The sequence below is a fragment of the Notamacropus eugenii genome, chromosome 2 (assembly GCF_028372415.1).
Source record: "Notamacropus eugenii isolate mMacEug1 chromosome 2, mMacEug1.pri_v2, whole genome shotgun sequence".
Taxonomy (NCBI): domain Eukaryota; kingdom Metazoa; phylum Chordata; class Mammalia; order Diprotodontia; family Macropodidae; genus Notamacropus; species Notamacropus eugenii.
The window spans coordinates 431,603,638-431,891,995 of record NC_092873.1 but is presented as its reverse complement, the minus strand read 5'-3'; the positions used below and the strand labels follow the sequence as shown (position 1 = coordinate 431,891,995).

Below are 288,358 nucleotides of genomic sequence, written 5' to 3'. Positions count from 1 at the left end.
TGGGATCTGGCTTAAGGAGGAATAACAGGCACTCAATTGGATATGAAAATCTATTTTACCCTGCAGGAAGGCAACAGGGGAAGGGAACAGGAGAGGGAAGATAACAGAAGGGGAAAGGGATAATCAGAAGCAAACTCTATTGTGGGAGGACAGATCAAGAGAGAGAATGGAATAAATTGAGGGCAGGATAGGACACAGGGAAATGTTTGGTTAGTCTTTTACAACATAACTATTATGGAAGTGCTTTGCATTGTTACACATGTATGACCTATATTGAATTGCTTGTTTTCTCAATGAGGGTGGGTAGGAAGGGAGGGAGAGAATATGGAACTCAAAGCTTTAAAAATGAATGTTAAAAACTGTTTTAGCATGCAACTGGAAATATAGATATACAGGCAATGGAGTATAGAGATCTATTTTGCACTACAGGGAAACAGAGGGGAAGGGGGATAGAAGAAGGGTGGGTAATAGAAGAGAGGACAGACTGGAGGAAGGGTTGAATGGGGTGCATGCTATTCTGGGGTGGGGTGTGGGGAGAGATGAGGAGAAAATTTTGAATTCATATTATTGTGGAAATGAATGTTGAGAACTGAAAAATAAATAAATTTAGAATTTATTCAATGATAACATTATAAAGAAAAACAACTTTGAAAGACTTTAGAACTTTGATCCATGCAATGATAAACTAAGTGTCTGAAAGAATGAAGATGAAGCATGCAACTCATTTCTGAATAGAGGTCCCCAAACTTAAGATGAAGAAAGAGATACATGGTTTCAGACATGACTGATGTGGGAATCTGTTTTGCTTGATTATATAGCTTTGTATGTATTTTATGAATATATACAAATACACATATAAATATATACTAAAAAACTACTTCAGGGGGGAAAATGGAATTTCAATGAAATAGAGAACTTCTAAGCATTCTTGTTGAAAAGACCAGAGCTAAATATAAAATTTGACTTTCAAATACAAGAATCAAGAGAAACATGAAAAGGTAAACAGGAAAGAGAAGTCATAAGGGACTCACTGAAGTTGAACTGTTTACATTTCTACATGCAAAGATGATATTTGTAACTCATGAGACCTTTCTCAGTATTAGGGTAGTTAGAGGGAATATATATGTATGTATGTATGTATGTATGTATTATATATATGCAGGTATATTGTACATATGTATATATACATATAAGTGTGTATGTATTATTGTGTATATATGTAATATATGTAATAATTATATATGTACAGAAAGAGAAAGAGAGAGGGCACAGGGTGAGCTGAATATGAAGGGAGGATAACTAAAAAATAAAATTAAGTGTTGAGAGGAATGTACTGGGAGAAAGAGAAAGGGCGAGGTAGAATGCAGTAAATCATCTCACATAAAAGAGGCAAGAAAGAGCTTTTATAATGGAGGAAAGAGGGGGGCAGTGAGAGGGAATAAGTGAGCCTTACCTTCATTGGATTTGGTTTAAGAAGAGAATAACTCATTCATTTGGGTATAGAAATATATCTTACTCTACAGGAAGACAGGGGGAAGGAGATAGGAGAAGGAGGATAACAGAAGGGATGGCAGATTGGGGGAAGGGGTAATCAGAAGCAAACACTATTGTGGGGGGGACAGGTCAAGGGAGAGAATGGAATAAATGGAAAGCAGGACAGGATAGAGGAAAATATGGTTAGTCTTTTATAACACAACTGTTATGGAAGTGTTTTGCATGGCTACACATGTATGATCTATATAGAACTCCTTGCTTTCTCAATGAGGGCGGGTGAGGAGGGAGAGAGGAAGGGAGAGAATATGAAACTCAAAGCTTTAAAAATGAATGTTAAAAATTGTTTTTGCATGCTACTGAGAAATAAGTTGTATAGGCAATGGGATATAGAAATCTATCTTGCCCTACACAAAAATAGAGGGGAGGGGGATGGGAGAAGTGAGGGGTAATAAAAGGAAGGGCAGATTGGGAAGGGGGTGGTTGGAGTGCACACTGTACTGAGATGGGGACAAGAGAGAGATGGGAAGAAAACTTGGAATTCAAAATCTTGTGGAAGTGAATGTTGAAAACTGAAAATAAATTATATATTTTAAAAAAGGACAGCATACACATTGACTACAATGATGTAAAAATAACAACAGCTACAACAGAATAAAAAAAGGACATGTGGAAGACAGGGGAGGGTGAGAGCAAAAGCAACAGGATTTTTTTTTCTATATTTTGTTTTAAAAGTATGTACTTTTGAAATAAATTTTAAATAAATTGGAAAAAAAAATAGTTGCTAAGCTCCATTAATTCCTCTTCAGCAATTTCTCTAGCATTTATTTCCAGCACAGGCTCTGTTTACCTCTCACCAGGATTATTGTGATGCCTCTGAATTAGATGCCCTGATTCCATTCTCTCCTTTCAATATCATCCTCACTCCCTTTCTGATACAGAGATCTATATACATTATCCTCTTGCTAAAGACTTCCAAAGTTCCCCATTGCCTACTGAATAAAGTCCAAGAAGGTGTTCTTGATAATGAGGCCCTCTACAAGCTGATTCCTACTCAATTTTCCAGTCTTATTTTAAGTTCTTCCAGTTCTATGTTCTAACCAAAATTTTGATTTTCTCTGATACCTGTCATTCCTCAATCTCACTCTGTCCTCTTCTTCATCTACACTATTCCCTATGCTTTTCATGGACCCCTTCCACATCTCTACCTACAGAAATTCATCCCCTTCTTTAAGATCAAGCTCAGAAGCACCTGTTCCAGGAAGCAGTCTCTGATTAGAACAAGCTAGAATCAGTCCTTCTCTTCAAATCTCACATGCCTCTTTGTTTAAACACCCTTGTGTATTTGTTACATTTTAACTTGTAGCATATATGACTATGCTACAAGCTTATATATGCTTTTCCCCTTTCTATGACTGAGAGCTCCTTAAAGATGGGGGAGTCTGAGTTCTTTTCACCTTTCTAAGCCTAGCTGCCTTACAACTTGGTTACAATGGCTGAACTTATGTCTAGAAACTTCTCCTGCCTAAAGTAAACTTTAAAAAAGCCTCCATCCCTCCTAGTATTTTTCTGGAGCAATTCAGCTATTGATCATCTATTATGTTCAAGGGTGGCTTTACTCATGGTAAATTGCTTTGAGAATGGAAAGCCTTCTTTCTAAATATCTACATCACTAGTATGCAACTAAGATAAGACAAACTCGCAACTAAACATTGTTAGCCACTGCCCTCTTTTCAGTAGTTTTCTTTTAAAAATGCATATCTCTGCCCTCCATCTTGTCCCACCCCTCCAGTAGGTAACATGTTTAGTCCCTAGCACTTTAAAATGCTATGAGAAAGAGGAAAGAAGCAAAGACAGCCCCAGCTTTGAAGCCATGGGAGACAGGGTGAATGGAAGTGTCCCAGAAATAATGAAATCAGAAAGAGGAGCAGGTTAATGAGTTTAATTTTGGACAGGCTGAGTTTGAATTAGTAATGAGACATCCAAGTATAGCCATTCAGCAGGAGTTTGGAGATCAGAAGAGAGATCAAGACCGGAGATATAAATTTAGGAATCATACGCACAGAGTTGAAACTCTGAAAATGGTAGCAGGAACTGTGAGTAAATTAAACCACCAAAGTAATCTCCTCAATCTCTCTTTCTCCATTGGTTCCTCCCATATTACCTACAAACATGCCTGGATCTCTATTCTCTTTAAAAAAACAAAAAACTTCACCTGACCCTGCCATCCCAGCTAATGTTTTATATGTCATCTCTCTTTCACTGACAAAGTCCTACATAAAATTGTCTGTACTCGTTGCTTCCATTTACTCAACTCCCATTCACTTCTCAGTGCCTTGCAATCTGGCTTCCATCCCTAACATTCAATTGAAACTGCTCTCTCCAAGGTTACCAACAATCTCTTTACCTTAAAATTTTCAGTCCCCATTCTTCTTGACTTCTGTGAGGCCAAGCAAAGTAGGATGTTTTGCTGTTTTTGTTTTAGTATAATCAAGAAGTATAATGCCTCTATTTGAATGTGATTAAAGAAGATCTTCCCCACCCCTTAATGGGCAGAGAAGCTTGATTAAGGGAGTTGTTTTGTAGGAGGGTCCCAAGTACCTTTTGTTTTTTTCTATTGAGGCACTGGGCCAGAGGGTTATGCCCTCTGGCTTGGAAAAGTGTATAAATACTTGAAGTAGGGAGGTGAGGCTTTACTTTGGGGCTTAGTTTTTGGAAGAAGCTTGTGAGCCAGATGGGACTCTGGGACCTCCCCTCACCCTTTGAAAACCCAGTTGTTGGTGCTCTAGTAAAGATGTATATATGTTAATGGTCAGGCAGTTTGGAAGAGCTGTCGATTTTTGATTTCTCTGAAATTTTGATTTTGATTTTTTCTGATACCGTGCTTGATTAAAGTGTTTGTTAACCCCCCAAAAGCTGTCTTTCCTTTTAGAGAAGCAGATCAAAGAACCTGTGGTAGCAGACCCCCTTGTGTATATTGGGGTGCTTACTGATACAACTTCTCTGTAGCTTTTTGAAACTGTTGACCTCCTGTGTAAAGACATCCTCCTTCCTCCTTGGGTTTTCATGGCACTGCTCAAGTTAACAAGTATTAAGTATTCACTATGTGCCAGGCACTGTGCTAACTCTGGGGATACAAAGGAAGACAAAAACAGTCCTTGCCCTGAAGGAATTCACACTGTAATGGAGAGGCTCCATGCCACAACTTTGTTACACGAAAGATATAGGAAGGGTTGGTTGGAAGAAAGCTAGGAGGGAAGGCATTGAGTGGGACTGGGAAAGGCTTCTGGGAGAAGGTAGGATTTGATCCTAGGGGAAGCCAGGGAAGCCAAAAGACAGAGATGAGCATGAAGAGCAGTCCAGGCTTCAAGGACAATCAGTGAAGGGGCACCAGGTTGGGAGATACATGAGCAACAGCAAAGAGACCAAATTCACTAGACCACCACTGGTAATCCCTGGTCCTCTCACTTGTCTGATTAATCCTTCTCAATTGCCTTTAGTAGATCATCATCCATATTTTGTCCCTTTTTTTGTGAAGTATTCTGAGGGCACTGTGCTAAACCCTGTACTGTTCTTTCTCTACACTTTTTCTTTTGATGATCCCATCAGCTCCCATGGGCTCAATTATCTTTATACAAGTGAGTCCCAGATCTGCATATGAAGTCCTGCTTTCTATCCTGTGCTCTGGTCCTGCATCATCAATTGCCCACTGGACATTTTTGAATGGATATTCCATATTCCTCTCAAACTTAACATGTACAAAAATCAAGTCATTTCTTCCCCTGAAACACATACTTTTCCTCACCTTCTCTATTTCTGTTAAGGAGCACCTCCATCCTACTACTCATGGTGTTTTACAACTCAGACTCATTCTCAGCTACTCATTCTCCCTCACTGCACATATCTAATCCATTGTTCACTGTACCTTGTCTGTGCTCCTTTTTCTTTACCCACAGTCACCATCTTAATTCACATCTTCATTACCTCTACTCATACTACTGCATTAGCTCCCCAGTTGGTCTCCTTACCTCCCATCTCTTCCCACTTCAATCCATCCCTCACAAGGTAGTTGTCAAACTGATATTTCTAAATCGTAGGCCTGACCAGGTCATTTCTCTGTCCAAGAAGCTACAGTGTCATTGGTAACTTTAAAGCAGTTTCAGAAGATTGATAGAGGTAGAAGTCAACTTCAAAGGACTATGGAGGCAATGAAAAATGAGGAAGAGGAGCAGGAGTATGCTGGAGCTAGCTCATACTGCCTTGAAGGAACTGATTATTAAATTTTCAGTATGATTATTGACCCCTCAGAATTTGGCAAAGGTTTGATTTCTTGTTTTGTTGATTGTCTAGACCAGGAGTGGGGAACCTGTGGCCTCAAGCCACATGTGACCCTCTAGGTCCTCAAGTGCAACTTTGAGGCTGCAAGGTCCCCATCCCTGATCTAGACTTTAGCAAGTGGCAGAGAAAATGTTAGTGTTGCAAATTAAACTTAAAAGTCTATCCCAAAAACCTGTATATTTTTTTTTTTTGGCTAGCCAGTTGCTAGACATTTACCAGCACAATCCTGAAGTGAAGGCATCAGGTGCTAATGATATTTTCAAGAACTTTAACAGTAAATGGGACAGTGTCTTAATGGGCTACAAGGACTGAGGGAGTCAGCATGGCACAGCAGATAGGGTGCTAGGGTTTGGAGTCAAGAAGACCTGGGTTTGAATCCCTACTTAGACATTCACTGTGTGCCTCTAGGAAGTCTAACCTTTCTCAGTCTCAATTTACTCATCTGTAAAATAAGGATAATAATGGTTCCCATGGTGCTTGGCGCATAGTAAATGCTATACATATGCTATCATCATCATCATCATCATCACCATCATAGGTTGTCATTGGAATCAAATGAGATAACATGAAGTCCTTTGTAAAACCTTACTTTCTCCTGCTACTTCCTTCTCACTGCCTCCGAGGTCAAGGTCCTCTTTGAGAACAACGGATAAACCACAACATAGAATACCAGGTCATATGTCTGAGGCCAAAGGGAGAGTCAGAAAAACAAATCTGAGACAGATCAAAAGAACAGAGTTTGAAGAAAGAGTTAAGACAGCATTTCTGTTTCAATGTGAGCACTCTGCTTCATGTTAAGTGAGCAGGGTGGGTGAGGCTGGTCGCCCCACACAGCCTTTGTTCTTCCAGATGTTCTTCTAGCAGCTGTAGACAGCTTCAGCTACTCATTGCCCCTCCTACTTGGGAGGCAAGTGTGCCAGTGGACTACATCAATAATCCAACCAGCCTTCCCTCATCTATGGTCTCTCACTGCTAAGCTTTCCATCAGCTCCTCTGATTGGTCTTTGCCCAGATCTTACATATGAATAGAGGCCTATAAAAGCCTATATGTTGCCTGAGGGTCACCTAGTTAAGTTCTGAGAAGGTCATCTTTAGATTGACCACAGGGTGCTGAATATTTTGTCCACAGCTTTTATACTCCAAGCAAAAGTTGTTTGGTTTTTTTACTCCAAAGTTTAAGTTTTGAAAGTATTGTGATCCGTGTCAGTGAAGGGGGAAAACAAACTGATAAAATTATAAGGCCTTAAGGTACTAGTGATTGCATGGAACTTATAAAATCACCCATTCTTCTGCTCAACCCTTTAAAAGGGCTCCTCATTATTGTTGAGTCATTTCAATTGTATCTGACTCTCCATGACCACATTTGGGGTTTTCTTGGCAAAGACACCGGAGTGGATCGCCATATCCTTCTCCAGCTCATCTGACAGATTGGGAAACTTAGGCAAACAGGATTAAATGACTTGCTCAGGGTCACACAATTATTAAGTGTTTGAGGCTGGATTTGAACTCTGGTCCTCCTAACTCCAGGGCCTGAATTCTAACTACTATTACATCTAGCTACTCAAAGGACTCCTCATTGCCTATCAAATAGAATCACAAAATCCAATTGTTGGAAGGAAGCTCAGTGGGCATAGATAGTCCAACTCACACATGAGAGGAATCTCTATTATAACATACCTGACAAATGGCTGTCTGGCTTTTGCCTAAGGATCTCGAAGAAGGAGGAACCCACCACATCTACTTTTGGATGACTCTGATTGTTAGGGAGTTTTTTCTGGCATGGAAACTAATTTGCTTCTCTGCAGCTTCTGTTCACTACTCCTAGTTTTGCTCCTAGAGATTAAATGGAACAAGTCTCTCCTCTCCTTCATATGATATCCTTTCAAAGATGGCTCTTCTGGCTGCCATGATTTTTCTTTTCTCAAGCTAAACAGGCCCAGTTACCTCAACCAATATACCTTTGACATGAGCTCAAGGCCCTTCACCTTCCTTGTTCTCCTTTGAATAATCTAAAACTTATCAATCTTTCTCCAGCTGTGAAGCAGAACAAGGCACAATCTTCCAGATGCAGCCTGATGCAGGCAGAGTACAGTGGAACTTTTCTATCTCTGTTCCTGGAAGAGGTCCAAATTCTACTGTAGTAGCACTGAAGACCATCCACAATCTGGCTATATTCTACCATTCTGATCTTTTCTCATTGCGCTTTCCTCTAATTGCATATGCATGCAGGCCAAACCGGAAGATTTCCATCCCCTCTGTATGTCCCACACTGCTCCTTCTCTGGACATTTGTTCATACTGTTCTATGCCTGAAATGTCCTTCCTCCCTCTTCACCTGTTGAAATTCAACCTATCTTTAGGCCCAGTTCAAATGCCATGTTTTTCCATGAGGTCTCCACCAATCCCTCCAGTAAGCCGTAATCGTTCCCCATCTCAGACCTTGAAAAGCATTTGGTCTGCCCCTCTCCTTTTCACTTAACATGTCATCATTTGTATTATAATTATTTGCGTCTATAGTGAACACCAAGAGGGCAAGGATAATGCCTAAATCTAACCTTTGTATTTTTTCTAATGACCATCTCACTTAATGTTTGTAGAAGTTGAAATGGGCAACCTCATACTTTGGTCATGACCCCTTCTTCTGAATAGATCAAAACATTTGTAGATTGGGCTTTGGTCACCCTCCTCCCATTCTGGATGAGAAAGAAATGGCAAATATCCACTTCCCAAGTCAACGGGACAAAGAACAAAAGAATGGAAATAGTCTGATTATTTCCAACTGCTCATATACATACATATAAAGCCCATGTGAAAAATCCATTCTTTTCACACACACCCCACTCCCACCCCAGGGCACAGAACAAAGTCTAAATTTATATTTGTTCCCCAGAGCATAAAGAGATGTTCAGCTGGGGTTGCAGAAATATTCCCCGCAGCTTCATCCAGTCATGGCCCTCTGCTCTGTTGCTTTGCCAAGGGTATTTTAATGTGACAATATAAACAGGTGTAACCACCAAGGTGCCATGTAACCAAGGGTAGCAGTTCAGATCCTGTCAACAGTTTGGACCCCAGGGCATATGGCTGTCAATCAACCAGTCCCCACCCCCACCCTCCAGCCCATTTTGTCATGGTTACATACTGGATTCTATTATCTAAGAGCATGATTCATTCAACTTTGAGGCTCATCCCTGCCACCTACCTGACATATGCCTTTCCCTTCCTTTCCCACTGCCTCATTTATCTACCTTTACTTCACATCAGGATTTAAACTCAGATTTTAACTTGATTCAGCTTCAACTAGTGAGTGGTAAAAACAGAAATAACTACATAGAATATTAACTCTTTGGAAGATGATACCATGAAATACTGATTAGAGAGTTGACCTTGGAGCCAGGAAAACTGAGATCAAGTCCCGCCTGCCTCTGACACATATTCCCTTTCTCACCCTGGGCCAGTCACTTAACCTCTAGGTGCTCTAGACAACTCCTTAAGACTATAAGATATAAAAAGTACGGACTTGCACTGGTAGAGGAAGCTTTGCCACCTATGATTTCTCTCTACAAAGGAATCACAGGCCCAGTCCCTATCCCCAATGAAATGTACATATTTCATTCGCACCTAGATTCACCTTCTCCCAAAGGAGACACTTCTTTCAGACTGGAGTCTGTCTCTCCTTCTTTTTAGGCTTTTAACCACTAAGAGTGGTTAATCTGGAAATCCAATGTCTTATCATAAACCTCCACTCTTCCTATGAAACAGGTGGTGAATACAGGTAGCTATCCTAAGACTGGGTTAGAAAGCACTGTAGAGCCTTCAGTGATCCTCAGGGTTGCAGTTTCATGAGAGAGTGGATGACACAGTGTATTTCATGATACAGTGGAGTGTCAAGATCTCCACTCTGCCCAGAAAGCATCTGAGAGCTTTACCTCAAAGTCTGCTCATACAACTCTGTTTCCCTTTAGCCCTAAAACTGAGACGAGGTGCTGCTGCGATGCTCCCAAAACCAAATGCCATAAAATCTAATGCCAAGAATGGAGGGGAAGGGAGAAGGCAGCTGCAATTCAGCTGCCACTGCTTCTTCGCATTCCTGTTTCTTTTTACCCCTCCAAGTCAAGACCTGGACATGTGTCTGACACAAGTACCCTCTTCTGTCTTCCATATCAACCAGGGAGACCAAAAGGCTAAGGTCCTTTCCAGTTCTAAGTGGATAATCCTCTGAAGCTACCTTAGAGCTTTGATAAGCGGCTGGAATGTCTGTTACCTGAGAAGTTCAAAGGGGGCATATACAGCAGAATACATCAACAACATTGACTTTTAAGGAAGTGAATCTAAACTTGATGTCACTTCCTAAAAATGAGAATTGTCCCCAAATAGAATAAGCTTCCTCTAGCATTTATAGAGCACTTACAATGTACTAGGTGCTTTACAATTACTATCTCATTTGATCCATACAACAACACTGGGAGGTAGATACTATTATTATCTTCATTTTAATAGATGGGGAAACTGAGGCAGCGGTTAAATGACTTGCCCAGAATCACACAACTAGTAAGTATCTGAGGCCTTATTTGAACTCGGGTTTTCTGCCTCCATGTCCACCACTCTATCCACTGCACCAAATAACTGCCTTTTGAGAGGTGATGGCTTTTCTTCCATCCTTGGAGGTCTTCAAGCAGAGGCTGAATGACCATTGTCAGCTGTGTTATAGTGAGGATTCTTCTTGTTGATGGGCAAAAGGACTAGTGGCCTCTGAAATCCCTCCCAACCATCAAAATAGTCCAGGATTTGTCCTGGGACAGGGGAAAAGCTGTGAATGCCTCCAGCCCAAGAAAATCTGTCACAAATTTTCATGGGAAAGGGTAGTCCTATACGTTTATAGCTCCTTAGTTTCTAAACACAGCAATATCCAGCATTAGAACCAGTGTAAAGTCATGTTAAATGTCTCATTCTCTCTATGGCTAAGGTTTTCTCCCTAGAAAGTCACAGGGGAATAATTTGGGGTTATTCAGTTGTATGTAAGTAGGAGGACTGGCTTAGGATGCTTTACTGTCACACAGCTAGAAAGACTAAGGGGAGGAACAGAAAATGACTACCACCAAACACTAATAATATTAATACTGTTACTAATAAGAGCATTTATATAGTGCCTTAAGGTTTACAAAACGCTTTTCATATATAAACTCATTTGCTCTTCACAGCAATTCCAGGAAGTAGCTGCTATCTACTTTAGCCCCATTTTACAGATGAAGAAACTGAGACACAGAGAGGTTAAGTGACTTAACTAGGGTCATACAGGGAGTATCTGAGGTTGAATTTGAATTCAAGTCTTCCTGACTCTAAGTCTCACACACTCATAGCTGAGTTGGGGTTCTGATTTTCTATAATATAGAACAAGTCCATATATAAAACAACAAACTCTGGAAACACGTTGGCAGGAATTCAAGGGTCAGAGCCTGAATCAGTAGGGCCACTATAAATTCCCTGTCCTAGAATTGGCATGGCTGTTTCTTACTTAAAAAAACAAACAAACAAAAACTTCATTCCACTATCCCTCCTTTAAATCTGGTCTTTCCCAAAAAGGCAACAGGAGGTTCTCATTAGAGAAAAAATGGGTAAGGATGTTCATGGGAGGGAAGAATGTGGTTCCTTGCCAGGAATGTGCTGGAGAGGCACTAGTAATAACATTCTTTGCTTTTTATGCTCTTTCCATCAAGGCTTCTTAAGCACAAGATGGTAAGCAGTTGGGTATCCCCTCTGAAACTTCCCCACCCTCCACCACATGGAGTTTCTTTTTTTTTCCATCCTTCTATTCTGGATGTTGGCATGTTTGTTCTATGAAACTATCCAAAATAAAACAAAACTGTCTGTAGGTTTTAGCATATCTGGATTGCCAAATAACAAAAAAAAAACTTATTTCAGCATTAGTGCCTTTGGGTGTAGTCCTTTATATCCAGGGAGAAGGAGGAGAAATGCTATTTCTGTCTTAAAATATTTTGCATTAATCCGAAGTATCCACAAATCAGAGCTTTGTTTAATATAACTAAGTTTCTTTATAATTTCTAGGTTCCTCCCTGCTTGAAAAGAAAACAATCAACCCCTAATGAACTCCCTCAGAGCCAGGGCATTTTGATGCTTAATGGAGCTGGGGTGAGGGACTTCCATTATACTCTGGGTTCTGGATCAGTTTCTTTCTTTCTCCTACATCCTAATGCAGATAACCTAAGTGCAGAGACTGATGCAGCCTCATGCTTATAGCACAACTCTCTCCAGCCTCAAACTAACCAATTCCCACTTAACATCTTCCTATATTTTCTTATTGGTGTATAATAAGTGCTTTAAAAATGATTTTTTCAATTTTTCAATGATTCATTCATTCACTCTTTCATCCATCCATCCATTCGTTCCCAGAAGATGATCAAGATTTATATGTTCACTACAATGCCCCACGAGTGTTTTTTGTTCAAATACCTCCTGAGATTCTCCAGGCCTTGGTTCAGCCCTATGCAGAAGACTATAGGATTTAAAGTTAAAAGAGACTTAAGAGATTATTTAGTCAAATGCTTTCATTTTACAGGTGGAAAAACTGAGGACCAGGGAGGGGGAAATGATTTGACCAATGTCATACAGGCAGTAACAGAGTTTAGATTTGAACCCATGATCTCAGACTCCAAATTCCATGTATGAATTTCTGCCACACCTGCCTTAATATAAGCTTCATCTTATGATCAGTCTGAAGCTCTACAACCATTAAGCAGGACAATGTGAAGACTTTTCAAATTGTCTTGTCAACACTGGCCCTTGGGATTGATTGATGGTCCAGTGAGATTTCATGTGGGCTCCTGTTCCTAGGGAGTCATGCATAATGTTCATCAGGGCCCAGGCCAAGGCTTTATGTACTTCTTCAGCTTCTGGTTGGCACTGATTTGGGATCCAGTAACTCCTCATCTCCTTAAATCTTCCACTTTGGCTGCTGCTGAGCAACTTTCTGGGATCCCAAGGGCTAAGGTCACCAGTGGGGTGAGGAGCACAATTTTGTACATAAGCTATGGGGATTGCACTGCATATAATCCCCAAAGTGAGAGTGCAAGTGGGAAAGTAGAAATAAATATATCTTGCCTACAAAGTGCCTCTTAATCAGCCAGGTCTCCCTTAGGAAGAAGCCTGTTCAATGATCCCTGGGAATTACTGTATTTAAAAGAATACAGTATTCCTCAAAGGAGGACATACCAGGCAACGAGGTAGATTAGCATTATTTTTAATGTTTTTAATACAACAGGAGATCAGTGATCAAAAAGGTGATGATTGGTTAAATAGATGAACCAATAGGCAATTGGGATGGCTCTGGCCTTTGTGAAAAGGGGATTCAGAAGTTTAACCTTTTTTAGACAGTTCCCAAAGGGTTGACCATCTCAGGAGCCAGAATGAATATTACCTAGCAACTAGATATACAGTAATAAGTTCCAAGTTCATTAAAACCCACAGGCAGCCAACGCCTCATCTTCATTGTCCTCTGTCCAAATGAAGAGAAGTATGCTATTTGTATGTTCATTAAAGCAAAGCTTTAACCATGCAATATATTTTTTCTAACAAAGAACTCAAAATGCTTCCTATATCTCGGGAAACTGAGGCACAGAGAGGTAAGACCCAAGATCATACAAAGAGTAAAGTAATATGGTAATGGAAAGAATATGCAAGAGTTCTAGAGGCAGAGGTCCTAGGTTAAATCCTGCCCCTGCCACTTTCTACCTGTATGACCTTAGTCAAGTCATTTAACCTCCAAAGATCTCTACCTCTTTATATTAAAAAAACAAACAAAGGAGTTGGACTAGATGAACTCTGAAATCTCTTTTAGTTCTAAATTATCATATATGGCAAAACATGGTTGAAGAACTCAGGAACCTTGACTCCCAGGCTAGAACCATTTTCCCCAAATCTGAGTACTTTAAAAAATATTTATGTTTTTATTATGTCTCCTGTTTTCATTGCATGCTACAAAAATCAGAGAGCTGGGTAGCAAGGAGATTAAAATTCACTTGATACCCAATAATGTCAAACTCAAATGGAAACTGATTCTTGCTGACTGCCTACTGACTTAAAAAACCACAAATTCACATTATCTATGGTGTAAAGTATTTTTGCTTTGTTAAACATTTCCCGGTTACATTTTAATCTGATTCAGGAAGTATGTTGGAGTTTTATCCCAGGGGAAGGCCTGAGTTTGATGCCTCTGCAGTAGATATTGAGGGCTGGAGGCTGAAGGGCCCTTACAGGGTCCAATTCCACCTCCACTATTTACTAAGAAGGAAGCTGTGGTCAGTCAATGGCAGAGCTACGTTTCTTCCAACTCTGGAGCCAGAGGACCTAGGTTTGAATTCTATCTCTGATACCACCTGTGTTATCCTGGAGAAGAGACTTCATTTTCCTGAGCCTCAGTTTCCTCATCTGTAAGAAGCGGGGAGGTGGGTTGATGTAGATAGTCTTTGAGTCCCTTCCAAGTCTAGGTCTATGACTTTATGACTCTTTCTCTACTCAACTTCTAACCTAGTCTTCTTGCCCCCCTTATCAACCAGTGTACACTAAAGGAATAGAAATCATTTTTATAGCAACTAGGGTAAAATATAATAACATTTATTATAATGATAAATCTATTATAATTTATTATATATTTATGCAATTTATTATATATTTATATAATTTTTATTTTAATTCATGATAATTTATAATAATTATGTATTTGTATAAATTTAATATAATCATAGAATCATAAAACCTCAGAGTTAGAAGGGACTTCAAAGGTCATCTATTCCAACTCTTAGATAAAGTTTGAATGTCTTCTATAATATTCATGATTTGTTGCCTGGAAGGGAAAATCTGTTGGGGAGTGGGTAGAAAGGTAGGAAGGGATGACTGAATGCATTTCCCAGTCAAACAGAATTGCTTTTTGGATTATCTGTTTTTCACTGCCTATGCCACTGTTACTTCACCCAGTGCCCCTTCCATGAATACAGAAAACAAAGAATCAACTATTTATATGGAGTGTCTGATTGATTGCTGTATGCACACCAAAGAATCATCTGGGGCTATTTTGGATAATCAGATGAACCAAGCATGTCCAGACTGAGGCTCTGGGTGAAGCGTAAACAATTTGGTCTCCTGACACTGTAGCTTCCAAGTAACTGCCCCTCCTGACAAATGATTAGCACAGACCAATATATAACACTACATCCATTTGCAGAGTCACCTTTCCCAAAGCAACCACTACTCATTATTCTAGGTAACTGCTAGAGAATCCAAAACCACAAAAAGATACTATCGACACATGCCTCCTGGGGTATATAAAAATCCATGGCCAGTGCCTAAGGACACCAACTACTTATGTTGTTTTCCTTCCATAATTTTTTAAAATTTCCTTTTAAAAATTATATAATATCTTTTGGTTTTATATCACTTTTATTTATAAATAAATTTCATTCCTCTCTAGGCTACATCCATGACTCTCCACAGGCCCTTGCCTCCCAAGCCATAGAAACCTCTTCACCCTGAAAGTTCACTCCAGCCCTGGACTACTTTTCACATTGTAAATACTCCTATCCTTTCCACATCTCATTCTGATCTGCTAGCTCCTGTCAGAACCTCGATTTTAAGGAAGTCCAGGCCAATGGTGTCTTCATTCCTCTCCAGACTTTAGTCTTGACTCTCTATGGAACTTTCTTCACTATGGCCCCATACCACCACCACCACCACACCTTCCTTTTCAGCTTCTTTTTACATGCTGTCTTCCCCTCATCAGAACATAATGAGGACATGATCTGTCTTTTTTTCTGCTTGGCTTTGTGTTCCCAATGCTTGGTATATAGTCAGTGCTTAATAAGTGCTTATTGACTTGACCAGACTTGAGATTTCTCCCACTTTTCCCCTCAGATAACAAAAAATAAAACAGAAAAGGGGGTGGGGGAACTAGTGACTGTATCCACCAATGAATACACCATTCTACCCATATTATTTAACAATAACATGCCATTACATCCATATGTATCAGTAAGCACCCCAACATACATAGGGGGCCTGCTATCACAGGTTCTTAGATTTGCATTCATAAAATGAAAGGCGCCTTTTGAGGGGTTAACAATCACTTTAATCAAGCACATGGATCATTCACCTAATTCAGGGGAGTCAGCACCCTGAACTTCAAAGAAAATACAAAGAAATCAAAAAGTCAACTGACATGGCTTCCTCTGCCTGAATTCAACAAACAATTAGATCTCAAGGGTCTGACCATAGTTACCTGAGAGGGAAGCACAACGTCCGGGTTCTCAAAGCTAGGGGACTCCTTAAAGTGGCTTCCCAGAGTCCTCTTCTGGCACTCAAACCTTTTTGCAAAAACTAAGCCCCAAAATAAAACTTCAACTCAAAAGTTATACCTTTTCTAGAGCCAGAAGGCATCACAACCCTTGAGAACCAGTGCCTCATTAACAAAAGTTTTGGGCCTTCCCACAAATCCTCCCTAATCAAACTACCCTTAATAGGCAGATCCAGTAATGGATGGGGAAGATCTTTAATCACATTAAAATAATTAACAATATAAATACATATACTGTTTCTGTTTAAAGAATCTCTTGTTTCTGTACTTTTCTCCTTGTAAAGACTCTTGATTGATAAAGGCAAGATTCAATCAGAGGCACTTGATTATACTAAAACAAAAACAACAAAAGATCTTATTTTGATCGCCATCATACCATATAACACAGTTTTTCAACCATATTCCTCTTTAATACCAATTCTTTATTTCCACAAAGAATGCCATTATAAATGCTTTGGTATATACTGGAGCTTTGCCTCTATCTCTCAAACCCATGAGGGATATGCATAGTAGTAGAACCTTTGGGTCTTCATCATTCCATACTGATGTCTGGAAAGATTGAACCAATTGACTTCTTAGACCTTAAGCCATAAGATTATAAACTTCATGAGGGTCCACGTTTTATATATCGTTATTACCTTCCTGTTACTAGCACAGTCCTCTGTCTGTAGTAGACATATCATAAGTGCTTGTTTAACAGAAGTATTTTTCCCCCTTTGCTACTCCCTACAACATTTAGCACAGTCCTCTTGGTTCTGGGTTGTCCATAAATGCTACTGGCTCTGAATTTCCCAGGAGACTAAAAAAAGGTAGCAGAGCAAATACAGATTTTTCATCTCAAGTTTCAATGTTACTATTCTTTCTAGGCTAGGCAAACTCTCACTTCTTAGCTTCCTTCAAGACTGAGTTCAAATCCTACCTTCCTCAAGAGACCTTTCTGGGTCTCCCCTGTTAATGCCCTCCTTTTGAGATTACCAAGATTCTGAAATTACTAAATACATACAACATACCCCACCTTGCACGTTTGTGAGCTCTTTGAGAGGAGGGATTGTGTTTTTGCTTTTTTTTTTTTTTTTCATCAAAGCCCGGCACATCATAAGTGCTTAAAAATGTTTAGTGACTGTAGAGGCAACTGAACTATTTGTATGATTCTGCTGACAAGAGAATAGGAAGCTTTCTGCCTTTCCAAGTCACCCAGTAAAGGGAAATTAAAGCTGTCTCAGGTAAATAATGCTAAAGTAGGCCAGTACCAAGAACTGACTAGAGAATTATCACTTTTCTCTCTGGGCATATTCAGACACATAAGACTTTGTTGATTTATTTATTCCAAGAAGAATCCTATTGTTAGTGACTTCCTTATAGGATCATATTGTAGCTGACAAACACCTACTTACAGAGAAAGGGAGGAACCCAAGATTAAAAAAACAACACACAGCCAAATACTTAATTGAAAAATAGATCCTCTGTTTTTCCACTTGGCTAGATATGGTATCAGATGTCCTTGTACATTACCTGAAATCCGGAAAGTATTAGTGGAAATGAAGCGGAACTTCTTGATAGGATCTGACAGTGCCATTGGAGTTTACTAATGAAAAAAAAAAAAGAAAAGAAAAGAAAAACATGGCCAAAGGAGGCATAACTTCAGGCAGGCCAGAAAGGGAAAGTAGAACAAAAACATTCGATTTTGTTTTCTGGTGTTTATTCATTTAGTTATGACTCTGGAAGATTTTGTTCCATGTTTTGTATGCTTATAGGTAGTTAAGTGGTTCAGGAGACTGAGGGCTAGGTCTGGAGTTGGGAAGACCTGAGTTCAAATATGACTTTAGATAATTCCTAGCTGTGTGACCCTGGGCAAGTCACTTAATCCTGTTGACCTCAGTTTCCTCATCTGTCAAATGAGCTAAAGAAGGAAATGGCAGACCACTGCAGTATGAGATCATAAAGAGTTGGACACGATTGAAACATGATTGACCAACAACAATAAAACCGCAAGAGGCTGGGCACTACTGAGCTAACTTCTGTGAAAGTGCCCTAAAAAGTGAGAGGTGTCCACAAGTCATACGAAGAAAGTACTCTAAATCACTAATAATTAGAGAAATGCAAATTAATGAGGCTCCATCTCACAGCCATTAAGTGGCTATGATGACAGAAAAGGAAAATGATAAATGCTGAGAAGAATGTGGGAGAATAAGTACATTAATGTGTTACCGGTGGAGCTGCGTACTTGTTCAACAGTTCCAGAGAACAATTTGGAACCAGGCACAAAGGGCTAGAAAACTGTATATACCCTTTGACCCATAAAGCACAGGTCTATCAATGGCATTCCAAGAGGAGTTATGAGAGATATAGCTCATCATGCTGACCTTATGACCCAAATCCTCCAGTGTTCTCTGTGCCCCAAACCTTGATCAACTTACTGCATGGTACATCAGTAAGAAAACATTTATTAAGCCCCTACAATGTTCCAGGCACTGTGCTAAGCAATGAGGATACAAAAAAAGGCAAAAAAACCATACCCGATTTTCTCCCTAGACATAAACATAGCCACCTAGAAATATAACAGCCCTGTAAGTTTTAGTTATCTGATGCAAAGAGGTCTCACCTAGCTCTAACTCACCTCTTTTCAGGGACAAGGGGGTCTATAAGCAGCAGAGACATGGATCAGTTTAAAATACCTGCTCAGAGAGTCTGCTTTGCTGGCTTAACTGTTTCTTTCAGGTACTGTCAGAATTCGAAAGAGATGATTTCTTGCAGGTCTTGGGGCTGTTTCACAAGGCTTCACTTACTGACTCCACAAGTCAGCTACTGGGATGACAAATACCAGCAAAAAAGAGATAACTCTTGCCTTCAAGGAGTTTATATTCTAATTGGGAAAACTCACACATAAAAGGAAGCTGAAGAGAGGAGAAGAGGGATGAAGCTAGAAAAGTACAGAGTACAGCCTGGTGAGAGAAATGAAGATGTGACTGGCCTCCTTAAATGGAGATTCTTGGAGGAAGCATCTGCCTGGAGGGAGAGACCACAGGGGTGGAGGGTTCTTCCCGTATGTGAATACCAAGGATGCAGCCAGCTTTTAGGATGAAGAGATATCTGGGGCATGGTGGAGAAAGACAGAAGACTACAGCCTTGTAAGAAATGAACATTTCTCCACTCAGCCTCTTGTTCCAACCCCTTCTAGAATCAGAGTGGTTTCCCATACTGCTTATTGTTTGTCCTTTGTTCTCAAAGAGGACCATGATATCAGGGAGGCAATGCCATGCCATGCAAGTGAACTGGATTTAAGTGAGGCAGGGATGTACAATATCCCCAGCCTCACTTTCTTCTCCAGAATCATCTGGGTCTAGTGGCAAGATATAACTGATTATGTAGCAATGGGAATGAGTTCCTAAAAATATATTTTTTTCCTGAAGGTCTTTAAAGTTTAGAGAAATATGGTGCTGTTGTTTTGCATTGTAAACTTTGTTTATATTTCAATAGAAAAAAGATATGTTGTAAAGACACTTTTTCCCCACAATTTTGACTGCTCAACTGAGAAATATGTTTCTGAATGGAGGCCTTAGCATTAAGTCCTTGTTCTCAGCTTCCTCTAATGACAGCAAAACCTCTTAGTTCAAATTCAGCACTGGAAGGAGAAGAGGCACTGGCAAGTCACTGAACAGTTAATAAAAGAGGTTTACTTTGCCCTAACACAGTGAGGATATACAGCAAATATACAGTTTTCCTGGACACGGACCCTCTTGACTCCATTTGGAAACAGGTCTGGTCAGTAAGTTATTAGGGTATGGCAACTCACATGGTCTAAGGCACCCAAGTTTGAGAGGCCACACTACAGGTATTGGGACTTTTTTTTAATGCTTCTCAAACATGAAGTTTAGTTAAGAAAGGTAGACCTGTCAAGGAAATTGGGGCAGAAGGTGTATCAGGAAAATTCTGAGCCTTTCACAATCCTGCTCTGAGGCAAGAAGAGAGATTTAATAAATTCTAGAAATCTTATATACAATAGAGATTTTAAAACTCTCAGTTAGATACTCTTTCTAATCATCACTGGGGATACACTTCCAATTTGGTAGAACTAGCCTAGAGGTCGTTGTTGCTGTTTTTGAAGAGGACCAGTGGTATCATGGGGTGATGTACTTGTTCATGAATTGGATTTAAGTGATGCAGGACTGCACAAAGCTGTCAGCCTCACTCTCTCTTCCAGAGTCACTGAAGTCCAGTGGCAGGACAAAGGCAGGATAACTGGTGATGGTTCAAGAAGCAGTAGATCACCTTGGCATTTTCCATGTTTGAGCAAGCTCTAAGTTCGCCACAGCACCTGCTTCAGGCACCTTCGTGGCCATTTGTTGGAACAAATTGTCCCCATCTGCCTGTTCTTCCAGGGGAAGTCTTCATATGCTTGGAGTAGACATCCCCCTAACTCACGGATAACCTCACTAAGATTAGAGGGACTTATCAATGGGTTGACTTCCGGATGATGAAACCTTTGGTCATAAATCTCTCAAATGTCAAGTAGTAAGTTGTAAATAAGATGCTATCAGAGATGATAGAGGGGGCACTCATCATTGAAAGCACAGATCTTTCAAGTATCTAGGTCACTATGCTTTCTAACAAGCCCATCAAAATTTTAAGATATCCATTAGCATGGGAGCAATGGTCTGTTCCTGTGTTCTGGCATATTCTATACTTAACAGAAGAGTTAATTATAATAATATGAAGTAATGAAAAGGAAGCAAATACTAGTAGATGAGATTAAAGAACACTAATCAAATCTAAACCTGAAGGGAAATGTACTCCCCTCCCTCCCTTTCCACACATCTAAATGAGGGTATTGTCCAATGTTTGCACAAGGCTGAATAAAAGGTCACCAGACCTACCCTCACACTATCACAATAGGTGGTGAGAACCAGTCACTTTTCTGCCAACTTCTGACTTCTGTGGGATGAGATAATTTAAGACTCTTTACAAACACCCTGAGAACAAATATCTGCCTACATACGATTTAGTCTCATCTATTTTTATACATGAAACAAATATTTGTTGAGAATCTACTATTACAATTCAGGTACAATCCCCCTCTCTCCCCCAGACAATCAAAGGATAAGGCTGCCCATGTCTTGCAGAGACATTAGTTTGGGCCTTGTTTGTTGTTTGTCCTTGTACCTGAAGAGGACCATGACATCAAGAATGTGATGCCATGAATTGCAAATGAATTGGATTTAAGTGAAGCAAGGCTGTGCAAAGTCACCAGCCTCACTATCTCCTCCAGAGCCATCTGGGCCCAGTGGCCATATATGGATCAGAATGACAGGAGATGGCTCTGGAAGCATTGGGTGTCCTTGGCCTTTTTGAGTTAAGGTCTTTCCCACCTCTCAGTTTACCTGAGACAACTGCTATTCAGTGATTAAAGCAAGATAAAGTTTGGGCCTAGGGTCATTAAGAAAGGCAGAACCAGGACATAGAACCCAAAGTCAAAATCCAGAGTGCTAACAAGTTGTATAATACTGAGTATCAGGTCACCATTCAGTTCGTCAATTCTCAAGTAAATAGGTTAGAAGACCTTAAAAATCCTTTTATAGATCCAACGGACATTTGATCTCATCTATAAACCTGGGCAATGCTTTCCTAGTAATCTACATATTCTCTATCTTTTCTACCTCTCCTGTTCCCTGAAACTGTGGTAGAACTTTGGGCACTGGGTAAAGGTATGGTACATCACACTCAAACTTGTAGAGTGTTTTGGAGTTGGCAAAGCACTTTCTTATCAACCAGCCTCCAAGGTCTGCTTATGACCATGAGCACCATTTTACAGATCAGAAAGAGGTTGGGAGGGAGAGGGGGCAGGATGTGCACATGCAGTGGATCATGGATAAGAGCTGGAATGAACTTCAAAAGCCATCTAATCCAATGATGTCATTTTACAGACAAGAAAACTGAGGTCCAGGAAAGTGAAGTAATTTGTCCAAGGTCACACAGGAAGTGAGCATGAATGAATGAATAAAAACACTCCTTCAGCATTTGCTGGTCCTCTAGGTGGTGCCATAGTTCACAGAGCACCAGGTCTGGAGTCAGGAAGATCATCTTTTTGAGTTCAAATCCAGCCTCAGACCCTTACTAGTTGTGTGAGCCTGGGCAAGTCACTTAATCCTGTTTGCTTCCGTTTCCTCATCTGTTAAATTAACTAGAGAAGGAAACGGCAAACTACTCCAGTGTCTTTGGCAAGAAAGCCCCAAATGAGGTCACAAAGAGTCAGGCATGACTGAAAAACAACCGAACAATAACAACAAAACATTTGCTGTGTGATAAGCACTAAGGATACAAAGAGAAAATTAAGATGGGCCCTGCTCTCAAGGAGCTCACAATCTAATTGGGAGACTACATACGCACACTTATTGACATGTACATATTGTCTATATATACGTATGTGTGTGTTTATATGGAGAGATCATATAAATACATATTGAGAAAGACTATATATGTATATGCACACATACATACACATACGTGTGTATGCATGCCTATAGGGTTAATCAAAGGCCTTGCTGGTCCTAAAAGTGCAGCTGAAGGGCAGACGTCAAGTTCCAGGCATCCTTAGGGTGTACAGAAAAATCAGATGGCAGTGCCTAGGGAGGTAGAAGGTGTATGTAGTGAAAGGTAAAGTGGTAAAGTCTGGTGGTCCTCCATTTTACAGATAATTGATTCCCTGACAATGCAAGAGCAGCCATATCCTTTTGACAAGGTGTTGGAGATGAGGAGTAGGCTTGTATGGAAGTTTAGTTTACCACCATTAAGAACCAGGGAGTAACTGTAGGGTTAGAATGCAAAGGGAACTCTGAGTTCCCTCCTGTAGAGTAGGGGACAGGAAGTCAAGGTCTAGCCAGGAAGGGGAAAGAGAAAGAGAACATTGATAGGAAGGTTGAGGGTAAAGGGTTTCCTGCAGCTCCTGTCTCTGGCTGTGAATCAGAGGATGGAATCTGGATCTGCTGTGTTACATGGACAGGCCAGGATGGCGGAAGAAGGAGGGTGTCAGAGACAGGATTTCCACCCAGGTCTTCTGATTCTGGGGCCCATGTTCTTTCCATTGCACCATGCCTCTGAGCCTCTGCTAATCCTGCCCTTCCTAATATCTCTCCCTACCCTGATCCCATTCTCATCCCCAGGCTGAAGGCCTAGCGCAGGCTAGGCATCATGAAAGGACTTGGGGAGGTAGAGCTAGGAGGATAGAAAGGTCTCAGTATTCTAGGGCAAGTCCTGGTCTGGGCAAGGTGCATTCTCTTCCCCAAACTGTTACAGCTTGGGGCATAGTCCTAGACTAGTAATTCTGTGCAAGGTCCATCTCTATCACTGTCTCCTATCCATCCCAGCAGATTTACATTAGACAGAACTCACCAAGGCTGCCACAAAAGGTCTGATCTTATGACAACATGGTCAGTTGATATGAACATCTATCTGGGTCACCAGTGTTAAGATCCAAATGGAAATGTTTCAGTAACAGAGAGTCAATACATTTCTTTTCAAATGCACATTGACGTAAAAAGGGAGGAGTAGTTTTTAAAATTTTTGTGAGGGTTATCTGAGAGTGTTCTGCAAGGTAACTATGAGGGATAACTCTCTCATCATGTACAATCTGTTACACAGGTTTAAAACAAATTTATTTTCATTCTTGGCTCTCATAGGCTGTTCTAAACATCCTGTACCAGAGAGATAAGAATGCTGGTCATAATACTACATTTGTGAGTAAGTGTGGACTGAAATGGGTCGGAGGAAGGGGAAAGTTCCGAGGGCCATGCATAGATATCTGATTACAGATAGGCACAAATACTAGAATCCTATGAATTAATGGATAGCTTTATCTACTGAGAACATCTCCATCTTAGAGCTCCTCTTTCACACTGATTGGGTTTGCCAATAACATTCATCAAGTATATCCTGAAAAGGAGACTGAGCAAAGATGTAGGAGTAAAGGAGATGGCTGAGAACGGTATAAACAATCTTTTCCTGGAGGGTTTGCCACTTAAATCTATGACTGTTTTTCAGTGCCAGGGAGGTATCCTTGGTGGCCAGTGCCGTGTGGAAGCAGAGAAGCTGCGGGACGCAGGGTTCAAGTGCTCCCTTAGGAACATGGCTTGTAGCTTTCCACTCATTACAGAGGACAGGAAACCAGTTAACTAGGGACTGAGAACCACCTCCTTACTTGGAAGGGCTGCCCAGTATACCATCCCTGCCAGGAAGACATGGCAACAGGATTAGGGACTGTCCAGTTTCTTAATGACTCTGACATAACAAAGTAAACAACATGGAAGATGTTCTTATGGAGTGGTGCTTAAATTCTGAGAGGCTAACGTAGAATTTTAATTCTTCTCCCTTTCAGTAATGAGGCAGGGGAGATGGAAGAGTGTGCTGTAGGCTGGCAAGGGAGCTGAGGAAAAAGCTAGAGAACAAATGTGAAAAGGCAAAACAGGATACTTCAAGGTATGCAAGATGGGAGATTTTTCTGGCTCTCTCTCCTTAAGCTCCATTACTAAGGTCTAGATGCACATGGCTTCCCCTTCTCTGTTCTTTTCCTACTTTCTCTGCCCTTATCTCTCCTCTGTTTCCTTTCTTTTCTGTCACTGGGGAAATGATCCTGCTGTCATAGTGAGAATACCTTACATTTGAAAAGTTTTCACTTTTGCGATCTATCATCATTCGGTAAATAGCTATTGAGCCATGTAACCTTGCCTTCTGTTTTTAGGCCTCTGTTTCATTTACAGAATGAGGCATTTGGATGAGATGGTCTCTGAAATTCCTTTCAGTTCGAAATCTGTGCATGGGCCTGTGCGCTCAGCATTCTGGGGAATATGGAGATGTGTAAGACAGGATTCCTTCTCTCCTGAAGCTGTCTATTTTGTCGTTCAGTTGTTTCAGTTGTGTCTGACTCTTCATGACCCCATTTGGAGTTTACTCTGCAAAGATACTGGAGGGGTTTGCCATTTCCTTCTCCAGCTCATTTGATAGATGAAGAAACTGAGGCAAACAGGGTTAAGTGACTTGCACAGGCTCACAGCTAGTAAGCGTATGAGGCCAGAATTGAACTACTGAAGATGAGCCTGACTCCAGGCCTGGCACTCTATCCAGTGCACCAACTAGCTTTCCTAAGCTTACTATCTAGGTGGGAGCTTAAGATATACACTTGTGAGACATTAACTAAGAGTAAAAAGTAAAATATAAGGGATGGTTCAAGAGGGAGGAAGATGAAGAGGGAAGGTTTACTTTGACAAATGTTTTTTACATTCCCATATAATTCTAAAACAAGCCTGTGAGGTAGTTAGGGTGATCATTATTGCCATTTGATATCTCTAGTAAAAGAAGCACAGAAATGTTCTGCTTTACCACTAATTGTGTGAACTTGGGCAAATAATTTAATCTCTTTGTGCCTTAATTTTCTCATCTGTAAAATCCCAGGGGGGCAGCAGGGAGCCTGGGGGGGTGGGGAGGGGATGGGAGTAGACAATCTCTAAGGCCTTTGCCAGCTTTACAATTCTCTGATTCTCTGACTTGTGTTTGCCATAGCCAAAAATGTGTTGTGAAATGCTTAAAAACTCTCTGATCACCAATCCATTTTTAAATTTAATCTGCATTAATCACATTTCTCCATCATTTTCTTAAGTCAATCAACCAAAGAATAATTCAAGCTTCAATCTGTAGCATTTGCCAATTTCTGAGGCACATATGCTGACCCTGAAAATTTAGCAGTAGGCTCTCATGAGCTCATTTTAACTGGCTCCAGCCAATTGGCCTTAGACAAGTTACAATCTGGAGGCCGTTTTGTAGACAGAGGTTAGACTAGCTATCTTTCAGGTCCCCTCCAGGTTTCAGTGGTTCTACACAGACAGATGTTAGCAGAACTGAGAACAGAACCCAGGTTTCCTAAATCCCAGTTCAGGATTCCAATAGACTAATGTCTATAGGAAGAAGGGAAATACTTAAAAAAAAATTATTTAGTATTTTATTTTTCCCTAGTCACATGTTAAAACAATTTTTAGCATTCTTTTTAAAACTTTGAGTTCCAAATTCTTTCCCTTCCTCCCTCCCTACTCTATCCCCTCATTGAGAAGGCAAGTGATTCAATATAAGTTCTACATGTCTAGTCATGCAAAACATTTCCATAATAATGTTGCGAAAGAAAACATAGACAAAAAAGCGAACAATCAAAAAAACAAACCTCAAGAAAAATAAAGTAAAAAATGGTGTCTGTATTCAGACACCATCAGCTCTTTCTCTGGAGATGGACAGTACTTTTCATTACAAGTCCTTCGGAATTTGTCTTGGACCATTGTATTGCTGAGAATAGTTAAGTCATTTCAGCTGCTCATCTTGCAGGGAAACACTTTAATTAGAAGGAAATGGCAAGCCACAACTCTGGCAGCAAAGACTCACATTCTCCATTTTTTTTTACCAGCAACAGGCTTTCCAAATAACCCAAATAATACATTTGAATTCTTTTGGTTGCATGTGACACTTAACATGGCAGTCTATGGTTTTTTACAGATAGGAAAAAGAGTCTAGATCTTTGTTGAGGTTGAGTCTTTTCAATCATGTCCACCTCTTAGACCTTGCAGGCAAGGGGCTCTAGGTAGAAATCTTGTCTCTCATACTTACTAGTTATGCAACCATGGACAAATCACTGAACCTCAGTTACTTTACCTATAAAATAAAGATAATGCTGGTTGTGCCATCCTCATATTGGGCAGCTGGTCCTGGAGTGAGGACGACCAGTTCAAATCTGGCCTTAGACACTAACTGGGTGATCCTGGGCAAGTCACTTAACCCTACTGAATTCAGTTTCCTCATGGACAAAATGAGCTGGAGAAGGAAACGGCATCTCAGCCAAGAAAACTCCAGATAAGGTTACTAAGAATTGGATATGACCGAAATGACTGAACAACAAACCAGCCTCATAGGATCGTGAGGAAACAAATTATATAATATACACAAAGTGCCTTGCCAACTTTCAAACATTATGTGTCAGTTATTATTCTTTACACCCAATAAGAGTTTTCACTTGTACACTTCAAAATCTTAATTAATTTGTAATTACACTCAACTCCTACATGTATATTTGTTTATTCAACTCTTACAAATTTGCTTTAACTAAGCTTTTCCTTCTGCCAAAGAAAATACAACCTGGCACTTCTTACTAGATATATTTTCTTTGCTACAATCCCATGCAGTACCAAAATATATGTTGCATTCCAAAATTTATATTGAAAAGCATGCTTCCCACATTTTGTTCTGCCTTGGAAAGAATGAGCAGATAATATAACAGAAAAGAGATACCAAAGTTGTATTACTGATGCTACAAACCAATCGTATGTATGTATGTGTGACTATATACAAGTATACATTATGTAGATAATGTTGTTTCTGGTTGATTCCTACAGACTCCAATGTACTTTGAAGTCCAATGTGGCCCCGGTTCCCAGAAGACCTCCAGGGCTCATTCTGTTTCAAGAGACAATAGCCCTCACCATAGCAATATCATGTTTGCATGGTTACAAAGACTTCCACAGAGGAAAAAATATTCCTGGCAACCTGAACTTGAAATAATCATGGGATCTCCCAGACTTGAATCTGATCCATTCATTCATTCATGAAGAATTTACACACTAGAGCAACTTGTGAGGGTTGTTTGTTTTTAATGGTGAATTGTATTTATACCAAAGTAAAACAACTATGTACAGAAATGCTTTCTTGTTATCCTAAGTCACTTTTAAAAACTATTAGGATGTTTGTTAAATTATAAGCATCTTCAAAAATGGACCACTTCAAGAAGCATTTATTAATCATTTAGCATGTGCCAAGCACTGTGCTAAGTTCTGGGGATACAAAGAAAGGCAAAAGACAGTTCCTGGTCTCAAAAAGCTCACTGTCTAATGTAGGAGGCCACATGCAATCAGCTAAAGGGACAAACAAGCTCTATACAGGATAAATTGGAAGCAACCACAGAAAAAAGGCATTAGAATTAAGAGTGATTGGGAACAGCTGCCTGTAGGAGATAGGATTTTAGCTGGGACTGAAGGAAGCCAGGAAAGCCAGAAGACATTGATGAGAAGGCGTGGGGAATGCCAGAGAAAATGCTTAGTTGAGAGATGGAGCATCTTGTTTGAGGAACATTAAGGAGATGAGGGTCAATCGATATCAGAGTACCTGGAAAGGAGTAAGGTGTAAGAGGACTAGAAAAGTAAGGAGGGAATAGTTTTTGAAAGTCTTCAAAAAAAGCCAAAAAGAGGATTTTCTATTTGATTATTAGAAAGCCACTGGAGTTTATTGAATAGCAGGGTCACGTAATTAGACCTGTGTTTTAGCAAAATCAACTTGACAACTGAGTGAAAGATAGATTGGGATAAGTAGAGACTTAAGTCAAGGAGACCAACTAGCAGGTTATTGCAATAATCCATGAGAGTGGTAGCAATGTCACAGAAGAGAAGGCAATATATATGAGAGATGTTATGAAGGGAGAAACAGGACTTAACAAGTTAGTGAATCTAAGAAGTGAGAGAGAGTGAGGAGTCAGGGATGACCACTAGATTAGGAGTCTGGGGGGTTGGGAGGGTGATGGTACTTTGAGAGTAGCATTTTCTTAACTTTAGTTAGGAAGAGGAGAAGGTTCCAGGGGAAAGATAAGTTCACAGTTTTGAATATGTTAAGATACTTATGGGACATTCAATTCAAGATGTTCTAATGGACAGTTAGAGATGAAAGAGAAGGCAAGGAGAGGTGTTAGGGCTATAAGAGTAGATCTTAGAAGAGAGATCATATATTGATCTATAGAGAGATCATAATTGAATATACAAAAGCTGATGAGATCACCAAATGAAATAGTATAGAGGAGAGAAGAGGAGAAGAGGGCCCATGATAGATAGTTGGGGGACACCCAAGATTAATGGGCAAAACCTCTATAAAGATACAGCAAAGGCGACTGAGAAGGAGCTATGAAACCGGTAGTAGAAAAACCAGAAGAGAGTAACATCCTGAAAAGCTCAAGAAGAGAACATCCAGAAAAGGGTGATTAACTGTGTCAAAGACTTAGAGATATGACAAGAGATAATTGGGCTGAGCGTGGCAGCACATTCTTGTAATCCTTGACACCCAGTAGACTGAGGTTTGTCTTCTTGTGGGCTCAGGAGTTCTGAACTACAGTCGGTTTAAAGCCAATTAAATATCTATATTGCCTGGCACCAATATGGTAAGCCACTGGGAGCAGAGAGTCATCAGCCTACAAGGAGGGACAAACTAACTCAGGTTGAGGAACATCTGCCAGCTGTTTTTGCCAGTGGGATTGGGCCATAAAGCCACTACGTTTCCATTTGGGGTGAGATAGGGAGACCCAAGAGACATACAGACTGAGGGAAAGACACAGTCAGACAGGGGGAGAGGCATGGGCAGAGAGACAGTCACAAACAGACAGAGAGAGAAAAAGAGTGTGTGTGTGTGTGTGTGTGTGTGTGTGTGTGTGTGTGTGTGTGTGTGTGTGTGTGTGTGTGTGTGAGAGAGAGAGAGAGAGAGAGACAGAGAGAGACAGAGAGAGACAGAGACAGAGAAACAGACAGGGAGAGAGAGTCAGAGGCACAGAGAGACAGAAAGAGCTCATTGGAAACTAGTCAGATTAAAAAGAATTAAGAAGAGAGTGAGAGGAAAGCAAATGAAGTTTAATTACAAGCCAGAAGAGACATAAGATGATAGCTAGAGGGGATGGATGACCCAAGTTTTCATATCTCCCCATAAAAAGTTATTGTGGTTTAATTTAAAGAAAGGAAAGAATGAGAGGAGATAAATGTGCATAGTCATAGAGTTCTGCATTTGGAGTCTGGGAGACCTTAAGTTAAAATCCTGCCTCTGTCTACTGCACAGCCACAAACAAGTCACTTAAGCTCCTTGAGGTTCAGGCAACTCATTAAAACTATGAATTACAGATGTTTTACAATCAACATTGGTTGGGGAGATGGCAGAAGAGTTCCCTCACCCACAAAGTTGCAGGTCTTCATGATGATGGATGAGGAAGGATCACAGCTTGGGAGACGGGAAGAGGGAGGATGACAGATATTCAGAAGTGATGAAGAGGGATAGTGGAAGCAGAGAACAGGAAGAAGGCCAACTTGACCAGAATGTAGGGTGTGGTCTGAGTGAGAGATTCATTAACACAGGGAAAAGTCTATGAAAAGACTTCAAGTTTGTACTTATCAGAGTTATTTCTCTAAATCACCTATCCTTATATAATAAAATATATATTTGCCCTAGCTTTGACCTCACCTAAGAATTCAAAAGAGGATTGTAGACAACAACAAATCAGCTCTTTCAATGACCACAAGCTAAATGAGAGCAACTATATTCATCACGCTGCTGGGAAAAATGAGTAGTGAAAAAAATTCCTCATTTCAAAACAGCAACCAGCTGTAAAAGGGATGGGTCAGTCCTTGGAGTACATGGAAAGGATACAGACTTAAGAAAAGGATAGGATTCTCTCTGTGGCACTGACATTCTAAAATGGGAAAGGCAGAGATGGCACCACTATTTCTGATGTCGATTTTCCTAAATTTGTAACCCATGTCCTAGAATCTCAGGCTCTGGGTTATATAGAGTGGAATAAAGCTTGTTAAAGATGGGAAAGAGCTTTCCCCCAAATTATGTTTCAACTCATTTTGCTCCTGGGTTTGCAATGTAGCCTCCAAACTTAGCTCATTTGCTCTCAGTCAGAATTATTGTCAGTTTCCAATTATGTCTATAAATAAAGGTAAAATGACCCCTGGACTTACAGAAGCATGAAAAGTTTGATACATGATACTGTATCCAAGATAGCTCTTATTTTAATCTACAGAGGAATAAAAGCACAAAAACCACAAAAGTCTCACTCACAGGAGACTATAATCAATATAATAAAATTCTCTTTCCCTGTCCCACCTTCCCCTAGCAATTCTTACAGCCCTCCTGACTAATAGCACCACTCACTCCTTCCAAAGAAAAAGAACTTGCAGTTGTTGAATCAACCTTCCCATTCTAATGAACACCTCAGTCATCCCAGGGACCTGCACAGATCTGTAGTCTAATAAGTCTAAGTAACCAGGTGACACAGTGGATAGAGCAATGGATCTCAAGTTAGGAATGACTCACTTTAAATCCTGCCTTAGATACTTCCTATGTGACTGGGTACGTCACTTAACCTTTAACTCAGTTTCCTCACTTGTGAAATGGGGATAGTAATAGCACCTACCTCCAAGGGTTATTATGAGATAATATTTGCAAAGCATTTTTCAAACCTTAAAGCTCCATATAAATGCTAGTTATTATAGAAAATAGTATTGGACTCTTCTGAAAGGGAAATGAATTTTAAATGAATTATTTATAGTCACTTGGAAAGAAAATTAACTGGGAGTTAGTAGGGAGGCCAGTCTCTTCCCAGAATACCTGCACCATCCTAGAATCATAGTATAGCAATACTTTGGACACACTGACCCAGAGTAAGGTTGACTTCATTTCCCCACAGAGTTCTAGGGGTACCCCTGAGGAGTTGAGAAAGTCTTCTGCTAATGCTAACAGTTCAAATTTCCATTCTGGTATATCTCCCCCACTGTTGACCACCAGTGATAAGTATTCAGATTCATTTAGCCTATTAACATCAATTAGATTTCACAGAGGGGTCTTTACTAAAAAGATATAGTAAGAACAAAGTTATAAACATTTCCCCCAACACCTTGGGCACATTCTCCCTTATAGCATCTAGGCAGAGCAGCCTTAGACTCCATGCAATTTCTACACATTCTCAAGTTGACTTCCAAAGTTGACAATGAAATTCACTCTCAAATATCACATGGCTAGTTGAAGAAGGCTTCTCTGCTACAGCTGGGCTAGCTAAGGCAAATTGTTGGATAACTGTGCTATATCATCTGGCTTCCAACAAACTCTAGCATGGACTCCAGATCCCAGACATCTGATGTCTCCCTCCCCTGACCTTTCAAAACTCAGAAAGTCATAGTCAGCTCCAACTTCCTTCACCAAAAACAGGAAATAGTAAGGATAAAAATGCAAAAGCCAGATGCCTATTCATCATCCACATACTGGTTAGTGCCTTTTGAATCACCTACCCCCATTCCCCAGTGCTAGATCCATAGTGAAATAGACTTCACTACATAGTTGACAAACCAAAACCAATTATAGAATGTCTGCACATACTCCAAAATCCACATGGGAACTTTTAGCCAAACAATCTTCTAATTTTCATAGGAACTGGGCCTGTTGAGTAATCTTTCTTTTCCTTCTAAACGTTGTTACTATAGATCATACATAGGTCTAGAGCTAGAAGGGATCTTAGAGTGCTTGTAGTCTAACTCCATCATTTTACAGAATAGTAAACTGAGGACCAGGTAGTTAGGTGGTACATTGCACCAGGCTTGGAGTCAGGAAAACCTGCAACCTCAGAAACTAGCTGTGTGACCCTGGGCAAGTCACTTCACCCTGTTTACATCAGTTTCCTCATCTGTAAAATGAGTTGGAGAAGGAGATGGCAACCCACTTCAGTATCTCAGCTAAGACAGCCCTAAATCAGGTCACGAAGAGTAGAACGCGACCAAAACAACTGAACAACAACAAAACTGAGGACCACTATGCCACACTGACTCCACCAAATAACTCACAGTGAGAAAGGAGAGCTGGGTTTGCTCCTCTACATCTCGGCTCAGTCCCTCACCGCTGCCCCAGCTGAGGGATCATATGCAGGCTCTTCTTCTTTCCAGCAGACTAAGCGTTGACTCTCTTGCAATCACCATTACCTCCAACTGCTGCCATATATCAATCCTAGAGGCTCTTCTAATGACTCTCCATGATTGGGTCCAGGTACTCCCTTTCTCTCCCTAGAACTCTTGGCATTTCTCAAAGGAGATAATATTTGGAAAGTGCTCAGTACAGTGCCTGGAACATAGTAGGAGTTTAATAATAAATGTCTATTCCCTGTCTCACCCCTTATCCACAAGGTTGGGTCTAGGTTCTCATACAATCCTATTGCCATATCCAGCTGCTCATTTGCTCCTACTCTATGACTTTTGCCACTGTGCCTCAGTTGTGTTCTCCCCCTGGAATGCCCTCTACCAGGTCAGCCTCACTGGCTGATCCTACATGTGGGAGATGGCCCCGGGCTGGCCACACTTCATTCCCCTCCCAGCTGTGCTTCTGACTGTAGACTTCCCTACCATGCCCCAGGGTAAGCCCCTTCCCTACCCCTCTTTTTGTCTTCTTTTTCATTTGTTGAATGTAAGCTTCTTGAGACAGGAGTTTTCTTTTGGCTTGTAGCCCCAGGGCTTAGCACAGTGCCTGGCACATAGGGCTGAATTAATGCTCCTCTTGGAACACACTGTTGGAAATACGTAGAATCACCATGTGTCTCTATGACTGCTTGTCTCCAGGCCCCTCTGCTGCTGTAGCTTGAGTCTTGTGGCTCCGTTATTCCCCAGATTCATGGGGTAAACTAGGCAGTTTCCAATGCCCCCTTTCCAGAGATGCCTTTAGCAATTATCTATTTATTATTGCTACTGTTGAGTCACTTGAGGCGGGTTTCATTCTTTGTGACTCCATCTGGGATCTTCTTGGCAGAAATACTGGAATGGCTTGGTGAGGCTACTTACTCCTTAAATTAGTTACTTACTCCAGTTTGGGATCTTCTTGGCAAAGATACTGGAGTGGTTTGCCATTTCTTTCTCCAGCTCATTTGACAGATGAGGAAACTGAGGCAAACAGGGTGAAGTGACTTACACAGGATCACACAGCTAGTAAGTTTCTAAGACTGCATTTGAACTCAGGTCTTCCTGCTTCCAGGTCTGGTGCTCTATCCATCGTGCCACCTGACTTCTCCAACAGCTACAGTAGAAGCTATTGAGATGTACTGGCTCTACCACCTACCTCATTCATCTAGCCCATTTCAGAATTTGTTTTGTTTCATTATGTCCACCCCATACCACCCAGAGCACAAGCCCAATCTTATTCCTGTTCTTGATCTCTTTGTTTGCCTGTCCAACTTACCCCATCAACTGCTTTAATAGGTCGGTCTATCTGCTCATGGATAGGCCCTAGTAGGAAGATATGAAGGTAAGGCTTAATCTAGCAAATAGCTTTGCAAATTAAATCATCCCCATCATGTTCCATGAGGTATAAATGGGTCCACAAGTATCCAGGCTTGCCTCCTAAAAGAAATATCCACACTCTTCTCAACGAGTTATTAATAAGTATATTCATATCAAAATGCCAGACAATAACTCAGCCATCCCTACTGACTGGAATGTTTGTACCTTTCTAAAATTGTGACAATTAAAAAAAATAGAGGCATCACTGCTGCTATTCAGAGACTTTTTGAAGAGGTAGTAAAGTCTATTAGATACAATTTAAAACTCGTTGTGATACTCTCCAGAGAAAAGCACACAGAGGAAATACTACAGGAGTTGTAAGTGGCAAGGCTCTATGGAATTCACCTTAAGTAGCTACCTTTCTCCAGTATCTTAAAATGTGCCTAATAAGTAAGAGCTGATGCAAAAAAACTATGACTTCAATCAATGAGCATCTATTATTATTAGGTACCTATTCGAACAGTGTGCCAGGTGCTAAGGCAACTACAAGGAAATCAAATCAGTTAATATTTAAAGAAATTAATTCAGACTATTCACTCAAAGGCAATATACTACAGCTGAAGCTTAAATACTTTGGCTCCATAATGAGAAGATGGGTCTCATTAGAAAAGACTCTGATGTTGGGAAAGATTGAGGGCAAAAGGAAAAGGGGACGGCAGAGGATGAGGTGGATAGTGTCATGGAAGCAATGATTGGTAGCTTGGATAGACTTTGGCATATAATGGAGAATAAATGCATGCTTTAGTTCAAGTTATCATACAGAATAACTGAACAACAACAAATGCAGAAGTTTAATGTGACTAGTCTTTGTCAGAGATATGAGGGTGGGAGTGGGATTGGAGGGTGAAATGGATAAGGTAAAATGCATGACTATAATCCAAAATGATACTTGAAAAATTCATTAGAGAGGAGAAACTCAAAGTACTATTTGTCAGCAGAGCTCCAGGAAAGATTTTCTTGAGGAGATGGAATTTAAACTGGGTTTAAAAGGAATGGGCAGAAATTCAAGGAGAAGGGGAGCAACGACATTCTAAGTTTAAGGAATAACATAAACAAAGGCATAGAAATGAGGGAAAGAAGAGTGGGAGTGTTATGAAATACAATGAGAAAGGGAGGATGGTTTTAGACCGGGGTAAGCTTTGAACACCAGGTAAGAACTGAGAATTGTACTCCACTGGCAATAAGGATCCACTGCAGATTTATGACCAAAAGCATGATATAATTATATCTATGCATTGGGCAGATTAGTATTATAGCATCATGAAATATGGATTAGAGGTAGAAGACCAGTTAGGAGGCTATGATGACAGACCAGGTGGCTGGTAATACAGATCTGCATGGACTAGAGAAATGTGTGAAAAAAATGTGAAAAAAAACAGTTAAGAAAGAAATTCAAAAGCTACACTGGAGTTCTAAACTGAGACTTTCCACATACAAAGATAGCTGGACAGAGGTGATTTCTCCAAAAAATAATAACTGATTTAATTTTTTTCTTTGTTCTCTTTTAACTTTATTTTTATAGTATTTTATTTTTTCTAATTATATGTAAAGATGATTTTTAACATTCATTTTTAGAAAATTCTGAGTTCCAAATTTTTCTCCCTCCTTCCCTCCCCTCCCCTCTTATTAAAATGGTAAACAGTTGGATACAGGTTAAATATGTGCACTGATTTACTTTAGAATGACAGCTAGCACAAATTTTTCAATGCAGGTTTAGAACGGGAATCTGTAACCTATAACTGTTCTCCAGCAGCCAGAAAAATAAAGTCATGTGTATGTGTGTCCATATGTTTGCAGTGTTTTATGAACCTTAAATCACTTGATTCTCACTACCCTCTGAGGTAGGAATCAAGTGACTGGTCCAAGCAAGTAAGCAAGACAGTCGGGACTCAAACAGTCCTGTGACTGACTCCAAGAAGGGTACTCCTCCCGCTGTACCATGTTGTTTCTTTGATTATGTGTGGGGGATTACATATGCATTCATCTCTGCCTGTTGTGAGGGGGCTAGGGAACACCTAGCTTAGTAATAAGAATTGTATCTCAGAAAATAAGGATGCTGATACTTTTACATGTTTTATTTTCCATCCATTCATTTATGGTCATTAAAAAAATCGACAACAATAAAAGAAAATAAGAATGCTGACGCTGAAATTCCTTAATCCAAAACAAAGTAACCTTGTCTTTCCAATGAGCCTGATGTTCATATTATCGGGCATCATTTCTATATTAGCAGGCATACCTGCCAAACATTCCAATTCTGTCAAATGAAATGAAATTGGTGAATGTAATTGACAGCAAAAATTGTTTTGTTTTTTTAAGACCAATACTCAGGACCACTTGTTTTGCTGGGGTCAAAAATCATATGCTGGGTAGAGAACTAAATTATCTCTAAAAATGGGGATACAGTTTGACTAGACTGGGGAAAAGAGAAAAAAATATGAATCATCAGTGCTTAGGTTCTAGATGGAAAAAACTCCTCTGCACAGTGGAGGCATTTCTGCTACTGTGCTGAGACATCCTGGAGAGCTTGGTACCATACATTTCCTAACAACTCCTGCTCAGTGCTTATTTGTTTGTTTTGTAGAGACTCTCAGCAGGCCACAGTGGGAGCTTCTGGTCTTCCAGTCAGAGCAGGCAGTGGGGAGTAGAAATCTCTGGGTCCTATAATAACTGCTTTTGCTATTGGCAAATTTATTCACTTTCTTCTCTATTATTATTATATTACCCTAATAATAGCTAGACTGAAGAACATGCCTAACTCCTTGCCTCAGTCTATCTGCTAGTAAAATGGAGATAATGGTTGTCCCTCAACTTGCTACTTGGTTTATAAAGTATTTTGAGGTTAACTAGTGAGAATAACCAGAACAAAAGGTGTGTGTAATTTGTATGTGTGTGTGTGTGTGTGTGTGTCTGTTTGTATTAGTAGGAATAAAGACATTGTACAAGCGATTCTCCTCATAATTATACAGATAAGTTGTGAGAGAAGAGGATTTAGTGTCTTCGCAACAACCCTGGGAAGTAGAGGATACAATTATCCCCATTTTACAGATAAGGTAACTGAGGAGCACAGAAGTTAAGTGATTTGCTCAAGGTCACACAGCTAGTATCAGAGGCAAGATTTGAACCCAGGTCTCCCTGACTCTAGATAAAGGACTGTATTCACTGTAGCATCTAGCTACTTCTTAATTACTTACTAGGTACTTCATGGTAACTTCACTGCTTATTAGATGTACAGCATAGCTTCCTTAAACCTTAAATGAGTACAATAATACTATGCTACCTTCCTATTGTGAGGATCATTTGAGATGAAATGATTAACAGCATCTTGTAACTCTAAAGCATTATATACCTTTAAGGTGGTGGTATTATTATCAGTAATAATAATGTAGCATGTTAAGTAATTAATCTTTTATATATATATATATAATGTAGCTCATTCTCCCAATCCCTACTCTCACTGGCAGGACCGGTACCCAAAACTCAACTCTATCTTTCCCCCTAAGGATTGTTGGGGACCCTGAAGACTTGAGGGGCATTTTCCTAGTCCTCTGTCTCATGAGCCTCCACCAGTATGTTCCTTCTTCCCCCATGATTATCACTTGAGGCAGAGTGGATAGAACACCAGACCTGGAGTCAAGAAGACCTAAGTTCAAATCCAGTCTCAGACACTTAGTAGTTGCATGACTTTGAGCAAATCACTTAACTCCTGTCTGCCTATTTCCTCATCTGTAAAATGGGGATAATAATATCACCTACCTCCCAGCATTGCTGTGAGGATCAAATGAGATATTTGTAAAAAAACTTTGCATATCTTAAAATATTATATTAGCTACATATTATATAATATGTATTCTATATTATAACATATAACATGTATGATATAATATATGTAATATATTATAAATAAAAGCTATTAGATATTGTATGTCAGACGACAATTAGCTTTCAGGGAAAAAAGTATTTATTTACTAAAGTGGCAGGATAAGGACAGCTGGTAAAACACACACACACACACACACACACACACACACACACACACACACATACACACAAAATCTCCTCTTTCCCCTCCCCACCCCACAACAAAAGTCTCTGACACAATTTTTCTTCCTACATACAGATCTCTGGGGAAAATGGGCTCAAGCTTAGGAAGTACATGTGGCAAAGGGGGCATCCCAGTTCCTTTTGCTGGAGCTCACAAGATGTTCCCTTTACATATGGTGAACTCTTAGGTGGAGGATTCCCCTCTTCATTGGACTCTATTTTCTGAAGCTGCCTTTCCTCTGTGTCTAATCTGTCCCTGGTTTCTGATGTGGACACTGCCTCCAATCACTACTGTTCCGAGGAAGCTTCTGGGGCACTGATGAGAAAGACAAGTTTTCCAGCCTTTCAAAGTCTACAAAGTTAAAGGGGAGAGGAGAGGATTTAGGACACAGGAGATTCTTTGGCCCCTCTTCTTCCCTCCCCTCCACAGCAATTTCCTTTCGGGGGGCTTCCAGCTCCCTGCACTGTCAAGACACTCCAATAATGCCAGAATGAGACCTAGATGGCTGGCTTTATAGAAGTCCGCAGGGTGTGACCAAGTTTTCTCATGCCTCCTTTTCAGCCTAAATGAAATGCCTTTGATTGATTGATCAATTGGTTCAATACAGGCATCTTGTTCATATTTCTGATTAACTGGTTGACTTAATTTTCAAGTGTTATCACCTGAGCAAGGAAATTACTTTGCTTACTTAATCGATTGAATGGATTCTTCCACCCTTACAATAACAACAAGGGCAGCTAGGTGGTGCAGTGGATAGAGCACCAGTGCAGGAGTTAGGAGAATCTGAGTTCAAATCTCACCTCAGACACTTGACACTCACTGGCTGTGTGACCTTAGGCAAGTCACTTAACCCCAACGATCTCATCCTGGGTCATCTCCAGTCATCCTGATAAATATCTGGTCACTGGATTCAGATGGCTCTGGAGGAGAAGTGAGGCTGGTGACCTGCACAGCTCTCCCTCACTCAAAACCAAGTCACGTGCAAGTCATGTCATCATTTCTCTGATGGCATAGTCTTCTTCAGCAATGAAGGACGAATATACACCATAACAGCAAAATTGGTAGTGCTAAACAGAGTCAAGAAGACCAGGGTTTGAATCCAACCCCCAACACTTACTGGCTATGTGACCTTAACAGGCCTCTTAATCTCAATGAGTCCAAACAACATCCTAAAATTTATCTATTAAGTCATAGACCAATTGTGATTTGTGTCAACAGAGGCAATTCCAACACTGGGAGCTCCCCACGGAGACAAATCATGGCTCATTTGTGTATGTTTATATATAAAGTGTGTGCTGCCAATATAAGTTATGTGTATGTTCACGTAGGTTGAATAAAATGCAGCAATCTGGGAGGCTTGGATAGACAGAGCTATAGAAGTTATACAGATTAGATTATTTCAGACAATTCACTAAACGAATGAGGTCTCCTTCAGGAAGCATTCCTCTTCTCTCCTTATTGATCAGCTTTTTGATCCCAGGAATAGAACCTTAGAGTGATCTGAGCTAAGTTCCCCAGGTACCCTGTTAGATGATGGGGGACAGAGGGAGAATACAGGACAGCCAGAATGTTCAGCCAAACTCTGAAATCCTGTGGCCGGGGGTGACGTAGAGGGGTTGTTGACAGGAGAGGGCAATACATTTGCCAGATGCTAAGGAGTAGAGAAGATAAATGATGCTGACTCACTATAACAGTTATTTGAAAATTGCTTGCATAGAACGTTTCGGAAACATGCTGAGAGAACATTGGTATGAAAGATCAAAAGATATGGGAACTAGCAAAAAAGAGATTTTCAAATAACAGATAAAACTCTGTCTTTGAGGTTGATCCTAAGGTGTGCTTTTAAGTGTAAACATAATTGAACAAGGCATGGGTTCAAGAAGAGTCACTGTATATGGACCAGTGCAGGCGTGGGGAACTTACAGCCTTGAGGTCACATGTGGCCTTCTAGGTCCTCAAGTGTGGCCCTTTGACTAAATCCAAACTTCACAGAACAAATCCTCTGAATAAAAGGATTTGTTCTGTAAAACTTGGACTCAGTCAAAAAACTACCTCCAAGGACCTAGAAGGTCACAGGTGGCCTCAAGGTCACAGGAACCCCACCACTGGACCCAGTGCCTAGATGTCCCCTGAGGAAAGTTATGAGGGCCATCTGCTGGATAACTGGGGTAAATCATCAAAGGAGCTAAACTTAAGGATAATAATAGTTATTTTATCATCATCATCACAATTATGAGAACAGCTAATATTTATATAGCTCTATTCAGTACTTTACAAATATTATCTCATTTTATCCTAATAGCATCATCCCCACTTTACAGATTTCCCTCTGTTGATTATCTCTGAATTATCCTACATGTAAATTATCAGTGCATAATTGTTTGCATGTTGTCTCTGTTGGACTATGAGCTTTTCGGGAAGCAAGGACAATTTTTTGCCTTTCTTTGTATCACCATGTGCCTGTCACATAGTAGGTGCTGAATATATGTTTATTGACTAACTACAGAAGAAGAAACTGAGGTAGACAGAGGGGAAGAGACTTGCCTAGGACCACACAGGCCATCCTAACTGGTTTCAGCATTCTCCATCCACTGAACCTCCTATCTGACTCCTTAGATGTGAAGCTCTGTAAGGCCATGCTGGGGAACCTGGGCTACAGAAGACAGAACTACCATGGTGATGGAAGCGGAGATACAGGAGGTGATTCTATAGTGCATGTTAAGTAGGAGCTGCTAGGGGAAAAACAATACAATGTGGATAAAGAGATCCCAGAGGAAAACATGAGTATGGAAGAGCAAATCCTAGCCTTGACCTTTGCTAGAGGCTCAGCCAGGACAGAACCAAAAGCATTTGAAAATATAGGTCATCATCAACTTCTCATTCTCACTCACCTCATATCCAATCAGCTACTAAATCTTGTTGTTTCTACCTCCACAATATCTCTAGTGTACGCCCTTCACACACACATACACACACACACACACAGCTACCACCCTACTTCAGGCCCTCATCAACTCTGGCCTAGAGACTTTTGGAGAAGACCCCCATCTGGTTTCCTTGCCTCTATAATAATCCATCTTCCACATGGCTACCAAAGTGATTTTCCTAAAGCTCAGGTCTGATGTCATTCACCTAATCAATAAACTCCAGTGACTCCCTATTACTGGAAGGATAAGATATTTTTAAAATCCTCTGCCATTTAAATTTCTTCACAACTTGGCCTCATTCTATCTTTCCAGACATATTATACCTTACTCCCCCTTACGTACACTCAAATCCAGCCAAGCTGCTTTTGCCAGTCATAACACCCACTATCTGTGATTTATCTCCATGCCTTTGTACTAGCAATGATAACTAGTGGCATTAAATGCAAGGTTATGAAAATACGTTCTCATGTAAAGGAGAGTCAGGACATCTGGTTCCTTCCCAACTTTCTAGCGTTTTCCCTTTAACCAGGTTACTTCACCTCTGAAGTCTTAGAATCCCTGGCTTTTTTCAAAGGTCAGCTCAAATAGAACTTTTCATGTGGATTAAGCGTTTCCTCAGCTGCTCCTTTTCTCTGACTTGCTATTGCCTCCCTACTTGCTCCCCCAAATTTATTTTATATCTTATTATTATGGTTATTGTATCTTATTTGCATCTTCTTATTTCTATCTTATTTGTGTATTTTCTATTTTGTATCTCCCTAGATATGTACATATTGCCTCCTCTCACTAGAATGTAAAGTCTTGGATGGCAGGGATTATTTCATTGTTGTCTATGTGTCAGTGGCACCTAGCCAATAGCCTGTCACTTATTAGATTGATTGTTGCATACTTTTCAGGAAGATGGATGGGAGATGACTCTATAGATTTGAATTCATATTTTTTCTATGGCCATTAAAAGGCTTTACATTTGGAACCTGAACACTTGCAAGGAGAACTAGTGATTCCCCTTGGGAGAGTGCCAAGCTCAGATCTTCCCAAGTTCCACCTGGTTGAAGGGAATGAGGCAGAGAAAGTATACATCCCCAGAATGAACCTGGGGACTTTATATCAGAAGTGTCTCTTACAAAAAGGTAACTTCCCCAGTGTACAGATCAAGAAAATGAGACTCAGGGGTTAAGTAAGCTACTAAAAGGCAGAAAGCTTGAAAGTTGGGAAGAAACCAGGTATCCTGACTTTCTAAGTGCCTTGCTCTCCCCATTCTATGACATTAGAGAAATCGCAGTGTGAAATGAGAATGAAACAATTCAACTCGATAAGCACTTAATAAGTGCCTACTATGTGCCAGGCACTGTGTTATACGCATTGGGGACACAAAAAGAGGAAAAAGACAACCCCTGCTCTCAGGGAGCTTATAATCTAATGTGTGTCTTCTTTGAGAAGCATGCAGAAAATGTAGCTGCTTTAACAGGGAGTTTTCTGCCTTGACTATATTGAATTTTATACTTTAATTGGTAGGTTACTTGGACTTGAGCCATTTAGCATTTCAACTCACATTGTGACTCTCGGTGACTATAAATTCTTAGGAAAATTTAGACATGTTATTTTTGTTTATTGCTAAATAATCAGTAATTAATCATATATGTAGCTTTTACTGAACACCAACTCATCAGGGTGGAATAGGGAACAGGAAAGAAAGCTGGGCCAGATTCCTACCCTTAGTGGAAAACTAATGTTGAACTGTAAAACTGCAATGGCAAAGCATGCTGGAAACCAGCGAATAAGTATTTGCTGGACACCTACTATGTGCTAAGTAGTGTGGGAGGTGTTGTGGGGGATATGAAGAAAAACACAAGGCAAGCTATCTCCAACAGTTTATAAGCTACTTCGGGGAGACAAGATGAAGACTTGAAAAGTTATGACAACACCAGATTTAAATAAACATTCAAGAGAATAGTAACTGGCAAGCGTTGTCTAGTAGAATGAATATTGGCCAGAGAGTCAAAAGATCTAGACTCAAGAGTTCTAGCACTGTTAGTTGTGTGACTTTGGGGAAATCACTGCACTTGCCTGGGATTCAGTTACTTTACCTGCACAACTGGGAGACTGGAGAGGATCTCAAAGGCTCCTTCTGGCTCTGACATTCTTTATTTCCATGGGGGGAGGGGGGAACCATCACATATTATAATCATTCAAGATAGAGAGAATTCATTTTAGAATAGAATAGTCAGGGAAAGTTTTACACAGAAGGAGGGATTTAAATTGGATTATGAAAGACAGGCAGGATTTGTATAGCTAGAGAGTAGTGTGAGGGCATTATGGTTAAGTAGAATGGTTTGAGCCAAAGTACAAGAGTGGGAAACCACAATATGTATTTTGGGGCATGGGGAATAAATCAGATTATTTGTAATGAAGGATTTGTATAGGGGATGACAGAAAGAGAGAGAGACAGAGAGACAGAGAGACAGAGAGAGACAGATACAGAGACAGAGACAGAGAGAGAAAGAGAGAGAAAGAGAGAGAAAGAGAGAGAGAGAGAGAGAGAGAGAGAGAGAGAGAGAGAGAGAGAGAGAGAGAGAGAGAAAGAGAGAGATCCATAAAAGAAGTTTGGATTCAGATGATAAAATAATTTGAACAGTAGGCTGAGGAGTCTATAAAGTGATTAGCACAGTACCTGGCACATAGTAGGCCCTATATAAATATTTATTTCCTTCCTTTTCCCCTTCTTTCCATCCACAAAGATATCCCTTATCCAGTACCTTGTTGAAATTTCTGTATACTATGTCTATAGTATTTCCCTGAATTGTCAATCTAGTAATCCTATCGACAAAGTAATGGAGCTAATCTGACATGACTTGTGCTCCTCGTATTTAGATATAGAAAGGACTTCAGAAATGATCTAGTCCAAGGATTCTCAACTTGGGCTCCATGGACCCTGATCTGTGAGCAGATTTCAGAATCTTTGAACTTGGATGGGGAAAACAAAATCACATCTTTATTTTCACTAACATCTAACTGAAATTTAATATTTCAGTCATGAATTTTAAAAGAATTACTCTGAAAGGGGATCCATAGTCTTTTTTAAAATTCATTTATTTATTTTCAGTTTTCTACAATCACTTCCATAAGTCTTAGATTTTCTCCCTCTACTTCCCTTCTCCCTCCCTAAGTCGGCACGCAATCTTATATGGGTTCTACATATATTCTTATTAAACACATTTTCACATTAGCCACATAGCATAGAAGAATTAAAATGAATGGGAGAAACCATGAGAAAAACCTAAACAAAACATTCTGCTATGCAATTCCATGATTCTTTCTCTGGAGGTGGATGGCATTTTGCCTCAAGAGTCCTTTGGAAATGTTTTAGGTCCTTGCATTGCTGTGAAGGGCTAAGTCTACCAGAAAAATTCCTCACACACTGTGGTTGTTGCTGTGTACAATGATCTTCTGGTTCTGCTCCTTTCACTCAGCATCAGTTCATATCAATTCTTTCCAGCCTCTCTGAATTCTTCTTGTTCTTCATTTCTTATAGCACAATAGTATTCTATATATACATGTACCACAACTTGTTCAGTCATTCCCCAATTGAAGGGCATCCCCTCAGTTTCCAGTTCTTGACCACCACAAAGAGAACTCTTTACAAATATTTTTGTACATGTGGGACCCTTTCCAATTTTTATGATTTCTTTGAGATACAGTCCTAGAAGCAGTATTGCTAGGTCAAAGGGTATGCACATTTTTGTAACCCTTTGGACATAGTTCCAAATTGCTCTCCAGAATGGTTGGATCAGCTCACAGCTCCATCAACAATGAATTAGTGCTCCAACTCTCCCACATCTTCTCCAACATTTATCATCTTCCTGTTTTGTCATGTTAGCCAATCTGATAGGTGTGATGTGGTACCTCAGAGTTGTTTTGCTTTGCATCTCTCTAATCAATAGTGATTTAGAGCATTTTTTCATATGACTGTAGATAGCTTTAATTTCTTCCTCTGAAAACTGCCTTTTCATATCCTTTGACCATTTATCAATTGGGAAATGATTTGTATTCTTGTACATTTGACTCAGTTCTCTATATATTTTAGAAATGAGGATTTTATCACAGACACTAGCTGTAGACATTCTTTCCCAGTTTTCTGCTTCCCTCCTAATCTTGGTTGCATTGGGTTTGTTTGCGCAAAAACTTTTCAATTTAACGTAATCAAAAGTATCCATTTTGTACTTCAAAATGTTCTCTATCTCTTGTTTGGTCATAAATTTCTCCATTCTCCATAAATCCAACAAATACACTATTCCTTGATCCCCTAATTTGTTTATAGTATCAGTCTTTATACCTAGATCATGTACCCATTTGGACTTTATTCTTGTGTACAGTGTCAGGCATTGGTCTGTGCCCAGTTTCTGCCACACTGTTATCCAGTTTTCTCAGCAGTTTTTGTCAAACAGTGAGTTCTTATCCCAGAAGCTGAGGTGCTTGGGTTTATCAAACAGTAGATTGCTATATTCATGGACTCCATAGTCTTTACCAGATTGCCAAAGGGGTGTGTGATGTTGATCTTTCCAACTCTTTACCATCATTTTACAATGAGGAATGATTCACCAAAGGTTGTAAGTAGGTAGCAGAGCCAGGATTCAAATTTAGGTTCCCTGACTACAAACTCAATGTTCATTTTATTATACCACTTTGTTGCTAGTGAACCAGTGCTGGCCTCTAGTGATCACCACTTTCTTTTCTTATGTTTACAGATCAGTTTCTTATTTTGACTTTCTTACTTCTGTTAATGATACTATTCTTTTCCCAAGATCAAAGCTTCCTCATTTTCCTTTTCACTCATCTATCTTATCTAATTAGTGACCAGATCCTATTGATTTAAATCCCCATTCATCTGTCTACTCTGCTGCTATCTTGCCTTAGGTTCTGCTGCTTCTCCATGCTGCTTCCCCTAATTCTTGTTTTGGTTATAATAATCATATCAATGCTCCCATTGCTTCTGAAAAAAATACATCAGTTGACTGCCCCATGAATCAACTCACCATCCCTACAATTCAGCAGAATAAAGTGCTTTTCCCTGGCCACCACTATTCTCCCTGGAGCCTTCCATGATCACCCAGTCAGAACTGAGCCCTCCCTTTTCTGGACTCTAACATCTCTTTGTGTTTATTTCTCTTATGATTCTTATCACATCCTATCCTGGTGATATTCTCCACCCCTGGGGACTCATCAACTTTATCTTTATCCCCTGGAGGCTTTACTCCTGGCTCTGGACTTTCTCTACTACCACAGATGCCTTCTCACTCTGGAAGTTCACTCCGCTCCTGCCTGGATGCCTTACACTTAAAGTACATTGTGCCCCTGTGACCCCTTCCTCTGACCGTCCAATTCCTTCCAAAACCTCCATTTTAAGGAAAATGCCCAAACCAGCCACGTCTTCGTCCTCAGCAGGCTCCACTCCTGACCCTCTGGACTTTCTGATGCTCCCAGCTTGAGTACCTCCCACCATTTTTCAGCTTTTTTTTTTTTAATGTTATCTTTCTTTTGGCTTGCGTTTTTACTCTCTACTTAGCACAGTGCCTGGCACATAGTCAGTGTTTATTAAATATTCCTTCGTTTGTGAGGTCCTTGGGAAGAAGGACTTCAACAGGTGTTTAATATTTAGGTTACAGATAATAAGATTTATTAATAGCTAGCATTCACATAGTGATTTAAGGTTTACTAAGTGCCTTACAAATATTAACTCATTTTATCCTGTCAACGACACTGAGAGTGAGGTGCTAATATCCCCATTTTACAAATGAGGAAACTAAGGCACAGAGTGACTAAGTGACTTCTGCAAGGCCACACAAGTCATAACCAGCAGAGAGAGCATTTATCAAATGAGCAAACGTACTTTATAAATAGAATCCCTTTTAGATTCACATTTTAATAAAGCTTTCCCAAAACCACAAACTGTGAAATGAAACTACATTTTCTCCTAAATCCAGAGACTTTTTGGTCAGATCAGCAATCTCTATTCGCCTTTGGGATTTCAGAGACCATCCTCGTTCTCTCACCATCATATTCTGCTTTCTAAGCAAAGGAGTTTCTTCCTCATGTCTGATACTTTAATAAATGAAGCATATGTACAAACAGCTCCCTCCTTTGCTGCTACCATGAAGGGAATGACCAAGTGCTGGGCAAATGGGCTGTCTGCTCAGAAAAGATAAAAACAGCTTGGTGCTTTGGCAATAGAGCCCTCACTCACTTGAACAGTGCAGATACCTCCTATGAGGAATTAACAATATTTCTATAAAAATGGCATGTGTGATTTCCATTTTCAACAGAAAGTTTTATTTTGGATATGGTTTCAGTGGAGTACAGCCCAGAGAAACATGTGGAGCTGAGATCATAGGGAGTTGCCCAAGCAATTTAAAATTGAAGAGGAGGCATAAGGAGAATGTTTGGATGTGTTTTCACAGTTCACTCTATGTAAAAGTCCCTTGTTTCTCTAAACATGCCATTTCTACCACTTCCATTGGTATCTACCAATCTACCACCTACGATATGCACCTGTATTCCTTCACTTGTGAGTCAACTTCATGTATCAACTTGCTCATGCTCTAAATTAAAATATTCATTTTCATGAATTAAAGTAACAAAGCAGGCAGAAGTTTCTTTGGGTTGCTACTGCTAAGAGAATTTTATAAAAGTGGAAGCATATTCAAAGAACTAAATCTCTAGCCATTCTTTTAATGAAATTTTAAGTCTGGGCTGGCACCAAATTGGGTAGGAGTTGCTGATAAAATAAATGAACTTATTCTCTCCTCCTTTGTTATCCTGTAAAAGCTCTGCTGCATGGTGGAAATCATGAATTGAGGGGGAATATCTAGCATGTATACACTGTCTTAACTTTACAAAGCACTTTATGAATATTATCTCATTTTATCCTCACAATAACCTTGGAAATAGATGCTACTATCCCCAATTTATAGATGAGGAAACTGAGGCAGATAGGTTAAGTAACTTGCCTGGTGTCACACAGCTAATAAGTATCAGAGGCAGTGTCTAAACTCAGATCTTTCTGACCCCAGGTTCAGCCCTCTATCCACTATGCCACCTGAATGAGTGGGGTGGTTGTATCTTAACTGCTGGGAAAAGAAGAGGGGTGTAGCTTTCATTACGGACCCATTGCCCCCCCACACACACACACACATGCATGCTTGAAACTGAAAGACGAAAGCATCACTCAATGATCTCCTTCTTTGTTGAACTCCTATAGTACTTATGGTCTACAGCACATAATTCATAACAAACTTGCTCCATAATTAATAAACTTGCTTTCATCTCAAACTTCTTATTTCTCACTCTTCCTGTCTCTTGGTACTGAAACCTAAATACCTTCTAATGACCCTGCTTCGCTGGCCACCCTTCCTAGTACTGACAACACCTTCCCTCACACCTGTAATTCAGCGGGCATGGCAAGGAAGTCAAAATACACCTTGTTCCCTATGGTAACTTCTCGACTCTTCTTTTATCACTATTAATCAGCAGCTTGTCTTCCTTTGAGGTTCCTGGTACTCAAATTTATTACCCAATCCAGATCCTGATGATCACTATCTATTGACCCTCAGGATATTTCCCTTTCTTCCTCAATGAGTTCATTGTCTCAGTCTTTCTCTCTTCTCCACCTCTTGCTGTCATACTGGCAGACTTCACAAACTTCTTGATTCTCTCTCAAACACTCTAATTTCATAGTTCTTCACATGCCTCACAGGGTTGTTGTAAGGAGACAAATGTAAATGAATTCAATATATAAAGCAATTTGCAAACCTTAAAGCGTTTTACAAATACTATTATTGTTCTCACTCATTTCCCGTGATCTAGTTCTCCACTCCAACTCAGTTACACACAGAGATAGACATACACTTGATCTTGACGTCACTCACAAATGTTCCACTTCCAGGTTCTAAAATTTCTTAACTGATAGCGATCATTTATCATTCCATCTGCCCCTATGCCTTATGACCCTTAAGCCTCCATGGTGACCTCTTTTCCCTGCATCATTTTATTTTTTACAGGGTGCATTCTTTACCTGTGCACTGACCACATTCTCTTATTCCTAACTGCATACCTTGGTGAAGTAACTCAACTCTATGCTGTTCGCTATTGAAAGAATCCCATGCCTCCTTGTCTATCACCAATCATACCACAAACTCCAATCCTGGATTACTCCCACCAACAGCATTCCTGGTTCCTAGCTACATGCTACTCAATGAAATGGGAAGAAATCACAAAACTATGTTGATTGGGTCCACCACATATTTATTATTTAATATCAACCAGACTCTCATTTCAACAAGATAATCATTTTACTCCTTAAAATTCATTATCCTACTCTCCACAACAGCTCTTCCAAACATTCTCATATCTCCTCAATCCTCCCCTCCTCCCACTGCATCTTCTTCCTCTTTCATATGAGGACCTCACCTAGCATTTCACTGGGGAAAAAAAAGAGTCCATTCTTCAAGAGCTCTGCCTCTACTATTTTTCTCCTCTTCTCATATTACTCAGCCACCCCTTTTCTCTATCTTCTCCTTCACTCTTGTTTCAGATGAAATGGTAGCCTCTCTACACATCATGGTCCACCTCTCTACACAGACACTTGATCCTATCCCCTCCTATTTTCTCTAGCAGACTGTGACCACTATCTCTCTTGATATCATCTTCTCCCATTAGAGGTTAAGGTCTTCGAGGGTAGAGACTGACTTGCTCATTTTGTAATACCAGGACTTAGGATGGTGTTGGTACATAGCATTTAATAAATGTGCTTGTGCTCTCTCTCTCTCTCTCTCTCTCTCTCTCTCTCTCTCTCTCTCTCTCTCTCTCTCTCTCTCTCTCACCCTCTCTCTCTGTCTCTCCTTCTCCACTCTTTCCCCTTCCTCCCTGCCTCCCTTTCTCTCTCCTCTCTCTCTCCCTCCCTGTTGTCATCTCTCTGTATGTCAGTCTCTCCTCCCCCCTAAGAAAAAATATTTGATGGTAGGACAACCAAGCTTAAGTAGCAATAAGATAACAACTTTAATTTAGAATAAAAATCTGGAACTTCATTTGAAAAAGCATCTTATTTGGTTCTACTTAAATTCCTTTAACAACATTATAATGTAGCTATTAAAACATTTAAGTTTCACATTAGAAGTTCCAGTTAGAACTCCTTACTTAATCGCCATAACATACATACAGATTGAAAAAATCTAGAATCCCAATATTCAAGTGCTTGTTTTCTACTTAGGTTCAAACATTCCTAGGATCATAAATTTAGGATGGAATGGACTTCTCTATTGTGCTATGCATAGAAAAAAGTAGATACGTATTCCTGATCTCAAAAGTCTTATGATCTAGTTGAAAAATTGAAGTATACACATATGAAATGTTAAACAATTTTAATAACAAACACTTCCAGTTTGGGGACCTTAATCTCTTTCACAGTTGTGGGCTCTCTTTCTGAACAGTCCCTCTTCCTGCTTGGCACCCCTACATTGCCTTTTGCTGACAGCATCAAATCACACCTTTGTACTCAACAAATCCTCCTTCAGCCAGTCCTTAGACTCTGCCTACCTGTGACATCAGAAATAGGAAATCAACTGAACAAACTTAAATAAGAACATACTCCCTCTCTGGAAAATCCTATGCCCTTCACCTGTAATTCATATGCTCCAAAAAGAGTAACAGGGAGCTAGAAAAGGGGGGGGGGACTAAATCTGGAGAAGTCCCTACTCTGGGGACCTTTCTTCCCCCGACTGCCTTGAAGATCTAACAACATCCTTGGTTGTAGTCATCTTTTGTTTTCCTTGCTCCCCTGCTCCCACCCCTGGGAGCAAATTACTGCACATTATAGTTAGGTCTTAAACCTTCCCTCCTATGAACCAAAATGCTCCCTAATAAAGGTCTATTGCTTTAAGCATTGCTGCCCCAGTTGATTTTTTTTATGAATGATTCCTTTAAGTCCCGAAATCTGGGTAATGAACTGGAACAGAAAATGAGAATGGGACAACTTTCATGAAAGATTGCACAAATTTTCTTTCTACTTCTTGTTGCCGCTCTTATGAGCAGGCTGTGACAATTCTTAGTTTAAGGACTGGAGACCAAGGATTCAGGCCAATTTGTCAACCTGGTCAGGGACTAAGGAGAGACACATAGATTCTGGGGCCTGACTACTCTCCTTTCAATTTATTCCCCCTGGATTTCAGGGGCAGTATTCATTTGGGATGGGCATCTGTCTTCTCTTCCTTTCCCTACTCTATCCTAATATTGCTTTGATGAGGAAGAGCAGAGAGGGAGAGAGACAGAGAGACAGAGGCAGAGAGAAACAGAGAGATAGAGACAGAGACACAGAGAGAGAGAAACAGGGAGAGAGAGAATGAGAGCACAGAGTCAATAAGTTTGCCAGGTCATCAAAGACAGAGTATGCCCTCCTGATATAAAAGTAACAGACTCAACATGCAGATTAAGACAAATTTTTTGGTCATGACCAATGTTGGAATTTGTTTTGTTGACTATGCACATTTACTGTGAGGGTCGTGCTTTTCTTTCTTTTTAAATGGGGATGGGGTGAGAAAAGGTAGATTTTTGTTCATTGAAAAAAATGAATTTAAATTTTAAAACCAAAACAAAGACAGAAAATAAATGCCTTGCCAACAGTAATGATTATGGATCAGGTTAGTATTTATTATTAGTCCTTAGAAGGTCTGAGAAGGAAAAAAAAATAAGGAAATGTCAGTCCTGTAGTGTAACCTTTGTTCTTCTTGGGATCTCTTCTTGGGATCTGCTGGGAGGCAGAATGATGGCTCTGGTGGTCAAGAAAGAGACCACACCTCTGGAGAACTCCAAATATTTGCCCCCAACCAGCAAGGTAGCCTTCTTACTTTTTATTATGAAAGAGTAGGTGCCAGGCCTAGAGGCCTGTGTGGGCTACCCAAGTCTTCTTACCTCACCTCCAAGGTCTTCGGTTGGCCAAAACTGGATGCTCATATGAGAGAAAGGACGTTCCAGAGTCGAACAAGGGTTGAGCTTTATTTCAGGGTCCAGGTTACAAGTGCAGGGAGGTCTTCCTTAGGAGGAAGAGGGGGAGATTTCCTAAGGAGGCTAGGATCTTAAGGGATTGGAAGTAGAAGTACAAGCAGGGAGAGAGGGGGAGGGGAGAGAGGAAAGAAGAGGAGCGGAGCCTACTGTCCTCTTGGCTCCTTACGTGCTAAGAGAGCTTTCAGGCTTCCTCAATCCTACTTAACCTTCAGCCACACAGTTTGCATCTCAATACCGTGCTGTTAGATAACAATAGTGTGCCCAGATCCGGGACGACCTCGAGGGCAGGGAGACTCCACCCATCACGTATCTCCCGGGGAGAGGCGGAAATACCCGAGCTAGCCGAGCTAGCTCAGTCTGACCTTCTCGAATCCCCGCTGTTCATGGAGGGCCTCGTAAGACTCTAAGATTTAGAAGTCCCACTTTTACCCGCCCGAGACCGTCCACACGGATTTGAACTTCCAATCCCAACAAGTAGGGTCTGGTAACTTAAGCCCCCTCAGTTTTGGGGTTTTTTGGGAGTTCTTCCCTTTTTCTCAGTGGTATTCAAGATAAAGCATCTGACTTTGAATGGGAGGTGGTTGGCTCTCGATATTTTCCTTCCTTCAGAAAAAAACCAAACAGGCTTGCCTAAGAATTTAGCAAAGTGCTTTTTATTCCATAATGATTTTCATTTAATTTTAATCACTCTCCTCCCTGGATAATTCATTATAAAGTCTGGTGATTGAACTGTAGCCCAGAGAGCAGAGTTTCTAGGGGGATTTCTTGATATAGCTATAATGTAGGTCTGATTTGCAATCGTTAATTACAAAATTTACAGAATGGCCAAAGGAAGCTTGGATCTTCAAAACTTTAATACTCTGTTATAAGAGTGAAAGAGGAAAAGAGTGAAAGAATGGCAAATGCCAGATTTGGAGTGTTCCTTGAAATACGCTACAGGTAGCAGAAGAGGAAAAAAGCATATGAACAGCAGTCCAGAGCTGGAGAAGAGGAAAGGTTAGGGCCAAGTTTGACTATGGGGATATTTTAGGAAAAAATAGAAAGACAATGTCACTGGCGGCTGGCCATTTTATATCTGATACCTTCATTGTTAACCTGTCAGAAGATGAAATGAGAGGATGCCCATCAATTGGAGATGGCTGAATGAGTTGTGGTATGTGATTGTGGTGGAATGCTACTGTGTTATAAGAAATGACAAGCAGGTTGGTTAAAAAAACAAAACAAAACAGGAAGACCTGCATGAAATAAAGCAGAGTGAAACGAGCAAAGCCAAGAGAACCATTGTGTATAGTAACAGCAGTACTGTTTGAAGAGCAACTGTGAATGACTAAGCTATTCTGAGTAATATAATGATTCATATCAACTATGAAGGACTTGTGAAGGAAAATGCTATCCACCTCCAGAGAAAGAACTGATATATGGAAGTAGGTTTCATGTATGTATCTGTATCAAATGATGGCCTTCTCTAATGAGGGGTTGAGATGGAGAGAGGGAAGGAGAGAACTTGGAACTCAAGAAGTAATAAACAAATAAACAAATTGTCTGAGGAAAGTATTCAGAGTGTTTGGTAAATTTAAACATAGCCAGATATCTTCATTAATCATTTTCATTACTATTACTGTTGTATTATGTTTTCCCCCTCCTTTGGCTGAAAAACTATTTACAAAGGATAGATGTCCTATTCTTGCCAATTAGTAAGACACTTGCTAATACTGATATAAGGAAGGAAATATTTAACGATCTGTCTCATATCCATATATAATAATTATAAAAATTGTATAAAATACAAAATCTATAATTGATAAAAATAATATTTCTATTTCAAAGCACTTTAAATTGTCTCCTTTAATTCTCACAACAACCGTATGAGGTGCTATTATTTTCCCCTTTTTACAGATGAGGAAATTGAGGTCAAGAGGTTAACTAACTTACTCTCCATTTTGTGCAGTGCCCCGGGCAGCCAGTCAGTCTTCCATCCTTGCTTTTTCTACTTCTGACTTCTGGACTTTGAAGCCCCGCCCCTGCTGGGCACCTTTGTCTCTCCACCCTCTCCCCCACCCCCATCTTTTAGTTATTTCATAATCCTTACATATTTAGAGTAAATTGTCTCCTCAACAACTTTTTGTTTTCACATACTGATACAATTTATCCCTAGGAAAATAGTCATTATTTTAATAACTGACCTTTATTTCACAACAGAGAAAAAAAGAATTTGCAGGAAATGATGACTGGAAAATGTTTGCAATTAAATGAATGCTTCTGAGAATTTCCAAGGAAACTTTTGAATTTATCACACACTTCCTAGTGACTCCACACCCTACTGAGAGTGTACATTAATTCCAACTCTATTCAACAAACGTTTATCAGATTGCTATTGTTTCCTCATTTGTTGTATAAAATGAATGAGGTGGGTTGAAATGAGGAAAGAGGCAAATAGTCACACATACCTGCATCTTTGTTGGAGGCATGATAATAAAACATTAACAATATGTGGTCAAAAAAAAAAGTTTAACTAGGGCTATGCATCGGAGATGAACATGAATGTTTTCATTTAAATTTAGTATTTAAAACAGTTCAGCCCAACTCTTCTCAAAGTTTCATTGTCTTTTCAATCAAAATGCATTTATATTACTTTTATATTTATTTATATTATATAAATAATATTAATTATATTAATATATAATACATATGTATATTATAATCATATATTAAATATGTTATATAAATATGGATTATATATTATATTACCAGATGCCAGTCATTCTGCTAAGTGCTAGAGATACAAAGAAAGGCAAAAAACAGTTCCTACCCTCAAGGAGGTTACATTCTAAAGTTATATAAATTCCTTCACAATGGAGGACCCTATTACTGAGTAAGATTACCTACCTGGTAATGTGAATCTTTCGATCTTTATTTTTCTCTGGAAGGACTTGTCCATTCTTTCATGAAATACTTCATTCTCCTTACTAATTTTTAGTCCTCTTTCATTTTTTTTTCATTTAGGAAGACTAGACTGCATTTCCACATGTATACACACATGTCATTATTACTCAACTCTCAGAGAAACATAAACATGGCATAATCTCTGAATACCACAGGACCATTCTCCCTGCCCCATCTGCTGAAACAGAGGTCCTTAATTTATAGTTTTTGCTATCAAGCACCTTAGTAAGTAGTTTGTCATGCTTGTTTACTATGGTGGGGGTTCTGTCCTAATGTCCTAAGACATTCCTGAGCCTTGCTTTTTATTATTATTTAGAATTTCTTTAAATAGTATTTTCCCCCTCAATTACAAATCAAAAAAGTTTTTAGAATTCATTTTTACATGATTTTGAATTCTAAATTTTTCTCCCTCCCTCCCCGCCCTCTCTTCACCAGTTTGATATAGTTTATACATATTCCATCATGTAAAATGTATTTCCATATTCATCACAGTTGTGGAAGAAGGAACAGATCAAAAGTAAAAAAAAAAAACACACACACAAGAAAGAAAATATGCTTCTATCTGCTTTCAGAGTCCATCAGTTCTTTATGTGGATATGGATTTTTTTGGGATGGATCTTGGATGGATCATTGTGTTGCTGAGAAAAAGCTGAGTCATTCGTTGACATTCAGTTGATCATCACATGATGTTGCTGATTCCGTGTTCAATATTTTCCTGATTCTGCTCATTTCACTTCACACTTCATACAAGTCTTTTCAGGTTTTCCTTTACTCTGTGTTTCTCTGCTTCAAGTATGTTTCTTGTAAACAACCTGTGGTGTAGGCTTCTGAGTTTTGATCCACTCAATTATCCACTTCCATTTTATGGAAGAGTTCATTCCATTCACATTCACCATTATGATCATTGCCTGTGTATTTCCCTCCATCCCATTCTTCCTCTTGTTTGTCTTCTCTCTCCTTTCACCCTTTCCCACATTGCCAATGTTTCCCAGATATATGAATTGTTTCTTTCTGAACACTTGCAGTACTTTTTCCTTGATCTGATAGTTCTAAAATTTAGCTATAATGTTCCCTGGCATTTTTAAATTTTGGGATCTCCTTCCTGAGGTGATTAGTGGATTCTTTAAATGCCTATTTTACCCTCTGGTTCCAAGACATCAAGGCATTTTTCCTTGATAATTTCTTGAAAGATGCCATCCAGGTCCTTCTTTTGACTACAGCTTTCAAGCAGTCCAATGATTGATATTGTCTCCCCTGGATCTATCTTCCAAGTCATTTATTTTTCCCATGAAGTGTTTTACATTTTCTTCCTTTGCTTCTTTACTCTCACTAATAATTAAACATCAGATGCTATATATTTGTACCTTACCCCATTACAATTCCAACTTCTTTCATGATATGCTCTCTATCTTCCACTAACATTTTTAAAGCCTTGGTGCATGAGGTATACTTGTCTCAAAACTGCATTTAGGGTAGGAAAGCTAATGCTTTGCCCCTGACTCTGACAATTCAAGGGGCACACTTCCTGTCAAGGGGCGGTCTCTTCTCTCTTTGGTCTTCTGGCATAGCTGCTCCCAGGAGACAGGGGTTAGGCAAGGTCTCAGTGCCCCAGAGATTCCACTCTGCTCTCACCCATCTAGTGCCTCATCACCAGTGTTTCTTGAAAGGATTGAGAGGTTGAAGTTCTTCATCAGGAAATTTCCTCTCCCCTCCCTTCCACAGCCAACTTGTCACCGAGTTTCCAGGACCCATTTATGGTCCTGTTTCTCTGTAAGAATCAAGGTTCTCAAAAGTACATATGATAACTGGACATATGATAAGTGTTCCTATAGAATTGCAAGAAACATTAAAGCACCCTCTCTCTTTACGCAACACCTTCAGACCCCTCTAAGGATTTAACTCTATCAGTGGAAGATCAGGACCCTGAAATTCTCCCTCACATTGTCCTCTGCCCTTGTGTACCCCACCTCCCATGTACACCACTATTCTTTCCCTTGAGCCTCAAAAACCATCATCACCACTATATACATTCTTTGTGTGCTTATACTGCCATATGATGACTGGTCTCTGAATCCATTAAACTATTCATACATTATTAACCACTTTTCTACTCTCTGAGTTCCCTAAATACCTAGCAGAAATGTCTCCCATTCCCCAGTTCGTAAGTGGTCAAAGGATACGAACAGGCAGTTTTCTGAAAGAGAAATCAGAAATCAGCTTCTGAAAGAGAAACCAAAGCTATCAACAGTCACGTGAAAAAGTGCTCTAAATCACTAATAATCATTATTTTGCAATAAGAAATAACAAAGGGGACAGTTTCAGAAAAAGCTAGAAAGATTTATATGAGCTGATGCAAAGCAGTATCAGGAAAATATTGTACGTAGTAACAACAATATTATAATGATGATTAACTATGGAAGACTTAGCTACTCTGATCAAGACAATGAGCTAAGAGAATTCCAAAGGACTCCTGATGAGTAATGCTATCCACTTCCATAGAGAAAAAATGATGAACTCATGAGTTCAGATTGAAGCAATTTTTACTTCTTTGTTTTTCTTGACTTTTTTTGCAACATGATTAATATGGAAATATATTTTATATGATTTCACGTGTATAACAGGTATCATATTCCTTGCCTTCTCAATGAATGGAGGTGGGGCTAGAGGGAGGGAGAAAATTTAGAACTGAAAATGAAAAAAATGTAAAAAAAAATTTAAGTGCTTTGTAAACCCTAGGGGAAAGAGATAAAGAAATTTTGTCTCCATCAGCCACTCCCTGAATCAGTGGGTCCTATAGCATCTGGGTTCACTTCTACCTCCTAATTCTGACGTTCAAATCTCCTTAAAGATGGTTTCTAAAGTCCCTTCCAGCTCTAGTATGTTATTACTGCAGTACCTTTCCCTTTGGCTGTTGGGCTTTTTATCACAGATGGGAATGCTATCCTATTGTCATTGAATGACCCTTGGTAGCAGGTGCCTGTTAGCAGTTACTTCTAGCTTTTGCCTAGGACTACAACATACTTAGATGGAGTTCTATTATAGTACACAGACATATCTTGATTTTTAAAATTCCCCTAGTAATGATCCTCCTTTCATAAGAAGTGAGCCTTATTTTTTGAAAAGGTAGATCAATAAAACAGACTAGACAGGGAAAATTCAGAAATAATTAAACACAATAACCTCAAGTTTGATAAACAATCTTTTTTTATTCTACCATATTATGGAAATATTTGTTTTATTTCCTAAGTTCAAAACAAAATAAATAAAATTTTTTAAAAAGATAAACCTGAAAACATAAATGACTAGCAAAAAAATCCTTATTGGATAAGAACTTCTGGGCAAACTATCTTAGACCAACATCATCCACAATAAATTCAAAATGAATGTGACTGAAATTTTGAAGATCATGGCTTTGTCAAAGGCATGATCCATTAATATTCTCCTGATAATGCTATATGACTAAGAATCATGGAATGATCTCAGAAAACTCCACATTTAAAGTGATCTAGAGGCCAGTGGAAGAGTTTGTGGGAAATGTAATTTAGCTTTAGATATATTGACAACAATGAGTTGTACATAAGAAAATTAGTATATTATCCAAGACATGTGACTAGAGAAAGTGGTGGATTATTCATATACTGCAAGAGATGACCCACAGCTCAAGTGTTTCACTAGTGACTTAGAAGACTCAGAGAAAGGTATTGTGCCTGTATGTTGCAAATACTTTTTTGAGAATGAGAAGGCCTTGGACATGGCAAGTAATGAATAGTATCATGACAAAGGAAAATGATCACATTTTAATAGACAAGAAACAACTCATTACTCAAATGGACATCATTCTTTTTCCCATATAAGTAAGACTACTGACTTGACAGAGCAAAGAACAAAATTAGCACACAGCTAGAAGAAAATTAAAAAATGAGCAAAAAAATGTGACATACAATAAAACTCAATCCTGAGAAAAAATTATGTGAACTTATGCAGAATGAAGTAAGCAGAACCAAGAGAATACTTTTTATAAGCAACAAATGGTTCTCCATAAGTTTGCTACAGAGGTTCAAAATTAGCATGCTGGTAAATGTTTAACCACCAGCTCTCCTAGGGGAGGAAGGAGATTCACCCTTGACACACTTTCAAGTATAATCTGCAATACATTTTCTGCGTCATTTTCTAGACAATCAATGGTCAAGCCCTGATTAGTAACATTTGCAGATTTCTGAGGTATAAATGCTCCCGCTGAAAATTCCAGTTCAAACTAGTTCCAGCACATCCCTGGATCCAATTAATTTAATGAGGACCTTTCTCTCTGTCCTGACATCATGAGGACACCAGTGGTGCATATCTTATGGAGAAGACTTATTGTCCGTTGTTCATCTCTTGCTTTGCTATATGACTAGGTTGTCTTTTGTTTTCAAGAATATACCTCCTTGATGACATCCTTTGCTCTAAGGTTTAATTGAAGTTACCTATTTGTTATAAATTGCAACCTGCTCACACCCACTATGCATGGTGATTGCCCTTCCAAGTCACTAAACATCTCTAAATACAGGTGTAATGAAGAACATTTGAGCACAGTGCAGAAACATAAATGCAACCGAAATTCTGCTGTTTAATTACTTGAAGAGTGGTATGATTATAGCAAACTGTGCAGAGGAGAAATTGGAACAAAGTATGGTAGCTCTATTCCACTTCCCCTTTTGAGTCTATTGAAGTCATATCATTTTCAAGTAATTATCCAGTTGGCTGCTAAGTGGCACCACAGTGGATAAAGCACCAAGTCTAGAGTCAGGAAGACTCATCTTCCTGAGTTCAAATCTGGCCTCAGATACTTACTAGCTATGTAACCTTGGGCAAGTCACTTAATCCCTATTTACCTTGGTTTCTTCACCTGTAAAAGGAGCTGGAGAAGAAAATGGCAAATCACTCCAGTATCTTTGCCAAGAAAACCCCAAACAAAGTCACAAAGAATCAAACACAACTGAATAACAACAAATCCAATCATATTTTTGGCAAAATATGTGCTAAAGTTCTTTAACTCTTTAGAAATGGGTATTGTCTTCATTTACTAACTTACTTTAAGGTTTCTCAAACCAGTAATAATTGTTCCCTCTCTATCCACCTAAGATCAGAAAAACTGAAATACTTACATATCACATTTGGTTGGTATTTAACGAATATTTGCAGGAATGCTTGCAAATATGGCAACAATTATCTATAAAAGGTAATATGGCTTATGAAAATGACTTCATAACAACCCAGTGGGTTAGTGATGAAAAAGTAAAAGTGGTAAAAATATAAGACAACAGTAACTTTGGGGTTCATAAAAGGAGAAAAGAATGGAGAAAATGTTAAAAGCACCAGTTAAGAGATCTAATCCCTAGGAGTAAGGTGGTCATACTGCATGGAAGAAATTTTCTATTTAAAAATATCTTCTGGGAGCCAAGATGGTAGATGAGAAGCAGCAGCCCAGCTGAACTCTCTCAATATTCCTCTCCAAACAACTTTAAAAAAACAACAAATTGAACTTTGGGGTGGTTGGGCCAACAGAAGGTCAGAATGAGACATTTCTCCTGCTTACGAAAACTTAGAAAGTCCACAGGAAAAATCTGTGACACTAGGGTGGAACCTGTCCACAGTGCCCTTATATGGCAGCAGCAACAGCAGCTGCAGCCAAGAACTCTCAGTCCAGAGACAGTAAAGGGGTGGGGGTATCAAACAACTGACCAAAAAAAGATTATGGAGGCCTCTTTGCTGGTCTGGCACTGATTGGCAACTCTATTGCTTATACAGTTCTAGGGCACAAAGTAGTGCTCATAGTCACAAGAACCAGGAATCCTAGTCACAGTTCCAGGGCCAAGAGGTACACTAGCACTTGCAGCTGTAGGAGATAGGGGCCCTTCCTGAATAAAGACCACAGAATGGACTAGGAAAGCAGTGATCATACCTCGCCCCAGATCATACCACCTTGGAAGCACCTGTAGAAGGAATTCTGATTTTTACAATAATTAGTATGACATGTTTAATGAATATATTAATAGATTAGATTATTCAGAATTGCCTCTCTTGTGAGTCAGAGCCTACAATGCAGCTTGAAATGATAAATCAAACTTTGACAATGCTCACAATCGTTGGCAGCTTTCTGCATATGTACCTGAAGTGAAGCAGGTCAAAGACTGTAGAACCTGTTCCCGAGACAGAACTCTGGTTCTGTGACCCACCAAGTAATGACTCCCAAAGACAGTGCTTTTCCCACAGAACTTCAGGACACCTGTACCTTAGTATTGTGGGATTTGTGGTTTGGTCATGATAAATTGTTCAAGCCCCAGAAAACATTGTTTGTAATTCATCTTCTCCCCACCACCCTTTCCGTTGTGATTTATGTATATAATATCTGTCTTCACTTCAGCAAGGTAGAATTCTGATCAAGAGAATTCTTAATTTACAAATCTATTCCTCATAGTGAAACTAATTAATTAAATGTCTACCTGATCACTGGCACTTTGTCTTTGGCCTGTTTCATCATTCTAAGGTTAGAGACTGGCTCAGTAAAATTCTATTACTACACGAGAGCCCCAGAACCAGCTCTGAAAACAGCAGCACAAAAAGCCTGAAGCTTAGGACAATACCTCCTCATCTTCAGGTCAGCAGAGCCCAGTTGCCAGTCTAGGGGAACTGGGAAAATGAGCAAATAGCAGCAAAAACAAACTTGACCATAAAAAGCTACTATAGTGGCAGGGGAGGCCAAGACATAAAATCAGAAGAAGACAATGTGAAACCAGCTAAAAGCAAAGTCTCAAAGAAAATTGCTAATGGGATTAGCCCAACAAAAATTTCTGAAAAATAATTTTTTTAAGATATGAATGGTAGAGAAAAAATTAGGAAAAGAAATGAGAATGTTGCAAGAAAAATTATGAATGGAGAATGAACAACTTGGTAAAAGAGGCACACAAAATATTGAAGAAAATCATCTTTAAAAACAGAGTTAGCCAAATAGTAAAAGAGACAAAACTTCACTAAAGAACTCTTTAAAAAGCAGAATTGGCCAAATGGAAATATACTCTAAATCACTACTCTTTAGAGAAATACAAATTAAAACAACTCTGAAGTACCACCTTACACCAATCAGAAATGACAAATACTTGAGGGGATGAGAGAAAATAGGTACACTAATGTACTGTTGATGGAGTAGTAAATTGATCCAACTATTCTAGAGAACAACTTGGAACAAGGTCCAAAGGGCTACAAAACTCTGCTTACCCTTTGAGTGAGCAATATCACTGCTAGGTCTGTATCCCAATGAGATGGAGAAAGAAAAAAAAGGAAAAGGACCTATATATACACAAATATTTAGATCAGCTCTTTTTGTGGTGGCCAAGAATTGGAAATTAAGGGGATGCTCATCAATTGAGAAAAGGCTGAACATGTTGTGACATAGGATTGTGATAAAGTTTTATTGGTGTTCAGTAGTTTTCAGTCATGTCTAACTCTTTGGGATCCTCTTTGGGGTTTCTTTGGTAAAGATACTGGAGCAGACTTTCAATTCCTTATCTAGCTCATTTTATATATGAAGAAGCTAAGGCAAAGAGGGTGAAGTGACTTGCCCCGGGTCACACAGCTAGGAACTATTTCAGACCAGATTTGAACTCAGGAAGAGGAATAGTTTTGACTCCAAGCCTGGCACTCTAACCACCGTGCTACCTACCTGCCCTGTAAGGGAGTACTATTGTGCCATAAATAAAATGACAAAGGGGATGATTTCAGAAAAAACACAGTAAGATCCATATCAGCTGATAGAAAGTGACATGAAAAGACCCAGGAGATCATCATGCCTCGTTATAGCAATGTTGTAAAGATGATCAACTGTAAAAGACATGGCTGCTTAAATGGTATCCACCTCCAGAGAGAGAACTGATGGAGTCTGAATGCAGATTGAAGCATAATTTTCTCATTTTTTTTTTTACAATATGACAAATATGGAAATATGTTTGAATGATTTCACATGTGTAATATCATATTGCTTGCCTTGTCAGTGGGTGTGGGAAGTGGTGGGAAGGAGAGAAAGAATTTGGAACTTTAAAAAAAAGTTTAAAAATTACAAAATGTTAAAAATAATAAAAATTTTAAAATAAAAGTATCTCCCTCTCATCCTTTCAAAGTGATCATGTTAGTCTGTCATATACTGCCTGAAATGCCACCAATTAGAAATAGATTTAAGGAAGCTCTCTTCAAAGTGTAGATATCCTCAGTATGGGGTATTATGCAGAAAACAGATTAATTTAATCAAAGTGATTTCCTTCTGCCATCTGACACATTAAAGGAAGGAGAGATCTGGTTGGATAATATGGAAGGAGACTGAATTTTGGAGTATAAAGAAATCAAAAGGAGAGCCACAGATGGGGTGGCCAAAGAGGGAGACTTTGCATAGTCAAATATGGTATGAGCGCCTTGAACAACTGTTAGAGATGGGAAAAAATGGACATTTTGTTGACAATGAGCTAAGGGGAGCTATTTGACATCTCTCTTTGTCTTTCTCTTTGTCTCTGTCTTTGTGTCTCTCAGTCTCTTTCTGTCTCTTTCGGTGTGCCTGTCTGTTTCTGTCCCTCTCTCTTCTGGCCTGCAGAAAACAAATCTATTGGTCCTGACCTGGCATGAGTATATATGTGGTTACACTTAATTTGAACCAGCACTTTAAGGGTCATGCAAAATTATCTTCACTAGGCCTCTGGCCATAAATTGTCAGACTCTGATATATGCAAACTTCTAGCTCTCAAAAACAGAAATTTAAAAATATAACATTAGCAGAAAAGAGACAGCTTAGTTGTAATGGCTAGAGGGCTAGCCCAAGCAAACCTCAAAGACAGAAAGACCTGATTTTAAGCCCTGAATCTTACATACACAGGGTCTATCACCCTTAGTAAGCCCTCAGTGACTTAAGAGCCCTTATGTTCTCAGTGACTCAGGCAACTAAGACAAAGTTACAAAACAGGTGAAGATTTAAATTGATAGAGGGAGTTGTTTCAAAAGAAGTTCCTCATGTCAGTGAAATCACATGATTGGTCCAGAAAAAAAATTTTTAAATAGATGGATATGCAGCAGATTGCATTACCTAATCCAATTATGTTATTTAATACCATAATATTTGGTCAAATCACAGAATTTTACAGCTGGAAAAGATTTTTCAGATTATCTAGTCTTAAACCCCCATTTTACAGATAAGGAGACTGAGACCTAAAATGGTTTAATGCTTGCCTCCAAAGTCAGTTAACTTCCCCAGGGTCACAAAGGTAGCAAATGCCTACACATCTTTACAGCCAATGTAGACAGACAATGAATTGGACCTAAAATTAAATAGGAGGAAGAGAGGTAACTGGATTGCATTTGGAAAACTGTATAGTACTTTTAATAACCTCAAGCTTATTTCCAGCACAAAACTGTCTTTTTAGCACAAAAAGTGTTCAGGTAGCCCTATATACCTATGAGTCTTGAATCAGTACAACAATCACGGAAAACAAAACATCATGAATCAATAGAAAGGTAGGTGGGGGCCACTTTCTCACCTCCCTGACTTACTTACGTTAAACAGCTCATATCTCACCTTCTATGGGAGGTTCATCATCCCCCAGGGCCTTCTTACAGATAACTTTCCATTTGCAAGGGTCAATATCTTGTATGTGCATAGTTATTTATTTGCATGTGGTCTCTCTCATTAGAATCCTGAATGGCAGAAAATGTTTTTTGTCTTTCTTTGTATTCACAGCACTTAGCATACAGTGAGTGCCTAATAAATACTTGCTAACTGAATAACCTCAGACACTTAGGAGCTGGGTGACCTTGGGTAATTCACTTAACCCCTACGTGCTTCAATTTTCTCATCTGTAAAAGGGAATAATAATTGTACCTACCTCCCAGGGTTGTTGTGAGGATCAGATGAGATAATACAAAGTGCCTGGCACACAGTATTCTCTATATAAATGTCAGTTGTTGTTACTATCACTACTAGTACTATTTCTAGGTGTAAGCACACTTCAATCATAAGCTTGCCTTTCTGTGTCAGGCCATTTATTTCCTCAGAAGGGAAGGGGAGGACCAGGGAATTTCCAATGGTAGGGTCCAGAAGGGATAAATATTGTCAAGAAAATGCCTGACTAAGGAGGTGGGCTGGTCATGTGATGAAAATAAGGGAAACCAGGGGAGCAGCTTGGCACTTACAAAATGGAAGCATCTGTAGAATGGGTAGATTTTCTGTGCAGGATCTGTGGGAGAACATATGTGAGATTCCCACAGGATGAGGAACTATATATGGACTGTGAACAGTACTGAGAGAAGGAATGGTCCACTGATGAGATCACAGATCCAAAGAAGTTCAATTTCCAGGACAATTGCCTCCAAATGAGGAGCTGTGACTTCCTCAAGGAAGAACTCTTGGGTGTCATTTTAAACCTATCCCTAAAGACGTGAGCCTAATATTAGCACAGCAGATAGACTTGGAGTAAGGAAGATCTGAGTTCAAATCCTGCCTCAGACACCATCTATGGGATTCCAGAGAGGTTGTGGTAGATTTCTGTCCATTGTCAGAACACTCCAAGGTAAAAACAACTAGTGGTTAGGCAGAGAAAATAGATCTAAATTTGTGTACCTAGAAAAATAAAGAAAACAGCAGAGGAGGGGAAGAGGGGAGGGGAGAGGTTGTTGTTATTGTGTTGGTCCTTTGTTTTTGAAGAAGACCATGATATCAGAAAAATGGTGACATGATTTGCACTTGACTTTGTTTTGAGTGAGGCCGGGCTGTGCAGGTCACCAGCCGCACTTTCTCCTTCTAAGTCATCTGGATCCAGTAACCAGATATTCATCAGGATGACTGGAGATGGCCCCGCAGGGGAGAGGGGGAGAGGAGGGGAGCAGAGGAGGGGCCCATCTACTCCCTAATATATCGTTTGGTAAGTGTTCTTAAGTTCTTTCACCTTTATAAACTTTGTCTACCCTAACTCAATTGAAAAATGCCAAGTGACTAGACGGGCATCTCCTTGTCTTTTTACCTTAGTGTAGTGGAAAGACTCATTTTTTGAGTCAAGAGGTTTGTGTGCTGTTCTCCATTCTCTCCTTCTTAAAGCCTCAGTTTCCTCTTCTGTAAAAATAAAGGGGTTGAAGCAGATTACACTAGGCTGCCTTTGGTTCTAAATCCTAGTATTCTGTGAGCAACCTTTAAGTCTTGATATCTACATTTTCCCAACGCAAGCTGTGTTTTTGCAGTCCCACCCAGGGGGGTCAAGCCAGATCCCTCCACCCAGCTCTCTGGGAGGCCCGGGCTTACAAGTCTGGGCCCCACCCCTCACTGCCTCTTTCCCGCACCTGCGCTAGACTCCGCTACTCCCTGGGCTCAGAGCCTTGGCCCCACCCTTGGCCCGCCCTCGTTTAGCTAGGGACTAGGAGCCCTGGCTGCTCACTCCTTGCCAAAGAGGAATTCCCAGAGACCAGAGACAGCGCCTCTGTGGACGCTTTGCTCCTCTTTCCATCCCGGGCGCTCAGCGTAAGCTACCTCCAAACCTTGCTGCTGTCCTGGGACGGTGCGCGTCATGAGCCCCGTGTCCCCCAGTGCCCCCCGGGCGCTGGTGCTTCTCGGACTCTTGTCACTGCGGCTGTTGTGCCTATCCGCAGAGCCGGGTGAGTGGAGGCTTGGGGCCACCCTGGCCACCGGGCAGAACCGCTTACTGTCCTTGGGCAAGGGAGAGAGGGTTGGAAGTGAGTTCGTAGTCATGGCAACCGAGAGGTACTTGGGGATAGAAGGCGTATAGAGTATTTAAAATGTGTGTGACAGTGGAGGTTTGGACACTGTCTCTAAAGTATCTCGCCAGGGTGGCTAGGTTTTAGGGGCGAGGGATGGGCTAGGTTTTGATTAATGGAAACTCTCATTTCTATGGAATTTTGGAGTTGGCAAAGTGCTTTCCCCACATTAATCCTATGAGACAGGTAGTGCAAGTATTATCACCTCCACTTTACAGATGAGGAAACTGAGACTTAGAGGATTAAGTGAATTGTCGACAACCTCTTGGCTAGTTTCAGAGGCAGCTTTCAAACCCAGGAGGGTCTCCTGACTTTAACACTCCGAGACACCAAGCTGCCTCAACAGGTGAATAAGGAAATTGCTCTTAAAAGCTCAAGGAGGACTCGAATAGGGTGATCTCCCCAAGGGGGAAAAAAACAACTTTAGTTTCTCAAAGGATCATAACTGGAAAAGACATTAGAGATCATCTAATCCAGTCTTTTTTTTTTTTAAGAGAAAACTAAGATTCAGAAATGACAAGAAACATGTTCAAAGTCATAAAGGTAGTAAGAAACAGAGGTGAGATTCAAACTTAGTTCATCTTTCTTCAAATACAGTTTTTGTATCCATCACACCATGCTCCAAATATTCCTTCTTCCTTCCTTCCTTCCTTCTTTCTTTCTCCTTTTTTTCTTTCCTTCCTTCCTTAAAGGGGCAGTTACCTAATGAGCTGCAAGTACACACAGCCCATCCATGAAGTAGGTTAATGAAAGCAACCAGAAATCTGGAGGAAGTCTACTAATGGGCATACTGACTATGTATTTTCTCCTTCTGGTTGAAAAAAAGATAAATCATAGAGGATGAGAACCCAGGAAGATGCTGGAGCTCATCTCTGCAACATTTTACAGATGAGGAAACTGAGGCACAGAAGAATTCAGTGATATGTCTGTGGTCATACACAAATGTTTAGTAGTAGAGCCAGAAGCAGAATTCTTGTGTCTCTTATATTGTTCCAATTCCTGGTTCTGTCAGTTCCTATCTGTTTAGTAGTTTTATCTCTGCGGACTTTCTATTTATTTATTCATTCATTCATTTATATAATCACTTGAAAGGTTCTAGTTATGATATGATGTTACTTCACTAAATTCAGCTTACTTTTTTTTGTAGGTGCCTGCAGTATCCCTCCAAACATACCCAACGCAAAGCCAGAACTGAATGGTCTAACAAGTTTTCCTGTTGATAGCACTGTAACATACAAATGTGATGAAGGATTTGTAAAAATTCCTGGCAAGTCAGACTCAGTGGTCTGTCTTCAACATGATAAATGGTCAAAGTTGTCAGAGTTTTGTAATCGTAAGTCTTTTTAATGTGCTTATGAAAAGCTGGCATCCTGTGTCAATCTAAATGGATAACATTTTCTTTCTTTTTTTTATTAATTTATTTGATTTCAGTTTTCTACAATCACTTCCATAAGTCTTAGATTTTCTCTCCCTCCGTCTCTCCTCCCTCCCTGCAATGGCATGCAAACTTATATGGGTTCTACACATATATTCTTATTAAACCCATTTTCATGTTAGCTATGTTGAATAAAAGAATTAAAATGAATAAGAGAGACCATGAGAAAAATCAAAACAGAACATAAAACAAGAGAAAATATTCTGCTTCATTCTGCATTCCAATTCCATACTTCTTTCTCTAGATGTGGGTGGCATTTTGCCTTGAGACCTTTGAGAATGTTTTAGGTCCTTGCGTTGCTGTGAAGGGCTAAGTCTACCAGAAAAGTTCTTCACACACTGTGGTTGAATGGATAACATTTTCCAAGTTACTCAATGATTTACCAATAACAATCCAACACTGAGCATTTTCTAGCAAGTTATCCCAAATGCCTTCATAGTCTTACTGAATGAAGGAAGGCATTGTTTATCTGAATCAGTTCTGCTCCTCATTAAAAGGTTTTCTAACATTATAGCCTCTTCCCAATTAATAAAGATAGTCACTGCTAGTTAGGGAATAAAAAAATCATAGCTATTTTAAGTAATACTCTTGAGTACAAACACCAGAGCTGAAACATTTTCTCAAATTTTACTCAAACAGAATTCTAAGTGGCATTTTAATTGCTGTGTGCTTAATTCCTATTTATTTTATGCCTATTGGGTACAAAGGGTATATAAAAAGAAAGATCCCTTGCCTTTGTTGTCTTTGAAGAATTTATAATCATTCACTCAACAAATATGTATTAAACATCTATTATACGCCAGGTACTGTGCTGGGTATTGCAGATACAAATATAGAAAGGAAACATTTCCTGCCCTCAAGGCAGGGGCAAACAATATAAATATCATCGTATATAAAATTATTTTGCAGGAGCTTGGAAAAGAGGTAGCCATTAACACCTGGGGAATGCCCAAAGATCCTCAGGTAGGCAGTGACACCAGATGAATTTTGAAGGAAGTTAGTAATTCTATGAGGTGTTCGTTTTGAGGAGGAAGTATATTCCAGGAAGGGAAGACAATAGAAAAATATATTTATTGTGAAAAGTTGCTGCAGGATGTTAGTTTTCAAATGAGTAGCATGAACAATAGACATAAAAATGTTCAGAAAAAGGAAATTGTGGTGTCCCCTCCCCCATGTTGGGTGGACCTTCTGTAGGTAATGTATGGAAGGACATGGAGGAGAGTTATACGGAATAAGTAGGAAGGAAATAAACAAGCTCTTATTAAGTACCTACTAAGCACTTTAAAAATATTATCTCATTTGATTTTCACAGCACTCCTTGAGAGGTAGGTACTATTACCATCCTGGTTTTTGTTGTTGTAGTTCAGTAGCTTTCAGTCCTGTCTATTTGCAGTTTTGTTGACAAAGACACTGGAGTGGTTTGTCATTTCTTTCTCCAGCTCATTTTACAAATGAGGAAACTGAGGCAAACAGGGTGAAGTGACTTGGCTAGAGTCACATAGGTAGTAAGTGTTTTGAGGCCAGATTTAAACTCAGAAAAATGAGTCTTCCTGACTTCAGACTCAGCATTCTGTCCACTGTGTCATCTTTCTCCATTTTACAGTTTTGGAAACTCAGGCAGGCAGAAGTCAAGTGACTAAGCTAGTAACTAAGATGGAATTTAGTTTTAAGTCTTCCTAACTAGGTCCATTGCTGTGTCCACTGAGCCACCTCAGTGTCACCTAGGCATGAATAGGTTGCCACTGCATCACTGGGGGAACTATTCATATTGAGGAGATCACAGCTGATGTCATATAAAGCAAAAGTAAAGTTAAGTAAAAAGGTTGCTTCTTATTTCTGTTTTTTGCTTTTTATCATCAGGTACCTGTAATGTCCCACCCTCATTACGCTTTGCTTCACTCAAAAAACAATTTGGTAAACAGAACTACTTTCCAGTGGGTTCCACTGTGCAGTATGAGTGCCGTCCAGGTTATAGAAGAGAAAATTCCCTGCCAGCAAAGCTTCAGTGTCTTCAGAATTTAGTGTGGTCCAGTGCCTCTGAATTTTGTAAAAGTGAGTATGACTTGAATATTTCTGTTCTTTTTCAAATGAAGTGAGGGAATGGGGTTGGGAAACAATGAATATCCGTTTGCCCTCTTATTAAATGAGCCCTCAGTGCATGCAGTTTTTGCTTTAAATCATTCCTGGAAGTTAAATTTATTATTTATTAAATTCATTTCTTTGTTTGGACATAGGCAGACTTTAAAGATAATTTCTCAAATAGCACATTAGTCGTATTTTTAAAGATGACTGGAAATTTCATTAAAGAAAATGAAAACATATATAGTAACATCAATATTGTTTTAAGAGCAACTTTGAGCAAATAAACCATTTTGAGGATGATACCTAAATTAACCACAAAGAACCTATGATAGAAGATGCTACCTGCATCCAGAGAAAGAACTGATAAATAGAAGTATGTGTAGAATGGTTTTAAGTGTGTATGTGTATGTATACACACACATACATATTTGTGTCTAGTGATAGCCACCTGGGAGTGGAGGGGTGGAGAAGGGAAGAACAAAAGAAATTTACAAGATAACTTTATTATAGATTTAGAAGGAGTAGCAAGTAGTACATAATAGAATCGCAGTTTCTATGCGAATCTATGCAAAAAGGTGCAATTATCTTTTTTTATTATACTGTATCATGGAAATGCTTGTTTTATTTCATAACTTAAAAATAAAATAAAGTTTTAAAAATGAAATGACCCAGCATTTTAAAGTGTCTCTTTGATGAAGTGTCTCTTCTCCTAAGAGGAAGGTAAACATAAAGGAAAAATCAAAAGAAAAGATATATTGACCTATTAATGCTATTGGTGTCATGTGTTATATACTAATGAATAATAATAATGTTATTCAACAGTGCTCTATAACATAAGTAGTAAACAGTTTAGGTCAGATGGTATTTTGAGTATGTATGATGATAGGAAGATAAAGCCTAATTCCATTTTTATTTTCTTTTAGGGAAATCATGTCAAACTCCTCCACAGCTAGCACATGGTAATGTCAATGTAATGACTGACATCTTATTTGGCTCAATAATCACCTTTACTTGTGACAAAGGGTAAGTTTGCATTCTATAGAAAGAGGGAATAGACCTGTGGTTTCATTGGTAGAGGGAATTCCCAGGTAAGAAAATTCTTTCAACCAAGGTATGTTGGTATATTCTTTGCAACTTAAAAATTGCATTGAGGTTAAGAAACCTTCCCAGGGTGACAAAGTCAGTACATGTCAAAGGTGGGACTCAAACCGTCAAGGCCTTTCTATTTAAGGCTGACTCTCTATCTGCCATAACTACAGAGTCATTAAAAAAGCAGAAAAATCAAAATGGGCTGAACATTGGGGACATATATTATGGCTGATAGTTTGAAACTACAATTATATGGGCTATTCTTTTCTTTTAAAAGCACGCATAACACACACGCGCACACATGCTCTTTCCCAAGCAAATGATTTTATTTATATGTGTTTTGATGGGGCATAAAAGAGATTCTACAAATCCTTTGGAATCTAGAGACTTCAGAATCTCAGAATCCGTATAGTTACTCTAATTTCATCGTTCGTATCTATGGTAATTGCCGGGGGGTGAGGGGGGTTGGGGGGGAATCCAATAGAGAGCATGAGGATTATATGCTGGCCTACATTTACATATATATATATATATATGTATATTGCAATACCAAACAAGTTAATAATTAAAAAATAAACATGCAGACATTAGAAAACAGATATTCTCCTTTCATAAAATGTGAAGAACAAATGAGTAAAATGACACACCCAATATCATTTAGAGACTTTGCACGAGAACTGGGAAAGAACTAGGAATAAAAATGACAACTGCCGAGCTGGGGGAAATGCCTCTTCTGTCCTGATCTCTACCCTGCTTCCCCCCAAAACAAACCCCACTACATTTCTGTAATTTTCTGAAATTGCTATTGCAATCTTCTTTACAAATATTATATAATTTTTATTCTCATAATGACCTTGGGAGGTAGGGGCTATTATTATCCCCATTGAGAAAACTGAGGAACATAGTAGTTAAGTTTCTTGCCCAAGATCACACAGTCTGAAGTTGGATTTGAATTCAGGTCTTCCTGACTCCAGATCTATTGCATTTTATTCACTGTGCCATCTAGCTGCCTCTGTTATTAATTATGTGGAGACGGCTGGACTGGGTGATGACTCAGGTCCCTTCCAAATATTAAATCCTATAATAAAACAGAAATGTAATGGGGCTTGTTTTGGGGGGGAAGCAGGGTAGAGATCAGGACAGAAGAGGCATTCCCCCCCGCCCCAGCTTGTCAGTTGCCATTTTTATTCCTAGTTCTTTCCTAGTTCTCGTGCAAAGTCTCTAGATGATATTGGGTGTGTCATTTTACTCACTTGTTCTTCACATTTTATGAAAGGAGAATATCTGTCTTCTAATGTCTGCATGTTTATTTTTTAATTATTAACTTGTTTGCTAAATTATTTTGTATCCTTTTAAATACTCTTCTATAAAAGAGAAATTGGTCTCTAAGGCTTTTACAAATACTGAAAAATTTGGGTATTTATACCATATAACAAATGTCATAGAAAAAAATAATTGTGTTTGTTGTATTGTGGGGGGGGGAGGATGTTTCTACTTAAAAAAATCTTTTATATTGTCCCATTATTACCATCCCTATCACTTAAATAGTTAGTTTGCTGCTTCCAGTACAGTAGACTTTAATCACATTACTTGTCTCCGTTCATTGGCAGATAAAACAAGCTGTTTCTGCAGTGGTTGAGAAAATTCAAATAAGGGAACAGAACTATTTCTTTCAGCTATTTTCTCTCTTTTTTAGATATAGGTTAGTGGGGGAACAAGAAAGCGAATGTATTCTTAAGGCTAAAGATGTTGGTTGGAGTGTCCCACATCCAGAGTGCACAGGTAAGACATTAACAGAAGTTATTAAGTCAATGTTGGATAGATTTTGCAGCCTCTATAATAAAAATTATTTAAGGGCGGCTAGTGGCTTAGTAGATAGAGCATCAGCCCTGGAGACAGGAGGACCTCAAATAGTTGTGTGACTCTAGGCAAGTTGCTTAACCTCAAATGCCTCCAAAAAAAAGAAAGAAAGAAAAAGAAAAAAAGTCAAAATTATTTAGCATTTCACTATTGAGGCACCTCAATTATAACAATAGTGAGCATTTACCTATTGTCTTAAGGTTTGAAAAGATCCTTACAATAACTCTATAAAATAGGCATTATTATTATTATCACCATCATTTTACAGCTGAGGAAACTGAGGCAGAGAGAAGTTATGTGACCTGCCCAGGGACTCACACCTTATATTTGCATGCAGAATTCAAACTGAGGTCTTCCTGACTCTAAGCCCAGCACCGTATCTACAATGCTACCTACTTGCCATAGTAGAAGCCAATAAATGTTATTATTTTTAAAAGAACAAAATCTACTCTTCCCTAAGCAGATTTTTATAATTGATTTTATGGAATGAAAGTCAAAGGCTTAGTTCCTTCTTTCTAAAGAAACTAAACTTTATGATTCGGGTTTATTTTTGACATTTAAGTTACTTTTGGCACTGTCTAGCACATGTGAAAAAATAGCATGGAAGATGGAGATACAATAGAATACAGTAGAAAGACTGGGACTAGGTTTTTCTGCCTTTCCCTCCCCCTGCACACACTGTTTCCTAAAACCCAAGTTAGAATGTTGCATTCTCCTACTGTCAACACCCACCCTCATGCAAACAATTTTTCTCCTTATGTGATTCCCCAAAATGCATATTATATACTCCAACCACATATTTCTAATACAGACTAGCTTTTGAATAGCAGCCTCAGTTCACAGTACCTTGGTGGGGTGCCTAGGAATGACTATTTTTCATGTGAACTATGGGGATTAGAACATGGTAATCCATTAGTGGGTAAAGGACTTGTCATGGAATTAGGAAGACAATCAGTACATCAGAAGATCTTTATTAAGTCCATTTGTTGTACTGTTAAAGATGAACAAGGTGAATGGACTAGGCCTCCCCCGAATGCAAAGGTAACTAATTTATATATTAAAAGAATTGCTTTTTTGCTTTAGTTATACTTGTGGAGAGAGTAAGCTTAAATTAAGACTGCCATAACATCATGAATAATCCAACTTTCAGTAAATTAATAGAAATATCTTTTCCTTTATGTGTTCCTAAAATGTTGGCTATAAAATTCACTCCTAAAACATTCTTGTTATTCCCTCATTCGGAGCTCTAAATGGAAAAAAGCCACAATTAAAATGAGTTTGAAATGTGTAGAAGGAGTCAAGATGGTGATCAACTCAGCAGCCTTTATGTTATGTATATGGGCAGGAGTGTTTAGGTAAATTTTAACGTCCAGCTCTCAGGGCTGGGAGTTAGGGATGTAATACATGATACACTTTTAATTTTAATCTGTACTAGTGACATTTTGTCTATCACTTTCTTAAGTGTTAACAGTCAATAAAACAATAAATCAAGCCCTGTTTTGTAGCATTTGCTGATTTATATAATGGAAATACCCTGAAAATTTAACAATTGGCCCACTGATTCAAGCTAGCTTCCCATATAGGCAATATTGTGCCTACTAAGTTATCCCCATGCTTTTTATCTTCTAAAAGAGGCATTTACTTTTCTATTGTATCATTTTTAGCAATTTTTTAGCTCTTTTTTGATTCTAGAAACTCCCTTACCCTCCAAGCTTTAACTAAGAATTCTGGTACCAAGGGCATATTCAGTTGAGCTAGAAGGCATGAGAAGGGGTGGAGGGTGGGGGTGAGGAAAGAGGGAGTCAGAGTCAAAGATGAAGGAATGGGAGTGAAGAACCCATGGATAAGGAGGGCCTGATACTTCTAGGAAGGCCACTGAAGATGAGAGAACATTGCAATCTTTACAAATAGTATATAATTTTTATTTTCATAATGACCTTGGGAAGTAGGGGCTATTATTATCCCCATTTCATGGATGAGAAAACTGAGGAAGATGGTAGTTAAGTTTCTTGCCCAAGATCACACGGTCTGAAGTTGGAGGTGAATTCAGGTCTTCCTGGCTGTAGATCCATAGCACCTTATTCACTGTGCCATCTAGCTGCCTCTATTATTCATTATGTGGAGTCCAGTATTAATCTTCTAGTTTCTCTTAAAGGTGTATTCTCTTTCAACAAAATGGCAAAATTAGTAAAGTGCGTTTAACTTTTCAGGTCGCATTGTCAGGTACATTAAAGGGAATAGTGAGCAGTGAAGCCTGTAAGTTAGGTTAAAGCCAGATTGTGGATGGCCTTGAATGCCATACTCAGGATTTTAGGCATGGAAGGCGACATGGTATAGGGGAAGGAGCACTGTGAGTTCAAATTCTTGCTACTGACGTGACCTTAACCTCTGAGGAGCATGATTCTCATGTGTAAAATGATGGAGACAGACTGGATGGCTTTGTGGTCCTTCTAGCTCTGGATCTATGACTGTGGTAATAGGGAGCCATGAGGGATATTTGAGCAAAGGAGTGATGAATTTGTTGTCATTTTGTTGACCATTGTGGTTCTGGGTTTTTTGTTTTATTTTCCTGAAGGTAGCAAATTGATTGAGGCAGTCTTAGACTTGCTGCCTAGGCTTAGGTTAGTGGCTTTTGGGAAGAAAGTATATCCTCTCTGCTCTTACCCCAAAGGAAATAAGCCTGCTAAACAAAGGAATTTATCACAATGGCAAAAGGTAGTCAGGAGGCCCAGCTCCCGGAACTCTCCAGCTTCTTCTTCCATGCCCTTTTCCCTCCCAGGCCCACCACTACCACATTTGAGTCACAGCCAAAGCTATTTCCATAATAAATGGAAAACTTTAGTGTAGAGTCCCTATCCTGCATGCAGACAGATCATCTGACTTTACACACACACACACACACACACACACACACAAATATATGTCTGTGTACTTACATATTATACATGTATAATATATAGTATATAAATTTAAAACATAGATTATATGTAAATATATTTATAATTAAATTATATACATTTATATATAAACTTTATAACTAATGTATTTATATATTACATATTTTATATGCAGCATAATTTGTATGTAAATTATAATAGATTATATGTCATATAATCTATTATAGTTTTAGATTGATGATGATATTATTATAGTTTTAGACATTTACCTAGGTCATTGAGAGGTTGAGTGACTTGCCCACAGTCTCACAGTTGGGATGTGTCTAAGGCACTCATCTTGAAACTGACACTGAAGCTGGCTCTACCCTACCTCTAATCATTTAATATTGGCAAGAAACTGAGGCCAAACTAGAAAAATCAAGGCCCCAAACCATAAAGCACCTGAGGTCATACAATTGCAAGGAAGCTAAGACTAGATAGACTCCAGATGCCTGATACACATTCTAGGCTCTCCATGCTACTCCAATAATCCCCAAAGTGGAATTTGGTTGTCCATTGGACTCTTCCCAGGGGATCATAGCCTGATCTAAAATATAAGGATGGGGCTTGCTGATATGTGGGTTAAGCATTCAACCTGCCCAAGAAGTGGAGAGATAAGAAATGGCAGTATTTTACACACAGTGACTTCTGGGCTTAGCTTTGATTTGATCTAGACTTTTCATTCCATCGGTACTGGAAAGCTCAAGTGAGGAAAATCCCTTTTCTGACTTTGCAGCAGCAAAACTTTAACCCAATCTGAAAGCATGGAACAAAGATGCTGACTTGTAACCATATCTCCCACCAACTTGTATCACAAGCAGACAAGAATATATTTCATAGTTCATCAAACACACACTGAGACAAGAAGAAAAAAGACATAGAAATCTCACTAAATGCAAACTATATCTTACTCTTGCAGCTTTCATTCCCTATCCCTTTTATTCATAGGCTCACAGATTTGTGTCCTAGAAAGGACCTCAGAAGTCACCTATTCCAGCCCTTGCATTTCACAGATGAGGAAACTGAGACCAAAGGAAATTGAGTGATTCACCCAAGGTTACATAGCGCCAAAGGTGGGATGTGAACCTGGGTCTTCTGACTTGATCCAGAGTCAGTGCCATTTTCAATGCACCCCACCACCACCCACCTTAATCAACTCTAGAAACAGTTTAGGAACCACTTTATTAAATCATGTGATGACTGAGGCTACTAACAATAAAGTTCATTGCAATTACATTAAAATAATGTTTATTAGTGCCTAGTGCCAAGGACTGTGACTTAACTCTGGGGATAGAAAGACAAAGACAAAACAGTCCCTGAACCCAGGAAGCTTACATTCTGCTTGCGGGGGGGGGGGGGGGGGGAGGGGAATGATACATATGCTGATAAACAAACAAAAAATACACGGAATCAATACAAAATAATTGGAAAGGGTGTGAATACTGACACTTGGAGGAACTGGCCAACATTTCTTATAGTAGGTAGGAGGTCAAAAGCAGTACCTATGGTAAGTACTTCAGTTTCCCATAAAACTCATAATAAGATCATAGGATCATAATTCTAGAGCTAGAAGAAACTTTGGAGGTCATCCAGTCCAACCCCCCATTTTACGGATGAGGAAGCTTATGTGACTTGCCAATGTCACATAAGGTAGTAAGCTTCTCAAAGTCAAGTCTGAGTACTTCTGTAGAAAAAATATTCAATTAATAAATGCTTAACTTGGAAAGTAATATTTAATTACTGTTTATGGCTGGTGTTCCGCACTACTTATGGGAACTATCATATTGGCCCCAACAGCTGAAAACTCAGCCACAACAAATGGTCCAGCAGCACAAGCCCTGCCAACAACAGAACAGGCCAATGCAACACATGCCCCAGCAAAACAGGCCCCACCAACAGAACAGTCCAGTGCAACAAGTGTACTAGCAACACCTGCCCCACCAGCAGAACAGGCCAGCACAACAAATGCACCAGTAAAACAGGTCCTACCAGCACAAGAAGCCAGTGCAACAAATGCACCAGCAAAACAGGCCCCACCAACAGAACAGTCCAGTGCAACAAGTGTACTAGCAACACCTGCCCCACCAGCAGAACAGGCCAGCACAACAAATGCACCAGTAAAACAGGTCCCACCAGCACAAGAAGCCAGTGCAACAAATGCACCAGCAACAGCTGCTCCAGCATCTGAACAGGGCAATGCAGCAAATGCACCAGCAACACCTGCTCCACCAGCAGAACAGAGCAGTGCAACAAATGCACTAGCAACAGCTGCTCCAGCATCTGAACAGGGCAATGCAGAAAATGCACCAGCAACACCTACTCCACCAGCAGAACAGGCCAGTGCAACAAATGCACCAGCAACACCTGCTCCACCAGCAGAACAGGCCAGTGCAACAAATGCACTAGCAACACCTGCTCCACCAGCAGAACAGGCCAGTGCAACAAATGCACCAGCAACACCTGCTCCACCAGCAGAACAGGCCAGTGCAACAAATGCACCAGCAAAACAGGTCCCACCAACAGAACAGGCCAGTGCAACAAATGCACCAGCAAAACAGGTCCTACCAACAGAACAGGTCAGTGCCACAAATGCACCAGCAACCACTGTCCCATCAACAACAGAACAGGCCAAGGCAACAAATGCTCCAGCAAAACAGGCCCAGCCACCAACACAGCAGGCCAGCATAACAAATGCTCCCATAACCCCCACCGCACCAACAACCAAAAGATCCACCACAACTCGGAGTTCTACCAGAATTGTTACCACTGTTCGTTCTACCACAACTGCATCTTTCCACACAACTAGACCCAGTTCAACAAAATTTCGTGGAAAAGGAACCTCTTCTTCAGGTCAGTAGGCATGCTCTACTTTTTTTTTAATCATTGTGATGAGTTTGAATTGTAAAAAAAAAAATGAAGTTTTATGATGCCCTGTTTTAAGATAATGGGTTGTATAGAATTGAATTGCTAAAATGAGGATGCTTGTTAAGTAATTCCTGGTCCATCAGTGCCCTGGAAGTTTTATGCAGGTCCCCAAGATACTCTGCACTGGCATCCTTGGATAGTATCTGGACAAATACTGAGAGAAAAACCATTAGACCATATGGGAAAAGAAAGAGAAAGTTGTGTCTTACGAAAAAAATGGTTACAAGTTGAAGTTGAAAAGGGAAATCCTAGCACTTAGAGAAGTTTCAGGGAACCATAGAACCCAGGAAGAGGGCTGGTTATACAGACTCAAGTGGATATCCCCTTCATTATATGTTCTTGGACGTGGCTTACCTTACTCTCAAGCATACCCTATCCTCCCTTCTCTTTGGGTTTTGAATATACAAATGGGAAATTCCATTTTTATGATAAGAAACTCTATTTGAAAGGAAATTTTTCTTCAATCTAAAATGAACTGAGTCTTCTAGGGAAAAATTTAATAGCCATTACCTTCTCTTCTAATCCATCCTAGGACCTTAGATGGATTTATTCATCTCAGTAGGGTGGGCTACTATACATACATATATATATATATGTGTATATATATATATATATATATACATATATATATATGTACATATATATATACACATACACATGTATGTGTGTATAGGTATATGTGTGTGTATATGTATAGATACACGTGTACATATATAACATATAATATTTGATATAAAACTGATACATATCAATATATAATATACATCATCATAGCATATATATATGTAATTTATTGTATTTGAAGGTAAAATGAAGTCAAATTCTATGCTATTCAAACCCCAATAGTATGAGTCACTAGAGGGCATGGCTATCCTGAGTTAAGGCACAATTTGTGATGATTAAAGGACTTATATATTCCCATCATGGCAGGTCAAATCAAAATATAATTTTACCTTTACACTGTTTGCATGGGATTTGTTTTCTCGTAATAATATCTAATGTTCCTACAGCACTTTAAGTTTTACAAAGTGTTTGCCTCAAGATAATCCTATGAGATAGGAAAATTTCCTCAAATGAGATTTCACCATGAGCATTTTATAGGTGTGGTTTATTCAAAGTTGATATTCTTCTCTCTAGCTTTAGACGGGCCATACAGTATACTTGATGGAAGATACAGAACTGGTCTAGGAGTCAGGACAACGTGGGTTCAACCTCGTTCAGACAGCAGCCTGTTTCAAGGCGTATTTCTGCACATGAGCTACATGACCCTGAGCAGGTTATCTAATCTGTAAAAGTTCCACGCAACCCTCTAAAACTATACATTGCAGAATGGTTGTTAATTTGTGTTGACTCTGATGAAATTGCAGGTCTAGACCAAAACACATGTTTAAAGCTCATGCCTTAAATCAAAATCTAAAACAAACTTTTAAAAGCTTATAAATAGCACATTTTCTAAATGTGCAAATCTTGTTTTGACATATTGTTGTACTTTAAATCTGCATCGTTAATTCTTCTAGAAGATGTCAACATTTAACTTAAAGCAATATTTTCTTTATTCTTTCCTTCTTCAGGTGCTGTCACTAATAAATATGGTAAGTCTGGCTCTCAGAGCTTAAGAAATTGTTATCCATGTAAGATGTCTTTGACTAAATCATACCACTTTGGGACAGTTCTCCTTTTAGATGATTCTTGGAATGATGTTGAAAGTAAAAGCTTAAGAGTATTAAAGACATATCAAGGATGGTATGGACAAATACTGCTGAAATGCAGGAGGATTAAATGCTCCAGGGTATTTGATGTGTTCCAGATTTCTTCCATATATATTCCAGTAAGAGGGATCTGTTTCAAATTAATCAGATCGTATTAAGTGTCCACCTTGTACAGAGCAGTCTACTGGGTGCTGTGGAGAAATCAAAAAGAATTAACATATAGTTCCTGCCTTCAAGTAATTTATAATCCACTGTATAACTCCTCCTTTACCTGACATTATGCATGCTGCCTAGATGAGAGGTGGGAAATCTGTGGCCTTGAGGCTACACAGGGTCCTCTAGGTCCTCAAATGTGACCCTTTGATGAAATCCATTCATGGCCACACTTGAGAAACTAGGGAACCCCATGTGACCTCAAGGCCAAGGGTTCCCCATCTCTCGCCTAGAGAGTCCATCCATAAGTATAATCAGCTTTAAACTATAGATGTTACATTTGTATGCCTTTTAATTCTGTTAAGATAACTTGACTTCTATAAAAAGAGGTTATTCAGATTATTTTTTTAATTTCAGTTATAATTTAAATTTGAAAAAAATATATATTCAAAGTTTATAAAGAGGACATTTAATGACAAGAATGGGTAAAAACTTTGTCAGAGACATTGATTCATAGTATGAATGTAAATCCTGGACAAACTGACTCTTGGAAATTCCAGCGGTGAGGGGAGGGAAGAATCAAAATATCATCACTGGGATGAAACAAGTTCAACAGCAAGAATGGACAAAACATGAAGGTTTCAAGCTAGGATAAAATGCCTGAACCTTCACTTGTCTGAACAAGAAAGTCTTCTGGAGATCAAGGTAGAACTCTGCAGCTATGGCAGAGGCTTACTCTCGGGGAGATGGAGCTGGAGAATGTCCCTTTCTGCCATCTTCCTCTCACACACTCCAAGGTGCAAAGTAAACCCTGCCCTCTTTGTGTACATACCTCTAGGACTATGGAAAGGTTCTAAACCTGTGCATCACTGATTTAGAAAGGATGGGGAGGGAGGGAGGGAAAGATTGAAATATCTTTGCCCTTTAGCAATTCACAGTCTCTACCATGCTGATGTTAGGATGTCTCATATTGCAGTAGAATTTGAGAAAAGATTAATTACTGTTAAGAAAAGGAAGGAAGGAAGGAAGGAAGAAGAGAGGGGTGGGAAGAGAGGGCAGGAGAGAGGGAAGAAGAAATAATGAAACAGAAAGAAAAAAAGGAAAGAGGGTGGGAGAGAGGGAAGAAAGATGGAAAGGAAGAAAAGGAAGGGAGAGAAAGGGAAAGGAGTGAAGTGGAAACAATGAAACAAAGAAAGAAAAAGGAAGAGAGTGGAAGGCAGGCAGGCAGGCAGGTGGAATGGAGTAAGGGGTGTAAAAGATGGCTAGAAGTAGGGACTAGGCAATTAAGGTTGTGTGGAAAGGTGATTACTGACATTATGTGAGATTTTAACTTAACTTGAAATGTTTCATACAAAAAATAAAGGTTCATTTTGTTAAACAATCCCTTCCATAGTAGGCAGCAGAGAGAACATCCTAACAATGATGATTCTTAGATGACCAAAAGCCCTTAAAAAACTAATTCTGCCAATGAAAAACAGATCTGATATCCCTGGAGGATATTTAAAAGTGGTAGGACAAGCTCATTTGAGAAATGGTATTAGATATTGAGTCTCAAACCTGAGGATTTAGGAAGCTATATGAAATGTCTAGCTCACTTCTCGTTTTGTTTGATTTTGAATTGTTTCCGAACAACGTTTCTTAATCAAGATACCACATTTAATGTTTTTCTTTCCACATCTAACTTGGTTACCAAAATGTTTTTCTTTCAAGGAATTAGTGGTGGTCTCATAGCACTGGCTGCTCTAATAGTACTTCCGGTTTTCATCAAACTGCTTTGTAACTCTGGGAAATCAGGGTGAGCCAAAATCCAAAAGTCCTTTTCCTCTGTTGATTTGTTAGCATCTTTCCCCATAAAACTCGGGCTACCAAAAACTTTCAGATTATTATTGTGCCTTTGACATGTGAATGCCATTTTTTCCTTCTATAAACAACCTCTAATTACTCTCTTTCTCTAATTATGACCCAAGTGGATGCAGCAACACAGAGATATATTTAAATTTATACTAGTACTTCAAGGAAATTTTAATATAAGGGTGGTTTATCTATTTGTTTTTCCTGCTGCATAAAAGGAAAAATGCCAAATGCTCTGATTTTCCATTAATTCTTCAGTTTACTTCATGATGTTGGTTGTGAATTTCACAACTTTTACTCATCTGAAACAGGAAAACAAACAAAGCTGTAGTTCCTGTGTTTAGGTCTGTTTCTGAATGGAAGTACTTGCTAATAAATAAACATTTTTGGTTTTCTCGTGGCACTTTGATTGAAAGTCTTAAAGTCTCACAAGTGATTGTGTATAAGACATTATGATTTTGCTTTAGGCAGAATCCCTAGGCTCTAGGCCTACTTCCAGTGCACATGGCTGTGTGACTGTGGGAAAATCACCTAACTTCTCAGTGACCCAGTCCATTTGGTAAGGCTGTTGTTAGTTAGACAAGTTCAGAGCTATAGCTGTGGAAAAAATTTTCATATCCTCCAGGTCCTCAAAATATTTTATTTTTCTAAAGCAACTTTAAAACATCTAAATGTAATATTAAGATAATTAACTGTATTTTAATTTCACAAGTAGCTACTTAAAATACAAGTATTAAACATTTTGATTATTTTAAATGTTTTAGATTCTTTAATTTTTTTTAGTTACATTTTCTGACAAATTTTTGGTAAGGGGAATCACAGATTTATTCATTCATTTGCAGTTGGAAGCGACCTTAAAGGTCATCAAATTCAGTTCTTCCCCATTTTAAAGATGAGGAAACTGAGGCACCGAGAGGTTAATTTACTTGCCCAGGATCATATAGCTCTGAGGCAGGATTTGAAGCCAGGCCTCCCTGATTCCATATCCAGTAACCTATCCACCACACCACACTGTTTAGACATTACTTCTAAATACTGTGACTACAGTTTTTGACTCTTGTTTTGTTAGCCAAAATATGTCTGAGATATGTGATACTTCTGAGTCATGTGAAAAAGTACCTAAGTGATATTGGTTCAGCTGCCTGTCAGTAATTTCTCTAGAAATACAATTTTTAGCTATCACTTTTACATAATTTCTTATATTCCTTACTGATTTCATTTTCCAATGTATTCATAATTATTCACCTATCATCTAAAAGCCAGTGATTTTTTGGTAGGGGTAAGGGAGAATTGTCAATTTTGCCTCATTGGCTCTAAAATCCAAACCAATTTACTGATAAATGATTCAGTTAGAATGCTTGTATGCCACCCCTTTTTTTTCCCATGAAGAAAAACACTCATAGGAATACGTATGTGTTCTTTGGTGTATTTTTTGTGATAAACGGCAACATTGGTACCATCACAGATAGGCTCATGGGACTCAGAGCAGAAAAGGTCTGCAAAATTCTTCTAGTCCAGCCTCCTAATTTTACAGATGAGAAAGGCTAGTAAGTAGAATAATTGATAGTTTAAAAACTCTACCTTTGGACACTAACCAGGGCTCTTTTCACTATAATGCATTGTTTTTCAGGAAGCAAACCTGATTCTCTAAGCATAGAGAACATTCATGAAAACTACCAATGAAGAAAATTTTAATTCCTCTTTCACTTTCATATTGAACCACTCCTTACTCTGGGTGTAACCAAAAGTGGGATGGAACTGACTTTATGTGCTACTGGGCATTGAGAGAATTTTGCTTTGAATTTTCTAGTGGAAGTGGGTCAGTGGCAATTGTTCAATATGAAAAAAGTGGACTTCTGGAAGTTAAAGTTAACCTATTGTCAGCTTCTCATTGACAGTTAACAAGACTTACTTCAAAGGGAGTGTACTGGTTTAAAAAACAGAGGGCACTTTGGATGGGAATGGAGGAGGTCTGAGTCCTAATTTTGCCTCCCTTACTAACTAGTTATATGGCCAGCTTTTCTGGATGTTGGTTTCCTCATCTCTAAAATTGAGGAAAGGTAGATTAAATCATTGCTAAGATCCTTTCCAGTTTTAAGATTCTGAGTACCATAGGTATGGTAGTGACTTTTGTATGTTTACAATTTTGTTTGGGAATGGGATAAACACTGCAAAGAATGATTTGATTTTTCTTTTAGATTAAATATACCCCATACCTAATTCACTTAGCTATTTTCCCTCCTCTGCTATTCAGCTCTTACAATATTCATGAGATCAACAAAGAACTTAATGTTCTCTTACCTGACAAAATGGAGATGGGCAAGCCCACAGAAGTAAGAACTCTTGGTAAAATAAAAAATTTCTGTTCTTATTATGGCTCTTTTCTGCATTTCCTAAATTGTTAGTCAACAGAATTGACTTGGGACTTTTCCATATCTGACATTTATTCTATATTCTATTTTATATAGAATATTCTATATTCTGACATTTACTACCAGATATACTTTCATTTTGGTTTCCTTCCCTTGACTAAATACACATATCATTAGGATGTTTATTCATTAATTCTTTACATTTCTACAATAAATCTTTTATCTTACTCTGTTTTTATTATAGCAAATAATGCTCGGAAAAAGTGGGCTGTATATTAGAGCTTATGCATACATATATTTTCATTATTCTGCTTGTTGTAAATGGAATGCTTTTGCCCTGCATTTAACATGTTACTTCTTTTTCTTCACAGTTTTTAGGGTTTCGGATGCTTTTAAAAATACTAACTTTTTAAGCATTTTCACAGGTATTTTTGGAGATTCTGAAAGACATCCAAGAGGTATCAATTAGAGCAGAACAGAATTTGGCTCTTTTTCTTCCAACATATAGTTCTTCCAATAAATAATAATAATAATAGCAGCTAGTATTTATATATCACATTAAAGTTGGCAAAGTACTTTAGAAATGTTATCTTATTTCTTCCTCTCAGCACCCTGGGATATAGTACCTATTATTATCCCCATTTTACAGATCAAGAAATTAAGCCACAGAAGTGCTCTGCCCAGGGTCACACAGTTAGTTTCTGAGGCCAGATTTGAATTCAGGTAATAAACTGATTCCAGGTCCAGCATTCTTTTCTATGTACTGCTCCACCAAGCTAGCTCACATGGGTACACACTGTACACACATGCACACACACACACACCATGCCTCACTCCCACAGCATATTACTTACCTGAAAGAACTCAACCTAGAAACTTGTTTTAAATTTTTATTTATTACTCAAAATTTTATTTATTACTCAAAAGAAACCTAAGAAATGAATTGTCATCTTTTAAATTGATAGTTCTACAGCTGCTGAACCAAAATGCTTCCAAGAAAAGTGACCCTGGTCTACTACTTTTCCATTATCTACAACATTCCTTTTAATGAAGATGCTTTGTGCTCAATGCTTGATATTTTATCCCACTAACCATACAAAACTAATGCTTAATTCAGTGCTCTTTAGTTGAAAAAAGCAGGCAATCTGTGATCCTGTGTCGATTTTTTTTAACTTTCCAGGAAATACATTTATAATCTTGGCACTGCTGATTATGAAGCTTTTAACGACTGACTAGCTAACAGCAAAAAAGAAGAGCTAAGGAAGACACTTCTTTTGCACAGACTCTATCTAGTTTCTTTAGGGCTCCCATGAAAAGTGGATGTAATTTTCAGCATTACCTTCTGCCTTTCTGCAAATGGAATTTTCTTATTGGGCTTAGCATTTGAATGAAGGAAAGAGAGGAGTCAGTCTCTGAATCTTACTCTAAAGTCAGCTAAACCTCCTGAATACACTAGCAATTTGCAGGTTGCAAACTCTTCCCTCTTTTTCTGAGTGTGTAGCCAAGGACTGAATGTTGCTTATCTTAGAACAAGTCAGCAAAAAAAAATTAAAAGCCACTCAACCAAAATCTATTCAAAATCATCTGACTTTTAGTGATGGTTTGATGCTATTTTAATTCTCTTAACACTAAGGCCAATACACTAGCTCCTTCACTTCAGCTGCATGGCATTTTCCCACACCTCTTTTTTAGTCCTTATAACAATATCAAAAATAAAATCTTTAGTCTCAGAAAGACTTTAATTAGGCATTGAGAGTGATTTTTTTTTAGTATCAGCCTGAGATTTTGTCACACTTGTACAAAACTGCCAGAAATAGAGGAGCTTCATTGACCAGTTTTCCTTTCTGTTGATCACATTCAAAAAAAGAAAACCCAAATGAAAAGTTATTCATCTTTTCCCATCATCCTTAGGATCTGACTAATGATGTTAACACAAATAACAAAGGGGAAGTGTGATTACCTGTGACTTAGTGTTCCTGGCTCAACCAGGACTTACAGGTTTCTCCTTTTGGTAGAATACATCAGCTGGCACTTTTGTCCATAATTTATCCGAGGGGGAAAAAAGCCTACGAAAAGGACACTTCTGACTTAGTGCCCAAGTTAAACCAGTTTTATTTTCACATCCAGAGACTGTATGAAAGTGAACATTTTTAAAGAAAGAGAAAGGTTCTGTACCTTTGAAAAAATGTATTCATAGCCAAATTGTATGTTTTGTTGTCTTGTAATTTAAAACTTATTTATTTACATTGGTGAGTGGAAGTTTTTCATATGTACTGTGAAAATTCACATATTTAAGATTTATGAAGAGAATCTTATTTTCCTGAAATAAAAATAAGGAAATGAATGTTTGATGATGATTTTTATACTATCCAATTTGCTAAACTATTTTATTACATGTGAATAAATGATACACCTGTTTACACTATTGTATAATAAGATTTTAAAATAAGGTATATTGTTTCCATCTAAGTAGTAGTTGGGGATTTTAAAACAAACTAGGGTTTTTTTAAGTTTACAGTACAAATTTAGTGTTGTCAAGATTGTTATAAGGAAAGCAATTTGTGAATTTTAAAGTATTTGTTAACTTCAATAAATGTGAGTTCTTATTGTGGCTCAGAGTTTTTTACAGAGGTGATGATATAGGAGAAGAGGGAACATCAAGAGACAACTCATGGTTTTCTTCTGTATTACACCAAAGCTCCAATTCCTTTTAGCACTGATTCATTCCGTGACCAGAAGCAGCCATGCAAAGTCACCTGTATGGTTAGCCAGAATCAAGAAGAGCAGGTCTGCATATATTCTGTGGGATGGGTCAGTTTAGAAAAATAATCACAATCCCAATAATTAGACCTGTCAAAAATAGAATGGCTTGCCATGCAAGCTGTGAATTTCTTCATCTTTGGCAACGTTTAAGCAGAAGTTGGACAACCATTTACTGGAACATGCTTTAAGAAGAATCTGAGACTAAATAATTGTGAAAATTGGCCTATTGCTAGGCCCTAGCTGACAAGAAGTGACTGAGTGTTTGACCACTAATTGACCTACCTACAAACTGGAATGTTCCTTTGAACCCAACAACTGGCTTGGTAAGCTACATTTAGAATTAGGAGTGTATGTTAGCAAACCATCAATTTATCAAACTTCATCAAATGCAAGTCTGGAAGATTTACAAACTATTCATCACAGTGTCCTTCTGGTTGATAGGAGAAGGAAAGGATTGCAAACCAGACCACTGACTGGTCACCCTCTATCTCAGTCCCTCTGAATCTGCCCAGCAGCAATAATCAGATAAGGGTGAGACCTAGAAGATCTGGGCTCTTGATCAGGGTATATATCCCACTGTATATCTTAAACCACTTCTTGGACTATGGAGTAAGAGCACATACCTGTGGTGACCCTTGGAGCACTTACATTCCTTTTTAGTACCTCCTTATCTACAATGCCCTTACAGCAATCCTCAGCCTCTACATTCCATGACCTCTAAAGATCCTTCTATCTCAAGGATTTTAAGATAATTCATTGGGTTAAGCCCTGATATTCACATTCCCTACTACATTTTTAGACTCAGGGAAATTCAACTCAAAGTATACCTCAATCAGGTACAAATACACTTTCATGTTTAATGATGTCTCTCTGTTAGGGTTAGCTAAGTTGTGACAGCCATAATGCATTTCACAATGTCTGGTTTATCATTTCTATACCTCATTCACAGATATATCTGTTGGAATTTTTGCAAACTGCAGATGCCATCCTTTATTTCTGAATGAACTGGCATGACTGGCTAGAAAATGTATCTAGAGAAAACTGTAAACTCCTTGAGTCTTCTTTAAAAAATTTTATTTATTTTAAATTTATGATATGAAACAAGCATTTCCATAACACAGTAGAATGAAAGATTGCACATCAAACTGTAAATCTATTATGTACAACTTGCTAGTCCTTTAAAATATATAATAAAATGTTCATATAAACTTCTTTTATTTCCTTTTTTTCCTCCCCCTACTCTAGAGATGTCTACCATTAGACACAAATATATATGTATGTAAAATCATTCTATATATACTTCTATTTACCAGTTCTTTCTCTGGATGCTAATAGTGTCATCCTTATGTCCTTTGTACTTAATTTGGGTATTTCTAACAGTCAAAATGACTTAGTCTCTCAAGGTTGTTCTTAAAACAACATGGCTGATACTGGGTACAATGTTCTCTCGGTTCTGCTTATTTCATTCTTTATTATTTTGTGCAAGACTATCCTATGTTTTTCTAAAATCAACAAGCTCATCATTTCTTATCTCGCAGCAATATTCCATTATGATCCTATACCACAATTTATTTAGCCATTCCCCACCTGACAGGCATCCCCACAATTTCCATTTCTTTGCCACCACAAAGAGGGCTGCTATAAATATTTTAGAATATATAAATTCTTTTCCTTTTTCCCTAATCTTCTTTGGAAATACACCTACTAGTGAAAAGACATGCCTCATGGCCATTTTTCTTGCCAGTAATCAATTTACTTAGAAATAAAGACAACTCTTTAAAAATACTCAGGTTCATACTAACTTTATTTTCCTGCTTACTTACATTATTGTTTCTCACTATTTTGATTTACACCCCAAATTTACAGCTACCCTTGTATCTACCAGTCCAATCAACCAATCACTGACTTAAAATACAGTACTTGGAAACTGGAAAAGTAAAACATCACTGACCTCTCAGAAATGGGACCTTTTCTCTATAAAAAAGTCCAGTAATCTATTAATGGTGTTGCAATCTCAATCAGCTATCTGGGGAGCTGTCTCCTTCCCAGACATGAGCTGAGTAGAAATTGCAGGCCTCTTTGTCACTTGGTTAGCTAGTTAAAAATACAAGCCTGATGAACCGTAGCACCCACACTTCTAATTTTCCTGAGACCTCTGCTGGCTTTAAAGAATATCATGTAACAAACCTAATCAGGATACACATGCAATGACTATTCCTCCTCCCAGGTGTGTCAGTTAAGTTACGAAAAAAAAAAAAACACCAAACACTCATTTAGAGATAAATGTTTGCTAAATGTAGAAAATATGATGAGCTGATTGATTTGAAATAATGAGAATGATTGAATGAAATAACGAGGGATAAAATGAACAGAACCACAAGAACATTGTACACAGTTAACAGCAATGTTGTTCGAAGAACAGCTTGGAATGACTAAGTTATTTGGAGTATTATACTCAAATCAACTACAAAAGAAGATACTATCCACTTCCAGAGAAAGAACTGATAAATTTATATATATATGTATATATATACATATATATGTAAATTTTGCATGTGTGTGTATATATGTCTGTGTGAAATGGTGGCCTTTTCTGGTGTGGGGTGGGGAGAGAGGGAAGGAGACAGTCTGGAACTTAAAATGTAACAAAAAATTAAATTATTTTAAAATAAAAGAAGATATGCAATATACCATTTATTACTTCTACCAAAGGCAATAAAGTTTTAGACCAAAAAAATGTGATAGACTGGAGATTGATTCATTCTCTTTTTTTATTAATTCATTCATTCAGTAAACATTTATTAAGCACCTATTATGTGCAAGGCACTGTGTTATATGCTACAGATATAAAAAAGAGGCAAAAGACAAGGAGCCCTTAAGGAGCTTATGGTCTAATGATTCCTTCAGACCTAAATAAACACTAATTTAATACTAGGAAGAGTCATTTTTGTGGTACACCTTGCCTTCCTGGGATCTAAAAGATAAGCTGCGTTAGGGAACAGGGTTTTTTTCCTTTTATTTTTGGCTAGCGTGTGTGTGTGTGTGTGTGTGTGTGTGTGTGTGTATGTGTATGTGTGTTATCCAAGCTTCTGGTTATAAATTGTCCTCACAGACAATTGTAGAAAATAAGCAAAAATAGATGTCTGGGAGACACTACTCAGTAACCAATGAAAATGGAACCTCAGCAGTTACACTCAGATTGGGTAGAAACTATGGTTAATGACCTCTGAATTCAGAAAGCCAGAGTTAGACTCCAGGAACTTTTGCTTTTTTGTGTGTAGTTGTAATTTCCATAAACTTTCCACTAGGAGATCATTACTGAACAGAATGTTGTTGAGTTGTTTTTGAGTTGGTGTCCAATTCTTCAAGATCTCATTTGGGGTTTTCTTGGCAAAGATACTGGAGCAGTTTGTCATTTTCTCCCCCAGCTTATTTTACAGATGAAGAAACTGAGGCAAACAGGGTTTAGTGACTTGCCCAGGATCGTACAGCTAATAGGTGTCTGAGGCCGTATTTGAACTCAGGTCTTTCTGACTCTAGGGCTAACACTCCATCCACTATGCCACTTAACCATCCTGTATCAAACAAAATAACCCACCACTTCTGGAACCTTCCTTCAAGCCTACAAATCAGCTCACATCTCCTCAATCTTTAGCAAACTTTCCCTTGTCCCTGTCACCTCAAAGTATGATGATACTTTTCTACTACATTCTCTTCCCTTCTACTGCCAAATTCCTATAAAAAACAGTCTACGTTCAGTGATCCACTTTCTCATCCATTTGCTTCTTCCTTTGCAGTTTGACTTCTGACCACGTTACTCTCCCAAAATTGCTCCCTCAAAAGTTCCCAATGACTTTGCTAAATTTAATGTCCTTTCCCCAGACTTCATGATTTTTTACTTTTTTATATCATTTAATGCTGTTAATCAGCTACCTTTCTTGTTTTCTCTCTTTCCCTTGGTTTCCATGACACTGCTTTCTCTTAGTTTCCCTTCTACCTGTTCTCTGCTCCTTGATCTCCTAAGCTAGTTCACTTGCTTAAAAAAGTTAATCATCCCCAGTTTCTATCATAGTTCTCCCCTTTCTATACACTATCATTTAATCAATTTAATTTATCCACTCACTTGACTTCCAAATCTCCATAGCTAGACTTAACTCTCCCTTGAATGAGAGGCCTACATTTTCAACAGATTTTCTTCACCTGGACAACTGATGGCATATACTATTCAACCTTAAAATTAAACTTATTCTTCCTTTGTCTGGCCTTTAAGACTATCCACAATCTGGTTCCCACCTACTTTTCCAGCATTGTTTTTCATTACTGAAGCCTGGAGTCAGGAAATCTGGAGTTCAGATCTAGTCTCTGACATTTACTATAGCTGTGTGAACCTGGGCAAATCACTTAACTTCTCTCTGCCTCAGTTTCCTCAACTGTAAAATGAGGATAATAGTTGTATCTATCTTGCAGGGTTGTTGTGATAATCCAGTGAGATGATTTGTAAATCATCTTAGCACAATGCTTGGCATGTAGTAGGTACGTAATAGGTCTTTCTTCCTTCCTTCCTTCCTTCCTTCCTCCCTCTACATCAAGCCTTCTATCCATTGCCTCATCAAAATGTCTCTATGTAGTTAGTACTTAATAGGCTTATTGAATTTAACTGAACAATTATGATTCGAAATGGAAACAGTATTATATGGCACTGATATATCAGAATTTGTCCAGTCATTCACCAACTGTTAGATTTTTTAGTTGTTTCTAGTTCTTCAGAAAAAAAATACTACAAATACTGATGCTAATTTTCTTTTTAAATAGCCTTTTTTCTTTATGGTGATATTTCCAATAGTGAATATATTTACAACCTTTGTGGTGACAGATTCAAATGATTTGCATAAATTATCTCTTAAAATGGAATGGTCTGTGCTATCAATTCAGATGCTGGTAGTAACTGCAAAAGATGACCTATACTTGATATATAACATTCATCTGAGAGATTTTTAAAGAATTGGTTGAAATTATAAAATGGGAAAAATATGTAATATGAATCCCTTCTACAGAATTAGAGAATGACAAGTTAAACCAGTTCTAGCAAGGACACTGGAATTACCCCTGGAGAGTCTGACATATCAGGTAAACAGATAGAATCCACAACAAAGCATAATACTTTTGCGCATAACTTATTTGGAGAAAGGTAACATGGTTTCTATAAGAGGAAATAATGACTAATCAACATTTTCTAAGGAGGCAATTATGCTTGTAGACAATGGGCAACGCATAGGTATCTGTTTAGACTTTCTAAAAGACACATTGCAAGTCACTCTGTCAAGAGTAGTGGAGCAGTCAAGAGGTTGGCACTAACTATGCAATTTTGCTAGTTCATCTGGAATTTTATTCAGTTAGGGTTTTGAACCAAGGAAAGAATACACACTCATTACCTGGTTGATATGGCAAGTAATAGTTAGCAGAAACATGTACACTTCACTCATGGTCAGTTTCTGAACTCCAATTCCCAAACACACTGGAACACATCTTCTAAGGTCAAAACTAAACTTCCTTTAGAGCTTAGGAAGCTAAGCTAAGGTCATATAAGAACTAGTGGAAACCTCATTTGGATGGTTTGTCAGCTTTGTGTTAAGAGATCTAATGATTGGGAGAGTTTCAGGCAGCATTAACAGCTCAACATTACAATTCTATCTAGAGACTACAGATGTCTTTGGCTTTGGTCTAGCTCTTCAGGACTAGCTAAATATAATATAATCTGTAGCCCTGGGATCTCCAAAGGACCCTGGGCCCTCATGGATAAAGCTCAATCCTTGAGGTCTGGCTGCTACAAAGGTCATTTTTTCCTCTTTGGCTTGTTGTTTCCATCCTGTAATTTTATTCCAGATTACTCTGAAAAAAATTAAATTTAGATGTGGTTCTTGTCCAAGTTCCCCAAATATGGATAGTAGAATACCCAATTCCTATACAAGAACTCAATGTACAATATGGGTATTAGGTAGGGTTATTGGCTTTATTTTATCCCTTAGGCAAAACATATAAAATTCAAAGGACTTACAGGAGCCTATGAAAAGACAGAGAAATATAAAACACTTAAATATTAAATAGTTCATGAATCTCCCCTAGAAGGTAAACACACCTGTAGGGGGGAAAGGGGAAGGGGAGGGTTGACTTTGCCTTTACTATTCCTAAACAAAGTATTACAAAAAATTTTAATAAAGGATCAAATATTTTGGCATTCTTCAGTGCAACCTTTTAGATGAAGGCATGATCTTGCAGAAATGTCACATGTAAGCCTACAAGAACATTAAGCACACATAGAATAGTGAAGATAAAACATCCTCAATGGCTGCCTCAGGGTGAAGGTCTTATCAGAACCAAATGTGAAGTACAAGCATAAGAAAGGAGCAACACCAAGCAGTTAGAATGTGAATGGTGATAAGAGCACAGGTAGGTTGCTTCATGAAAGAAAATCTTTCAAACACATATTACAAAAACGTTCAATGGCCAGGTCTCCTAGAAAGGACCCCAAATGAAAACTTTTTTGTTTTTTGAGAAATTGAATTACCATGTGATTGCCATCGTTGGGATGTGGATTATAGAAAGAAGAAAAAAGAAGGTATAAAAAGATAGGTCATTCGTTTGGATAAAGCGTTAGGCTTTCCAGGGTGCTAGGGCTAGTTTTACTTAATGTTTTCAAAAGACGAGATGCATAATAACACCTCCAAATTTATAAGAATTAAGAGCCCCTAGATAGTGAAATTTTAACCTGGTTTAAATTTAGGATTAAATCTTGGCATTTTAAAAGAAAATTAAAACCCAGAAAATCTTATGAGTTTCACTATGGGCAAATATAATGTAATACATTTTTAGAAAAATAAATCTCCCCCTTCCTCCTCAAAGAAAAAAAACAATCAAAACCAAACTTATAAAATAACATAATTTACATATCAGTCATTACACAAGAAAAGGAATTTGGAATAATTTTTGGCCAATCCTTGAAGACATCAGGCTAATGTGCCTCTGCCTCTAAAATGACTAACAAAATCCAAGGGATCACTGAGAGAGCAGTGGAAATATTACCTCAATTCAATAATCCTTCTTTCTCCAGATTTCACCACCATGCCTCTTCTTCCTTTTCTCTCCATCCCTGTGATCCCCTTCTCCCATTGATGAGTGCCTTCTGGAACCTCCTTTTAGAGGAAGGGCCAAGGCTAGTCATCTTTCATTCTTCCTCATCACCATGCTACATCCTCTCCCCCTACACACTCACCTTTAGCTCCCCTTTTATGTATTGACTTTTCCCATTTCCCACATTGGAATGTAAGTTCCTTAAAGGCAGGTGTTGTCTTTCTTTTCATTAGCATTTGTATCCCTAGCACCTACCATAGGACTTGGCACATTGTGAGCACTTAATAAATGTTTGCTCACTATTTACCTACTAAATAAGCATTTATTTACCTCTTACTGCTTGCCAGGTACTATATTAGGTGCTGAGGATACAAAGGGAAAAAAAACAAATAGTCTCTATCCTCTAGGAGCTTGTTGTTTGTTCATCCTTTCAAATAGGACCAATAACATCATGGGGTGATGTCTTGACTTGTGAGTGAATTGGATTTAAGTGAGGCAGAGTTGCACAAAGTTGTCAGCCTCACTCTTTCTTCTAGTCATGGCAGGACAAAAATCAAGATGATTAGCAATGGCGGGGGATCCAGTGGATGACCCTGGTGTCTCTGATGCTTGACCAAGTTATAAGCACTCCACAATGCCTACTTCAGCCACTTTCATGGCCATTGGAACAAACTGTTGTCATCTGCCCATTCTGCTGGGGAAAGTCTTGACCTGCTTAGGGTAGAAATCCCCTAACTACTGACAGGTTTGAGGTTTGTCTATTACCCTGAACCTGATTTAGCCCATGTGCCAAGATGGTTTACCATGGTGTGCTGTTGTGCATGCTACAGCTTCCTGGAGCCATAGATGAGAGTTGGGTGATAAATGGACACCAAAGACAGATGAGCAGCCCTGAAAAGGGCTCAGCAAACCCTCACAGCAGAGGTGTTTGTTCTCCATGAACACCCCATACACACCAAGGAGCTTATATTCTATTAGAAGAAAACAACACATACAAAGAAAATTAAGTAATTCATATGAAATAACCCCATCTGGCTCCTGAGTGAACACTGCTTTTCTGGTCTCCCACCAGTCCTGCACCATGACCAGATGCTCTCTCCTGCCACATCCTATACTGAAGATGACTTCTACTGCCCTGTCTGTCAGGAAGTATACAAAAACCCAGTACGGACTGCAACCTATCAGCATATATTTTTATAGAAAATGTTGCCTGACTGCTATAAGGAAAAGTGGGATACATTCTCCCTTCTATTATAGAAATGTACCTAGAAGAGAGCAAGCGTGTCCTGAACAGGCCCTCACCATCAAAAATATCATGAAGAAATTTTCTGGTAGCTGCAGATACTGTTCAAAACAGAGAAAATTCTATTGTATGAGACATCATTATAAATTTTTGTAAACAGTATCAGAATGAATAGAGTGTGTCTTCCATCATTCCAAACCTTTAGACTTCTCAAGATTCAGTAGATTATATGCGGAGTGAAACACCTAACATCTCATAGAGACCTATCAAGGAGATGCAAATTCTCCTAGGCATTCCACATATAAGTGCCTCTTGTGTCAAGAAGTAAACTTTACAAGACAGAATTTATTGGCTCATTATAACAATAATCACTTCTTTCGATCATCCCTGTGTATGGAATGTCCTTTTTGTGTATCTCTTCCAAGGGGAGATCATAGACAGATTACTAGAAATTCTATTAGCCATGTGAATCAAAGATATTATGGAGAATTTCTGAATCTTAAGTTTGATGAAGAAACACAATATCAAACTGCTATTGAAGAATCTTATCAAGTAAATTTCTGAAAGCTTTAGTCATCTACATCTTCTATCAAAAAGTAGCATTTTAAGTGAAAAACTACATGAATTCATGTTTCAATAACCTGCTATGTATATTAATAAAAAGGAATTCAGTTTGAAAACAAAATAACACCACCAAAAAAGCAATGACCACACCTCTCTCTGGATCACACTAAATTTCAAAGCACCAAAAACCTGCAGATGCCCAGAGTTAGCAATGAAAATAGCAGCATAAAAAATGCTGAAGCTTGAGACAGTGGTGCTCCACCCCCAATTTTAACATAAAGTTCAAAATTAAGATACAGGTTGGGAAAATAAGCAAACAATAAAGAATTTAACTATAAAAAAGCTATCACAGTGGCAGGGAAGACAAAAACATAAATTCAGAATACAACAATATGAAAAAGCTAGAAAAAGGCTCAAAGAAAACTGGTATTTGGAACAAACAAGAATTTCTGGAGGAGTTAAAGAGATGAGTAGTAGAGGAAAAATTAGGAAAAGAAAATGAGAATGATGCACAAAAGAAAGAATGCAGGACAGGTAGGAGCAGAACTAGGAGGAAGAAATGGCATGAAAATTCAGAGAAGATGTCTAGAAAGGACTGAGAAAAGAGCCGCTGAATTTAACAATTAATTGGTCATTGCTACCTAACATGGAACAATTTCATTTGTGTGATGGGGCTAGAAGCCAGACTGCAAGGATTTGAGAACTGAGTGTGTCATTATAAAATAGAGGCAAATGTAGACAATTCTTTTTTTTCTGGGAGTTTGGTTGTGAAAGGGAGGCAAGATCTTGTAGCTTGAAGGGATGATAAAATTAAGTTGAAAATTTTGTTTTTGTTTTCCTTTTTTTAAAGATGTGGTAATATGGTTATCTCTGAAAGCAGTAGGGAAGGTGTCAGTGGATAAGAAGGAATAGATATTAGGGAGAGCAAGAGGGGATGATAAGAAGTGCAAGGCCTTAGAAGAGATAGGAAAGGATGGGCTCAAGGCACAAGGGCACAAGCAGAAGAGTTAGTATATACAATGAGAAAGCCCATCTGTTACTTTAAGACTGAAGTAAAGCAAGAAAGACAGAAAGATGATGTTGAAGTGATCTAGGCAGAAGGAGAAGCTTCTGATGTGAAGTACTGGGCATAGAACTTTTCTGACAGAGTGCAACAGTGTAGCTGGCTTCAGGAGAGAATAGATTTGGCACAGACACTGAAGGAAGTGAGATGGAGAATAAAAATTAAGACAGAAAACAATATACTTTTAAAAAACATATACTTTATTTATTTTTCAGTTCTTAACATTCACTTCCACAAGAATTTGAATTCAAAATTTTCTCCCCATCTCTCCCCACTCCGCACCCCAGGGCAGCATGCACCCCATACACCCCTTCCTCCTGTCTGTCTTCTCTTCTATTACCCACACTTCTTCCATCCCCCTTCCCCTCTATTTTCCTGTAGGGAAAAATAGATTTCTATACTCCATTGCCTGTATAGCTTAATTTCCAGTTGCATGCTAAAACAATTATTAACATTCATTTTTAAAGCTTTGAGTTCCACATTCGCTCCCTCCCTCTCCACTCACCCTCATTGAGAAAACAAGCAATCCAATACAGGTCATGTGTAACAATGCAAAGCACTTCCATAATAGTTATGCTGTAAAAGACTAACCGCATTTCCCTCTCCTATCCTGCCCTTCATTTATTCCATTCTCTCCCCTGAACTGTCCTCCCACAATAGTGTTTGCTTCTGATTATCCCTTTCCCTAATTTGATGTCTCTTCTATTATCTTCCCTCTTCTATCCCCTTCCCCTTTGCCTTCTTGCAGGGTAAAATAGATTTCCATATCCTATTGACTATGTGTTTTTCCCATCTTATGCCAAATCCCATGAGAGTAAGGCTCAATTATTTCCTGCCATCTCCCTCTCTTCCCCTACATTGTAAAAGTTCTTTCTTCCCTCTTTTATGTGACATGATTTGCTGCATTCTACCTCTCCCTTTCTCTTATTCCTAGTACATTCCATTCAACAATAATTTTTTTTTTTAGGTATTCTCCCTTCATAATTAGCTCACTCTGTGCCCTCTATGTATGTGTATGTGTGTGTGTATAATATATACAATATATACATATTATATAATATATAATTTATATATACACACATGCACACATATACCCATGTACATATACATACCTACACATATATAATACACACATACATACATACCCATACATATATATATATATATATATATATGTATATATATATACATATTCCCTCTACTTACCCTAATACCGAAAAAGGTCTCATGAGTTATAAATAATATCTTTCCATGTAGAAATGTAAACAGTTCAACTTTAATGAGTTCCTTAAGGTTTCTCTTTCCTGTTTACCTTTTCATGTTTCTCTTGATTCTTGTATTTGAAAGTCAAATTTTCTATTCAGCTCTGGTCTTTTCAACAAGAATGCTTGGAAGTTCTCTATTTCACTGAAATTCCATTTTTCCCCCTGAAGTATTATACTCAGTTTTGCTGGGTAAGTGACTCTTGGTTTTAATTCTATCTCTTTTGACCTCTGGAATATCACATTCCAAGCCCTTCAATCCCTTAGTGTAGAAGCTGCTAAATCCTGTGTTATCCTGATTGTATTTCCACCATACTTGAATCGTTTCTTTCTGGCTGCTTGTTATATTTTTTCCTTGACTTGGGAACTCTGGAATTTGGCTACAATATTCCTAGGAGTTTTCCTTTTGGGATCTCTTTCAGGAGGTGATTGATGAACTCTTTCCATTTCTATTTTACCCTCTGGTTCTAGAATATCAGAGTAGTTTTCCTTGACAATTTCTTGGAAGATGATGTCTAGGCTTTTTTTGATCATGGCTTTCAGGCAGACCAATAATTTTTAAATTGTCCCTCCTGGATCTATTTTCCAGGTCAGTTGTTTTTCCAATGAGATATTTCACATTGTCTTCTATTTTTTCATTCTTTTGGTTTTGTTTTGTAATTTCTTGGTTTCTCATAAAGTCTTTAGCTTCCATCTGCTCCATTCTAATTTTTAAAGAACTATTTTCTTCAGTAAGCTTTTGAATGTCCTTTTCCATTTGGCAAATTCTGCTTTTTAAAGCATTCTGCTCCTTATTGGCTTTTTGGACCTCTTTTGCCATTTGGATTAGTCTATTTTAAAAATGTTATTTTCTTCAACATTTTTTGAGGTTTCCTTTAGTAAGCCGTTGACTCACTTTTCATGATTTTCTTGCATTTCTCTCTCATTTCTCTTCCCAATTTTTCCTCCACCTCTCTTACTTGATTTCCAAAATCCTTTTTCAGCTCTTTCATGGCCTGAGACAATTGCATATTTTTTGGAGGTTTTGGAGGTAGAAGCCTTGACTGTGATGTCTTCCTCTGATTGTAATGTTTTGTTCTTCCTCATAAAAAAAGGATGGAGGAAAATACCTTTTCACCAAGAAAGTAACTTTCTATAGTCTTACTTTTCCCCCTTTTCCAGGCATTTTCTCAGCCAGTTACTTGAATTTTGAGTCCTTTGTCAAGGTGAGTGTATACTCTAGGGACCTGTGAGTTCTCAGTTCCTCCAAGGTGGCACAATCAAGGGCAGGCTCCTAGCCTGCACTCTGGTCTGTGAGCAACCACAAACATTCTTATCTGCCCAGGATCTGTAAGTAGGATTCCCTTTCCATAGCCACAACCAGCTCCACCACTCCAATGTTCTTCCTCACTCCAGGATCGCCACTCAGAACTGAGACCTAAATCAGCAGCTCAGTTCCTCTAGGGTCTTTAGGCTGAAGGCTCCAAAGGTGGATGCTGCTGCCTCAGTGGCTAACAACGCCCTGGGGCCAGGGCCAGAAAATACTCCCCTCTTACCTTGGTGAAAGAGCTTTCTTACTGATCTTTGAAGCTGTCTTTGGCATTTGTGGGTTGAGAAATCTGGAAACCTCAGCTGCTCCCTGTGGTTCCAAGCCCTGAAGCCTGCTCCAATCCTGTCCATGCAGTGCACTAAGGCTGGCTTGTGCTCCACTCTGAGCCCAGTGCTATCAAACTTTCCTGTTGGCCTTCCAGATTATCTTAGGCTGAAAATTTCTTTCACTTTGTCATTTTGTGGCTTCTGCTGTTCTATAATTTGTTTAGAGTCATTTTTATATATATTTTATGGGCTATGGGGGGAGAGATACAGTAAGTCCATCTTTCTACTCTGCCATCTTGGCTCCACCCCCCAATATCCTACTCTTCCACAAAACTGTGGTTAGTTCTCACTTAACTGTGTGGTGATAAACTCTCTACTTCATTAAATATGAAATAGAACTAGAGGAGGTCAGCTAAAATGATTCAAGTAAAGAAGGTCAGATGGCTGGTAGGAGAAAAGCTAAAAAAATTTAATAATCTTCAGAGTAAAGTGGTTAGAAGGAGATATGATCAAGTCTATGAAATCAAGAAGGACATGATGAGATAAAGAAACTTGTTCATCAAATGTAAGGTTATCAGTTTAAGGCTGCGTATATAAAAGGGCAAATCTAAAATAAGTATGACACAATTTTACATGGTGATTAGTCAACATATAAAACACATGACCTCAAGAGGTAGAATAGACTGAACACTTAAATATTTTCAGAAAAGTTTTAGGTAAATTAATGGATAACAAATCTATCATGAATTACTATTAGAGTTTTTTCCCAGGAAAGCAACGGAGTTGATACATTGAAAGGATCACTGAAAGAGGAATTAGGAGAACTGGGTTCTGATCCTTGCTCAACTTGAACTAGCTGTGAAACATTCAGTCAGTCACTGATTCTTACCAAAGACTCAGTTTCCTTTTCTGCAAAATGAAGGGTTTATATCAGATAGGAAATGTTTTGATTTCATGATATTTTCAATCTTCCCAATTTAATTTAATTCTGGGAATTACAAGGTTTACCATGGTGGGAACATGACTCAGAATAGAAGGAGGGTCAGGAATAAAGCTGTCTCAGAAAGGACTATACTACTGTTGTTGACTTCTCTAGTTTACCTTGATAATCTCATACTGGACAATCACCAGAAGAATGAGAGATTTAAAGGACAATCGGTTCAAGATCAGAGACTCTCCTTCCCAGTACAAAATCAGAAAACTGGCAACCAGGGAAGAACTTTTCCTGGGTTCAGACAAGAAGTTTAAAGGAACTAAGTGGATAATTGAAGCCAAGGGCCAACGTCTGTTACAAATACATGAGTAGCATGCCATTGAAAGACATTAAACATGCTCATATATAACATATGACTTGGTGCTCCTGTCAAAAGCAATCTAGACTGGCTGGACCAATGGTGTCTGACTCAAATAGAAACAGAAGCTACTAACCCTTATAGGAATAAGGATTCCTGTGGGTCAAGTGTTGACTTTGAAAAACACATTTTCTATGTTTTATTGTATTTATATTTATTTTGTTAAATATTTCCCAGTTACATTTCAATTTGGTATGGGCAGTACTTGAGAATGTTGTGTTCTGGGTGTTTAACACTTCTGGGCTAGATCATAGGTCTGGTCTAGTACAACACTGCTAACAATCCTGGAGTTCTCATGATGGACATCGTTCTTTTCATGGGAGTACATTTCTGTCCAATGTCAAACTAATCCATGAGAAAACTAAGAGAGAATAGCCCTAAACTGGAATACAGAGATTTTCAGGGCAAAAGGAGCTCATACTCATTTAGTATGAGTACCTTGGGCAGCTAGGTTGTACAGTGGATCAAATGCCTAGCCTGAAGTCAAGAAGACTCATCTTCATGACCTCAAATCTGGCCTCAGACACTTACTAGCTGTGTGACCCTAAGCAATTCACTTAACCCTTCTTGCCTCAGTTTCCTTGTCTATAAAACAATCTGGAGAAGAAGATGGCAAAACACTCCAGTATCTTTGCCAAATGGAGATCGCAAAGAGTCAGATATGACTGAAAAGGACTCAGCAACAACTATAAAATGAGTATGTTATACTTTATGTTGTTTTTAAGTGTCCTCAAGTTAATCCATACTTGTATGCTTCATCTCCTGCAACTCAGAACCAGGACCCAAGTACTTTGCCTCCAAAGCCAACACTATTTCCATTGTACTACATTGCCTTCCTGATGCTTACTCCCTCCTGTGACCTTGGGCAAGTCACTTACATTCCCTGGGTCTTATATCTTTATATATAAAATAAGGTAATTGAACTAAATGGCCTCTGAGGTTACATCTACGTCCAGATTTATGATGCTGTGATTTCCCCTTAGGGTAAGGAATGATATTAATCCAACCCTAGTTATCTACCAATGGAGTTTCCATACTATAGGGATGCAGACATCTTGTGGACTGGACAGGAGAAAATTTATGATGGTGGATGAAGGAGCAACCAATCAATGAAGGGGCCTGATACAAAGCTACCCGAAACAGAAGAGAAAGGTGAGAAGGCAACAATTCCAAGACAGAAAGATTGGGATATGAACCCAGTCCCCAGAGTTACGGTATATCAGTGAGACTCATAAACGGAGAAGAAAAAATGCATAAATTATCTAGAAAAGGATAAAACATGAATAGTGAGTGTTATATAACCTGAAAACCCCAAAATGAAAAAACAATCATCTAAGATTCCTAAAGATAATGGGAAAACAGCAAGGAATTCTGTAATGGTACAGAAGGGAAATAAATATAAATAAAATGATTAAAAGAAGAAATAACACCTCTCTCTCTCTCTCTCTCTCTCTCTCTCTCTCTCCCTCTCTGTCATACACAAACACACACACACACACACACACACACACACACACACACACACACCTGAAGGGGACGACTCCCTGACTTGGGCAGATTTGAGGGCCAAATTGATCTGGAAACAAGACCCGGGAGGGGGTGGTACAAGGCATCACATCAGTGCCAAAGCAGGAGCCAGGCCATGTATTTCCATCCCCTATCTCCAGTTCCTCTGTCCCCTGCCCTCCCTTTGAAAATTTCACTGGAGTCATCCCCAACCTGACCCGGCTCAGGCGGTGTGTGTTGTGACTGTGGCATGGAGACATCCTTCCCCTCCTGTGTGTGTGTCATGGGGCTACCCCCCATCCAGGGACTCCCCAGTGTGTCCATGAATAAAGTCAACTGTCTGTAAAAAAAAAAAAAAAGAAGAAGAAGAAGAAGAAATAACAATGCAAATTAGGAAAGATCAAAGATTTTAAGGAAAAAAATCAATAAGGCTAATAAAAGATTACGTAGACTGATAAACAATGGAGAATCTCTCCAGAATAGCAGCCTCTGGAAAAAAATAATAAAAGAATGGCAAACTGATAATTCAAAAACAGAAATGCAGAATAAAATTTGACAAAAGAATAAAAAAAAAATTGGAAGAACACAAGAGTTCTATAAAAGCCAAAATGACTGATAAATGAGTAAATACACAGAGATGATATAAAAATCACATCACTAGGAAAAAATGATTAATTTAAAAAGACTAAATGTCATGGTGCAAGACCTTTAATCAGACATCCCCAACTACTGTTCAGACATCTCAAAATGGATGTCCAGGAGACATCTTAAACTCTACATGTCCAAAACAGAACTCATTATCTTCCCCCTAAACATTCCCTATGTCCTACCTTCCCTACTTTACAGTACATAATCATGTTCCCAGTCTTTCAAGTTCACATCCTTCCTGTGGTCCTCCACTTCTCACTATCTCTCACCACTTATGTCCAATCTATTGCAATGACCTGTTGCAACTTTGCAACATCTCTCATATGCCACCTTTTCTCCTGTGACACAGCCACAACTTGCTTCTTTACCTGGACTCTTGCAAAGCCTGATGATAGGTCTGTCTACCTCAAGTATCTCTCCACTCCAATCTATCATATCCATTCTGTCACCAAATATATTTTCCTAACGTGCAGGTCCAACTATGTCAGCTCCCTACTCAATAAATAAAAAACTCCAGTGGTTACTGAGGAAAATCAAATCCAATATCTCAGAATCACTACTTGTCTAGGCAAAATTAGAGTTTGGAATATGATATTCCAAAACGCAAAAGAGATCAAGTTGTATCTCCAAATAACTTCCTAGAAATTTGACCTTAATCATCAGTGACAAAAAGATGTATTTTCAAGAAAATAGAGGAATTTAAGTCACTTCTTTAAAAGAAATCATACATGAGTGGGGGTATTTAACAAGCAAACACTTCAGACAAAAAAACATGCAAGAAATTTAAATAAGAATAATTAAGAGGAAAAGAAATCACAGCTCTCATTCTTTTAGTATAAAACCAAATTATTGTAATAACAACCACACCAACAAACAACAGCTTTCACATTTGTCAAAGACCAAAGGAAAGGCTATGCTAAAGAAGGAAGAGAAGTTCTTCTGCTTTCCTGTTGGAAGCAGGGAGTTTTAAAAAGAAACAAAACAAAACAAGCCAAATCATGCACCATGGAGACATCTACTGCTTCCAAATGGAAACTACAAACGGGATTTAAAATGTTTTCTTATTTTAAATTCTTCTTGTCTCATTTAAGCAGAATTTCCTGCGTCACGCTGCATACATTTGATATGTCTATACTATAAGAATTTTAACTTTGATTTTTCTGAATTCTGATTTTTCAAATGATTTATGCGAATTCAATTTTTTTGTCTGAAACATGATTACACTCATAATAAGAATAGTTATTAATTCAGCCAAAACATTACTTCCTTTTGCCTTCACATTCTCTATAGCAAAAGCAACATAAGTCAGTCATCCTTAGGGGCAGAGGTATTTCCTTTAAACCTCCACAGTACCAACTCCATATAGACTAGGCATTATGCTAGTAGACCTGAGGATGACCTTCCTCCTACATTCAAGGGAGGTCACTTCAGACCATGTAAAATACTACTCTTACTATCCCCAGGGTGACACAGCTAGTAAGGCTGTGAGGAAGAATTTAAACCCAGGTCTTTTTGACTGTCTCCTAGTCTCAGGATCTGATCTATCATAACTGGAAAGTGAAAACTCAGGACAGGGTCCCAGCTGTCTGTCTGCACTTTATGGCTGGCTTTCTTACTATTACTCACACAATTCATTTCTATTCTACTTTTTTCCATTCCTGTTGCTTCCTAAACCTCACAATGTACTATGGAACATATTCCAATATGTTATTGGAATAATACTGTAGAGGTGGGTACATAACTATATAAAGTACTCTTAATGTACCTTGGTGGGGCCAAGGTAGTATTTGTCTTATTTCATATGACATTGCAGGTCTTGCAGCCAACAGCTTTGCCTTTGGTATAACTGGAAATGATGTCAGCTGTTGCCTGATATCAGGTAGACTCATAAAGGATTGGCCTTTATTTGTGCTTTGAGGACTCTTCAGCCATGTTCTTTGTTCATATTTATGACAATAGGATTAAAGTGGTCTTACTACAGAACATTATTTACATTTTATAAGTCCTGATAAAAGTCCTATCTTTTCATCAGAGATGGATGACTTTTTCTCCTATACTTGCAAAAACATATAAAACAATGCCACTCTTCTCACATTTTTTTGTTTTTGGAAAAAACTCCATTTTAAATAAAATGATATGTTAATGCGTAATGAGTTTATTACTGCTATTTTAAATATTTTTTAAGGATTTGTACATTTTAATTTCTAATATAATTAACTATTGATGTATAAATTAAATAAATAAAAGTTCTTTGGGGTCCTCAATAAGTTTTCTGAGTGTAAAGAGGTCTTGAAATCAAAAAGTTTGAGAAGAGCTGCCCTACAAGTAAGCTTCCAAAGCCCAGGAATGGCCGGGTCCCCCTCCCAGAACACCAACTCTGCTTCCAGCCTGCTACCTGTAACTATCATCCAGGGCAGCAACTGTCGTAGAGATGTGATTTGCCAAATGCATCTGTGGGTGCAGAAATCCCCTGCCTCCTCAGCAGCCATAGCTAACCAAGCCCATAGATTGGACAACAACAGGTCCCTGTCCAAGCTCCACTTAATGACTATTCTCTGGACACTCCTGGATTAGAGTGATTATCAATAGTAACTGTTTCCCTTTTGCTTCCAGCTTGATTTGGTTATTTTTTCCTTTGCTCATTGAAGGGGCCATTCCCTGACTACTTCTTAAAGATGCCTATTTACTGAATGGGTATTACCTCCCTCTAAGTGAGTACCTGAAAAGGCCTTAGCCTAAGAAGGTCAAGGTCTCCCTTTGCATCCTGAGCTATCTCCAATTATCCTGATGAATATCTGGTCACTGGACCCAGATGGCTCAGGAGGAGAAAGAGAGGTTGGTGACCTTGCACAGCCTTCCCTCACTCAAAACAAAGTCAAATGCAAATCATGTCATCATTTCTCTGATGTCATGGTCTTCTTTGAAAAATGAAGGATGAACACAACAATCTACCTAAAACTGGAAAAATAAAGTTCTTGCCACTAGAATTTTCAGCACTGGCAAATGATTCAACATCAAAAACTGATATAGTTTTGATGGGATGCTTGGGTGTATGTGATTGGACCCCAATTCTAAAATCACATTTCTCTTTAAAAATCACATTTCTCCCTAGTCTCAAAACCCTATTCCAGGCAGTTTCTCCCCAGCCCAAGGACACAGCCTGCCCCAGCAATAACCGTTATCTCCCTTCCTGATACGGCAGCCAGCTGCACCTATAGAATTTATTAGTCTAAACCAGCTGTGCACTGGCTGAACAGGCTGTGCACTGGGTCATGACAACATTTACTACTCACTGACCAATCATACGTATCCTAGACTTAGACATATGTACACTGCCTTACATTTATCTTGTCTAACAAGACACTGATGAAAGTAACCTCTAATTTCTTAGCTAGCCCTGTTAGGTGACTTAGTGGCATTTCAGGCCTAAAACCACACTTCCAGGTAGCCCCTCTTTGGGCTGTCTCCCAATGAATTCTGGGTAAAATACCTGTGCAGTAGCTACCAAGTGGATGTTACTTTAAGAACTGACCACTCCTTAACCACTCCCTAATCCTGCCCTGAATCACCTACTTAGCATATTTGCCACATGTTATCCTATAGAATATCCTATATAAAGTTTACCTGTACCTCTCTAAGGTTGCAGCTTCCTTAAGAACTCCTGCCCAATGAAAAGCGTAATAAATCTTTACCCTGACCTCAAGAATGTTTGAGTCCATGAATTCATTCCCAGCAACCTACCCCTGGTACTCCAGTCTTTGTAGGGGTCTCCCCTTCCCTTCTAGCCCTCACCAGTTTTATCATTGGAAATTATATTAATAGGGTGATGGAGCCAAGATGGTGGAATATCAGCATGCACCTTCTAGAGTGCTGCCCCCAAGCCCAGCCAATGCCTGTAAAAATGGCTCTAAACAAATTCTGGAACTGCAGAACCCACAGAATGATGGAGTGAATCAAATCTCTGGCCCAAGACAGCCTGGAAGTGTCTATTGAGCCACTCAAGTGGCAGAGTGCAGTCCAGAGTGGGCCACACCAGCACAGACAGGACCTGAGCAGGTCTTGGGGAGACTGAATCTCTCATACCTGTAGCAGTTTCCAGACTTCAGGATCTGAAAACATCGAGGACAAATTGAAAAATCAGTGGAAAATGCCTGTGAGACCAGTGTAGGAGAGTGGAGTGATCTGGCCCCAGCCTCAGGGCAGCAGAGTGGGGAGGGGGCGGAGGAACCCGAAGCAGCCACAGCAGCAGCAGGGGCAGAGACAGTGACTATTTTTGGAGCTCTACATCCACAGATTGTGGAGGAATCAAGCAGGTGAATGACTGCTGGAGTACCCTAGACCATTTACAGGAACCCCTGACCCCAACCCAAGGCTCTTGTCCGGCAAGAGGCCTTGATCTCGTGAGTAATGAAATGGGGCGGGAGACAAAGGTGGTGAAGACTCCGTTTTATTCCTCTAAATCACATGCATTTATAGTCTAACCTACGTAAAACATTCCTAATTACATTGGACCTATCACCTATCACCTTTCACATTCAACCTATCACCTATCACCTTTCCTTATATGGGTGTCTTCTCCACTGGACATCCGGAGCCAGGACAAAGAACTGCCATGTTGCAAACAAGGACGAGACCCTTCCTCCTGAATCCATCTAGTTCCACCCCTACTGACAAGCCCCTAGGTTATCTAGGCAGGCTCTCAGTGTGGCGTCCTACGATGGACAGGGGTCGGCTCTAACTCATCCCGTTACAAATGACTATACAGCCCCCACCCCACTGGAAGCAGAGATCTACAAAGAGCTCAAAAGTCAAATAAATGGCTGGTGAAATGAGCAAAAACCAAAAAAAGAATTAAACTACAGAGAATCTTACTTTGGTGACAGGGAAGACCAAAATATGCAAACAGAAGACAAGAAAGTCAAAGTTCCTCCATCCAAAGCCTCCAAGAAAAATATGAATTGATCTTAGGCCATGGAAGAACTCAAAAAGGATTTTGAAAATCAAGTAAGAGAAGCAGAGCAAAAATTGGGAAGAGAAATGAGTCATGAAAAAAAAAAATCATGAAAAACGAGTCAATTGCTTGCTAAAGGAGACCCAAAAAATGCTGAAGAAAATAACACTGTAAAAAATAGACTAACCCAAATGACAAAAGAGATCCAAAAAGCCAATGAAGAGAAGAATGCCCTAAAAAGCAGAATTGGCCAGATGGAAAAGGAGGTCCAAAAGCTCACTGAAGAAAATAATTCCTTAAAGATTAGAATGGAGCAGATGGAAGCTAACGACATTATGAAAAATCAAGAAATTATAAAACAAAACCAAAGGAACGAAAAATAGCAGACAATGTGAAATATCTCATTGGAAAAACAACTGACCTAGAAAATAGATCCAGGAGAGACAATTTAAAAATTATGGAACTACTTGAAAGTCATGATCAAAAAAAAAGAGCCTAGACATCATCTTTCATGAAACTGTCAGGGAAAACTGCCCTGATATTCTAGAACTAGAGGGTAAAATAAATATTGAAAGAATCCACTGATCACTTCCTGAAAGAGATCCCCAAAATAAAACTCCTAGGAATACTGTAGCCAAATTCCAGAGTTCCCAGGTCTAGGTGAAAATATTTCAAGCAGCAAAAAAGAAACAATTCAAGTTCTGTGGAAATACAATCAGGATAACATAAGATCTAGCAGCTTCTACGTTAAGGGATTGCAGGGTTTGAAATATGATATTCCAGAAGTCAAAGGAACTAGGATTAAAACCAAGAATCACCTATCTAGGAAAAGTGAGTATAATACTTCAGGGGGAAAAATGGTCATTTAACGAAATACAGGACTTTCAAGCATTCTTGGTGAAAAGACCATAACTGAATAGACCAGAAATAGACTAGAACTGATTTTCAAATGCAAAAATCAAGAGAAGCATGAAAAGATAAATAGGAAAGAGAAATTATAAGGGACTTACTAAAGTCGAACTGTTTACATTCTTAAATAGAAAGATAATAAAAGTTATAACTCTTGAAACTTTTCTCAGTATTTGGGTAGTTGGAGGGATTATATACATATAGACAGAGGGCACAGGGTGAGTTGAATAGGAAGGGATGATATCTAAAAAAATAAAATTAAGGAGTGAGAGAGGAATATATTGGGAGCAGAAAGGGAAAAATAGAAAGGGACAAATTATCTCACATAAAAGAGGCAAGAAAAAGCTTTTTCAATGGAAGAGAAGAAAGGGGAGATGAAAGGGAAAACATGAAGCTTACTCTCATCACATTTGACTTAAGGAGGGAATAACATGCACACTCAGTTTGGTACGAAAAATCTATCTTACACTACAGGAAAGTAGGGGATAAGGGGATAAGTGGCCTATGGAGGGGGATGATAGAAGGGAGGGCAAATGGGAGGAGGGCGTAATTAGAAGCAAACAATTTTGAAGACAGACAAGGTCAAAAGACAATAGAATAAATGGGGGGCAGGATAGGATTGAGGGAAATATAGTTAATCTTCCACAACATGAATTTTATGGAAGCTTTTTGCATGTATAACATATATCCAATTGCTTGCCTTCTCAGGGGAGATGGGTGGGAAGGGAGGAAGGGAGAGAAGTTGGAACTCAAAGTTTTAAAAATGAATGTTAAAAATTGTTTTTACATGCAGCTGGGAAATAAGATATACAGGCAATAGGGTATACAAATCTATCTTGTCCTCCAAGAAAATAGGGGGGATGGGGACAAGAGAAGAGAGGAGTGTGATAGAAGGGAGTGCAAATTGGGGGAAGGGGTAATCAGAATGCATGCTGTCTTGGGGTGGGCCAAGGGGAGAGATGGGGAGAAAATTTGGAACTCAAAATCTTGTGGAAATGAATGCTGAAAACTAAAAATGAATTAGATTTTAAAAAAGGAAATTATGTTAATTATCATCCTCTTTGTTGCTTATACTCCAAGGACCAATGGACTTTTCCATTCATCCATCTATCCTTTCATTCACTCACAGTCCTGTTGTGTCTCAACCTATAATTCCACTGGTGTAGGGAAATCTGGGTGTAAAAAATCCATTTAGCAACACAGATCTTCATGTCTTCAATACAAGTCTTCATGACTATAAGGCTGGCTTTCTATTCACTAAGCCTTTCTGAGCTTTACAGCAAAATTTAGTCTCATGTAGAAAATTACAAATAACCCTCAATTATTTCAAAAACCATTTTTTAAATAGACCTATCCTACTGGACACATAGCAGAAGATCTCAATTCTTTATTTCCCATTTTCCAAATCCTACATGCTTGGAGGTTTTTTTCCTTCTGATTAACAAATAGGATCTAAATTGTAGCATAGCCTATTGTACAAATCCTATATGCCTGGGGGCTTTTTTCTAATAGTATCTAAATTGTAGCATAGCCTATTGTACAAATCCTATATGTCTGGAGGTTTTTTTCCTTCTGATTAACAAATAGGATCTAAATTGTAGCATAGCCTATTGTACAAATCCTATATGCCTGGGGGTTTTTTTCTACTGATTAATAAATAGGATCTAAATTGTAGCATAGCCTATTGTACAAATCCTATATGCCTGGGGGTTTTTTTCTACTGATTAATAAATAGTATCTAAATTGTAGCATAGCCTATTGTACAAATCCTATATGCCTGGGGGTTTTTTTCTACTGATTAATAAATAGGATCTAAATTGTAGCATAGCCTATTGTACAAATCCTACATGCTTGGGGTTTTTTCCTTCTGATTAACAAACAGGATCTAAATGACAGCACAGCCTACTTGGACTTTCTCCACGTTTCACGGTGAGGCGCTCACACGGTTTACAGAGGGGGTTCCCCTTTTTCTCTACCGAGCCAGGCACCCACCACCCCGACAACTAAATTATGCTCCTGCCTTGGAGGCCGGAATTCCAGAGCTAGCTGTGATGTAGTCCTGGAATCAGGGAGCCGTGTCACGCGGCGTGAGCTCCCGTGCGGGGCATTTAAGGCCCTTCCCCACCCGGCCCGGACCAGCCTTCCACAGGCAAATCTATCTGCACCTCGTGCACCCCACTCTATCCGTTATTTCTCCTGCCTCGAGGCCTTTGTAATTGGTGGCTGTGCCCCGTGCCTAGCATGCCCTCTCCCGGTCATTTCTCCTCACTAACGAAACTTCTCCGACGCGGTGATAGGAGTTCGCTCCTCCTTGAGTTTTCTCCTGTTAGACGGCCCAAGGTTCCGACGCAGAAGCGCCCCCCCGGGCCTGCCACGAGGAGCGGGGCCCAGGCCCGGGAGGGCGTGCCCTCAGCCCGGAGCCGCAGTGCGCAGCGGCGGGGGTCTCCGCCGGGGCCTCGCCCTGCCTGGCTCGGAAGGGAGTAGCCGGGCGCAGGACTGAGTTTCCGGACTGGGTTTCCGGACTGGGTGGGGACGGAAGGTGCGGCGGGCTGGGGCTGCCACCCACGCGACCCACAGGACTCCGGGGCCGTGACGAGCGGGGCGGGGCGGGTCCGGGGCCGTGACGAGCGGGGCGGGGCGGGTCCGGGGCCGTGACGAGCGGGGCGGGGCGGGTCCGGGCCCGCCCCCACGTTCTCGACCTTTCCCCGAATCCAGCTTAGGGTCCAGAACGACGCGGGTGGCCTCCGCCCCAGTCTGGCGGCCTGCGCTCTGGGACCGGCACCAAGGACGCCGCTTGCGGGTGCGGCCCGGCTGCCGCCGCCTTCCCCTTCGTCCCGGCGCCTCTCTGCATTCCCTCCCGGAGCAGCCCGGGGTGCCTGTCAGCCGGCCGGTCATGGGCGCCGGGCCCCGGAGCGCGCCGACCCCACCCTGCCTGTCTCTGCTGCTGTCGCTGCCGCCGCTGCTGCTGCTCCTCCTGCACCTACCCCTGGCGCGCGGTGAGGGCCTCAAGGGGGCGAGTGGGACTGGGGGGCGGAGGAGAGAGAGAAAGGGGGCAGGGCGACGGGCCGGGGAGAGGAGGGAGAGGCTCCGTTGTCACGGTGACGGAGAGGCTGGGATGAGGGAGGATGGAGAACGCTTGGTCCTCACCCCTTCCTGGAGCCTTCCGGACCCCGCTGGCCTCCCTAGCGGGCGGATCAAAGAAACCAGCCAAGGAACAGGATGAATCCACCCCAATACCTCCCGAGGACGCCACCAAAAAAAAAAAAAAAATCTGTTCCTGTCTTTGTTAGTCTGTAGCGGGAGCAGCTTTAAATTGGGACCTGACCCTTGGCGGGCAGCCCGCTGCAGCTCTGTTTTCCAGTGTGGGACCCTTATGAGGCAGTGTTGTGCGGGGCGTGTTTGGGGTGGGGCAGGAGAGGATCTCCAGAACTGAGACCATAGTCCTTGAGAAATCCACACGCCTCGCCCAGCGGGTGGAAGAATGACGCACCCGCTGCGTGGCGGAAAGGTTCATTGGAGATGTCTGGCATGTCCGTATCAGAAGGGACCTTCCAGTGGCTTCTGTCTGTGGGCGTGGATTCCAGTAATTCCTCTGTTTCTCTCTCTTTGTAGGTGACTGTGGTGCCCCGGATAGGGTACCGTATGCTGTGCTGTCACAGGACTCTGCAGCCCAGGAAAGCTTTCCTGTGGGTTCCACAGTAAACTATACCTGTCGACCAGGTTACCAAAGAAACCGTAAATTTCCAGCTACTCGTACTTGCCTTTCTGATGGTACATGGTCGAAGGCAACTGAATTTTGTGAAAGTTAGTATGCTATTAATTTTCTGAAGAAGCTTTTACTCTCTTTGTTCCTGCGTTTAAACTCTTTGGTTTTGTTTTAAGGGCTAGAGTAATTTACTTTTAGCAAGTAAATGAAGTAAGACAGATTTTCTGGATGAAAACGTGAAATTTAGCTCTTCTGAAAAAACACCGAGAGTGTTATATGTCAGAATTTACAAGAAAATTGAAATAAAACTTCAATTAAATTCAATAAACATTAAGTACTTAACATGCAAGGTCTTGGGGATACTTTGCATTCTTCTGGGGGAGATATAGCATTTACTCAGATAATAATGAGATACAAGAACATCAGAAGATAAAGAGAGAAATCAGGAAAAAAATCAGGAAATCAGGAAAGGCTTCTCTAGGATCCCCTAAGTTGAATGTTGAAGGCACCTAAGAATTCAGAGAGGGCATGTGAATACAAGCAAGTGGACAGAATGAGACGCATTATAGAGGTTGCATGGACAGGACTTTGTAACTGATTGGCTTTGAAAGTGAGGAAGAGTAAGGAGTCAATGATTCTGAGGTTGTGAACATGGTGAGCTGGAAAGATGGTGGAGCCTTCAACAGAAATAAGGAAATTTAGAGGGTAAAATAAGTCCTATTTTCATCATGTTAAGTTGGAACTCCTTATGGGACGTTTAGATGAAAATGTCCAACAGCAGGTGGTGAAGCTCAGGAGAGAGCTTAGGGCTGGATTTATAGATTTAAGAGTCATCAGAACAGAGACCATAACTGAACCCATAGAAGTTGATGACAGTGATTCAAACAGTCACTTAATCAAGGACCTCACTTTCCTCATCTATATCAGGAGGGGGTTGGATTAAATGGCCTTTGAGACTACAAACAGCTCAGGACCTATGATCTATTCTATGATTAGAAGGGAGAGCATGGATGATCAATTAGCAAGCCAGAAATTACCTTTTGTATACGTACAAGGTTATTTAAGTACAAAAAAAATTAATGAATATTAGATTTTGACATAACTAATTTGTAGAAAATATGTAGTAATCATGGCCATTTGTAATAAATATGTACTAAGCAGGCTCCAGAAATAGTGGGGGAACATAAAAATGCTGACTGTACTAGCAACCTGATCATCTGTGTCTTCAAATTTCTAAACTCCAGAGACCATATTTCAGTTAATCATTAGCCTCATCATACCTTAGAACTCACTAACTCTTAGAATTCTAAAATCTCCAAGGTCTGACACTTTAACATTGTATTCTCTGGCTGATACTTTCCATCTTGCACTTTTCCCTCTTTTTCACTAACACTAAATCTACTCTTGGCTCTTTGCAATTTGAAGGTAGCATTTTTGCTTTTTCTTTGTATCCTCAGGGCTTACCCTATTCTATGCACATAAATAAGGGCTTACTAATGCTTGTTGAATGTGACCTGCAACTCTATTGCTAGTACTCTAGACTCCCTTGTACTTCTGACCTCTAAGTTGATTCAGCTTTTCTCCAGATGGTCATCTCTGGGTCAAGAGATCCTGCTCTTCCTGTTAGCTTTGTTCCCAATAAAACAACCCCAGAACTTGCCTGTCAGCCTTTTCATTCTGTCCTTTGTAAACAGCCCCTCCTATTTCCTTCTCTCTTTTGTCTCCTACTTCTCCTTTTCTCAGCCTCCCTCTTTGTCTGATTGTTGCCTGTCTCTTGTAGTTTCTAATACCCCAAGTCAAGGTCTTCTCAAAAGCAGTACCCTACATCTGATTTGTGAAACTTTAAAAGTCCATCCACCTGTCAGCTATGACTTCATGCTGAGTTGATTTATAATTTCTTAGATATAGTCTTTAAAACTCTGAAAACAGTCATGTGTAAATGAGCTGGTGAACCACAATATCCTGAAGCCATCTTAAAATCCTGTCTTCAGATAGATCCTCTCAGTGTACCTATATATAACATATTATAACGTGATACAATATAATATAGGATATGAGATAATAGAACAAAACATAACGTAATATAATATTGAGGAGCACTTTTCTGCTTTAACATTTTTATCTGAGGTTGTGCATTTCTCCTGACACTGACGCAAAACGTTCTTTTTCTGCTCTGCCCTTTTCAGAAAAAAAAATGTCCACATACCAAAGTACATTACACAGGAAAATTAACCTTTGATCCAGTGATACCATTACTGGGCATGTGCTGTCTTTCCTTTTTAGAATATAAGCTCCTTGAGGGCAAGGACTGCCTCACTTTTGTCTTTGTAGCACTATGACTGAGCAGAGCTTGGTACCTCATGAGTAAGCATTTAATAAATATGTTTTCATTCATTCCTTGGAATTCATATTTAATATGACCAGAGAGCAGGTTATTACAATATAGTGACCTTGACTTCAGAGAACTTATGAGATATACAGCTCTTCCCTTTGTGCCAAGTGAGTCATATACTGACAGGCAAAACAGTGTGCCAGTTGGTTTTGTTTGTCTCTTTCTTTGTACCAAAGGAGGATTCTCTCAGGGGTATTTGGAATGACAGCACTGTGTTCAAAAAATGCTGTGCAGCCTCAAGACACCAAGTCAGAAAATAGTCACAGGGGTAGCACAAGTAGGAAGAAGGTTAAATAACAGGCTGTCATAGAGTAAAAATATGCTTTATTATTATGCTTTAAAAATATGTAAGTGTTCTTTCAAGAGCTTCTCTATGTGCCCCCCTGCATTTCTTTTCTTTGTAATCTCCATTCTTAACATTTTAATCATCATCTCTCTGGAGATGACTCTCAAATCCATATTTCTAGCTCTGACCATTCTTAGGGCTCCAGACTGGAATCTCTTTCTTTTTAAAGGAGGAAAAAAGGAGAAATAGAAGAAAGACATAGATATATGAATAAATATATATGTATATATTTAGTTAATAGATATATATGCACACACATACATATATGAAATATATATAAATATATAAATATATGTCTAGATACATAGATAAATGTCTAAATATAGACAAAATAAAAACATCTATATCTGTGTTTAGATGTTTTATTATATAGCTATTACAACATAATTATAGATATATTATCATAGATATAGATTTTTTTATATACGTACACATATATAAAAAAGAGAGAGATACCCACACGTACACATACACCCCTAGAGTCCTCACTGGCACCTCAGATTCAACATCTCAAAAACTAAAGTTACCAGTTTTTCCCCTAAACCTCTTTTTTGCAGCTTCACTGTTATTGTCTTTGATACCAACATTCAGCCAGTGTTTGGAATTTTAGGTTTATTTTCCAGTTGTCACTTAGCTCTCATATCCATTTACCAACTCCTATTGATTCCATTTCTGTGTCTTCTGCATGATCCTTTCTTTTTTCTTCTCATTGCAACCACCTAGAATCAGGCCCCTATTATTATCTCCATGGACCAAGTGTTTTTGGTTGTTTGTTTTTTCTTTTGTTTTATTTTAAGACTGGGACTCCCTATCTCTCCCAGGATAGAAGTGTAGTGGCCACTCATGGACCAGATCCCAGTACTGATTGACATGGGAGCTTTGAGCAGCTCCATTTCTAACTGGACCAGTTGTCCTCTCCTTAGAACATCTGGTGCCCTCTTCCCAGGGCTTGACTATCTTGGTGCCTACTGCAGCTCAGAACTTCCTAGTTACAGCATCCCACTATCCTCAGCCTTCTCAATAGCAGAAATTACAGCTATGTACCGCTGTTCACAGCCCAGTCTGAACAAGTGAAATAACCTCTAGTCTCTCCCCTTTCTAATCCTTACCTTACATCACTGTCAAAAACAAACAAACAAAAAACCTAACCCCTCCATTCTTCCTAGTTGTATTTTGCATCTGCTCAAAAATATTCAGTGGCTTCCTTTTACTTACCAAGTAAAGTTCATTTTTTTTTTGACATTCAAGGACCCAAACAATTTGCCTTTATACAAGCTTTCTAGCAGTAGTTCATAATACTTCCTTCCACATAGTCCTTTGGTGAAACTCTTTGCCTTTCCACTCCTGTTCTCCCACCCCCACTACCAGATGTACTTTTTGTTTTCCTAGATCTCTATGCTTTTGCCCACCTTCTTCCCTATGACTATATTACCCATGACCCAGAACATCCTCTAGCCCTAGATTCACATGAATCTACACAAAAACACAAAAAAGTATTTGAGATGTACTGTGCACTATGCTAAATGGAAATATAAATGCGAAAACAAAAGTAATCCCTGTACTCAAGGAATTTATATGAGAGACCGAGAGGGAGAGAAAGAGAGAGAGCACACACATAGGGAAATGATAGCCAGGAACGGAGATATTGAGTCATTGAGATGATTAAGAGCCATAGGAATATAGATATGATATGACCAGCTCTTTCCAGGAGATAAGACAGTATTCATTTAATTATAGTTCCAAAACCAGAAAGGAGAGTTAACACCATAAGGTGGCCCTGGAGCAGCATAGTAGCTGGTCCAGAGAGTAAAGTAGATGCATGTCCTTCTGGGTCTTAAGTACCAACTCTTCTAAGTGCTGAAGCAAATAGGAAGTTCAAATAAGACACAGCCCCATGCTTATGGAGCTTATAACCTAGTGGCTGAATAAGATACCAGCACAAGTAATTACTATATGTACTCTATATGTACTATACAGAATATATGATAAGTATATTAGGGAGGGAAAAAGTGTCCTTATAGAAATGAAGTAAGGAAGGAGGATTAGATAAGGTTTCATGGAGAAGGTGGCATTTGAATTGAGCTTTAACAGTAAGTTCTTAATAAATGTTTAAATAATCTTAATTGTTTATTATTAAATAATCTTAATAAACATATTTTGCTTTGTTTCAATTGGGGAAGAATTTCCTTTTTTTAAAATAGTATTTTATTTTTCCCAATTGTATGTCAAGACAATTTTTAGCATTCATTTATACAAGATTTTGAGTTCCAGAATTTTCTCCCTCTCTTTCTCTCTCCTCTTCCTAAAATGGTAGGCAATTTGATGTAGGTTATATATATGTAATTACGTAAAACATTTCCATATTAGTTACAGTTGTGAAAGAAGAAACAGATCAAAAGAAAAAACCATGAAAAAATAAAGTGAGAAAAGTATGCTTTGATCTGTATTCAGAATTCATCAGTTCTTTATCTGAATGTGGTGAGCATTTGATCATTGTGTTTCTGAGAAGTGCTAAGTCATTCATAGTTGATCATCTTACAATGTTGCTGATACTATGTACAATGTTTTGGTTTTTTTCATTTCACCCTGCATCAATTTATACAAGTCTTTCCAGGTTTTTCTGAAATCTGTCACCATATCATTTCTCGTTGTACATTAGTTTTCTGTTAACATTCATACACCACATCTTATTCACTCATTTCCCAATTGACAGTCAGGGGGAAGTTTTCAATTGGGGTCCAGTGATCCTAAATGTCTCAGTATAATTATGGCCCTGATTTAAAGACTAATGTGTGCTTCATGTTATGTGAAATGACAACTAATTCTAACTTTATTTCTTACTAGAAAAACGATGCCCTAACATCGGAGAGCTAATGAATGGTCATATTAATATCGAGGAGGACATTGTATTTGGTTCAACCATTTATTTTAGTTGTGATAAAGGGTGAGTTGTGAACTTTAATGTATCATTATATTTGTTATCATTGATAAATGATTGAAGAACCAAAATAAGGTTGAAATTTCTATTTTTGATTCTCTATAGTCTACAGTTACTGAGAATTCTTTCTTTAAAAATTCTAAGATCTTCCTTTACCAAAAATGTGAAGGAATAGGTTAATGGCTACTTCTGTTTATGTTAGGGAAGCCTGGAGTTCTTTATGTCATTTGTTTTTATGATCTCAAGCTAATTATTGCACTTGTATGTTATACAGTTCATCAGAATGATTCATATTATAATCCTTTTTTTGTTATTGTTGATCTTGTGTTTTTACGTATGTTATACAGTTCATCAGAATGATTTCATATTATAATTCTTTTTTTGTTATTGTTGATCTTGTGTTTTTTACATCACCTACATTTCACAATATTTTCTCTCCCCACGAGAGCCATCTCTTATAACAAAAGATTTAAAAAGAGGTAAAGAAAACAATTCAGCAAAACTGTTTCATCAAAAAAGTCCAACATACTATATTATATGCGATGATCTCTGTGATCCTCTGCCTTTGCAAAGAAAGAAGGGAAAGTCATTTTCATATCTCTTCTTTAAGGACAAAATTGGTCATTATAATGTCAGTCATCCTGTTGTTCATTTCATTTATATTCTAGTCATTGTGTATATTGTTTTTCTGGTTCTGCTGACTTCTCTTTTCATCAGTTCATATGTTTTCCTATGTTCCTCATAGTCATAATTTCTTGTAATGTGGTAATATTCCTTTATATTCATGTACTACAATTTGTTTGATCATTATACCAATCAATGGGTGTCTATTTTGTTTCTAGTTTTTTATGACTTAAGTCCAATTTTCAGAGAATAGATAGCATAGGGAAGTCCTACATTTAAAGGACATAATTGGATTGATTTTCATTTCATTAGAAATCTTGGGAATTCAGTTAATCTTGTAGAGATTCTTAGAAAATAAACTTGCATAAAGACTCTCTTCTAAGATCTGGGCCACCACTTTCTCATAACGTTTTGGTATCAGGAAGACATTGTCCTTAGGAGATGGTTCTGGATTGTATGCCCCATGATGCTTTGGGAACAGACTCTCTCTTTGAGGTAATTTGCAATAGAAAGTAAACCAGGTTGTTCTTTGAAAAAAAAAGTTTTAGAACCTTTTTATAACTTTGTCAAACTTTTTCATTCAATTCCATTTAGTCTGTACCTTCTCCCATACCTGACATCACTCAACTTGTTTTCCCCAGCCTCAGGTTTAGAGTTCAGTAACTCTGGTCTCCTTAGACCTGCTATAGAAGTAAAGGTTTATATATACCTCAGGTTAGAAGGGACTTCAGAGATCATGTAGCCCAGCCCATCCTTGAAGTATGGATCTCCTCAAATAGTCTTCCACTCTTCACTTTGAAAATGTATAATGCCAGGGAACTCATATAATAGTAACAACTCAAATTTCTATTGTGCTTTAAGGCTTACAGGTAAATTCGTTTGGAAAAACTTGTTATGGTCATTTTACAGAATAAATAAGGAGGATAAGCTCAGAGAAGTTAGGTGATATGCCCATGGATGTACAGCTAACTAATGTCAGAGTCAGGATTCAAACTGCTGTTCTGTGCCTTAGTCAGATCCTATTTAGACTACTTTGTTCAGTTTTACTTGACACATTTTAGAAAAGATATTGCTTATTTTTTGCAAGCATTCAAAAAAAGAGTGAGCAGAATGGTGAAGGGCATTAGATTGTGCCATAAGGCAGTCAAAAGGAGGAAATGAAGGATGTTTCTCTGGAGGAAGGAAGACTTTGGGGGAATAGGAAGAAGGAAGACAGTTTGCAAAGGGCAGTGTGGTAGCTCTCTTCTGAGTGTTGTCCAGCAGCAGTCACTGTGGTGGGCTCAGGAAGGGCCATTTGAAGTCTAAACTTCCTCTTCTCCCTCTCTTCAGTAGCTATAGGAAAGGCCTGGTGGGAAGTAATCTGTCTAGTTGGAAATAATGAAATTAACTTGTGAAGACTTTAATCTAGGATGAGGGTTCTGATTTCACCTGTCTTCCTTTCTCCAAAAAGTTACAGAACTTAAAAAAAAAAGAATTGAAAATAGAATTCATAAAAATGCTCTGAGCCCCCAGAGAATTCTGTTGATTTCTAAGGAGAGAGGGCAGTTTCCTGGCCAGTTGAATTTAACAATTATCAAGATTTCCTTTCCTTTATCATACTTTCTGTAGGAAAAAAATAAACTCAGGATACTGTTCTAATTACCTTATCTTCTTCTGGGGGTGGAGCCAAGAGTGTAGAGTAGAGAAGTAAGGGATGTAGTCAGCTGAGCTCTCCCAACATTTCCCTCCGCACAGCTTTAAAACAATGCCTCAAATTAATTATGGAAAGGCAGGGCCAACAGAAGGTCAGAGTGAAACATTCTTCCAGCCAAGGACAATTTAGGAAGTTGGAAAGAGACCTCTATGATACAGGGGTGGAGGCTGGCCCATGCAAATGAAACATCAGTGGTGGAATCAGGTGGTGATAAAAGAAACAGCAGCAACTTTGGGAGCTGTCAAGCCAGACATGGTAAGGGCACCTGGCAGCTGATCAGAAAATTATATTGGACCCTTGTTCTAGAACTGGACACAGGACCAGATTCTGTTTGGCAGTTCTATTGCCTATATCCCTTCTGGATTATAGCTCAAGGGAGGAGAGGAGCACTTTCAGTCAAGAGGAAATGGAATCGAAGAAACATGTCCTGTGATAACAAAAAGTTTGGAAGATGGTGGAGTAGAAAGATACACATATGCTAGTTCCTAACCCACAACCCATAAAATACCTGTGAAGAAGACCTCCCAAGAAATTCTGGAGCCGCAGAAGCCACGGAACAGCGGAGTAGAGGAGGTTTCTGTTCCAGAGAGACCTGAAAGACTGACACAAAGGGTCCATCGCTCTCTGGACCCAGAACAGAGCCCAGCCCTGCCTTGGCCATGGCACCAAGGGGAGCAGATCCGAGTGGGCTTCAAGGACGAAGTCTCCAGCAGCAGAGTGGGTCCCTCCACCCATAGGCTCAGGGGGGTCAGTGAGAGGGTCTTTTCAGCTTACCAAGAAGGGAGGGGGTGTCTCCATGACTCGGGCCCCCTCAAAGGTGGCAGCAGACAGGGGTTCCAGGGGCAGGAGGGGGCCGGATCCATTGTTGAAGGTCTCCTCATAAACCCCCTGAGAGAACTAAGCCCCATGTGGCGACCCTGCCCCTACCCAAGCATCTGAACTTAATCTCACACTAAATAGCAGCTCTGCTCCCACCAAAAGGCCTGAGGCTGGGAAGCAGCATTTGAATCTCAGCCCCCAAGCACTAGCTAGGCGGATCTGGAGGCGAGGTGGGTGTGGAGAGGAAACTCAAAAGTCAAGTAACTGACTGGGAAAATGCCCAGAAAAGGAGGAAAGAAAAATAAGACCATAGAAGGTTACTTTCTTGGGGAACAGATATCTCCTCCCATCCTTTCTGATGAGGAAGAACAATGCTTACCATCAGGGAAAGACATAGAAGTCAAGGCTTCTGTATCCCAAACATCCAAAATAAATATTCAATGGGCTCAGGCCATGGAAGAGCTCAAAAAGGATTTTGAAAATCAAGTTGGAGAGGTGGAGGAAAAACTGGGAAGAGAAATGAGAGAGATGCAAGAAAAGCATGAAAAGCAGGTCAACACCTTGCTAAAGGAGACCCAAAAAAATGCTGAAGAAAATAACACCTTGAAAAATAGGCTAACTCAATTGGCAAAAGAGGTTCAAAAAGCCAATGAGGAGAAGAATGCTTTCAAAAGCAGAATTAGTCAAATGGAAAAGGAGCTTCAAAAGCTCACTGAAGAAAATAGTTCTTTCAAAATTAGAATGGAACAGATGGAGGCTGATGACCTTCTGAGAAACCAAGGAATCACAAAACAGAACCAAAAGAATGAAAAAATGGAAGATAATGTGAAATACCTCCTTGGAAAAACAACTGACCTGGAAAATAGATCCAGGAGAGACAATTTAAAAATTATGGGCCTACCTGAAAGCCATGATCAAAAAAGGAGCCTAGACATCATCTTTCATGAAATTATCAAGGAAAACTGCCCTGATATTCTAGAACCAGAGGATAAAATAAGTATTCAAGGAATCCACTGATGACCTCCTGATAGAGATCCAAAAAGAGAAACTCCTAGGAACATTGTGGCCAAATTCCAGAGTTCCCTGGTCAAGGAGAAAATATTGCAAGCAGCTAGAGAGAAACAATTCAAGTATTGTGGAAATACAATCAGGATAACACAAGATCTAGCAGCTTCTACATTAAGGGATCGAAGGGCATGGAATAGGATATTCCAGAAGTCAAAGGAACTAGGACTAAAACCAAGAATCACCTACCCAGAAAAACTGAGTATAATACTTCAGGGGGAAAAAATGGTCTTTCAATGAAATCAAGGACTTTCAAGCATTCTTAATGAAAAGACCAGAGCTGAAAAGAAAATTTGACTTTCAAACACAGGACTGAAGAGAAGCATGAAAAGGTAAACAGCAAAGAGAAGTCATAAGGGACTTACCAAAGTTGAACTGTTTATATTCCTACATGGAAAGACAATATTTGTAACTCTTGAAACTTTTCAGTATCTGGGTAGTTGGTGGGATTACACAGACACAGACACACACACACACACACACACACACACACACACACACACACACTCTTCGTGCTCAGAGAGCACAGAGTGAATTGAATAGGATGGGATCATATCTTTAAAAAATGAAATTAAGCAGTGAGAGAAATATATTGGGAGGACAAAGGGAGTAATGGAATAGGGCAAATTATCTCTCATAAAAGAGGCAAGCAACAGACTTTTCAGTGGAGGGAAAAAGAGGGGAGGTGAGAGAAAAACATGAAGTTTACTCTCATCACATTTGACTAAAGGAAGGAATAAAATGCACACTCATTTTAGTATGAAAACATATCTTACAATACAGGAAAGTGGGGGAGAAGGGGATAAGCAGAGAGGGGGGGATGATGGAAGGGAAGGCAATGGGAGGAGGGAGCAATTTGAACTGAACACTCTTGGGGAGGGACAGGATCCAAAGAGAGAATAGAAGCAATGGGGGGCAGGATAGGATGGAAGGAAATATAGTTAGTCTTACACAACACGACTGTTATGGAATTCATTTGCAAAACTACATAGATATGGCCTATATTGAATTGCTTGCCTTCCCAAAGGGAATGGGTGGGGAGGGAGGGATGAAGAGAAGTTGGAAGTCAAAGTTTTAGGAACAACTGTTGAGTACTGTTCTTGCTACTAGGAAATAAGAAATACAGGTAATGGGGTATAGAAAGTTATCTGGCCCTACAGGACAAAAGAGAAGATAGGGACAAGGGAAGGGAGGAATGATAGAAGAGAGGGCAGGTTGGTGATAGGGGCAATTAGAATGCTTGGTGTTTTGGGGTGGAGGGAGGGGAGAAATGGGGAGAAAATTTGGAACCCCAAATTTTGTGAAAATGAATGTTAAAAGTTAAATAAATTTTTTTTTTTTAAAAGAGGGAATGGAATCCCTGGGGAGCAATATCACTTCTGGCCCCAAGGGATCAGGGACTTTGAGGAACAGTATTATTTTTGGTTCCAAGGGAAGATGGGTCCTAAGGATCAGTATCATTTGCTATCTCAAGGGATCAAGAGCCTTTCCTAAATAAGGATCACAATGTGGACCAAGAGAATGTAACCACACCTCTCCCCAGATCACACCACCTTGGAGGCACAGAAAATTTCCAGACCTCGAGAACTAGTGCTGAAAACAGCAGTGTGAAAAAACCTGAAGCTTGCTATGAGCCCCTCCCCCCCAGCTGAAAACAGCTCAACATTAACATAAAGTTCCAAATCAAGAAATAGAGTGGAAAAATGAACAAACAACAAAAAAGTACCTGACTATAAGAAACTACTTTAGTAACAGGGAAGACTGAAACACAAACTCAGAAGAAGAAGACAATGAAATCAAAACAGGCACAAGCAAAGCCTCATAGAAAAATGTGAAGTGGACAAAAGCTCAACAAGAATTCATGGATGAGCCAAAAAAATTTTTTCTAAAGTCAAATAAAAGTGGTAAGTAAAGAAACAAAAGCAAAGGAAGAAAATTATCAAAAGACAACTAATGCCTTGGTAAAAGAGGCACAAAAAGAAATACTCAAGAAAACAGAATTGTCCAAATGGAGAAAGAGGTACAAAAATTCACTGATAAAAATAACATCTTAAAAAGCAGAAATGTCCAAATGAGGGAAAAAAGTACATAAACTCATTGAAGAAAATGTCATAAAAATTAAAATTGGCAAGTGCAAGCTAAGACTCCATGAGACATAAGAAACAATAAGACAAAATCAAAAGAATGAAAAAGTGGGAGAAAATGTTGAGTATCTCATTGGAAAACAACTGGCCTGGAAAATAAATCAAGGAGAAATCATTTAAGAATTATTAGATCATGTAAAAGTCATAATAAAAGAAAGAGCCTAGACATCATAGTTTGAGAAATTATCAAGAGAAACTGCCCTAACATCCTAAAAACAGAAAATAAACTCAAAATTGAAAGTCTGCACTAACCTCCTGAAAGCGAACCCAAAATGAAAACTCCCAGGAATATAGCAAAATTCCAGAGGTCCCAGGTCAAAGAGAAAATGTTTTAAGCAGTCAGAAAGATACTATTTAAATACTGTGGAGCTACAGACAGGATCTTACAAGATTTAGCTATCACATTAAAGGAGCAGAGGGCTTCAAATATGATATTCAGGAGGACAAAAGAGCTGGAATTACAACCAAGAATAACCTACCTAGCAAAACTGAGTATAATCCTTCACAGGAAAAAGTAGACATGAAATAGAGGACTTTCAAGCATTCTAATGGAAAGATCAGGGCAGAATAGAAAATTTAACATTCAAACACAAGACTTGAGAAGCATCAAAAGGTAAACAGTATCTTGTAAGAACTTTATCATTATTAGAGCAGTTGAAAGTATTCTCCTTAGAAAGAGGGTATGTTGGGATGATATTAAAAAATGCATAGGCAAGAAAGAGGGATGGCCGGAGAAAAGGGGTAAGAGAAAGGCAGAATGGGGCACACAAGGAAGAGTGCTTATAGCAGAGGGGGAAATGGTGGGATGGTGGCACAATGCTTGAAACTCACATCTAAATTGGTTCAAAAAAGAAATACACAGGCAGACAGACAGATACACACACACACACACGCACGCACGCACGCACGCACGTTGATAATAGAAATCTATCTTACCCAACAGAGAAGTGAGGTGGTGGTGATAAAAGGCAGATAAAAGAAGGCAATGGTCAGAAGCAAAATAGACTTTAGAGGAGAGACACCATAGAGAGAGAGAAGGATAAACAGAAGAAAATAGGATGGAAGGAAATGCAGTTAGTAATCATAATTGTGGATGTGATTAAGATTAAACTCATCCATAAAAAAGAAACAGATAGCAGAATGGATTAGATACCAGGATCCAACAATGTATTGTTTATAAGAAACACACTTAAACAGAGACACACACACAGACTTAAAATAAGGGCCTGGAGGTAAAAAGGACAGGAGTATTGATCCTAATCTCAGACAAACAAAAGCAAATATAGGCCTAAGTAAAAAGGATGTGCAGGGAAACTCTATCTTGCTGGAAAACATCATAGAAAATTAAGTAATATCAATACTAAACATATATGTACCAAATGACATTGCACCCAAATTCTTAAAGGAAAAGTTAAATGAATTTCAAGAGGAAATAGTAAAACTGTACTAATTGAAGGCCTCAAATTTCCCCTCTTGGGGCTAGATAAATCTAACCACAAAATAAATAAGAAAGAAATCAGAAAGATGAATAGAATCTTAGAAAAGCTAGATATGATTGACTTCAGGAGAAAACTGAATGGGAATAGAAAAGATTATACCTTCTCCTTACCTGTATATGGCACCTTTACCAAAACTGACCAGGTATTAGAGTACAATACCTCACAACCAAATTCCAAAAAAGCAGAAATGTTAAATAAGACCCTTTTCAGAAGATGATGCAATAAAATTACATTTCATAAAGAACTGTGGAAGCATAGATTAAAAACTAACTGAAAACTAATAGAATCCTAAAGAATGAGTGGTCAAACAACAAATCATAGAAACAATAATTTCATTAAAGAGAATGACAACAATGAAACAACATACCAGAATTCATGGGATATAACCAAAGCGGTACTTAAGAGAAAATTCATATCTCTAAATATATACATCAGTAAAGGAAAGAGTGAACAGGAATCAGCAAATTTTTTAAAATTTGATTTCTTTTTAGTTTGATTATAGGATTAGGCTCCTTTCTTTATCCCTAATAGCTAAGTCAGACTAATATAGAGAGCATCTTAAGTCTGGGTTACTTATAGATTTAGTGAATGAATAGATTGACAAGACTTTATCACTTAGTAGTAGATTATTTAGAACAATAAAATAATCATAAGGTTATAAGGTTTTTTCAAAAGGCTAAGGCCTCCTTTTAGTAGAAATCAGGGTTGACCAGAGACTAAGTTCTTCTCTCACAACTGGAGAAATGTTAGCCAGAGAATGACACTTTTTTCTTGAGCTGGAGTCTAAGTAGAGTAATGGATTCTGCTAAGGAAAATGGGAGGAGACTGCTGACCACTGACTATAAGTTCTTTTTTCCCAATTCACTTTCTGGTTATCATCAAGCAAGTTTCTGTGATTTTTCCAGTTTCTTTTGTTATAAAAATCATCTCTGTAAATCACTCCTTGTCTGTGATCTCTGAAGAATCAGGTGATCTGGTTTATATGCAAATATTAGCTTTGCAAATTAAATCATAGATGGCTGGATAACTTTGTTCTCAATATCCTTTTTGTTTCAGATAATCAATTTTAACAAAAGCAAATGAGTGAATTGGGCATGCAATTAAAAAAACTAGAAAAAGAACAAATTTAAAATTCCCGATTAAATATCAACGTGGAAATCTTGAAAATCAAAGAAGAAATTAATAGTTAAAAGTAAAAAAACCCATTGAACTAATAAATAAAACTAGGAGCTAGTTTTATGGAGAAGAGGCAATAAAATAGTTAAAGCATTCATTAATTTGATTTTTAAAAAAAAGAAAGAAGGAAATAAATTACTGGTATAAAAAATGAAAAGGGTAAATGTACCACTAAATGAAGTTGAAATTAAAGCAATTATTAGGAGTTATCTTGTCCAGTTACACGCTAGTAAATCTTACAATCTAAGTGAAATGGATAAATATTTACAAAAATATAAACTGCCCAAATTAACAGAAAAGGAAATATAATTGTTAAATAACCCTATCTTAGAAAAAGAAATTGAACAAGCTCCCTAAGAAAAAATCACCTGGACCATATGGATTCACAAGTGATTTCTACTAAACATTTAAAGAAAAGTTAATCCCAGTATTATATAAACTGTTTGAAAAAGTAGGTAAAGGAGGAGTCCTACAGAATCCTTTTAAGACGCAAATATGGTTTTGGTACCTAAACCAGGGAGAGCAAAAACAAAAAAGAAAACTATAGATCAATTTCCTATAGATGCAAAAAATTTAAATAAAATACTAGCAAGGAAATTGCAGGAACATACCACAAACATCATACATTATGACTGTGTGGGATTTATACTGGAAATGCAAGACTGGTTCAATATTAGGGAAAACATCAACATAATTGATCACATCAATAACAATAACAACAAAAATTACATGATTATAGCAATAGATGCAGAAAAAGCCTGTGACAAAATGGGACACCCATTCCAATTAAAAACAGTCGAAAGCTTAAGAATCAATGGAATCTCTCTTAAAATGATAGTTTCTATCTAAAACCAAAAACAAGCATTATCAATAGTGGGGATAAACTGAAGCCTTCCCAACAAGATCAGAAGTGAAGTAAGGATGCCCATTATCACCTCTATCATTCAGTATTGTACTAGAAGTACTACCTGTAGCAATAGGACAAGAAAAGAAATTGAAGAAATAAAAACAGGCAGTGAGGAAACAAAACTATCACTTTATGCAGGTGATATGATGGCATACTTAGAAAACAACTAAAAACTAATTGAAAAAATTAACAACTTCTGCAAAGTTGCAGGATATAAAATAAACCCACAAATCATCAGCCAACAAAGTCCAGCAGTAAAAGATAGAAAGGAAAATTCCATTTAAAACAACCGCATACAGTTTAAAATACCTGGGAGTCCACTTACCAAAACAAAGCCAAGGATTATATGAACACAAATTAAGACAAATATGAACAATTGAAGACATATTAATTGTACATGAGTAGGCTAAGCCAATATAATACAAATGACAATTCTGCTTAAGTTAATTTACTTATTCGGTTTAATGCCAATCAAAGAGCTAGAAAAGATAGTAACAAAATTCATCTGGAAGAACAAAGGTTAAGATTATCAAGGGGAATCAATGAAAGAAAAAGGTTAAGAACTGTGGCCTAGCAGTTCCAGATTTTAAATTATATTACACAGCAGTAATAATTAAAACAGTCTTGTACTGGCTAAGAAATAGAATGGTAGATGAGTGAAACAGATTAGGTGCAGAATACAAAATAGTAAATGACTAGTAATCAAGGGTTTGATAAACCCAAAAATCCAAGCTTTTGAGGTAAGACCTCACTTTTTGACAAAAATTATTGCGAAAATTGGAAAGCAGTTTGGTAGAAATTAGGCATAGACCAACATCTTGCACTGTATACTAAGATATGGTCAAAATGGATAAACAATTTAGACATAAAGGATGATGTCATAAGTAAATTAGGGTAGCATAGAAAAATGTACATGTCACGTCAATGGATAAGGGAGTTTATAACTAAATAAGAGATGAGGGGATTATGGGAAGCAAAATAGATAATTGTGATTACATGAAATTGAAAAGCTTTTGCCCAAACAAAACTAATACAGTCAAAGTTAGACTGGGAAAAAAATTTGCAACAAGTTTCTCTGATAAAGGTCTGTTTTCTCAATTGTACAGAGACCTGAATCAAATTTTTAAAAAATAAGAGCTATTACCCAGTTGATAAATGGTCAAAGGGTACAAACAGGCAGTTCTGAGACAAATCAAAACTATCTACAGTCATATGACTAGAGAAATGCAAATTAAAACAATTCTGAGATATCACCTCACATTTATGAGATTATCTAACTAACATGACAGAAAAAGAAACTGACAGATGCTGGAGGGAATGTGGAAAAAATGGAATGCTAACGCACTGGTGATGGAGTTGTGAACTTGTCCAACCATTCTGGGGAATAATTTGGAACTTTGCCCAAAGGGCTATTAAACTGGGCATACCCTTTGATCCCACAATACCTCTACCAGGTCTGAACTCAAAGAGGTCAGAGAAAAGGAAAAAGGACCTATAGGTACAAAATATTAATAACGACTCTTTTTGTTGTAGCAAAGACTTAGAAATAGGCAATATGCCCATCAACTGGGGAAGGGCTAAACAAGTTGTAGTTATATAATTGTAACGGAATAGTATTGTGCTATGAGAAATGAAAAGCAGGACAATTTCAGAAAAAACCTGGGAAAACTTACATGAACTAATGCAGAGTAAAGTGAGCAGAACCACTAGAACATTGTGCACAGTAATAGCAGTGTTGTAAAGGATGACCAGATGTGAAAGACTTGGCCACCCTGATTAAGATGATCTAAGACAGTTCCAGGTGACCTATGATAAAAAACGCTGTCTATCTCCAAAGACAGAACTTCTGAACTCTGAATGCAGATTGAAGCATACTTTATAAAACTTTTTTCTTGGTATTTTATTTTTAGTGAGTATTTTTTTGCAACAAGGCTAATATGGAAATATGTTTTGTATGACCTTACATGCATAATTGAAATCAAATTGCTTGCCTTCTCAGGGAAGAGAGTAAGGCAAGAGTGAGGGAGAGAAATTGGAACTCAAATTTTTTTATAAATGTTAAGCATTTTTGTTAATGTAATGAGGAAATATTTAATGAAATAAAAATTTAAATTTAAAAAATTACCTTACCTTCAGTTAGAAAGCCCCTTTTGACAGTCCAGTCATTCACATTCAAATGGGGGCATATCCTGCATCCTTCACAGTTTAGCTTCTATTCCTAAAATTAATTTTCAGCCTCGTTTAGGTTTTTTGTGCAAAAAAGGTCTTTGCCTGTTCAGCAACCAGACTGCTTACGTAGGAAAAAGATAGTGCCTTATTTTAGCAAGATGAGGGTTAGGGCACAGTCTCTCCGCGTCTCTTTGGTGCTGTTTCTTGAGTGTATTTTTCCAGATGTTTTCATGTTGTTGTTGTTTATGTGATTGTAAGTATGTGTACAATGGAATTTGAAAGAATTTCCAAATGATTGTAACAGTCCCGACTTCTTGGAAATTTTTTTTTTAATTTTCTGTACTTTCTATACTCATTGGGAAATACCCAGAATATACAAAGAAATGGTAAAGATTTAAAAGAGACTGCCCATTTCCCAAGGATATTTAGTGATTATTATCAGATTATTATAAGTAGTATTTATCATGAGAATTTTACTTCTGTCATCTTTCAAGAATTTTGAGATTATTTCTTTGGCTTTGAAGAAACTTTTATTTTGAGATAAGCGAATCTATGCTTCTTTTTCCGTGACCTCGTTTATTTACTGCTTTCTTTCCTTCTATCAGCAGGAGTTTCTTCCATACTTCCTTTTTATTTGATATTAAAGCCCCAGTTGTTCAGACTTACCCCACAATTTGTACAGGAGCAGGCAGAAATGTTTTTTACTCTTACATTTAGGTTCTTATTAGTCGGTGAACCTGAGAGCCGATGTGAAATTGTAGGTGATAACCAGGTTGGATGGAGTGAACCTCTTCCAGAATGCCAAGGTAAGTTGCTAGCCAGAGCCACAAAAAGTTCACATTCTGAACTTTGTTGTTTGCATAGCAATATAGTTTAAAACTGCATTGCCAGGGGAGCACTGGAGCATATTTTACATACTGTCTTAACTTTTATTTAAACCTTAAACACGCAGAGCATTTATTTTAAGAATAAAAGTATGATTCAATCTGAAATGTACAATGGAAAAATTTATTTTCTATTACTTATTCTAGAAGAGGAATATCAGCCCCATATCTGGCAGGCAAAATGAGTTCATATCTTTGGATAAAGAGAAGAGCTTTGCCTTTGTAAATGTCTGTACCTTTTCCTTGCCCCTCAACCCTTGTTATTTTTCTCATTTATGCTAAATGCTTTTTTAGTGTTTTAAAATGTTTTTTACCTACTGATATTGATCACTGAAATATGCATCTTTATTCCAAACTCTAGTTTTTTAATTTCTGCTACAGATTATATATCAGATAGATTACATATCTTATTATTATCTCTATGTCAATATTAAATTTTAATTAAAAGAAAAAGTATTCTGAAAGTTTATTACTAATTTTGTTAGTTATATCATTCAGTCAGTTTGGATTTCCTTTTGTATTTCTTGGAGGGATTTCTTGTGGATTTTTGTTGATAAATTCTTTCAGATCTTATTGGTCTTTGAGGTTCATTCTTCCATTTTTAAATAATGGACATGTTTGAAAGGCAAGTGATTTTGGGATACAATCTAGTTGTTATCTTTTGTTTTCACATTGCCTAAATTTCCCTCTATGTACCTTTCCTTTCCCTTCCTACAATAAGGAATTTTTAAAACAAAAGATGAAGAAGAAGGGAAAAATTCTATAAAGCTGATCAGTACCTCTATTTCATTAAATATCCATTTCCCCTCTGTCTGATTAGGCTCAGTTTTGCTGGGTAGGTTATTCTTTGTTGTAATTCTAGCTCCTTTACCTTCCAAAATATCATCTTCCAAGACCTCCATTCCCTTATAGTAGTAGCTGCTAGTTATTATTTTATCTTAACTGTGACTCCATAGTATTTTAATTCTTTCTTTTTGGATACTTTCAGTATTTTCTCCTTGACCTGGAAATTCTGGATTTTGGCTGTAATATTCATTTAGGGGTTTCATTCATGAGGTGACCAGTATATTCTTTCATTTTTTATTTCACTTCTGGCTCTAAGATACTTGGGTAGTTTTCCTTATAATTTCTTGAAATGTAATGTCTAGGCTCTTTTTTTTGTTCGTAACTTTCAAGTAACCCAGTGATTCTTAAATTGTCTCTCCCTGATCTGCTTTACAGTTTGGTTGTTTTTCATATAACATATTTCATATTTTCTTCTATTTTTCAGCCTTTTGAGTTTATGCGTTCTTAATGTCTCATGGAGTCATTAGCTTCTACTTAGTCAATTCTAATTTTTAAGGAACTATTTTCTTCAGTGAGATTTTGTACCTCTTTTATAATTTTGGTCAATTGTGACATTTGAAAAAAAATTTTAACATTCTTTTCTTTATAAATTGTCACTTCCAAATTCTCTCCTTCCCTCCCATCCCCTTCCTTGCTCCCTGAGAAGGTAAGCAACATGATATCATTTCTACACGTGAAATCATGCAAAACCTATTGCTGTTTAGCCATTTTGCACAAATAAAACCAAAAAATTAGAAAATTATACTTCATTTTGCAGTCAGAGTTCATCAGTTCTCTCTCAGGAGGTAGATAGCATTTTTTTCATCATGAGTCCTTTGGAAGTGTCTTAGATTTTTGTGTTGATCAGAGTAACCATGATCTTCTGGTTTTTCTTACTCCACTTTGCATAGATTCATATAGGTCTTTTCATGTTTCTCTGAAACCAATCCTTTCATCATTTCCCTCCAATACAGTGGCACTCCATCATAATCATATGTCACTACATATTCAGCCATTCCCTAACTGATGAGCATCCCCTTGATTTCCAATTCTTTGCTTTCACAAAAAGAGGTGCTGTAAATATTTTTGTACATATAGGTCCTTTTATTTTTTCTTTGAACTCTGGGATGTAGACCTAGTAGAGGTATTATTGGGTCAAAGGGTATGCACAGTTTTAAACCACTTTAGGCATAGTTTTAAGTCATTCTCCAGAATGGTTGGACTAGTTCACTATTCCACCAACAATTCATTAGTGTACCTATTTTCCCTCATCCCCTGCAGCATTTATCATTTCTGATAGGTATGTGGTGGTATCTCAGAGTTGTTTTAATTTGCATTTCTCTAATTAGTAAAGATTTGGAGCATTTTTTGTGACTATTGATAGCTTTGATTTTTTTCTTCTGACAACTACCTGTTCGTATCCTTTGACCATTTATCACCTGGGGTACGGCTCTTATTTTTATAAGTTTGTCTTAGTTTTCTATCTATTTGAGAAAAGAGACTTTTATCACAGAAACTTACTATAAATTTTTTGCTGTTATTTCATTGTCTGTAGTACCTTTTAGCAAAATGTAGTTTCTCTGATTATCTCTTTTAATTAGATCTGTTTTTGGTTTTGGATTGACTGAAAGAGGGTTTGCTACCTCTGCCTTTTTTACTTCAGCTGAAACATCTTAGATTCTCCTGCAGTTTTTTATTTTAGCTCTATATGTGTCTTTGTGTTTCAGATGTGTCTCTTGTCAACAATGTATTGTTGCATTCTGGCTTCTAATCCACTCTGCTTTCTGCTTCCCTTTTGTGGATGAGCTCATCCCATTCACATTCATGATTATGATTACTATGTAATTTGTCTCCATCCCATTTTCTTCTGATTATTCTTTTCTCTCTCTTTTTATCCTATCCTTCCTCAAAAGTCTATTTTGCTTGTGATCACTACATCCCTTAATCTGCCCTCCCTTTCATCATCCTTCCTCTTCTCATTTATTCCCCTTCCCTCTTATTTCCCTATTAGGTAAGATAGATTTCTACACATATCTGAATGTGTTTATATATTCTTCCCTTTTTGAATCAATTCAGATGAGAGAGAGGCTCAAGCACTGTGCACCACCACCCATGCCCTGCCATTTTCCCCTTCACTGTAAAAGCTCTTCCTTGTGAACCTCTTTCATGTGAGAAATTTTCTCCATTCTACCTTTTCCCCTTCTCCCAATGCATCCCTCTTTTTCATCCATTCAGTATTTTTTTTCGGAGATCATTTCAACATCTACTTATAGCCATCCCCTCTGTCTATGTAAACTCATCTTAGCTGCTCTAATAATGATAAAGTTCTTAGGAGTTACATGAATCATCTTCCCATATTGGAATGTAAACAGTTTATTGAGTCCCTTGTGATTACTCTTTTATGTTTACCTTTTTAAAGCTTCTCTTGAATATTGTTTCTTTTTTTCTCATTTAATTTTTATTTTATTTTTTCTCAATTACATGTAAGCGGACATTTTTAACATTTTTAAAATTTGAGTTTCAAATTCTTTCCCTCCCTACCTCCTTTTCTCTCTCCTTGAGAAATTAATTAATTTGATGTAGATTATAAATGTACAGTCGTGCAAAATATTTCCATATTAGCCAAATTACAAAAGAAAACAGACCAAAAACCACAAGAATAATAAAGTGGATTTTGGGGTTTTTTTTTTAAAGTATGCTCAATATGCTTTCAGACTCCATCAGTTCTTTTTCTAGAGGTGGGTAGCATTTTTCATCATAAGAGATTCAGAATTGCTTTGGATCATAGTATTTATGCTGTATTGTGTTTCCCCCCACTTAATAATTTTTTTAAAAAATTTTTCCAATTACATATAAAGATAATTCTCAACATGCACTTTTATAAGATTTTGATTTCCAGATTTTTCTCCCTCCCTCCCTCCCTTCCCACATGCTTCCCAAGACAGAAAGCAATCTGATACAGATTATACATGTACAGACATATTTCCACTTAAGTCATGTTGTGAAAGAAGAATCAGAATAAAAGGGAAAAACCACAAGAAGCACAAAACAATTGAAAATAGCATGCTTCGATCTGCATTCAGACTCCATAATTCTTTCTCTGGATGTGAATAGCACTTTCCATCACGAGTATTTTAGAATTGTCTTAGATCATTGAGAAGGGTTCATTAAGTCTGCCATAGTTGATCATCACACAAAGTTGCTATTACTATGTACAATGTTCTCTGGTTCTGTTCACTTCATTCAACATCAGTTCAGGCAAGTCTTTCTAGGTTTTTCTGAAATCCACCTGCTTCTCAGTATTCCATTACATTCATATGCCACAACTTTTTTGGCCATTCTCCAATTGATGGACATCCCCTCAATTTCCAATTCTTTGCTACCACAAAATGAGTTGCTACAAATATTTTTGTACATGTGGGTGCTTTTCCCTTTTTTATGATCTCTGGGATACAGACCTAGTAATTATATTGCTGGATCATAGAGTATGCAGAGGTTTATAGCCTTTTGGGCATGGTTCCAGATTGCTTTCCAGAATGTTTGGATCAGTTCACAACTCCATCAATAGTGCATTAGTGCTCCAATTTTCCCACATCTTCTTTAATATATATCATTTTCCTTTTCTGTCATATTAGCCAATCAGATAGGTATGAGGTGGTACGTCAGAATTGTTTTAATTTGCATTTCTCTTATCAATAGTGCTTTAGAGCATTTTTATATTACTATAGATAACTTTAATTTCTTCCTCTGAAAACTTCAAGTTCATATTGCTTTGACCATTTATCAATTAGGAAATGACTTGTATTCTTATAAATTTGACTCAGTTCTCTATATATTTTAGAAATGAGGCATTTGTCACAGATACTAGTTGAAAGAATTCTTTCCCAGTTTTCTGCTTTCCTCCTAATCTTGGTTGTATTGGGTTTGTTTGTACAAAAACTTTCCAATTTAATGTAATCAAAATTATCCATTTTGTACTTCATAATATTCCCTATCTCTTGTTTGGTCATAAATTTCTCCATTCTCCATAAGTCAGACAAATATACTATTCCTTGTTCCCCTAATTTGTTTGTAGTATCAGTCTTTATACCTAGATCATGCATCCATTTTATTTTTGTGTACAGTGTCAGGCATTGGTCTATGCCTAGTTTCCACCACACTGTTATCCAGTTTTTCCAGCAGTTTTTGTCAGACAGTGAGTTCTTATTTCAGAAGCTGGGGTCCTTGGGTTTATCAAACAGTAGATTGCTTTATTCACTGACTACTGTGTCTTGAGTACCTAACATATTCCACCGGTCTACGCCTCTGTTTCTTAGCCAGTACCAAGTGGTTCTGTTGATTGCTGCTTTATAATACAATTTGAGATCTGGTAGTGTTAGACCACCTTCCCTGGCATTTCTTTTCATTAGTTCCCTAGATATTCTGGACCTTTTGTACTTCCAGATGAATTTTGATATTATTTTTTCTACCTCTAGAAAATAATTATCATGGCACTAAATAAGTAAATTAGTTTAGGTGGAATTGTCATTTTTATTATATTAGCTTGGCCTACCCACGAGCAACTGATATTTTTTGTTTTTGTTTTTGTTTTTTTATTAAATTTATTTATTTAACTTTTAACATACATTTTCACAAAATTTGGGGTTCCAAATTTTCTCCCCATTTCTCCCCTCCCCCCCCAAAACACTGAGCATTCTAATTGCCTTTATCAACAATATGCCCTCTCTTCTAACAACCCTTCCTTCCCTTGTCCCCATCTTCTCTTTTGTCCTGTAGGGCCAGATAACTTTCTATACCCCATTACCTGTATTTCTTATTTCCTAGTGACAAGAACAGTACTCGACAGGTGTTCCTAAAACTTTGAGTTCCAACTTCTCTTCATCCCTCCCTCCCCACCCATTCCCTTTGGAAAGGCAAGCAATTCAATATAGGCCATATCTGTGTAGTTTTGCAAATGACTTCCATAATAGTCGTGTTATATATGACTAACTATAATTCCTTCCATCCTATCCTGCTCCCCATTGCTTCTATTCTCTCTTTTGATGCTGTCCCTCCCCAAGAGTGTTGACTTCAAATTGCTCCCTCCTCCCATTGCTCTCCCTTCCATCATCCCCCCCCACCCTACTTATCCCCTTCTCCTCCACTTTCCTGTATTGTAAGGTAGTTTTTCATACTAAAATGAGTGTACATTTTATTCCTTCCTTTAGTCAAATGTGATGAGATTAAGCTTCATGTTTTTCTCTCACCTCCCCTCTTTTTCCCTCCACTGAAAAGTCTTTTGCTTGCCTCTTTTATGAGATAATTTGCCCCATTCCATTTCTCCCTTTCTCCTCCCAATATGTTTTTCTCTCACTGCTTAATTTCATTTTTTTAAGATATGATCCCATCCTCTTCAATTCACTCTATGCTGTGTGTGTATGTATGTGTGTGTGTGTGTGTGTCTGTGTAATCCCACCAACTACCCAGGTACTAAAAAGTTTCAAGAGTTACAAATATTGCCTTTCCATGTAGGAATGTAAACAGTTCAACTCTAGTAAGTTCCTTATGACTTCTCTTTGCTGTTTACCTTTTCATGCTTCTCTTCATTCTTGTGTTTGAATGTCAAATTTTCTTTTCTGCTCTGGTCTTTTCATCAAGAATGCTTGAAAGTCCTCTATTTCATTGAAAGACCATTTTTTCCCCTGAAGTATTATACTCAGTTTTTCTGGGTAGGTGATTCTTGATTTTAGTTCTAGTTCCTTTGACTTCTGGAATATCCTGTTCCATGCCCTTCGATCCCTTAATGTAGAAGCTGCTAGATCTTGTGTTATCCTGATTGTATTTCCACAATACTTGAATTGTTCCTTTCTAGCTGCTTGCAATATTTTCTCCTTGACCAGGGAACCCTGGAATTTGGCCACAATGTTCCTATGAGTTTCTCTTTTTGGATCTCTTTCAGGAGGTGATCAGTGGATTCTTTCAATACTTATTTTGCCCTCTGGTTCTAGAATCTCAGGGCAGTTTTCCTTGATAATTTCATGAAAGATGATGTCTAGGCTCCTTTTTTGATCATGGCTTTCAGGTAGGCCCATAATTTTTAAATTGTCTCTCCTGGATCTATTTTCCAGGTCAGTTGTTTTTCCAAGGAGATATTTCACATTATCTTCCATTTTTTCATTCTTTTGGTTTTGTTTTGTGATTTCTTGGTTTCTCATCAAGTCATTAGCCTCCATCTGTGCCATTCTAATTTTGAAAGAACTATTTTCTTCAGTGAGCTTTTGAAGCTCCTTTTCCATTTGGCTAATTCTGCTTTTGAAAGCATTCTTCTCCTCATTGGCTTTTTGAACCTCGTTTGCCAGTTGAGTTAGCCTATTTTTCGAGGTGTTATTTTCTTCAGCATTTTTTTGGATCTCCTTTAGCAGGGAGCTGACCTGCTGTTCATGCTTTGACTGCATGTCTCTCATTGCTCTTCCCAGCTTTTCCTCCACCTCTCTAACTTGATTTTCAAAATTCTTTTTGAGCTCTTCCATGGCCTGAGCCCATTGGGTGGGCTGGGACACAGAAGCCTTGACTTCTGTGTCTTTGCCTGATGGTAAGCATTGTTCTTCCTCATCAGAAAGGAAGGGAGGAGATGCCTGTTCACCAAGAAAGTAACTTTCTATAGTCTTATTTCTTTTCCCTTTTCTGGGCATTTTTCCAGCCAGTGACTTGACTTCTGAATATTCTCTTCACACCCACTTCGCCTCCTGCTCCTCCCAGCCAGCGCTTGGGGACTGAGATTCAAATGCTGTTTCCCAGTCTCAGGGCTTTTGGCAGGGGCAGGGCTGCTATTCAGTGTGAGATTAAGTTCAGGTGCTCAGGTTGGGGCAGGGCCACCTCTCAGGCTCAGTTCCCTCAGGGGATTTATGCAGAGACCTTCAACAATGGATCTGGGCTCCTGCCTGCTTGGGGGGCCCCGGTCTGCTCCCACCTCTGCTGTTGCCTCCCGAGGGGGCCTGAGTTATGGGGGCACCCCACTTCCCTCTCGACCCGCCAAAGAGACCCTCTCACCGACCCCCGTCACCTGTGGGTGGAGGGACCCGCGCGGCTGCTGGAGATCCCGTCCCTGAAGTCCGCTCGGATCGGCTCCTCTCGGTGCCGCGGCTGCAGCAGGGCTGTGCTCAGCTCCCAGTCTGCGGCGCAAAGGACCTTTTGCGAGAGGTTTGCAGGTCCCTCTGAAACAGAAATCTCCTTCGCTCCACTGTTCTGTGGCCTCTGTTGCTCCAGAATTTGCCGTGGGTTCCTCTTTACAGATATTCTATGGGCTGTGGGTTCTGAGCTATGTGTATGTGCGTCTTTCTACTCCGCCACCTTGGCTCCGCCCCCCAGTGGATTCTTTTGATGACTGTTTTGCCCTCTGGATCTGGGACCTCAAGGCAGTTTTCCTTGGTGATTTCATGGAAGATACTATCCAGGCTTTTTTTTTCCTTAGGGCTTCTGGTAGACCAATAATTCTTAGATTTTCTCTCCTGGATCTCTTTTCCAGGTCAGTTGTTTTCCCAATGAGATATTTTACATTTTCTTCCATTTTTTCATTCTTTAGATTGTTTGACTGATTCTTGATGTTTCATAGAGTCATTAGCTTCTGCTTGCCCAATTCTAATTTATTTTAATAGATTGTTTTCTTCAGTTAACTTTTTCATCTCCTTTTCCATTTGCCCAGTTCCTTTTAAGGAGTTATTTTTCTCCAGTTAGGTTTTGTATATCCTTTTCCAGTTGTCCAAATTTCCTTTTAAATTCTTCCATGATTTCATCTTTCATATTTTTTTTTAATCATTAGCCAATTTTTCTTCTTTCTCTCTAATTTGGCTTTTAAAATTCTGCTTGAGCTTTTCCAAGAACGCTCTTTGGACTTGAGACTAGTTCATATTCACTTCTAAGGTTTCACATGAAAGTACAATCTCAGTACTGACCTCTTCAGTATTCGCGTTTTGGTCCTTGTCCCTATAGTAAGATTCTATGGACTTTTCTTTTCTGGTTTGCTTCCTGCCCATGATGATTGCCTTTTTCTTGGCTTTTAAAGCAGATCTCTGCTTCTGGGGCACAGGGGACTCTGTTCCATGGTTCTTGTGCTTGGAATTTGAGGTTTTGTGTATTGTCGCCTCTGGTTCTTTCAGCTAGAAGCTAAAATGCTGCAGCTTACCCTGTGCTGAGCTGACTGGTGTGCCAGAACAGAGACCAGTTGAAGTCTTTCTGAGTTTCCCTGGAGTTATCCTGGAGCTTGCTGCATGAGGTGTTGGGGAGGGCTGGTCTGGCCACAGGAGGTCTCCTCTCCTGTGATAGAGCACAGGCAGGCTCAGTGGTTGATGACCCTCATCATCGATAGTGTCTTTCTGATTACCCTGGCTGTGCTAAGGCACACCTGGGGTCCTGGTGTTGGTGCTTACAGTCTCCAGCTCCCTGGGGCTCAGGATCTCCTCCTGGTTTGCTTAGGTGTGGCAGTCTGGGACAGCTCCAGTCATGCACTGGTTCCCTTCAGTCACAGCAAAAAGGACCCCCCTCCCCCTGTGCTTTTCCTAGCCTCATGGGCTAAGAGACTGTTTACGCCTTCAGATGATCCCACTATTCTAGGATTTTTCCTGGGGAAATATTCTCTGGGTTTTTTAGGATGAACAAGGGGAGGGGGAGAGCATTTACAGATCCCTCCACCATCCTGGTTCCTAGAAGTTCAAGTAGGTGACTTACAGACATTTAATCTGTGGGTTGATAGTCTCAAGAGCAACTGCTGTAGTTACCTGGGGTTCTGCAGTTCTCTCTAGCTCACTTCCACTGGACTCCCATCCTGGGCTGATATGTTTGAGAATCCTCACTGCTTCAGACCGCCTGGCATTTCTGCTCAGCTTTGCTGTGGCAGAGTCCATGCTGGTACAGCCTGTGCGCTGTATGCTTTCTGTTCCTCTAGCCCTGTGCAACACATCCTTCCTGTCAATCTTCCAGGCTGTCAATCTGCCACGCTCTGTCTCCTAGTGGATTCTGCCACTCTAAAATTTGTTCAGATTCTCTTTTTAGAGGTATCTGAAGAGTTTGTGCTAGAGTTTAGGTGTGTACTTGCTCTCACTCTGCCATCTTGGCTCCACACCCCCCCTACCCTCCACTGCAGTTATCTTAAATGGAATTTTTCTTTCTGTCTCTTGCTACTGATATTTGTTGGTAATATATAGAAATGCTGATTATTTATGTGGATTTATTTCATATTCTTCAACTTTGCTAAAGTTGTTAGTTATTTCAAGTAATTTTTTAGTTGATTTTTTTGGATTCTCTAAGTATACCTTCATATCATTTGCAAAGAATGATAGTTTTGTTTCCCCATTGCCTATTCTAATTCTTCAATTTTTTTCTTCTCTTATTGCTAAAGCTAACATTTCTAGTACAATATTGAAGAATAGTGGTGCTGGTGGACATCCTTATTTCACCCCAGTCTTGTTGGGAAAGCTTCTAGTTTATCCCCATTACATATAATACTCACTGATGGTTTTAGATAGATACTACCTATCATTTTAAGGAAAGCTCCATTTATTCCTATAGTGTTTTTTTATAGGAATGGGTGCTGTATTTTGTCAAAATCTTTTTCTGCCTTTGAATCTTGTATTAGTGTCCAGTTTTTTATTTAGCCCTGATCTTTTGGTCAAGAATGCTTTGAAATTCTCTGTTTCATTAAATGTCCCTTTTCCCCCTAAAGGATTATACTCAATTTTACTGGATAGGTTATTCTTGATTGTAACCTAGTTCCTTTGCCTTACAGAATATCATATTCTAAGCCCTCTGATCCTTTAATGTGGAAGCCGCTAAATCTTGTGTGATCTTTTTGCTCCATGATATTTAAATTGTTTCTTTCTGGCCACTTGAAATATATCTTCTTTGACCTGGGAGCTCCGAAATTTGGCTGTGATATTCCTTTATGTATTCATTTTGGGATCTCTTTCAGGAGGTGATCAGTAAATTTTTTTTCAATTTCTGTTTTACCCTCTTGATCTAAGATATCATTATGATTTCTTGTAATACGATGCCTATGTTCCTTTTTTGATCATGACCTTCAGATATTTCAGCAATTCTTTAAATTATCTCTTTTTGATCTATTTTCTAGGTCAGTTGTTTTCCCAATGAGATATTTCACATTTTCTTTTTTTTTTTTTTCCATTTTTTTCCTTTATTTTATTCTTTCTTTGTGTCTCCTGGGTTCATTAACTTACAGTTGCCCAATTCTAATTTGTAAGAAATTAGTTTCTTCAGTGAGCTTTTGTATCTCTTCTTCCATTTGGAGTTCTCTTCAGTGAATTTTTAACCTCTTTTACCATTAAGTCAAGTCTATTTTTTTAAGGTATTAGTTCTTTCTGTATTTTTTTTTTATTTCTTTTACCAAGCTGCTAATTCACATTTTATAGTTTCCTTGCATAGTTCTCTTTTCTCAATTTTTCCTCTAGTACTCTTATTGAGTAGTACTTATTGAGTACTAGTACTTTTATTGAGATTTTTAAAAAGAGCAAAAATGAAAATTTTTTGCTCTTTTTAAAAATCTCTTTTATCTCTAGAATTCTTGTTGAGCTGGTGTCCAGTCTGCCTTTTTTTTATCTTTTAGACTTTGCCTGTAGATGTTTTCAAGTTTTCTTCTAAGTTTGTGTCTTGAGCTTCCCTGTCACCATAGCAGCTTTTTCATAGCCAGGTTCTTTTTGTTAGTTTATTTGCTCATTTTTGGAACCTACTTCTTGACTTTGGACTTCATAGTGTTGAGCTATCCTCACTGCTGAGGTCTGACCTGAACTTTTGTCTTTTTATCTCCTTCTTCTGTTTTCACAACTAAATCTGGAGAATTGTAAGTTTTTAGTGCTTCCAAAATGGTGTGATCTAGGGAGAGCTCTGACTTCCTGTTCTACAGATTCCTGACCCAATTTGGGTTTGGTTTATGTGTAGTTGATTTTCATAGACTGTTGCTGGACTCAGTGACAACACTCTGGAAGGTTCTGCCCATTCAGTGTGATTCAACAGCTGGCTCCCCCTTGGTTTGGGTATGTCCTATCCTGGTTTGTTCCACTGCAAACTTACGTATAGGGTTAAAGATTAAAACTGAATCCCTCCTCTGCTCTTGGGCTTAGAGTCACACAGCTATGGCTCAGGAACTTATTTCTTGCTCCTCACACAGGTAAAACTCCTGTTCCCTCATGACCATGACTTCTCTTCTCTGCCCAAGAACTGTGATCTGGAACAGAGTAATTAGCAACAGAACAAATGGCATCCATTCCTGCTCCCAGTGGTAGTACAGGAGTTCCCTGGGTTGGCTTTATGCCTGAATGTTCAGTCCCTTTACCATCATTGGGAGCTGGACTGTTCCCCACTCCTGCTACTGCTACAGTCCTGTGAAGCTTCTGCCTGCTACCATGCTACACTGCTGCATTGTGCTCCTGACCAGCTCCTACCCTAGGTCTGCAGTCCTTTCTGTCTATCTTCCTAAGCTTCCCTGGGCTGGAAAAACTGATTCATTGTGACTTTTTCTTGACTTTCCCAATCAGAAATTGGTTTGGCATATTTTTTAGGTAATTGTGGAGAAGTATATGAAGGCAAAAAGGCAAAATTTCTACCTCGTACTCCACCATCTTGACTCCACCCCCAAGTGCTGGCAAATCAAATGATTTTTTCTTATCATTTTTTTACAAAAATACTTTAAATTCTTTTCTTATGAAACATAAATCTTTTTTTTTCATTTCTGATTAGGCTCAGGTTTGTAAAGTATATATTATTTGGGGATTGCATCTTGACCTCTTTTGCTTTACAGAATATATTATTCCCATCCCTTATGGGCTTTCTTAGTTTTAGAATAATCTTGCAGAAATTTGAACTTCCTTTCCTTTATATTTGGAAGCTGTTCTCCTGACTGCTTGAACAACATGTTGTTTCTGTTTGGAATTCTTTGATTTAAGTACTGGATGTCTTAAGAGTTTGAAGCATAGGTTCTTCTATCATTTTCTGAATGCATTCTTATTAACTGATGCTTTGTTTTCTATGCACAATAGTTCTGGACAGTTTTCTTTTATTATTTCTTGCATTATGGTATTGAGTTTTGGTTTGTTGTTGTTTAGTTAGTCATATTATTCTGGGAGATTTCTTATTCCTGTTCTTTCTCCAAATTCTGTCTTCAAAATCAATGGGTTTTGCTTATATAGTATCCTTTAGTATTATTGCCTCTTCCTTCAGTTCTTCTAGACTGTCCACTTCAGTATATTTGCATTTGAAATCTATGGTTTTCTCTTTTGTTTCTTTGGAGAGACTACTATGGTTTCAAGTTTTTTGTATTCTGCTAATTATTTCTGTTTAGGACAAAATTTCTAATATTTTCTCTTCTAACTTCTTAAGATTTTCATTCATTTTTTGAACTATTCTGGGACATCCTGTTATGGTTCCATGATTCTGTCAGTCTTTAATTCAACTATCTTTAGACAGCAATTTTTCAATGTTTTGTTATGCATCTTGCTTTTTTAATTTTAGTATCTTCTGTGTTGATTTGGGTTTTTAATTGAATTATTTTTTTCTTGAAATCTTTGGTGGTTTTAGCCTTCCTCCCCCCCCCCCCCCCTTATTTTCTCCTGTCACTAACTTTGTGACTACTTCCCCTTTAATGATAGATATACCCTTGGGGCTGTACTAGAATGTTATTTCACACTTCATTCACATTGGATTATTTAACTTTTCCACTGCCCCAAGTAGTTTCTAAAGGGATAAGATTGGCCCTACTTGAATTTCAGTCCCCTTTTCTCAAGATCTGGTACAGCCATGTATGCAGCCTCCATCCCAATTCACTCTGTTCTTTGTTTCTCTAGTCAGATTATGTAAGTGTATGCAAGTTTTAGCAGAGTCAGGGAGAGCAGGATGCATGTTCTGGGCAGAGTTTCTATTTCCCAGAAATTTTGTAACCTAACAGCTATACCAGGTAAACAGAAGCTTGATTCACCCAATTTTCTATTCCCTACCTCCCATCCCACACGCCCTGCCATCTTGACTGATCAGAGTGGGATGCTTATTGGAACAGAGTGGGGGAGAGTAGAATGTCTGAAGCAGGAAAGGAGATCCCTGAGTACCAAAGAGTAGAGGCTAGTGTGCAAGGAGTACTGAGTGTATGAAAGGATTAGCATTGTCTATGAGTAATTTTTAAGATCTGTTACCTTGTTCAGTTTCCTGCACTATGGCATTCAGGTTATTTGATTTCTAGGGTGACTATTATGCTTTAGTTGTCTCAGTGTATCTTATCTACAAGGTCTTATAATAGAGTTTATGTGTTCTTCTAAAGTTACCATTTTTCTTTTTGCTTCTCTTCTGCCAAGTTTTCTTCCATTTCTGTATTTTTTATGTCTCATTCTCGCTTTCAAATCCTCTGTATCTTTGGAAATACTCATCGTCATTTGTTCTAAATTTTGTACCTTTTATTTGTCTTTAATTCAATGTTGAAAGCTCTAGTTTCTGACTCCATTTTTCTCTTAATATCTTTTCAGAATTTTTCTCTTTGACTCAATCTGGGGTTGTTGGGGTTTTTTTTTTACCCTCTATTGCTTCATAATCTTTAGGGACTTAAATTCTTTTCTTCATTGTGGTTCATTTTCCACCATAATTTTGTTATTATAATATACATAGTATAATATGTTACAATGTCTCTTTGAGTTTTTCTTCATTTTTGCTTCTGTCTTTATGAGATTCTCTGTTGATTTGTGTGTTTACAATATAAGAGAGTTGCTCAGAGCTTTGAGAAGTTAAGTAACATGCTCAGGGTGCATGTATGCATCAGGGAGAGAACTTAACATATGTCTTCCTGACTGAGGAGGCCTTTCTACTATGACATAATGCTTATGGGTGGGGGTTGGGGGAAAAGAGAAGGAGGGAAGAGAAGAATCTTGAAAAAATCTTATTCAAGTATTCAGACTACTATTGAGTTACCTTTGCACTTGTTTGTTTGTTTTTTTTAGTCATCAACTGTCATCCACCTCCAAATGTTCCCAATGGGCAACACACAGGAGCTTTTCAAGATTTTTTTACTTATGGATCATCAGTGAGATATACATGTGATAAAACATATTCACTTATTGGAAATGAATCCATCCATTGTACTACTTACAACATGAAAGAAGGAGAATGGAGTGGCCCTCCCCCTCAATGCAAAGGTGACTCATTTTTATGAATTTGATTTGTTGATTTATATACACATGAAAAGAAAGTTAAAAAAATAATGATGTTAGGCATTCCTGGAAAATGAAGGAAGATGCTAATTATTGTTTTAAAAGTTAATACTACTGCTGCTATACTCCTTAAGAAGATTAAGTATAAACATTTGAAGACCTGCTATAGACCCGCATTTGCATATTTGTATAGTTCTCTTTATGAATCCCTTTTCTTTAAACATACATATATAAATGGTATCATCAGTTAGTTTCATTTGTTACCCTCACCTTTGACCAGCAGAGTTCATATCAGTTCATATCTACATACACAGACTGAACCATTCATTCAGTAAGTAGTAAGAGTCCATTATGTCAGACTGCGAGGTATTGGGGAGACAAACAAAATGAAATAGTCCCTACTCTCAAAAAGCTTACCTTCTAACAGAGTAGAGAAAATGTACATATAAGATATTTTGGAAGCAGATATAAAGGAAGGGAAGGGTTTTATATACATATATACATATATATACACACATATATACATACACACATATACACATATGTGTACATATATGTGCATATATACATATACACATGCATATATACACACATGCATATATACACATATACATATATACACACATATACATACACAAATATATACATATACACATACGTACATGTACATATACATGTGTGTGTATACATATATACATATATATCACAACTCTACAATTTAAGTCCCCAAAACCATAAAAAACATTTCTCTTAATTAGCTTCCTTAGAAAATATTCTGTCATTGTCCTCAAACTTTGGAAATTAAGGAAGAGTGATGTCTAGGTAGATTCATGTAGCTAAACATCTGTATGTAAAAACAATCCCAGTTTATTAATTTTGATATAATGTTTACATATTACATTGGTTTATTTGATTTATTTTATTAAGTTGGTTTATTTAATGTGAAATGTGAATCTACCCTTTCAGTAATAATAATTACTAGCATTTATATAGTGTAAGATTTGCAAAGTGCTTTACAAATACTATCTCATTTTATCTTCACAACAACCCTGAGAGGTAAGTGCTTTTATTATTCTCATTTTATAGTTTAGGAAATTGAGGCAGTTATTAATTTATTTGCCCAGGGTCACCCAGAAAAAAAATGAAAATTAAAACATTCTCCATTTTTCTCTTTGTTTTGGCCTAGCACAATTGTATATTCTTGAGATTCAAAAGACAGCACTCTGATGTAAATACCTCTTTTAAAAAATGTTTGTTATAAACCTAGCCATATCAATCAAAATAAGAAAACAAAGTAGGTAATCAGATCCTACATGTAGGAAAACATTAGCAGAGACAGAAACAAGAAGATTAAAGGAAACCTGTAAAGTCTGAGCAGCAGGAGAAAAGAGTATGAAGGAAGAATTCAGTGACTGCTAATTCATTTTTGCATGATGATCCCATTTCAAACATAACACTGGGTAAAGTTCTTGTTGTATTGGTTCTTTAGTAGAAAGCAGTTAATTGCTAATCAAAGGAGATTAAGCATATTAGTGTCTTCTGAAGAGAACCTGAGGGAAAAGCACTATAAATCAAGTTTGAGCAGGAGCCTCCCGAGACTGAACCCTGACGTGAGTGAACGACACTGCCACCAGGCAGCTGGCCAGATGAGTTAGCTAGGAGAAGTTAGGCAGGCTAGAGGATCTTGCTTTTATTTTGGAGGGGGACAAGAAGAATTTTATACTGTCCTTGTTGTTGTTTGACCTTCATTCTTGAAGAGGACTATGACATCAGGAAGGTGATGCTATGACTTGCAATTGAATTAGATTTAAGTGAGGGACGGCTGTGTGGAATCGCCAACCTCACTCTCTCTTTGAGAGCCATCTGGATTCTGTGACAATATAGATTAGGATGACTGGCGATGGCCTTGGATGCAGTGACCTTGGCCTTCTTAAACTAAGATCTTTAACTGGTCTTAGTTTGACTGAAGCAATGCCCAATCGGTCATTAAGGCTAAGTAAGAAATGAGATAAAGACTGGCCTCTTTTACCTAGTCAAAAAAAAAATCATTCTGGAAGGGGAAGACCCTCAGAGTTTCTGGTCAAAACAAAAACAGTTGCTATTTATACTTACTCTGAGTCATCAGGGCCCAAACAATGGTCAAGTGAGGCCTGGACTGGGACCTATTGTTGGCCAATCAATAACTGGCCAGAGAATGATATTGCTCCTGTCAAATAACTGCTGTATATATACAAAGTGTAGTTTGGCATCCAACCTAGAGAAGGCGAAAAGGTTGAAAGAAAACCTGTCTACTCTCCAGATCTGCTCACGATATGTGCTAAATAATCATTTGTCAGATGGAATTTATTGACATATTCCTTGAAGGAACCAAAGAATTTACTGATAGAAAACAAAGAAGAAAAATAATCTGAAGAGGCAAAGGGAATCCTGACTTGTGTTAGAAGGTTGAAGTATAGGAAAATATGAGACAGAGAAGAAAGGGAAGAAGCACCACTGAATACTTGAAGATAAGTTACAGGTATGAGACTTTTCCTGTAAAGGGAGAAGTGAACGCTTTCCAGAGGAAGTAACTTTTTATATTCCCGAGCATCATGATATGAATCCATAGATAGCATCAAAGGAAAGATTATTCACTAAAGTTCCAACTAAATGATACAAGTAATGGTAACATACAGAATCAGTTTTTTGTCAACCTAATATTAACAGTAGAAAGGTTTTCTGCTTTTCTAGGACAGGTGCCTAAAGTATTATGGAGAACCTCCAGAGACTTGTTTAACCTAACAATTACTACTACTTCTTGTGATTAATATGGGGATAAATTATAATGTTAAATGGAACCTACAAAGTGTTACTAAAAATTCTGAAGCTCTAAGCAAGAAACCAAAGACTTTAGGACTACAGGTAGTATTTTTCTCAGTGATGTCACCTGAAGATAAGATTTCAGAAAGGTGATAACAAGATTTGGATTTTTAGACCATTACTTCAGTGTAATATATAATAATGCACATAAAGTGGGATGAAATGTATATAAGACTGGTATACATACATACATACATACATACATATATATATATATGTAAGACTTCAGGTAAATATGTATGTATGTATATACATACATATTTACCTGAAGTCTTACAAAACTGCTTAAGAAGGCTTTACTTAAAAAGAGAGGAGAATGGAGGAAACTTGTGACATATATCTACCAATCCAAATACCTAAAGAATAGGAGGATAGATAGCAACAGAAAGGTCTAAAAATGCTCTGGAGACAAAGTCTTAGAAGAAAGCCAAAAATAAAACTTATGTCCTTAAATGTTCCTATACAAATATACACAGCGTGAGGTGTTTGTTTTCATGCTGAAGAAAACCAAAATGACATCCCTATGTTGGAGTTAAGGCGCAGTGTGTCTGACTGTGGCTGATCAGACCAATGTAAGCATGGAAGACTACCACAGGTCAGACACAAATAGTCCATGTGAACATGTAGAGTAGAGATGTCTTTAAATTTGCACATCTCATGTTTCTTTTGAGCTACCGCAATTCTGCTTTGCTCATAGAGCGCAAAGCCTTCTTTAATTAGGGCACACCATGCTGGGTGGTCCTGTGCCATTGTCTCCCATGTCTCACAATTGAGTCCAAAGTTCTTCAAAGAAACTTTAAGATCCTCATATCGTTTCTTCTGACCTCCAGGTGAGCATCTGCCTTGTGTGAGTTCTCTGTGTAAAATTGTCTTTTAGGTGAATGTGTGGTTGGCATTCAAACAATGTGGCCAGCCCTTCCAAACTGCATCTACAATAGAGGTTAAATGCTTGGCAGTTCATCTCGAGAAAAGCCCTCAGTGTCTAATACTTTATCTTGTCAAGTGATCTTCAGAATCTCCTAAGCCAATTAATATGGAAACAATTCAGTTTTTTTGGCATGGCGCTGGTATACTGTCCAGGTTTCACAGACATACAACAATGAGGTCCACACAAAGGTTCTATAGACCTTCAGTTTTGTAGGCAGCCTGGATGGTGCAGTGCTGGTGGAGAACCTCTGTTTTCTTGGTGTTAATTGTTAGGTCAAAATTAGCACAAGTGGCACAGAATTGATCCATATTTTGTTACATCTCAGCCTCAGAGGCTACACTGAATACACAGTCATCTGTGAACAAAAAAGTCATATACCAACTCTCTCTCCACTTTAGTCTTGGTTTACAAACCAAGCCTTTTTAAGTTAAATAAACAAAATATGTGTATTAAAAATGAAAAAACAATCCTAATATAAAGAGAGAAAATCAACTTCCAAGATATCACTGCGATTTGGTAGATTGAGGATCATTAAGCAGGCAGGACTAGAATGTGCTTTTTTTCAAAAAGAACAGAATAGGTTGGGGGGAGGTTGACGTGGAGTCGCATGGTATGAGAAGATATTCTCATGAGCAGAGTCTATTTTTACATATTTTAATTATTAAAGTAAAAAGATTTTTTAAATTTATCCATCCTACTAATCCCCCTATAATTGAGGGGGGAGGTATGAGAAAAGGCTAAAATATTAAGATGAAAATCAGTAAAGGAAGAAAAATTCTGAAGACTTCAAAAGAATTTATTCTGCTGAGGAAGAAATGGGAAGAGTATAGAAAGATACCAGTGTCAATGTACAGGAAATTCATTGGCCAACTTAAATTTTTCCAAGACAGGTGTGATTGTCAGATGCTGTCACTGTATTAGTTGTTTTTGCTTAGTGGTTTTACTTTATGATATGTATATTGAAATATACAGAAGAGACTATGATCTATGAACCAAAGTTATCAGTAAAACATTTATAAATAATAAAAGGCATATGGAATATGGAAGCAAAAGCAAATAATGGAGAATGAATTCTAATAAAGTGTCATGGTCTTACAAAAATGTCATAATCCCATAAGAATGGTGTCAAGAGTGCTCAACTCAGAATGAGCTACAGCTGGTGATGAATGCTGAGGATGACAAAAGGGATTTTTATAATTAATAGGAAGAGAGAAGGATCAAAGGAAGGATGAGATTGTTGCTCAGGCTGAATGAGACAATGACAATAAATATTAATGGCTAACATTTATATAGTGCTTACTGTGTGCCAGGCACTGAGCTAAATGCTTTACAATTTTATTTTACTTCCATTTTTTCCACCAATGAAATCAAGCATGTTCTGGTCTGGGCACAGGGAGGGATTTTTGTGCCCAGAACCTTAGCAGTTACCTCTCCACAGTCACCTGGCCTCCAGTTCTACCAAGTCAGCACTGGGAGCTGATTTTCAGATAAGCTGGATGGGCAGGGCCACCATTAGGTGTGAGACAAAGACCAGCTCCCCCAGGGCCTCTGCACAGGGCCAAGGCAAGAATCAGCTCTTCAGTGCCTCCAGGGTTTTTACACTCCAACAATGGATATGGTTGCTGCACCTGCCAATGTGGGCTCTGTGGCAGCTGCAATGGGAAGGCCCTTCTCCCTTCCTGGCAAGCTGAAAAAAATCCCATCACTGACCTTTGGTGCCTGTGGGTTGAGGCATCTGCGATCCTGCTGCTGCTGTGACTGGAGATTCTGTCCCCGAGGGCTGTTTGCGAACCACATGCCGCAGCCAAGGCTGAGCTGGGCTCCGCTCCACGTCGTGCAACAAACGTTTCCCATGGGCCTTTCAGGTCACCCTGGCCTGGAAATCTCCTCCAATCTGTTCTCCACTTCTGCTGCTCCAGAATTTGTTGACAGTCCCTCTCTACAGGTATTTTATGGGCTGTATGGGGAGAGCCTCCATATCTGTGTCTTTCTACTCCACCATCTTGGCTCCACCCCCCCCATAAACTCTTAATAAATAATTTTCATCCATTTCATTTATTACACAAAATAAAAACTATGAACTACTTTGCAATTCACTAAAAAGATAAAAACATAATTTTAACATAACATTTTGTTGACTGTGTTTCCTCTTCTGATCTCTGCTGTGTCAGTGTAATCCTTACATCCTATAACTCTTTTTGTATTGACAGAGTCTGTGTGCATGTTATAGAAATTTACATGCACTTCTACCGCATATGGACAGTTAGGTGGCACAGTGGACAGAGTGCCAGGCTTAGGGTCAGGAAGACTCATCTTCCTGAATTCAGATCTGGCCTGAGACACTTTCTAGCTGTGTGACTTTGGGCAAATCACTTCACCCTGTTTGCTCTTTGGCTCAGTTTTCTCATTTGTAAAATGAACTGGAGAAGAAAATGGCAAACCACTCCAGTGTCTTTGCCAAGAAAACCCCAAATGGGGTCACGAAGAGTCAGGAATGCCTGAAACAACTAGACAACCACTACCACTTTATAGTCTATAAATTCCTATTAATAACTTTGGTTTACCTTCTTTATAAATGACTTGTAGGAATCATTTTTTAAACATTCTTCTAACCACTGCCCCATACCACCTAGTACAGTACCATATACTTTATTAATTTATTAGTGATGAGGTTACTAACTTTTTATTAGCTTTACAAATTAAATTAGATCTGAAAATACCGTTTTGGTGGTTCACTTTTGTCCCAGTGCTGCAACCTCACATTATAATATGACATGAACAAAAAAGACACAAAAATGAAAAGCTGACTGTAGCAGGTATTCTTTCAATAGACAAAAAAGGTAGTTATTTACAGAGAGTTCTTTTTGAGTCTTTATTTTCAGTACATCCCCCACTGCAGTGTAAAATGATATGATTCATTTAATTTTCAGTTGTCCGTTGTGAAAGTCCAGTTTTCCCAGATGGACACCTGCTGTCTGGAGGAAGGCCACCTTATACATATAAAGAAACAATCATCTTGGAATGCAGTTCTGGATTTTACATGGAAGGAGAGGAAAAGATTACCTGTGGTCCTGACAACAATTGGGTTCCTAGTGTTCCACGGTGTATACGAGGTAAGGACCAGCACTGGAGAACGAGAAGCAGCACTTCCTTTTTTTATTATCTGCAAAATCTCTGTGACTTCATTGGGTGGCAATAAGAAAACAATTTTTTTTTTTTTGCTATTTAAATATACTAGTAATTATGCTGTTTTACATTGGTTTTTGTTACTTAGGATTCTTAGGAACACTTGGGTACAAATCCACACTTACTAGCTGTGTGGCCATGGTCACATCATTTAACCTCTGTCTGCCTCAGTTTCCTCATCAGTAAAAGGGTGATAATAATAGCACCTACCTCCCAGGGCTGTTGTGAGGATCAAATGTGATCATATTTGGCTTGTGATTTGCACAGTACCTGGTACACAGTAGGCACTTACTAAATGCTTGTTACCTTCCTTTGTTCTTTCCTTCCTGAGTGTCCAGAGTTTGCAGGCAGAACACTGGCCAGATTGAAAAATTAGTCTAGAGATAAAGAAATTGACTGTACTCTGAAATGTTAAAATGATGGAAGTCTCCACATAACTTTCTTCTTGGCTTCATCTCTACCCTGTATCTAGGAATTAATCTTCAATCTAACTGACTTCTATATTTTATATAACTTTTTAAAATATAACTTCAGAGGCAATGTACCCTGTGGCTATATACATTTCATCATACAGAATAAAAATAAGAAGAAAACTCTCTACTACTGAAATCACAAACCCCCTTCTGCTTTCTCTAAGAAGCAAAAACAATAGAGGTAGGAATTATAAGCCTAGGACACTTTTTAGGGATCACAGAATCTATCAGCTAGTTCACAAAGATGTTGGGGGAATTTCACCAGGTGGCATAGCTTTCAAACCTACTAGTCCTGGGGCCCAGGTATCCCTTCTCAATGCCAGCCTTGGCTTGGCCTGGCAGTACCAACTCCCAGTGCCAATAAGCAGCATGTATTTTTGCTATCTGTTTTCTCAGTCTATCCATCACAACAGGTGGAGGCTTAGGCAACCATTCCAGCAGCATCCACACCCTAAAACATCGGTCAGTTCTCTCTTTGTGGCCAGTAGTGCTATGCTTTGCGCTGCTGTTTTCCTTATCTTTCTGAATCCCCAAATTAATGATCAGAAGTCTCCCACAGAAGAAAAGCGAGCGATTTGGGAGAGTCTGTCTGGCCACATATACCTTCTTTTCCTTTTTCCCACTATCTCACCACCCCTGTTCCCCCATTTCCTTTCCAACCAATGTTTATGTTATAAGGTGAGGCCGTTAGAAACACTGAACCATCCTAGAGTGGGCTTCATAAATTTCTTGAGATAGACTTGGCCAAATTTCAACTAAAAAGCCATCATCCCAAGAACTATTCAGCACTCTTGTTGGAAGTAATGAAATTCAAAGCAAAACTTTTTTGCTTTTAATGATTGCAACGAACCACAGTGTGATGAAGACTAAGAAAGACTTTTTACATTTTTTCCAACATACATACTTATATGTTTGTTCTTCTTTTTATTGTCCAGAATATGATTCTCTTCAGCAAATATTTTTCACAACATAACAATAGGTCGCATTTACATAGTGTGGCAGAATAAACTATTCTTCATAATATACTTCTGTACTGCTATGCTTCAATATACATAATTGACTATGTGTCAAAACCCTGAAAATGTCATCCTCAAAGCAACTCGTTTAGGTTGGAAACATGATATTAGGAAGAAGTTGATGTGATGCATCAATAGAGGATATTTCTTCACTTGAGTTACGCATTTCAATGAAATAAGCCCCCACCCAATTTTACATGTGAGGAAACCAATGCTCAGAAAAGCTTAGGTACTTGCCTATAGCTACATAACTGGTAAGCATCAGCAACCAGCTGTCTTTATCTTAAACCACATGCTCGAGCATTTGTTGTTGCTTCCCTCCTGGAGTTTACAGTATCATGGGAGAGTTAATATATGTCCGCAAATAAATATAATAAATGTGAAGTTATTTAATAATTTTTAATATATGTATTTATCTACATAAATGTAATACAATTCAAGGGCTACCAAAGAGCTATGGAAACTTTGAGGGAAAAGAGATGATGTTCAATGGCACTTAAAAGTTTCATGGAGGTCAGACAAGCTCCCTTTCAGTACATTCAAATGAATTCAATTCTCTGTCAAGTTCTTCCCTCTGATCTAATAGAATGCTTTTTAAAAGTATGGGGAAGAGAAGACTTCTTCCACTCCTCCTCTTGGATTTACCCATACAGTTAGGTTTCTTAGCTTAAGTCCCAGCAGTCATTGACCAGTAAACATTATTTTATTGTGGTTGTGATGTGATTGTGGTCGGTTGGTTTTTGTTGGCCCTTAATTTTTACAGATATATTTTGGATTTTTATATCTAGAGATACTGCTTCTGAGATGAATCCATTTCTCAATGTCTCCCTCCTCCTTCCCCTACCCAGACAGCTGTGCCTTGTTGCAAACAAAAGAAAAGAAAGGGGGAAAGGGGAGAAAAGCACTTCAGCAAAACTGACCTACACGTTCGTGGAATTTCACAGTAGCAGGAATATTTCATACTTTTCCACCCCACTCCTCCAAGGAGAGAGCAGGAGGGTGCCAAATTCCAGTTCTTAAGTGTTTTGTTTTTATTGTGATGTTGGTGCTGATAATGGGCAGTATGCCCTCACATGTTTACATTGGCATTCCTGTCTCTGACCAGTCATCATGTGGTCATCCTGACCACAGGATTATGTTTTCCGGTTTTTTGCCTGGGTACAAATATGTCTTGACTATTTTTCATATCAGTACAAGGATGAAGGAGTTGTTCTTTACCACTTGATGTAAATTTAGAGAGGAAGAGAACTTCAGTGGAGTAATTCCTGAGTGCTCTTATCAAGATCTTGGGGACCTTAGAGATTATCTGGTATTCTAGCCAAGCTCTTTACCTCTTTCACTCATTTTAGAAATGAGATTTTAGTGAGGTTCAGAGTAGCTATGGTACTTCAGCAAGGCAATAGAGTTTATAAAGAACAAAAGCTGGTGATTATCAAACACGGGTCTTCTGACTCCAAATCTAGTATTTTTTCTTCTTTATTAGTAACAACTTTAGCAAATTTGTAAATGTTTTAATTCAGTAAACATAAGCACCTTCCGAATACAAAGCAGGATGCTAAGATCTTAAACATTTTACTCATTACTCAAAACCCATTTATTTCCTTCATTTCCCTTGATGTTCTAAAATGAGATACAGCCCTTTGAATCAAAACTTCACAGGACAAATCCCCCTAATAAAAGGATTTCTTCTGTAAAACTTGGACTCCGTGAAAAAGCCACCCCCAAGGTCCTAGAAGGCCACATGTGGCCTCGAGGCCACAGGTTCTCCAGCCCTGTTGTCTTCCAGGTATAAATCCAAGTTGGGCTTAATGATTTCCTAGGTGAATTGCTATAGACTTTTTGATAGGATAATGTATAAACTGATATTCATTAATGATATTGATTTGTAGTTCTTTGCTTTCTGGATTTAGGTGTTAGGACTATATTTGTCTCATAAAACAAGGGTAGTAAAGTGCTTTCTTTCTCAACTTCTAACAATAGTTTGTGTAGTATTGGTATCACATGTTCTTTGAAAATTTGATAGTATTTCGTTATGAATCCATCAGAACCACAAGTTTTATTTTAGTTTTTCAAGTTCTTTTTCCTTTTCTGAGATTGAATTATTTAAGGTCTCTGTTTTAATGTTCTACTAGAAAGAATATTTAATATTTCTGAAGATATGCGTCTTTCATGTTGTTCTCTCTTATTAGCATAAAACCATATAGTAGATTTTGATAATTATTTTTATTTCTTCTAGTTTTGTTGTGATTTTACCTCGTTCATTTTCTATTTTGTTAATTTGATTTTCTGTTCTCTTACTAGATTAGCTAAAAGTTTACCAATTTTGTTGTCTGTTCAAGGAGAGCTTTGGGTTATTGATTCTAAAATCTATTTTATTTACAATACCTCTTCTGGTGCTTATTTTGTGCTTTAGTTTGGATTTTGCTTGTTAACTTTCTAAAGTACTATTCAGTTCATTAGTCACCTCCATTTCTATTTAGTTAATATATGTATTTAGAGATATAATTGTTCCCCAAGGACAAAAATTTTGGTTATGTTGTTTCATTATTATCATTTTCTTTTACAGGATTACTGTTTCTAGGACTTTTTCTTTGACCACCACATTATTTAAGATTTCATCATTAAATCTCCCCTTGGATCTTTGTCTTTTGTATATGTTACTTTAACTGATTATTATTTTTATTTTATCATGGATTGTAAAAGGTGTATTTAGTATTTCTGTCTCTTTCTACTTATTTACATATCTCTGTGCCATGAAACCCCAGAGTCAGTTTTTGTGATTGTTCCATGTGATTGTTCCATACAAAAATTGTATATTCTTTGGCAGTCCAATTTGGAAAACACTAGAACTCTTTTGGCTTTAGAACTTTCAGAAAATTGTTTAATTCTGTATTTTCTCTTTTATCTTTCTCTTAATTTGTCCAAAATTGAGAGTATCTTAAAGTCTTCTACTATTATTGTATTACTATCTATACTTATTATTGTGTAATATATACTATCCTTTTTATAACATATACAGCAGCATATAGCTACTGTATAGCATATACAGTACTTCTTATAATAAGGTTAATTTTTCTTTTATGAATTTGGATGCTAAGGCAGTTAGAACATGTAAGTTTAATATTAATATTGATTTATTGTATGTGGTTCCTTTCAGCCTAATGTAATTTCCTTATTTTTATCTTTTTTATATCATAAGATTAAGAAAATATAGCTATAATATTCCTCTATGTCTACTTTACTATCTTTATCAAATCTTTATGAAAACAATATCTGTCTTTATCAAGGAGATCCTTGTTGAATAATTCTTTTATTTGTGTTCTGCATACTTACATACTCATGTTAGCCTCTGCCCTCTTCATGGACTTTATCTTCCAGAGAAACTTTTTGAATTCCCTCTTCTAAAAAGTTTCTACTTTTGCCTTACAGATCTTGCTCCTTCTCCTTCATTTCTGTTGTGCCTCACTCTTAAAAGTATCCATTCATGTAGGAGATAGAGAACAGAGAAATATTTCTTATGGTAGAAATTTTCCTTTGTGTGATCCATGTTTAGCCCCTGCCTTCCCCATGATCATTACCTTTTCCATATACAGTAATATTTCTTCTGACTCCTTGATGAAGACATGAGAAGGGAATGAGTAGACTTTTGAAAACAATATTCCATAGCAGACCATAGCTTTATAGGTAGAAAACACAAGATTTCACTGAGCTTATTGTTTGTTAACTATTGAACCAAAATTTGATTTGGTGAATGGTGAGTGCCTACGGATGGTCTTGTTTGTGAATGATACTGTATTGGTTGTATCACATTGGTTGTATAATATTGCAAAGTCTCCTAAAAGAGATACTAAATCTTCTAAGAGTTTGACCTGGCCATCTACATAGACAATAACAAGTGGATGAAAAATGTCTGTTGTCAAATTTATGACATGCAATTGGATGGAAAGGCTATGGAACACAGTTAATCCTCAGTAGACTATATAATACACATATATGTACAACACATTCGTGAGTTACGTGTGTGTGTGTGTGTGTGTGTGTGTGTGTGTGTGTGTGTGTGTGTGTAATTTCAACCTGACAGTATAAAATGACAATAAATTGGGCCTAGAGTTAAATGGGAAGGAAAATCAGATTTGCCTTCAGGAAATTAGAAGATTGAAAAGTTCCAATATTCTCTCATGGTTATATAAATATAAAATATGGAACACAAAAATTCTATGAAGAAATAAAATATCACACAAAGGGCAGTGAAGAAGTATGGTGGATGCAAACAGGCAACAACAGGTAATCAGTAAGGAACTTCAAAGAAGACCTGAAGTAAATTTTGCCATAGGAAGAGAAAATGGTGTGATGAAAGTGATATGGAAGGGAGGACAAGTATACAGTCCAAGTGTTCCACTGGATTCCTTGTGATATTGGGAGACATCAAAGAAGGCTGTCAGCATGTTGTATGCACAGCCTGTGGCAAACTTATTAGAAGATACGGATAAAGGTTACATAGGAAGGGCAGGCATGGATGTTTATGATCTACATTGTTAGAGTAAACGTCCAAATTAAGAAGATCACAGATCCATATGCAGATGAGAGAGAACAGAATAGGGAAGCACCAGCATGCCATATGTGTTTACCACTGTCATAGAGGATCTTAGCACAGAATCCAAATAGAAGTAGAATTCCCTATAAATGATGAGGCTCTCCATGTGACCCCAACTGGGTCAAGTCCCAGAAGAGTGAAGAGCCTTCTAAATGAGATCTATGATCACCCATATCACCTCTAACCATTTGCATAGGAAAAAAAACCATGAAGACTGTTGTGTACATAGCATGTATACATACTGCGTGGGCCTACAACTGAATAGTAAGGCAAACTGGATTGCATTTGTGAAATTCTGCAGTGCTTTGAAGGATCATCTTTTTAACATCATTACTCTTCTGGTAATGCTATGCTATAGTGAGCCAAGAAATGCAGTCTCCAAGGAGGTATAATGTGAGGGCACCCAGAGAACATAAACAAAGATCTATGGAGTTAATTTTTTAGAGGTAGGATTCATGAGTTCCAATGGAAAATCTTCTTTAAAAAATGGTATTCATATTACTGTGACTTACATTTGAAAATGTCAAATGAATACTAAATTCAAGTTTCACATTACTTCTCTTGGGTTTCTAAGAAGCTGTTTTTTGTTGACCCTACAATTTTTTGTTTAACCTAATCTGTCCTAAAATGGAAAATAGTCCTTCATAGGCTGAAGAAACTGAGGTTTCCAAAGCAGAAATGAAAAGAGTAGTGGACTTCGGAGTCAAAAAGACTTGGGTTAGAGTACCAGCTTTGCCACTTACCTTCTAATGTGACACTGAGCAAGTCAGTTTCCCACTATAGTCCTTACTTTACCGTCTATATAATGGTGGACTGGATGATTTCTAGTTCTCTAGATGAGTGAGATTCAAGCTTTGGTCCATGGATTTGTGGGGGTCCTTGAGACCCTTTGAATAGGTCTGAGAGGTCCAAGCTATTTTCTTAACAATACTAAGAAGTAATTTGCCAATTAAAACATGCCTACCTTTTTCAACTACATGTCTGTGTGAAATGGATTTTCTTCATGTATTTAAAAAAAAATAACATATCCTAAAACAGATTGAATGTAGAAATAGATAGGAAAATCCAGTTGTCTTTTATTAAACCAGTCATTAAAGAGATTTGCAAAAATATGTAAAATAATGTTAGTCTTCTCACTATTTTTAAAAATTATTTTTAAATGAATTAACCAAAAAAATTTATCAGTTTAAATTTCTAGCACAGTAGATATAGATAGATATGAGAAACATAAACAAAAGCTATTTAGGGTCCTCAATAATTTTAAGAGTGTCATGGGTTCCTGATCACAAAGTTTGAGAACCACTGCTTTAGATGATCTACCTTCTAGTTCTTAACATTCTGACTCTATAATGGGAATAAGTAAAGGAAAATTGCCCATGTCTTCCTATTAATTATTCCCATATAAATATCCTTTGAATAATGATAGGTTAGAACAAGTTGTAGAAGAATACTTCCATTGTTGATCATTGTAACTTACAGATGTAACAAAAGCTTCACTTGTAGAGAAACACAATCAACTTGGCACAATAATCTCAGGTATGACATTAATAATCTCCCAAATAAGAAGGTAAATTTTTTCTGCATATATTAATATTTTCTTAATACCACAACTGTATTCATTCCATCTAAAGTCTAAAAACAATATTTACTTGACACCATGTCAGATCTTTATATTAGCCTGCAAAGATAAGATTTAATTCCACTTATTTAATACCCGGCATTTAGGGGTGCCATCTAAAAACTGAGGTTCTTATAGGGATGGTTTTGCATTGTGAGTCATTCTGAATCCCTTCTCACGTTCTTAATTTGCATTTTTCTGACTGGTAACAGCTGTAGAAATGTATATTTAGAAGTGTTAGCTTACCTTTGGTAACCATACTTCTTCTCAATAGCTCAACACTCAATTCATTAAAGTTCCCTATGAGGTTCAAGAATGTTCTTTAGCTTCTCTGCCTTTGTCCTTTCTGTCCTTCCTAATACAGGCTTATGGACCTTGAAAATCTCAAAAGAGAGAAATTACTTTGAGATTAGAAGAGACAGGTACTGCCTGCTGCAGAAAACTACATTCAGAATTATAATTATGCATGGAAGCAAGAGAGGAGAGGAAGAGATATTATGTATTCTGACCAGGTCCTTTATTGTACACATTTATAGGGTTTGTCATAAGAGTAATACTATTCACATTAGCTCTCCATAAAATGGAATAATTTGATAGGTAACATTTAACACTGTAATAGAACTGTGAGGTTTTCAAAGTACTTTACAAATACTCTCTTATTTATAATAAATACACTTTAATTACATGTTATTTTCTAATAAAATATAAATATGTAAAATATTTTTATTACATGTTTTATATGTAAAATATATTTATATGCATAAATATGTAAAAGTTAAATATATAAAAATATATTTGTTGAAGTTCAGTCATTTCAATGATGTCCTATTCTTTATGACCCCATTGGAGATTTTCTTGGCAAAGATACTGTAGTGGTTTGTCATTTCCTTCTCCAGCTCTAACTGTAGCTCATTTTATTTTTTCTAATTCAAAAGCATTTTTTAACATTCATTGTTTGTTTGTCTTTAAGTTTTAAATTCCAAATTCTATCCCTTTCTGCCTTTCCCCCCACTCTCTGAGATGGTAAGTTTATATATATATATATATAAAACCTGATATGTTATACATGTGCAGGCATGTAAAACATGAAGGAAGGGAGGGAGGGAAGGAAGGAAGTCTGTATTCAGACAACACCCATTCTTTCTCTGGAGTGGATAGCATTTTTTTCATCATGAGTCCTTTGGGATTGTCTTGGATCATTGTATTCCTGAGTTCTTCATCATATAGTATTGCCCTTACAGTATACAGTGTTCTGGTTCTGCTCACTTCACTTTGTATAAGTTCACATGTGTCTTCTCAGGTTTTTCTATAATCATTCTGCTCCTCCTTTCTTATAACACAATAATTTTCACCAAAATCATATACCACAACTTGTTCAGTCACTCTCCAATTGGTGGACATCCCCTCAATTTCCAATACTTAGCCACCACAAAAAGAGTTGCTATAAATATTTTTGTACAAATGGGTCATTTTCCCTTTTAAAAAAAAATCTTGGGATATAGACCTAACAGTGGTATTGCTGGACAAAAAAGTATGCACAGTTTGATTGCCCTTTGGACATAGTTCCAAATTGCTCTTCAAAATGGTTGAACCAGCTCACAACTCTACCAACAGTGCAGTAGTGTCACAGTTTTCCCACACTGTCTCCAGTATTTATCATTTTCCTTTTTTGTTATATTTGCTAATCTGAAAGGTGTGAGGTGGTATTGTAGAGTTATTTTAACTTGTATTTCTCTAATCAATAGTGATTTAGAACATTTTTTTCATGACTGTAGGTATCTTTGATTTTGTTATCTGAAAACTGCCTATTTATAAACTTTGACCATTTACAAATTGGGGAACCAACTTGTATTTTTATAAATTTCGTTCAGTCTACATATCTGAGAAATGAGTCCTTTATCAGATAAAATTACTGTAAATTTTATTCCCTAGTTTCCTGCTTTTTTCAAATTTTGGTTGTGTTGGTTTTGTTTGTGCAAAAACTTTTTAATTTTATATAATCAAAATTATCTATTTTTACCTTCTGTGATGCTCTCTATATTTTGTTTGGTCCTAAATTCTTCCCTTATCCATGGATCTGAGAGGTAAACTATTTGCTTTAAGGTATCACCTTTAATGTGTAGATCATGTACCCATTTCAACTTTATCTTGGGATACAGTGTGAGATGTGAGATGTTTCTGCCCAAGTGCTTTCTAATTTTCCCAGCAGTTTTTGTCAAAAATATGAGTTTTTGTCCCAAAAGTTTGAATTTTTGGGTTTATTAAATACCAGATTACTATGGTCATTTACTCTAATGTATTGTGTAACTAATCTATTCCACTGAGCCACCTTTCTGTTTCTTAGACAGTAACAGATTGTTTTGGTCATTACCACTTTATAATATGGTTTGAGATTTGTATGGGGTAAACCTTCCTTCACATTTTTTTTTATTAATTCCCTCAATATTCTTGATCTTTTGTTCTTCCAGATGAATTTGTTATTAATTTTTTCTATCTCTATAAAATAATTTTTGGTAGTTCGATTGGTATGCCACTGAATAAGTAGATTAATTTAGGTAGAATTGTCATTTTTATTATATTGACTCAGCTGACTCATGAGCAATTAATTTTTTTTTCCAGTTGTTTGGATCTGACCTTGGTATGAAGTGTTTTGTGATTGTCTTTATATAGTTCCTGGTTTTGTCTTGGCCAGTAGACTCCTAAGTATTTTGTATCCCCTACAGTTATTTTAAATGGAATTTCTCTATTTCTTGGTGCTGCACTTTGTTGTGATTAGTATCTAGCGGCCTCTCTTTGAAAGGCAGCAGATGCAGCAGGTAGAATTTATACCAGGAATGCTGAGCTGGTTCAGTATTAGGATGTCAGTAATACAACCAACAGAAATCACATGATTATCTCAGTAGATGCCAAAAAAAGCCTTTGATAAAATACAGCACCCATTTCTATTAAAAACACTTAAAGAGCATAGGAATAAAGGGAGCTTCCTCAAAATGATAAGTAATATTTATCTAGAGTCATCAGAAAGCGTTGTCTGCAATGGGGATAAGATAGAAGCCTTCCTAATAAAATCAGGGGTGAAGCAAGGATGCCCATTATCACCTCTATTATTTAATATGATATTAGAAATGCTAACTATGGCAATAAGAGTAGAAAAAGAAATAGAAGGAATTGGAATAGGCAGTGAGGAAACAAAATTATAAACTAGCTAACACAACTAACTTTAGTAAAATTGTACTATACAAAATAAAGCCAGATAAATCATCACCATTTCCATATATTATGAAGATCCTTGTGATATATTACTATAATCTCTTTGCTAGTATTTTATTTAAAATTTTTGTATTAGTGTTCATTAGGGAAATTTTTATGTTTTTGCTCTTCCTCTCTAGCTCATTTTACAGATAAGGAAATTGAGGTAAACTTGACCAGGTTCATACAGCTAGTAAATGTCTGAGACCAGATTTGAATTCAGGAAGATGAGTCCTCCTGAGTCCAGGCATGATACCATCTGCTGCACTGTCTGGCTGCCCTGCGATTGTTACGCTGACATCTTAGCTGGTGTCTTTGTTGCCTTGCCTGTCATTCTTCAACATATCGCATTACAACCTCTGATTCACTCAAGGGATTAATTTGTACCTCATTAAGAAATCCCTTGGTATGGTTGAATTGTAGAGTCAATTTAATACCTCATTAATTGGCCTCTTTTTGTGATGAACTTAGACAAATCCCTTATACTAGTAATCTCTATAATGAAATAATTGAATGAATGCTGTTTGTGTGCCACACCTGGAGAGAAAAGGGTAGGTTCTTTATAGGTCTTCTTGTCCTGAATTTCAGCAGGTGTCAGTTTTTCTTCCCTCTGTCTTGGCTCATACCTCCCTACCTCAATTATTTAAATCTCCATTCAGAACAACAGAAGGATGCAAGAGCTAGGAAGGAAAAGTTGAGGCAGATGTGTGCCCTTACTCTCCTCATTCCTTTTTTTTTTAAACCTCAGAGTTAGGATCAACTTTAAAATCTTAAATATATAAACTTAGTTTGTCATATATGTATGTGTAAATATATGAAATCTAAAACAAAGTTAGGCATATATACATAAATAATACGTAAATATATAAAATCTAAAACAGATAGTTTGTCTACATATATAAATAAAGATATAGGTAAATATATAATATAATATAAATATATATAAATAAAGATATAGGTAAATATGTATAATATAATATAAATATATATAAATAAAGATATAGGTAAATATGTATAATATAATATAAATATATATAAATAAAGACATAGGTAAATAAAATATAGATAAAGTTAGTTTGTCTTTAGGTTTCTCTTTCCGTTCACTGGGTTTCAGTTCTTTCTCATTTTTCCTTTATCAATATCTAAAAAAAACAATTACTTGAAAATAAGATTCATTTGTTCTTGTTTTCAATATTTGGATGTCTAAGAAAGGTTGGATTCAATTATCTCTAAGATACTTTCAACTAGAAATGTCATGATTCCTATTAATAGTGTACAGTATAGATCTTGTTTCTTTAAACTACAGACTGAAACAACTTCACTCAAAACTTATAGACATTCTCATATCCTATAGGCTAAGACTCTGAAGATTATCTTGTGTAGGGTCTAAATGCAAGGATTCCCAGTACATGGTGAGTTCCTCTAACTGGTCCTGTTTGTAGATAATACTGGGTTACTTGTATTCAGAACATTACAATTTTCTCAATGAGATCCATGAAGTCATCAAAGAGATCAGCCTAACAGCCCTTCGGGGGGAAAAGAAATAAATGGATAGAAAATGCCCATTTCCTAGATTATGCTGTAAAGTTGGATGGATTAATATCTAAGTACACATACTTGGGATAAACACTACAGATGGACAGTGAATTAGACCCAAAACTTGATAAGATAAAGAGATTAGACTGTAATGCATTTAGGAAATTGTGTAGTATTGTGATTGTGATTATGATCCCAAGCTTCTCCCTAGCACAAAGACTCAAACACAGATGTTCTCCTGACAGTACTATAAGGATGCAAATCTTAGAACTCTGGAATCTCTGAGAAAGTGATATTTTGGGTGACCTTGAGGAAAATGGAGACACGCCTGGTCGGCACAAGTGAGCTGTACCATATTTCCAAGGATAACCTAGGCAGTCTGGTAGAATGGATAGAGAGATGGCCTTGGAACCAAGAAATTACATCCATGTTACCTGAAGATATCATTCAGCAAGAATGTGACCTGGCCTCTTGAAAATTATACCTGTTGGAGTTTAAAATCAGGAAAATATTACTAATCTAAAGTCTTTGAGAATGAGCCTGAAGGTGGACTGTAACATCAGCTACCATCTAAGTTCATGGGCACAAAGTGATTGATTTTTCATCTGTAGCAATTCTCAAAGATCATGTACTAAGTCATAAGACATTGAATAGTGTCTTGGTGAAGGGAGTACCCACAGGGACAAATATCATGGATTCTTGAAGTATTGGTATTATCTACTTTTTAAAGTCTGAAGGAGGGACTAGAATATACCAGAAAGTAGAAGATAGAGCTGAGTCCTGCTAGCACATGGTGAAGAAGGTTGATGAGTGAAGAGCCGCCAGTTTACAGTGCTCTGTGAGCAGTCCCAGAGTCTTCTAGGTACTTTCCAGGTCCTCAGAAGTTTACTTCCTGCTCACCGAACACCTGTGCAAACGGATTTCCTGCCTTTGCCTTTCTCCTCTTGGCATTTTCATCTAGGGTTTCTTTCACAGTCCTGCTGATTGATCTCTTGACTACTCTGAACTGAAATTGAGGCTTATTTTTTATTGCTTCCCACTCAACTCCTCTTCCTGGCAGATAGGGCACAGGACTTGACAAAATCATGTGCCACCACACCCTTCAGTCGTGGCAGCAGTCAAGCCTAATCCACCTTGATGGGTACAGGGTGGAGAGAAAGCTGGTTGGAGATTACAATGTTCTCTGAGGGTCAGTAGTGCCCATCAGACTAGTATATATCTCTGCTAACACTGAGCTTACCCTTATGCTATTCAGAACTCATCTTACTCCCTTAATTTTTCTACCTCACTAGCTAAAATGTTTTTGCCTTCTTGTCCCTTCTCCTCAGAGGTGATCATTGCACTTTTCAAGGTGACTGGGTTTATCTGATAAACTAATTCCTGACAATGGTCTAGTGATAGAACACTATTAATAGGGAAGCTAACTCTGTTCTCCCCTCCCCATATGTGTACATATGCTTTAATATTTCAAGAAATCCATGAACTCAGCAATATAGGTACTACCCTGGTTTACTAATAATCCATGCTTCCTCATCATCTGTGGTGCTTGCTCATGTCTTTCTATAAATCTTAGCTAGAGAATCTATCCAACAAACCATAAGCCTCCTCTGATTCTTTTGGTATTTCTTGGATGCCAGTGAAGTATTTGAGCTCTCAGGATGATTCATCTTTGTGGGTTTCATACCAAGCTCACTGCAGGCTCATCTTCTCCTTTTTAATGCTGTTCCTCTTATGAAATGATAATACTCATAATCTTTATAGAATCTGAAAGGTGGAAGGCACCTTGGCATCTTTCTCATCCATTGCATGTAATCCATACATCTTCTGTCTTCCAGCTCTGTGATATTTTGAAATAAGTGTATTGACTGGTATTTAGCAATCTTTACTTTATCTTTCTTTTATCTAGTATATCCCTATTGCAATAACACGGTTCCTTTTTCCTTTTCCTACTTAATCCCATGGAAATCACAAGGTCATGGATTTAGAGATAGAAAGGATCTTTAAAGGCCATGAGTTCAGCTCCCTTCCCCCGCTTTACAAATAAGGAAATTGAAGCCCAGCTTGGTGAAGTCACTTGCCCAGGATCACAGAGCTAGTAAGTGTTTGATGCAGGATTTAAAGTCAAGCTTTCCTGATCCTGCTACATCTGCTGCCTTTTCAAGAGAGGCCCCTAAATACTAATCTGTTAGGATTAATTAAACCCGTCCTAATTTATTAGCTTCTCAAGAGATTCATCACCAATCTCAACAGCATCCCTAACAATCAGAATCAGAAAACTTATGGCTAAATACGAAGATTTTGTGGTCATCTGCATAGAAGTGATTATTGGGAAGAGATGATATCATCACAGTAGAGAATGTACAGAGAAAGAGCAAGTTTTAGTCAAGTTTATTTTTTCCCTTCTTAGATGTTAAGTCTACCACTGTCAAAACCACCACCACCACCAGTGCCACCACCAGTACCACCACCACCACCAGTACCACCACTACCAGTAAGTATTTTACAGTCATGAAATGTCATACTTTAATTTAACTTTATTTTTTCTCTTTTTCTTTGTGCCCAGGGAGCTCTTCTTTGAACTTATATTTTAAAACAAGGTGGCTTGCCATTGTGGTTGCCCACTTTTAGATGATCTCCATTCTGTCAACATCTCTCTTAATATGTGGCACCCAAAATTGAATAGTCCTAAAAAAGTGATCTAATCAGGACAGCGTGTAACAGACCTATAACCTCCTTTGTCCTGGATATCTCTTTAGTAATTCAAAAGAGACATGAACTTCACTGATGAGAGGCTTTTTTCTATTAACTCATCACTCCTGTAGCCTACCTTTGTAAATGTTTCAAGTTACTGTGACCAAAAAAAAAAACATTATTACCCTGTGGCTAGCTTTTTTTTTTCTGATTCATCTTTCCAAACATAGTTAGACTGATCCTCAGATAAGGATTTTACTAGGCTTTTATTCTAATGGTTTCCAACTTAATTAGAACTTCCAGAATTTCTAGTCTGCTGCTGTAGCTGTCAATCAATTCATAAAAATTTAGTTAACACCTCCTAGGTGCCAGGCACTGTGTTAAGTGCTGGGGCTACAAAAAGAGGGAAAAGGCTGTCTCTGCTGTCAAGGAGTTGAGGTCATTTACATGTTCCAATGAAACATCAGAGTACAAATACTATATTTCTATTAACATGGCCTTAGATTGTAACCAGATTTTTAACTTAGGGCAAACTTTCAAATTATATTGAGCTTGTAACCACTAAAACCCTGAAGCTTTTGCCCTTGTATCGTACTTGGGAAATTTTTTTTATTAACTTGAATACAGAACTTTTTATATATCCCTATTGATTTGGATCTTCAGTCCATCTTGCTGAGATTGTTTTCCAGCATACTAGACATTCCTCCTGGTTTTATTCCATCACAGTTTTGATAAGAACATCATCTGTAGTTAAGTCAAGTCAATGATAAAAATTTTGAGTAGAACAAGAGCCTTGAAGAACCACTAGAGTTCACTGGAACCCCACTTCCAGGTTTACATGAATCAATTAATTAATATTATTTGGATTATTATCACTTAAAACTCTACCTGACAGTTCTACCATCAGGTCCACCTTTATATCCAGCTACCTTGTTGGAATCTAGGCATCAGTCTAATAATCCTGTTGAAATTCAGTTCTACAAATATTTATTAAATGACTTGTATGAAGAAAAGAAGTTAGTATCGGATGACTTGTTCTTGATGAAAGCATGCTGCCCCCTAGTGACTACTGTTGTACTCTGAGGATTGCCACAGTAATTCTCTGTAGAACTTGACCATAATAGCAAATGCATCAAAAGATATGTTGAATTTGAGGTGTGGCAGAACATCTGAGTGATGTTATCCAGCAAGCAGTGGGAAGTGAAGGACTGGAGCTCAGGAGAATTGAGGGCCAAATATATGGATTCGGGAATTATCTCCATGAATAAACTGAACTGAAGCTATAAAAGTGAGTGAGGTCACCGTGAGAAGAAGGACAAGGGCAGCAGTTGGGTGGACATTTGCCTTAGGACTAGAGGAGTACAATAAACCAACCTGAGGAGATAGAGGATTGATTTTATGATGCAGTCATAAAAGGCAGGATGGCACAATGAAATCATAACTCTTCTATCTCCCATCCTCATTAAGTTTACTTCTCTTTCAGAATCTTAAGCCATAGAATCCCACATACCTTGTCCCTGAATTTAAAAAAAACCTCATAAAATGTAGAATACACACCAAACTGCGCTTGGCATTGCCCTGCTTTATCTGTTAAAAACTCTTCAGATGACATGCCCTCTTTCCCCTAAGGTTCTCCTTTTTAGCATTACACAAGCAAGTTGCCAATTCTTCCTTGTTAGTGAAAATGAAGTATCGAATTTCAGCAGTTCCGCATCACTTCCTTTAGCTTCTGAAAAATGAAATTATCAGCAAGCTAACTCAAGAATTTGCCAGATATTCTGCTTTTAGCAGAGGGACCTCCAGGAGATTCATTCGCCCAGTCTCTTTTTTACACATGGCAGTGTACGTGGGTATTTGGGAAGATAGTAGTAGTACTTTTTTCTTTCATTGAAGGTCTTCAAGTAGAGACCACTTGTCATAGATGTTGGAGAAGGAATTCATGCTTTGGGCAACGGTTGGGATAAATAACTCAGCACCTAACATGCTGTCATGGAGCACTGTATAAATCTCTATTGATTGGTTAATGGATTGATTGATAATATCTGAGGTACTTTCCAACTCTTTAATTCCATGGCATAAAAATTTAAGTTTGGGGTTTCTTCTTCTCTTCTCCTATAACAAATTCTCCCATAGTCCTGTCTTTTAAACAGATTTAGATTCTTCCCTGTCTCCTTGGAATATTTTTCTTAGATTATTTCTTTAGTTTTATATAGGAATCGTTCATCCTCTCCAACATGCTAGAGGGTAGAAAATCATTCCGTTAGCCCTTATACTTTTTCCTTTCTTGGGAATACTAACATTTATTACAGATATAGTTGCTGAACAGTTGCTATAGTTGCTGGAGAAATACAACTGTAGCATGATCTCTTGTAGTCACTCTAAGTTTCCTCACTTTCCATGTATCTTGAATCACAAATCTACTGTTCCTTTCCCGCATTACCCCTACAGATATTTCCAGTGGAGAACAGAAGGCTTAAAATGCTTGTTCTCTAAGGAAGTCCCAGTTCCTGGTCACTTGTAGGTCATAGTTGGGAGCAATCTTCTCTGAGACTTTCTCCCATTCTTAGATTAGCAATTGATATTTATCCAGGTGCTAGAAATCAGTAGTTAACATAATGCTTCTAGTTCCCTTATCAATACTATCTGTGAGACTACTTTCTGAATAATTCCAAATTCCCTCCTCACTCTTTAATTCTCCTTTCTTCTCTGCTCCATCACCAAACAAAAATTACCTCATTACTTTTTCAATTCAAGGAAGAGAAAAATGGTCTGGGTAATGATAGTGTATAATGATGGATAGCAAACTTGTTCAATGACTGTTTCCAAAGAATACTAGTTGTTGGATCAATATCCACCTGCAAGGAAATTGGAGAGAGATCTCTTGTGCAATGTACAGGATTGTTTCTTCGTCCTATATTATTCAACATCTGTATCAGTGACTTGGATAAAGACATAGAAGGCATGCTAATTACATTTTCAGAAAACATAAACTTGGGGGTAGGGTAGGATTAAGAGCTAAAAATAACCAAAAATTAATAAGATCAAATTGTGTGAGAAAAATGTAGAACTCCTTCGTTCACATTTTTTTTTAATGAAGTACATGAGTAAGGAATGAACGAGATCTTACTTGACAGAAGTTTATGGGATAAAGACCTGTGGGTTTTAATAAAATTCAAACTCACTATGAATCAGTGGTATGAAATAACTACTAACAAAGCTAGTGTCAGTCAGTTAATATGCATTTAGCTCCACCAACAGTGTATCAGGGTGCCTATTTTCCCACAGTGCCTCCAAAATTTGTCGTTTTTACTAATGTGATAGATGTGAGGCGGAAGCTCTGAGTTGTTTACATTTGCATTTCTGTTATTACTAATAATCTGAAACATATTTTCATATGGTTGCTGATAGCTTGCTTTTCTTCTTTTGAAAACTGCCTGTTTGTATCCTTTGACCATTTATCTGTTGGGGTTCAAAATGGCTTTTTTGAGCACTCAAGTAGGCAGCCTACCAATCTCAGCCTCTTAACAACGTTATTTGACACCAAAATGAACTGTTATTTTGTGTTTCACTCTGACCTTCATGCCAATTCTGTAGTACTACTCATATATAACAGTCATCCCTTAGATTGTATTGGTGCAGTATGTCTTATAAGATTATTGTTATGACTTTATATATTAGATTTCCAGATTTTTTAAAGAATTTTATTATCATCATATTGTTCTTCATCAGTAAAAGGCATGACATTACAATTAGTATGTGTTGTCACCAGGTATTCAAACAATAAAACTTATGCAGTTGCCATGCTTGACTTGGGATGAAGATAATTGACTTGTAAATAGAATACCTCTTTAAAACAACTAGCCTTAAATATTATTACCAAATCCCACCTCTAAAACATACAGAAAGTGGAAATTTTAAAAGAAAAATTTAATTATAATTTGACAACCTTCTTCACTAGTTTTTATTTTTATAATTTAGAGTTACTCTAGTTATTCCCATACTGGATTAAAACACCTCTTTCTAATTTACCCTGAATACTCTCTTAGAGTGTTACTGTTGTGGTTCAGTCATTTTTCAGTAATATCTGACTCTTTGTGACCCCATTTGGGTTGGGGGGTTTTGGGGCAGAGATACTGGAGTGGTATGCCACTTTCTTCTCCATCTCATTTTACAGATGAGGAAACTGAATTAAACAGAGTTAAGTGACTTACCCAAGGTCACACATGTGGTTGTCGGCCTCCAAAATCCTTTCCAATCACTCATAGTACATGTTGTTAGAGTGTGTACCCAGGGATCTTTTTTTTTAAAGGTGTAAACATTTATTAAATATTCAATCATAAATATTTTATTCATCAAACTAAAGAAAATAACATTTAAAATAATTTTTAAATTAATAACTACACTTTAAAATAAAAAATTTAAATTTAAAATTTAAATTAAAAAATTAAATTAAATACTAAATTTTTACTGGAGTTTAGGTTTATGAAAACATACAGTCCATTTTCATGGTCTTTCTGTCTTAATCAGATAATGAGCGAAGCAAGCCAAATTAACCCAAGCAGATTAAGGTCTCTTCATCTTCCTATTCTAGAGAATAGGACGCAGGTCTCCAGATGTCATTGACATAGATGCACAAATCGCATCATTGTAGTTAACTGACCAAACCAATTCTTGTTCAAAGTACAACATGCCCCATGTAAACTCAGCAAGCACTTTCTAAAAAAACCTACACACCAGGAATGGGAAAAAGTACAAAAATCATGTCTGATGCAACCTACACTGATGAAGAATATGTTAGGAATTACACAATGGAGTTATAGTTCCCCTGGTACCCTTTTGTGAAGGCTCTATACCACTGTTACGCAAATAAAAATGAAGAAATAACTGACTTGCAACATTACATTTTACCTTTTTTTTTTTCTTCTCAGAAGGTGGTGGTTCTTCTGCCAGTGGTAAGTATATATGTCAAGTACACAAACACATTTGATTAGAATTATTCATGGTAATTCATTAAAGATTTGTTTTACCCTGTATTTATTGTCACTGTACGAAAAGATTTTATTTATGATATTTACAAATTGCTTCTAATATTAACTACTTTTAGCCAGGAAGTTTCTTTGAAGGGATTGACAAATATCCATAACTCTACCAAAACAAAGCATTTACAAAAAATTAGAAGCTAGTCATGGTCACATGTACTTGTAATCTCTTGTACCAGGGAGTCTGAAGTTGGTGAATCCCTTGAGCTGGTGAATTCTGAGCTGCCGAATTCTGAGCTGCCATGTGCTAAGCTGATCCACACTAAGTGTGACACCAATATATGGAGCTCTTATGGGTAAAGGGAATGTAGTGGGAACCAGGCTACCTGAGGAGGGGGTGCTGAATTTTAAAAAAAGAAACAAAAACAGAAAAACAGAATAGGTCATGGTTCCTGTGCTGACCAGCAGCGAAACTGGACCTGTGAGCAGCCACCATAGTTCTGGTCTAGGTGAAATAGTTAGACCCAATCTTAAAAAAAAAAAAAAAGCATTAAAACATATTTAAAATATAGGTTATTTCCCATAAACTCTTGTTGTTCCATCCTTTTTTAATCATGTTCAGGTCTTCATGACCCCATTTGGTGTTTTCTTGGTAAAGATACTAGAGTAGTTTGCCATTTCCTTCTCCAGCTCATTTTACAGATGAGGAAACTGATGCCAACAGTGTTAAGTGACTTGCCCAGAGTCGCACAGCTACTAAGTGTCAGAGGCCAGATTTGAACTCAGGATGATGAGTCTTCCAGATTCCAGGCCCAGCACTCTACCCATTGTGGCACTGCCTACCTGTCCTACGCTTAAACTACTGCTGCCTAAATAAATTGTATTTTCTCTATAGTTCTCCAATTTGAAAGGTCATTTTGGATAATTATTAATATAGACTTCATTTGTTGTCATTTCATGAATTCAGTATGCTCTTTTCAAACACATAAATCATGGATGAGCTTGTCCCTCTAAAAGACTGGGCTGGCCCACTTTGTTTATACCTATTCCTTCTTGCAAGCATATAAGTTTTACTGAAACATCTTATACTCACATAATACATTTTCTTTTATAGATCTTTGTTTAGAAGTTGTTGCTATTATCTGTTAGTCTCTCCAAAGACCTGTTCATCTGGCTGACAAAATTTCCTATTATTTTTTCTAGGACTATAATTTTTTTCTTTACTTTTATTTTTCCTGTGTTTAATGACCCTCCACAAAGTCCTACTTTGAAACCATTTTCTAGCATAAGGGTAACTACCACTGGTTTTTGAGGATTATGCCAGTAAAATACAAACTTGGGTAGGTTATTTCATGATGGAAAGGCTTCAGCCATGGTTTTGACAAAAGACCAAATGCATTGAAGCCCAGGCTAGCTGAATACAAAGAAAGTCTTCACAGTAGGCTGATCACTTGGTAATAAATTTTGTGGGAGCCCACAAAACAACAAAAACATAAAGCAGCCTTCCGTCCTATGTGACTCCATTCTACTTGTAAACCGATTATGGCAGTGACAGAAAAGGGCAAAGAGAGCTTAAAAACATGCTGTTTTAGAGAACTAAGCTATTTGTACTCTAAATGAAGATCCTTGTTCAGTGATCAGTGAATGATATACACCTGAAAGAACTGGATCACATCAGTCTTGAGAATGAATTTTTTTAACTGAAATTATAACTGGAAGCATAGCTCACAGTTTCTCCTTGGAGAAGCAAGTAAAGAGTTGGCAGAATTGGTTCTATCTGACATCCAGAGACAAGAAGTATACTTGCATCTTCAATAGCATTACTCATAATAAGCATTTGCAAAATGACTCCTGTAACTGCAAGTTATGAAACAATGTGTTGTAAAGAATGAGAAGATAGAGAAATTCTATAAGAATTTAAGAACTTCCAAATTAGATTAACATGTTTTAGCATTTGGTGACTTTAATGCATAAGTGGAAATAGATGGCAATGGCAAAATAAAGTTGGAAAGTATGATTCAGAAAGAAGCCAAAGGCTTGTAGACTATACAGAAGCCTTGCCCCTGTATAATATGAATATTTGCTTCAAGAATAGTTGAGAAGGGTTATGGTGAGCACTGAACAACATAAAAGAAATTAAACTGATCATATTCTAATAGATGGGAAACAACTAGTTACCAGTGTATGAGTCACTTTCAAATCAGTTATCCATATGCAATCATCAGCAAATTTTTATTATGTACTGTGCACTGAGGATACAATAAAACGCAAACCATCAACTTCTTAGAACAAAGATAAAAAGTCAAAACTAAATAAGAAAAGATAAAAATGAGATGATGTGATATATAATGGAGGAGACTCTAATATGTCCTATTTAAACATGCTATTGACACTGAAAAACTGGAAATAGATATGACAAAGGACATTGATACTATCACTATTTCTTATGGAAGTTTAGCTGATAGAAATTAATTATTGTAATGAGAACAAAACAGTTTAGAAATTGTCTTATTCAAAAAACATTTTGTCTTGCCATGTGGAGAGAGATATGATAGCCAAGAAGAACACTAATTTAGAATATAAGTTGATTTTGAAATGTTTTGGAAGATTAAGTAGTACTGTCCCATAAAACTTTGAGAAGTAATGGAAAGAAAAAAATAAGTTTACAGAAATCTTGGAGAGAGATATAGGTATCATTTCAAATCTACCTAAGTCTATCTAAGCTTTTCTTCCACTGCTTAAGTGGAAGAGCAACAAACTTGAAAAGTGATAAAGATCGTTTAGGATTTCCAGATCACACTATTTTCTCTATAAAGCACAATAAAGCCACCACGTCTGGACTCCAGCGTCACAGTTCCCACTGTGTTGCATGAGGAATTAGAAATAGTACCAAAGAAAAAGGAGATGGCAACAGTGGTTAGGGTTAGACCAGTTAGACACAGAGCAGACCTGTGCTGAGGTTGGTGTAATTGTGAGGGTATTTAGAAATCAGTTATTAAGTTATCTGAAGGATACAGGATGCCCAAAGGCTTGAAAAAAACCTCGACCTTACTATTACCAGAAAAAGAATTAAGAAATTACAGCTATAGCTATTGACCTATGCTTACTTTGCCATCTTTACAAAATCTTTATGAAAATAACATCTTTATCCTTGGTGAAGGCACTGGAAGGGAGTAGTCAGGTTTCTGAAAACAATATTCTACAGCAGATCACATCTTTTTACAGACAAAGGATACAAGATTCCACTGATTTTATTTTTTGTTGATTATTGAACCACATTTTGATTTGGTGAATAGTGAGTTCCTATAGGTACTCCCTATTTGTGAGTGACATTGCATTGGTTGTATCAAGTCCTAGAATGTGGCAGTCTCCTAAAAGAGATACCAATCCTCTTAAGGGGAACCATCAACGTGGGAAATAATGAGAATGAAAAATGTCTCTTGCCAAATTTCTGACATGCAATTGGATGGAAAGCCTATGTAATATAATGATGTATCTTATCTATCTATCTATCTATCTATCTATATATGCATATATATACATAATATACATATATAAATTATATATGCATGAGTATTATATACATGTATGTGTGTATGGGTGTAATTTGAGACAGACGATATGAATGGGCAATAAACTGAGTCTAGATAGGATGGAGAAATCAGATTAGATTGCCTTCAGGAAATTAAAAAATTGAATAACCTCTAATATTAATTTTAATAACCTCTAATATCAACTCAGAAACAAAGTTCCATATTTTGAAACCAGTATTCTCTACATGACTATAAAATATGGAACACAAAAACTCTATGAAGAATAGAAATATCGCACAAAGTGTAATGAAGAAGAATGTGGTGGATGTGAACCAGCAATAATATATAATCAATGAAGAATTTCAAAGAACAGGAATAAAAGATCATCATACGAAGAGAGGGTGATCTGGTGAGGTAAAGGGGCTTGCAAGGGAGGACAAGTATACAGTCCAAGTGCTACACTGAGATCCTTGTGATATCAGGAGACATCAAGGAAGGCTATCAGCATGTTGTATGCACTGCTTATGCAAACTTACTGGAAGATATGGATAAAAGTTATATAGGACAAGCAGACATAGATGGCTACAATCTGCATTCTTAGAGTGAGCATCCAAATCATGGAGGTCACAGATCCATATGAATATGAGAGAAAAGCATAAAATAGGGAAATACAAGTTTGCCATATGTGTTTACCACTGTCATAGAGAATGTTAGCACAGAATCCAAATTGAAGGGGAATTCCATGTAAATGATGAGGTTCTCTGTGTGACCCAGATGAGTGAAGAGCCTTTTAAATGAGATCCATAATCACTCATAACACTTCTAACCATCTACACAGGAAAAACAAACAAACAAACATGAAGACTGTTGTACACATAGCATGTGTACAGACTATCTGGGCCTAGAACTGAATATGCAAGCTGACTTGCATTTGGGAAATTCTGCAGTGTTTTTAATAAGTTCTCCCTGAAAAGAAGGATCATTTTTTAGCATCATTATTCTTTTGGTAATGCTGTTTAGTAGGGAGCCAAGAAATACAGTGTCCGGTGAGGTATAATTTGAGGGCACTCAAATAAAAATAGAGAGGCACACTGGAGGTAGAAGTAGTTTGCACCAGCACATTATAAATAAAGAATTGCACAGGATAAGTGACATAAATATGGAAATGACCAGAGAGATATATGGGCAAAAAATAAAATGGGCCAGTCATGAAGTAAGAATGGGGGATAATCAGTGAACGGCTAACAAGATCCATTTGTTGTCACTCAGTGTGATGAAATCCACAAGAGTGAGAAGAGGAACATCGAGAAATCTATGAGAGAATTTGGGTAGATCCATGTGGAGGATTTATGGGAGAAAATGGAAAAAAAGAGTTATAGAAGAAAGGAACATGGATCCTGCTTCCAGCATTTATGGAGAACAGAAATAATTTTGTAATAACACAAATAGAGTGTATGATGCTTGTATTCTGCCACAGCCAAACATTCACTGGCTATGCTCAAAGCCAACTTTGGTCTTCAAAGAAGTGAAGGTAAAGGGGCTTGAGGAATGCCTGTCTTCTCTTCAGGTTTTCAGGGTCAGTGAAGTGTTTCTTTAAAAAAAAAATTAGGAAAAGTTTATCAATATGACACTAAAAAGAAAAAAAAGAGAAAGAATTTTTAACTATTTCAAAATATTGGGAGGGTAAAAGAATTTTACATAGTGAAGAAAGGTAAAGTCCACTGAATACTCGGAAGTGAGTTAAAATAGGATTCTTTTCCCAAAAAACAGGGAACTGGCCCCTGCAAGGAATAAACAGCAACCTATACTACAGACCAAGTTAATAATTATTTATTAACTGCTACTTTGTGCCAGGCACTGTGCTAAATACTGAGGCTATGAGGAAAGGCAAAATACAGTCCCTACTGTCAGGAAGCCCATATTCTAATGGGGGAGAAAACATGCAAACAAATTATATACAAGCAAAGATATACACAGGATAAATTGGAGATACTCTGAGAAGGAAGGTACTCACATTAAGAAGGATCAGGAAAGGCTTACTGACCATGGAAGCCCAGAGACAGATGAAGAGGAAGAGAATCCCAGACATGAGGTAAAATGAATGGAAAAGCATGGAATTGGGAAATAGAAAGTCTTGCATGAGGAATAGCAAAGAGACTGGAGTTCATGAATTGCAGACGATGTGGAAGAAGACTGGGAAGTTAGGAAGACATCAGGTTATGAAGTGCTAAAAATGTCCAACAGAGGACTTTATATTGGATCCCCAGGGCAATAGGGAGCTCCTGGAATTGATTGAAAAGGAATGATCATGTGGACCTATGAGTTTTGTTAGCTGGGAAATTATTAATAAGGATCAGGTGAATAAGAGACAAATATTGGAGGTTGATGACTTCATGATTAGGAGTCCCAAGGCCACTCTATTTATGCACCTTTGTTAACACACTGAGAATTCTGCTCTCTTTTGGGGGTATGTATCCATGTCAAAATAGGAACCTTCCAAGACTTGTCAACCTCAATAAGGACTTTCTACCTACTGGTGATGAACATGGTCACAACTGATGCTGCCAGAAAAATGTCTATAAAGCATTGCTAAGAATGAAATATTCTTGAATATTTGAAGGCTTGTCATATGAAAGAGAAGTTAGTCTTGTGCTTGGTTTCAGAATGCAGAAATAGGAATGATAGACATTTCAGTGAGGCAGATTTAGCCTTAATGTAGGGGAAAACTTCCAAAAGTAGAATGGTCCCATTTCAGGAGGGTAACGGATTAAGTCTAGACAGTATAAAATACCTAGGAGTACACTTGCCAAGACAAACCCAGGAACTATATAAATAAAATTTTAAAAAAACTTTTATACAAATAAAATCCGGTTAAAATATATGAAGAAATATTAATTATTCATGGGTAGGCAAGACCAATGTAATAAAAAGGACAATTTTACCTAAACTAATTCATATATTCAATGCTCACTCACTGGAGGTCTTCAAGCCAAGGCCAAATGACTATTGATCAGTAGTATTATATAGGAAATTCCTAGTCAGTTGGAGCTGATAGCCTCCAAGCTCCCTTCTGATTCTTAGATTCTGAGTAAGGATGGGAAGCTGTGGATGAGTTGCCATCTACTCTGTTGGTGCAAGGAAAATATTAATAAGATCACAAAATCATCAACCTATTAATTTTTTTAGAGACTGGATTTATGGGTTCCAGTGAGAAATACTTCTTGAAAAAAAATGGTATGCATAATACTGTCTTACATTTGAAAATATCGAATACTAAATTCAAACTTCTCATTACTTCTCTTGGGTTTATAAGAAACTGTTTTATGTTGACCCTACAGTTTTTTCTCATTTAACCTACTGTATCCTAAAATGAAAAGTAGTCCTTCACAGGTTGAAAAAACCAGACTTCTAAAGTAGAAGTGTAGTGAAGAGTAGTGGACTTCAGAGTCAAAAAGGCTCGGGTTAGAGTACCAGCTTTGCCACTTACCTTCTAATGTGACACTGAGCAAGTCAATTTCCCTCTGTGGTCCTTACTTTACCATCTATATAATGGTGGACTGGATGATTTCTAGTTCTCTAAATGAGTGACACCCAGGCTTTGGGCTGTGGATTCCTGGGGGTCTTTGAGACCCTTTCAGTGAGTCTGAAAGACCAAAATTATTTTCTTAATAATATCAAGAAGTAATTTGCCAATTAAAATGTGCTTCCTTTTTCAATCACATGTCTCTGTGACACTGGGTTTTCTTTATGTATTTAAAATGAAATAGCATATCACAAGAAGTTGAATTCATTAGTAGATAGGGAAATCAAGCTATCTTCTATTAAACCAGTCATTAAAGAAATTTGCAAAGATATATAAAACAATGCTGGTGTTCTCACCAATTTTTTGTTTTGAAAAATAGTTACTTTTCATAAAAATATGTTAACTCATAGTTGAGCTTTTCTTTTTATTTTTAAATGAATTAATGTATCAGTTTAAATTTCTAACTATATAGATAGATATAACAAACATAAACAAAAGCTTTTTAGGGTCCTCAGTAATTTTAGGAGTATAATGGGTTTCTGAGCCCAAAAAGTTTGACAACTGCTCCTTTAGATGATGTACCTTCTAGCTCTCAGTGTTCTGTGACTCCATAAAGGGAAGAATTAAAGGAAAATTGTCCATGTCTTCCAATTAATTATTCCCATAAAAATATCCTTTGAATAATGATAGGTTAGAACAAGTTGTAGAAGAATACTTCCATTGTTGAGCATTGTAACTTACAGATGTAACAAATGCTTCACTTGTAGAGAAATACAATCAGCTTGACACAATAATCCTGGTGACAACATTGATGATCTTCACCCAGATATGAAGGTAAATTATTTCTGCATTAATATTAATATTTTCTTAATACCACAGTTTTATTCATTCCATCTGAAGTCTAATTTGAAACAATGTTTACTTGACACCATGTCAGATCTTTATATTAGCCTGCAAAGATAAGATTTAAATCCAGTGATTTAATGCCAGGCATTTAGGGGTGCCGTCTAAAAACTGAGGTTCTTATAGGGATAGTTTTGCATTTTGAGTCATTCTGAATCCCTTCTCATGTTCTTCATTTACATTTTTCTGTCTGGTAACAGCTGTAGAAATGTATATTTAGAAGTGCTAGCTTACCTTTTGTAACCATACTTCCTCTCAGTGGCTCAACACTCAATTCATCAAAGTTCCCCATGCGGTTCAAGATTGTTCTTTAGCTTCTCTGCCTCTGCCCTTTCTACCCTTCCTAATACAGGCTAATGGACCTTTAAAATCTCAAATTTTACTTGAGAAATTACTTTGAAGTTAGAAGAGACAGGTACTGCCTGCTGCAGAAAACTGCATCCAGAATTGCAATTATGTGTGGAAGCAGGAGAGGAAGAGATATTATGGATTCTGACCAGGTCCTTTGGTGTACACATTTCCATCTTTTAAGCAACCTTTGATTTTAGATGAGGGCATCTCATTCACAGTTTTTTATAGTGTTTGTCATAAGAGCAATACTATTCACATTAGCTCTACACAGAATGAAATAGTTTAATAGATAACATTTAACACTGTAATCGCACTGTGAGGTTTTCAAAGTACTTTACAAATATTTTCTCATTTATAGTACATTTCAGTTATATTTCATTTTCAATAAAAGTTAAATGCATGAAGTATTATGTTTTATATATAATGTATATTCATATAAACATCTAAAAATTAAATATATCAAGATTTATTTAAACACATTAAAAATACATTTGTGGTGGTTCAGTTATTTCTGTCATGCCCTACTCTTCATGAGCCTGTTTGAGATTTTCTTGACAAAGATACTGGAGTGATTTGCCATTTTCTTTTTCAGATCATTTTACAGATGAGGAAACCAAGGAAAATAAGGTTAAGTGATTTGCCTAGGGTCACACAGTTACTAAGTGTGTGACTAGATTTTAACTTATCCAGAGGAGTCTTCCTAACTCCAGTCTTAGCACCATGCCATCTGGCTGTTCCCAATAAGATACATATATACATATATATGCAAATATACAAAAGTTATAATTTTTTTTTTAATTTTGAGGGCTCTCTCCAGTCATCACTAAATGTCTTTATGCTCTTCTTTTCATTTGCAGGGGTTGGTTATGAAAAATCAAGTATCTATGGTTACAAAAATCAAATCTACATCAACTATTTAAATTATCATTTGCTTGTTGCCTATGAAGATGATCTCAGGACAGAAGACCACATTATCCTTAAAAGAATGACATACTTTTTGATGGCATTATCTTCCTGGAATTCTGAGTTGCAGAAGATGAATTTTTTTAAACATATGACGTATTTTATCTAAAGTATTTCCTTTTGTCTGTTTATATCCTATGAACCAAATTTATAGGTGATTTGTGCATGGAACAAGACATTCTTATCTGGGGAACCAAAGCAGGCAGGATGCTAAGTATTAAATTATATTTTTTGCTTCAAACTGAAGACTCCATTGTTTTTCTTTAATTTGTAGGGATTTTGAATGGTCTGACTTTTTTACTTATTAAACCTTTCTTCTTCAATGGGATAATACATTAAAATGAAAATGTCTTTAACAGAACTAATTTATGAGCTTCATTCTTCATCCCTTGGGTCAAAGTTTGATACTTAAAACTTTTTAGGTTTTAAAATCCTAGTCTGTTACGGGTAATCTCAGAGAGAAGGCAGTAAGATTGAGAGAGACTAGGAAAGGCTTCTTATAGCATGTGAGGCTTTTGCTGAGATCTGAAAGAAGCCGAGAAAACTAGCAGGCAGAGATGTGGAAAGTGTTCCAGGCATGAGGGACACTCTGCCAATAAAAATGCTCAGAGGTGGGTGATGGGGTATTTTGTACAAAAAACAGGTGAAGAGACCACAGTCACTGGATCGTGGAGAATGAAGAAGGGAATGAGGTATCAGAAGACTGGAAAGGACTGGGATATGAAGGGCTGTTGGAAATCCAAACAGATGGTTTTATATTTTATATTGGAGGTAATATGAAATCACTGGAGTTTATTAAAGGGGGCATGATATGGTCAGATCTTCATTTTTAAAGGAAGATCATTTTGATAGCTGAGTGGAAGATGGACTGGAGTGGGAAGAGATTTGTGTTGAGGAGACCAAATGGAAGACTACTGCAGTTGTCCAGGTGATGAGGGCCTGAACCACAGTGATGGAGGTGTCAGAGGAGAGAATGGGGTACATGAGAGATAGCATGAAGGTAAAATGACAGGACATGATGGCTGACTGGCTATGAGGGATGAGAAAGTGAGGAGTCAAGTATGACACCTAGATTTTTGACCCTAAGTAACTAAGAAGATGGTGGTATCCTCAAAAGTAATAGGGAAATTAGGACAAGAGGAAAGATTTTGGGGGGAAAGATAATTCAATTTTGTACATGCTAAGTTTAAGAAGTCTATGGGATACCCAACTTGATATGTCTAAAAGGTACTTGCAGATGTGACACTGGAAATTGGGAGAGAGGTTGGGTCTAGACAAGTAAGTGTGAGAGTCATCTGCATAGAAACAATAATTGAAACTATGGGAGCTGATGAGATTACTAAATAGAATAGAAGGAGAAGAAGGCCCAGAACAGAGATCTGGGGAACTTACACTGTTGGTGGGCATGACATGGATGAAAACAAGTAGAAGAAGCAGGAAAGAATAATGTCATGAAAACCTAGAAAGGAGAGTTTCAAGGAGAATAGGATGCTTGAAAGTGTCAAAGGCTACAGAGAGGTCAAGAAGGATGAGAACTGAGATAAGGCCATTAGATTTAGCAGAGAAGGGATCAGTGGTATTTGAAGAGAGCCGTTTTAGTTGAATGATGAGGTCAGAAGCCAAGTTGAAAAGAGTTAAAAAGAGTAAGAGGAAAGAACGTAAAGGCACTTTGTACAGTTAGCCTTGTCAAGGAATTTCACTATAATAGGGAGAATAGAAATGAGATGCTCACTAGTAGGGATGGATAGATTGTGAGGGCTTTTTGAGAACAGAAGGGACACAGGCATGCTTACGGGCAGTAGGAAAGCAGCCAGTTGACAAGGAGCAATTAAAGATCAGTGCTAGAGAGTGGGAGGGATGGAGGATGAAGTCTGTGGGGGAAGACAATGGAATGGTATCAAATGCAAAGACAGCAGTTTGGCTTGAAAGAAGGGTAATATCTTCTTGTGAGACAGAGATGAAAGAGGAGATTGGAGCAGAAGGCATCTGAGTGATGGGAGGTGAAGAGAGAAAAAAGAGGGAGTTTTCCTCAATTTTTTCAGTTAAATATGACACAGGATTCTCAGCTGAGAGAGTAGGGAAGAGGAAGTTATGGGAGGTTGGAGAGTAGGAGATGGATAATGATCCAGTGAAGAAAAGTTGATGATATAGGTAAGACTAGAACAAAGGGAAAAGAGAAGGGTAGAATTTAAGTAGACTCAGTAATTTCAATTTTGGGCCTCTAATAGAAAGTAGAAATTAGTTTATCCATATTTTTCTCCTTTCCATTTGTATTTGGTCCAAAATTACTTAGACTATAAAAAATGACATGAGAAAAAAATTGACCCATGAGTTATGTGTTAATATAATACAAGTAACAATTTGTTCAAAAAGCAAGTAATGTTACTCACATTTATTTAGTATTTTAGGCATGTTTGAGTGTAATGTCTATCATAAAAAGAAATGCACCAAATTACAGTGATAATTCAAAATTTTGTAGGAATTCTCAATCCATTCTACTCATCTTTAATGATGCCTGATCAGAGGTCTTATGAATTTTGGTGAAACAAAAATTTCTAATCATACCAGAATAGTTTAGTCTCCAACAAAAAAAAATTATAATTTTCAGCATTAACCCTAATTTAAGTTAGGAAACATTTGAAAAAGAAGAATTGAAAAACAAGTGCATTGTACCTTGGTTCCTATTTCCTTTGGGAACTGGTATGAAAGTTAAAGAAGCAAAGACCCGGAGGAAGTGAATATATCATGTAAGATTTTGCAGGTGATCAGACAGCTCACCTCTCAAATGGGGGACAAGCTACAGCAAGAGTAGTAAGACTTCTCTTCAGGTGAGGGAACTTGGAGACTTTTAAAGCGCTGGTGCTAAAATCCATCCCACAAACTATATGCAATAGCTAACATTCTGTCATAAGATATGTACGTGTTTGATGAGTTAGGACTTTGGTTAAATTAATTTTATTTTGAGTTCAGTGCTTGCAAAGGATGTCTCCTATCGTCCCTTGAGACATCTTGGCAGTCAGAATAGGCTCAGTCTGAGAACTGATTCTCTTCAGTGGCTCAAATATGGCTCATATTCATGGTCATATCTTCATTCTCTGGGAGCCAATTTCCTTAGCAGTCTCATTCCTGAGCATCCTGTTCACCAAAGAGTCTCATTAACTCTACCATGGACAATATAATCTTTGCAGGCACTCAGCCATTCTCTGGTTCTATTTTATACTGGCAGACAATCTGGTCTTTCTTCCTGGTTAAATATGTACCAAGTCTCAACAACTAATCACATAGAGAACTGGGTCTTTGATGACCATGTAAGATGCGTCATGACATGTAGCCTGGATATTATTAAAAGTACCAGGTAGCTCTCCATTTTCTTGTGTTTTCCTGGGAAACCAAAATCTTATAGGTGGACTCTTTCCCCAGCTAGGCATAGATAGCAAATTCAATTATTATTATTATTCAATTGTATATTATTATATATTATTGTATATTATTATATATAACATATTATGTATTATATATTATATATTATTATATATTGTTAATATATAATATTATATATTATTATAATTACTATATATAATTACTATATTAATATTATATATTATATGTATTATATAATTAATATAATATAATATATAATTATATATAATATATAATTATATATAATATATAATTATAATATAAAATATATATAATATAATATATAATTAATATATTGATATTATATATTATATATATTACATATTATTATTCAATTATTATTACTTGTCTCCCTTCATATTCTTCTAAACCAACTCCATTGCTAGGACTAAGCTGGTGTCTCCAGATCACATGGTGATTCCACTACATGTGATCATGTCATTCTCCTCAATAAACTCAAGCAGCAATCTATCAGTTTGCTGGGGGCAAATAGAAACTCCCCTTTACAAATGGGACCATCTCCCATTTCCATGACTCTCTACTGGCTGTCCCCATACTTGGAATGCATTCCCTTCTTACCTCTTAGAATCCCTAATTTCCTTCAAGTTTCAGCTCAAGCGCCAACTTGCACATGAGGCCTTCCCAGAAACATTCAGCTACAAGTGTGTTCCCCCTTGAAATATCTCCTTATATCTTTGTAGTATATAATTTATATGTTATTTTGTCTATGCTTTACATTCATGTTTGTCTTCCCTGGTAGTGCAAGGTTCTTGAGGGCAAAGACTTTAACTTTTAGTCTTTGTATCCTCAGTGCTTATCACAATACCTGACACACAGGAGGTGCTTAATAAACCTTCATTAATTGACTGGTTATTAATTGTCCTCTTATGTCACTTGGATCAATTATATTCCAAAACAATACTCCATGACAAAGCTCCAACCTCTGCCTCAGACATATCTCAGTAGTCCTGGGTTCACACCCACCATGGTGAACCAGACTTCTGATAACTTGATAGCCCTGGTGGCCATCCACCCCACAAAATATAAAGATACAATGCTCCCAAGTGTCATGTCTTCCTTGTTTATAGTGTCTGTACTATCTGTACTAGATTTTCTACCCACCCCAAAGAGTCTTCCCAGAAAAACCCCCAAAATGTAACTTGGCAGATTAAGCTTAATCATGGCAAGCTTTCCTCAAGTGACAGTTTATTTTCACTCCTACCCTGAAAGTCTCTTTCTCTGGGAATGTCTCTACTTGGCTCATTTTTTGGATATTCAATTCACCTGCAATCAACTAAGTACCAAAAACACTTGAACATATAAAACAACAAAATGTTTATTGAAAAGTATACAAGGACAAAAATGGAATTTGACCTAATTACCAAAGTAATAAAAGCATTTCTCTTCTCTCATTCTAGAGAAGCCAGGCCCTTTCTCTGCATAAAACCTTAACCAAGTGGAAATTCAAGTATGAGTGAAGTTGTGACCACTGTGAGGGCAGTGTTTACATCAGCACTGTATTAGTCGTGAACACCCCACACATCTGTAGGCTATATCTGGTATTGTCAGCAGCTCCTACTCTCCAGTGCTGGTCCAACAGCCAATTCTGTGAAAGAACCACACCTGAGCTTGGTGTCATGACTCTTGCATGCCCCTGTCTGTGCAATTACCTTGTGAACTCCTTGAGGGTTGGGACTATTCTTCAGTCTTCAAAAAAAAATTACCATCATAATACCTGACACATACTAAGTGCTTAATAGATGTTTGCCACTGAGTGCAAGCTGTTATCTATTATAAATATACTATCAGAAGTATCAGATAATCTCTTTTGTTGTTTAAAAGGATTGACAATTTTTTTATATCAACTTGTCACAGAATATAATAATTTTACGGATTATAATAATAATCCAGATAAGTGGATTAAAAGAAACAATTACTTTTTACCTAAATTTAAAAAATAAGTAACTATGATTCTAATTTTTGAAAATCTTGATCTACTTTAGATTAAATATCAAGAAGAATTTTTTTCCTAAAAGACATGGAATTCCCAGAGTAAAATACAATATCCCCCTTTCCATCCTTCAGAAAGCACCGTTCTTTCTTGACTTCACATTGGGATTTTCCAAAGGGGAGCAAGGACCTTTTTTGTCCAAAGGTTCAGCTGTTTAAATTGAGGTGCTTTTCATTTTGAAAATACTGGAGACCAAATTACTTCTGTTTACATACGTTTACAGTTAAAACTTCCCTTGATCAGCAATAATGAGAATATATGATATCTATAAAATATTTGGTTTTGTGTATGCATTTCTGCTCCTGGCAAGAATCAGGTAAGATTTCTTATACATATGCTCATTGTTACTTCAGGGCTTCCCAGAATAAATCAGCAAGCATTTACCAAACTGCTACCATGTGCCAGGCATTGTTCTAGGATTTTGAGCCTTGTGTAAAAGTCCTTGTCTTGGAGAGGTCACTAAAGACTTCATGTAGAAGGTGGCACTTGAGCTGAGTCTTGAAAGAAAATAAGGATCCTAAACTGCATAGGTGAAAAGGAATTATATTCCATATATGAGGGACAGCCAGCATAAAGGCATGTTGAAAGAAGTGTCACATGGGAGTAAAATGTATTCCATTTTGTAGAAGTATGTATGGATGTAGAAAGGAGGCTAAGCTGGAAGCTGAGGCAGAGAGATTTTGGGAGGAGGCCTTCAGGCAAATCTCTGAATAGTGCCAATTCCCAGAGAAATGCTTAAGGGAAAGAAAGCATTCCGTCAGAGAAGAGGGGTACATTAATGCAAATATTTATCAAGCACCTTCCATATACTAAATACTAAAGGAAGCACAAATAATAAAACATAGTCCTTTCCTTTAATGAATTTACAGTTTAGGAGGTGAAGATCAAACACATACACAGAGGTAACAATTTTTAATATGTTAAGTGTATAAGAGAAATATGTGAAGTGCTCTATACTCAGATGAGGTAGTTACCATTACCAACAAAGGAGGTCCACATTCCTGCTGAATTTTCTCCAAGTAAAAGTTCACTGTCCCATACCCCAAAGTAAATTAGCAAGAAATGGGAATACCCAACAATTAAGCAACTAGAGAACTGAGTCTTTGAAGACCATGAAGGATAAATCAAGACATGGAGCCAAGACAGTATGAAGGCTTAGGAAGAATCTAGTTACTATGGCAGACCTGAGGTACCACTCATGTTTGAGTCCATTTTGAGATACTAATGATTTGGAAATTATAGTATGGCCCCAGAGAGAGTAATCAAGTTACTAGTTTAGAAATTGAACTTAGACCAACAGTGTGGTACTCACTGAGACAATTCCTACTTCATGAATAGGACCTGAAAGGATAGAATTCTAAGATCTCAAAGTATGGATGAAACAATATAAGGATATATCAGGAGCTAGAAGACAACCTTTTGGAGTAGGTGAAGCCTACATAAGAAGGATAAATGCTACCTGAACCACAGTGGCAGCAAGTGAATTAGGAAACACCCATGGCAGTGGAGGGCTCTGTGAATTCCTACTTCTGAGAGCAAAGGTTTCTATCACTGAGTGATCAAGTGGAAACTCAATGCTGTCCACACTAGAGGGAAAGGGAAAAGAGTCATGCATAAGACTTATATGTCCATCAAAAGATTTATTAAAGGATATTCTGTACAGCCAACTTGGACCTCAGGTAGATTGTAGATGGGAGCAAGTCCTCCAAATTCTTGTCTGAACTGGGGTGGTGATGTGGCATCTCCAAAGATGGCCTCCCAGTCTTTCCTTTTATATAGGAAGAGTCCTAGTTCTGAGCATCTCTGTTAGAGATGCTCTCTCCTGTGGGGCATTCCAGGATGGTAATTGGTGAGCTGCAAAGTGTTATTTACTACCTCTGCCCTCATACCTACATTTTAGGATCTTTGAGCACAATAATGGGTTGAGGAAGATCTAAGTATAAAAATATAATGTTTCTTGATTAGTCAAGGCTGGCTAAGAAGGGGAATGATGCCAAGTGCTATAGGGCTTTCTGGAACCAAATGGGTACTTTATGGAGTTACTATTGAGGAAAGAGAAAGAGACCTTTTTGGCTAGCCACAGGGCCAAAAGAAAGGGACTACTAATACTTATAGGACACCTTCCAAGTGTTAAGGGCAAAGATCTTCACTGGGAGTTGTCTCTTAAATTATCAAGCAAATGCCAGAAAAAACAGCCTTGAGGGTTTGGGTTTTTTTTGTTTTGTTTTTTGAATGAGAGACCACAGGCCTCATAGAACTGCTTGTGTTTCTCTCTCCATGTGGGAATTCTAACTAAAAAAGAATAGACTTCTAATACACAAAGATCATAACAGAGAAATAAAGGTTTTACTTATTACTATGGCTATGTATAGTATAGATGTGCATATGTATTTTCTATATAGAGCAACATTGATTCATTGGCACTCCTAAAAGTGAGAAAGGACTGTACTGCTGATTATAAAATTTCTTACTTGTAGCCTTTCCCCACAGCTATCATTGAGAAAAGCATATCTTGGGGAGAAAGGACCCATCAACAACACTATCCCCTATGCTTATCACAACATCTAAAAGTCAACCTCAAAAGTCATCTAGTCCAACTAGTATCTGATCAAGAACTTTCTCTACAACCTAGTCGACAAGTGGTAATCTTACCTCTGCTTGAAGACTAATGAAATGGGACTATTGAGGTGGCCCATTTCACTTTTAAAAATGGTAAATATTAAAAGTTTTTCTTGAAACCAAACTGTAATCTACCTTTCTGCAATGTCCCCCCATTACTCCTTGTTCTGTCCCCTGAAGTCAAGAAGAACAAGTCTAGAAGGTCACCCATACAGGAATAATAGTTGAAGTGAGGCAATTGGCTGCATCTGTCAGCTGTGTATTAGGAAGATTAGTCTGTCAATAATTTGTATAATAAACTAGAATAGATGAAAATATAAAAGAAAACCGGTTAGGAGTTACTGTGATAGCCTAAATAAAAATAATAAGGACATGGACTAGCATGAAGAAGGAAACAAAAGGATTAGAAAGAAAAGGAGAAGTAGAACCCAAGGTAGGATTGAATATGAAGTATAATTCAATATTGTTGATTTCAATTCCTGACAAACTTTTAGAATACATTATTTAAGAGGATGGTTAGTGAATATACAAGAAAGAGAGGTGATCACAAATCTTTAATATGACTTCATCAAGAATAGGTCATACCAGACAAATTTAATTTCACTTTTTTGAAAGAATCTCTAGACTGATACATCAGGGAAATGCAGATGCTGTCTACCTAAATTTTAGCCACAGTATAATAGCCCTTCATGTTATTCTTTTGAATTTGATGAAGAGATGTAGATCAGATAATAATAATTTACGTGAATTTAAAATTCAAAGAATGATCCCCAGGGGAGCACTACTTGATCATTTTAACTGATAGTCTATTCTAAATCACAACGGATCCAAGTTCAAGATCATGTGGAACACTTCACTAAGCTAGACCAGATCAATATTTTTCCTGTTAAATTAAGTCCATTCATTGTCTATGAATACACTCAAAAATTGAATCAAGGACACATAATGACTTCACTTATGTGTTATACAACGTATAAGAACAAGTAAGGGAATTCTGGTGTCTGAGTGCAGGCAAGAGTCACTATGTCTGATACCAAGAGAGAACTTTTCTTCAATCTGTATTTACATAAACAAACTCTTCAGCAAAATTCCCTGTTGAGAACACCTGTATAAAAGCAGAGAAGACATGCTTATATATTTTGTAGATGATGCAAACTGCAAGCAACAATTAATTAACTGGACGACAAAATCAGGATCCAAAAAAGCTTCAGTAGGCTAAAACGATAGGCCATCTCTAATACGATTAAATGTTATTTTTAAAGTCTTATATTTGGGTTAAAAAGCTTCATAAGTACAAGATGGAGGAAACATATGTAGATAAAATTTAAGGAGAAAAAGAATTTTTCATAGTTCAATATGAATACATAATGTAATATGGGAGCCCAAAAAACTAATACAAAATGAGACTGCATTAAGAGAGGTTTTGTATTTATAGCAGCTGTTTTTGTGGTGGCCAAGAATTGGAAGTTGAGGGAATGCCCATCAACTGGGGAATGGCTGAACAAGTTGGGGTATGTGAATGTGATGAAATACTATTGTTCCATAAGAAATGATAAGCAGATGGATTTCAGAAAACCTGTAAAGAGTTACATGAACTGATGCTGAGTGAAGTAAACAGAACCAGGAGAACATTGTACACAGTAACAACAACATTGTATCACGATCAATTATGAAAGACTTCGTTCTTCTCAGCAGTGCAAGGATCTAAGACAACTTCAAAAGATCATGATGGAAAACAATATCCACATCCCAGAAAAAGAACCATTGAGTCTGAATACAGATCAAAGAATACTATTTGCTCTCTTTTTTTATCTCTTCTTTCTCATGGTTTCTCCCATTAGTTCTAATTCTTCTTTACAATATGACTAATGTGAAAATATTTTTACTATGAATGTATATGTATAGCCACTATATTGGGAATGGGGAGAGAAATAGGAAGGGGAGAAAAGTTAGAACTCGAAATCTTATGGAAGTGAATGTTGAAAACTAAAAATAAATAATTTTTTTAAAGGGAGGTCTAGTATTACAGAATAATAGAATTTGAGAGTTGGAAAGGACCTCAGTAGCTATCTAGTCCAACTCATATAGGAAAGGAATCTCCACTAAATTATGCCTGACAAGTGATCATCCCCACTTTGTCTAAAGAGCTACAAGAGGGAGACCCTACCACCTCCCTAGGAAGTCCAATCTACTTTTGAGAAGCTCTAATTGTTAGAAAGTTTTTCCTGACATTGAACCTAAATATGCCTTTTTTTTTTTTTGGCTGCTTCCATCCATCACTCCTAGTTCCATCCTCTGGGATCAAACAGAGTAAGCCTAATCTGCTCACTCAGTGGTAGCAGGCAGCACTTGTAGGCTACTTTGTACGTACCCCTGGATTTGTCCCCTCCCTTCCCCTGGCTCTAAATTCTCAGACTAGGACAGTGTGCAGCCTCATATTAAACAAAAATGGAAGAAGAAATTGCTGCTCTTGTCATTGACAATGGCTCTGGCATGTGCAAAGCTGGCTTTGCTGGGGATGGTGCTCCTCGGGCTGTGTTCCCCTCCATTGTTGGATGCCCAAGACACCAGGGTGTCATGGTGGGAATGGGGCAGAAGGATAGTTATGTTGGTGATGAGGCTCAGAGCAAGAGATCTATCTTGACTCTGAAATATCCCATTGAACATGGCATTGTTACCAACTGGGATGATATAGAGAAAATCTGGCATCATACCTTCAACAACGAGCTTCATGTAGCTCCTGAGGAACACCAGAAGCTCCCCTAAACCCTAAGGCCAAGAGAGAGAAGATGACACAATTCATGTTTGAGACCTTCAACACCCCAGCCATGTATGTTGCTATTCAGGCTGTGTTGTCTCTGTATGCCTCTGGCCGTACCACTGGTATTGTTATGGACTCTGGTGATGGTGTCACCCACACTGTGCCCATGTATGAGGATTATGCCCTTCCCCATGCCATCCTTCGTCTGGATTTGGCTGGCCATGACCTGACAGACTACCTCGTGAAGATACTGACAGAAAGAGGATACAGCTTCACTACCACAGCTGAAAGGGAAATTGTTTGTGACATCAAGGAGAAGCTGTGTTACGTTGCCCTGGACTTCGAGAAGGAGATGGCCACCACTGCTTCCTCCTTTTCACTGGAAAAGAGCTATGAGCTTTCTGATAGCCAGGTGATCACCATTGGCAATGAGAGGTTCAGGTGTCCAGAGGCCCTCTTCCAGCCATCCTTCCTGGGTATGGAATCCTGTGGCATTCATGAGACCACTTTCAATTCTATCATGAAGTGTGATGTTGATATCCGGAAAGGATCTATATTCCAACACAGTATTGTCTGGTGGTACTACCATGTATCCTGGTATTGCTGACAGAATGTAGAAAGAAATCACAGCCCTGGCACCTAGCACAATGAAAATTAAGATCATTGCTCCCCCTGAACATAAGTATTCTGTCTGAATTGGTGGCTCTATTCTGGCATCTCTGTCCACCTTCCAGCAGATATGGATCAGCAAGCAGGAATATGATGAATCTGGCCCATCCATTGTCCATCGCAAATGCTTCTAAATAGACTGCTAGCAGATGCATAGCATTTGCTGCATGAGTATTCACAAAATAAAAATTTTCCCTGGCAAATATACACCTCATGAAACTGGAATAAGCCTTCTTTGAAAAGAAATTTGTACTTGGGGAAGTTTGTATCTGATATTAGACAAATATCAGCACTTTTTAGATTGTTGAACCATTACTGATTTGACCTCGTATTCAAGTTAACAGTTGTTCCCTTGGTGTACATTTTAGCATACATATCTTTGATCTAAACCCTGATACAGGTCACTTCATTTTGACAGGTAAGGCTAAAAGTTAAGTTCAATAGAGAACTGACCTGATAATATGGCAGTATAGTAACTGGCTGGTTGACATTCGACAGCTGTACAGTTTAATTCTGTAAAGCATCAGATCTGTTCAAGGTATCTAAAGGTCAGATTTCCAGCATCTTAAAAGAGCTGACTTGCAGAATTTCTCTCCTAAGGCTGGCAAGAGTTTATTAAATGTGTGTTGCATCTTGCCACCATCCTAGCAGGATTACATATTGAATCCAACCCTTAGGAACCAGTTTTTTTTTCTTAACCCACTGTTTTCCACCAGTGTCATGGGGCTAAGTTACTCAACCTTGAGTTGCCAAAAAGTTTGCATTTACAACCTGTAAATTTGTGCATCTAGTTAATTTATGTACGATTTTTGTACATTGCCTTTATGTTCTCACATGACAGTAGAATACCAAAATTTGTAAGTCATCCTAAGAGTTGAGAATTGTAATGCCCAACATGTCATTGTGTAAGGTAAAATAAAAGTGCTGCAAGTAAACTAAAAAAAAAAACCAAAAAGGAATAAGCCTAATCCCTCATCCACATGACAACCATTCTAATGCTTGAAGACTGCTAACATACCCACTCTGAGTCTTCTCTTCTCCAGCTAAACACATTCATTTCTTTCAACTTGTCCTCATAAAATTATGATCCTCATATTATGTCATGTACTTGAAGTCCCTTCACCATCCTAGTTGTCCTCCTCTGGACAGTCTCCAGCTTGTCAGTATCTTTACTAAATTGTGTTGTCCAGAGCTGAATACAGTTCTCCAAGTGAATCCTGATGAAGTTAGAGTACAGGGGGATTGATTGATGCTGTCTTATTTCTAAAGGCTATTCCCTTCTTAATGTACCTCAATATCTCATTAGTTTTTCTGGCTGCCACATCATAGTGAACTTAAAGTTTACTAAAAACCCTACATCTTTTTCAGAACAACTGCTCTCCCTCCATACCTCATCTTATACTTGTGAAGATGATTTTTTGTGCCCAAGTGCAAGACTTTACATTTATCCCTGTTGAATTTAATTTTATTAGAATGAGCCCAATGCTCTGATCTTTCAAAATTCTTTTTGATTCTTATTCCATTAACCACTGTGTTAATGATCCCTCCACCTTTGTGAATTCTGCACTATCTATGCCTTTATTCAGTTCATTGATTAGGATATGAAAGGTCATTTTTCTTTTCAGAGAAAACAGAAACAAAATGAGAATTAAAGAATTCCTTTTCTTTATGACTGCTGTCATTGTCCCATCCACCCCAAGCAAAAGATCTTATTTGATCTCTTTTTTCTCCTAATGCAGCTAAAACAACAACAACCTGAACCCTTTTCTACTATCTTTAACTACCCTTACCAGTTTCAGCACATTCAGAATTTCAGCGTTCCTAACAGTATTTTTACAGCACATTATCAAGGTTTTATATTTATCTTTTATAACCTGACTGATTCCATCTGCTGTATGTTTCTTTTTAAAATCCAAGTTGGATGGCAAATTGCCTATGCATCTGTATTGCATTTTTCATCCTTTTTGGAAGTATTCCTTTTGTGTCTTCAGAATATCATTCTTGAGCATCTCCCATCCCTCCAACGATAAGTTCCCCTGGAATGTTTTACTACAAGCAATGCTACTTATTGCTACTCTGAAATCTTTGAAGTCTGATTTACCTTATAAAGTAGTTTTGCAGGAATTAGGCATAGACCAACATCCATATCATATACCAAGATCAACTCCAAAAAATATAATGTTTTAGACAAAGAAAGTGATATCATAAGCAGATTAGACAAGGAAGGAAGAAATTATTTCTCAGATCTATGGAAAGAGGGGAAAAGTTCTCCCTACTCTATTGATGCAGAATAAGCCACTTTTTTTTTAATATAGGCAATATTGAAATTTATTCTGCTACACTATGCATATTTGTTATGAGAATTTTCTTTTCTTTCTTCTTGTTTATATTGTTCAATGGGGGAGGAGTCAGAGAGCAATAATAAATGCTTGTAAAATTAAAATTTTTAAAAACTATTTATCAAAATCTAGGGTTTATATAAAACCATACCCAGATTTCTTCTCTAACATAAAATCTAGGATAGAGTATTTATTCTCCAACAATTCCATGGTTCCCAGCAACTAATCACCCTCTTGTTAATATCAAATCCACAATAGATTTTGCCTTTGTTGGTTCCTCTGTCTTTTGAAAGATGAAATTGTCACTAAGACAAACCATGAAATGATTAGCTGCTCTACTTTTGGCAGAGAGAACACCAATAGGCATATGGCTAATTGTAGACTTCTATCAGTACTATGCACTCTGTACCAGCATCTGATCTGTTTAGCATATTTATCATCTATTTCCTTTTTCTGATCAGGTGGTCTAAGCAGAGGTGTCAAACTCAAGCCCCCTTTAAATCTCACTGGCCTGAACAAGATTAAAATGTAAGCGAAAAATGGTTAACAAAATAAATAAAAATACAACATAGGTAATGTTGATTTGTGGTTTTCTAAGTCAATATGCATTCAATAGGGATCCATTTTACTCGAGTTAGACATCAGTAATATACAGTATACTCTAATGACAAAACATGTTTTCTCCTTCCTTCAAATATTCTCCATTATGTTTCTCTCCCCTGATTCTTAGATTTTCTCACATAAGCATACTTCATTGATATTATCACATAGATGTCTTCCATTTTAAGGGTGAGTCTATTCCATTTTTAAGAATGAGTTTTTCCCATTCATATTCACAGTTATGGCTGATAATTGTGTATTTCCTCCATCTTGTTCTGTCACATATTTCTTTGTCTTTGTTTTCTTTAGAAGTTTATTTTGCTTCTGACTAATCCCTCCCTTCATCCACCTTCCTTCTTATTCTCTCCCTTTCCCCTTATCTCCTCAACTGCCACTTTACTGTGCTCAGGTGGATATATAAATATCATATACTTGATGGAAATCACTGCACAATTTCCCCTACTTTCCATAATGGTTGAGATTTTTAGCTTTGTTAACTGAACAATGCTAAAACCACTTAATTTTTAATAATCTTCACATAAGCAAAACAAATTGATCTCAGAAACAGGAGGCATAGAGACAATTTAAGGATTATAGGCCTCCCAGAAAAATATAACAAATCAAAACCTAAATACCATAATGAAAGAAATAATAGAGGAAAACTGCCTAGAACTTGTAAACACAGAAAACAAAATACCAATCAATGGTAAGAATCCACAGATCACCTCCAGAAAGAAAAAAAAAGGCAGAGCCACAAGATAATTTTATTAAAAAACAACAAAATCTGCAAGTGATAAGAAGGAAGAATTTCAAATATAAAGGAAAGGAAATTCAAATAAAACAAGATTATTCTGCACTGTATTCTGCAGAAGAGAATGGAATAATATGTTCTAATGAACAATGTGGCTTATACAGTCCAAGGTGATATGTACTACAAATCTAAACCTAACCATAAATAAAAAAAGATGGATGGTTGATAATAAAAAGCATTTCAAAACATTTCTAGAGAAAAAAACACACCTGAAGAGATTATTTGCAAGGCAATAGAAAAATAAGAAGGATAAACAAATAGAGAAACCAAGAAAAACAATAAAAGCCAAATAATAACAGAGAGACCATTATGAGATTTTTTTTTTCTAAATGTACACAAGAAGATAAGATTGAAAACAATTAGTCAAATAGAAATGATGATAAAATGCTTGGAGCCAAAGGATGGAGTACTTATTTGTGGGACAGCCAGGAAGCCAATGTCACTGGACCAGAGTTTGTAAGGGAGAGGGGTAGAGGGGAATAAGATATAAGAAGCCTGGAAAGGTAGAAGGGGAGGCTAAGTTATAATGAGCTTTGAATGCCAAACAGAGCATTTTATATTTGATCCTGAAGGCAATAAGGTACCATTTGAGTTATTGAATAGGGGATGTAGGAGTAGAGGGGTGTATACATATGACATGATCAGACCTATGCTTTAGGAAAATCACTTTAGCAGCTGAATGAAGAATGAATTGGAGTGGAGAGAGACTTGAGGTGGTCAGACCTATCAGCAGGCTATTGTAATAGTCCTGGCATGAAGTAATGTTCTTACAAGAAACACATTTAAAAAGCAGAGAAACAGAATAAAACTGAAGGGCTGGATAAAAAATATTTTATGCGTCAAATGGTTTTTTTTTTAAAAAAACACAAGAGTTGAAATAGTATAGAGGGAAAAGAGAACCAAGACAGAGTCTTGGGGGACCTCCACTATTAGTGGGCATGATGACATGGATGAAGGTTCAATAGAGGAGACTGAGGATCAGTCAGGTAGATTAGACGAGAACCATGGGACAGCAGTATCATAAAAACTTAGAGAGAAGAGAGCATGAAAAAGGGAGATGACCATGACAAAAGTTGCTGAAAGGTCAAAAAGGGTGAGTATGAAGAAAAAGCCAGTAGACTTGACAATTAAGAGATTATTCATAACTTTGGAGGAGATCATTTTGACTGAACGATGAGGTCAGAAGGCAGGTTGTAGGAAGTTAAGAGCGTGAGAAGAGAGAAAGTGGAGGCACCTTTTGTAGATAGGGTCCTCAAAGAGTTTAACCACAGCTGTAAAATGTGAGTAATAGTAGCACTTATCTCCCAGGGCTGTTATGAGGATCAAATGAGGAAACATTTGTAAAAAGTGCTTAGCATAGTGCCAAAATTTCCATAAACACCATCTTTCTGTAAACAATCCATACTCCAAAAAAGAAAATTCTACTTAAATCCATAAATCTCCACTTCAGACTGCTTGCTTTTTGTAAAAAATACAAAATAAATTCCAAATATTAATTTCCAAATTCTTCTGCTAGTATGTTTTTCCTTATGTTCACTTCTTCGTATTTTTTACAAGGTTACAATGGTCATATCTTTCTTCCATCTCTACCGGTAAACCTTCCTTTCGTATGCCTTACTCCTATTAAAAACCAAGAGAAAGAGAAATAGGGAGATAAGGACTTGGGTGAGATTAAAACTATGAGGAATGGCTGCAGCTAGCATAGGCTTCCTTTGCTGCTGATATGTTACCTTGTGCTTTAAGTTTTGCAAACTTTGGTGTTGACATTAAGAATGACAAATATTTTTTTTAAAAAAGAGACACATAAAAGACTTCAAGATCTGGTATAGAGTAAAATACACAGAAACAGGAAAATAATATATGCAATAAATTTTGTGTAGAAGGGAACATAAAGATTATTTAATCAAATTGCTTCATTTTACAAATGAGGAAATATTAAGTAGTAGAATCAAAATTTGCACACAGGTTCTCTGTTTTCAAATCTAGCATTCTTTCCACTATACTGACCAGTTATAAATACTGATTTCAAGCTATATAAAAGGCAGTGAGGTTCAGAGTAGAAAGAAAAAGTCTTTCTCAGCAAAGGTGGCCATTTAATTCTTGGTTTAATTTTTAAGATACAAAGATTCAAAAAGACTAAGACTAACTTCAGAACTACAAGAGTAAATAGTGGAGGGGGGGTGCAATTGTCCAAGGAAGGCAAATAAGGACTTCTCAATAGAAAGGGGTGAAGGCAATAAGATGATGACTAAATCTGTGACCAGAAGTTAGAAATTAATATGTGTGTGTGTGTGTGTGTGTTGATTAGTATTTGGGTTTTTTAAAGCTAAAAAAAGCCCTTCACCCTCCTCCCCCCCAAAAAAGATCAAAAGTATTCATTAAGAAAGAGCAGATAAGTAGGATTTGGGGGAAGTTAAGGAACTTCTCACCACCACTACCACTGCCCCTGCAAAGCCACTGGCACATACACACCTATTTACTGCAATTACTGGTGACAATGATGAGATGAGACCCTGTTGGCACAACTCACAACACCAAGGTGTGTTGTTATAGTACTTCTCATCACTGTTGGCATGACTAACTCCTTGGACCAGTACCCTGTAGTTAGACAATGCTTAGGGTAAGGGATATTAAGGCACAAACGCAAAAATGTAAATCCATGCGTTCTGCTGAGAAGCAGAAGAGCCCAAGAAAAGACACAGCCACTCTCTGTCTAGCTCCTGAGGAACAGAAAGGAGCAAAAGCATCTACAAAAGTGTTTGATGTCCTGGGAAGTCCCTGAAAATGTTGCCTACTCTCAAGTTCAAGTGTTTGAATTACACAATATTCTTTTGTATCCCTAAAAACTAGAAACATTCTACAGTGTTAAAAGTATTAATATTGACGGGGGTGGCAGGTAGAAGGGAAGAAAAATAACAAAGCAGCTATTAACATTGATCATAGAAAGGTATTCTAAAGTAACAAAGATTTCTTTTTTTTCTTTTTAGTTGACCATTCCCTAAGGCTGAAGTGATCTTTACTGGTTGTCCTAGACATGAACTGGAAGCTATGGTTGATTGTGTCACCATGGTCAGCCTTCTAGAATGGGAAGAAATTTCTTTTTTACAATCATTTTGAATGACTTCTGAATGAACTCAGTGTTTAGGGTCCAGAACACTATAGGTACTAAAGCCAGGCTGGAAACCCCCAAACAGAGCAATTACTCTTTGTTTTGAAGTTAACCAAACTTTTATTCCCAAATTTCCAGATTTCTAAGCTCAACTGTTCGCATAAATTTCTGGGTTCAAGGCCCCAAATTCCAGATAAAAGAAAATAAACTAGTAGTAGTACAACCCACTGGTGGAATACTTGTCCATTTTCAAAATGGGACACAAAAAGCAAAATATGTTTTTAAATCAATTAGATTTTTACATTAGACAAAAATAAGACTCACAAAGTTAAATGACCGGACAGAAATACTTTCTTCTCTTATGGTAATTTCTTTTCTATCCACAGTGTCAACACCCACTTTAACATCTAAATTCATCACTTTCTAAGTAATTATGATTATCCTCACTTAGACTAATGGGCTTAGGCATGATTTTAAACATATAGGATACAAGACATTAAATATCAATTATACATAATATAGTCCAAAGATAAGTCTATATGTTTATATGTGTATATATGGGTACATACATATTTGGAATGAAGCTATATCAGAAAAAGTAGAGGCCCTAAAGTGTTTACATTAAAAAAAATAAAATGCAGAAATGCTTAAGACTTTTATGTAAATTATGAATTCATTATGTTTTCTAGACTTGAGACAAAAAATAGGATGGAAAGCAAGCCAGGGAGGTGGCAGTCAAGTTGCTGAGTCCCATGGAAATTGACTGCCAGGTTCTGAAGAATTTTGGAATAATAATGCTGCTGATGATAATAGCTAACATTTATACAGTGGCTTAAGGTTTGCAAAGTGCGTTGTTTCAGTTATCTCATTTGATCCTCATAACAACACTGTGAGATGCATGGATTTATTATCCCCATTTTAGAGATGAGGAAACTGAGGCTGAGAATAGTCATGTGACTTGCCCTGGAGTCACATAGCTGGTAAGTAGTTGCAGCAGGTTTTGAACTCAGGTCTCCCTGACTCCAACTCCAGCGTTCTATCCATAATGGGCCATAATGTTAGGGAATGTGGCGGCTTTGAGTTTGGATAATTAACAGAGTGACTCCTGATGGCTGTAGGGATGAGATAAGTGGCAGGCAGGAAAGTAAAGAGGGGAACTTAGAGCAAATTTAGGAAGTGTGTGGATGTGAGATTCTGATCAATAGGTAGACTCACCTGAACCTGAAAGTACCCTTTACTTCAAGGGAACTTCCTAATAGGAGTTTTCTGAAGAAGATGCCTTAGAAGTAGGCTACCTCAATTGATAGGGATTCAGCTGCCCCTTCTTTTCCTCTTCTTGACTCCTCAGAACCATCTCCCAAAATCCAATGGTTCTGTCTGAAGTCTAAATTCTCTCCTTCCTGGCACCTTGCACCATGGCAGCCACCTCCTTTAGTAATTAAGGGCTCCTTCCTAGGATATCCTGTACCCCTGCTGGACAATAACAGAACAGTCACTAGTTAAATGAATGAAAACAGAAACTTCTCAGAAACAGGATGAGTCACAATCCCAGATCCTTCACAAATCACTGTGCCCCTAGAAATCTACATTTGCCACATATACAGCATATTCTTCTAAATAGTAATGTGTATGCTCAAATTGTAAGCTCAATCCAGTTTTTATATTCTAAAGCTCAGTAAGGAGGATGGATACTTATTACAAGGTATAATGTCTACCGTCACACTATATAGGTTTCTGTCTACAAGGGCAAACAGTCTCTACGCCAAATGTCTCAGCAACAGTCATTTGTACCTGCAGCCCAGGAAAAGGAAAGAACAGATTCACTATCTGATTTGACTAGGCTGAACCCAGATCCTGGTATCACTTTACAAAAGACAGTCCCACACACATTTCCAGACTTATGAAAAGATGTAAATGATGGCCTGTTGGTAGCTATTTGAGACCTGGGTTGCACTCCCTATCAGACAGACTCTGTTACTTATCAAAATGAAACACCTCTTTCCCAGAGCCCACCTCAGGGAAGTGTGCTTGAGTCTTCTAATGGCCTGTCTCTAAAAGTTGCCAACCCAGGCTTCACTTGGCTATCTCTGGTGGGAGAATGTCCTTCTAGATGTCAGATGCCTGCCAAGATAAACATATCAATGTCCAGTGCTCTGTCCATCCAGGCAAGGACTTATGGCATTTGAATGAAATGACATTACACTTTACAATAAAAGTGTGAACCTTAGGATTCATTAATTCAACAAGCAATTATGAAGCATTTGTTGTATATAATAGCATTCATTTAATAACACAATAACATAATCCTTTAAGGTTTACAAAGCACTTCCTTCATAATAACCTTGTTAGGTTATTAATACATGTTATAAATGTAGAATCTGAGAAACAAAGAGACATCTATTTGGAAAGGCATAGAGTTGGGACAAGAACTTAGGTCTTTGAAACTCTAAAAACCAAATTCTTTGCACGATGCTATAATAATTTCCATTCTCTCATTCATCCATTCATATATTCAATAAAGAATCCACAGGACATTTAATCATTTTGTTTTGTTTGTGATTTTTCCCACTTAATAGTTTTTTTTAATTTTTTCCAATTCCCAGAATTAGAATCATGTAAAGATAGTTTTCAGCCTTCTCTTTTATATGATTTTGAGTTCCAATTTTTTCTCCCTCTCTTCTGCCCCTCCCCCTCCACAAGATGGCAAGCATTCTGATATAGATTATACATGTATAACCATATTAAATATATTTGCACATTAGTTAAGTTGTAAAAGAAGAATCAGGACAAAAGGAAAAAACCATGAGAAAGTAAAAAAGAGAAAATAATATGCTTCAATCCATATTCAGACTCCACAGTTCTTTCTCTGGATGTAGATATTATTTTCTATCATGATCTTTTGGAACTGTCTTAGATCATTGCATTGCATTGCTGAGAAGAGCTAAGTCTCTCAAAGTTGGCCATTATACAATATTGCTGTTGCTATGTACAATGTACTCCTGGTTCTGCTCATTTAGCATCAGTTCATGGAAGTCTTTCCAGGTTTTTCTGAAATCTGCCTGCTCATCAATCCCTATGAAACAATAGTATTCTATCACATTCATATACCACAACTTGTTCAGCCATTCCCCAATTGATGGGCATCCCCTCAATTTCCAATTCTTTGCCACCACAAAAAGAGCTGCTACATTTTTGTACGTGAGTCCACTTTTTTTATCTCTTTGGGGACCTAATAGTGGTATTGCTGCGTCATAGCATAGCACATTTTATAGGAGGGCATTAGTCTAACCCACACCCTTTTACAATGCACCCAACAAGTGTCATCTAGTCTTTGCTGAACGATTTCTAAGGATGGGGAATCCACTAACCGCCTCACCAGCCAAGGTTGCCCATTCTCCTTTGGGACATCAAGCCTAATCTCCCTCTGATCCAGTGTTTCTGGTTCTGCCTTCTAGCACTAGGTAGGACAAAACTAATCTTTCTTCTTCCACATGACAACCCTTCAAATACTTGAATGCAGGTATCACATCCCCTCTCGTTCTTTTCTTTTTCACTGTTCTTTCAGCAAATTCTGACATGGCCCATTACCATGCTAGTTGTTTTTCTCTGGGCACTCTCCAGCTTATTGATTTCATTTCATTTCTAAAATATGGTGCACAGAATTAAACACAGGATGTACTGACATACTGGGCAGATTACTGTGGGACAGTCCCCTCTCTAAGCTTCAGCATTACATCTCTCTTAATGTATTTCCTGAATTAGGTTCTGAGGAATTCACAAAGATAAGCAGTGTAAAGTTAGTATAAGTTAAATATGATAGGGCATAAGAGGAATACAAAATGGTATGAGAATGGAAGAGGGAGAATGAAGAAAAGACTACTTATAGATGAATGAATTGGAGAATGCTCCATGAAGGAAAACATATGAGGCCTTAAACACTAAGTAGAATGTCAAAGGCAGAGATGAGGTGAAGTATATCAGGGATAGGGAAAAGTAGCATGAATACAGACTCAGAGATCTGAAAGCATGAGGACATATTCAGAGGATGGGAAATGTTTCCCAGAAAGATATAGTGCAAGATTGGAAAGCTATGTTGGCACTATATTGCCCAGGGTCTTGAATACTTGTCTAAGGTTGGACTTTATTCTATAGACAATGGAGAGCCGTTGAAGGATTTGAGGAGAGGAGTAACATGATAAAACCTGTGAATTATGAATATTAATAGTATTAGAGAGGTATACAGGATGAATTGGAGCTGGGAAAGGCTAGACATTCAATGTATGCCCTCTCCAAAAGTATTTCCTGATAGCCTGAGGTCCTTGAATTAATTCCTCTGTTCTCCATTTGCCTTTAAATGGTCTGATTTCAAATTACTGAGCCCAAGAATTGCTTATATTTATATAGCATTTTAAGATTTATAGAAACTTTCTGTAAAGCACCTTTTGAGATTGGTGATACAAGATTATTATTTTTTTTCTATGGATGAATGAAAGAAAAAGCACTAATTTAGTACTGATTATGTTCCAGGCACTGTATTCAGCTCTGAGAATACAAATGCATAAGTAAATCAGTCCCTGTCCTCTTATCTAGCAAGGCAATCAATAAAAGAGAATGATGGCCAGGGAAGAGTGTTGGGATGGGGAATTCTGAAGGAGTGGTAATTGTAGTCATATGGCAAATGATTGCTATGTCCTTTCCAAGAATGGTAGTGTTGATTTGATAATGTTCTCAGAGCTAGAATAGGAAGGCAGCATGTGAGAGAAGGGACAGTATGGTATGGAGATGGTCAGAAAGTGATCGCCAGAGACGGGGCAAGATCAGGTGAATGAATGTTCATCCATCAGAGTTCAGAACCACAAGGGTGGGAGCTGAAGTTGCAGACTGAAAGTGGAGTCTAGAGAGCAGATAGCATGGCATGGGGATGGCCTGGGAGTGAGGTCAATCTTAGATTCATTGATATTCAATGATTTGACCAGGATTATCCAAGCAGAAGTCAAACTCAGATCTTCTCAAAGTGTTCTTTCCCTTTACCATAGCTGTCTCTTGTGTCAAGGTCTGTGGCTGGGTACCAAGTCACTGAAGTTACCAGGTAGGATTCGATGTTATTTCAGTAATTTTGCGTTGTGATTAAAATGTGAGGCAGCATAACATAGTTGATAAGTGGCATGCCTTGGGGTCTGGAACATTTGATTTCAGATCTTACCCCTGACCCACGTAGGCGAGTCATTTGCTGTATCCTAGACAACTCTATGATGCTGAGTTACAGGTGAGTTGCCTCCCAATCTGCATTTATGGAGAGAGTCTACACATCCTACATCAATGGAATCACAGGTTCTGAAAAGATGGGTTGAGTAGGCTTTGTAGGCAACAAACAGAAGTCTTAGGATCTGTCTAGGCCTAATTGATTTAGGAACCTCTTCTGCAAATGAAATGATGAGCTGGCCTGGGACAATAATTAGTAGTTATAAAAATTTCTATGGGAAAATGTAAGTTCCTTGAGTGTAGGGACCATGTTGTTTGCTTCTTTTTGTACCCTCAGTGCTTAGCACAGTTCCTTACACATGCTAGGTGCTTAATAAATGTTCTATCTATCCATCCATGTATGTGTGTAAGTATGTGTTCATCTATTTCTCTACTTAATTGTGTGTCTATCCATCCATCCATCTGTCCATCTGTCCATCCATCCATCCATCTATCCATCTACCTGTCTTCCTATCAGAAGGAAATGATGATATTTGTTTCTGGTAATAAAACCTAAGAAGAGCCTAAATGTATTAATGTTTTTAAAAAGGCTGGCACAATTTGATTCTTTTTTCCTGGACCATTATGAAGACAGAGAAGAACATCATATTCAGTAGCAGTAGACTTTTTCCTTTTTCCTCAATAACCTAATGTTTGACCTTTGCCTTTTGAGAAGAATCTTAGTCCCAATCCCTTGCTCCTACAGGCAAAGTAAAGTCTTTCCTGACATAAAGAGCCTTAAATTTCAAGTCACATTTCATTCCAATGTTTTTAATGGAAAATTCCGTACACCTCCCCCCCCCATTCACTTTCTTTCCCTGTTAACAATAGACTCAATTCTTCACTAAGATCTAAGCTTTTGAAATATCTGGCTCTTTGCTAATTTCCTGGATTCTATAAATACCCATTTAGGTAACCTCTGTTGGTTTTCCAAGATGGAAGCTAAATCTATTTTAGATGGCTTCCAAGTCTGTTTTCTCATGGCATTTCATTTTTCCTGAATCAGTCTTGTTCCAAAATAAAGCATTCTGTCTGTATAAATCCAATATATTTCGATACTTCCATGGATCTGTGATCTTAATGATGTGTGTACTTACATCCCATCTTTTATTTACCTCAGATTCCACTTTATTCCTTCCTATTAAATTCTAGTCTTAAAATTATGTCAGATCCTGTATCTATATACTCCAGATATTTTAATGAAAATAAAAACTTTCTGTTGATATAATTTTTCTATAAGAATTAAGAGTACCTCAATCATTTAAATACACATTTGGTAGCCACCTTGTTTTATAACTGTAACTGGGCATTTCTAGGCATGCCCAGTTATAACATGGAGATGCCCTGAGAAGCCTTTTGAGCATACCCCCTTTGTCTAGCAAGGAGCCCACTGCATCTCCTACTCTGAGGGCAGAGTTTGCTTCACTCTTCAATTGTACTAACGGCACCCAGCACAGTGTCTTCAGCAAGCAGTTAAAAAATACTTGTTGATTGATTCAATGAACTGAAAGTCACACAACTAGGAAGTAACAAAGGCTGGACTTGAATCTGTTTCTTGATTTCCAGTTACATGCTTTCTTCCCTGTGAATATCTGCAATCTCGACACATACCTACTTGAACATTTCAGAATTCTGTACTTTCACTTCCTCTACCCACTCAGATCTTAACCTAACTATGCCTCAGTAGACAGTCTTCATGAGCTATTGTGGTCAAAGGAACTTGTCACCTGGTGACTAACCTTCTGAAGGATAAGCCTGCTCTGAATATGAAAGACACAGTCTTTCTGGTGACTGTTCTCAAAGCCTTTCCGACTTGTCCATTGCCCTTTCCCATTTCCCCCAAACCCCCTAGTCTTTAAGGACCCAGCTTCACCTTCACAGTATGATGAAGAACTTCTGTGTAGGACTTCAGTGGAGATTCACTGATTAAGGGACCATAGATTTTTAGCTGGAAGGGACCCTTGATATCATCTGCTCCAATCCCTTTATTTTACAAATAAAGAAACTGACATAGAGTGGTTAAAACACACCTGGGCTACGACATGTCAGGATCATGCGTCTAGAACTGGAAAAGATCACAGAGGTTAGAAGCACTCTCCTCATTTTACAAATAAGGAAGCAGAGGCCCAGAAAAGTCAAGCATCATGATCAAGGTCATGTAAGTAAGAGCCAAGAATCAAATTCTGGTCCTTTGACTCCAAATTAAACACTCCAAGACACACAATTAGTAAGTGGTATATTTGCACCCAGGACCTCTGAGTCCAAGTTCAGTTTATTCTCCAAGGAACCCATGCATTTTTAAAAAAAATACATTAAAATAGAACTTAGAACAATGACATACAAAGAGCTCATAAATGCTAGTTGAATAACTACATAATTATATTGAGAGGAAATATGGTGTAATGCAGTAGTGTCAAACACAAATGGAAACCAGGAACGCTAAGCCATACGTGAGAATCCCTGTAGGCTGTACGTTGCCACAGAAAACCATATATTACCATTATCTGTTTTATTGTCATTTCTATTTATTTTGTAATATTGTAAATGTTATTTTACATTTTAATCTGGTGCAGGAAGAATTTGGGAGTGTTCGGACTCCCGTGGGGCACAAACCAGGGGAGAGACCTGGTTCAAGTCTGCTCTTTTCATGTTGCGTGACCCAAGTCAAATCACTTAACTTCTCTCAGGGTTGAATTTTCTAAGTGGAGGAGAAGGTGCCAATCTGCATTGGGGGAGGGAAGTTTCTCCCATATCAATGAAATCCAGTGTCCCTATCCCTAATTATCTTGATTTTATACCATGGGTACACAGAATACTGTGCAGAGTCTAAAGGGGTGGTCTGCAGTCTTGGGAGGTCAAGCCCTGCCACTAAGTTAGGGCAGATCACTCTGAAATGATTCCGTCGAGAGCAAGACTTTGCAGACTCTGCGGTATCTTCCCAAAAGAAGCTCCCGAAGAAGCCTGGCTCGGAGGAGACATCAAGCACAGAAAGGAGCTGCTGCTCAAACTTCAGCTAGCGGAGCAAGCCAAGCCAAGCAGCGCCAGCTTCTGGTTGGCCAGGTCCCTTCCAGGAGAGAGCCAATCCCAGCCGTCTCCGCCACGCGCCCCTGCGGGGGAGGAGGATGAGAAAGAGGGGGAGTCTGTGGTCTGGCCTCGCGCCAGGTGCAGCCTCAATTTAAATGAGACGCGGCGCAACGAGTGTCCCGGGGATCCGAGCATCTCGCCTTGCACCTGGCCGCTCCTCGCGGTCAGACCTCGAGACCTGGCTCTGGCGACCGGCATGGGTGCCGCGCAGCTCCTCTGGGGCTTGTTGGCTTGCCTCACGCCGGGAGTCTGCGGTGAGTAAGGAGGCTACGAACCACCGCGGGGGCTGAGGGGCGATTTCGGGGCGTTAGTCAGCACCCCCCGAGGGATTGCTCCACGTGGTCCTCCTCCGCCTGCCCCACTCCCTCCGGCAGACTTCTCTTCTGCATGCCCCCGCCCCCCAAGGGCAGAACCGGAGCCTCGGGGGTGGCAGGCAGGTGCAGGGAGGCAGCTCCCCCGGAGAAAAGGTGGAGGGAGGATCGCTGCCCTGGAGGGCCTTGGGGGTGGTTGGGTCTGGGCCTCAGGGGTCTCTTCCAGCCCAGGGCCCCTTTACTGAACTGAGGGGCTTGTGAGCGCTTGGAGCTTTGGAATTGGCATTCTGGGGTTGGCATCTTGTAGCGAAGCCCTCCTCCATCGTCGCTGTGTGTGTGTGCCTTCACCACGCGCCTCTGAATCCTTGGGCTAGGAAGGTTTCTGTCCAGCTGCAATTTCTCGCTCCTCATTCCCTGATGCCTCCGAATTTTGATCTGATCATCCACTGGGGTGGAGAGTAAAGGATGGAGTTTTAAACCTCGAATATTTGGAATTAGAAGTCAAATATAGTTCTCTCGAGCATCGTACTTCTTTAATAGTATACCCTGTATACTATTCAGCTTTTGCTAAAATATTTCTGATGTTATTCTGAATTGAATGAATCATAACGATTCAAGAATTTATCAAGTACATTGTAAAAGTGAAAATTTCCTGGTTTATGATAAGGGTTGTTCTTCATTATTGTCCCCATTTGGGGTTTTCTTGGCAAAGATACTTGCCATTTCCTTCTCCGGCTCATTTTACAAGATGAGGAAACTGAGGTAGAATTAAGTGACTTGCCCAGGATCACACAGCTAGAAAGTGTCATCAGATTTGAACTCAGAAAGATTCCAGACAGGGCACTCTATCAGCTGGACCATCTAGATGACCTGTGATATTCATTCATTACATTATTTCAGGAGTAGTAATTAGGGCTTAGATGAGGGTGGTATAACTTTAGGAATGTTGGAGGAAATGAGTAGGAGAGATTGTGGTTGTAGAAATGACAGGAATTAATTAAGCAAACCAGTTATTGAGACCTATTGGTATACTGTACTTGATATGAAGTGAAACCAGCATTTGGCACTGAATATTCCACCTCCTATTTCTGTCTCCTTTACTAACACATCTTCCTCCAGTCCCTTGATTTATGGGTAATTCCCCAACGTTCTTAACTTGGCCTTGTCTTGATATACTTACTCTGTTGGAGGATTTACCCAGACAGAACATATATAACAATGTTCATTCAGTAATATACTTGGGACTTTAGCAACCTTGTCTTTGCAGAACTCATATACAATAATTTCTGGCTGTATACATTGCATCTCACCTGGAATGTGAAATTCAGCATGTCCAAAACCTAAATCATGGCCTTTCTTTTTCTTACAGCCCCAGGAAAAATAGTATTGGACTAGGTGTTAGATTTTTCTGCTGATAGGTTGAAACACTTACTAGTTGCAAGTCCTAAGGCAAATCTTCCCCAATCCAGCATGCCTGAATTAAGAGATAGTGCTGAGATGTGCCTATAAATTTGTCCCCATTCTCTCCATTCTCCTGTCTATGCCAAATAGTATTGTTAGGTTGATCGTCCTTTAAAACAAACAAAAAATAAGGCTCTTTTTTGACCAATTCAGCAACATCTATTCACCAATACTCATGATATTACCTTGCTCTAGAATTTGTAATAATTCCCTATAAATCCCTGTATCTACAGGATGACGTCCTATCATCTTGTAGGCAGCTGCTGGAGCAATTATAAGAGTACGGAACTTGGAGTCAGAAAACTTGAGCTTAAATCCAGCCTCAGCTACACCAGTTTTCTCATCTATAAAATGCATCTAATAATAATATCTACCTCCAAGGGTTGTTGTGAGGATAAGATGAGATAATATTAGTAAAGGGTTTTGCAAACTTCTTCCAGGTATCATCATTACTTTAAGTCATCACATAATCACAGAGCCATCCTTTATTTCCCACTGTTTCCAAAACGTTCTCTGCCTCAATCTGGTTGGTTTCCCTTATACACACACCTAGCATGCCTTCCTCCTCCTTTCTTCATGCCTCTATCTCAAGTCCTGCCTCCTCTATGATGAGTCTTTATTCAGTTTATGCAGCTGAAACTAATCTTCCCTTTCTATGGCCCTTAGAGTCAGTGCTCCACAATGGGATTTATAGGCAGTGTGTTGTAGTGAATTGAGCTCTGAACTTGGAGTTAGAAAAGCTTGGGTTAGAATCTGCCCCATATTCGCTTTGTGACTGAGGGGAAGTCATTTAACCTCTGAGTCTCTGTTAACTTCTGTGTAATAGAGATAATAATACCTGTAGTGTCTCTCTCAGAGTTCTTCTGGGAGCTCAAATGGGATATTAGGTAATTTGGAAAATATACAGTGTTGTGTAAGTGTTGTAATTACTAGTCTTTCATCTACATGCTCTTGGGAAAATTACTTTAGTCAGGCAGCAAACAATTATTAAGCACCTACTATGTGCCAAGCATTGTGCTAAGTAATGGGGATTCAAAGAAAGGCCAGAATATAGTTCCTTTCCTCAGGAACTCCCAATGTAATAGAGTACACAATGTGCAAATATCTGTGTTCATACAATATGTTTACAGTGTAAATAAGACATAATCTCAGAGGAAAAACATGAGGGGCTGGGAAGAGGGGGTGGGGTTGAGGAGAAGGAAAGTCTCAATTTCTTCTTCTGTAAAATAGAGTCTGGATTAGATGGTTCCTTCTAGTACTTAATGTTCTGTGAATTTGAAATTATTTCAGGGCAGTAAATATTTGAAGGATAGATAGATAGATAGATAGATAGATAGATAGATAGATAGATAGATAACATTATATTTGTATATAGTCAGGTCTGTTTTTGGGAGTCACTGTGGGTTTCTTTATTTACCCCTCCTCAATAATCCAGTGAAAAGAGATTAAAGTAAACATCAAGGAAACTGTCATAAGAAGGCAACAAGTCAGCTTAGTCATGAATAGAAAGGAGGAGTGACAGTATCATGACTTTGCCTTGTGTGATTGACTTAGCTACATTGGAAGGAGAAGCAACCAATCTCTAACACGGGAGCAGGCCAGGCATGGGAAATTTATGGACGTCAAAGAAGTAGAATGAATATAAATCTGGCTCCCATTAATGAAACTTTTATCATTAGAGATGGGCCTTTTCTCCCCTCCTGTAGAAGGGGCAGATTGAAAAAGGAAATTGCACAAGTGTAAATTTTGAATTCTCCTCAAGTATTCATACTGATTAATAAAAGTATTTCTGGTCTTGGTCTACTGCCCTTAATACTTTCAGATTTCTCTGGTGGAAAAGAAGGTGGTGGTGTGGGAAGGAGGAACAATGTTTTAAATTTTGCTATTCAAATATATTGCTGTTTTAGAAGGTCTTCACAGATACTTCAGCAAAATATATAGTAGCTAGGTGCTTTCCTTCTCAGGTCACTGTCAGATTAGGTAGAACCAATGATTACTTTTACTCTGTGACATATTTGTTGAAGGCTTGTGTCCAGCTTTGTCCTTTTAAGTTGAGGTTCTTCCAAGAAATGTCTATGAGAATAATTTGCTTGCTTGAAACCCATTGCAGCAAACAAGTCTCCTAATCTCTTTCCAAGGTTTAGGGACCTAGGGAAGTTTTCACAAAAGTCAGGCCAGTAGTGCTCCAAACAACTGGCTTTTATTATGGCACATTTGAACTCTCACAAAGGAAAATATAAGGCTTACCACAAGTTAAAAAGAACAGAGGCAGCTAGAAGATACAGTGGACAGAGTGCTGTCAGGAAGACTTGAACTCAAATTCAGTCACTCAATCTTACTAGTTGTGTGTCACTGAGCAAATCACTTAACCTCTGTCTGCCTCAGTTTCCTCAACTGTAAAATAGGGAAAATAATAGTACCTGTCTTCCAGGATTGTTGAGAAGATTAAATGAGATAATGTGAAGTGCTGAGCACAGTGCCTGGCACATAGTGAATGCTTAATAAAAAGTTGTTTCCTCCTTCCTTCCTTCCTGGAACCATAAGTCAGGGACACGCAGAAACAGGGGCAAGGGAAGAAAAGATTCACAGAAAAAAGATATAACCAGTTCTTTGTCCCCAGAAGGAGAATAGCAGCAAACTGTTGCAACGCTCTTTAAGCTTTGTAAGAAGGATAAAGGGGGTCATTGGTGGGTTGGGTGAGAAGATGCTTTAGAACTTGGCACACCCAGATTCTGCCAAGCTCTTGTTACTCTTTCTCTTCTATGGGTATGATACATGGGTCCTTCCTCACCTTGATCCCAAAGCAGCTCAAGCACAGTTCATGGATTTTATAGGGAAACGGTGGGTTCTTACGTAGGTGTGACTGGTTTCTCATTCCTGATATCACATTCAGGGAGAGATGTTGGGGAAAGGATAGTGAGACCTCATCAGCAGGCGTGGGACATAGAAGTTCCCAGAAAGAGACAAAGTGAGGGGAGAAGGGATGGAATGTTAAGCGGTAGGAATGTATATGTCTAAAAGAGAGAAAACTTACTGCCAGTGAGTCTTATGGGTCTCAGGGAAAAAAATGTTTATATTGCCACGTAGTTTTATTTCTTTACATGAAGACACCAAGCCCTAGTTTTCATATTAACTTAGTACAGGTCACTAGATATTTGCTGAACTCTCACACGAGGCATAGCATTGTATAAGATGTGTAATGACTATAACGTATCATATAGGCTTGACAACAAAGTGAGCACTTAATAACCGCTTGTTGACTCCCTTTGCTCCATGAGCTTATATCTTAATGATTCTAAAGAGAAATTGAGCTTGAAGATGTAGACTGCCTGGGATGTGTCATGTGAGTTCAATAAAGCAATTTTAAAAGTAAGCTGATTGTTGAACTACTGCGTTTCTGGAACTTTTCTCCTTTGAAAGCCACCTCTAAACTTTGATTGGTTCAGAGGATACTGGAATCAAGCCTGAACCTGCCTCAGTTACAGTAACACTTTAAAGTTTACAAGTCAGCTTATTTGAGCTTCACAGCAGCCTGTAAAATAGGTACTCCAAGTATTGTTATCCTCATTTTAAAGATGGGGAAATGAAGCTTAGGCCATGCTCATGATCACAAAGTAAATGCCAGAGGCAGAATTTGAACTCCAAATTTTCTTGACTTCAGGCCTTATCTCTCTCTACTGTGCCATATTACATGTATAGAGTTAAAAATACTCATATAGATGCCCATACGCCTTCAATAGTGTCTATCCCCAAATGGACTTGAATTTCTCAGTTTGCTTTAAAATCTTTACCAATAGCTTTCTTCACATTGGTTTCCAAGATGATGGTTTCCTAGGTAAATTTTTCTCCATGTCATATTCCCATTCTAGAGTTTAAAGCTATACAAGTAATTAGTAAAGGAGAATTAGAAACACAAAGCTTAGTCTTCCAACTTGAAGAAGTAACGAGCATTGATCTACATGTTGTCTTGGTCTCCAGGTCAATGTTCCTCCCCGCCATGGTTAAATTTTGCAGTATCAAAATCTAACTTCAGCTCTGCGTTTGCCGTTGGATATTCTTTGACTTATGAATGCCGCCCTGGGTATGTGACAAAAAAATTTAACATCATCTGCCTTGAGAACTCTACGTGGTCAAGTGTAAATGACAATGAGTGTAAACGTGAGTAACCATAGATGTGATACATCTATCAATGCATATATATATATATATATATGAGTTAAAATTTTCAAATTACGAATAGATATGTATTTTGAGTTTCCCCAAAGTCCTTAGACTAGTGCATATGTGAAGATGAAAGCTTCAGTAAGTAGGGTTATGTTGCTCAGAGGCGTTTCAGTACCAAGACTTAGTAGGTTTCAAGAATGAGACTGAATTTGTTGAAGTTGTCGTCCCATTGCTTGAATTTCTGGATCAGAAGGTTCAGCTTTTGCCTGATAGAGATAAGGTTTGAGATGGACATTGGATTCTTTTGCCTCTTTTGCTTAGGGATCTTTCATTGAATATTAGTGCTCCTAACTTCTCCACATGCCCCTCCTTTCCAAGGGGAGGGAAGACCACAGTCCCAGATTGACCTTTGGCCTGTTTTCTGTTCACTGTGTAGAGGGAAGTATGGGCATCTATATGAGTATTTTTAACTCTATACATGTAATATGGCACAGTTGATAGAGATAAGGCCTGAAGTCAGCAAAATTTATGGGAATGGGGCAGTTTCACTTTGTGGTTAGTGAAGCAACAGCTGTGGAGGACAGCTCTGAATGGTTCCCTTGCTCTGGACCTAGAAAATTCAACAAGCTCATTGTAGGGATGATATAATGTATCTGGTCATCAGTAACATTATTTTCATTCATGCCTAGAGATTCACACGATGGGTTTTTAAAGGGTAGTTAAGCTATTAACTGATTGTTGGGAGATCAGGTGAATTTGGTCATAATGACAGAAAGTTTATAGCAATCAAAACTGAATAGGCTGGTTGGTCATCAAGCAACATTCAGGCTGGAATTTTGTATAGACATGAAGACACTCCCAGTCCCAAATCTTGCTTCTTTCTTATAGGCAAATCTTGTGGGACTCCTGCAGAACTCCTCCATGGACGGATGGAAATAACAAGCCTCGAGTTTGGTTCAACACTTAATTATTCTTGCTTTGAAGGGTATGTTTTTAGTCAACATCTACATGAAGTATAAGAATTGGGGAAAAAAAGTCAAAGCCCTTATCCCATAATCTTGGGGGCATGAACTGATGGCATCTGCCAATTTTGAAAATGTAGAAAAGGAGATAAATGATTTAAAACTTTATCTCTCTGACCTTTTCTTGCTAAGACAACTTTTCAACATCCTCTAGTACAGGGATTCTTAATCTTTTTTGTTATACAGACCCTCTTGGTAATCTGATAAAGTCTTTGGACTCCTCATCAGAATAATGTTTTTAAAATGCATAAAGTGAATTAAATAGGATTACAAATGAAACCAATTATATTGAGGTGGTTATGAAAATTTTTTTAACAAGTTCACAAACCCCCATGGACCCCTTCAGCTTTAGAAAGCAGAAAATACTTTCCATGTTAAGCTATAGGCTTAAAGGAGTTGGAATACCTTAGTTGCTCCTAATGATCTGGAGCCTTTGAGCTTTCTCTGGATTGAGTCTGTTTTTTATTATTAAATTTTATTTTATTTTCAATTAACAGACCTATTTTTTGCCTCCTACTTTCCTCTACCCTGCTGGAAAAAAAACAAAAAAAAACTCATAACCAATCTGCATAGTCAGGCAAAACAAATTTCCTTATTGGATCATGCCCAAAAATGTATGGATCCTTCTACACAGTGAATACATGACTTCTAGGTGGGCAACATTGTTCATTTCCAGTCCTCTGGAAATTGATCACTGTATTGATCAGAGATCTCAGATATTTAAAGCTATTCAATTTTACGAGGTTCTTGACTCTGTATAATTCTGCTCCATTTGCTCTTCGTTGGTTCGTGCAAGTCGTCCTTGGGTTCTTTGTAACCATCCTTTCTGTCATTTCATATGGCGCAGCAGCTTTACCCTCCATGCACACACTGTCATTTATCCAGTTACTCCCCAGGTGATAGGCCCGCTTTACATTTGACTTTTGTGTCACGACAAAAAGAACTGTTCTAAATATTTTTGTATGTAAAGTACTTTTCTTCTTTCTTTGCTGTCCTTGGGGGTAGGCCTACTAAGAACATACTTGTGTCAAAGAGTTTGCACATTTTAGTGGTTTTGGAGGTACACTTTTGTTGGAATGACTTTGATAACACTCTTTTCTCATATTATGATCCATCAGAACTAGAAGCCAGTTCTGTTCTAGGTCATGATCTCAGTAGGGAAGTTGCATATTTATTGTGAATGTTACCTTGGCTCAGAGTGATCATTTCAAGTACACTTTTTAGGTACCAACTTATTGGCCATTCATTCAACCAGTGCATCTTGTCAGGAAATACTGTCATTTGGGAGAAGGAAGTGCCTGTGTGTGAACGTAAGTAAAAATAATCTCTGCGTAGTTTGTTCCATGACACTTGGTTCCTTCTGCATGGAAATGATAAAGGATGTACATACATCAAAGTATGAAAACAAATAAAGAAGGCCTTGTTTGTTCTCTGCCCCTGAGATAAGAAGCTGCATTCTCCTTGGGATGCTTTCTTTTTTCTTGCTGATTCCAAGATATTCCAAGAAATATCATGGGGCCAAGTGAAAGCTCAAAAATCAGTCAGTCAAGTTAAATGATCCAAGCTTTATTCCATCTTGAAGGCATGACTGAACAGAAGGTGATCTGAAATTTGTTTTGTGATTTAAGAAGTGATTTGTTCATTTGGTACCTTTCTAATGGGGAGGAGGAGGTAGACAATGGCCAGCATGCTGTATATTTTAATTGAAAAAAGGTGGGAAAGCAATGATAATATTGGTAGATAATGTGAGCCAAATTGAAGTTTTGTTTCCAAAGGGAAAAGATGAAATCCCCAAGGGAGTTCCATTCTCTATTCTCTCTCCAGCTATTCGTTGTGATCCACCTCCAGCCATTCCCAATGGAAGATATCAAAACACTAAGGAATATTTTTCCTATGGCATGGTGGTATCCTATGAATGTAACACTGGGACAAGAGGGGAAAAGCTGTATGACCTGGTGGGTAATAAAACATTACACTGTACTAGCAAAGACAATAAAGTTGGCATCTGGAATAGCCCTCCACCTCGATGTATTACTCCAGTCGTGTGCCAGACCCCAGTAATTGCCAATGGAAGAAGAGTGTTAGGCTTCAGACGTGTCTATGGATTAAATGATGCTGTGGAATTGGAGTGCAACCCTGGCTTTACCATGAAGGGCAGCAGAATAGTTCGATGCCAGACTAACAGCCAGTGGCAGCCTGCATTGCCAGTGTGCTTCAGGGGTGAGTTTGCTAAAGCTTTCGGGAATTTTGGAGTGAGGTGGGCCGGGGGGTCGAGGAGACAGATATAGTCTTCAGACCAGAAGAAGTGAGAAGTGAGCAAGTTGAATTGATGTATTTCCAGGAAAGAACTTAAAAATGAAAATTTTATTTAAATAATGTTGAATAGCAATAGCTGAATATAGTCGCGAAATGGAAATCTAATTTGAGAAAGCCATTTATTGCTTTGAGTATAGTATCAATATACCATCCATTATCTGTATAAATCTAGAGAGATCAATGGAAAATAAGCCAAAAGAACAGATGGAAAAAATCTAATTTATTTTTTTCCTGGTAATGTTTTTGTTAGGAAGAAATTAAAAGGTTTGCATTTCCTGAGCTCATACCTACTTGACCAGGAATCAGATTTTTTTCAGTAATCTTTTATTTTTTAAAATTAATTTTTCTATTTTCAGTTTTTAACAATCACTTCCATAAGTTTTAAATTTTCCTCTCCCTCCCTCCCTCCCCCATCCTTTCCTCAGATGGCATGCAATCTTCAATGGGTTCTACACATACAGTCTTATTAAACACATTTTCACATTAGTCATGTTGCATAGAAGAATTAAAATGAATGGGAGAAACCACGAGAAAAACCAAATCAAAACAAAACATAACACAGAAAAAGTAGTCTGCTTCATTCTTTGTTCCAGTTCCTTAGTTCTTTCTCTGGATGTAGATAGCATTTTGCCTCACGAGTTCTTTGAGAATGTTTTAGGTCCTTGCATTGCTGGGAAGGGCTGAGTCTATCAGAAACAGTTCTCACACCCTGTGGCTGTTACTGTGTATAACATTCTCCTAGTTCTGCTCATTTCACTTAGCATCAGTTCATATAAGTCTTTCTAGGTTTTTCCAAAGTCTGACTGTCGTTTCTTATAGAATGTATTCCATTACATTCACAACTCCTTACATTTACAACTTGTTCAGCTATTCCCCAAGTGATGGGCATACCCTCAATTTCCAGTTCTTGGCCACCACAAAAGGAGCTGCTAAAATTTTTTTTGTTTAAGTGGGACCTTTTCTCATTTTTATGATCTCTTTGGGGATACAGCCCTAGAAGTGAAATTGCTGGGTCAAAAGGTAGGCACATTTTTATAGCCCTTTGGGCATAGTTCCAAATTACTCTCCAGAATGATGGGATCTGCCCACAGCTCCACCAACAATAAATTAGTGTTCCAGTGCTCCCACATCTTCTCCAACATTTATTGTTTTACTGTTGAAATCAAATTTTGATTAAAAGGGTTACCACAAATATGTCCTTTTCTAATGAAAGCTGTTTCTACGTACAAAACAGAAAGGACCTATGGTAGTCAATTGGTTGGGTTGGGTTTGTTTTTGGTTTTGTTTTTTTTCTTTTGTACTGAAATGGTTAGTTTGATAAAGGACTTAGAAGGACTGTGAGAACAATGTGGAAATCTTAGGGGGCCAGCTTTCTCCTTTTGGATACAGGAAATTTGAGGCTATAAACTGATGCTGTTTCTCAGGTATTGGGATAGAAAAAGCAAATCATTAACTAGATTAGAATCTTCTTATTGGATAACTAGAAGGAGGAAGTACATCCAGTAGAACTTTTGGCCTAAAGATCTAAACCAGTATGTTTTTACTTTCCTTTCACCTACTCTAGAGATTTCAGGTGGGAGAAGATTTTTCTCTTATAACAACTAAAGGCATCTTTTCTTCCTGCTCTTTCTTCAGGTTGTCTTCCACCTGTGGAGATCTCCCATGGTAGAATCAACAGGCTCAAGGAACATTTTTCCTTTGGAGAGGTTGTATCCTATGTTTGTGAACCTGGCTACTTTCTCATTGGAACTGCTTCCATTAAGTGTATAGAGCCTGGGAAATGGAACTATCAAACTCCCAAGTGTGAAGGTGCCTAGAGCTAGAATCTCTCTTGGGAATCTCTTCTCTTTGTTTCTCACATGCTGGCCTCATCCCTTTCTTGTTCTCCTAGTGAAATCATGTGGGGTCTTCTTGGATCAACTTACCAATGGCCGTGTTGTATCTCCCCATCCACCTCGGCTTGGAACAAAGGTTTTCTTTGTTTGTGATGAGGGGTGAGTGTGAGATAGCCTCTCCTAGAGTCCTAGATACAATGCCTGGACATGGCAGTTTGTGAGCTTTGCAAAGCAGTCGACAATGAAGATTTTCCCTCTTCTTTTCTTCTCCTTTCTGTCCTTGGAAAAGAAAATAACCTGTTTTCTGCTAGCCATCTAGCTTCTCTTCAGTGCTGTCTAAGTTTGCTTCAGTGCTGTTTGAAACGTATTGAAGACTAAAATCATCTCTTTTCCTAAAAATGCTCTGTTTTGTCAAGTTAAACTGGCTGCTGTTCTGTGTGCTGTTATATTGTTTGAGGGGAGGCATATCAAAGGTGATGTTAGAATAAATTAATCCTATTAGTGGTAATAAAAGGGCTTTGGTGGGGGTGGGGGAGTTATTGAAAGATGTACTTTAGGTATCTGGGGGCTGAAGGATACAGATATTTATAGCTGTGTGAAGGCTACTTCTTTTTCATGGACATTGCATCTTTGCTATTTGGTGTGGTTTGTCCTTCATTCTCGAAGAAGACCATGATATCAGGAAGATGCTTCCATGACTTGCAAGTGAACTGGATTTAAATGAGGGCAGACTGTGCAAAGTCACCAGCCTCACTTTCTCCTCCAGAGCCATTTGGGTCCAGTGGTGAGATATAGATCAGGACAATTGAAGATGGCCTAGCTGCTATTTGGTAATGCTTTGCAGTCAAGCCAAGAGCGAAGGGAGATGGAGAATGTATCTGTGGTTATAAGACATTGTGACTTGCTGTAATGATTTGTGCTTCTGCTAGTTATTAAATTCAGGACTTAATCTTCATTCTTCTTGACACTGACCCTCAACCTCTTCTCCTTGATATGCTCTTCTTAAGTTTTGTAACACTGCTCTCCTCGTTCTCTTGCTCTGTCTCCTTTCCTGAATTTTCATCTGGGCTACACCCACTAATGTTTCCCTTTGTCCTTTTTTTTGGGACATATTACTTGAGTCCCATGGATTCAAGTGACATCTCTGTCCAGATGATTTTCAGATGTACAGCCCTAACCTCTTACTTGATCCCCATTCTTCAGTCTCCAGCTCTGTTTTCTGCTAGCCATCTAGCTTCTCTTCAGTGCTGTCTAACTTTGCTTCAGTGCTGTTTGAAATCAAACTAGATGTCTGCTCTAAGGTTATCTTAAACTCACCATGCCCCAAACAGAACTCATTATTTTTCCCTGCAGTCCTTCCTCTCTTCTAAACTTCTTTATCACTGTTGAGGGCACCAAGTCCTCAATGATCCAGTCATCCAGCCTAGGTGTCATTCTCAACTCTTCGCTTTCATGTCCCTCACATCCAATTGTTTGTCCAGTCCTGTTGTTTCTACCTTCCTAGCATCTCTTCCATTTACCCTCTTCTGTCCTTTGACACTGACACCACCATAATCCAGGCCCTCAGTGCCTTTTGCCTAGACGACTGTAATACCCTTCTGGTTGATCTCCCTGCCTCAAGTGTCTCTCCATTCCGGTTTATCCTTCACCTAGCTATCAAAAGTTATATTTCTAAAGTTTAAGTCTGATCATGTAATACTTTCTCATTCTCTCTCTCTCCCTCTGTCTTTCTGTCTCTCTCTTTCTCTCTTTCTTTCTCTCTGTCTCTCTCTGTCTCTGCTCTCTCTCTCTCTCTCTCTCTCTCTCTCTCTCTCTCACGCACGCACGCACGCACGCACGCACACACACACACACCTCAGTAAACTCCAGAGGTTCCCTTTTACTTCTAGGATCCAGTATAAATATAAGATCCTCTGTATGGATAGTAAAGCTATTTATTACCTGTCCCCTGCCCCCACCTTTCCAGTCTTTTTATACTTTCTACCCCCACCACATAATCTGTGATCCAGTGACATTGGCCTCCTTGCTGTTTCTTGCACATGAACCCACCCTCTCCTGACTCAGAGCGTCTCTGCTGTCCCTCCCCACCTCTGCCTCCTGGCTTCTTTGACTTATTCAAGACTCAGAAAGTGGAAAGTGCCACCTTCTGCCAGAAGCCCTTCCCAGTCCCCTTTAATGCCACCTGTGTGCTAGTACCTTCCATTTGAGATCACCTCCAGTTTACCTTGTACATCATGTTCGTACGTAACCATTTGCTTGTTGTCTCTCCCAATTTGAATGTGAGTTTCTTGTGGGGAGGGACTGATTTTACTATGCTTGTCACTGTGTTCCATGCAGTCAAAGCTCAATAAATTCTTGTTGACTAACTTACTGACACAATTGAAGTGAATACAGGAATTGGCAAACGTGATCAGATGTTCTCTGTGAAGAAAGAGAACACTGAAGAGAAAACTGCTTCTCTGTGACTAAGGTTTGATCTTGTGATCTGTATGTAATTTTCTTGTTCTCTAGGTTCCGGTTAAAGGGCAGCTCTTCTAGTACATGTGTCTCAAATGAAATGACAGTCTTTTGGAGTGACAAGGTGCCTGTCTGTGAAAGTGAGTGAAAACTAAGATTCTTTTCCTTGCTTTTGAGGGGCATATTTTCACTCTGTACACGTGTGCCTATTGTTAACGTATCACCCATCTATAATCTCTTTGATTTTTAGTGTGCAAATAACTGTCACTCCTCATTTTGCAAACTAAGACTATTGTGGAAAAGTTGTCCTAAGATAATGTGATACGCTGAGATGCTATAGCACCTGCCTTTGATGCCACATATATGGACAGCTCATTTCCCTTGCCTTTGAAGTAATAGTTACTCGGGAAACCAAAGGGAATAGGGCTGCGATCATGAGATACTTGGAAATCCCTGCAACATTTAACTGATTTAGGGAAGGAGTAAGATACACAGAGAAAGTGGCAAACTATGGCTGTCCAGTAGGAGAGCAGATGGACAGAGGACATGAGGTCACTGCCAGGATTTGTGGGTCAGCTTAGGTGTTATTCCATAAGCAACTGCTTGACCTACTTTGATCCTGTAGCATTCTTGATAACAGACTAGTAAGTAAATGGAAACTGACTTTAGATGATTTTGTTTCTCATGGAGTAATTTTTGTTTGAAATTTAAAAAAAAATTTTTGCAGTCACAGAGCTATCTTGGAAATTCTGTCCTTAATTCTAACTTGTAATGTTTTATGATAATTAGCTTTTTAGGACACTGAAGTAAAGGCAAGGCCTTTGGTAGTTGAGAGTCAAAAATACAGGGAAGAGAGGGGTCAGGCAGAATCAGGAGACATATGCAAACTTTGAAAATCAAGCTTCTTCCTTTGAGGCCATATGACTTGCATTTGTACCTTGATCTACATTTGTACGTTGATTAACATAAATAATGATTTCATATAAAAATCTATAAGTATTAAGACAGATGACATGTATATAGATCAGTTTTCAGGACCCTTTTAAGTTTAGGTCTAGATTTTCAAGTTAGGCTTCTTTTTGGGTGGAAAAATTTAGATTATGGCAAAACTTTAATCTCATGAACTTAACTTATACCCCCCATTTCTCATTAACCTCCTTAGGAATTACTTGTGGTTTTCCTCCTCCTATCATCAATGGTAGACTTCCATACCTTTCGGGGAATACATTTTCATATGGGACTACAGTAGGATATACCTGTTACAAGACATTCCGTGCCATTGGAACCAGATTTACGCGTTGCACAAGTGAAAATCAAGTGAATGGAGTCTGGAGTGCACCTGCCCCTCGGTGTGAGCCTTATAGTAAAACTGCTGTTTGTAATGAGCCAAAAGTCCTAGGAAGACATCTAAAGTTGAGATCCCGACCTCCATATCGACATGGTGACATCTTGCAATTTGCCTGTGATACTAACTTTACCATGAGAGGTTATGACACTCTGTGGTGCCAAGCAGATAGTACATGGGGACCAACACCAGTACCAACATGTGAGAGTGGTGAGTGAGAGCTGTTACTTGATCCTTGCAAATTATGGCTAATTATCCAAAATTTCTTACTGTTTTAGGCATTCTTTGCTGACATTGTGTCTATGTCATGTGACTGTACAAACTAATGGTCTTTATCTTGTGTTTGTGCATAAATGTTCCTCATTAGATTGTTCCTCACCTCCCGTAATCCCAAACGGGTACTATAAAGATGATCGCAATGGCCAAGCTGCCCCTGGGTTGTCTGTGACTTACAGCTGTGAACCAGGCTATTTGCTTATTGGAGAGAAGACCATTCACTGCTTGTCTTCAGGAGGCTGGAATGCCAGTGCTCCCAAGTGCAAAGGTATAAAATGGTCCAATCCTGTTTCTTGAACTTCACCTGTGGCATTACTTGCCAGGTACTTAGACCATTACTTTCTTGTTCATTTAGAGGCACTGTGTGATCCTTTAATAAAATTCCCCAATGGGCAGATAGAGGAGCCCTCACATCTTCAGATTGGGGCGGTTATGACCTTTTCCTGTAATAAGGGGTGAGTGTGATGTTGCCTTGTGATTCATAACCCATGGCTGAATTACAGTGAGTTCTGTAAAGATTTGTTTCAGCCATGTTTATGTGTAGTCTTTTCCATTGGACAGCCCATTCTTGCATTCCTACCCTTTAATCATAAATCTTTTCCCATCTACTGGTTCCTTTCCTGCAGCCTCTAAATGCCCAAGTCTTCCCTATTCACCCTCCTTCAAAAAGTACTAGAACCTTCTCACTCCAGTTTACTAACCTACATTTATCCTTTGTTGGCCAAATTTCTTGAAAAATCCGTTTACACTGAACGCCTCCTCTTGCTTCTTCATTCTCTTCCTAACATCCTGCAATCCGATTTCTGACCTTGTCACTCAACTGAAATTACTCTCTCCATAGTTATCAGACATCCTTATCACCAAATCTAATGCCACTTTCTTGGTTTTTCTTTTTCCCTTGGTCTCTGTGCTGCACCTGGTGCTGTTGACCACCTTCTTCTCCGGTATAATCTCTTTTTTGGAGTTCTAGGACATTATTGTATCGATTTTTCCTCCTACCTGTAGAACCACTCCTCTGTCTTTTTCACTGATTCTTATCCCACCCAGTTACTGTGGATATACTGAAATGGTCTGTTCTGGGCCTTCTTTTCATTTCTCTGTACATGCTCTTAGTATCCTCTCTATACAGATGACTCCTAGATCAATATATCCAGCTCTAGTCTCTCTTCTAAGCTCTACTCATTTAAAACTCAACATATCCAGAACAGAGCCCATCTACCTCCTACTCCCAAATCCACCTCTTTTCCAAATTTTCCTCAACATACTCTAGTGGCTTGCTATTGTCTTGAGAACTAAATAGAAACCCCTTTGTTGGATATTTAAAAATCTTCACTGTCTGGCTACTTCCCACCTTTCCAGGTTTCTTATACTTCACTTCCATCTTCTTACTATGTGATGTGACCACATTAGCTTCCTTGATACTCTTCTTGATGAAGCTCTATCTCCTGTTTCCTTGCCTTTGTGCTGGCACTAGTTGCACATTTAACATTTTTTGGAGGGGGGAAGGTAAGACAGTTGGGGTTAAGTGACTTGCCCAAGGTCACACAGCTAGTGTGTGTCAAGTGTCTGAGGCTGGATTTGAACTTAGGTCCTCATGACTACAGGGTTGGTATTCTACTGACTGTGCCATCTAGTTGCCCCACATTTAACTTTTAAAATCAAATTCTTAATGTGCCTCCCTGTGCCTGAAAAGCATCCAGCACTTTTTGCAACTCTACTACATGGAATCCTTGGTTTCCTTTAAGACTCAGCTCAAGTGCCACCTTCTTCATGAAGCTTTCCTTTGCCCTCCTTCCCATCCCAGGTGCTGGAGAAACCCTTCCCATAATTACTTCATGTTTATTTTGTACATATTTATGTGTATGTATGTTATGTTACCCCCACCCCTTTAGGACATAGGTTCCAGGAGGGCAGGGACTTTTCCACTTTTGTCTTTGTATGACCAAAGTTTGGCACAGTGACTGGCACATCAAAAGCACTAAATAAATGCTTGTTGATTGGTTTTCTGAATATTGGCCTTCCTTTCATAAAGAAAGAGACAAGAAAACATGCTTCCTAATGATTTACTTGGGTCAGAGTAGCCAGCATTCCACTAGGAAGGGGCTTTTCTGTTCCTGTAAGTGCTCGCTGTGTATGTGTCGGAGGGAAAAACTGATGATTATGGATAACTCTCTGTCTCTAGGTACTATTTACAGGGCCAAGCTTCCAGTAAGTGTGTGCTTGCTACAGAGGGTGCTGTTTGGACTAAGATTCCAGTCTGCACAGGTGAGTAGGGGAACAACTTGAATTTTAGACAATTGTCCTTAAGCTGAAAGAGACATCATAAGCCATCTAATTCAAACTGTTTTTAAATAAAAATGCCATCTACAGCATGAACATCAAATCACTGTTCGAAACATGACCCATTCTGCTTTGGAATAGTTTTAATTGCCAGGAATTATTTCCTTAAGCCTAAATGTAATAAATTTATTAGTGAATTTTTACAGTTTAAAAATGAAGAGAAAAAGCATAAATGCAGTAATTTACTATGATGAGCAAGGACATGGTTCACAAAAACGGTGGTTCATTATTGGGACCACCCATCTACACACATTATCCTCCTTACTTCATGCCCTTGCGTTCATGCTTCTGTATTTCCATACCTATTTTAGGGGAAAATTTCTATTAAAAGTCTACTTTTGAACGTTGTCTGTCTTCCACATTTTAATTTATTGGCAAGAAGGGATATGTGGAAGTATCCTATCACTGTTTAGCTTCTTTCTCCTATGTGTCTGCTCTGTCCAAGTCTCACCTAATCTTTTCATTGCAACACATTTTCTTCCTTGCATCCTTCTCTCCATTTCTTTTTCACAAGATGGGGACAGATTTTTTAAGCAGCTTTCACCTGTTGTCTTCCTATGGCCAGCCTATTTTCTTCAAGCGTATGATATCATGCCTTTGGCAATCTTTCTCTTTCAGAAATGCCACAGACCTTTATACGTAGCATCACTCAAGTTCAATGAATACGTAGCCCAAAAATCCCATTTTTATCTTGGGGCTTTGTAGTAACAATTGAGGTTTATTTACCAGATAATCTACACAAGGTCATACGTCATACTGTGAAAGATAACAAACTTTAGATATTCCTGTACTAATATTGAGTTGTACTATGCAAGTCGGTTTAATATAAGATTATGTCTTTCAGAAGTAAGCCCACGGTGATTCAGTATTTCTACAAAAAAGTTCATAGTACAGAGATAAATGTATATGATGTAAATTTAAATTTTTCATTACTGGTCATAAGATATATGTAAAAAGACATGTTCAGGGTGCTTCAAAGGTGTACATTGTAATTTTATCTAAAACCACGAAAGAATAATCCAATGAAAAAGGTTAATAAATTTTCTCATTGCTTTTGTTAAAGATGAAAATCTTGCTCTGCTTGAAATCACTTTTAAGAATGATTATAAACATTTTCAAAGAAAACTTTGACAATAGATTCTGCTGCTGTCTTCTCTGTAGAAGTGGTTTGTCGTCCTCCTCCTGTGATTAAAAATGGGAAGCATACAGGTAGCTCTACAGATGATGTTCCATATGGAACCAAAGTAATTTATAAATGCAACGCTGACCCAGAAAGAGGAGTGAAATTCAACCTCATTGGAGAGAGCACCATCCACTGTACCAGTGACCAAAAGGGCAAAGGGATTTGGAGTGCAGCTGCCCCTCGGTGTGAGCTTTCTGCTTCCTCTATTCAGTGCCCACTTCCCAGCGTTCCAAACGGCTACAAGATATCTGGACAGGGACCCCCGTATTTCTATAATGACAGTGTGGTATTTGGTTGTGATGTTGGCTTCACCCTGAAGGGCAGCAGGCAGATCCGCTGTAGTGCCAGTAGAACGTGGGATCCTGAAGTGCCCGTCTGTCAGAAGGGTGAGTGAGATCTCCAAAAGGCAAGCAGAAGTTTTACTTCTCTCTTTTTGGAGCATCTGTTTGGGGGCATGGAGATCATTGAAATGGTGAGGGGTGTTCATGGTTTCCCCATTTTCATCAGCCACTCCTGTGGCCTGCTGCATGACGCATAGAAACATGGTGCTTTGATGGTTGTGTGGAGTTCTCCACCTTGGGCAATCCCGCAAAACGAGTGCATTCTCTGGTCCCTGTTCATCTAATGGCCATAGTAAAGACTATCCAAAGTGGAAGCTTAGTACAGCTTTGCCTTTGGATCCCGTGTCTAGGATTTCTTATTGTGCACTATATGCAGAAGGATGCTTTGGAGCAGAGAGCGTTAGAGGCCACTTGGTGGAAGTAGCAGTGTCCCTAGGGGAGCAAGAGGATCCTCTTGGTGTGGAGAGGTCCTTTGGCCGTCACTGTGTGTCTCTCCGCAGTCAGCTGGTGCTCTGGGTTAGCCTGTTGCATTTCTTTCTGCTGGTGTTTGATATGGGAAACTCTTTCCTCAGCATGCCAGCCCCTTCCTGAGATCCCCCATGGGCAGCACACAGGCAGAGATGTGGGACTTTTGGACCCTGGGACATCTGTCAACTACAGTTGTGATCTCGGCTATTCACTAATAGGAGAAGAGACCATTCGCTGTACTGCTGACGGTGTCTGGAAGCCTGCTGTCCCTCAGTGTAAAGGTGCTTTGTGGGGCTGACTTTGCTCTGTTGTAGCTTCTGAGGGTGCCAAGCCCAGATATATGCATCAGCCGTAATGAAGGCTGCCATTTGTCAGCACTGGAGAGTTTGTCTAACAGGTTTTGCTCTCATTTGATGAGCTTAGTGCCCCAAAGCTTCAGGATGGAAAGGCCCCCTTTGTCAACCCCAGGACATGTAAGCCCAAGGCTTCAGAGCTCTGCTAATGCGGCACAGCCACCATGTGCCCTGTTGTCAGTGTGAAAATTCACAATGACGGTCACTGGAACCTGGTCCCTGGACCACATGCAGAGAACGTTGCACTTGGCTGCAGCTCCTGATGATTGCGCTGGATGTAATCACTTACTGTTCATGGAGCCATGACAGCACAGCAGTTTTGACATCCTGAGGGATGCTTTACAGTGGAATGTTTCCCACGCGAAATTTTGGTTTCCCTGCACTCATTCACTTTTATGCCCAGGAGTCACAGGAACTGCAAGGGCGAGTGTATCAGCAAGGAGCCCAACAATCAGAGGAGGGCCTCCTAGATCTGCTTTTCTGAAAGCAAAGTAACTTTGGAGAGGCCTGCAATCCACTTTAGTCCCTCCCATGTATCATTCACTGAGTTCAGGGGGAAGAGTCAGCACCCTGAACATCAGAGAAGATACAAACACAGAAACAAAGATCAACCAGCAGAGAAGGCTTCCAACAGTCTGACCATAAACAATACATACATCGGTGATGCACACACAGATCCAACTGTCTGACCATCCATACCTAGTTACCAGAGAGAGAAGCACCACCATCTGAGTTTTGAAACCTGGGGGCTTCGCTTCTTAGCAGCTTCCCAGAATCTCATCTGGCACACAAACCTTCTTCCAAAAACCAAGCCCCAAAGTAAAACCCAGCTCAGAGTATTTCTACACTTTTCAGAGCCACAGGGCATCCAAACCCTTGAGAACCAGTACCTCGTTAGAAATTAAGAAAAGGTTTTGGCCTCCCCTAGTCTAGCTTCCCTTAATTGGCAGACCCATGAGTGGGTGAGGAATATCTTTAGCTCTCATTGGCATTACAGCAAATTGTCCTCCAGCTTCATGTAGATTTGGTCTTTCCCACAGAAACTGTCCTTGGGTTGGTATGCAAGGTGGTGGCAGAATCCTGTAGCTTCCATCTCTCTTCTCTCTAGCAATCGTGTGCCCTCCTCCTCCTGTGATTGAAAACGGGAAGCATACGGGCAGCTCTGCAGATGATGTTCCATATGGAACCAAAGTAATTTATAAATGCAACGCTGACCCAGAAAGAGGAGTGAAATTCAACCTCATTGGAGAGAGCACCATCCACTGTACCAGTGACCAAAAGGGCAAAGGGATTTGGAGTGCAGCTGCCCCTCGGTGTGAGCTTTCTGCTTCCTCTATTCAGTGCCCACTTCCCAGCGTTCCAAACGGCTACAAGATATCTGGACAGGGACCCCCGTATTTCTATAATGACAGTGTGGTATTTGGTTGTGATGTTGGCTTCACCCTGAAGGGCAGCAGGCAGATCCGCTGTAGTGCCAGTAGAACGTGGGATCCTGAAGTGCCCGTCTGTCAGAAGGGTGAGTGAGATCTCCAAAAGGCAAGCAGAAGTTTTACTTCTCTCTTTTTGGAGCATCTGTTTGGGGGCATGGAGATCATTGAAATGGTGAGGGGCGTTCATGGTTTCCCCATTTTCATCAGCCACTCCTGTGGCCTGCTGCATGACGCATAGAAACATGGTGCTTTGATGGTTGTGTGGAGTTCTCCACCTTGGGCAATCCCGCAAAACGAGTGCATTCTCTGGTCCCTGTTCATCTAATGGCCATAGTAAAGACTATCCAAAGTGGAAGCTTAGTACAGCTTTGCCTTTGGATCCCGTGTCTAGGATTTCTTATTGTGCACTATATGCAGAAGGATGCTTTGGAGCAGAGAGCGTTAGAGGCCACTTGGTGGAAGTAGCAGTGTCCCTAGGGGAGCAAGAGGATCCTCTTGGTGTGGAGAGGTCCTTTGGCCGTCACTGTGTGTCTCTCCGCAGTCAGCTGGTGCTCTGGGTTAGCCTGTTGCATTTCTTTCTGCTGGTGTTTGATATGGGAAACTCTTTCCTCAGCATGCCAGCCCCTTCCTGAGATCCCCCATGGGCAGCACACAGGCAGAGATGTGGGACTTTTGGACCCTGGGACATCTGTCAACTACAGTTGTGATCTCGGCTATTCACTAATAGGAGAAGAGACCATTCGCTGTACTGCTGACGGTGTCTGGAAGCCTGCTGTCCCTCAGTGTAAAGGTGCTTTGTGGGGCTGACTTTGCTCTGTTGTAGCTTCTGAGGGTGCCAAGCCCAGATATATGCATCAGCCGTAATGAAGGCTGCCATTTGTCAGCACTGGAGAGTTTGTCTAACAGGTTTTGCTCTCATTTGATGAGCTTAGTGCCCCAAAGCTTCAGGATGGAAAGGCCCCCTTTGTCAACCCCAGGACATGTAAGCCCAAGGCTTCAGAGCTCTGCTAATGCGGCACAGCCACCATGTGCCCTGTTGTCAGTGTGAAAATTCACAATGACGGTCACTGGAACCTGGTCCCTGGACCACATGCAGAGAACGTTGCACTTGGCTGCAGCTCCTGATGATTGCGCTGGATGTAATCACTTACTGTTCATGGAGCCATGACAGCACAGCAGTTTTGACATCCTGAGGGATGCTTTACAGTGGAATGTTTCCCACGCGAAATTTTGGTTTCCCTGCACTCATTCACTTTTATGCCCAGGAGTCACAGGAACTGCAAGGGCGAGTGTATCAGCAAGGAGCCCAACAATCAGAGGAGGGCCTCCTAGATCTGCTTTTCTGAAAGCAAAGTAACTTTGGAGAGGCCTGCAATCCACTTTAGTCCCTCCCATGTATCATTCACTGAGTTCAGGGGGAAGAGTCAGCACCCTGAACATCAGAGAAGATACAAACACAGAAACAAAGATCAACCAGCAGAGAAGGCTTCCAACAGTCTGACCATAAACAATACATACATCGGTGATGCACACACAGATCCAACTGTCTGACCATCCATACCTAGTTACCAGAGAGAGAAGCACCACCATCTGAGTTTTGAAACCTGGGGGCTTCGCTTCTTAGCAGCTTCCCAGAATCTCATCTGGCACACAAACCTTCTTCCAAAAACCAAGCCCCAAAGTAAAACCCAGCTCAGAGTATTTCTACACTTTTCAGAGCCACAGGGCATCCAAACCCTTGAGAACCAGTACCTCGTTAGAAATTAAGAAAAGGTTTTGGCCTCCCCTAGTCTAGCTTCCCTTAATTGGCAGACCCATGAGTGGGTGAGGAATATCTTTAGCTCTCATTGGCATTACAGCAAATTGTCCTCCAGCTTCATGTAGATTTGGTCTTTCCCACAGAAACTGTCCTTGGGTTGGTATGCAAGGTGGTGGCAGAATCCTGTAGCTTCCATCTCTCTTCTCTCTAGCAATCGTGTGCCCTCCTCCTCCTGTGATTGAAAACGGGAAGCATACGGGCAGCTCTGCAGATGATGTTCCATATGGAACCAAAGTAATTTATAAATGCAACGCTGACCCAGAAAGAGGAGTGAAATTCAACCTCATTGGAGAGAGCACCATCCACTGTACCAGTGACCAAAAGGGCAAAGGGATTTGGAGTGCAGCTGCCCCTCGGTGTGAGCTTTCTGCTTCCTCTATTCAGTGCCCACTTCCCAGCGTTCCAAACGGCTACAAGATATCTGGACAGGGACCCCCGTATTTCTATAATGACAGTGTGGTATTTGGTTGTGATGTTGGCTTCACCCTGAAGGGCAGCAGGCAGATCCGCTGTAGTGCCAGTAGAACGTGGGATCCTGAAGTGCCCGTCTGTCAGAAGGGTGAGTGAGATCTCCAAAAGGCAAGCAGAAGTTTTACTTCTCTCTTTTTGGAGCATCTGTTTGGGGGCATGGAGATCATTGAAATGGTGAGGGGCGTTCATGGTTTCCCCATTTTCATCAGCCACTCCTGTGGCCTGCTGCATGACGCATAGAAACATGGTGCTTTGATGGTTGTGTGGAGTTCTCCACCTTGGGCAATCCCGCAAAACGAGTGCATTCTCTGGTCCCTGTTCATCTAATGGCCATAGTAAAGACTATCCAAAGTGGAAGCTTAGTACAGCTTTGCCTTTGGATCCCGTGTCTAGGATTTCTTATTGTGCACTATATGCAGAAGGATGCTTTGGAGCAGAGAGCGTTAGAGGCCACTTGGTGGAAGTAGCAGTGTCCCTAGGGGAGCAAGAGGATCCTCTTGGTGTGGAGAGGTCCTTTGGCCGTCACTGTGTGTCTCTCCGCAGTCAGCTGGTGCTCTGGGTTAGCCTGTTGCATTTCTTTCTGCTGGTGTTTGATATGGGAAACTCTTTCCTCAGCATGCCAGCCCCTTCCTGAGATCCCCCATGGGCAGCACACAGGCAGAGATGTGGGACTTTTGGACCCTGGGACATCTGTCAACTACAGTTGTGATCTCGGCTATTCACTAATAGGAGAAGAGACCATTCGCTGTACTGCTGACGGTGTCTGGAAGCCTGCTGTCCCTCAGTGTAAAGGTGCTTTGTGGGGCTGACTTTGCTCTGTTGTAGCTTCTGAGGGTGCCAAGCCCAGATATATGCATCAGCCGTAATGAAGGCTGCCATTTGTCAGCACTGGAGAGTTTGTCTAACAGGTTTTGCTCTCATTTGATGAGCTTAGTGCCCCAAAGCTTCAGGATGGAAAGGCCCCCTTTGTCAACCCCAGGACATGTAAGCCCAAGGCTTCAGAGCTCTGCTAATGCGGCACAGCCACCATGTGCCCTGTTGTCAGTGTGAAAATTCACAATGACGGTCACTGGAACCTGGTCCCTGGACCACATGCAGAGAACGTTGCACTTGGCTGCAGCTCCTGATGATTGCGCTGGATGTAATCACTTACTGTTCATGGAGCCATGACAGCACAGCAGTTTTGACATCCTGAGGGATGCTTTACAGTGGAATGTTTCCCACGCGAAATTTTGGTTTCCCTGCACTCATTCACTTTTATGCCCAGGAGTCACAGGAACTGCAAGGGCGAGTGTATCAGCAAGGAGCCCAACAATCAGAGGAGGGCCTCCTAGATCTGCTTTTCTGAAAGCAAAGTAACTTTGGAGAGGCCTGCAATCCACTTTAGTCCCTCCCATGTATCATTCACTGAGTTCAGGGGGAAGAGTCAGCACCCTGAACATCAGAGAAGATACAAACACAGAAACAAAGATCAACCAGCAGAGAAGGCTTCCAACAGTCTGACCATAAACAATACATACATCGGTGATGCACACACAGATCCAACTGTCTGACCATCCATACCTAGTTACCAGAGAGAGAAGCACCACCATCTGAGTTTTGAAACCTGGGGGCTTCGCTTCTTAGCAGCTTCCCAGAATCTCATCTGGCACACAAACCTTCTTCCAAAAACCAAGCCCCAAAGTAAAACCCAGCTCAGAGTATTTCTACACTTTTCAGAGCCACAGGGCATCCAAACCCTTGAGAACCAGTACCTCGTTAGAAATTAAGAAAAGGTTTTGGCCTCCCCTAGTCTAGCTTCCCTTAATTGGCAGACCCATGAGTGGGTGAGGAATATCTTTAGCTCTCATTGGCATTACAGCAAATTGTCCTCCAGCTTCATGTAGATTTGGTCTTTCCCACAGAAACTGTCCTTGGGTTGGTATGCAAGGTGGTGGCAGAATCCTGTAGCTTCCATCTCTCTTCTCTCTAGCAATCGTGTGCCCTCCTCCTCCTGTGATTGAAAACGGGAAGCATACGGGCAGCTCTGCAGATGATGTTCCATATGGAACCAAAGTAATTTATAAATGCAACGCTGACCCAGAAAGAGGAGTGAAATTCAACCTCATTGGAGAGAGCACCATCCACTGTACCAGTGACCAAAAGGGCAAAGGGATTTGGAGTGCAGCTGCCCCTCGGTGTGAGCTTTCTGCTTCCTCTATTCAGTGCCCACTTCCCAGCGTTCCAAACGGCTACAAGATATCTGGACAGGGACCCCCGTATTTCTATAATGACAGTGTGGTATTTGGTTGTGATGTTGGCTTCACCCTGAAGGGCAGCAGGCAGATCCGCTGTAGTGCCAGTAGAACGTGGGATCCTGAAGTGCCCGTCTGTCAGAAGGGTGAGTGAGATCTCCAAAAGGCAAGCAGAAGTTTTACTTCTCTCTTTTTGGAGCATCTGTTTGGGGGCATGGAGATCATTGAAATGGTGAGGGGCGTTCATGGTTTCCCCATTTTCATCAGCCACTCCTGTGGCCTGCTGCATGACGCATAGAAACATGGTGCTTTGATGGTTGTGTGGAGTTCTCCACCTTGGGCAATCCCGCAAAACGAGTGCATTCTCTGGTCCCTGTTCATCTAATGGCCATAGTAAAGACTATCCAAAGTGGAAGCTTAGTACAGCTTTGCCTTTGGATCCCGTGTCTAGGATTTCTTATTGTGCACTATATGCAGAAGGATGCTTTGGAGCAGAGAGCGTTAGAGGCCACTTGGTGGAAGTAGCAGTGTCCCTAGGGGAGCAAGAGGATCCTCTTGGTGTGGAGAGGTCCTTTGGCCGTCACTGTGTGTCTCTCCGCAGTCAGCTGGTGCTCTGGGTTAGCCTGTTGCATTTCTTTCTGCTGGTGTTTGATATGGGAAACTCTTTCCTCAGCATGCCAGCCCCTTCCTGAGATCCCCCATGGGCAGCACACAGGCAGAGATGTGGGACTTTTGGACCCTGGGACATCTGTCAACTACAGTTGTGATCTCGGCTATTCACTAATAGGAGAAGAGACCATTCGCTGTACTGCTGACGGTGTCTGGAAGCCTGCTGTCCCTCAGTGTAAAGGTGCTTTGTGGGGCTGACTTTGCTCTGTTGTAGCTTCTGAGGGTGCCAAGCCCAGATATATGCATCAGCCGTAATGAAGGCTGCCATTTGTCAGCACTGGAGAGTTTGTCTAACAGGTTTTGCTCTCATTTGATGAGCTTAGTGCCCCAAAGCTTCAGGATGGAAAGGCCCCCTTTGTCAACCCCAGGACATGTAAGCCCAAGGCTTCAGAGCTCTGCTAATGCGGCACAGCCACCATGTGCCCTGTTGTCAGTGTGAAAATTCACAATGACGGTCACTGGAACCTGGTCCCTGGACCACATGCAGAGAACGTTGCACTTGGCTGCAGCTCCTGATGATTGCGCTGGATGTAATCACTTACTGTTCATGGAGCCATGACAGCACAGCAGTTTTGACATCCTGAGGGATGCTTTACAGTGGAATGTTTCCCACGCGAAATTTTGGTTTCCCTGCACTCATTCACTTTTATGCCCAGGAGTCACAGGAACTGCAAGGGCGAGTGTATCAGCAAGGAGCCCAACAATCAGAGGAGGGCCTCCTAGATCTGCTTTTCTGAAAGCAAAGTAACTTTGGAGAGGCCTGCAATCCACTTTAGTCCCTCCCATGTATCATTCACTGAGTTCAGGGGGAAGAGTCAGCACCCTGAACATCAGAGAAGATACAAACACAGAAACAAAGATCAACCAGCAGAGAAGGCTTCCAACAGTCTGACCATAAACAATACATACATCGGTGATGCACACACAGATCCAACTGTCTGACCATCCATACCTAGTTACCAGAGAGAGAAGCACCACCATCTGAGTTTTGAAACCTGGGGGCTTCGCTTCTTAGCAGCTTCCCAGAATCTCATCTGGCACACAAACCTTCTTCCAAAAACCAAGCCCCAAAGTAAAACCCAGCTCAGAGTATTTCTACACTTTTCAGAGCCACAGGGCATCCAAACCCTTGAGAACCAGTACCTCGTTAGAAATTAAGAAAAGGTTTTGGCCTCCCCTAGTCTAGCTTCCCTTAATTGGCAGACCCATGAGTGGGTGAGGAATATCTTTAGCTCTCATTGGCATTACAGCAAATTGTCCTCCAGCTTCATGTAGATTTGGTCTTTCCCACAGAAACTGTCCTTGGGTTGGTATGCAAGGTGGTGGCAGAATCCTGTAGCTTCCATCTCTCTTCTCTCTAGCAATCGTGTGCCCTCCTCCTCCTGTGATTGAAAACGGGAAGCATACGGGCAGCTCTGCAGATGATGTTCCATATGGAACCAAAGTAATTTATAAATGCAACGCTGACCCAGAAAGAGGAGTGAAATTCAACCTCATTGGAGAGAGCACCATCCACTGTACCAGTGACCAAAAGGGCAAAGGGATTTGGAGTGCAGCTGCCCCTCGGTGTGAGCTTTCTGCTTCCTCTATTCAGTGCCCACTTCCCAGCGTTCCAAACGGCTACAAGATATCTGGACAGGGACCCCCGTATTTCTATAATGACAGTGTGGTATTTGGTTGTGATGTTGGCTTCACCCTGAAGGGCAGCAGGCAGATCCGCTGTAGTGCCAGTAGAACGTGGGATCCTGAAGTGCCCGTCTGTCAGAAGGGTGAGTGAGATCTCCAAAAGGCAAGCAGAAGTTTTACTTCTCTCTTTTTGGAGCATCTGTTTGGGGGCATGGAGATCATTGAAATGGTGAGGGGCGTTCATGGTTTCCCCATTTTCATCAGCCACTCCTGTGGCCTGCTGCATGACGCATAGAAACATGGTGCTTTGATGGTTGTGTGGAGTTCTCCACCTTGGGCAATCCCGCAAAACGAGTGCATTCTCTGGTCCCTGTTCATCTAATGGCCATAGTAAAGACTATCCAAAGTGGAAGCTTAGTACAGCTTTGCCTTTGGATCCCGTGTCTAGGATTTCTTATTGTGCACTATATGCAGAAGGATGCTTTGGAGCAGAGAGCGTTAGAGGCCACTTGGTGGAAGTAGCAGTGTCCCTAGGGGAGCAAGAGGATCCTCTTGGTGTGGAGAGGTCCTTTGGCCGTCACTGTGTGTCTCTCCGCAGTCAGCTGGTGCTCTGGGTTAGCCTGTTGCATTTCTTTCTGCTGGTGTTTGATATGGGAAACTCTTTCCTCAGCATGCCAGCCCCTTCCTGAGATCCCCCATGGGCAGCACACAGGCAGAGATGTGGGACTTTTGGACCCTGGGACATCTGTCAACTACAGTTGTGATCTCGGCTATTCACTAATAGGAGAAGAGACCATTCGCTGTACTGCTGACGGTGTCTGGAAGCCTGCTGTCCCTCAGTGTAAAGGTGCTTTGTGGGGCTGACTTTGCTCTGTTGTAGCTTCTGAGGGTGCCAAGCCCAGATATATGCATCAGCCGTAATGAAGGCTGCCATTTGTCAGCACTGGAGAGTTTGTCTAACAGGTTTTGCTCTCATTTGATGAGCTTAGTGCCCCAAAGCTTCAGGATGGAAAGGCCCCCTTTGTCAACCCCAGGACATGTAAGCCCAAGGCTTCAGAGCTCTGCTAATGCGGCACAGCCACCATGTGCCCTGTTGTCAGTGTGAAAATTCACAATGACGGTCACTGGAACCTGGTCCCTGGACCACATGCAGAGAACGTTGCACTTGGCTGCAGCTCCTGATGATTGCGCTGGATGTAATCACTTACTGTTCATGGAGCCATGACAGCACAGCAGTTTTGACATCCTGAGGGATGCTTTACAGTGGAATGTTTCCCACGCGAAATTTTGGTTTCCCTGCACTCATTCACTTTTATGCCCAGGAGTCACAGGAACTGCAAGGGCGAGTGTATCAGCAAGGAGCCCAACAATCAGAGGAGGGCCTCCTAGATCTGCTTTTCTGAAAGCAAAGTAACTTTGGAGAGGCCTGCAATCCACTTTAGTCCCTCCCATGTATCATTCACTGAGTTCAGGGGGAAGAGTCAGCACCCTGAACATCAGAGAAGATACAAACACAGAAACAAAGATCAACCAGCAGCGAAGGCTTCCAACAGTCTGACCATAAACAATACATACATCGGTGATGCACACACAGATCCAACTGTCTGACCATCCATACCTAGTTACCAGAGAGAGAAGCACCACCATCTGAGTTTTGAAACCTGGGGGCTTCGCTTCTTAGCAGCTTCCCAGAATCTCATCTGGCACACAAACCTTCTTCCAAAAACCAAGCCCCAAAGTAAAACCCAGCTCAGAGTATTTCTACACTTTTCAGAGCCACAGGGCATCCAAACCCTTGAGAACCAGTACCTCGTTAGAAATTAAGAAAAGGTTTTGGCCTCCCCTAGTCTAGCTTCCCTTAATTGGCAGACCCATGAGTGGGTGAGGAATATCTTTAGCTCTCATTGGCATTACAGCAAATTGTCCTCCAGCTTCATGTAGATTTGGTCTTTCCCACAGAAACTGTCCTTGGGTTGGTATGCAAGGTGGTGGCAGAATCCTGTAGCTTCCATCTCTCTTCTCTCTAGCAATCGTGTGCCCTCCTCCTCCTGTGATTGAAAACGGGAAGCATACGGGCAGCTCTGCAGATGATGTTCCATATGGAACCAAAGTAATTTATAAATGCAACGCTGACCCAGAAAGAGGAGTGAAATTCAACCTCATTGGAGAGAGCACCATCCACTGTACCAGTGACCAAAAGGGCAAAGGGATTTGGAGTGCAGCTGCCCCTCGGTGTGAGCTTTCTGCTTCCTCTATTCAGTGCCCACTTCCCAGCGTTCCAAATGGCTACAAGATATCTGGACAGGGACCCCCGTATTTCTATAATGACAGTGTGGTATTTGGTTGTGATGTTGGCTTCACCCTGAAGGGCAGCAGGCAGATCCGCTGTAGTGCCAGTAGAACGTGGGATCCTGAAGTGCCCGTCTGTCAGAAGGGTGAGTGAGATCTCCAAAAGGCAAGCAGAAGTTTTACTTCTCTCTTTTTGGAGCATCTGTTTGGGGGCATGGAGATCATTGAAATGGTGAGGGGCGTTCATGGTTTCCCCATTTTCATCAGCCACTCCTGTGGCCTGCTGCATGACGCATAGAAACATGGTGCTTTGATGGTTGTGTGGAGTTCTCCACCTTGGGCAATCCCGCAAAACGAGTGCATTCTCTGGTCCCTGTTCATCTAATGGCCATAGTAAAGACTATCCAAAGTGGAAGCTTAGTACAGCTTTGCCTTTGGATCCCGTGTCTAGGATTTCTTATTGTGCACTATATGCAGAAGGATGCTTTGGAGCAGAGAGCGTTAGAGGCCACTTGGTGGAAGTAGCAGTGTCCCTAGGGGAGCAAGAGGATCCTCTTGGTGTGGAGAGGTCCTTTGGCCGTCACTGTGTGTCTCTCCGCAGTCAGCTGGTGCTCTGGGTTAGCCTGTTGCATTTCTTTCTGCTGGTGTTTGATATGGGAAACTCTTTCCTCAGCATGCCAGCCCCTTCCTGAGATCCCCCATGGGCAGCACACAGGCAGAGATGTGGGACTTTTGGACCCTGGGACATCTGTCAACTACAGTTGTGATCTCGGCTATTCACTAATAGGAGAAGAGACCATTCGCTGTACTGCTGACGGTGTCTGGAAGCCTGCTGTCCCTCAGTGTAAAGGTGCTTTGTGGGGCTGACTTTGCTCTGTTGTAGCTTCTGAGGGTGCCAAGCCCAGATATATGCATCAGCCGTAATGAAGGCTGCCATTTGTCAGCACTGGAGAGTTTGTCTAACAGGTTTTGCTCTCATTTGATGAGCTTAGTGCCCCAAAGCTTCAGGATGGAAAGGCCCCCTTTGTCAACCCCAGGACATGTAAGCCCAAGGCTTCAGAGCTCTGCTAATGCGGCACAGCCACCATGTGCCCTGTTGTCAGTGTGAAAATTCACAATGACGGTCACTGGAACCTGGTCCCTGGACCACATGCAGAGAACGTTGCACTTGGCTGCAGCTCCTGATGATTGCGCTGGATGTAATCACTTACTGTTCATGGAGCCATGACAGCACAGCAGTTTTGACATCCTGAGGGATGCTTTACAGTGGAATGTTTCCCACGCGAAATTTTGGTTTCCCTGCACTCATTCACTTTTATGCCCAGGAGTCACAGGAACTGCAAGGGCGAGTGTATCAGCAAGGAGCCCAACAATCAGAGGAGGGCCTCCTAGATCTGCTTTTCTGAAAGCAAAGTAACTTTGGAGAGGCCTGCAATCCACTTTAGTCCCTCCCATGTATCATTCACTGAGTTCAGGGGGAAGAGTCAGCACCCTGAACATCAGAGAAGATACAAACACAGAAACAAAGATCAACCAGCAGAGAAGGCTTCCAACAGTCTGACCATAAACAATACATACATCGGTGATGCACACACAGATCCAACTGTCTGACCATCCATACCTAGTTACCAGAGAGAGAAGCACCACCATCTGAGTTTTGAAACCTGGGGGCTTCGCTTCTTAGCAGCTTCCCAGAATCTCATCTGGCACACAAACCTTCTTCCAAAAACCAAGCCCCAAAGTAAAACCCAGCTCAGAGTATTTCTACACTTTTCAGAGCCACAGGGCATCCAAACCCTTGAGAACCAGTACCTCGTTAGAAATTAAGAAAAGGTTTTGGCCTCCCCTAGTCTAGCTTCCCTTAATTGGCAGACCCATGAGTGGGTGAGGAATATCTTTAGCTCTCATTGGCATTACAGCAAATTGTCCTCCAGCTTCATGTAGATTTGGTCTTTCCCACAGAAACTGTCCTTGGGTTGGTATGCAAGGTGGTGGCAGAATCCTGTAGCTTCCATCTCTCTTCTCTCTAGCAATCGTGTGCCCTCCTCCTCCTGTGATTGAAAACGGGAAGCATACGGGCAGCTCTGCAGATGATGTTCCATATGGAACCAAAGTAATTTATAAATGCAACGCTGACCCAGAAAGAGGAGTGAAATTCAACCTCATTGGAGAGAGCACCATCCACTGTACCAGTGACCAAAAGGGCAAAGGGATTTGGAGTGCAGCTGCCCCTCGGTGTGAGCTTTCTGCTTCCTCTATTCAGTGCCCACTTCCCAGCGTTCCAAACGGCTACAAGATATCTGGACAGGGACCCCCGTATTTCTATAATGACAGTGTGGTATTTGGTTGTGATGTTGGCTTCACCCTGAAGGGCAGCAGGCAGATCCGCTGTAGTGCCAGTAGAACGTGGGATCCTGAAGTGCCCGTCTGTCAGAAGGGTGAGTGAGATCTCCAAAAGGCAAGCAGAAGTTTTACTTCTCTCTTTTTGGAGCATCTGTTTGGGGGCATGGAGATCATTGAAATGGTGAGGGGCGTTCATGGTTTCCCCATTTTCATCAGCCACTCCTGTGGCCTGCTGCATGACGCATAGAAACATGGTGCTTTGATGGTTGTGTGGAGTTCTCCACCTTGGGCAATCCCGCAAAACGAGTGCATTCTCTGGTCCCTGTTCATCTAATGGCCATAGTAAAGACTATCCAAAGTGGAAGCTTAGTACAGCTTTGCCTTTGGATCCCGTGTCTAGGATTTCTTATTGTGCACTATATGCAGAAGGATGCTTTGGAGCAGAGAGCGTTAGAGGCCACTTGGTGGAAGTAGCAGTGTCCCTAGGGGAGCAAGAGGATCCTCTTGGTGTGGAGAGGTCCTTTGGCCGTCACTGTGTGTCTCTCCGCAGTCAGCTGGTGCTCTGGGTTAGCCTGTTGCATTTCTTTCTGCTGGTGTTTGATATGGGAAACTCTTTCCTCAGCATGCCAGCCCCTTCCTGAGATCCCCCATGGGCAGCACACAGGCAGAGATGTGGGACTTTTGGACCCTGGGACATCTGTCAACTACAGTTGTGATCTCGGCTATTCACTAATAGGAGAAGAGACCATTCGCTGTACTGCTGACGGTGTCTGGAAGCCTGCTGTCCCTCAGTGTAAAGGTGCTTTGTGGGGCTGACTTTGCTCTGTTGTAGCTTCTGAGGGTGCCAAGCCCAGATATATGCATCAGCCGTAATGAAGGCTGCCATTTGTCAGCACTGGAGAGTTTGTCTAACAGGTTTTGCTCTCATTTGATGAGCTTAGTGCCCCAAAGCTTCAGGATGGAAAGGCCCCCTTTGTCAACCCCAGGACATGTAAGCCCAAGGCTTCAGAGCTCTGCTAATGCGGCACAGCCACCATGTGCCCTGTTGTCAGTGTGAAAATTCACAATGACGGTCACTGGAACCTGGTCCCTGGACCACATGCAGAGAACGTTGCACTTGGCTGCAGCTCCTGATGATTGCGCTGGATGTAATCACTTACTGTTCATGGAGCCATGACAGCACAGCAGTTTTGACATCCTGAGGGATGCTTTACAGTGGAATGTTTCCCACGCGAAATTTTGGTTTCCCTGCACTCATTCACTTTTATGCCCAGGAGTCACAGGAACTGCAAGGGCGAGTGTATCAGCAAGGAGCCCAACAATCAGAGGAGGGCCTCCTAGATCTGCTTTTCTGAAAGCAAAGTAACTTTGGAGAGGCCTGCAATCCACTTTAGTCCCTCCCATGTATCATTCACTGAGTTCAGGGGGAAGAGTCAGCACCCTGAACATCAGAGAAGATACAAACACAGAAACAAAGATCAACCAGCAGCGAAGGCTTCCAACAGTCTGACCATAAACAATACATACATCGGTGATGCACACACAGATCCAACTGTCTGACCATCCATACCTAGTTACCAGAGAGAGAAGCACCACCATCTGAGTTTTGAAACCTGGGGGCTTCGCTTCTTAGCAGCTTCCCAGAATCTCATCTGGCACACAAACCTTCTTCCAAAAACCAAGCCCCAAAGTAAAACCCAGCTCAGAGTATTTCTACACTTTTCAGAGCCACAGGGCATCCAAACCCTTGAGAACCAGTACCTCGTTAGAAATTAAGAAAAGGTTTTGGCCTCCCCTAGTCTAGCTTCCCTTAATTGGCAGACCCATGAGTGGGTGAGGAATATCTTTAGCTCTCATTGGCATTACAGCAAATTGTCCTCCAGCTTCATGTAGATTTGGTCTTTCCCACAGAAACTGTCCTTGGGTTGGTATGCAAGGTGGTGGCAGAATCCTGTAGCTTCCATCTCTCTTCTCTCTAGCAATCGTGTGCCCTCCTCCTCCTGTGATTGAAAACGGGAAGCATACGGGCAGCTCTGCAGATGATGTTCCATATGGAACCAAAGTAATTTATAAATGCAACGCTGACCCAGAAAGAGGAGTGAAATTCAACCTCATTGGAGAGAGCACCATCCACTGTACCAGTGACCAAAAGGGCAAAGGGATTTGGAGTGCAGCTGCCCCTCGGTGTGAGCTTTCTGCTTCCTCTATTCAGTGCCCACTTCCCAGCGTTCCAAATGGCTACAAGATATCTGGACAGGGACCCCCGTATTTCTATAATGACAGTGTGGTATTTGGTTGTGATGTTGGCTTCACCCTGAAGGGCAGCAGGCAGATCCGCTGTAGTGCCAGTAGAACGTGGGATCCTGAAGTGCCCGTCTGTCAGAAGGGTGAGTGAGATCTCCAAAAGGCAAGCAGAAGTTTTACTTCTCTCTTTTTGGAGCATCTGTTTGGGGGCATGGAGATCATTGAAATGGTGAGGGGCGTTCATGGTTTCCCCATTTTCATCAGCCACTCCTGTGGCCTGCTGCATGACGCATAGAAACATGGTGCTTTGATGGTTGTGTGGAGTTCTCCACCTTGGGCAATCCCGCAAAACGAGTGCATTCTCTGGTCCCTGTTCATCTAATGGCCATAGTAAAGACTATCCAAAGTGGAAGCTTAGTACAGCTTTGCCTTTGGATCCCGTGTCTAGGATTTCTTATTGTGCACTATATGCAGAAGGATGCTTTGGAGCAGAGAGCGTTAGAGGCCACTTGGTGGAAGTAGCAGTGTCCCTAGGGGAGCAAGAGGATCCTCTTGGTGTGGAGAGGTCCTTTGGCCGTCACTGTGTGTCTCTCCGCAGTCAGCTGGTGCTCTGGGTTAGCCTGTTGCATTTCTTTCTGCTGGTGTTTGATATGGGAAACTCTTTCCTCAGCATGCCAGCCCCTTCCTGAGATCCCCCATGGGCAGCACACAGGCAGAGATGTGGGACTTTTGGACCCTGGGACATCTGTCAACTACAGTTGTGATCTCGGCTATTCACTAATAGGAGAAGAGACCATTCGCTGTACTGCTGACGGTGTCTGGAAGCCTGCTGTCCCTCAGTGTAAAGGTGCTTTGTGGGGCTGACTTTGCTCTGTTGTAGCTTCTGAGGGTGCCAAGCCCAGATATATGCATCAGCCGTAATGAAGGCTGCCATTTGTCAGCACTGGAGAGTTTGTCTAACAGGTTTTGCTCTCATTTGATGAGCTTAGTGCCCCAAAGCTTCAGGATGGAAAGGCCCCCTTTGTCAACCCCAGGACATGTAAGCCCAAGGCTTCAGAGCTCTGCTAATGCGGCACAGCCACCATGTGCCCTGTTGTCAGTGTGAAAATTCACAATGACGGTCACTGGAACCTGGTCCCTGGACCACATGCAGAGAACGTTGCACTTGGCTGCAGCTCCTGATGATTGCGCTGGATGTAATCACTTACTGTTCATGGAGCCATGACAGCACAGCAGTTTTGACATCCTGAGGGATGCTTTACAGTGGAATGTTTCCCACGCGAAATTTTGGTTTCCCTGCACTCATTCACTTTTATGCCCAGGAGTCACAGGAACTGCAAGGGCGAGTGTATCAGCAAGGAGCCCAACAATCAGAGGAGGGCCTCCTAGATCTGCTTTTCTGAAAGCAAAGTAACTTTGGAGAGGCCTGCAATCCACTTTAGTCCCTCCCATGTATCATTCACTGAGTTCAGGGGGAAGAGTCAGCACCCTGAACATCAGAGAAGATACAAACACAGAAACAAAGATCAACCAGCAGAGAAGGCTTCCAACAGTCTGACCATAAACAATACATACATCGGTGATGCACACACAGATCCAACTGTCTGACCATCCATACCTAGTTACCAGAGAGAGAAGCACCACCATCTGAGTTTTGAAACCTGGGGGCTTCGCTTCTTAGCAGCTTCCCAGAATCTCATCTGGCACACAAACCTTCTTCCAAAAACCAAGCCCCAAAGTAAAACCCAGCTCAGAGTATTTCTACACTTTTCAGAGCCACAGGGCATCCAAACCCTTGAGAACCAGTACCTCGTTAGAAATTAAGAAAAGGTTTTGGCCTCCCCTAGTCTAGCTTCCCTTAATTGGCAGACCCATGAGTGGGTGAGGAATATCTTTAGCTCTCATTGGCATTACAGCAAATTGTCCTCCAGCTTCATGTAGATTTGGTCTTTCCCACAGAAACTGTCCTTGGGTTGGTATGCAAGGTGGTGGCAGAATCCTGTAGCTTCCATCTCTCTTCTCTCTAGCAATCGTGTGCCCTCCTCCTCCTGTGATTGAAAACGGGAAGCATACGGGCAGCTCTGCAGATGATGTTCCATATGGAACCAAAGTAATTTATAAATGCAACGCTGACCCAGAAAGAGGAGTGAAATTCAACCTCATTGGAGAGAGCACCATCCACTGTACCAGTGACCAAAAGGGCAAAGGGATTTGGAGTGCAGCTGCCCCTCGGTGTGAGCTTTCTGCTTCCTCTATTCAGTGCCCACTTCCCAGCGTTCCAAACGGCTACAAGATATCTGGACAGGGACCCCCGTATTTCTATAATGACAGTGTGGTATTTGGTTGTGATGTTGGCTTCACCCTGAAGGGCAGCAGGCAGATCCGCTGTAGTGCCAGTAGAACGTGGGATCCTGAAGTGCCCGTCTGTCAGAAGGGTGAGTGAATGATCCTTAATTACTGAAACGTAGCTTTTTCTCAGTTTTGTGTGTGTGTGTGTCTTCTTCTCCCTTAGCAAAAGTTGCCCTTTGGATTTTCATATTGAGTTTTAAATATATTTTAAAATATTTATGTAATAAATTATGTAATAATTAACTGGATTTACCTTTCCCGTTTTCTGAATTCTGATATTCAAGCTATGTGACCTTTTCCATATCATTTCATCTTTCTGTACTTCATTTATATCCTCTTTCACTAAACATTAATAAATACTTACTCCGTGTGAGACGCTGTTTTAAGTGCTGAGGACATAAAGAAATGTAATGGGCCATCCTTGTTGTCATTGTGCTTTCAATCCTATGGGTGGACACGACAGGTATTACTTTTGTGACAACAGCTGGTGGATCGGAGGCTTGGCAGTGATAGAAAAGAAAGAGATAACAGTAGTGGGGGCTTGGTGACCCTGTACAATCTGCACATGACTATTTATTGATCTGAGGGTCAAGTTTATTTCTTCTCTTAAGCAAGCAAGCAAGGTTATTCCCATGAGAACATTTTTAGCTTATATCTTTTACTTCCACATCTTAGTTCCTTCTGTGTAGCAACCTCAGGGTACACAGTCAGGGTCAGGACGATCTCATCCTTGCTTATCAGTTATGGGATGGTGAGCCAGTTTCCTGAGAATGTCACCCTTTACACTAGTACAAGTCTCAAGTAAAACCAGGGCAGTACCTCACATTTCAACCTCCATCAGTACTGGCCCTCTACACCTATGTACTAACAAGCTATTCACAGGATAAATTTTAAGTCATTATTAACACTTAGAAGGACATGGAATTTAAAAATGTGACAGTTTAGTCTTGAAGGAAGCAGGGAACCCAGGTTTTGGAAGTGAGGAAATCGAGTATTTCATGCTTGTGGGACAGCCAGCAAAAATGCCTGGAATTAGGAGATAAAATTGGCTTTTTCAAGTAACAGCAACTGCCATTTTCACTGGATCACAGCGTATATGTTCAAGTGGTATGGATGAGACTTAAATAATGGTTGGGCTTGGGAATCAGGTTATGAAGGGCTTTGAAAAATCTAACAGTATTTTATATTTGATCCTGAAAGTAGAAGGAGCCATTTTATTATATTGATTAGGTTGGTGACATCATTGGAACTGTGCTTTAGCTGTGTGAAGGATAAATTGAGTAAGGAGGGACTAGTGATAAGGAGACCAACTAGAAAGGCTATTACTGTAGTCCAGGTTTGAAGCAAAGAAAGTCTAGAACACAGCAGTAGATGTGTCAAAGAAGAAAGTGAAGTTTATGGAAGAAATGTTGGAAAGGTAAAATCAGTAGGCCTTGTCATGTTTGGCTATGAGAGGTGAGAGAAAATGAAGAGTCAGAGTGACTTTTAGGCTCCAATATTGAGGGACTTGGAGGATGGAAGTGCTTTTGATAATTGTAAAGTTTGGAAGAGGGAAGAATTTGGGGAAAAAGATATTGTCCAGTTTTGAACATATTGAATTGAAATGTCTGTGGGATCTCCAGTTTGAGATGTCCACTAGGTAGTTGGAGTGTGAGAGCAAAGAGGTTAGGGTTCGACCACTCGATGTCAGAATCATCAGCGTAGAGATTAGAATTGAATGCATGGGAGCTGATGAAATAATCAAGCTTAATAGCATAGAGGGAGAAGAGAAGAGTGCTCTAAACAGAGCCTTGTGGGACATCATGATTAGTGGGCATGATATAGGTGACCATCTTTGAGAATCAAGAGAGATTAGTGTCACAAAAACCTAGAGGAGAGTATATCAAGGAGAAGACAGTAATCAATCATTTCCAAGGCTGCAGAGAGGTCACAAAGGATAAGGATTAAGAAAAGGCGATTGGATTTGTCTACAGAGAGTTCATTAGTAACTTTGGAGAGTTCATTGTTCAGTCAAATTAGGAGGTTGGAAAGCAAGATTGTAGAGCATTAAAAAGATAGTGAGAGGAAAGGAGTTATAGATGACCTCATGGACTTTAGCCAACAAAAGCAGAAGAGATAAAGTACAAAAGCTGTCTGCAATGGATGGATCAAGTGAGGGTTTTTGTGGGGGGGGCAGATGTGGCAGTCCAGTGAGAAAGTGAAGCTTGTTGTTGTGTTCGTCCTTCGTTGCTGAAGAAGACCATGCCATCAGAGAAATGATGACATGACTTGCACTTGATTTTCTTTTGAGTGAGGGAGGGCTGTGCAGGTCACCAGCCTCACTTCTCCTCCAGAGCCATCTAAATCCAGTGACCAGATTTTCATCAGGATGACTGAAGATGACCCAGGATGAGGCAGTTGGGGTTAAGTGACTAGTCCAAGGTCACACAGCTAGTGAGTGTCAAGTGTCTGAGGTGAGATTTGAACTCAGGTCCTCCTGACTCCTGCACTGGTACTCTATCCACTGCACCACCTAGCTGCCCAGGTAAGAAAGGAGGAATGACAGAAGGAACGATCTGCTGGAGAAGGTGGGATGCAATGGGATCACTTACACACATAGAGAGATTTCCTTTGACATAGAAAAGGACTATCTCTTCACGTGAAATGGGATAAAGAGGAGACAGTGGCAGAAGACATCTGGGTGCTGTGAGATGAGGAAGAATGCAGAAGAGGGAACTCTCCATGAATTGTCTCAATAAGATATGAGCTGCACAGCTGAACCTCTGATATGTCCCTATGTCTGTGGAACTCTGCAACGGCGTACTAAATATCATGTAATGTAATTTAGAAAACTTTGCAAATGGTTTCTCCCTTCTGTCTTTTGAAAACAAGAATTCCCTGATGTGATCTTGTTAGACAGTTATCGAACTGAATAGGAAATGAGAGGTCCCTTGCAAGGTTGTCACTTTCTCTTAGGATAGGAAGAATTGTTCTATGATTGAATGAAACTCAGTGGTCTTCTGCTAGAAAGTTTCAGATTGACTTTAACATAAATTCCTTTTAATTGGTATTTTTACATAAAGAATACTTTTTCTTCAGAGTGCCCACCTCCTCCTCAGATACCCCTTGGTCAACATATAAGTTAGGAGAGAGGCCACTTGGCTCCTGGCATGTCTGTAGATTATACCTGTGACCCTGGACATTTGCTCTTGGGAAACAAATCAATTGGCTGCATGTCTTCAGGAGCTTGGAGTCTTTCTGCCCCACAGTGTGAAGGTACCAATGGTTCCAAATTGGACTACTTTTTAAAAAATTCTGAGGTGTCCTTAAATGATCTGAGTCTTGCTTCTTTAGAAGCATCATGTGAACCTACAGAAGAACAATTGCAGTTGCCCTTAGATGGCAGTCCTGTGGTTCCAGTTAATTCCTCTTGCCAAGAGGGCTAAGTGTGAATTGATAAAGTTTGAATAAGAGCTTTTGTCTTATTTCTGTTTACTAAGTATTAGTTTAGCCTAGACATTTCCTTTAAAAGCTCTTCATTGACACCCAACATTATGTGTGGAGTTCTCAACCTTGATTTAACAATTATCCTTAACTCTTGGGCTTTTCTATGTATGAAGATGAAACTGCTAAGCAATTGAGATGTTTCTTGATAAAGTTTCTAGTGGTAAAAGTTTTAAGTCTGTGGTGTTTCATCCACCAAAAACCCTCACTCAGTGGTAGCTACTCTGGCTCTAAATGGTGTGGGAGGTGAAACTATATTACCATCTGTCTCTAGGTACCAATTAACTGGCCATGTTTATAAGCTCTGTTGGAATCCTGAGGTGGGCAATAGGTTTTGGTTCCAAGAGATTCCACTTTGGGGTGAGTAACCCTACATCTTTTTATTTAGTTGCGATTTGGTGGGAATGATTGAAGGAAGTTCTGTCTTAAATCCTTTGAAAAGTTGATATGACACTAATTTTAATGGGTTTGAAAGGTATTTTGTGAGAGGAGGTTAAAGGGGACAAACTTGGTCAGGATAGGAATTTTAGAAATGTTTACTGTCTAATCACTATAACTCATTTAGCTTTGATAAAAGATTTTTTATATCCCCAAAATTTCTAGTAGCATCTCTTCCCTTTTCCCTACCATAGAGACATTTCATTATAACAAATAATATTTTTAAGGGAAAACAAAAAAGACAAAGTCAACCAAACTAACCAGTACATTGAAACAGTCTGAAAATATGTGCAGTGTACCACATCCATGAGCCTCCAATCTCCGCAAAGGTGGATGGGGCAGCTGTGGCAGGTATGCCATATGTGGGGGTGTCTTCTTGTATCTTTTTTGGAGCCCTGCTTATTCTTTACAATTTCGCAGCATGCACTTTTGATTATTTTGTGACTGCTCTTTCTGATTATATTGTCATTATATGTATTTTATTGATTCTGCTGCTTTACTCTGCATCAGACTGTATAAATCTTTCCATGCTCTTCTGTTTTCATCATATTCATTGTTATGACAGTACAGTGATATGGCACTGCATTCATGTACCACAGTGGATTTAGCCATTTCCCAACTGATGAGCATCTATTTCGTTTCCAGTTCTTTGCATTACGGTGAAGGGATAAATATTTTGGTGTATGTAAGAACTTTCTTCTTAATCAGTGATTTCTTTAGGATATGTCTGGTAGTGGAATCTCTGGTTCAAAGAATATGGGTATTATATCACCTTGATTTGCATAATTCCAAGTCATTTTCCAAAATTATTACATTAATTCACCAACAGTGACTAGTGTGGCAACTTCATAGCTCTCTCAGCATTGACTGATCTCATCCTTGCCAATTTTCAGAGGGTGCAGTGAAACATCAGGGTTGTTTTGAAATGCATTTCTCTTACTGTTTATTAGTGATTTGAAGCATTTCGTGTGGTTATTATTAGTTTGCCGTTTTTCTTGCATGGGCTTGCTTCTCAGTGCCTTCTTTCTCTTGTTACGACTCAGAATTATCCTAGTTATGTCAGTAGCGTATAAATGTGATCAAGCTGCTTCCTTTTGGGAGATGAAAGATCCTGGAACAAATATGTCCCTTATTGCAAAGGTGTTTTTCTTTTTCCTGCTTTGTAAGGCTATGACAAATTTGTGTGTGTGCGCATTGAATTCAAGACACGTTTTAAGTGACTAGTATGTAAAGTGACTAGCTAGATTCTGGTGATACAAAAACAAGAAATAATCTCTTCTGCTCTGAAAGAGCTATCATTAGAACAATAGGGATGAAATAGGCACATGCATATGTGTAATACACACACATATATACACGTATGTATGTACAGAATAAAGTAGACAAATACAAATGAATTAAAAGTAACTAAATAAAAAGTAGTTTGGGAGGGAGATCACTTGCATTTAGGCAATGAAAAAAAGTGGTCGTTGATCAGAAAGGAGATTGAGAAGGAAGTGAGAGGTAGGGGAAAATATAGTCCACACATGAGATTCTAGTACAAAGGCACAGGTATGGCAGATGGAACAGACAGAAGGCCAGTTTGGCTGGATCACAGCACAGGAAGGGGAGAGAATTTACAATGAAACTGGAATGATAGGTTGTGGGCAAGTGGTAAAGGGCTTGTAAAGGTAAATAGAGGAGTTTCTGTTTTATCCTAGTGGCAATAGGAAGCCACTTATCTTTGTTTCTTTTTTTCTTAATATTTAATATTTTATTTCCCCCCAAAGTACATGTAAAAACAATTTTAACATTTATTTTTTAAGTTTTTGATTTCCAAATTCTCTTCTTCCTTTTCTTCCTCTCCTTCCTCATTGAGAAGGCAAGCAATTTGATATAGGTGATACATGTGCAGTCATGCAAAACGTATTTCCATATACGTCATATTGTGAAAGAAAACACAGACCAAAAAAACCAAAAAAACCCAAGAAAAATAAAGAAAATTTTTAAAAAGCTACAGTCTGCATTCAGACTCCATCCACTGTCTCTCTGGAGATGGATAGCATTTTTCATCAAAAATCCTTTGCAATTGTCTTAAATCATTGTATTGCTGAAAGCAGCTATTGTTCATGGTTGATTATTGTACTGTATTGCTGTTGCTGAAGCATTTCGTGTGGTTATTATTAGTTTGCCGTGTTGCTGTGCACAGTGTTCTCCTGATTCTGCCCACTTCACTTGGCATCAGTTCATGTAAGTCTTCCCAGGTTTTTCTGAGAGCATCCTGCTTATGATTTCTTATAGCACAGTAGTCTTCCATCACAATCATATCCCACAATTTGTTCAGCCATTCCCCAACTAATGGGGCATCCCCTCAATTTCCAATTCTTTGCCACCACAAAAAAGCTGACAAATATTTTTTGTATGTATAGGTCCTTTTAGTTTTGTTTTTGTCTCTTTGGGATACATACCCAATAGTGGTATTACTTGGTTAAAGGGTTTTATAACAATTTGGGCATAATTCCAAAGTGTTCTCCATTAGTGTCTCAGTTTTCCCATATCTCCTCCAACATTTGTCATTTTCTTTTTCTGCATATTAGCCAATCTAATATGTGTGGATGGTACCTTAGAATTGTTTTCATTTGCATTTCTCTAATCAGTAGTGACTTAGAGCATTTTTTCATATGACTATAGATAGTTTTGATTACTTTGTCTGAAAACTGCCCATTTATGTCCTTTGAACATTTATCAATTGAGGAATAGAAACCATTTGTCTTTATTAAATAGAAGGATGACCTGATCAATTATGTACTTACAGAATTCACTCTGGCACCAGTGTGTAGGGTAGACTGGATTGGTAAAAGACTAGAGCCTGTCGCAGTAATCTAGATGAGAGGGGATGAGGGCCTCTGTAGCTGTGTGACTAGAGAACGGATCAGATGGAAGAGACGTTGTTGAGGTTGAAATAGCAAGATTTGATAACTCTTCAGCTATGTGGCATGAGAGAAAGTTAAGGAGTCCACGCTAGAGCTAAGGTAATGAACCTGGGAGACTGGGTGAAGGAAAGTGTCTTCCTTATTAATAAGGAAGTTTAGAAGAGGGGGTGGGTTTGGGGGAAAAGATAAGTTTTATGTTGCAAATGATAGGTTTGAGACATGTTTTGGCCATTCAGTATCTAGTAAAAGAAAGTAAACATAATGCATATTAGAAGACAAGAAGTTAATAAAAATGGTATAAAGATGAGGCATGGATTAGACAATTAAACAATAAGATAGATTTTGAACTGGTTGGATGGCAGGATTCAATGAATAATTGTTGCTGCTTCAGTGTCAGCATGCTAGAAAATCTGTAGTGGAGTATCCAGAAATTTGTGCTTGCAGGCCTTGTGCTATTTAGCTTGTCTTTCAGTGACTGATAAAGGCATAAATGGTGTTCATCAGATTTGCAGATGACACAAAACTGGGAAGGATAGTTATCATAGCAAGTGACAGATGGAGGAACCAAAGAATTCAAAGCTTTGGGCTGAATCTAATGAAATGCAATTCCGGTAGAGACAAATGTGAATTCTTGTACTTGGGCACAAAAAAATTAACTTCACAAATGTAAGCTGTGGGAAGCATAGTTAGACAGCAATTCTGGAAAAATATTGGGGTTTTAGTGAACTCCAAGTTCAATATCACCAATGTGATACAACAGCTAAAAAAAGCCAATGTAGTCTTGGTCTACATAAAGAGGGGCATACTTCCAGGAATAGGGAGATGATAGTCTCGCTAACTCTGTCCTCATCAGACCTTCTCTGGAGTATTGTGTTCTGTTTTGGAGACCATAGTTAAAAAGGATACTGATGAGCTAGAAAGTATCCAGAGGAAACCATCCAGGATGGTGAAGGACCTGGAGTTCACGTCAGAGTTGCTTGAAGGAAATGTATTTGCTTAATAGAGAAGAGAAGACTATGAAGAAGAAGTGGGAATGTGGTAACTGTCATTAGATATTTGAAGGCTTGTCATTGGCAGAAGGGATTAGATTTATTGGCCTTTGAAGTTTTGCAAAACTAAGAGAACTGGATGGAAGTTGCAAAGAGATAAATTTAGGTTTGATGTCATGATAAACTGTTTAACAATTAAAGTTGTCCAAAAGTAGAATGGGCATGATGGGTTCCCTTCCCTTGGAAGTCTTCCAACAGAACCTGGACAGCCCCTTATCAAGTACGTTATAGTTGGTTGGTTGTTGTTCTTTGTTCTCAAAGAGGATCAAAATAACACAACTGTGTTGGAGTCAAGGTACAGGCAATGTGGCTGATCAGAATCCTTGGTCACAGATTGGGCACAAAATAGTCCATATGAACATTTGGAGTGGAGATATCTCTAAATTTGCATGTCTCACATTTCTTTTGAGCTACTGCTGTTCTGCTTAGCTCATAGAGCACTGTGCCTTTTTTGATGCAGGAATACCATGCTAGGCGGTCCTTTGCTTGTGTCTCCTACGTCACACAATTGAGTCCAAAGCTTTTCAGGAAAACCTTGAGAGTGTCCTTGTATCACTTCTTCTGACCTCTGTATGAGCACTTGACTTGTGTAAGTTCTCCATAAAAAAGTCTTTTAGGCAAACTTGTGTTTGGCATTCAAACAACATGGCCAGTCTATTAGATTTGCACTCCCTGCAGTAGAGTTTGAATGCTTGGCAGTTTAGCTCAAGAAAGGACCCCAGTATCAAGTACCTTATCCTGCCACATGATCTTCAGAATCTCCTAAGTCAATTCCAATGGAACTGGTACACTGTCCAAGTTTCATAGGCATACAAGAATGAGATCAGCACAAATGCTCTGTAGACCTTCAGTTTGGTAGTCAGCCCTACTACCTGTTCTCTCCCACACATTGCTTAGGAGCTTCCCAAGCACTGGGCTAACTCTGGCAATGCATGAGTCAACCTCATCTTCTATGTGTACATCCCTGGAAAGTTCACTGCCAACGTAAGTGAATGTATCTACAGTATTCAGAATTTCTCCATATGCAGTAACTGATGATTCCTCATGTGGATGGTGTAGTGCTGGCTGATGGAGAACTTCTGTTTTCTTCATATTAATTGTTAGGTGAAAATTAGCACTAGCTGCAGAGAATTGAGCCATATTTTGTTTCACGTCAGCCTCAGAGGCTGCATTGAGTATACAACCAGCATCACAGTAGGAACTTCTTGATATATAGGTTGTACTAGATGGCTGCCAAGGCTGCTTCCAACTTAAAATTCTCTGATTCTGTGACACCTAAGCAGCTTCCAAGGAGACAGGTAAAGAATTAGAATTTCCAATAACAGTTTTTAAAAGAAAGCAATTTGTAGCACAGAAACTAAAAGCACTTCAAGATATCAGAGATTAAGATTTACCAGTCACCAATTCTTGTTCATTTTCTTTTCACTGAGATGATGCATACTAATGGTAAATATGGCCTTTTGTCATAGATTTAAATTCCTTAAGTGCATTGTATTTCTCTGAAAGAAGTTAGAACATGGCAATAACCTCAATCTTCTTTCTTTGATTTCAGAAGCGAATTGTAGCCTCCCAGAGTACATAATTGGTGCCCAGAATGTATCGACTAAAAAAATATATAATTTTGGAGCTATCTTTACTCTGAAATGTGACGAAGGGTATACGCTAGAAGGCAGTCCTCAAAGCCAGTGTCAGAAAGATCGTAGATGGGACCCTCCTTTGGCAGTCTGTAAATCACGTAAGTATAATATAAGAACTCCTGTCACATCAGACTGTATCTTTTGTCCTCTAGTGTTGGACTGTATCAGAGATGCCCTTTCTTTTGCTGAAAGACTCACAGAAGGAGCAGTTCAGTTCACTGAATGTTTGAAAATAAGCTGATCAAATTTCAGATAGAATTTCGGGAGGTTTCCTTTCATTTTGTATGCCATGGAGTTTTAAAATCTCACATATTTCTATTTTAGAGTGGCTAGGTGTGGTACTTTATAAATATTGATTGATTGATTTAGTTTAGCAGGAGCTGAAATCAGCCAGTGAGTCTTCATCACTACTGGCCTACTTATTACTACTCATCCATAAGCCTTCATTTCCTATCTCTGGGCCTTTGCACTACTGCCTTTTATTTGGAAGATGGTCTCTCTCCCCACCAGTACCTCTTAGCTTCTCTGATTACCCTCAAGACTCAGCTCAAATTTTCTTCTCCCCAGCTGCTAGTGCCTTCTCCTCTGAACTGACTCTCCCTCTAATCTTTATGGATCTTGGATGAACTTGGTTGCCCTCACATTAACTCCCTCAGTAGCCTGTGAGCTCCTTGAGGCCAAGGGATGTCTTTTGCCTTTCTTTGTAACCCAGTCCTTAGCACAGAGTAAATGGCTAATAAGTACTTGTTATCTAACTGTTAAGAAGCATCTCTCAATTGACATAAAGGAGTGCTAAGGTGCAAAATCATTTTCTGTCCCAAGAAGATTTTGCGGTACAAAACCAGTAATTTTTATTTCAGAATCTGTATTGATACTGAGTCTTTTTCCCACATTTTATTTCTTCTTTTAAAAAGTGCTATTGTCCAGATAATTACACAAATCCATTTAATTAGGAACTGATGTGATACAATTTCAGAGGATACTGGTTCAAGTCCTCTCTTTGTCACTTACTGAGTGATCGTTGGCAAGTAACCTTAACTTTCTGTGCCTCAGTCTCCTCATCTCTCAGGTCCCTTCCAGCTCTAAATCTTATATTCAAGATTTTGACTGCATGATATGTAGGCAAAAATGGTATTCCCCAAATATCAGGTTGGACACATTTTACCTATCACCCTATCAGTTTTCTTGTCATGGTATTTTTAATGTTTAAAAATCATATGACCAAATACATGTGTCAAAATTTTGTCAAATTTTTGTTTTGTCAAATCTTTCCAGAAGTTCACGCATTAGTTTAATGGTAACATTGTAAGAATCTATTCTGAAGTTGTGTTAAACTCTTCAACTGATATTTTCATTTTTTTTTTCAGTGAATTTTTCTTCCCTTGTAGGCCCCGGTGGTCATCTTGTTCTCAGTGGTAAGTTTTAACAGTTAACTTTAGAAAAGTAATAGTAGCTATTTTAAGCCAATATCTGGAATCAATCCAGTCCCCTTTTTTCTACCTAAATATCAGTTTATCATTTTGAACCATTATATAAAAGTAATACACTTTAGAGTTACTTATAAACCTGAAGAAAAACTCCAAAGAAAGCCCTGGATTTTGATGTTGAAAAAATTTGTTTTATGCTAGTGTAGTTCTGTACAGATGATTCTGTCTAACTGATATTAAATAGTCCATTTGAAGCAGCCCGTAGCTAGGAGAATTAGAAGACTTGTTAGTATAAAATGCATTCATTTATGTATTATGAGGGGAGGAAAAGAAAGACTGATCCTCATTCCCAGTGTAGCTCTAATTATTTGACTAGAATGTAGCTGTTGAGACAAGACAGGAGATGATGAAGTTATTTGTACTTAGGTGTCCCCTCCACAAGTTGATATCCTTTAACTTGAGCCATTTGATCAAACATGTTTGATACATAGATTTTTTTGCATTCAAGGTTTAATCTTGAACCCTGTGTAGGGTGTGTATTTGCTGCTAAATCGTAAGATAAAAGTTAAGAAGCCAGTTGGCCACACTTTTCCTGGTGTTTAACGCTCCTATTTTCCTGCCTAGGCATTATTTTGGGTACACTACTTCTGATTCTATTTGTTGGTTTCACGTGGACAATGATATCAAAATACAAAGAAGGGTGAGTTCAATTATATTGCGTTACAAAATATATAATACTGCATATGTTATTTATCAGAAGCTACAATCAGTAAGAGAAATGTTTACAATAAATACTTAGCTTATTGGTGACTAAGGTACAAAGGAAAACATATAAGGTTCTTAAGTGGGAGATTTTCTAGGGAAAAAGCATTTATCATGTAGATAAGGATATTGGGTGATAGAATCATTTAGGTTATTTCAAAATGTGTGTTGCTCATAGCCATCTCCAGCTTGCTTTGGCCAAAACAGAACTCATTATTTTTTCCCTCAAAATCCCACCCCTTGTCTGTATCCCAAAGAGACCATGAGAAAGGGAAAAGGACCCACATGCACAAAAATATTTACAGCAGCTCTTTTTGTGGTGGCAAAGAATTGGAAATTGAGAGGATGCCTGTCAATTGGGGAATAGTTGAATAAGTTGTATCGTATGAATGTAATGGAATACTGTTGTGCTATAAGAAATGATGAGCAGGCCGACTTCAGAAAAACCTGGGAAGACTTATATGAACTAACGCTGAGTGAAGTCAGCAGAACCAGGAGAACATTGTGCACAGTAACAGCCACATTGTGCAAGGATTATCTATGATAGACTTAGCTCTTCTCAGCAGTACAATGTTCCAAGGCAATTCCAAAACACTTGTGATGGAAAACGCTAACCACATCCAGAGAAAGAATTGTGGAGTCTGAGTGCAGATTGAAACATACAATTTTCACTTTCTTTCCCTCGTGGTTTTTCCTTTTTGTTCTAATTCTTCTTTCACAACACGACTAATGTGGAAATATGTTTAACATGATTGTATATGTGCAAGCTGTATCAGTTTGTTTGCTCTCCTGGGAAGGGAGGAGGGGAAGGAAGGAAAAAAATTTGGAACTCAAAATTTTACAAAAAATGAATGTTGAAAACTATATTTGCATGTAGTTGGAAAAAAAATAAAGTACTATCAAGGAAAAAATTCCATCTCTTCTGGACTTTGGGATTACTGCTGAATGCACCAGATCACCCAGGTTCATAGCTCCGGTGAAAGGTCCACCTTCAGTTTGCCTGTGCAAAATCATGGCACCAGAAGTGTGATGTTTTATGTGAGGAACAGCTAAAAGGCCAGTTCAGATGAACTGAAAGAGGAATGTGAAGAGGAGAGCTATGTGATCAGGCTAGAAAAGTTGGCTGGAGCCAGACTGCCAGGAACTGTAGATACCAAAGAGAAGAGTGTTTGATCTTGGAAGTAGAAGAGTGACATATCACACCTGGACTTGGGGGCGAGAATGGAGGAGAGGAGTTAGAAAGTTATTGCAATGGTCCAGGATACAGGTGAGAAAGGTTTAAACTAGTGTCATCACTGTGCAATTAGAGAGCAGGGGTCAGAGGTGAGAGGAGTGGAGCCTCTTCCTTCAAAACTTAGTTCAAGGACCACCTTGTACATGAAACCTTTTGTGATCCTGTCTTCCAGCTGCTGGTGCCCTCCCTCCCAAAGCTGCTTTATATCTATTTTGTATCCATTTTGACTATGCATTTGTGTCATGTTTTTTACTGTGATAGAATCCCTCTGAATATTGGGAATTTCAGTTTTTGAATTTGTATCCCCTGTGCCTAGCTTATTGACTGATTAGCTTCAGTTTTGCAAAAACTGAAGCTCACTGTTCTTTAAGTGGCTGTTTCTTTATATCCCTTTTTCTATAATTTCTAAGAAGGTATAAAATGATATCTTTCATTTTGTATATAATTAACATTACAGTAAAAATCACCTATGTCAACAAATGTTAGTGACATCTCTATTTTCCCCTTAGTTATAGCTAGCACATGTATATTGCATCCAGCTTTCTGTTATTCTTCATAGACTGTTCATATCCCTGCAAAGTTTTTGTCATTTTTGTGACAATCTAGTACCCATCTCTGTAACATAACAATCTGTTGAGCTTTTTCTAATATATTTGTCATGCATGTAAATATATACAAGACACATAAAAAGCAGGTCAATCAACAAGCTTTTTAAATCCCTTACTATATGCTAGGCACCGTGCCCAATGTGATCAGCTGGGAGACAGAACCTTTAAGCACAAAGAAGCAGTAGATTCTCAGAGGCAGAGTAGAAGAGGAACAGCATTCCTGGCATACCCAGCAGCAACTGCAGTAGAGGCCAGTGTACCTGGACTCACGCCATGGAGAGGGTAATGGCTCCAGGTTATGAAGTGCTCAAATGGCAGAGTAACCTGAAGTGGATCTTAGGTATCAGAGGAAGCCACTGGAGATTGCCATCTTAGTGTATGTGATATGAAATACAATTATAATTTTCCTGTATCATACAGTTTTCTAACAGTATTGACTATGTATTGATTATGAATTTTAAGTTTAATTGTATATTACTTTATGCAGCAGCAAAGTGTTTCAAATCTGCTTTTGATATCCACTAGCTGAGTGACCCTTGACTAGTCATTCAATCACTTGCTGTCCCAGGCAATGTTCTCAGATTACTGTATTTCCCTAACAGTTGCTAGCATGAATTAGTAGAAGTTATCTTCCTGGGAGACATCAGTGTCACAGGCCTAGACAAAAGCTAATCTTGTGTAGGCATAGTGGATAAAGTGCTCGGCTGGTAGGCAGAAATACCTAGGTTCAGAACCCACCTCTGACACCGGTTGTGTAACTGCACATATCACATTAGCTTATGTCTCATGCAGCTCCCTAGGGCTCAACTCTTAAGTCAGAGATGGACTATGCTGGTATAAGGAGGATCCACGCTGACAAAATCAGAGATCTTTTACATATTTATGTATTAATGTTGTACATGAATTCAACTCTATCTTCTAGTTTTCCATGTTCAGCTGATGTTTTTAATCTACTATGTATTTTGATAACTGCCATTTTTTAATCCTTTTTTTTTTTACTTTGAAAAGTGAAATCTCCTCATGGTTACTTTTTTTTCTTTTCAACATACCGCTTTCTCAAATCTGTCCTAGTTAAGTTTGGAAAATGTCATCACCAGGAGGCTGAATTCTTGGGCCATGGCAACCCACGAAACAAAGAAAAACAAAGTCCAATGCAGCCCCTTATGCTTCTGCCAGGATGGCTTTACAGTACACTAAGAATCAGTTTTCATACTGGCTATAAGCATCTCCCTACCAGTTTGTACTCTTACTATGAGATTCTGGTCCAATGAACAACAAGAAGACATATTATGAGAGGAAACAAATCATATTAGTCTTGAGAAATGAAAACAGAAAACAAAAAAAAAAAGAAGTTTCTATTCGATGGAAGACTGGCTCACAGATTTTCATTGATGAGGCTTTAAATAAGTGAACTAATGGAATTGTTTTTATCATGTACTGAAAGGCAAAAAGAAACATAATTTGATGGAAAACATCATATTATGACATATTGCAAAAAGATTATCATTAAATTAAATAGTTTATTTTTACCAAAAATATTTCACTGAAGATGAAGAAAATTCTACAAAGAATGTAAGACCTTTCAAATTTAATCAGCATTTACTTTGATACTTGGTGACCTCAATGAAAAGCTGGACACAGGGAAGGACAGTGAAAAATGTTTCTGTGATGTTGTTTGGCATTAGTCATGTTTAGTGTTGGATTCCATTTGAAGAACATTATCATGATATAATTGTGAATTTTCTAGATAGTCTTTAAATCTTTGGCTACATTATCTTTTTAAAATAAATGTGCAATACATGATCACCAAGGCATCTATGGGTTGTTTTTTACTGCTCTTTGGAAATAGGATAAAACAAACTTGTCAGTTATGTGCTTTTCCAAGAGAACCCTGTGAACCAACTTTGGTTGTAATATTTTGACTAATATGTTATAACTCATTTTGGACTTATTCATTGATGTATAATATCTCTTTTTCACCTTTATTTAAGTTTCCTATATTAGCCATACTGCAGAGTCATTAATGTTATGTCTTTACATATTTTTAATCTGACCTAGTTTATCTGTTTTATGGTTTTCCCATTTGCTATCCAAATCCATTTAAAGTTTTGAGGTTGGGTAAGCTTGGTTTCTTTTTACTTTTTCTTTTCTTTCCTATACTATTATTGTTCTAGCTTTAGAACATAATATAATATCCAAGATATATTTATAACCAAAAACAACACTGTTTGAGTGATCATCTGAGTGATCATCAGTTCTATGTCTTCTCAGATACAGCCTCATCATCCCTATCATGCCTCCAAACTGTTAATGTTCCTTTAGATTCTGTCTTTGACCCTCTCCAGTTTCTAAAGAAACTCCTCTACACTCTTGGTAACCTGGTTTGCTCCCTTGGGCTTATGAACATCACACACACACACACACACACACACACACACACACACACTCACACACTCACACACATACTCTCACACATTCACACACTCACCACAAACTGGATATCCCAGAGACATCTCAAACTCAACATCTCCAAAACAAGATTCCTTACCATTTACCTTCTTTGATTCATCCCATCCCCATACCACTTCCAAATGTCAATATTTCTGTTGATGGCACCAGGGCCATACTCAAAGCCATACCATCTTGTCAGTACCCTCTAGAGTTGGTGTTCCGCTGGCATAGTCTTTTTTCCCCTCTACTCCCTCACTTTATTTTAAAATTTATTTTAAACTTACATGCAAAATAAAAAAAAGAGAAACAAACTTAAATACAAAATAAGAAATAAAAGCATTGCACAATGCACCGCAGAACGTGAGAGGATCCATAATAAAGCAATAAATTTCCATTTCAAGAAAGCCTATAAAATAAATGTTACACTTTGTGTTCAGAGCTATCGATCTTTTCTTTGCTGCCCTTTAGGTTGTCTTTTATTCTCTGCTGTGAACTCTTTACTTTGTTCTTTTTTCCCCCTTTCTCCCCCTTCCCCCAGGAAGACTGCAATTAAGCTTGTATATATAAAGATATAGATATATATCTAGATATATACATACATATACACACATATATACATATAGGTACATACATACGTACACGCATATATATATATACATTGATGTCTACATTCATATGTATTTATGTAAGACTGTACTATACTTGTTTATCCTATGTTTCTCTAAAGGTAGATAACATCTTCCTTGCTAAGTGCAAGTCTTTCCATTTTTCTTCTCTATCCACCAACTCATCATTTTCTACACTGCAGCAATATTCCAACCTTATGCTGTCTAGTTGTTTTAAATAGTTGAAAAAATAATAAAAATGAATATGGCTGACATAGCATAGTTTCCCTGTTTTTCTCTTTGGATGAAATCTATTTTAGTTTAACTTTGTCTGAGATCATGATTACTGCCCCTGGTTTTTTTTCCTCTAATAAATTTTACTCCTGATCTTTATTTTATGTTTGTGTGTATCTCTAATTTCCTATCCCTCCTGACTCCTCTGCTTTACTTCTGCCTACTAACTTGCGCCCTCCTGCTCAAGGATCCTTCCATTATCCTCTCCCCCTACTCTTTCCCCTTGTCCTCTAGTTTCTATATGAATTTAGAAGACTTTTATAGCCTTCCAGATATATATGTTGTTCCCTCTTTATCCCATTCCTGTTAATTTAGACACCCTTTGTCCTATTCCCTCGCCATCCTCTCCCTGCTTCCGATCACTTTAGCCTTTTATTTCCTTCTAAATTTAAAAAGACTTTTATACCTTTCTAGATGTATATATGTACTGTTCCCTCTTTAACTTATTCCCAGTGAGAATAGGGTTCCAGGACTGTCAGCCCTCTTCCCCCATGTAATTCCCATGTCAGTTCTTCTCGCTCCTCATTTGTATAAGATTATTACTTTTTTTGAACCCTTTTCTAGATGGTTTTACTTTTTAGGATCACATCATACTTACCTCTACTCCACTCTCTTTTGCACTTCCCTGTCTTAGACATACAGTTTACATTTCCTTGTATAGAAAGTAAACAATCTGTCCTTTTTGAGTCCCTTGTAATTAGTCTTTGATGTTTACCTTACATTTCTCTTGGATTCTGTAAGTTAGATTTTCTGTTAAGTTCAGGTATTTTTGCAATAACATCCTGAAAGTCTGGCAATTCATTAAATGCCCTTTTTTTCATTCAGGATTATACTTGACTTTGTTGGTATGATATTTTTGGCCACAACCTGAGTTCTTTTGCTCCTCAGTATATAGCGTTCCAAGATCTGCAGTCTTGTATTGTCACCACTGCTAGGTCTTATGTGATTCTAATTGTGGTTCTATCATATTTGAATTATTTTTCTTGTTTCTCATATTTTCTCCTGGAGCTGGGAGTTTCAGAATTTAGCCATAAATATTCCCGTAGGCTTTCCTTGTAGGATCACTTTCAGGTGACGAGCAGTGGATTTTTTCTGTTTCTATTTCCCCTGTTGTTCTAATAATCCTGGACAATTTTCTTTAATTATTTCTTGTATGATTGAATCAAGATCCTATTTTTGATCGTAGCTTTCTGTCTGATTATTTTATGATTTCTCTCCTTGATCTGGTTTCCAGATCAGTTGTTTTTCTTAAGAGATGTTTCACATTCTCTTCTGTTTTTTCATTCTTTATATTTTGTTTTATTATTTTTTGGTCTCTTATAACATTGCTGGCTTCCCCTTGCCCAATTCTAATTTTCAAGGAGTTATTTTCTTTCTTAAAATTCTGGATCTTCTTTTCTAGTTGGCTGACTTACTTTTCATAATCTTCTTGTTTTTCTTGGATTTTTTTTTAGATTTCCTCAGTCTCATTTGATTTTTAAAGTCTTTTTTAAGGTCTTTCTATGAATTCATTTTGGGCAGGTGATCATTAGATGTTACTCTGGGGTAGGAGAGGCTTTTTTTGCTTCTGTATCCTCTAAAGACAAACCCTGGTCTTCCTTATTCCCATAGTAACTTTCTGTGGTTGGATTCTTTCTCCTTTGCCTCATTTTTTTTATTTGTAGCATCTTATTTTTTGTAATCACCTCTAGTTCTGGGGTATGGGGCATGGTGCCTCTGGCATCAGGTTCTCCTTCTGTTCTCCTCTCTAGCCTGAAATCAAAAACAAGAATTCTACCCTCCTGTAAGTGCCACAGTGTTTCTGCACTCACCAGGCATTTGCTGGTTCCTTCTCACCCAGAGCGGCATCTCTGCAGTACAACTGAGCCTGGTGTCCCTTTTCAGCTGAGGTTTCCTCAGTCTTCCCTGGCTCAGATGCCCCACTCTTCACACTGTCTTGGAGGTGAAAATTCCTGTGGCTGGCATGGAGGCTACTTCCCAACCCAACTAGCCCCAGGGCTCGCAGCCTACCACTTCTGAGGGAGCTAGCCTGGAGGTGTTTATACTGGACAAGGACCAAATCTTAGATCTTCTCCAGGTGTCCCAGAAGGACCACTATTCTGCCCCAACTCTTGTTTATTTTTACCACTCTACATTCGCCTGAGGTGCTGTTTTGTCTTGCTTGTAGGGGAAATCTGGAGAGCTTAGAATTTTCTGACCTATTCCTCCATCTTCTGGAATCCTCTCCTCTAATCCTGGCATAGTCTTAGAGAATCTAGGGACGCCTCCATGTTACAATGAGTCATTGGAGTAGGACTGAAGTAGAGTATATAAACCTCTTGAACCTAGATATTTAAGGGAATAGGTACATATATATATGTATGTATGTATGTATGTATGTATGTATGTATGTATGTATGTATGTATGTATATACACACACCCCATAATGTAGAAAAGTGTTTTTGGTTTTGAAATGAGAGTTTGAGTTTTATTTTCAGCCAACTTTTTTCTATGGAAACTCATCCCCAATTTTATAAGGGAACTAACATAGCTCAATTTAGAGAAATCTGTTCTACAACTTTTAAAGGAAATAGTTATTTTTTTTTAATTAGGTAGACTTGTTAGATACAAATAAATTTTAAAGCCTCTAATTTTTAAAGATAATTAAAAAAAAGGAGAGAGGGAAGGAAGAAAGGGAAGAAGGGGCAACTTGTGCAAAATTGTCACCTGCACTTTTACATTCATTTTATGGTCTTTTGGGATAGGGTAAAATCATGGTAATAGTATGGTAAAATCTTTTGCTTTGAAAAACAGAACTTTGGAGTTCTTTAGGCCTTCCTGTGTTGTATCTTTAGGATGATTTTTAACTGTCAAGTTCTTTCCAAGTGAGTTTTTATACAAGCTCCTGAGAAAATAAGTAATAAAATGAGCTGGGCAAAAACTTTTAAAATTTTCTGAGTGTGGTTTTTAGTTGACTTTAAAATTTTTAAAGAAGGAATATAGCCAGATCTTAAAAATAGTTTAGTCACTTCAGTCTCCTTTCAAAACTAAAACTTTTTAATAAAGTTTTTTTCTCTTATATTATTTTCTTCTCCTATTTAGCAGTTATCATACTAATGAAAATTGTAAAGAAGTAACTATCCATTTAGAGACACAAGAAGCTTATAATAGTGATGCTTACAGCTTTGCAACTTAACCCGACGGCTAACAGGTATCTAATCAATTCTGAATATTTTTATCAACCTGTATTGATAATAAACATGCTCTTCTGAATTAGGTATATTAATGGTTACCACTTAAAATATTCTCACAATATGAATTAAACATGCCTAAAAACCTAAGTGTAATGGTAATTTATTTTTATTTTTCAAAATTTATAGCTTGTAATAACTACCTGCTTCATATGCCTGAGTATCACTTTGTTTAATATTTTGTTAGTCAGTTAGCTTGTAATATATTGTTGTTAGTAATATTCACATTTAGATCGTGCTTTACAGCTTACAAAATGCTTTCCTCATAGTTCTTGGGTAGATAATGCAAGGGGTATCCTCATTTCACTGATGAAGGAAGGTAAAATATTAGGAAATACCTTGATTTAAAATAATGCAACTTACCAGATATTAGTGAGGATTACATATATATGTATAGTATTGTATTATTATATATAAAACATATATATTGTAAGATTATATTATTATATATTATTTTCTTTACAGAATAATTTTTTATTGTATAAAGACCACTACAAGTTTTATTATATCCAGAACTTTGACAGCATTTGAAATATCTAACCAGTATGTGATTCATATGTCACTTTTATATGTATTTCCTCCATAAATAAAGGTATATCCATAATTTGTACATGCAGATAATTGAGCATCTTAATTTAAAAAGGGGGTAAGCTTGAAGAAGGTTGTGATGCCAAAAGTTTAGACTTTTCTTTCTAAAGAAAGTTTTTTTAAAAGGCCAAGAACTCAGAATGAAAACATCATAGTCATCATGTTAAATGCCACTAATCACTCATGAAAAGAATGCCACAATTGTCTGCATTCAAAGTTTGTACAGGATAATTGCTACTTTTTTCTAACACCTGAAAGAGAAATCTGTTATTTCAGTTGCCATTGGATGCTACGAAACTGAAGAGCGGTCTTGGAAGAAACCACCCTGCTTATGGAAAGTGTACCCCCAGGTCATCGGACAAAGTCTTAGAACTGATTTTACAGAGATGCAACTTTTATCGGAACTTGAACTGTCAGGTGGAACAAAGCAAGGCTGCCTTATGATGGTGGAAACTGAATTCCATTGCTGTTTTCCTCCCAGTAACTTTAAGAAGTATCTTCATGCCTGCCATCTTGCCAGGATGCAACGACAAACACCTGCAGACTTCTGAAGCTTACACATTTTTTTTTTAATTTTTTTTTTTATTTTTTTAATGTTTAACAATCACTGCCATACAATTGCGATTTTATCCCTCCCCACCCACCCCCCACTACCTCCCTCCCTCCCCACGACTGCATACAATTCTGTATAGATTCTACATATACTTTCCTATTGAGTATATTTTCACTATAGTCATGCTATGTAGTCAGACTGAGATAAATGAAAGAATCCGTATAACAAATCAGAACATGATACACAAACAGATACACATACACAAACATGATCTGCTACATTATGTGAGTGACTTCCATATTTCTCTCTCTGAGTGTGGAAGGCATTTTGCCTTGAGGTCCACCATTGGGATTTTTTTTTTTTCAGAAGTTCTTGTGTTATTACAAAAATCTAAGTCTACCAGAAAAAACTCTCACACACTGTGGTTGTTGCTGTGCATAAAGTTCTCGTGGTTCTGCTCCTTTCACTCAGCATCAGGTCATATAAGTCCTTCCAGGCCTCTCTGAAGTCTTCTTGTTCATCATTTCTTATGGCACAATAGTACTCCATTACATTCATATACCATAATTTATTCAGCCAACACATTTTTCATATCAAGTTTCCTTATTAGAAGTTTCCTTTAAAAAAAAATTGGGCTAGCCAAATTCTGACTACCTTCTTTCAACCCAGCCACTCTCTCTGCTTTTGTTATCAGTACTGTTTGTTATTTGCACCCTGAACTTGAGACGGGTTTTAATTACTTAAGGAAAGAGGGTCAAAACTGTTTTCTAGGTATACTTGACTTTGCTCACTTAGGAGGCAGTTTTTCTTTAAAAAAAAACTGTTTAAAATAGTTTCATTTCAGTTACGAAGCGAGCATTTTGCTTTTTTCCTCAGGTTAAAGTTAGTTCCGTATCTGCTTTAGGTTTCCCTGTGACCCTGTGATTTATGAAAGTGATGTCATGAAATACGTTAATAAAATTATTAAGGGAGATGTCTTGATTGCCAATGGGAGGAATTTGAGAGGGCAAATATTGAAACTTTTGATGCTCCTTTATTCATATTTCAAAAGTTGTAGTTTCTTATTTTTAAAAAGTGTTAAACCTATGAACTAACAAATAAAAATAATTTCTCTAGAAAATTTGGCAAGCCTGAGCTAACCTGGAAAAATAGATATTTACACAGATGTTCTCCATTCCTTCATTGCAAGGGTTCCCAAAGTGGGGGATACCCCTGGAGGGTGCTGGTACAATGTGGGGGTGGTAGTTGCCTCAGGCAGAATTGGGGTGGCATTGAATAAAAAGTGGTGGAAGCATAAGGAAAGAAATTAAGAACATTTTGAAAAACTATCCACACGTGTTTAGTCTGTTGTATAACAGACTTAAAATTGTAGTGATTACATTATTTTCCAAATAGACACAGAAAATGCAAGATATATCCGATCAGTGATCAAGTCCACCAACAGTCTTAACAAGCAAGTATTGGCAGGTGGGCAGTTGTTGGGAAGTCCAGCATGCCTCAGCAGGAATAGGGGTGTAATGACTTGTTTCTAATATGATACTATACAATTACATGACTCAGTACTGCATCATCAGAATTTCAATGCAGGAAAAACCTCACAAATTTACAATAAATAATTAAATTTAAGATGCATCATTTCAAAAAAATTTATATTTTTTTGAAATGATGCAAATTTCAGAAAAAACTATTAAAGGCGTTAAAGAAGGTAGGTTTCCAGGAGTGCTGAGTAATTTTTTTTTTTTTTTTGAAAAGGGGACTGTAGCCCAGTTAAGTTTGGGAACTTTTGCTTTGGAAGAAGAAAACCTCAGCATAGACACACTGATTCATTCTGACTATAACTTGATCTTCCAATATTTCCGATACAAACTTTCCACTGGTCTATGCATACGTATCCTTAACACATTGTATTTTACTTATTTTCATTCATTTTCTTCAAGCAGATAGTAACCATCAAGTTTATCAAGTCTCCAGGGCTTTCCTAATACACGTCCTGAGAAGATAGCTTGCCTCGCTATTATTCATGCTAGGTTGACAGGATCTGGAGGGTTTAAGTGGACCACAAACTTTATTGAATTATTATGTGGCATAGCAGTCAAAAAACTCCTGCAAGCTAAAACTGATTTTTTTAAATGTCCAGAAATGGAAAGTAATAGTAGTCACGCTAAAACTCTGTTCTATTTAGAGCACATTTTGAGTATTATATTTATGTCTGGCCATTACATTTTTGGAAAGGCATTGACAAGTTAGAGTGTGACTATGACTGTGACCAAAATGGTGAGGGGTCCATGTCATATGAAGATCAGGTGAAGGAGCTGGGAATATTGTGCCTGGAGAAGAGACTTTTAGTGGAAGGAAAGGACAAATATCTGAATACATTTGAATGTAGTAATGTGAACTTGTCCAGCTTAGCCCTAGAGGGCAGAACTAGGAACATTGCAGAAGAGAAGATTTAAGTTCAATGTAGGAAAAAAATTCCTAACAATTGTGTGTTTGTCCTTCATTGCCGAAGAAGACCATGCCATTGGAGAACTAATGACATGACTTGCACTTGACTTTGTTTGGAGTAAGGGAGGGCTGTGCAGGTCACCACCCTCACTTCTCCTCCAGAGCTATCTGAATTCAGTGACCAGATATTCATCAGGATGACTGGAGATGACCCAGGATGAGCAATCGGGGTTAAGTGACTTGCCCAAGGTCACACAGCTAGTGAGTGTCAAGTGTCTGAGGTGAGATTTGAACTTGGGTCCTCCTGACTCCTGCACTGCTGCTCTATCCACTGCACCACCTAGCTGTCCCTCCTAACAACTAGAGCTATGCCAAAGCTCCTTGAGGACAGCAACTATCTTTTATCTATTTGTATCCTCACTCTTAGCACAGTGCCTGGCACATAGTAGACATTTCATAAGTGTTTACTGACTGGCTGACCTCAGGAGATAGTGGTTTCTCCCCAAAGGAAATTTTCAAATGGAGGTTGGATAAAAGGAGTTTGGAGGAATAGGCAGTAGGGGGACATAAGTTGGATTAAGTAACCTTTCAGATCGCTTGGGAATCTGAGACTTTATTTCTTTGAGACAGCTGCTTCAGGGGCCTACACTATGGTGGAGAGTTACCAATAACCAATACTCATCTCTTCTTCCTCTCACTTCATGACGTCTGTAGATCCACATCGTTCATTCTGGCTGTGAGACACTTTACCCAACTCCCATCAAGACCTATTTGATGTTAAAAAAAATCTCTGAAGAAGAGTGGTTTGGAAATTCTCCTACCATATGGAGTTACTAGAGCTATCAAACAAATGAGGCTCTTGTCCAGGCTCTCAAGACAAGTAAGTAGTGATGCAATTGATTCCCTAGATGCTCAGACAAAACGGTTGTCATTAGGACAGTGGTTCTCTAGAACCACATAGTTCTGGATTTCCTTCTAGCTAGTATGTGTTCTTACCAAAAAAGAGTGATGGACTGACATTCTTGGCACATCTGACAACATCTATATTTGGCTGATCATATTAGACAACAGGTCTCAAAAAACTGTGAGATTAATTAGTGGCATTCAGAATCTCTGGTGAGACCTGATTATTCTACTTCTTGGAATTTGCACAAGTATATATGTATGTTTATGTTTGCACGTGTATGTATACACACATACAAGGATATAACACACACAGAATCAATTCTGCTATAAGATTTGCTTTGAAAATACAAATTTGCTCAGGTGTGATTAACATATTAGGGAATGATTTGAACGTAATGTAAATTTTGTTTTCTTTTATGTAGTTTCCTCCACAAGATACAGCAATAGAACTCAGAAAAATGCATCACTTCACAGTAAATCAAAACATCAACCCATCTGATGCCAAAAGGATACATTTATTGACTGTCTTCTGGTCTATACGAGCAGTGAAAAGGGAGGCTGGTCCACTCCTCCCCCACCTTCTACCATAACCTCAGATATAGCTGCCCACTGAGATCAAGCCACCTTCTCACACATAGTGTCTCAGCTTCATCAACTCATACCTTGCATGACCCCTCGTGAGCCATTGGACACTGCCGCTATTTATTATAGTATTTATATATTTCTTCATGGGCAAGTACATGATACAGTAGACAGAGCACTGCTCTTGGAGTCAGAAGACTCATCTTCATGAGTTGAAATTCAGCGTCAGCCACTTACTAGCTGTGTGACACTGAGCAAGTCACTAGACTGATTGCCTCAGTTTCCTCATCTATAAAATGAGCTGGATGAGGAAATGGGAAACCACTCCAGTATCTCTGCCAAGAAAACCCCAAGTGGGGTCACGAAGAATCAGACACAACTGAAAAAAAAATGAAATATATGTCTTAACCATTTAACATGTATAAAACTGTATTGCCATTTCTATTAGGTTCCTATTTTTTTTCTATGGGTCACTGATTAAAATTTTGAGTGTCATTAACCTAACTCCATTTTCTGCATAAGTTCTGTGGTTTTTGTTGCATGGTTTTGCAACATGTAGTAATTTTTAACCTTATGTTACTTTATAGCAGAACTGACTATATATATTTATGTGTATGGATATGTGTGTGTATAAATAGCTATGCAGTATGTGTGTGGGAATTGATTTGGTGAGTCTGTGGTTGTTTGGGTGGGTGAGTGTATATATTATACATATATATATATATGCATGTGTGTATGTATGCATATATATACATATGTGTGTATATGTATGTGTGTTATTGCATCCCAGGGAACCAAAAATTACTTTCTGCATTTTCCCATTCATCTCCACCTGATGCTTCTTCCCTTTTCTCAATGACAAGCATAAGGGTGACAGCAACTCATGAGAGAATTATGAGCACTTCTCTGCATTGAAGTCTGAGGAGAAGCCTCCACTGTTCTCAAGCTGCTTTTGAGTCTTTTACCAAAGCAACTTCTTCAGGAAAAGGAAATAATAAGCCAGCACCTCACAATAGTCTCCTTGTCATCTGTGAACAGCAACATAACAGCAGTTCTCACTAAGAGAGGGCATTTAAATGTCAGCATACTTGGAAGGAAAATCTGACTTTATGTGGTGTACTTGTCATATCTGAGGCACTCAATATTTTCTGATTGATGAATTTTAGTAGCTTCAATGGAAGCTATGGATACATAGCTCTCTAGCTACACAATCAGAGAATACAAACAAAACATCATCAGCAAAGGTAATTATTTTGGGGGAAAAGTTCTAAAAATGTGTTATTTGGCTTTGAAATTACATGTTCTTTTCACTTGACCCCCTCTGTTCCTTTCCATTAGCATGGATAATTGAGAATATACTAGAATTCATCCTATATTCAGAATTTTGTTAAACATAAATTTTCCAAACTCATTTCATACCTCTTCACCATGATCATATGTTGCTCCTCAATTTGAGAATAATTAACTTTAGTTTCTAATTTACTGACTTCCTTTATGCACCTCATCTACCTACACAAGTCACTTCCTATTCTTCTCACAGCTTCCTATTTTATTGAATCATTCTTGTAGGGCAGGTAGTATAGCCTATCACATGGCTTCTTTTTGGTTGTGCTCTCAAGGAAATGGCAGTCCAGTGTGCAGTTGAGTGTGCCAGGATCACCAAAAAACCACTTTGCCAGTCTTGCTCTCTTTCCCCAAAATCAGAACTTTGTTTATAAGAGCCTCCCATCCCCCTTGACTGTCTTCCCTTTTAGAGTCTTGCAATGGTAATTTAAATGGGAAGCTCCTTCCCATTCATTAATAGGCCCATGTGACCTGCTTAAATCATATGGAAGCCCAGGTCATATGTGGTAGGAGGAGCTTGCTAAATGGGTGGAACAGGAAGGATGGAGCAGAACTAGGAGGCAGTTGGTGAGAGCAGTTAGGGCAGAGGGAGGAGAGGGCACAGGGGAGCAGACAGCTAGACTCCTGTTCATGGGAAGGGAAAGGCTTGGGATTGGCTTTGTCCCCTGCATTGTGGTGAATTTTGACGTATTCCCTAAAAGCCAAGAGTAAAGTCTCTTGTTTCTGAATACCTGTAGACAATTTCTCTTCCTTTTCCTATTTGATCTAGCTTTCTTAGGCTGTTATTAGTTTTCAGGAAGATCTTGGAAATGATGGAAACCAAACAGGTGCAAAGAATGCTCTTTTATGGGCAGGGGCTCTGGAAGTTAGCATGGGGGGTTCTCTAACCACCTTATGCTCCTGCACATGCTCTACTCCCTCTTGATATGGCATTGGATGGCAAATTTCTCTGCAGTATTTTCTATGGCTGGCAGCCATCCTACTTATGTCTCTATGGCATAGGTATAGTCAGCTGTATTCTATATTAGCTGCTTGTCAATGGATGAGAACTGGAAATTATCTCAGCTGATATAGTCCTGGGTTTTCCTGGGTTTTTGAAGGCTGTGTCAGAAAACCCTGAGCTCTAGCAGATACTACCAAGTGTGGATCCACTCTGATGTGCCTGTCAACTGAAAACAAAAGCAGAACGAAGCTTGTGACCAGAGAGTTGGCCATCAGTGAATCTTTTGGAAATAGCAGCTCATGAAACCATCTACTGTACCCACATTGGTGAAATTGTGGCTCTTTGAAATATGGCAAGACATTTTGGCTGGAGGCTGTGGAGAATGACAGAAGAGAAAAAGCAAGATGAACATCTGATCTATGAGAACAACCAAAGGGACTTGCAAGCAGAAGACCAACTAATGCTCCCAGTTGGATCGAGCTTTGGGAAAATGAAAAGGATCCATGATGAATAACTGCTAATTACCAGAAGCAAAGGAAAGATCAAGTGGCAGAGTTGCAGGACACATGTTTGATAACATCCCTGTGACAAGCAACCACCAACTACATGTATCTTGGATCTAGGTCAATGTTCAACATTTCAATAAAGCTTCCCTTTCTGACCAAGACCTTCTTATACTCGATATTATTTTTACCCATAATTGCCAAGCCTAGAGGCCTGTATTGGGCTACCCGAGTCTTTCTTACCTGTCCAGGTCTTCGGCTGGCCACGCCGGATGCACGTATGAGAGAAAGGACGTTCCAGAGTCAAACAGGGGTTGAGCTTTATTACAGGGTTTCGGTTACAAGTGCAGGGGATCTTCTTTCTTAGGATGAAGAGGGGGAGATTTCCTAAGAAGGCTAAGCTTAAGGGATTGGAAGTAGAAGTACAAGCGGGGAGAGAGGGGGAGGGGAGAGAGGAAAGAAAAGAAGCGGAGCCCTACTTTTCTCTTTGGCTCCACACGTGCTAAGAGAGCTTTTAGGCTTCCTCAATCCTACTTAATCTTCAGCCACACAGTTTGCATCTCAATACCGTGCTGTTAGGTAACTAGGTGTGCTCCAATCCGGGACGACCTCGAGGGCAGGGAGACTCCACCCATCAGGTATCTCCGGGGGAGAGGCAGAAATACCCGAGCTAGCCGAGCTAGCTCGGTCTGACCTTCTCGAACCCCCGCTGTTCATGGAGGGCCTCGTAAGACTCTAAGATTTAGAAGTCCCACTTTTACCTGCCCGAGACTGTCCACACGGAATTGAGCTTCCAGTCCCAACACATAATCATAAATACAAAGATTGGTACTGCATTCCTTATGAAGCCAGGTGTAGAGATGAAATGGACTCTGGATTTTCATTTCAAAAATTGATAAAGCTGCTTGCTTTCAACTTTGAGAATCTGAACTAATGTAAGCCCATTGGATTAAACTGAATCTTCCCCTGTTACATACAGTACTGACATTCAGTAAACAAAAACTCATAATAGAGTTTTCTAAAAATATTTTAAAAGCACCATTATGGCTTATTTATTTAAATAGGAAGCACACTGATAGGGATGCGGGAACTACAATAAAAGTACTTGATATCTAGGGAAATGCTGGTATCAACAACCTTCTAGGGACTAAGGGATAATTGTATATTGCAAATTGATTCCATGCTTTAGGTTTCTCACCCTCAGCTACAGGTGAGTCATTTCATAGAAGAGGACTGCTTTGAGGCAAGACAACTAAAAGCCAGCAGGGACACAAGACACAGAAACCAATAAGACAAAGAAAAGCAGTGGAGGAGAAGGAACTGAGACTACCTCCTGTGGTCTGAAAAGAACCAAACTTAGCTGATTTCAGCTGAATAAAGGACTCAGAACCAAGACTGTACCCTGAAGCTTGACAGGAGTCAAGCCCTGATAAACATAGATGAATGAATGACACATAGAAAAGCAAAATGGGAGATGAAAAAATAGTTTAGAATCTGCACCACCCCTCCTCTCTTCTGTGCTGATGGGAACAAGAGACCTTATATCTGTTGCTTGGAGCTGAGCTAATGGAAGGAATTTTAAGTAATACTGCCTTGTTGTTGTTGTTGTTGTTGTTGTGTTTGCCCTTCATTCTCAAAGAGGACCATGATATCAAGATGATGACATGACTTGCAGTTGACTTTGCTTTGAGTTAGGGAGAGCTGTGCAAGGTCACCAACCTCACTTTCTCCTGCTGAGCCATCTGGGTCCAGGGGCCAGATATTCATCAGGATGGCTGGAGATGGCCCAGGATGCAATGTGAGACCCTGGCCCTTTCAGGCTAAGGTCTTATCACATTTTCACTTTGAGTGAGATACACATATTCAACAAATAGGCTTCTTTAAGTAGTTACTCAAGCAACGGCCTCTTTAATAAAAAAAAAAATCAAGCTGGAAGACCCTTAGGATTCCTGGGTAAAAAAACAATTACTATTTAGTAATTACATTCACTCTGTGCTAGGTGGGTGGGGGCTTGTTGTCCAGTCTATGAGCTCCAGTGAATGGGGTTTAAGGCTTGATCTTTGACCAAGAAATGTAGCCAGTAAACCCAGAGCAAAAAAGACAACAGTGGGGTATGGAGTGTATCTTCCCCTGGGTGGAACACCAGAGGAGAGCACGAGGAGGAGAAGGAGAGGAGAGGAGCTGCTACTCACTCACAGGTCTTGATTGTCTTTCCATTCTTGAAGAGGACCATGACATCAAGATGATGTCATGACTTACAGTTGACTTTGATTTGAGTGAAAGAGGGCTGAGTAAGATCACCAGCCTCACTTTCTTCTCCTGAGGCATCAATACTGCCTTAGGTTCCAGTAAAGGAGCAATTTGTATCAAGGAGCCAGCAAAGGAGTGGCCTCAACCAACAGGTAACTAATTGTGCATGCTGAATCCTAAGGATAATAAAAATAAATGTATAAATATAAAATAAAGGCCAACTGCCTAGAGACATGAGCTGCCCTAGGCAGATGTGATTTCCTTCCTCGTGTGCCTCCTTGCCCAGTTTCTATGTGTTTTCACTCTCCCCATGTACTAATGAACCCAGGTTTATGTGTGATCTTGTAGAATGTTCTAATTATTTTTACTTTGCATTATGTTTATTATGCTTTCATAATTGTTTTCATAATTTAGTGTTTTCATAATTAAGTTAATTAGGTTGCCCTCCTTACCAGGGCATAAACCTCAACTATAACTATATAATTATATTTAGCTATATCCAGTCCCCTCCTATCTTTCCAATCTTCTTATACCCTACTCCCAACAGGTGCTAGCCTCCTGCCTGTTCTATGAACAACAGACACCCCATTTTTCAACTCCAGGTATTTTCTCTGGCCGTCCCCCATGCCTGAAACCTTTCCCTCTTCCTCCACTCCAACTTCTGGCCCCTCTGGCCTCCTTTAAGTCCCAACTAAAATCCTACCTTCCACTTCCACAGGAAGTCGTCCCCAAATCGTAATTCTAGTGCCTTCCCTCTGTTAATTATCTCTTATTTATCCTGTACATAGCTCACTCTGAATATATTTCTTTGCATATTGTCTTCCCCTTTAATGTTAATGTAAGGTTAATGGTGCCTGTGGGAAAGGGCTAAAGATCTTCCCTCCCCATTAATAGGCCTCAGGTGAAGCCCATTAAGGGAAGCTTGATTAGGGGAGACTTGTTTTGTAGAAAGACTCACACTTTTTGTTTCTAATAAGGCACTGGGTCACCTTCCGGCTCTGAAAAGTATACATATACTCTGAGGTGAGGTTTCACTTTGGGGCTTACTCTTTGGAAGAAGGTTCATGTGCCAGATGAGACTCTGGGTAGCTATTAAAAAGCCCCCTGCTTTAAAAACTCAGATGTTGGTGCTTCTCTGGTAACTGTGTATGTATGTAATGGTCAGAAAGTTGGATATGTCTGTTGATCTGTGATGTCAGACAGTAGGAAGCCCTGTCTATTGGTCTTTATTTCTCTGCTTGTATTTTCTCTGTTGGTAAATGTAATTAAAGAAGATTGTTGACCCCTCAAAAGCTGCTTGCCTTTTAGAAAAGCAGATCTAAGAACATGTGCAGCAGGCCCTCTTGTGTGTGCTGGGGTACTTACTGCTATACCCCCTTAGATTGTAAACCCATTGACAGCAGGAACTGTCTTTTGCCTCTTTTTGTATTTTTAGTGCTTAGCACAATGAATGGAACGTAGTAGACATTTAATAAATGTTTATCAACTGATTGATTTATATATGTATACATATGTATGCATATGTTGTTACGTTGTATATATAGTTATATAGATAATTCTCATTTTACATAAATTTGCATTACGCAGATTTGCATAAAGAATTCTGGAAGAAATCCAAATGAGGATTCTGAAGAGGGATCTGATTGAACTGCTAGCTGCAAAGATTGCAGAAGAAAAAACAGAAGCTTTGAAATCCAAGGCCACACTAAAGGGTTCCCAACAAAACAGTTGGCAGAAGCATTTCATCATCTGAGTGAATGTTTTTCTTGTACTGAAAAGATGCGTACAAATACTTCAAGATTTTTAAAAATTCAAAGACTAGTTGAGGATAATGTTGCTTGCTGTTGAGAGATTTATGAGGGGAAAAAAAGAAATTCATTGTCCATCTCTCTCCATAGCTTCATAAAAAAAGTTACAAAACCAACCACCAGTGATAAAGGCTAGGTGCAGTGGGTGGGGAAGGAGCAGCATACTGCACGCTTATATTAAATTTGTTGTACAGTACTCTGCATGCTTCATCATTAACTTAACCTTTCATTTCATAATTCTGTTTGTCATGTACAGTATTTAATATGACCACATTTTAGTACATTTTATGATGTGTAAAGGTGTTACTTTGCGTATACCTTTGTTATATAAGCTAAGTAAAGTGAGTGGGTAGGGACAAATTCACAGTAAATTAAAATTATTTTATGTAGAGTTCTTCAGAATGGTCCACTTATGTAAAGGAAGAATTGTATGCATGTATATGTATATACATACATATATATATATACATTTATATGTGTGATTGAAATATATACACATACAACCCCCCTCCATTTTGTACATGACCTCTCCCTCGAATTTGGGCTCCCTGAAAGCAGGGTCTGTTTCATTTTTATCTTGGTATTGATTCCCTGCACCTATCACACAGTCTGGCACATAGTAGGTACTTAACATGTTCTTGTTGGTTGACTGAAAATATTCTGTTTTTCTCTGCAAGTTGAGATGTGATACTCTTAACCTTACTGAACCGTGAGGGTTGGAGATTATTTTTGGGGGGGGGGGGGCTTGGCCAAAAATAACAAGTTTGTGAATACATGTGCTTTCAGATTTCGCATTAATACTTGAAGGGTACATGATTTAATCCATTTGGGTACTTCTTCTGCCAGGGTACATCATGGTCTTTTTGATATGGCCACAAACTGTCATCACATTGGTCAGCATTTTGACTGTGGAGACCATTGATGTCAAACTCATAGAAAGAAACTGGAGCCACCAAACAATATATAAAGCTCCAGACCAGCCTCACAATAACTTAGAAAACAACAATATTTTCTATGTTTTATTGTATTTGTTAATATTTCCCAATTACATCTTAATCCTGTAGGGGCTCTCTGCATGTCTGACATCTCTGATGTAGAAATTAGTGTGTTTCCTGATCACCTGATCATGTCTGCAAAACCTGAAGGAAAATACAAGCCCCAGGGAGCTGCTATTGCCTCAGTTATCCCATTCATTAAGCCCTTAAGCATTTTCCATCTCTAACATGAGGGGGTGGAACCAAGATGGTGGAGGTAAGAGCACAGACTTTCTAGGGCACTCCCACCAAGCCCAGCCAAATACCTGTAAAAAATGGCTCTAAACAAATTCTGGAGCTGCAGAAACCACAGAATGATGTAGGGAAGCAAATCTCCAGCCCAAGACAGCCTGGAAGGTCGTCAGGAAGTGTCTATCACACCACGCTGGGAGCAGAGCACAGTCCAGTGTGGGCCATGAGTGCACAGACGGGACCTGAGCAGACATTGGGAAGACTGAATCTCTCACACCTGTGACAGTTTCCAGACTTCAGGACCCCAAAACACCGAGGACAAATGGAAAGGTCAGTGGGAAAAGACTGTGAGACCAGTGCAGGAGAGTGGAGTGGTCTTGCCCCAGCCCCAGGATGGCAGAGGGGGGAAGAGGATGGAGGAACCCGAAGCAGTGATAGCAAGAGCAGGGGCAGCTGCAGCCACTATTTCTGGAGCTCTACATACAGATTGTGGGGAGATCAAGCAGCTGACCACTGCTCACTTCCCACCCCCACTGGAAGCAGAGAACTACCTTGACAAAGAGCTCAAAAGTCAAGTAAATGGCTGGGGAAATGAGCAAAAACCGGAAAAAGAATCAGACTCTAGAATCTTACTTTGGTGACAAGGAAGACCAAAGCATACAAATAAAGGAAAACAAAGTCAAAGCTCCTCCATCAAAGCCTCCAAGAAAAATATGAATTGGTCTCAGGCCATGGAAGAGCTCAAGAAGGATTTTGCAAATCAAGTAAGAGAAGTAGAGCAAAAATTAGGAAGAGAAATGAGAGTGATGTAAGATAATCATGGAAAACAAGTCACTGGTTACTAAAGGAGACCCCAAAAAATGCTGAAGAAAATAACACTGTAAAAAATAGACTAACCCAAATGACAAAAGAAATCCAAAAAGCCAATGAGGAAAAGAATGCCCTAAAAAGCAGAACTGGCCAGATGGAAAAGAAGATCCAAAAGCTCACTGAAGAAAATAATTCCTTAAAGATTAGAAGGAAGCAGATGGAAGCTAATGACTTTATGAAAAATCAAGAAATTATAATACAAAATCAAAGGAATGAACAAATAGCAAGCAATGTGAAATATCTCATTGGAAAAACAACTGACCTAGAAAGTAGATCCAGGAGAGACAATTTAAAAATTACTTGAAATCCATAATCAAAAAAAGAGTGTAGACATCATCTTTCATGAAATTATCAAGGAAAACTACCTGATATTATAGAACCAGAGGATAAAATAAATATTCAAAGAATCCACTGATCACCTCCTGAAAAAAAGATCCTAAAAGAAAAACTTCTATGAATACTGTGGCCAAATTCCAGAGTTCCCAGGTCATGGAGAAAATATTGCAAGCTGCCAGAAAGAAACAATTTAAGTACTGTGGAACTACAATCGGGATAACACAAGATCTAGCAGCTTCTACATTAAGGGATCAAAGGGCTTGGAATATGATATTCCAGAAGTCAAAGGAACTATGATTAAAACAAAGAATCACCTACCCATCAAAACGGAGTATAATACTTCAGGGGGAAAAAAATGGTAATTCAATGAAATAGAGAACTTTCAAGCATTCTTCATGAAAAGAACAGAGCTGAATAGAATATTTGACTTTCAAACACAAGAATCAAGAGAAGCATGAAAAGGTAAACAGGAAAGAGAAATCATAAGGGATTTTCTAAAGATAAACTGTTTACATTCCTACATGGAAAGATAATATTTGTAACTCTTGAGGCTTTTCTCAGTATTTGGGTAGTTGGAAGGATTATATACATATAGACAGAGGGCACAGGGTGAGTTGAAGAAGAAGGGATGATATCTAAAAAAATAAAATTAAGGAGTGAGAGAGGAGTATATTGGGAGGAGAAAGGGAGAAATGGAATGGGGCAAATTATCTCTCATAAAAGAGGCAAGAAAAAGCTTTTTCAATGGAGGAGGAAAAGGGGGAAGTTGGAGGGAAAAAGTGAAGCTTACTCTCATCACATTTGACTTAAGCAGGGAATAACATGCACACTCAATTTGGTATGAAAATCTATCTTAAACTACAGGAAAGCAGGGGAGAAGGGGATAAGTGGGGTGTGGGAGGGGATGATAGAAGGCAAATGGGAGAAGGGGGTAATTAGAAGTAAACACTTGGGGAGGGACAAGGTCAAAAGAGAGAATAGAATAAATGCGGATCAGGTTAGGATGGAGGGAAATATAGTTAGTCTTTCACAACATGACTTTTATGGAAGTCTTTCACATAACTACACATGTATAACCTGTATTGAATTGCTTGCCTTCTCAGTGGGGATGGGTGGGAATGGAGGAACGGAGAGAAGTTGAAACTCAGAGTTTTAAAAATGAATGTTAAAAGTTGTTTTTACATGCAACTGGGAAATAAGAAATACAGGTAATGGGGTATAGAAATCTATCTTGCCCTACAAAAAAATAGAGGAGATGAGGATAAGGGAAGGGAAGTGTGTGATAGAAGGGAAGGCAGATTGGGGGAAAGAGTAATCAAAATGCATGCTGTCTTAGGGTGGGAGAGGGGAGAGATAAGGAGAAAATCAAAATCTTGTGGAAACTAAAAATAAGCAAATTTTAAAAATTTTTTTAAAAAAACTACCTACTTTTAAAAAAAGAAAAAGAAAATAGCTCATGCTTAAATAGCACTTTAAAAGTTTGCAGAGTGCTGTCTTCACAACAACCATTTCAGGTAGTAGAAGTATATTTCTCTGGTCTCAATTTACCAGAGCTAGGCAAGCTATATTCCTCCTTCCTGGTTCTAGGGTTATCCTGAGGGGCTGAGATATGTCTTCTCTACTGCTATTGGATTAAACTTCCATTCCACTGTGTTCTCCCCAATGTTAACATCCAGTAATTAGCATTCCAGTTCTATTTAACCAATTAATATTATTTATCCTTTAAGTAAAAAGATACTAACATAAGAGAACAGAAAAACAAACACTCTCACCCAATGTCAAGGGGCATGCTCTCTCCCATAGCATCTTGGTCTCTGGGGATAGTTAGCTCTTACTCAATGCCTTTTTTACATTGCTTTGGTCCCACCAAATTCACATCCAAATCCTACAGCACTGTTACATGAGTCCTCATCTCAGCTATTCTTTGCCATGTCATTCCCCATGTCATTCCTTGCTCCTTGGGACATCATTGTTGAGCTAGCTTCAAGACTGGAATGGACTTGACTCCCAGACTCTTAAAACTCAGATCTCAATGTTCTGACCTTTGAAAACTCTTATAATCATAACCAATTGTCTTCCCCTCCTCCCCCCAAACAAAAGAACAAATGCTGAGGGAAAGAACTGAGACTGTTATTCCCATGGCCACTTGTGACCTTTGAGGTGAGGACCTCGGGTCTCTCCCCTTACAGCATTATATATATCTCATCAGACACCATTAGCCAAAAAGAAGTCATCCAAATGGAAGTCACACGCAGAGAGAAGCTAACATTTTGCTTGGCTAGCTTCTTGTGAATCACTCTCAGTTCTAGCTATGCAGTCCTCACCAGGTGGTTAACTGGCTACAGAATTTCTATGCAGGCTCTAAAATCTCTCCAAAAGACCTTGAAACATCAAGAGTCTCTAAAAATGAAATCCCCAGCCTCTTCCCCATGGGAAGCAGCATCTGTGCATGCTTATCAGGAGGGGGCTACTTGTTCAGGCCTTTATTACATAAACTCTCAGAGTTTAAGTAACTCATTCATGACTATATGATGTGGTAGGTATCTGACACAAGAATTTAATATGTATCTTTTCACAGAAAGTCCCACACACTTTTCATTAGGCCACAAATTCCTCATTTGCAGATGAAGGAAACATTTCCAAAGAGGTTGTGACTTGCCCACAGTCATTCAGCCCTAGGAGAAGAGAAACCAGTTCTCCTGACTCCTGGTTGACTTATCTTTTCATTATACCACACTGATTCCAGAGGAGACACTTTGATTAGAACAATTTAAACACTATGGCATGCTTTCACAAAATGGATGACAGGAGAACAGATAACATTTGTTATCTGCAAGAGCAGCAGCCATACTTGCACTGGCACCAGCACCAGCAACACCAACTCAGCAAAATAAATACTTATAAATAAATATTTATAAATAAATAGCAGCAAAAGCATCGGTAGCGCTTGCACCACCACAACCAGCTGGTGCTCAGCACCAGCAACACCAGTACAACCAAGACCACTCTGCTATCTTTGCCAAGAAAACCTTAAATGGGGTCAGGAAGTCGTACATCATTGAAATAGCTGAAAAACATTTGTTTTATTAAATATTTCTGAATTGATTTTTAATTTGGTTTGCATTTTGTAGTTGAGGAATCTGAGGTCAAGTGACTTGTCCAGAGTCACCAAGCTAGTCAGTGTCTGAGGCTACAAGTCTTTCCTGACTCTAAGCCCAGCTTTTGATGCCCTGAGTCACCTAGCTGCCTCTCTTCACTTCTCTAGGCCTCAGTTTCCTAATATGTAAAAGAAGGCTGTTGAATTGGATTGTCTCTAAGGTCCCCTTCAACTACCACCATGCCTGACACATAATAGGTGCTTAATAAATGCTGGTTGTTTGATAAGAAAATGCTAGCTAAGTAAAGGATTAGGAGTTTGTTAGTTCCCTTCTAGATTAAAAAGCCCATTGCATCCTGGGTCATCTCTAGTCGTCCTGACAAACATCAGGCCACTGGACCCAGATGGCTCTGGAGGAGAAAGTGAAGCTGGTGACCTTGTACAGCTCTCCCTCACTCAGATCAAAGTCAACTGCAAGTCATGTTATCATCTCCTTGATTTCATGGTCCTCTTCGAGAACAAACACAAACTGTGAATAGTCCGAGCTGCCTGAATAGGGACACAACCAGTTGGGTAAGGCAGCTTGTCCTCTCCCTCTCCCTTTCCCTGTCCTCTCCAAAGGAAAGTAAATTTTGATGGCCAAAAACTTGGGGTTTCCTGGTTAGATTTCCTTCTCAAAGGCCAAGCCTTAAACCCAATTCACTCTGGAGCTCATAGATTGTACAACAATAGGTCCCTGCCCAGGCACCACTTAATGACTTTATTTTGGGCTCTCCTGGCTCAGAGTGAATGCCGATAATAACTATTTCTCTTTTGGCCAGCAACCCTGAGGATCTTCCCCTCCAAGTTTGACTATTTTTTTTAATTAAAGGGGCCATCCCTTGACTCACTTCTTAAAGAGGCCTATTCACTGAATGGGTGTTGCCTCACTCATAGTGAAAACCTGAAATGGCCACAGTCTCCCATTGCATCCTGGGCCATCTCCAATCATCTTGATGAATATCGGGTCCCTGGATTCAAATGACTCTGGAGGAGAAACGAGGCTGGTGACCTTGCACAGTCCTCTCTCACTCAAATCAAAGTCAATTGCAAGTCATGTCATCATTTCTCTGATATTAGGGTCCTCTTTCAGAATGAAGGACAAACATATAACAACCACAAGCATGAAGTTGGCAGCCCTTTTCTTCTGAACTGAAGGAGATTTCCCTCCTTGCTCTAAAGTTTCATTGCATTTTTATTATTTCACTAATGGCATTCACTATAGTCTGTCTAGTATTACCATTGTTTTCTGAACTTACCTCATCCCTTCTTCTAGACTATGAGTTCCAGTAGTATTTGCCTTTCTATCTCCCACACATTGCTTTGAACTTGATGGGCACTCAATAAACCTTTACTGACAGGTCTGTAACTGTCTTCCACTAAAAGTCATTTTTTTTTTTGGCAAGTCAGCACACTCTTTCCAGGTATTGATGTCAAGTTGACTGGTCTCTAACTTCTGAAGTCATTCTTGCCCTCGACCATTTTTTAAAGATAAAAATATTTATCCTTTTCCAATTGTTAATGAACAATCCTATACTTATTGAGCACATAGTGTTTCAATCTGAATATAGATCACACTTTGTTCCAAATCTGGTGTGTATAAAACCTGAGGGTAATTTATCCTCAGTATTTCTTAATGATTGTCTATTTTTCTCCTTTCAACAATATCTCATTTTAGGGCTGCGGCTTATATTTCAAGACAGTGAATGTTTAGACCAAGCACCAAGGGTGCTAAAGACTAAACACTGTGTTGGGTGCTGTAGGGAATTTAAAAAGGTTTAAGGTATTGTCCCTCCCTTTAATGAACTTGCAAGCTCACTTTCTCAAAAATAATGAGCTCATGATTCTGAAGCAGCACCCTTTAAATACTCTTGGATGAATGTCATTATTTCTCATTCAATTGATGTGATTCCTTTATTTCTTTCTGAATTTTAATTTGGCTTTTCTGTCTTCCATTACGACCAGGACTTGCTTCAGTCTACTACTTCTAGTGTAGTATATTGGATACAGCGAGCAATGGATCCATCAACAGAGGACCCAGATTAAAATTTTGCTTCAACTACTTACTATGTGCATGATTACAAAATTAATGAATACGTATTTTTTCACCCTTGAAAAATGTCAAAAATAGGATTCTTAGTCACAGACTAATTTAGAAAGGTCCTTTTGTAACTTCTACTTTGTTTCATGGAGGAGTCAAACACTCTTACCACCACATCGACAGGATCCCAGGATTCTGGGACTTCGTACGGAATTAAAATCTCTAGATTCTTTCTTTTACTGCAACTGCTCCTGTGGAAAACAAGAATGAGTCTTTTTGTGGCATATTAAGAATCTGATTAACTTTTTTCAACTTCCTTGCTGTCCTCTTGACTCCTTTCCCATGTTGAAAACTAAGAGCTTGTAGAAAGGTAGGGAGATATCCATCTGTTGTCTCCGTCTTTTTCCAGCCAGAAGGAAGTAATGTTCCATTTTCTTTAAAGAAGGGAATAATCCCACCTGCTAA

The 288,358-nt window shown here is 38.9% G+C and overlaps 3 protein-coding genes and 2 pseudogenes across 14 annotated transcripts; all 5 read left to right on the top strand.

Moving 5' to 3' along the window:
- Positions 1-66,700: 66,700 nt before the first annotated feature.
- On the top strand, positions 66,701-88,105 carry LOC140529369 (uncharacterized). Of its 3 annotated transcripts, XM_072647976.1 has the most exons (8): positions 66,701-66,962; positions 68,230-68,415; positions 70,378-70,569; positions 71,523-71,622; positions 73,385-73,470; positions 78,282-79,334; positions 80,981-81,001; positions 86,675-88,105. In XM_072647976.1, the coding sequence occupies exons 1-8, from the start codon at positions 66,875-66,877 to the stop codon at positions 86,728-86,730; spliced, it is 1,782 nt and encodes a 593-aa protein (XP_072504077.1). In that variant the 5' UTR covers positions 66,701-66,874; the 3' UTR covers positions 86,731-88,105. The 3 variants fall into 3 exon arrangements, with proteins under 3 accessions (XP_072504077.1, XP_072504075.1, XP_072504076.1); XM_072647974.1 differs by lacking the exon at positions 86,675-88,105 and having other exon boundaries at positions 80,981-81,403; XM_072647975.1 differs by lacking the exons at positions 80,981-81,001; positions 86,675-88,105 and adding an exon at positions 80,547-80,834.
- An 8,311-nt stretch (positions 88,106-96,416) lies between these two features.
- Positions 96,417-97,192, top strand: LOC140529370 (E3 ubiquitin-protein ligase RNF138 pseudogene; annotated as a pseudogene).
- A 9,752-nt stretch (positions 97,193-106,944) lies between these two features.
- On the top strand, positions 106,945-184,462 carry LOC140523148 (uncharacterized). The gene is made up of 13 exons (XM_072638174.1): positions 106,945-107,055; positions 112,443-112,670; positions 112,789-112,984; positions 113,056-113,454; positions 114,071-114,262; positions 119,747-119,846; positions 132,654-132,742; positions 147,610-147,804; positions 154,537-154,719; positions 169,686-169,769; positions 174,898-174,921; positions 182,772-182,838; positions 184,116-184,462. The coding sequence occupies exons 1-12, from the start codon at positions 106,945-106,947 to the stop codon at positions 182,834-182,836; spliced, it is 1,866 nt and encodes a 621-aa protein (XP_072494275.1). The 3' UTR covers positions 182,837-182,838; positions 184,116-184,462.
- A 10,041-nt stretch (positions 184,463-194,503) lies between these two features.
- LOC140529368 (actin, cytoplasmic 2-like) lies at positions 194,504-196,189 on the top strand (annotated as a pseudogene).
- A 14,827-nt stretch (positions 196,190-211,016) lies between these two features.
- On the top strand, positions 211,017-270,623 carry LOC140529361 (complement receptor type 1-like). 10 transcript variants are annotated; one of them, XM_072647958.1, is made up of 34 exons: positions 211,017-211,139; positions 216,636-216,815; positions 217,710-217,806; positions 219,068-219,153; positions 219,668-220,063; positions 221,795-221,968; positions 222,051-222,153; positions 224,506-224,591; positions 225,614-226,006; positions 226,164-226,340; positions 226,428-226,527; positions 228,255-228,337; positions 229,574-229,981; positions 230,509-230,685; positions 231,866-232,273; positions 232,801-232,977; positions 234,158-234,565; positions 235,093-235,269; positions 236,450-236,857; positions 237,385-237,561; positions 238,742-239,149; positions 239,677-239,853; positions 241,034-241,441; positions 241,969-242,145; positions 243,326-243,733; positions 244,261-244,437; positions 245,618-246,025; positions 246,553-246,729; positions 247,910-248,317; positions 257,666-257,848; positions 259,118-259,165; positions 259,802-259,877; positions 268,217-268,322; positions 269,227-270,623. In XM_072647958.1, exons 1-33 carry the CDS (start codon positions 211,082-211,084, stop codon positions 268,305-268,307), a joined length of 7,419 nt encoding a protein of 2,472 aa, XP_072504059.1. In that variant the 5' UTR covers positions 211,017-211,081; the 3' UTR covers positions 268,308-268,322; positions 269,227-270,623. The 10 variants fall into 10 exon arrangements, with proteins under 10 accessions (XP_072504059.1, XP_072504058.1, XP_072504062.1 ...); XM_072647957.1 differs by having other exon boundaries at positions 268,214-268,322; XM_072647961.1 differs by lacking the exon at positions 230,509-230,685 and having other exon boundaries at positions 268,214-268,322.
- The last annotated feature ends 17,735 nt before the right edge of the window (positions 270,624-288,358 follow it).

What these genes read in the sequence shown, in the direction of transcription:
- LOC140523148 (XM_072638174.1), top strand. Translation starts at nt 106,945, where the DNA reads ATGGCCGGGTCCCCCTCCCAGAACACCAACTCTGCTTCCAGCCTGCTA. An exon ending in GGCAACTGAATTTTGTGAAA is followed by an intron (nt 114,263 to 119,746) that starts GTTAGTATGCTA and finishes ATTTCTTACTAG; the next exon opens with AAAAACGATGCCCTAACATC. An exon ending in CCCTCCCCCTCAATGCAAAG is followed by an intron (nt 147,805 to 154,536) that starts GTGACTCATTTT and finishes TTTAATTTTCAG; the next exon opens with TTGTCCGTTGTGAAAGTCCA.
- LOC140529369 (XM_072647974.1), top strand. Translation starts at nt 66,875, where the DNA reads ATGAGCCCCGTGTCCCCCAGTGCCCCCCGGGCGCTGGTGCTTCTCGGA. An exon ending in ACCTTTACTTGTGACAAAGG is followed by an intron (nt 71,623 to 73,384) that starts GTAAGTTTGCAT and finishes TCTCTTTTTTAG; the next exon opens with ATATAGGTTAGTGGGGGAAC. An exon ending in CCCACATCCAGAGTGCACAG is followed by an intron (nt 73,471 to 78,281) that starts GTAAGACATTAA and finishes TGGCCCCAACAG; the next exon opens with CTGAAAACTCAGCCACAACA.
- LOC140529361 (XM_072647957.1), top strand. Translation starts at nt 211,082, where the DNA reads ATGGGTGCCGCGCAGCTCCTCTGGGGCTTGTTGGCTTGCCTCACGCCG. An exon ending in TGCTGTCCCTCAGTGTAAAG is followed by an intron (nt 237,562 to 238,741) that starts GTGCTTTGTGGG and finishes TCTTCTCTCTAG; the next exon opens with CAATCGTGTGCCCTCCTCCT. An exon ending in AGTGCCCGTCTGTCAGAAGG is followed by an intron (nt 246,026 to 246,552) that starts GTGAGTGAGATC and finishes CTCTTTCCTCAG; the next exon opens with CATGCCAGCCCCTTCCTGAG.